The 280,802-nt window shown below is 52.2% G+C and overlaps 6 protein-coding genes, 2 long non-coding RNA genes and 1 other non-coding gene across 18 annotated transcripts in view; 5 read left to right on the forward strand and 4 right to left on the reverse strand.

Moving 5' to 3' along the window:
- Positions 1 to 265: 265 nt before the first annotated feature.
- Positions 266 to 29,509, reverse strand: RAPGEF3 (Rap guanine nucleotide exchange factor 3). 3 transcript variants are annotated; one of them, XM_043447402.1, is made up of 28 exons: positions 29,389 to 29,509; positions 21,405 to 21,617; positions 15,779 to 15,832; positions 15,585 to 15,691; positions 15,264 to 15,385; positions 14,952 to 15,120; positions 14,318 to 14,402; positions 13,930 to 13,990; positions 13,767 to 13,843; positions 13,440 to 13,586; positions 12,796 to 12,908; positions 12,420 to 12,508; positions 12,038 to 12,116; positions 11,697 to 11,847; positions 11,533 to 11,615; positions 10,730 to 10,769; positions 7,895 to 7,976; positions 7,465 to 7,611; positions 5,031 to 5,128; positions 4,526 to 4,651; positions 4,257 to 4,438; positions 3,893 to 3,983; positions 3,703 to 3,753; positions 2,731 to 2,818; positions 2,318 to 2,382; positions 1,834 to 1,888; positions 1,671 to 1,742; positions 266 to 687 (listed from the first exon to the last, which is right to left on the reverse strand). In XM_043447402.1, exons 2-28 carry the CDS (start codon positions 21,495 to 21,497, stop codon positions 569 to 571), a joined length of 2,646 nt encoding a protein of 881 aa, XP_043303337.1. In that variant the 5' UTR covers positions 21,498 to 21,617; positions 29,389 to 29,509; the 3' UTR covers positions 266 to 568. The 3 variants fall into 3 exon arrangements, with proteins under 3 accessions (XP_043303337.1, XP_043303335.1, XP_043303336.1); XM_043447400.1 differs by lacking the exon at positions 29,389 to 29,509 and adding an exon at positions 22,084 to 22,413; XM_043447401.1 differs by lacking the exon at positions 29,389 to 29,509 and adding an exon at positions 21,934 to 21,973.
- Positions 29,510 to 37,211: 7,702 nt separating this feature from the next.
- Positions 37,212 to 45,204, forward strand: SLC48A1 (solute carrier family 48 member 1). Its single transcript, XM_043447408.1, has 3 exons — positions 37,212 to 37,483; positions 43,154 to 43,321; positions 43,940 to 45,204. The coding sequence occupies exons 1-3, from the start codon at positions 37,348 to 37,350 to the stop codon at positions 44,074 to 44,076; spliced, it is 441 nt and encodes a 146-aa protein (XP_043303343.1). The 5' UTR covers positions 37,212 to 37,347; the 3' UTR covers positions 44,077 to 45,204.
- A 938-nt stretch (positions 45,205 to 46,142) lies between these two features.
- Positions 46,143 to 82,651, reverse strand: HDAC7 (histone deacetylase 7). Of its 5 annotated transcripts, XM_043447403.1 has the most exons (27): positions 77,336 to 77,381; positions 76,544 to 76,627; positions 66,329 to 66,379; positions 62,899 to 63,086; positions 62,710 to 62,800; positions 62,288 to 62,399; positions 61,380 to 61,495; positions 61,085 to 61,210; positions 60,655 to 60,746; positions 60,372 to 60,467; positions 60,053 to 60,233; positions 59,673 to 59,869; positions 59,268 to 59,441; positions 57,883 to 58,102; positions 56,197 to 56,330; positions 55,922 to 56,042; positions 55,616 to 55,665; positions 54,328 to 54,435; positions 53,392 to 53,447; positions 53,114 to 53,201; positions 51,866 to 51,985; positions 51,546 to 51,643; positions 50,215 to 50,333; positions 49,470 to 49,603; positions 49,068 to 49,152; positions 47,491 to 47,629; positions 46,143 to 47,348 (listed from the first exon to the last, which is right to left on the reverse strand). In XM_043447403.1, the coding sequence occupies exons 1-27, from the start codon at positions 77,358 to 77,360 to the stop codon at positions 47,303 to 47,305; spliced, it is 3,051 nt and encodes a 1,016-aa protein (XP_043303338.1). In that variant the 5' UTR covers positions 77,361 to 77,381; the 3' UTR covers positions 46,143 to 47,302. The 5 variants fall into 5 exon arrangements, with proteins under 5 accessions (XP_043303338.1, XP_043303339.1, XP_043303341.1 ...); XM_043447404.1 differs by lacking the exons at positions 76,544 to 76,627; positions 77,336 to 77,381 and adding an exon at positions 82,457 to 82,651; XM_043447406.1 differs by lacking the exons at positions 76,544 to 76,627; positions 77,336 to 77,381 and adding an exon at positions 81,977 to 82,141.
- On the forward strand, positions 75,652 to 81,281 carry LOC122427724. Its single transcript, XR_006265522.1, has 4 exons — positions 75,652 to 75,924; positions 76,480 to 76,594; positions 77,589 to 77,671; positions 81,132 to 81,281. It is a non-coding gene; the product is annotated as an uncharacterized LOC122427724 (long non-coding RNA).
- Positions 82,652 to 103,632: 20,981 nt separating the features above from the next.
- VDR (vitamin D receptor) lies at positions 103,633 to 159,811 on the reverse strand. Its single transcript, XM_043446489.1, has 10 exons — positions 159,713 to 159,811; positions 138,110 to 138,191; positions 134,731 to 134,878; positions 125,699 to 125,829; positions 118,493 to 118,677; positions 118,207 to 118,321; positions 116,061 to 116,232; positions 108,456 to 108,607; positions 108,148 to 108,264; positions 103,633 to 106,917 (listed from the first exon to the last, which is right to left on the reverse strand). The coding sequence occupies exons 3-10, from the start codon at positions 134,874 to 134,876 to the stop codon at positions 106,658 to 106,660; spliced, it is 1,278 nt and encodes a 425-aa protein (XP_043302424.1). The 5' UTR covers positions 134,877 to 134,878; positions 138,110 to 138,191; positions 159,713 to 159,811; the 3' UTR covers positions 103,633 to 106,657.
- A 39,721-nt stretch (positions 159,812 to 199,532) lies between these two features.
- On the forward strand, positions 199,533 to 199,639 carry LOC122427912. Its single transcript, XR_006265603.1, has one exon. It is a non-coding gene; the product is annotated as a U6 spliceosomal RNA (small nuclear RNA).
- Positions 199,640 to 219,118: 19,479 nt separating this feature from the next.
- On the forward strand, positions 219,119 to 224,637 carry TMEM106C (transmembrane protein 106C). Of its 3 annotated transcripts, none has more exons than XM_043447138.1 (8): positions 219,119 to 219,258; positions 219,745 to 219,956; positions 221,066 to 221,129; positions 221,633 to 221,792; positions 221,882 to 222,022; positions 222,455 to 222,504; positions 222,996 to 223,049; positions 223,890 to 224,637. In XM_043447138.1, the coding sequence occupies exons 2-8, from the start codon at positions 219,773 to 219,775 to the stop codon at positions 223,984 to 223,986; spliced, it is 750 nt and encodes a 249-aa protein (XP_043303073.1). In that variant the 5' UTR covers positions 219,119 to 219,258; positions 219,745 to 219,772; the 3' UTR covers positions 223,987 to 224,637. The 3 variants fall into 3 exon arrangements, with proteins under 3 accessions (XP_043303073.1, XP_043303074.1, XP_043303075.1); XM_043447139.1 differs by having other exon boundaries at positions 219,138 to 219,299; XM_043447140.1 differs by lacking the exon at positions 219,119 to 219,258 and adding an exon at positions 219,318 to 219,471.
- Positions 224,638 to 229,050: 4,413 nt separating this feature from the next.
- COL2A1 (collagen type II alpha 1 chain) lies at positions 229,051 to 259,456 on the reverse strand. Of its 2 annotated transcripts, XM_043446447.1 has the most exons (54): positions 259,209 to 259,456; positions 254,851 to 255,057; positions 253,354 to 253,370; positions 253,113 to 253,145; positions 252,979 to 253,011; positions 252,825 to 252,878; positions 252,578 to 252,679; positions 251,521 to 251,598; positions 250,845 to 250,889; positions 250,685 to 250,738; positions 250,207 to 250,260; positions 249,414 to 249,467; positions 248,955 to 249,008; positions 248,771 to 248,824; positions 248,441 to 248,485; positions 247,841 to 247,894; positions 245,389 to 245,433; positions 244,853 to 244,906; positions 243,315 to 243,413; positions 242,985 to 243,029; positions 242,793 to 242,891; positions 242,564 to 242,617; positions 242,137 to 242,244; positions 241,485 to 241,538; positions 241,304 to 241,402; positions 241,129 to 241,182; positions 240,596 to 240,694; positions 240,148 to 240,201; positions 239,728 to 239,781; positions 239,385 to 239,438; positions 239,147 to 239,200; positions 238,873 to 238,917; positions 238,570 to 238,668; positions 238,282 to 238,389; positions 237,930 to 237,983; positions 237,574 to 237,627; positions 237,147 to 237,200; positions 236,754 to 236,807; positions 236,404 to 236,511; positions 235,836 to 235,889; positions 235,377 to 235,430; positions 234,583 to 234,744; positions 234,233 to 234,340; positions 233,934 to 234,041; positions 233,614 to 233,667; positions 233,380 to 233,487; positions 233,102 to 233,155; positions 232,826 to 232,933; positions 232,488 to 232,541; positions 231,931 to 232,038; positions 231,281 to 231,569; positions 230,664 to 230,851; positions 230,099 to 230,341; positions 229,051 to 229,633 (listed from the first exon to the last, which is right to left on the reverse strand). In XM_043446447.1, exons 1-54 carry the CDS (start codon positions 259,291 to 259,293, stop codon positions 229,487 to 229,489), a joined length of 4,464 nt encoding a protein of 1,487 aa, XP_043302382.1. In that variant the 5' UTR covers positions 259,294 to 259,456; the 3' UTR covers positions 229,051 to 229,486. The 2 variants fall into 2 exon arrangements, with proteins under 2 accessions (XP_043302382.1, XP_043302383.1); XM_043446448.1 differs by lacking the exon at positions 254,851 to 255,057.
- A 20,338-nt stretch (positions 259,457 to 279,794) lies between these two features.
- Positions 279,795 to 280,802, forward strand: part of LOC122427142 — a 5,642-nt gene continuing 4,634 nt past the window's right edge. The window contains exon 1 of the long non-coding RNA XR_006265365.1: positions 279,795 to 279,890. This is a non-coding gene — a long non-coding RNA (uncharacterized LOC122427142). The remainder of the gene's footprint in view (positions 279,891 to 280,802) is intronic.

Below are 280,802 nucleotides of genomic sequence, written 5' to 3' on the forward strand. Positions count from 1 at the left end.
CTGGCCAGAGAACACAGCCTCTGTCTACTTAGGGTAACAATACAGCTCCTCAGGGACCACCGCTCCTGGACAAACAGCCCTGACCACACCCAGCTGTTTATCGCACAGGCTGTGGAAAGAAAGGCGCCACTGCTCCCCACCTCCACCCGCCGCCTCCCCAGGCAGTGGGCCTGCTCCGGCCACAGGCGTGCAGACACTCAGCCCACCATGGAAACACACCCCAGGGGCCAGAGACGGCTGGACAACAGAGCCATGAAGCGGAGAATCTGGGAAGATCCTGGTGTGGAGAGCTCTCTATTGAACACAGAGAGAAAACGCTCTGCTCTCCCACTCACTCCAGGGCCTCTCTGTCCCCCACTCCTTGGCCTTGGGCCCCGGCTCGTTCCATTCCCAGGTCCTCCTTGGCCACCAGTCATCACGGGGGACGGGTGCCTCCACGCTGCCCGCTCCCGGGCCTCAGGTCCAGTCCTTGGAGAGCCCTGCCCGGCTCGGCCAGCCCGTGGGCCTCCTGGCCCGGCGCGCCCCGGGCTCTCCTGGCGGCCAGTGTCTGCTCCAGCCCAGCCCCTCCTCACGGCTCCAGCTCCCGGGAGAGGCGGGACAGTTCCCGCTGGTTGTCGATGACCTTCAGCTGCTGGACGTAAGCCCAGGTGCTGGCGGGACTCCGGGTGCTCACGGACTGCTCCGAGCCTGGGGGCAGGGAGGGCGGTCAGCACTTTGTAGAGCCCACCTTTCCCCTTCCAAGGGGCAAATCGACCCCCCTGCCCTATGCCACCCAGCCTGCCACTCCCCACAGCCAATCTAGAAGACACCCCACCCCGCCCCCCGGGACAGAACAGCACAGTGGTCAACCGCACAGACTGAAGAAAACAGGCCCCCAAATTATATGCAGCTTAATACCCCTTTTACTAAGCTCAAAAACAATGAAAACTAAAGAATATTTTGTTGTCGTGATATATATATAAGATATTTTAAAGATATATGTATTTTTTTTAATTTTTTTGGTATGTTTTATTATATGTACACATGATAAAACTATTTTTTAAAAACAAGGACATGGGTAACTCAAAATTCAGCATAGTGGTTTCCCTGGGTGGGGAGGGGCAGGAGGACAGGAGAGGGGACCACCACTAGGGAGATGGAAGTTATGGTCAGTGTGCTATTACCAGAATAGATACACACATACAGTAAGATAATGATGACGGTGTGGTATGAACTGTGGATTACAACTAATCCCTTTTCACACAGACTGAAGGCCCATTAAAAGAACACGGGTCTGGAGTAGGAGCACGTGTGTCCCAGCTCTGTCTAACTGCTTATCTAACCAGCTCTACCCCACAGCGGCTTCCACCTGTTTTTTCAAGGCTCCAGTCCATTGTATACCTTTAAGTGGGGATAACACTCTACCTACTTCATACAGCTGTTGTGAACCATTATCAACATCGTGCTTTGCAACCCCGTGGACTGTAGCCCGCCCGGCTCCTCTGCCCATGGGATTCTCCAAGCAAGAATACTGGATCTTCCCAACCCAGGGATTGAACCCAGGCCTCCCTCATCGCAGGCAGATTCTCTTCCATCTGAGCCACCCGGGAAGCCCTTTCATGTATGGATGTGCCTGTAAATGCCAGCCAGCTGTGGCCAGCTTGTCAGCACCCACCCCTGCCCTCACTTACACGTGGAAACCCTGACCGCCTGGCTGTCCTCATGCAGGTGGGAGACTCGGCTTCTGAGCGGTGACAGAGGCACTGGGGGGTGGAGGGGGGAGTCGGTGAGAGACCAGGTTGGTGCCTTGAAGGGGACATCACTCGGGCGCCCACTGGGGACCTGCCCTCTCACCGTTGCTGTGGCTTCGGCAGTGGTGTAGCATCCGTGCGGCTCTGGCCATCATTCTCTGGGGGCCAAGCAAGGACATGAGACCTGATATGAGGGACGGGGCCCTGGCCTGGCCTGGGGGACAGCTGAAGTGCTCCTAGGCACCAGGAGCTGTAGGAGACGGGGCCATGCCTGCTATGCCCCAGCTCACCCAAAGACCCAGCGGGGACCAGGCACTGGGAAGACAGAAGTCAGGGAGGGCTTAGAGAGGAGCAGGCCTGGTGAGGAGGGGATTCTGGGTGAGATAGCTGAGGCCGTCACCCCAGCACTCCCTGGTGGAGACCAGATCCTCTGAGGGCATGCAGTGGAGTAAGGCAGGGGCTATTTTAAAGGAAGTCTTCATATTTATATTACTGAGAACACCTTCCCACCCCCATCCCTTCCAAAGCCATCGTGTCACAGCCTCCAGCCTGTTCCAGCCTCAGATACCCGCTCTCCTTGGACTCACCATCTTCTCAAAGTTGATGAGATTCTCCACCAATGTGTGATTTCCTTCGTGGATGAAGGTCATGTCTACAAAGAGATGGGCCTTGCTCATAGGTCCCCAAACTCCTTCCCCTCCCAGCAGGCAAGCAACGGTGAGGGGCCAATAACAGGGAGGCGAGGGCCTGCCTCCCCCGGCCACGCGACCCTCTTCCTGCCTGCTAACCTCCTGGAGCAATTTCTTTATATCACTTAGGCCTCGTGTCATCGGCCATCTAATGTCTGCGTGTCTTAACTCCGCTTCTACCTGGTAAGCTCCTCATTAACCTTTGTGGCCCCAGGGTGTTGGCACAGTGGAATCATCCAGGGGGTCAGGTGGACACTCTGCGGCAGGGACCGGCGGGATGGGAGCAGGGTGGCAGGGGCTGGTGCCCTTACCTTTGAGAAGAAGGGGCATGAAGGGGATGAGGGGAGGGGAGAGCTTGCTGAGGGCCAGACGGTACACTCGGTGGTTCCACGAGGGGTCCTGAGAGGGAGGAAGCCACAGTGAGAGAGGGAGGGTGGTCCCGCACACTGTGACCCACCACGTGCCACAGCATAACCAAATGCCCACCCGCCAAGGAGAGGCCGTGTGCCCACTCCTTGGAGCTCAGCCTCCTCTCGGCCCCAGATCTTCCCACGGCAGGCTGTGCGGCAGGCAGAGGGACCCGGAGCTGGGATGCCAGGCTGCGTGACGTGGTTTCCTGGCCTCCAGTTAGCCCCCAGGACACGCATGGACATTGTCACAGGGGCTCTGAGGATTCATGGAAAGCTCTTTTCTGCCCCTCTCTCCCCCTGTCCCTCTCTTTCTAGTGGGTATACCCCTTTGTACTTCTTCAGCCCCAGGAGGAGAATTTTCCCCCAGAGCTCTTGGAGCCTCGCTGGTGAAAGCAGCCTGCACCAGCCCTCCCCTGAACACGCTACACCTTTTGCTACCCCCGCTACAATTCCTGGGAGTGGGGGGCTCAGCTCCTCAACTCTTGCCTCAGTTTCTGGCCTAGGCGCCTTGAGTCTCCTGAGGGGCCTCTGACAGACCCCAGAACACCATGGGAGTTGGGTCAAGGCCTGCTTCCTGAGTCCTGAGGCAGGTCAGCAGCCCCCGGGTGGCCCCCTGGCACCTCAGACCCCAGGGCCAGCAAATGCCACAGCAAATGCCACACGGGCCCCTGTACAGCTGCTGAGGCATATAATACACTACCCAGACCCCACAGTGTAAACACCGCATTTCTCAGCCAGGCCCCCAGGCTCACAGGCCAAAGGGAACCGGGCCCTGACCCAGTTGGAAGCCCGGATAGTGGCCAAGGACAGGCAGGGGTGCTGTGCGGAGGAAGCGGGGGGTCGGGCCGGGCTGGGGGGACGGGGAGCACTCACCAGCAGCCTCTCGAGGGCCGAATAGAGCTTCCGGACTTTGTGGGGCAGCCGCTGTGAAGGAGAGGCAGGCGGGGCTGTCACTGCTCTGGGGTTGTGGGCCCTATCCCCAGCCAGGACCCCCAGGAGAGGCAGGGGCCCGACTCAGGACCGGGGTGGGGAGGCCCTGACCTACCCGGCCGATGGCACTCACCTCCCAGGTATGGGCCAGGCGGCTGATGGCCGAGTTGCTGAGACCAAACATGACGGCAAAGAAGGAATTAAGATTCTTTTGCTCCTTGAGGCTGTGAGCAGAAGACCCAGAGACCCTCAGGGGAGGCAGCCACACACAGAGCCCCAGACCCACACCACCCCCCAGGCCACAGCACAAGACCCAGCCAGGCCAGCGCTGCCCTTGCAGGGCCTGGGCCTGTATGGTATGGGGAAGCAGGGGCCCCGCGGGCCCCAGGCAGGCATGAGGGTGGGCGACTTGGCCACACCCTGATCACAGATCGGGTGGTTAGGTAAAGGCACCGTGGGACTCGGCCACCCAGCCCGCCCAGCCCACAGGCACTCACTGGGCCGCCAGTTTGATGAACTTCCTGAGCAGCTGGGCCCGTAGGCCGGGCACGGAGCAGAGACACAGCTCCGTGGCCACCCAGTACTGCAGCTCGTTGAAGCGGCGCATGAAGCGCTCCAGGTTGGCGGTGGTGACGTCCCGCAGGTGCTGGGGGCCCAGCACATAATGGATCAGCTCCACCTGGGCAGGGGGGCAGCACACGAGGTCAGGGCGTGGGGCGGGGTGTCCCCATCGCCCGCTCTCCTCCCCTCCACTCTGCCCCAGCACCTGGTGGATGCTATTGAAGAGGCTCCAGTCGTGGTCTGTGAGCTGGCCCGCCAGCTCCTTGGTGCTCACCAGGTCCAGCCCCTCGGCAGAGCCCACACTGGGCCCCAGCTGCTCGGGGTGTGGGGTCTGCAGGTGGAAGAGTGCTCAGAGAGGTTCCTGGGGAGTCCAGGGGGCATGGTGCGGGGAGAGAGTCTGGGGCCAGAAGTCTGTGCCCAGGGCTGGAGGAATGTCAGGAGGGCAGGGGTGCTGCAGGAGTGGAGGGGCTCCCCAAGGAGGCATGCCCTGACAGCTCCCCAGTGCTGGGGCCCCTCTCCCAGTTGAGAGCTCCCAACAGTTCTCCCCTTGAGACTTCCTCCATCGGCTGAGGCCCACTCTTCTCTCTTCCTCCTTAGGAGCAGCCAGAGCCAGGCCCTGCTCTCCTTTCTATGTGGCCCTGTCCTAGCACCCACCCGCACCACTCCCAAAACAGCCCTTCCCGGGGCCCTGGCGCCCTGCCTGGCCCTACCAGCTCGTGCACTTCCTGTGGATTGACAACAAAGAGCCGCTCGTTAAGCCCCAGGGATGTGGCCACACCGCGGGCATCTGGCTGCAGGCCAACGGCATCTGCAAAGAGAGCAGAGGCTGTGCTGGGTGGGGACAGAGAGGGAGGCCAGGGAGCAACCAGAGGCGGGGTGGAGGCTGGAAGAGATCTCCCAATAGCGGCCCTGGAGTCCTTGGCAGGTGTTCTAAATGCACAGGTGCGCATGCCCACACATGCACAGGGGCAGCAGGGCCTGAGGACAATGAGAGAGGAGTCTTAGTGAGACAGGCTGACACTGGGCAATGCTGGAGCCTCCCTGAGCCCCAGCTTCCTCCTTTGTCAAAAGCAGACACCAAGATTTCCCGTGACTACTCATAAGTCAAATGAAGTCATTGATATAAATAGCGCTTACAAGGATATGATACATATACAAGCCCTTTGAAAATTGGGAAATGCCTTACAGAAATCTTTGTGTGGATTTTCTTTTTGTGTGTGTGTGTGTGGATATTCATCAGCTCTTGTGGGCTGGGACTGTGTTTTCATTCATGTTTGAGTCCTCAGTCCCTAGACCAGTAGCCTCCAAAGTAAGGTACACAAGACCATCCATGCATCCAGGAAAAAAATATTAGCACTTACATTGATTTCCGTTACCTGTTTTGCATTTGGTCTGTGTGTTGCTCTATGATCACGTAGCAGTACTGTAGGAGTGTGTGTATGTGACTTGCCAGGAAATATACACAAACAAGGGAGTTTGTAATAAAATACTGACTACTGACATAGTGAGTGAAGTCGCTCAGTCATGTCCGACTCTTTGCGACCCCGTGGACTGTAGCCTACCAGGCTCCTCCATCCATGGAATTTTCCAGGCAAGAGTACTGGAGTGGGTTGCCATTTCCTTCTCCAGGGGATCTTCCCAACCCAGGGATCAAACCCAGGTCTCCCGCATTGCAGGCTGACGCTTTACCATCTGAACCACCAGGGAAGCCCTGGCATAGGTGTCCATCAAAGCAATCAGTGCTCTAAACAGAGCATGGCATGTAGGGTCTCCATTAACACTGGCTTTGGACAACTGCAACTTGCCAAGTGGCCACCAGAGGGCAGTGCTTCCCAGAGAAGCACACAGGCACAGGTGCCCTCATCATCTTGCCTTCCTGAAGGAAGGAGGTTTGCTGGTCTCCCTGCCACTCCTTGCCATTATTCTCTGCATGACCATCTGCTTACCCTGGGCTCCAGCCGTCATACCCATGCTGTGTCTTTCATGGAAAACAGTGGTTTTTAATGTCCCAAGTTCTCTAAAGGCAGGTCTTAATAATACTCATGCTGCCATACTCTGAGCACCAACTTTATGCCAGGTCCCATGCTAAGAGCTTCAAACACAGTGGCTCATTTAATAGCCACAGCAGTCCTAGGTGATAGGTCGTTACAGCGCTCATTCAACAGACAAGGAAATGGAAGCTCACAGAGGTCAAACAACTTGGGCAGGATCATATAGACAATAAGCAGTGGGTCTGGGATTACAACTCAGGTCTGGGAGTCCACAGTTCAGGCTCTTAACCATCAAGCTGCTCATCTTACCTGCCATGGTACCTCTGCCTCCTAACGTGCTGCTGGCCCATAGATGACCCTCTAAGATGTTGATGGACTAAATGAGCAACTACCTAAATTCAAAGTCTGTCTATGTACTCAACGGGTGAGCCTGGGAAAAATCACTGAATCCATTTGAGCTTCAGTGTCCTTGTCTGAAAATAGGATAAAAGTACCCATCTCATAAGATGGCTATTAGGATTAAATAAATATGTAAGCATGATAATAATGTCAGGCATCCCTGGTGGCTCAGTGGTAAAGAATCCACCTGCCGAGCAGGAGACGCAGGTTCGATCCCTGGGTCTGTGCCCATCGCCTGGAGCAGGAAATAGTAACCCATTCCAGTATTCTTGCCTGGTAAATCCCACAGACAGAGGAGCCTGGCGGGCTACAGTCCATGGGGTCGCAGAGAGTCATACATGACTTAGCAACTAAACAACAAATGATAACAATGAAATAGTAGCTAATATCTATGTAGAGCTGTCAAACATCATTCTAAACACTTTTATAGATTAGCTCATTTAACCCTCACAAGCAGGCACTTTTTCATCCCCATTTTATAGATGATGAAATGGAGCACAGAGAGATTAAGCATCCTGCTGGGGGACAGAGAGAAGGGAGCCAGAGGGCTGGGCTCAAATACTGGCAGCAGGCTTCAGAGTTCATGCTCTTCAGCACGACATGCAAAGCACATTGAAGAGATGCAATAAGCCTCCCATAACTGCTAACTACCATTAACATTGACAAAGATGGTGATGATCTTAATTCAGGGGGTGGGCATAGCTCTGAGGGGGCCCCCTCCCTCGGGGCCACCCTACCCAGAGACACAACTCACCACCTGCCGAGTTGACCTTCACCAGCACCTGCCCCTTCGTCCAGCTGTCCTCCTGGGCCAACGCTGCCATCACCTCTCTCACTGAGGCCGTCACAGGCAGCTGCAGGGTTAGCACAGAGTGGTCTGGCCGGCAGATGTCATAGGGGACTGGAGAGGAAGATGGGACTGAATTGTGGGAGGGAGCCGCCTGGTCTCCCCACCTCAGCAGGGAGAAGGCAGTGACTGCAGCAAGGGAGGGTCCCAAGGAGGTGGGTAACGGTACTAAGGAGAAGCCTGGGCAGGCAGGTGGGAGACCCTGAGGTGAGCAAGGGGGGAGCCTGAAACAGAGACCCCCAAGGAGCACAACATGCCATCCTGGGCCAGGTACCCCAAAGTCAAGGGTGGTGAGAGCAGGGTTCGAGCTCTGCCCCGGCTGACTCGGACCACCAACCTTTGTCCCCAACTCTGATGGCACAGTTGCTGCTGGGGAGAGGCTCGTCCTGGCTGGGGAGCCAAACAGGTACATTCCGGGCCTGAGAAGGAGAGGAAGTAAGGACCAGAGGACACAGGAGAGCCTGCAGGGACGGGGAGGGGCCTGTCACCCGGAGCATGGGTCCCACACAGCACACACACCACCTAAGGGATCTGCTTGTCCCGCAAACCCGGGACAGGTAAGGCGCTGGGAACCTGGGGACTGAGGCTCCCAAGGGAGATAGCAGAGCTCAGAATGAGTCTGTGCCCCTCTATATGTGTGTCACCCCCTCTGCCAAATGGGCCCAGAGCCTCTCTAATCTAAACACAAGGCAGCTGTTGATCCTGGTCTTTTCCTCCTTCAGCTACCATTTGCTGTTTTCTACATGCTTATTTTAAGTATCTAAATATGCATAAAAGCCCTTTGACAAAATATTATTATCCCCATTTTACAGATAAAATCAGTGAGGGCTCAGAGAGGTTAAGTAACATACCCAAAGCAGCACAGCTGCTAAGTGGCCCAGCTGAAATCCTAAACCTGCCCCCCCGCTCCCCCTCCCCCGTGCTCTTGTCCACCAACACTCAACTGTGTCAGCTGCCCCATAACCCTTCCTCCAAGGCCCCACCACAATGGGCTCTTGGGGGGCCCCCACTGCCCAAAGGCCTCCCTCACACAGCTCCTCTGCCCACCAACTATTCTTTCCAGATTTTGTACTATTTTCCTCCTCCCAACACTAAAGGCAGCAGATGAGGTTTAGACCTTGGTCCATGGTTCTTCCCTGGATTTCCAAATCTCTGCACTCCCCTCAGAGCTCCTCCCAGCATCGTGTACCAATGACCCCCTTCTCCCCGCCCCCAGCATATGGAAGACTCTTAAAACCATACCACTGGGCATTGAATTCTCTTGCAGACTTTGGTCTCAGTATCTTCCATATCTGTTCTGCATCACCCCAAATACTCCTCGGATCCCCTCATCCTGCCTCCCAGGCTACTCTTCTGGCCATTCCCCTGGGTTCAAGGCTCCTGCTTCCCCCTGCTCCCCTCCCCCACTTCCCCACAGAGTATCATCTAGTTCCGGGGTCTCTGTGTTCCCCCTTCTGCAGCCCAGGCCATCCCCAGATCCACCAACCTGTATCACCTCACGCCTTATCTACTACAACAGTGCAACTATTCTCCGCCAGCCTTGCCTCTTGGGTGCTTCCCTCCCTCCCACTTCCATCTGCCTGACCAGAGCCAGATTAACCTTCCTATCACAGCGTCCAGGCCACCATTGTCTGTTGGATAAAGCTCAGGCTCCCCAGCTGAACTATTCAATATGCAAATCCCATCTTGTCAATCCTGGGCTCAAACACCTCCAATGGCTTGCAATGGTCAAAGGACAAAGGCCAGGCCCCTTTCCGTGGCCCACAGGGCCCCACCTGCTCTGGCCCCTCCAGGGCTCCCTCAGGAGGTGGGCTCCCTTCCCCACACCTGCCTGCAGCCTCTGTGCCCTCCACCCTCACTCCCTGCACCTCCCAGTTCCAGTGGTTGCTTCTCCCTGACCCCGATCCTTTCCTTTTCAGCCCTTTCCTTCCTGCCTCCAGAGACCCCATCTTTGTCCTTATTCAGCATGAGGTTGCTCTGCAGCTCTGTCCCCCACTTCCCCGTGAGCCCCCCGAGGACAGAGTGGCTCTTCCAATGCCCTACCGCATCCTTGGCATGCCTTAGGTGCTAAGGATGCGGTAGGAGATTGGGAGAGCCACCCGGGCACCTAAGGCATGCCGCCTGCCCTTCATTGAACATCAGCAGCAAGAGTTCAAGGCCCCTCAGGGATGGAGCCAGCATTCTAGTGGGCCGGGAGAGACACCAGCAGACAATTAGCAACGAGACAACTAAACAAAGAAAACAGTTCCACTGGGACAAGGCTTTGAGAAAACCTTTGAGGACACCTTGGAGCGGAGCCAGTGGAGGAAGGGCTCTCACAGGGAGATGGGAGGGGCCGGCAGGTAGGGGCAGGAGACAAGGAGGGAGGGAGCCTCACCTTCAGCAGAAGAGGACTTAGAGGAGGAAGGGGGCAGGATGAGGTGGGAGAGGCAGCTGGGCCCTGCAGGCCCACATGAGGCATTTGGGTTTGATTCTCACTGCGAGTCTCCACAGGCAGCCCCAACCTACCTTCCCAGTCCTCCCCACCCCATTCTTCAAATCTCACTCCAGTCAGGACTCCTCCTCCCACTTTCCTCTCCCAGCCCACTGCTGGGGATGGCACTGGCCCCCAGGACCCCCGGGGTTTCAGAGATGCCTCCAGGCACCAGCCCTGACCTGCCAGGCGGGAAACTGCTAACTGGCCCGAGCTGTGAGCATGAGTGGGCTTCCCAGGGGGCACTAGTGGTAAAGAACCCGCCTGCCAATGCAGGAGACATAAGAGATGTGGGTTCAATCCCTGGGTCAGAGACCTCCAGGAAGATCCCCTGGAGGAGGGCATGGCAACCCATTCCAGTATTCTTGCCTGGAGAATCCCATGGATAGAGAAGCCTGACGGGCTACAGTCCATGGAGTCACAAAAAGTTGGACATGACTAAAGCAACTTAGCTTGAATATGGACCAGATGGAATAAAACCCCTTGTGGGGGTGGGGAGGAGTGACCTTAGACCTCTGTCTCCTGCAAGGCCCAGCCCCAGTGTCATACGCAGCCCGAGCTCCATGATCACCTAACCCAGACCAAGGATGTGCCTGTGTTTGAGGGGGACCTTCCCATGCAGAGGGGCCTGGAGGTCCTTGGAGGAGGGGGAAATCAGGGGCCTAGCAGAGGCGCGAGGAGCCCACTCGGGACGGACACCTTCATCTGAGGAGACGTGTTCCCACAGCCGTTCTCCAACCTGTGGAGCAAGTGAGAGGGAGGTGAGGCTGGGGGCAGGATTCCCCAGCAGGCAGGACGATGCAGGCTCAAGAGCGGAGGGGTGCCCAGGCTCTGGATGCCCCCCACTGTCACCAGAGGCTCAGAGGTTGGCAGACTTGGAGAGGATGACCCAGAACAGGCACGACTTGAAATCCAGCCCCTGGATCCTACGATTTCCCCAGGCCAGCAGGGGAGGGAAGGAGCTCCAGGGAGAAAGAGACCCAGTGTGGTGTCAGCTCAGGGAGGCCACATGTGAGCTCTCCCCGAACCCCAGCTGCCCCCCACGGGAGGCCTGGGAGGGCGGGAAGGTCTGGGAGCGCGAGGTAAAGGCTGGGAACTTGACTGGGTGGAGCAGGCGGAAGCTGGCACCAAGGGTGCTCAGCAATAGGTAGGAGCCAGTGAGCAGCGCAGGTGTGCGGGGCGGTGGGAGGATGACACAAATGACCGCGGGCTGCCTGAGCATGGACGGACGCGTGACGGGAGGGTGCAGAGCAAGAGACTGGGGAGGACGTGCACTGAGATGAGCAGGACTAGACAAGTGAGCCAGCACGGGGTTTTACAGGCAGCAGCCGAAGCCCTGGGGGTGTGGGTGGGGGTGGGGTAACGGGCTCAGGGCGGCACAGCTGCAGAGATGCAGCCTGGATTTAAGCCACGTGTTCGCCCCCCCAAGCCGGGGCTCCCAGCTCCTGCCGCACTGCCCATCCTGCCCGCCCGTGACAAGCTCACTTGAGCCAAAGCATCACCTGTGGTGTCGCCGCCTCTCTGGCCACTGTTCCCGCAGCAGGTTGCTAAGCCGGGCGTCCCTGCTCACCAGGTCCGACAGTTTCTGGGGGGGAAGCCAAGGTTCACTGAGACCCCCGTGTCCATCCCGGGCAACCTGGCCCAGCCCCGCCTGGCTCCCAGGTACCTTGAGGAAGCTGGTGGCCACAGGGTCGGTGCGGAGCGTAGGGCCGTACAGGGTCACCCACTGACTGACCAGCCGCAGGATCTGCTGCCTCTTGTTGCAGATGTAGGAGCTGCGCTCCTGCTCGCTGCCCCCCGCGGGCTCCGCGTGGAAGGTGGGTCCCAGTCAAGGGAACCGCAGTGTCCAACAGGACCACCCACCACCCCCAGGAACGGGCACAGGAGGGCAGGACACCCGGAGCCCGTGAAGGGGCTGGGCCTGGAGGGTTCAGTACAGCCGTGTTGCGGGGGCATCCCTCCTCCCCGTTCCACACACCGTCCCCACCCCTGGGGCTGGAAGGATATTGGTGCAGGAGGGCAGCGCAGAGCTGAGCAGTGGGCATGAAGACGCTGTGGGTCAGGAGGAAGTCACTGAGGAATGTCTCTGTGAGGCAGGGACAGGGGACAGGTGAGGGACTCAGCGGTCAAGTCTCCTGACCTCAAGTATATGCATAACCGGGGTATCCTCTTTACCAACCCCGACACGGGCCAGGGAACAGCAACATCCAGTCCCTGTCACAGCACTCCCCACACAAGCCAAGAACACAGGAATGAAAACTTCTGGCCCGCTGACCAAAGAGACTGATCAAGCTCCTGATGAGGTCAGATGCACGGTGCCTGGCCCTCTCCCAGGCGGTGCTGACCGCTCTCTGAGTCAGAAACCAGGCAGGGTGTCTCCCGCCCCTACCTGTTGGGTCATGAGCGCTGGAGTCAGGCCGCATGGCCTCCAACAGAAGTTCTAGGATCTTCTCTGGGGTGCCAGACATCACCGTATACCTGGCAGAAACAGCCGGTCCATAGCACTTGAGCCCCGACTCCCCCTCCCGCAGCTGGGGCAGACATCAAGAATCAATCCTATCACTCATCCCTATTTGCCAGCCCTCTGCCCACCCCCATGTGGCGGAGGGGGAACTAACTCGGGGGATGCATCTTAATCCCTGGAGGCCTCTCCACCCTCTGTGGGCAGGTGTATGACACAGAGAAGGGAGTAAAGCCCGGGAAACAGAAGGAGAGAAGGTGGGCAACAGAGATGGTATGGAGAGGTGGCATGGCGGGTGTGTTACCGGTTCCTGCCTGGGGTTGGGGGACGAGAAGGGCCAGTGCCCTGGGAGGTTCTCTCCAGCACTAACACCACTTTGCCATGTTCTTCCAGCCTCATGGTCTTTGCTTCCACATCCTGGAGAACAAGTCACACCTGATGCTCAATACACAACCACAGCTCCTTTCCCCAATCTAGGGCCTCTCCCTCTGCCTCCCCCATTCCCAACTCCGAGCCCCACAAGGCTCCCACAAGGACCCGCAGCCCTTCTCCCTCCCCAGTCGATGCCCACGACCTTAGATGTGTCCCTCACTGCTGACTATCGCCCAGCCTGAGCCCCTCCTCCAGCCCATCCCTCCCAGCGCTCCTTCAGTGGATCCCACTCTCCATCAGGCCGCCTCCCCCTGCACCCTAGACCCCCAAGCCCTCTGTCACCTCACCCCTGGTCTCCCACCAGAGCCAGGGTTCCCAGGGCTCGCTGAACCTCCTCTGCGTGCCACGCACCTCCTCACACATCCAGAGTTGGGCTCCCGCCTCTGGCCACCATCCCCAAGGTTTCCACCTCCGACCTCTCCCTACCCCTCAAAGCCTCCGTCTGGTCCCTCCTCCTTGCCCCACACCACTTCTCCCGACACGTGTCCCTGCCCTCCCCACCCCCAGCAGCAGCACCTTGATGATACGGTTGAAGTCCTGCTTGTCCACGCGAAGGAAATGACAGTTGTCTTCCCCCAGGATGATGGTGGCTGCCCGGGGTGCGTCGTTCACCAGAGCCAGCTGTCCGAAGTCGTCTCCCTCATGCAGGGTGGTCACCAGGCCCTGCAGCCAGGCCCGAGTTACAGCCCAGCCCCCAGCCCTCACCGGGACAGACCCAGAGCCACCGAAGCAGGAGGGGACCTGAGAGACTGGCAGCCTTGGGGCCATTAAAGGCACTGCCCACGAGGACAAGGACCAGTGACCAGCTCCACCCCAGGGGCTGGGCACGGAGGGCAGACTCACCTTGCCATGGGTCACCACGTTGACCGAACCCTTCCAGATAATGTACCACGAGGTGCCCTTGTCCCCCTGGCTGAACACTGAGAGAAGCAGCACAGATCAGACATGCCCCAGGCACCCATCGCTTCTTCCCTGTGGCCTCCGCCCACGTCCAGGCAGGACTTACACACAGTTCCTGCCTTGCTATGCGGTTCAAAGAGCAGGACTGCAGCCAGTTCCCGCTTCACCTGTGGGCAGGGGGACGAGAGTCAGGGAGGTGAGTCCGGGGACGAGGGGCCAGGGGAGGAGGTCAGGTCCAAAGCCACGCATGCTCGGGGGGACAGAGCTGTGATGAGGTCAGGTGACCTGGGATTCAGCAGGAGACAAAGCAGGGGAAGAAATGGGCAGAGAGAGCCAGAAGGGCCTTCGGACAAGGATGCCATGCTGGGGACAAGACATCAGGCTGAAGTCTCCAGGCCACAGGTGGAAGGGGAGGGGGGTGTCTTCTGGCCTGGCAGGGGTCACAGGACGGGAGGTTTGGGGGAGGGCAAGGTGGGGCGGGGCCAGGGGCTGACCGAGTTCGAGAGGTGGGCCACGGCCTTGATGTGCAGCAGCTCCTCAAAGATGAGGTCCAGCTCCTCGTCTGTGCGCTGACCAGGGCTGTGGGCAAAGGGGACCAGGAAGAAATGATGAACTATGAGCCAGGTGCGGGGAGCCACAGCGCCCACTCAGCCTGGGCCGGCCAGGGCTGTTTATCAATAACGGGCCAGCCTTTGATGGGAGTACACCATGCTCCAGACACTGGGCCAAGCACTTTACATATGACTTCATCCCACCCTCACAACAACCCATGATGTGGGCTATCGTTATCCTTTGACAGAAGAGGAAGCTGGCCAGCAGAGACCCAAGGACATAGAGCTAGTAGCCAGTGGAATTGGAATTTGAACCCAGACCTGCCACAACTGTCTTGGCCACGGATGCTTCTCAGAGGGGGCAGGGTCACTGGAGGCCACAGGCCTCAGTTACAGAGGAAGGACCAGGTTCAGAGGGGGCAGGAGGGCTCGAGATCACACGGCATGTCCGTGGCAGGTGCAGACCAGAGTTCAGGCCTTGGGTCTCACCAGGGTCCTATTCCTCCACAAGAAGTCGAGGCTCACTCCCCCTCAGGGGGAAACTACGGAGTCTGAGAGCAGGGTTTCACCCACTTACGGCTTTCGAAGCGCTACCGTGAGCAGGGCATCAGGCCCCCGCTGGGACAACAGGGCCAGAGCCTCCACCAGCTCCTCCTCCAGCTCATGGATGCCCACAGGCTCTGGCTCCGGCCCAGGGAAACGGTAGAACTGGGTGTCTCGGTCCTGGAAGGCCCAGTCGTGTTTCACTGTGGGGCAGAGGCCCAGGCGTAGGGGAGGAAAGGAAATTGAGGCCACATAGGTATGAGGCTTCCACTCAGATGCCCAGCACAGGCCTGCTCCCCAGGACTGCCTGACACTGGGCACCCACCCACCCAGGGCTCAGGCTCACCATGGCAGAGGGCGCCTTCATCCAGGAGCACCTGGCAGATACCCACGGCTTGGCTCCGGGAGTGGACGCCCAGCCCCAGGGCCAGGATCCCATCCACCAGCTCCCGGCCGGAGCAGCACTGCCTGGGAGGGGAAGGGGACAGGGCAGGGAAAGGAGATCAGAAGGCAGGAGGGAGAGAGGGGAGGGAGGAACTCCATCCGAATGGCACCTTCTAGAGCTAGCAGCAAGGCTGGGTCCAGAGCCTGGACAGAGTGAAAAGGAGAGAAAACTGCTGGGGGTGGCGGGGAGGTGGGCAAGGAGGCAGCCAGGGCCGCCACTCACCGGTGGAGCCGGAGGTGGTACTTTCTGTCTCGGATGAGGTTGGGGCAGTTAGCCAGGAGGTGTCGATGCAACTGCTTTCCTGCCCTGAGCACCCGCTCCGTGGAGGCCTGGAGGAGGGAGGCACAGCCAGCTGGCTCAAGACCTGAGTCCAGGTGTGCGGGCCCCCTCCCAGCCCCGCCCCTCTGGACTCATACCTGCTCCAGGCTCACACTGAAATCCAGGGACTCCTCGCTGCTGGTAAGTGGTGTCTGAAGGCAGGGGGAGTCTGAGTGTTAGTGCCAGGCCTTGAAACCCAGCTCTCGGGCCCCTCTACCACGACTCCCAGCCCCAGCCCAGTTCTTGACTCCAGTCATTCATTTAGGTAACGGTTCAACAAAGACTCACTGGGTACCCCCCCATATGCCAGGCATCTGCCTCATCGCCACCCTGCAGCCCTATTACTAGACCCATGTCTTCCTTCATGACTCCATCAGCGCATCCCCAGGGATAAGGTCCCAGCTCTGCCTCCTCAGGGCCCAGTGTGCCCAGGCATCCAGGTAATTCAGCGTGTAGGGGAGGGGCACAGTGGAGCCGGGGGAGCATGGGGATGTAAGATAAGAAGGCCAGGAAGTAAGCAGCTCAAGAGGTCCGGAGGCCCATCGCCTGATGCCGAGCCAGGGTCGGTCCCCAGTCACAGGACTACAGACAAACCTCCTGCCTTCTGTGGGCCTCGATGCAGCCTGGCAGTTAAAGACACAAACCCTGGAGCCGACTCCTGGGTTCCAATCCCTGCTCCTATGTAACCCTGAATACATGATTTAATCTCTCCCTGCCTATAAATCTATAAAACATTCATAATAACGACTCAAGCTTTGGAAAGGATTACCTGAGTTAATAGAGATCAAATGTTTAAAGCACTGACTGGCATATACATATAGTTGTGTGTACACGTTAGATATTATTACTCATCTGTGAAGCACAGGGCGGGCTGCCTGCTGGAAGGCCCTTTATTCTCCTCGATGCTGCTGCTAGTCCCTAACCCTGCAAACGTGAGTCAGACCTGGCAGTACATGGGATGGCTCCAGAAACGGCGTTTATGTAGAATCATTGGTGAACAAGATTTCCCTGCCCTTGGCATCTATCGGGCCATCCAGAACTCGCAGGCCTGTTCGCCCTGGGATGTCGGCCATAAAAGCTTCCAATGCTCCTCTCCTCCTGCCACCTGAGAACTGGAATTTGTGAACACCCCTGAGCAGGATGCCCTACCCTCTAGGAGCCCTCCCAAAGGCAGGCACTGGACAGTTCATACACTATGTCTTTCTCGTGATTTCATCCGACTTCACAGAGAATAGGTTCAGACGGGAAGCAGGCAGAGCAGGCAAGGTCAGTCCTCCTTGACTTAATCAAGAAACAAAACTCTAGAGGTGATGTGCCCTGGTAACTCAGACACATAGCCAGACAGCCAGGGATAAACTCGAGCTCCTACCAGAAGTGCTTACATTCTTGGTCTCACTCCACCGGGTACACCTGCCTGTTTCCTCTCCCTCCCCTTCCTTCTCTCCGCAGCCTCCCCATCAGCACTCAGGGCCTGAAGAGGACCTGGTCTGGGGCCAGAGCCCTCTCCCCCGGACCCAGCATCTTCCCACTGTGTGCCGGGCAGAGGCCTGAGGTCCGACATGCGTAGGCGCCTGGCCCAACACCGGGCGGAAGTCACTAGGTGTCCCAAAGGTATCCTTACCCCAGTCATGGGGCCCATCCTAGTGCCAGACATGGCCCTGGAGACTCAGCGATAGGACAGGAAAAGAGGAGGAGCCAAGGAGGGAGGAAGGGCAGGAATGCTACCCGGCCAGCCTCCTGTGTTGGAACAAACAGTGCCAAGAGCTAATGACTTGTTGTTGCTCATGTCAGAGTACCCAGGTGGCCCCAGTCCCCCCAGCGCTCCTCGGTGCCCAGGACCCAGGCTCCAGCACACATTCCCTTCCTGGTATTATTCTGACCCTGGAGGGCACATCAGGAGGGGAGGTGCCCGGTCACATGGCCAGTCTGGTCAAGACTCAGATCTCAGATCCGCAGGCCTCGCTTCAACCATTTCCTGTCCTGCCCCAGGGGACGCGCAGGAGGCTCAGAGCTGGAACGCTGGCCCATCAGAGCTGAGGAAGAGACCTGAAGGCATCCCTCTTATTTTCCCAAAAAAAGCAGCAGGAGCCCAGAGAGATGAAGTAACTTGCCCAGAGTCACACAACTGCTTAGAAATGTAAGATCCTACTGGAAAAATTGTTATCAACGCTGAACCAGAAGTAGGTGTTTGTCTCCTGTTTCCTGGCTAGAGAAAAGGAGGCACAGAGGTTATGTAACCTGCCCTTTTCAAGCTGGTAAATAGGGGCACCAGAATTCACCCTGTGCCCATCTGATTCCAAAGCCCATGATCTTAGCCACTAAGCCCTACCATCTCCCATGGAGCCTCCACGGTGCTGGGCCTCCCCCATTGTGTGCTATGGACTCGGAGGTGGTAAATTCTGTCCTCAGGAATGTTCCACGGGCAGGGAAGTTTGAAAAATCCTGGATTAGACGAAGTTCCGTATGTGTGTCATCACAGTCCCTCTGAACCCCTGCCGTGGGGTCCATGTCCATGGTCCCCTGTGCATGGGGGCCTCCTGGGATCAGGGTGGGGGTCCTATTTAGGGACTGCGGTCAGGTGTGTGGGCTCTGGAGTCAGGTGCCTGGGTTCAAATCTTGGTTCCCCAACTACCAGCTTGTTGTGTGACGCTGGGCTGCTTATAAAGCTCTCTGTGCTTCAGCTTCCTCGTCTATAACATGGGGTTGGTGGCAACAGTACCTATCCCATAGGGTAATTTTGAGGATCAAATGAGTTAATTAATAATATGGAGCATTCAAAGCCATGCTTGCTTTGCAGTAATTACTTACTCAATGGTAACTTAATATAAGTATTCTTTCATGATGGGCAGCTATCACCTGGACACGGTGCAAGAAATGCTGTACTTTGACTGATGCTGTACCTGATCTGATGCCCCCGAGTGTCAGCCAAAAGCAGTGGCTGGTGTGGGTACAGGGGAGGCCCTCATCCACCACCTCCTATCAGGTTTGGACAGGAAGGGCTCAGGGTGGAAGAAGAGCTCCTAGTTAGTTTCCCTGCACAGCGTCATGGCCTGCACCACCCCCTCCCTGTCACCGAGTGTCCAAGTCACACTGGAGGGGCAGGCACAGAGCCAGACAGCCACATGGGGACCCGTCAGACCAGTTCCCTTAGGCCACGGCTAGGGTCTTGGGCCAGGGCTGTGTGCGATGGGACTGGGAAAGGATGCATGAGGCAGGTGAGGTTCTGGAGTGTCAGTGGTACCTTCTGTAGCAAGAGAAAATGCACCACACACTTGAACTCTGCAGCCAGACTGTCTCGGACCCAAGTCCAGTTTGTCTCTTAGCAGCTGTGTAACCCTAGACTGTCACTTAGCCTCTCTGGGCTTCTGCTTTTGCATCTATAAAATGAAATGATGGCTATCATTTAGTAGCTATCTCTCAGGGCTTCTGTGAGATTATTTGATGTGATTAAAGCTCATAATAGCACTTTGGATATAAATACTGCACAAACACTAGCTATGTCCATTATTTGGACAGGTTGAATGAAAGCATGTTTTCTAAGTTAGAGAATAGAGCCACCGCTCCCAAAACAATCACTCAAAGAGTAGCATCTCAGGGTTCTCTAAGTTCAGGGGACCCACCAGAGGTCATCCTGACCTTGCCCCTGCCTCTAGACAGATTGGTTTCTGTGTTGGCTCCCAGACATCGATACGATCTCATGTACCCCTAATGTTTATCAAAGGAGACGTTCTTCCACCCTGTTCCAGCATCAGCTTTGCCATGGTTGTTAAGTCCTTCCCGTGTCAAACCTCAGGGTCTCCTGATGTAACCTGCTTTAATTTTCTCTTGATCTGATCTAATGGGAACAGAAAGTGCTCTCTTCAGACCTCAGGAGGTTGATGGATTTCCCTCTCAGTTTTCTAAAGGTGGCCATGGCCTGGGTAACTCCCAGCACTGTCCTCCTGGGACCCTGGGCTCCACCTCCTTACAACATCCACCCATCGCCCTGTGTATGCACACTCCCTGCCGGCCACTTGTTCCCTCACACGAGCCCCCTCAGCCAAAGGCATCATCCCAGAGGTGAGAATTAATAGCTTCACAGGGACCCAGAGTCTCTTAAACACAGACACAATGGGCTGAAACCACCTCACCCCTACTCCCCAGAGACGGTCCTCAGGAGAGGATGTGGCCCCTGCCTCAAGCCCTAAAAATCTAAGTTCCCTCTAATCATCAATTCGTGCACACACACCTGGTGGGGGAGGGGCCTCATTTCTGCGCCTCTGACTCCATCTCTCACTCCACTGATCCTCACCCCCACCTTTCTGGCCTCCGCACGCATACCAGCCCTTCAATTCTGGGACCGAGGGAGTGAGGAGACAGCCTAGCAGCCGCCTTCACTCTCTCCCTTACTTTGGGTCCCAGGGGATCCTCCAGTGACCTCATTGTCCTGGCCCCTGACCTTCCCCCGACTCCCCACCTAGCCTCTACAAGCCAGGCAAGGGACAGGAAATGCACAAGTAATTATAGCCTGAGAGGGAAGGAGGGAGGGAGGGTTCCAGCCCACTGGCTCCAAGCAGTAGCTACGGCCAGTGACCTGGGGTGGGGGGTGGGGGGGCGGCAAACAGCTAAGGCCAGAAAGACCCTGGCTCCCCTGCCCCCTCCAGAGTGCCATCTGGAGCAGGACACAGGCCCATGAGGCCCCTTCTCAGGAGGACCGAGGGAGGGAGGGGATGGAGGACAGCTGGGGACTGACACCTAGATTCTCCTCTCACTTCCCATTGCAAGGGGGACCCCATTATCTTGGTGGGCCTTGGTTTTCTCAACTCAGCTTCATATTTTGGTACATTTGGTAAATATAAATGGCAGTATTTGGTAAATATATAAATGGGTGAGGTCGGAAGAAGGAGGCAGAAGGTGGTGGTCATTCTACTCAAAAAAGAATTTGCTCCTAAGAGAGGGGTTCTCCCAACCCTATCACCTAATCCAACTCCACCCCTTTGCCCCGGTGCCCTCCCCACACCCACCTGCACACACGTCACAAACACACACCAGAGCTCAGGTGAAGAAACTCTATTAAGTCTGGGTGATTGGGGAGAGCTTCTCTGCTGTTTTGGATCCTGCAACCATATCCTGCCCACCATCCACCATCTCCCCGCCCACCCAACACACACTTCTCTTTCCTTCATTCTTGCAGCTCCAGAGATGTTCTTCACTGGCAAAGGGAGCTCTGTTCATCTCAGAGTCTCCAAACTTCTCAGAATTCTCCCCTGAGCCCCTCCAAGCCGATGCCAAGCAACGTTCACATGACCACTTCACCCCAGATCAAGACGCAGACTCCACGCAGTTCACTCTCACTAAACGAGAATGCTGCCACAGTGATGTTTAAAGAATAGTACCAAGCTTACCTCCCCAGCACTTGACCTGACCCCTGTATTTCATACATGTCTTCCACCCCCACCTGAAGAACACACGAGCGCCTAACTCAAGCCACACGGAAGTGACAAGTTCTTTTCCCCTTCGCCACATGCCTGAATAGGGGGACTTGGGCACCACACGCATACACAACGCAGTTGTGTAAGCCACCCACACACTGCAGCCAGACTGCCTGCCCGGCTGTCCACCCCAGGTGTATCCCCCATGCCTGAAGAGCAAGCTGGACCACCAGCAGCATGCTCGCCCTCCCAGTCGGGGCCCCCTCCAGCCCAGGGGGGCCTGGCCCTGGCCGGGGAAGGGGATGGGACTCACCCAGCGCAGCCCCTGGATGCAGCTGGGGCGCTGGTGTTCGAGCAGCAGCTGGTAAGAGCAGCTTCGGGACCGGTACATCCTCCTGAGCACCATGTTGAGCAGCGTCCCCTCCGGCACCACGTCCGGGAGGCCTCCCAACGGCGGTGCTCCCAGAATTGAGTTGCCCTCCACAGCCAGGCCCACCTGCCAGCGGCTCTCACCTGGCCAGCCCACCTGTGATGGGAAGAGGAAGGCAGCCTGCCATGAGGCTGGGTCCGGGGCAGCTGGACCAAAGCACGGCCCGGCCGCCCCAGGCAGAAGCACTTCCTTCGAATCCTCTGGACTGGTCAGGCGGAGGTGCTGCGCCCCTGCCAGGAGCCGGGGGAGGGACAGGAAGACCTTCACTGGGGCCTGCCGGTCTGGCGCACTTAGGGGTCTCCAGCCGGCGGCGTACCAAAGATCAGGCCCTTCTTTGGAATTCTGCCCCACCCCACCGACCATGGACCTGCAGGGATCTCCACCAACTCCCAGTATGGAGCTCTGGACTCACTGGATCCCCGAGAAACGCAGCTTCAGCTCAAACCCTTCTTTTCTCCTCCTTCCTCACCCTGGACCAAGCCTCTGTCTCCCACCCCAACTCCCCCACCGTGTCAGCTTCCTCCCTGCTCCTCCTCCCCCGCCCCCACCCCACCTTACCCACCTTCATGTTCCTCCTTCAAGCTCGCACAGCCCCGCAGGCTCTAGCAGAAGGCAGGGGGCGGCGGGAGCACCCGCCCGCCCCACAACGAGCCACTGTGTGCCCCCGGCCTGTAAGTCCCCGGCGAAGTGAGCAGACCAATGCGTAGCTGGAGCCGCTTCCAAGGCAGCCCCAGCCAGGCTGGGTGGAAAGGCTCGTCTCGGGTTGGGGGAGAACTGGGGGCTTGGTGGGGGGACAACGTCACCCCCGCCCCCAGCGACAAGGAACCCCGAGCCTCCCCTCCGTCCCAAACGAAAGAGCCAGCTGGCACCGGGCGCTGAAGCGAGGCCGCAGCTGGCACTGATCCGGTCGGGAGCTGTCACACCCCCTGCGCGGCCCGCCCCCTTCCCCTCCCGGGCCGACCGGAGGGGGCAGGGAGGACGCGCCGGGCGCTCGGGCAGGGAAGGGGGCGGGCTCCGGCAGGGGGCGGAGTCGGAGCCCCGGGTACCGGGAGCTGGCGGGAACCTTGGCCTCGAGAAAGCCCGGGGGCCGGAGCGCCCCGGGAGTGTGTGCCCGGCGGCGGCGGCGGCGGGGCTGGCGGGGTAGGGGCTGCGGGGCAGGGCCGCCATGCGGCCGGGAAGAGAAACGCAAACAAGGAAACGGGGGGAAGGGGGGAGGGGGTGAGTCACTGCGGCCCCACCCGGGAGGGAAATCCGGGCTGGGGCCGCTTCCCGGCCGGGGGCGCCCTGCCTCCTGTTTCGGTTCAGGGTCTCGAACAGGCTGGGGGAGGGACTGGGCCATTTTCCCGGAGGGAATCCCGCTGCCCAGCCTCCCACCGCAGCGCGCCTAGGCACGCAGCCCATCCGCCGCCTTCTCCCCGCCCTACACACGCACGCACACCCCCGGCACGGGTGGGGAAGTTGAGGCTGGAATGGAAGGACGGCGCCCGCGGACGGTGGGGGCTGGAGTCGGGGCCGAGCTCCGGGAGGAGGGGATGTTAGAAGGCCTCGCCCCCCCGCGGTTCCGGAGTCCCAGGCCGGCTGTGTGTGGAGAGCCATCGCCTCCCTGGGCCTCAGTTCCCGCCGCCGCGCCAGTGGCCCAGCGCCCCCTCTTCGCCTTTCTCCTGCTTCTGAGGCGGCGCAGAGACAGTGGCTCCTGGTCAGCTATTCCCCCGGCGCCAGCGGCGTAACTGGTCCCATTCTTCACTGAGGGTTTTGGAAGGAGTCGCGCGCCCCGCCCCCGGCTTTCTAGAACGCACCCTCTTTTTGCCCCATCAGTGTCCCTTCCCTCTGCAGCTGAGCCTGCCTGGACAGAGGAAGACACATCTCTAATATACCATGCCCCCTGCCCTTCCACCGATGATTATTCTCTTGGGGGTGTGGGTGTGGATTTTCATTGTGATTAAAACCTCAATTTCAAGTGTCTTTATAAGTCTTCCCAGGAGCTCATCAAATGTAAGTTCCAGTCCCTTAAATTCAGATTCAGTCTTACTGGCATGAAATGGAAAGTCTGTGTTTTGAACAAATACCCTAAGGTTGTCTGCTGGGAATGTTCTCACTTTGAGAAATGTTGGTGGAGTTTTAAATGCTCCCTCAGGGAAGATGAGGTTAGATATGCGTCCTCAGTTGACTTTAGCCCACCAGGCTCCTCTGTCCGTGGGATTTTCCAGACAAGAACACTGGAGGGGGTTGCCATTTCCTCCTCCAGGGGACCTTCCCAGCCCAGGATGAAAGATGAGTCTCCTGCATTGGCAGGCAGATTCTTTACTACTCAGCCACCTGGGAGGGGAGCCTAAAGATGATTGTAGCCCCAAGCCCAAACCCAGCCACCCAGGTTCAGGGAATTTTAAAGAAGGAAGAACAGTTTGAAGGGATTAACAGGCAGAGGTCACATGGGGAAGAGAGTTGAGATGGAGTGGGGCTGGGGAGTGAGTTGAAATTTCAGGCTGCTGGTGCCATTGATCTGTCTAGAAGTTGCTGCAGGGGAGTTTCCAGAGATTGTGGTCAGAAAGGGGTCTCTGATTTCCTATTCATACTGCCACTACTTTAGGCAGGTGGAAAAGGAGCCAGTGAGTGAGGCAGGACACTTGCGTCCCTCACAGCAGACCACAAAAGCCTATAAGTGCCTGGCACTGTTCCAGGTGTTCACAGGTATTTTTCTCTCTGCCATCAGCCTATGAATTAGTACTGTTGTCATTCCCATCTAAGATGGTGAAGATGAGGCTCAGAGGTATTAAGTAACTCGCCAAGATCACACAGCTATTCAGTGATAGAACTGGGGCTTGAACCTGGGTTGCCTGGCTGCACTTAACCCCCAGGCTATGCTGCGCTGTTTGTACATCAGATTCATTTTCTGATCCAGACTACATGCCTAAGAGAGGGGGCTGCAGAAAGAGAAATTGAGTATGGTGGGGGGTAAGGTGCCAGGATGCAAAGACAGTCATCAAATGGGACCTTTCAACTTGTTGATCTCTGAAGAGCAGGGCACCCCACCTCCCGCCAAGGCAAATGATTGAGCAGGTGTTGTCTTCTCAGGATTCCTGGCTGGGACTGGCCGGTGGAATGAATGCTCAGTACATTTTTGATGGAGGCTGAGGCCTGGAGGGGGCAGGGGTCTAAAGGAGTGTGTCTGAGGAAGACACTTTAAGCTAGATGGTGAGTCATCATGGGGACAATCGTGCCATGCCCCGGTACAACTCCACCCTCCCCTATCTTTACATACCTGAAAGGTGTGTTAGGACAGATAAATAGTAACAATAGTTAGCATGCACCAGGCTCTGTTCTTGACACTTGTTATACATTCACAGATTTAATCATCACAACAATCCTATCAGATAGGTACTATTGTTATCCCATTTTGCAGATGAGGAGATGGAGACATGGAACGGTTAACTGACATACCCAAAGTCCCACAGCTAAGATGGGGAGCACTGAGCGATTCTCCCCAAGCACTTACAAATCTGTGCGCTTTATTTACCACTCTGCAGTCCTGCCTCTCAAATACTGACAGCTCCCGCAAAGGCAAAACCCACATCCAGAGTACTTTCCCCCACACCTGGGTGCACAGGCTCCAGAGGTGGGGAGTGGGACAGACAGATGATGGAGGCTGAGCAGCCGGGCCCCTTGACACCGTCCACCTCCACGCTGAGCTCTCTGCTGGGACACGAGCCTCCTGGAACCCTGCCTCCCTGTTTTCAGACTGGCAGCAGAGGAAGGCAGAGGCTCCCAGGGAGTAGTCCAGGAAGGTTGATGGGTAAGGAGGGCTTTTGGCCCACTGTGGCACTGGGCTGTAGTCCTCACCCAGGCCTCTCGGCTGAGCTCTACACTGGTGGAGCCCAGGGCCTCTTGGATCTTTACACTACATGAGTAGAAAACTTCCCACCCTAGCTGCCCCTCTTCCCGCCCTGCCTCTCTCAGCTCCCTGCTCCAGGACTCCCACCACTGCCTAACCAAGGCACCTCATACCTCGGTCCTTCCTTCTCCCACATCCAGTCAGCCTTCAATCTGGGCTGATTCAACCAGTGGATAACCTTTTGCATCCATCCATTATGCCCCAGTTCAGTTCAGTTCAGTTGCTCAGTCATATCCAACTCTTTGCAACCCCATGGACTGCAGCATGCCAGGCTTCCCTGTCCATCACCAATTCCCAGAGCTTACTCAAACTCATGTCTATAGAGTTGGTGATGCCCCATCCCCTCTGAAACTGCTCTAGCCCAATGATGGTCTCTTCCAGCACTCACTCTATGCAGGGTAATCTGCTTACTACTTTAGAGATATCACCTTTTAATCCTCAGAACAATCACTATTTACAAGTGAAGACCCTGAGGAACAGAGAGGTGAAGTAATGTAGCCAAGGTCACATAGCTAGTAAGTAGTAATGCCAGACTCAGGCTGTCTGACCGCAGAGCCCACACTCAGTCACAATTTGGTATTGCCTCCCTGATCACTGATGCTGAAGCTGAAGCTCCAACCCTTTGGTCACCTGATGTGAAGCGCTGACTCATCAGAATAGACCCTGATGCTGGGAAAGATTGAGGGCAGGAGAAGAGGTGACAGAGGATGAAATGGTTGGATGGCATCACTGACTCAATGGACATGAGTCTGAGCAAACTCTGAGAGATAATGAAGGACAAGGGAAGCCTGGTGTGCTGCAGTCCACAGGGTCGCAAAGAGTCAGACACGACTGAGCAACTGAGCAACCCTGATCACTACTGTCAGCCTTGCCTTCCTCAGCCGTTCCTATGCAATGCCACAAGAATCTTTAATTTCTTCAGCAGCATTTATTGTAAGTGTCAGGAACTCTGCCGTAAACTGAGGATCTAAAACCAGGCAGATCCTGGGCTCCAGGGCCATGGAGCCTAGTGGAATTTTCTGGTAACTCCCTAACACACTAATCTGGTCAGGCCTCTACCCAGCACAGTGTCTGGCATATAGTGGGTGCTTCATGATTCCAGAGGGGGGAAATGAAATGAAGTCTGTGGGGGAGTCAGCCGGGGCCAGCTGTGGGCGTGTACCAAGGGCAGGGCGGAAGGGAGAGCAACTGCTCTTCCAGTTCATTTTGAGGACATTTTATTTCATCTCCCTCCCTCCTGGCTGCCTCCTTGTCTCCTATTCTTTCCTCCTTCTCCTATGCTACAGACCTTGCTCACGAGGCTCAGCTACATCCTTTGAAGTTGTTGGTGGGATGGAGGGTGCAGGTTGGAGGTTGGAGGGCATCTTAGCTAACAGGCCTCCTGTGGGACTATGGAAAAGGGCCAGCTTGGAGACCAGAGGGTGTAGGGGCTGTTCCTCGGCCTGCTGCAGCCTCCCTCAGCATCCCCGCCATTCTCCCTTGGCCACAACTTATCGACAATGGAGAGAGACTGAGACAATGGAGAGAGCCCAGCTCCCCTCACCTGCGCTCCACCGCCCAGCTCTGGAAGGCTCAAAGTCCGCTTGGCCAGGCTCCTGACCCCAAGGGTGGTTCCAGTCCAGTTCACCCATCTCCTCCCCTCCCCATTCCTGGGGTGGGGGACCGAGGCAGGGAGCTGGAACGCTGATGGGCCCCAAGCCAAATCTTCCTAGGACCAGCAGGTCACAGCCAGTCACTCTTGAACTTCTAAGGACCGTGGTAGAGTGAGGGGCAGAGGAGAGACTGGCTCCCACTTCTCCTGGAGAGGGAGCAAGCTGGAGAGAGGTCTATGAGGGTGGACAGAGCTCAGGACCAGTGGGGAGCTGCCCGAGGCCAGAGCCAGGACCCCACACTTAACTGGAGGTGCATTCTGCTGGCTGGTGGTCAAGCTACCCCTGCATGATGGCGGCAAGGAAATGGTCACTGAACAGGCCTGTCGTGCTGACAGTGGTGGCCAGAGGGCAAGGAGAGGCCGGGAGAGCAAAAGAGAAAGCAGAGGCAGGTCTGGAGCTGTGCTACGGGAGGGAACAGGCCTGCCTAGCGGGCAAGTTTGGTGGTGTTTGAATGTGCAGGAGATGCCTTCCCCCTCCAGCTTCTGCTTCTCAAGTGTGTGTGTGTGTGTATGTGTGTTACACACACCCAGAAGACACTGCCTCTGCCCTTGAGTGATCAGTGCTTTGAAACGGCGGCTCCAGCCTAGTCATGACCACTTCCTCTCCGAGCCTTCTCCGTGGTCCTTGCTCCTGCACTCCTATTAGAGCTACTAGTCTGCACTTGCCTTTACCTGAACCCACCCTACTCCCTGCCTCTCCCTGGGGCTCACTACCCTCACTACCTCCTGCCCTGGCCTCCTCCCAACATCTTCCACCCTCCCCAAACCCTCATCTCAGGGGCTCCCATCTTCCACCCACCCTGGGCCCTGGACCCTCGCTCAGGACGCAAACTCCGCACCCACTTGGCCCTCATGTTTTAGAGACGTGGCAGGGGTGCTGCAGGAGCCTGAGGGGGGTTTTGTCTGGATCTAGAGCCTTGGCCAGGGAGAGAGCAAGGCTGTGGGTAACCAGGCAAGCAGGCCAGGCAGAAAAGCCCCTTCTGAGCATCACAGCAGACCCCAACCCTGCCCCCAGATCCCACTCCGGAAGAGCTGGGGCCAGAGGAAGCTGAACAGTCCAAAGACTTGGCACCAGACCCACTGCCCATTTCCTCTGTCCAGACAGGACACAGCGAAAGGCCAGGGAGGCTGTAAAGAGGGGGTCCAGAGAGGGAAACAGAAAAGAGAGGTGACATCCCTCATCTGAAGGTCTGACTGAGAAGGGGCTGCAGGCCACTCCCTCCCCTGCTGGGATCAGTCCTGGCTCCAGGATGGAGGGGCGGCCACCGGCTGCTCAGACTTCCCCCCAGCCCCGCCCCAGGCCTCAGGAAGTCCTTCCTGTTCTTGCCTGGCCACCCCTCCTCTGTGAACTTCACCTCCAGAGAAATGGAAAGGCAGCAGACTCTCCTTTTAAACCCACGGCAGGGGGGCATGGCGCCCACCTCATCATTCCCCCTCTCATTCCACCTCTCATTCCACAGAAGACTGGATTCTGATTTCACACACAGGCCCCTCCAGACGGAGCCCCCAGGGTTTGGGTTTTCTCCTGCCACGCCCCAGCACAGCTCTTCTCCCACACAGAACCAGCCTGCGTCAGTTCCTCCTGCAGGGCCCATCTCCCAGCCGCACGCCTGGCGCTCAGCACAACTGCCGATTAGAAATTTCACAGAAGTTGCTTCTTCGCAGTGACTTTGGCGGGCAGGAGCTGGCCGCGCATTGCTCCAGGCCGCCTGGCTTAGCACAGCCAGGGCCGAGGCACAGAGGCCCTCAGAAGAGGTTTCCTGGGTTGAATAGGTAAACTCATCGCCCCGCTCCTGCTCCTGCCACGGGTCCCTTCGCCTTCCTCCTGTCTCCTGCAGCTCTGACTTTCCTTCCGCTACCTTTCTCCCCAGTTTTCTTGGCCCACCCCCATCCCTCAGCCTGCCTCGGTCTATTTCTCACCCATCCTCTGCCTCCTCCCGGAAGCACCCTCAGATTCATGCCTCTAACCTCTCTAAGGTGCTATCTGCAGGTCCCACGCACTGGTCCCTTAACTTTACCCAGGGCCCCTTATAGCTAGACTGGAGAAGACTCCTGTGTACCGACTGAGCCTCCCTGGTAACCTTCTCACTCCACAAATCCAATCCCTAAAGACAAATCTAAAGGACAGATGTGTCCTAATCCCTGTCCTGGCCTCTGTCCTTTAGGGAGAGTTGGTGCCCTCCCCTCCTCCAGCCTTTGTAGCCTCTCCCCAGTGCTCCAGGCTCTTGCCTTGCAGGGGTTAACTCCCAGCTTTCTCTCTCTCTGTCCCCTCACCCAACAACAATCCCACAGTGAAACAGGAAGGAAAAGAGCATTGGGGGACATACCTGTGACCGAGGGTTCAGGTCAGGAGATGGAGATCACCAGAGGACTAGGAGAGGCGAGGAGGCCTGGGCCCCGGGCCCCTCCTTGTTGCCCTTCCAAATGCCTCGGCGGCTGTGATCACTCACACGCACCACATCCTCCCACTCCACGCTTGTCTGTCTCTGGTGCTCATCTAGCTCTGGGGCTCAGAGACCTGTTGCTTCCGCTCAGCATCTTCTCACTCAGCATCCTATCCTCTGTGTGGACCTCCAGGTTGTCAGTGCACAGGCAGAGGAAGTGGGGTTTCGGTGAGAAGCCAGACTGTGAGTGGTTTCACTCTGGCTATGAAAGATGAAGATGGCCCCTTCTAGGGGCAGAAAGCAGCCACAGTCCTAGGGGGCAGCGCTGGAGAAGGGGAAGGCCAAGGTGACCCCCCTGGCTCTGAGTCCTCAATTTAGGATTACTTCCTTCAGCCTGGGCAGCTGGGATGCTCACGATGGGCCTAGCTCCTCCCTGCAGTGAGCCACCTGCTGCTCGTCTCTAGAACAGTCCTTTCTGCTCTGTGGTCTACAAGCTGAGCTCAAAAGGAAGACAAAACTGCAGGAGGGCAAGTTGAGGTGTCAGGCACAGCCTCGGGCTACCTTCGCCAGGGTCCTCAGCCTTGAACCCCACAAGAGTTGGGGGTGGGCAATGGGACCACATAAGGTCTGGGGAGAATCTTGTGGAATTTGCCACCTAAATACATGCACAGGAGATTCTTAGCCCAGTCTTGGCACAACTAAGTCTCAAGGCACAAGATTAGAGAATGCTGCCCCCTAGAGCAGGATTAAAGAATTCTTCACAGACAGCTGGCCATTCTTTCCTTTATTTATAGAACAAATATTTATTGAGTTCCTACCTAAGCCCCTGGCATTAGACTAGGAACTGGGAATACAGAAGTGATCAAGGCAGGCAATAAGACCACTAACCATGAGAGTTTTCCATAGACTCAGGGATTTCTTGAAATGTTGGACCTGTGATGGTAAAATCAGCACAGTCCCAGACAAACCTAGAGGAGCTGATCCCTAACAGATAAAGCCCCTGCCCTCATGGAGATTTATATTCAATGGGATGGCAAGGGTGAGGGTGAAAAGATTAAACAAATACATAAGACAATTTCATGTAGTGATAAGATGTCACTTATCACAACGTGTAAGACAGAGTAGGGGGTTGTGCTGCTGCTGCTGAGTCGATTCAGTCATGTCCGACTCTGTGCGACCCCATAGATGGCAGCCCACCAGGCTCTACCGTCCCCGGGATTCTCCAGGCAAGAACGCTGGAGTGGGTTGCCATTTCCTTCACCAATGCATGTAAGTGAAAAGTGAAAGTGAAGTCGCTCAGTCGTGTCTGACTCCTAGCGACCCCATGGACTGCAGCCTACCAGGGTCCTCCGTCCATGGGATTTTCCAGGCAAGAGTACTGGAGTGAGTTGCCATTGCCTTTTCCGAGTAGGGACTGTACTTTAGAGAATAAGGACAGGATTGCCTCTCTGATGAAGTAACATGTGACCTGAGGCTTGAATGATGAATGATCAATCTTATAAGCACTCAGAGAAGTTTTCCAGGACTTCCCTGGCAGTCCAGTAGTTAGGACTCCACACTACCACTGCTGGGGGCGTGGGTTAGATCCCTGGTCAAGGGCTAGGATCCCGCATCCTGCTCGCTGGGCTTTTCTGGTGCCTCAGATGGTATAGAATCTGCCTGCAATGTAGGAGACCCAGGTTCGATCCCTGGGTCAGGAAGATCCCCCAGAGAAGGGAATGGCAACTCACCCCAGTATTCTTGCTTGGAGAATCCCATGGTGGAACCTGGCGGGCTATAATCCATGGGGTCACAAGAGTCAGACACAACTGAGTGACTTACACTTTCACTACTTTTCACTTCATCCCGCCTGCCACAAGGCATGGCCAAAAAAAAAAAAAAGAGAGAAGAGCTTTCTAGACACAAAGTTACTAACACCCCAGAGCAGGAACAACCTCGGCACATTCAAGAAACAGAAAGAAGGCCAGTGTACCTGAACCGAAATGGACAGAGGTGAGACTGGTTGGAGTCGGCAAGGCTCTGATTTGCTTACCCGAATTGCTATGGAAAATATTGAGGGATTTAAGCAGGGGAGAGTTGTATTCTGGTTGCTGTCTCTAAAAGACCATTCCAGCTGCTGGCTGCAGAGTGGATTGGAGGGGCAAGAAGGAGCAGAGGAAGGAAGACGGGTTAGGGAGCTGCTGCAGAAGGGCAGGTAGTGACGATGGTGCTCTGACTAAGCATGGGGACAGAGAGGAAAGAGAGGGCAGACCCAACTGTGCTTGCTAATGAATTGGACATGGGGTGAAGCCATAGTGAATAAGGATATATCCCAAAGGATATCAGAGTTCCCTCTGTGTGGGGATTAAGAAGCAGCAAGGAGGAAGCCCCGACACATCCAATAAACTCAATCAACTGGCATATAGCTCCTAGCATTGTGCTATTGTAGTTCAATCATTCAATCATGTCCAGCTCTTTGCTACCCCGTAGACTGCAGCATGCCAGGCTCCCCTATCCTTTACTGCCTCCCGGAGTTTGCTCAAATTCGTGTCCATCAAGTCAATGATGCCATCCAACCATCTCATCCTCTGTCACCCTCTTCTCTTCCTGCCCTCAATCTTTCTCAGCATCAGGGTCTTTTCCAGTGAGTCGGCATTGTGGGAGGAGATCTATGTCTGGAATGTGCCTGCTTAGGAGGAGTGAGAAAGAAATGTCTTAGGAGACAAGATGCCCCGTGGGTGGGAGTTAGGAGTCTGTCTTAATATTGATGTGGTCCAATTTAAAAGTGACATCAGAGGTTATCCATGTAAGAGATGTTTACATGACCTGAAATGGAATGAGGGAAGGTAAATTAGGATAATGAGGTTAATTGCAACAAGCCCGAAATCTCAGTGACTTAGTGCACACACACAAAAAAGTTTTTCATTCACAGTCCAGGGAGGGTCTGGGGGAATGGAGTGGGTAGTTCTGTTCATTCATTCATTTAAGGGTCCCAGGCTCTTTCTATCATGTGGCACAGCTGTCTTCAACATGTGGCTTCTAAAATCATCACAGAATGGGAGGAGGGAATGCATGGTGCACAGGAGACTGTATGGGTCCAGCCTGGAAATGGAGCACATTGCTTCTGCTTTGATTCCAATGCTCAGAACCATCTCTGATAGCATCAACTTAACTGCAAGGAAGCTGGGAAGTGTTCAAAGTTCCAATTCAGTAGGTCATGGGTCAGAAAAAGAGATGCTCTTGGTAAGCACTGCTGGTCTCTGCCACAGGCAGGGAGAATGGCTGCCTCTCTTAGGGATGTTGGGTGAGGGGAGTGGTGTTTTCTTGGGTTAGGATTGCAATGAGAGCTCGCTCTCTGAAAGCCCCTTGGAAAGGAAGCTGATGTGGGGAGAAGAGCATGTGTGACGCACACCTATGTGCTTTGCAGCTTCATAATCCTCTCATGATTTTCCTTTCTCCTGGCTTCTCCAGGTAAGATCTTTTTTTTTTTTTTTTTTAAATTTGGCTGCTCCAGGTCTTAGTTGTGGATATAGGATCTTTGTTGCGGTGTGCAGGATCTTTTAATTGTGGCATACAGGATCTAGTTCCCTGATCAGGGATCAAACCCAGGCCCCCTACATTGGGAGCTCAGAGTCTAAATGACCACCAGGAAAGTCCCCAGATAAGATCTTTATCCCACATCATATCGTTAAAATAGCATTGTGAATGCTTTCCCCTCTACAATTTTCTTTTCCCATCAAATCTAACTTGGATACTAAAGTCTAAATAATCTTTCCTAAGACATGGTTTTTGTTGTGCTATCCATGTTCAGTAATAACAATAACAAGAATTTTTAAAATGGCAATAATAATTTGTCAGATTACTGCGCTGAGTGCTTTAACTTCGGCATCTCAATATTTCTCAGTTGCTGTAACAAGCTGATTACACATCATTCCCACCCTGCAGATAGAGCAGCAGAGATTCTGAGAGGTTCCTGTACTGTTTAATGTGCTGTCTAATATGGCAGCCACTAGCCATGTGTAGCCACTAGCCACTAGGCATCTGGTCCCATCCCTTCATGGCAAAGGAAAAGTGGTAACAGTGGCAGATTTTATTTTTGGGGCTCCCAAATCACTTCAGATGGTAACTGCAGCCACGAAATTAAAAGATGCTTGGTCCTTGAAAGAAAAGCTACGACAAACCTAGACAGTATATTAAACCTAGACAGCATATTAAAAAGCTGCATAGTCAAAGCTATGGTTTTTCCAGTTGTTATGTACGGATGTGAGAGTCGGACCGTAAAGAAGACTGAGCACCAAAGAACTGATGCCTTTGAATTGTGGTGCTGGAGAAGACTCTTGGGAGTCCCTTGGACTGCAAGGAGATCAATCCAGTCTATCCTAAAGGAAACAAACCTAAATATTCATTGGAAGGACTGATGCTGAAGCTCCAATACTTTGGCCATCTGATGTGAAGAGCTGACTCATTGGAAAAGACCCTGTTGCTGGGAAAGATTGAGGGCAGGAGGAGAAGGGAGTGACGGGGGGGATGAGATGGTTGGATGGCATCACCGACTGAAGGGACATGAGTTTGAGCAAACTCCAGGAAGATAGTAAAGGACAGGGAAGCCTGGCGTGCTGCAATCCATGGGGTCACAAAGAGTTAGACACAACTGAGCAACTGAACAACAACAAGCCATGTGTAGCCATTTAGATTAAAATCAATTAAAAACTTAGTTCTTCAGTCATATTAGGTACATATCAAATACTCAACAGCCACATGTGACCAGTAGCTACCATTGCAGAGAGAGCAGATATAGAAAATTATTTTCTTCTGGGCAGAAAGTTCTCCTGAGTTAGGGGAAACCTGCTCATGTGACATAGTAAGTGGTAACCACATCTGAGCATGAAATTCTTCAACAGCTCCTTATTGCTTTCACAGTTAAGCCAAAGTTTCAGCCTGCTCTTAATCGTCTTGTGTTATATCCTGGGCCCAAGCTACTGTTACATAATTATCTCTCGTTATTTTCTTGCACAACCTCACTCTCCAGTGTAACAAGTTTGTTCACTCCTCTCCGATAGTCCTGACATGTGCATTCATAAATATTTTTGCTCTCCTCCTTTCTATCTGCCCAGCTAGTTAATTGCTACCTGACCTTAAGGTTCAAATAGCATAAATATTTCTTGAATCAGTTCCCTCTTCCCCATTCTCGCTGACTCAGCCCGAACCACCTTCCATTCTCCCCTCATCATCTCTTGCCCTCACAGCCTTTCCACTGCTACTAACCATACTCGCTAACGTTTACGAAGCACCTACTGCATACTAGTCACACTTCTAAGCACTGACTCCTCACAAAATACTTTGAAGCAAACAACACAGCTGTCTCCATTTTACAGAGGGGACAACTAAAGCATGGGGAGATGAAGGATTTGAATGGCCTCTCTGCTTTCTGGTCTTTTCAAAGGAAGTTCACCCTCACACTATTACCCTGGCCACATGTCTTAAACACAGAACTGTTACTTCCCTCCCCTGGCTCCACAGAGAGGGGGAAACCTTCTAAGAAGAGCAAGCAAGGCCATTTTCATTCAGAATAATTCCAACCTCAAAACCCTTTACACCACCCACAGACCACAAACTACTTACAGTTTCCCAAACCTGCCACATTATTTCTTCCTTCTGGGCTGTCACCCAGGCTGCTCCCACCGCGTGGAGTGTAACCCCGCAGGCCAGCTCTGAAGTCATCCCACGGCAGTGCACTCTGGACCACAGGGCCTGCTCCCTCCTTGGAACAGCCAGCAGTAACTCCCTCCATCAGTAGCTCCCAAAGGAGGGCTGTATACCGAGATCACCAAATTAAAATCGCTTCTCATTTAAAAATATATATATACTTCCAAGATTCAAACTTAATAAGGCAGGGGTGGATTCTGGGGTCTTTTTTTTTTTTTTTTAAAGAAGCTCCCCAGACTATTCAGAAGTGAAGCAAATACTTCCCTTGTAGCTTAGAGGATAAGAATCTGCCTGTCAATGCAGGTGACTCAGGTTAGATCCCTGGTCTCAGGAAGACCGCACATGCCTCAGAGCAACTAAGCCCCGGCCACAACTACTGAGCTGGCACGCTAGAGCCTTCTTCTCCAACTAAGCCCCGGCCACAACTACTGAGCTGGCACGCTAGAGCCTTCTTCTCTTGTGCTCCACAAGAGAAGCCACCGCAGTGAGAAGCCCCTGCACCCCAAGGAAGAGTAGCCCCCACTTGCTGCAACTAGAGAAAGTCTGTGCAAAAGCAATGAAGATCCAGTGCAGCCAAAAAAAAAAAAAAAAAAGTGAGGCAAATGTGGTTTACATCATTCACTTGGCAACTAATCATGTCCTAACTAGATTTCTTGTATATGATCTCCTTTATTGTTATTTAATTCTTACCTTCATTCACTCACATTCATCCATTCAACAAATGTTTACCAAGGGGATTTGATGTGCCGGAAACTGTTTTATGTGTTGGTGTGAATAAAAGAGGCACAGTTGCTGTTCATGGAGATGACATTCCAGAGAGATGTGATAGCTGAATAATGGGCCACCAAGATGTCAGTGTCCTGATCCCCAGAATTTGTGAATTTATTACTTCACATGCCAAAGGGATTTTGCTGGTGTGATTAAGTTAAGGATTTTAATGGGGAAATTACTTTGGATTATCCAGGTTCTTAATCACAAGGGTCCTTATAAGGGAAAAGAAGGAGGCAGCAGAGTTAGTGAGAGAGAAAAGATGATGTAATGACAGAAGCAGAGGTCGGGGTGGTGTGATTGTTGGCTTTGAAGATGAAGGAGTTGGCTTTGAAGACACTCAGGAGTCAAGGGATGTGGGCAGCTCTAGAAGCTTAAAAATGCAAGGAAACAGCTTTTCCCCTCATGCCTCCAAAAGGAAGGCTGCCCTGCTCTCCCCTAGATTTTAGCCCTCTGAGTTCCATTTTTGGACACCTGACCTACAGAACTACGAGATAGTAAATGTATGTTGTTTGAAGCCACTAGATCTGTGGTAATTTGCTACAGCAGGGAAAAGAAATAAATACAAGGTATATTGGGGAAAAAAATAAATAAAATAAAAAATACAAGGTATAATGGATACTTTCTTGGTGCCAGTATGCGATGAGACTCCTCCACTATATTTTAAGTGTTCGAGGGCTCCGTGTGCTACATTTTTATCTTCTCTGCGGGCTCCCAGCATGGCGCTGGACCCGCAGCCAAAGCTCAGGATACACCTGCTACAGATTCCAGTCTCTTCCTTGGCTTTGTCTGACTCTGATGGAAGTGGCGTTCGGGTAGATTTGGGGTGGGAGAGGTACGCTTGTGGAGATAAAAGAAAGGAGCTGTCCTTGAAGGGAGGGAGTCTGAGGTCAGAAGACGAGAAGGGTTCCAAGAGAAGCATCTGCTGAGACTTGCTTAACGCCTGAGGAGGGAACCTGATGGATGAATAGGCGCGAAAGCAATCATATTCGCTGTGTAATTTCCTATATCTTAATTTTTTATAATTGATTTTTAAAGAGAAATTTACATCTTAAATTTTAAACGGGAACGTGATAAATTTTAAAAGCAAACACCGCGGCTGGTTTGTAGAGCTGAGTGTTTCCGGGCCCCGCCGAGGCCTAAATATCCTGAAACGGTAGCTCGGACGACGGGCCCCGGAACCTGCCGTTTTAGGCGGCATCCCCAAGAGATCCGGGCCGCAGACTGCAGGCAAGCTCAGGCCGCGCTAGCCGCGGTGGTTCCGGGCGCGGGCGGCCTCCGGCCGGGGAGGGCGCTGTGCCGGCGGCGCAGGGGGCGGGCCGGGGGCGGAGCGCGGGCGGCCGGCGGCTCCGGCTCGGCTCCCGGCTCCCCGCTCCGGCTCCGGGCCCTGCACCTGTGACCAGCGGCCGCGCTCGCCCTCCGCGCCCGGCGTCCGCAGCCCGCAGCCCCATGGCCCCGTCCCGCCTGCAGCTCGGCCTTCGCGCCGCCTACTCGGGTCTCAGCTCCGTGGCCGGCTTCTCCATCTTCCTCGTCTGGACGGTGGTCTACAGACAGCCGGGCACCGCGGCCATGGGGGGGCTCGCAGGTACCCCGGGGCGCGCGGGGGGCGCTGGGGTCCGGCTCCCGCGGCTCGGGCTCCCGGCTGCGGGGAGGCGCCGGCGGCTGCTCCGGGAAGCTCCTCCCGGGCGGCGCTTCCCCGGGGAGTGGGTGGCGTGTTTACCCAAGAACGTCCGTGGGCAGAGCAGGCCCCGCGTGGGCCCGGGCTCCTGGGCATCCCTCGGGGGCCTCGGGGCCCCGATGCCCGCCCCAGGCCCGGGGCCCCGATGTCCCGCCTCTGCAGTTTTCACGAGCCCCGCGGCCCCCGGGTGAGCCCGTCCACTCTCCACCCTGTGCCTCGGTGACAGCGCCCCTGCGCGCCCGCTGCCCTCACCACCTCCTATGGGCGGCCAGGCGTGAAGACACCCAAACACACACGCACTTGTTCTGGGGGATCCGCGCCCCTTCCCTGGAGGCTGGGTGAGCGCGGAGAAGGAGTCAGTGGAAAGGAGGGCTGGGTTTCCCGGGGAAGCCCGGCTGCCTCCTTCCAGGGTGGAGCCCAGCCCCGGCAGAGTCCTCAGCGGGGACTCAGGACCGCGCTAGGGGTCTGGGGGGAGCTGACGTTTTCTTTCCACCACGTCGGTGTCTCTGTACCACCCTTCTGCTGTGGCTGCTGGGCCAAGATCGGTTCAACCCCGCCAGCCTCCCTTTCTGTGCCTCCAGCAGGGCAGAGGAGGCTAGCACTGGTGTTGAGAACGCCCGCGCGCTGGTGGAGGTCCCGTGCCTACCAATGCTCCGTGCTTGCTCTGCATCTTCGGGCATGATGTTAACCTCTCTGTGTTGTAGAGTTGGTGAGAAGACGAAACATATTTTTTTCTACTTGCTCACTTTTTTTTTTTAAACGCTTTCTATGTGTCAGGCACCCTGTTAAGCAAACTGCTTCTGTCATCTCACTGAATCCTTAGTTAGTTAGGCATTATTCCTGTGTCCGTTTTACAGGTCAGGCTTAAACTGAGGCTTAGTGTAAATAAATAGCTTACCCAGGGTTACACAGCTCCATGAAATAATATTTGTGGGAAAGCACTCTGGGAAAAAAGTACATGTGAGGATAATGCTTCTACATTAGGATGAGCTTATTGGTAACTAAACTCTGCCAAAAGAGCCCTAAATGGACTAACTAAAAATAACTAGATTTGCTCATTGCCCTGAAGCTTACTGACTACTCTCCCGATAGAGGAGGAAGGGAGGTGGGGTTTCTGCCTTGTAAGAGGGGCCTAGGTTACCGCAGCCTGAGCAATGCCAAGCCCAGCACTGGGGGTCTCCAAGGAAGGGTGAGCGGGTGCCCGGCTGGGCTGCTCCTCATGCCTGCCTGGATTCCCCACCTGTGGGTTCCTGTCCTCCTGGGGAACCAGCCTGCCCCCCTCTGCTCAGTTATCTACAGACCCCTGGCTCCTTTCCCGTCCGCACGCCCCTCTCCCCCCGCCTGCCATGTTCCTCCTGCTTCTCTTGTCCTTGCAGTGTGTTCCCATGTCCGTTAGCCCTGCTGCTTTCCCCTCTGGATGGCGGTGTGACTCCTCAGGCGAGGCCCGGGGGTTGCCCTGATGAGACCTAACCGGAGGGGGCTGGTTGGGGGTGAGGAGGAAGGGCCACCCTGGAAGCCGAGCTGGGTGTGTGGAGTCTGACCTGATGGAGTGAGCCCCACGGAGCCGAGTGACCGTAGGCATATCGATGCCTCCTGGGGCTTGGTTTCCTCTTCTGTTAAGGAATGGGAGGAGATGCTGCTGACAGACGTGTTGTGTGAGGCCCCCATTCAGGTCTAGAATGTAACAGCTGCCTGTCCTCTCCCTGAATCACCCATCTTGCAGCTTCCTGTTGGGGGGCAGCCTTGGGGAGTCCCAGGGTTTCCCTCTGACCCAGTCCTGCCTTCTCTCCCTCCCAGAAAACATCCCTTAGGCTCTGAGACAGGCCAGCTATGGAGTTGCCCGTGGGGAGAGGTGTGAGGGCAGCAACCGCTGGGGCAGGGTCCTGGCACTTCCCTGACAGCCGTCGCAGCACCAAAGATGCCCGGCGATGGTGGTAGTGGCGGCCGTGGTTGTGGCCCTCGTGGTAGCAGCGTGGCAGGTGGGGCAGGGGCGGTGAGGGCCACACGCCCGCGCCACGTGAGTGGGTGCTGAGTGCGTCTGCAGCCAGTCAGCCTCTTCCTCTTTTGGGGGTGAATCATCAGCAGATTTGTGAGCACCCCACTTCTGACTTGGCATTTTCAGAAACTGCCGAGTCACCAGAGGGCAGCCCCAGCATACTCCTTCCCCTGTGTGCCAGGCGGGGCCGCTGGGGGCTGTTGCTTTCCTGGAGCCCCTGGGAAAATGTGCCTGGGTGGAGACCCACTCTCCCCGATCCTGGTGGGTGTCTGGGAAGAAGTGGCTTGGAGGAGAGGCTGGAGAAATGGGAACCCTTTTGCTTGGGAACCCTTGGGAAGAAGACCGACTCTAGGTCTAGGAGACCAAAATAGAGAGTAAGATTGGAAAGCTTGGCGGGGTGTCTAGCGGGCTCTGGGTTCTTCCCGTGAGCTGTGAGTGAGACAAGCAGGGGTGGGGGGAGGGCTGTGGGAACAGAGTGGGCCCCGGGTTCAGTGGCTCACTGTCCGCATTTCCCTGTGGGCCCCCCTGGGCTCCTCCTAGCTCCTCACCCCTAACCCAGCCACTGGGGGTTCTTTCACTGACCAGCTGTGTGCCTTTGTTGCCCCGGGCCAAGCAGGGCCCTGCTCCTTGAGGCAGGTGGGCTGGAGCAAGGAGTGAGGTCTGGCATGGACACGCAGCTAGGTGGGCCTGGGAAACTATCCGCTTTGCCCCAAGAGAGCCTTGCAGACCAGGCTTCCTGCAGTCGAGAGTGTCCCAGGGAAGGGAGCAGGGCTGAGGCGTGGGAGGGACCCTGGGGGCTCTGGCTGGCTCACTGACCACCTGGGTGGAGTTAGGGGCGGTCCCTCTTCTACAGGTAGAAGGGCAGAGGCAGGAACCAGGGTGAGTGGGGATGGGCCTGCTTCCAGATGTGGCTGGTGTTTCTCTGGAGGCCAGGCCTATGAGCAGGGGAAGTGAGCAGCGGGGGCAGGTTGTGCCTGCTTATTAACGGAGAGCTGGGATCTGGAACACCCCGAATGGTCGTCTTCCTCTTCCTCCTGCTCAGCCCTTTTTGCTACATGGGTGGATGTGAGGGTGGATACATGGGTGTTTGGGAGGCACTGCTGGAGCGCAGCTAGTGGACTAAGAGAAGGCATCTCATAGGCCCTTATTTCAGTTTCCTAACCCAGAAATTGCTGAGTCACAGGGGAATCGCTCTGACCTCCTTATTTTTCCCTTAAGCTGGCTTCCAGAATCTTTGAGTGTGAAACATCAGAGAGCCATCTATTTCAGCCCCTCCCTGGCACAGTGAGGTGACAGAGGGCAAGTGGAGCTGCCACAGAGGTGCCCATCTGACGGCCCCTTGGATGTACATGGTGACAATACCCTTCCTTCCTAGGTCCCTTTAAGAGACCAGACAGCTCCCCCAGTGAACACTTAGGATGCACGTGAGATGATTGGGAAAGACTTCTGGGAAGGGTGACTAGCACCGCATCCATTCAGATTGTGGAAGACATACGCAGAAGCCGGGGGGTTGGTATTTTGTCCATCTCCGGCCTGGACCCGCTTCCTGCCTAGGCAGGGATGAGGACATGCTTGTCCTGGCTTGACCTGGCTCTAGGGCCGCATTCCAGGCCCCTAACCCCTGAGGGAGGTGGGGGTTGAGCGGGGGCTGAGCTGGGAGAACGTGGGTCGAACATCATGGGAGAGGAAGCCGCAGGTGTTGGCGGAGCTGAGTCCTCACTCGCGGGGAGCCTTGGGTCACCCAGTTCCCAGGTTGGTGGGACCTTCTAGCGTCCCTGCTTTCAGACGTGGAGGCTCTGAGAGTCACGAGAGCCCCACAGTGCCAAGCCCAGGCTTCCTGGCTGGCAGTCTTGTGGTTCTCTGTCCCTTGCCAGGGTGCCTGAATTGTGACAGCTTCTGAGGTGGTAAGCAGAATAGAGATCTGTGGTGACTCCCCCCCACCCCCACCTTCTTATTTTCCCCCAACTTAAAAAAAAAATTATGAAATATTTCAGGCACGTAAAAAGGGATAGACAATTTCGTGAACTCCCTTGATATCGTAGATTCAGTCGAAGCACTGTCCCACCCCGATCTCCGTATCTGCTTCCCCTCCCTCTCTCCCCTGCCAGAGCTGACCACTGCTTTCCCCAGCCTCCCAGTGCTCCTCTGCATGTCGTGTGCACCTCACTTTCTGAAAGGCCTCCTGACTCTCAGGATACAGCAGCCTCCACACCGCTGACTCTGCCTCATTCCTCATTCCTCCCTTGTCGGGACCCTGCAGCTCTGCCCCAGACCCTTGCCAATGGAATTAACATTTGCTTCTGTCTTTGGGCTGCGGTGGCAGGCAGCGCCTGGCACAGAGGGCACTCATTGTATTGGCTGACTGGCAGCTGGCATTGGAGGGGAAGAGCCCGGCCAGGCCCAGAGGGCAAACCTAGGACCAGCTGGGGGCAACTGGCCTGCCCTTTCAGCAAACAACTTAGGAAGTGGAGTCTAGCAGGGGACTTCCCTGGCAGTCCAGTGATCAAGACTCTGTGCTTCCACTGCTGGGGGCATGGACTGATCCCTGGTCAGGGAACTACAGCCTGAATGCCACATGGCAAGCCGAATAAATAAATAAAACAGAGTCTGGCCAAGAGCAAGAAGGCAGCCACTTGGGCATTGGGTGGTCCTGGGGGTTTTACCACTGGGCCTCCCCATCCCATAAAACCAATACATGGAGTGGGGAAGAGCCCCACTGCCCACACCATTAGCCTTTCAATGTGGTGGTGGCAGCCTCTGAAGGTGGGGGAGCAGGAGCATCAGAAGAGGTGCTAGTCACTCAGTCATGTCTGACTCTTTGTGACCTTATGGACTTTAGCCCACCAAGCTCCTCTGTCCATGGGATTCTCCAGGCAAGGATACTGAAGTAGGTTGCCATTCCCTTCTCCAGGGGATCTTCTCGACCCAGGGATCGAACCTGTGTCTCCTACATCGCAGGCAGATTCTTTACTGCTGAGCCGCCTGGGAAGCCCAGGAGCAGCACCAGGGTGGGAGCAATGCCCCCACATCTGTGGCCCCCAGGTTGGGTAGTAGGCAGTCCTTGGAAGGCAGGTTGGACTGCAGTGGTCCTCAAACTTTCTGACTTCAGGACCCCTTTATGCTCTTAAAATGTGGGGAAACCCCAAGGAAATGTTGTTGATGTGGGTTATATCTATCAAGATGTGCTGTATTAGAAATTAATATTGAGGAATTAAAAATTCTTAACCATTTTAACCTATTATACTAAAAATAACATTGTGATAAGTAACATATTTTTGGTAAGAAATACTCAGGTTTTCCAAAACAAAAAACTAAGGAGAAGAACGACATGGTTTCATATTTTTGCAAATCTCTTTAATGTCTGGCTTACTGGAAGGCAGCCAAAATCTCTCAGCTGCTTTTGCATTCATGTCCTCTTTACATCACAGGCCACTGTGGACTCCAGCAAACTCCACTCAACAGGGACGGAGAAAAGGCCCATACTACCTTACTGTGTTTTTGTGAGAACAGTCTGGCCTGGGGGTCGGCAGGTGAGGACGAAAGGGCCCCTGCCTGAGTCCCTTTCGCTCTCTCCTCGGCAGGTGTGCTGGCGCTGTGGGTGCTGGTGACGCACGTGATGTACATGCAGGATTACTGGAGGACGTGGCTCAAGGGGCTGCGCGGCTTCTTCTTCGTGGGCGTGCTCTTCTCGGCCGTCTCCGTCGCCACGTTCTGCACCTTCCTGGTGCTGGCCATCACTGGACACCAGAGTAAGGGCTGCCGCCCGGGCGGAGAGAGTGTGGGCGGGCCGCCGGGTGGGGCGCTCAGTAGATCCCAGGGTTACCTTGCTACGTCCAATGTTGATGCCCACAGGACTGGGCAGATCACTTAACTTCCCTGTGCCGGCGTTTTCTCATTGTTAATGTGGGGAGAATGGACCCCCCGCCCCTGTGTTAGAAGGGGGAACTGTGAGCTGCAGTCAGCTCCCAGGAGTGTGCGGTTAGCAGCGCCTTTTAGCCTCCCGCCCAGCTCCGGAATGGGAGCGCCCCCTGGTGGCTGCAGTCTGCAAGTAGCCAAAGGCCCTTTCTGCCCGCTCCGATGCTGAAGCAGATTGGAAGGTAGAGGTCTAAGGTCAGTGTCACAATAGCAGAGTGGATGATGATACAGACCTCTGATTAGCCAGCCCTGACCTAGCCTCATCCCCACTGCTTCCTGCTGGCAAACTCTGAATGCTCCGGAACCTCTATTACACCTAATCTCTCCACTGGATCAGTTCAGCCTCTGTTTGAGACCAGGGAAGAATGGCCTGGGGCTTGTGGCGTGGTCAAGGGTCAAGGGGTCAAGGGCAAGGTGCTCTTGAGTCACAGTTGGATTCTTCTGCCCTGCAGGCCTCACAGACCCCAACAGCTACTACCTCTCTTGTGTCTGGAGCTTCATTTCCTTCAAGTGGGCCTTCCTGCTTAGCCTCTACGCCCACCGCTACCGGGCTGACTTTGCTGACATTAGCATCCTCAGTGATTTCTGACCCCACGGGATGAGGGCTCTGCACCCCGACAGTCCTCAGGACCTGGACTCAGCCTCTGAGACATCAGGCGGACTTGTACACCCCCTGGGAACCCCAGAACTGAGGCGGAAAATACACAGCAGGACAACGGATGGTGGTCTCCGTGAAGCTGTCCTGTCCCCTTCGGGGGAGCCCTGGGTGCTGTGGGAAGGGGTCCTGCCATGCTGCTCATCAGCCTGGCTGGAGGGCAGCTTTAGACCTTTAAAACGTGGATCTATTTTCTTAGCACTCAGTGGGCAGTCCTTGTAAGCAGGCCAGGGCAAGAGTGAAGGCAGTGGGGCCTTGGCGGTGCCCGGGGCCCAGGGGCAGGCCGTATGGTCTCTGCTGCCCCGGGCCCTCTCCCTCAGGCACGGTGGGACCCTGGGGAGGTCAGGTCAAACAAGGGATCTCTAGTAGAGACTTCTCAACCCCCCACCCCAGCACCCTCATCCTTGTGTCCCCCAAGTGTCAGGTAGTTGAACTCACTGGTCCCAGGGGTGGGTGACATTGGCTCTCTTCTCAAGGCCTGGGGACCTGGGGGTGGGGCTCAGAGTCCCTCTCCCCACCCTGTTTCCACAGCGCTGGTTCCAAGATCGTGCTAGAGCCATCGCCCCTTCACCACGTACATCAGAGCAGGATGCCCCAAATGAGGCCAGACTCAAGGTCTTGGGGGAGGTGCTCCTGCCCCCCAAAGGGCTTTAGGGAAGGGGGCAGCACAGCTTGGGCTAGAAGCAACTCTCAAATGAGGCTTCTATAGCCCAACACTTCCTCTCACACCTCTCACACCTGGCACTCCTCCTGGCACCCGACTCACCGCAGCCCCCAGACGCGCCGTCCCCCCACCCCCACCCCGCACCGCCCCTGCCAGCTGCCCTTCATGAGAGCTTTTTATCTTTCAAAATCTCCCTTCCGAAAGACAAAATCTGCTTTACTGCCTATACACCGGCCCAAGGGCTCACCGCGCTCGGGAGGGAAGGGGCTCCATCGATCTTTTCCTCGGCTGCCATTGTGCACGGCCCACCGCTCTCCTGCCCGACGTGCCCCACCCCTCGGCGCTGCCTTATCTCTGTCACTGTCACTTTAGCAGAAGTAACAGCAGCCATTTCTATCGGCCAGCCTCCAGTGCTTTCTTGCGGGGAGGGCTGTGGGAGCAGTGGGTGGGAAGGGTGGGGATGGGGGGCTCTCCAGTAGTCTCATTAAGTAAGCCATTTCCGTAACAGAGGAGGTTCTCTCCCTCTGGTCCCACTTGAGGGACTCCCCATGGGGGAACCCCCAGCCCAGCGCTCCTCCTCCAGCCCCCTCAGCACACCCCCAAGCCAGGGTGAGGATGTCCCGGGGCACAGCTTCAGCAATGCCGGTGGGACCGAGTGCCTGTCGCCCAAGAAGCCAGGACAGAAGGGATGGACATGCTTTCCTTGTGCTCTCCAGGCTCTGAGGACTTGAGGCCAGATCCTAGCTAATGAGGCTGCTGCTTGTGCCGCCTGAAGAAGCCTGGCCGTGTCAGAACTGTAAAGACAGGCACCGGCAGCCCCAGCACCTCACATGGGTGAGCGTGCCCCGTCCTGTCATCTCACCATTTTCTCTTCTAGGCTCAGTAGATGCTAAAGGAGTCAAGGTACATTAGAGCAGGCAGGAACCCAACAGTGTCTATTTCAGGAGCCTTCAGCTGATAAACAGAGGCCCCAGGAGGTGATGAGACTTACCTGACGTGACTTACCAGTCCCAGTTGGGACTGAGACTCTTTAGGGAAGCCCAAGTGAGTGGGTCTGCAGGCTTCCCTGTCCCCTACCCCTTAACCGGTCCTCTGTCTGTGGACCCAGAGCTGCCGCCTCACTGCTACCCAGAGGTGGGGCAGGCGGAGACAGCCAGGGTGGGTTCAGGATAGATTCTTCCTGCAAGGCAGCTGCCACAGATCAAGGAGCTGGAGGGAGCTGCCTCCCAGCCCAACCCGTCCCTTCTCTTCTACATCGAATCAGGTATAAACTGTGCTGTGTAGCTGTAGGCCCACTGCCCACCCCTCATCCCCCAGGGGCCCTTTCACATGCACCTTTAAAGCAAATAAAACATTTATTGTTCAGATTTTTTTCCATTTTTTTTTTCTTTTTTACAAAAACATGCATACATACACAGGGTATAGTGGTCCTGGGGAAGACACACGCGCTTGCACGCACACACACTCCCTCTTACTCTTTCACTCTCGCGCGCGCACACACACAAACACACACACACACACAAATACTTTCCTTCGTGGCCCCAGGCCTCAACCCCAGAAGCCTCGAAGACTGTGCCAGGGTAGCCCCCCCCTCCCCCATGTCTTCCATCCACTCTCCCACCCACTCTCCCCTCAGCCAAGCTAGTCCTATGTAGGGCAAGAGTCAGCTGGGGTCCCAGAGACCCCAGAAAGAGAGAAGGCTCATGGAGGGGCGTGGTGACAGAGGGAGCCCTGGGGGGGTCATGCTGTGCTTCTGAGGGGAGATGAAGGGTTTGGCACCATTGGATCAGGAAGCACGGAACTCCAAGAGCACCTGTCTGCTCCCCCAGGGCACTGAGATGGTGGATGCAGGGAGTCCTCTGGCAGGGGCAGATGGGAGGCCTGCCGTGCCTGCTCTCAGAGGGGGCTTTGCCTCACTGCCCCGTGGTGGGGAGAAGCTTCCAGAGTCATCCAAGGGAGCAGGAGAGGAGGAACTCCCCGGCACCCAGGGACATGGGACCCCTCGGCTCCTCCTAACCATCCTCCCTTCCCGGACTCCAGCCCCCAGAGCCTAGGAAGGGCCACTCCGGCAGAGGCCACGTTCACATTTCTGTGTGAAGCCTGGGGCTGTGTGCAAAGTCCCGGGTCTACAGAGCCTAGAATAGTGGTTATGGGCTGGGGCCAGCTGACCCAGTCCTCCTCTGTGCAGTCCTGAGGAGCTGGGCCCCGCTGGGGGCCGGGACCCAGAGGAGTAGACTCTGCGTTGGGGAGAGGCCTACCGGGGCCCGGCTGGCAGCACAGCCTGCCTCCTCCAAGGTCCTCTGGTCCCTGTCCTAGGCCCTGGGCCTTCTCAGGGTCCTTGGGTGACTGTCAAGGCTGTTCTCTGGCCCCGACTACCTGCCCGAAGGATCTCTGAAGACCCCAGGAACCGGTACTGCTGCCAGAAGTTGGAGGAGAACCAGGTCCGCGGGGCGGGGCGGGGCAGGGCGCAGCGGGTGGCAGATCCGTTCTGGAGCCTCAGAGATTCATGGGTTCCTCCTCCTCCACCAGCTGCCCTGAGGTCCTGGGGGAGGGACAAGGGTGGTGCTGCCAGAGGGCCTGGGGCCTGGGGCGGGCGGGGCCCAGCTTCCCGAGAAGCCTGAAGCGGCTGTGCCGGGACCTGGGGGGACCCCCGCAGGGGAGGGGCCGTCAGCCCAGGCTCTTACCGCTCTTCAGCCAGGATGCCCACAGAGAGGGATGCCAGCGCCGTCACTGCCTCCACTTCTTCTGCGTCGGCCCCTGGCACCCGGTGCACCCAGGAGTCTGGACGGGAGGCCAGGCGCTGCATGCAGCCCCAGTACTCACCTGGGCAAGAAGCTGATTCAGAAAGAGTCGGGGGTACGAGGCCCCCCACCTGCCAGCCACATGTCCTAGACTGGTACTGAGGTTGGACATCTCAGGGCAAGGGCCCCAGAGTAGCAGGCGTGTCCTCAGCATGGGGTCAGTTCTCAGCTGCCTCCACCTCCACACAACACCCTCCCCGACTTGATCCCCCTAACCCTGAGCAAGTGAGGGTTCGGTGTGCGGTGAGGCGCCCTCATGAAGCCCAGGCCACTCCCCCACCCCCTCGGCTGACCCATCCCCGTGGGTGTAGGGTTTCCATGACCACCATCTGGGCTTCCTTCCCCTGGATGGGGTCGGCGTCACAGTGACGTCACAGAGCCCTGAGTCCCAGCCTCCTGGAGCGTAGGGTCCCCCTCACATGAAGACCCCAGCAGCACTCAGCCCAGCACAGGACAGAGGAGGTGGGAAGGACACAGAACCGGGAGAGCTGGCCAACACTGCAGCCGCTCTGTGCGGCCGTCGGAAGCCACCTATCTGCCCAGGGCTCCCACTGCCCCATCCAGACCATGGACATGACCATCCTGCCTACTGCTGTGAGGCATAATGTCCACGGAACATGCCCAGCACAGAGCCTGGCCAGTGTGAGGGCTCCATGCCGAGTAGAGCAGCAGCTTCAGTGTCATGTGTGACCCCATGCTGAGCCCAGACGTGGGAAATCTGTTTTAATCATCTTTGTATCCCTAGCATAGATCATGGGGCTTCCCTAGTGGCTCAGATGGTAAAGAGTATGCCTGCAATGCAGAAGACCCAGGTTTGATCTCTAGGTCAGGGAGATCCCCTGGAGGAGGAAATGGCAACCCACTCCTGGAGTGAGTATTCTTGCCTGGAGGATTCCATGAGCAGAGGAGCCTGGAGGGCTACAGTCCATGGAGTCTCAAAGAGGTGGACACGACTGAGCCACTCACACACACACTGCACAGATCCTGGGTAGCATATAAAGTGCTCCATAGATGCTGAGCTGAAGTTGAAAATTTAAAGTGCTTTCCAAATGTGGAGTTAACCTAGGACTCAGCTCCCAAAGCAGGTAGAGTTCCTAAGACCCTGTGGCCAGAATTGAGGGTCAGGGTGGGAACCAGCACTTCCACAAACAAGACCTGAGTGCTGCTGGGGGCAGGGGCCTAGCCTAGGGCAGCAGCTGGGGAAGGGAGGCCAGTCCTGCCTGGTCCCCACTGTCTGTCGGTCCCTGCTGGGTACATCTGGAAGGCTCCAAGGGTATTCACCTGTGGGGGCGCCTGCCCCCCATTACTATGGGGTACTTTACAGGACACCTACTCTGAAGCAGCAGCAGCTCCCCTGGCCTGGCTGGGGTTGGAAGACCTGGGGCTCTGGTCCCTGGGGGCAACAGACCCCCGAGTTTTCCCCAAGTCTGGGGTCAACAGTGTCCTCTAGCCACACTCACTGTGCACTCGGATCACAGCTTCCAGGGAGCGGATGGCGTTGAGGTTGGGTTTCTGCTTCCAGCCTTCTTCTGAGAGGGGATCCACCTACAGAAGAAAGCGTGCATCAACTGCCTGCCTTGCAGGGACCCACAGGCCCAGCTCTCCCCCACCCCGGGGCCCTCGCTTTCCAGGCTCAGATAGGCATGTGCTCCTGGCTCTGCCTGGGGCAGGGGACGTTGACCTGAAGTCTGACCCAGAGAAGAGGCATCCACTCTGTTCCCCTCAGTCCAGGCCTGGCCACCCCTGCCCTGCCCATCTGCAAGCCCCTAGGGAGGCGCCCCATCTGCCTGCTCCCCGGGGTGCTCCTGGGAAAACTGGACTGCCTGCCCCACAGATGCATGGATTGAGGGCGGGCTCCTCACCTTGTTTCCCAGAAGAGCAGACACACAGGCCTCGGAGGCATCACAGATGGCTGTGAGGTCATGGCCACCCTCCAAGGCCAGCACCACCGCACCTCCGGCCAAACTCATGAGCTGCTGAGTCATGTACCCAAAACCTAGAGGGTGGGTGAGGAGGGTTAGGAGGGGCCAGGGTAGAGGAGGGGGGCTTGCTCCACCTCTGTTATTTCCCTGCTCGGTTCCTCCCTTAGAAGCAGTGACTCAGGGGACAAATCTCTACTTTACCAATGGCTTTCACATGGAACCCCCGTCAATCCTATTTGGGTGCCTCCCTGAAGGCTCAATGAGGTTAAGGGCGGCGAGTAAGTGACAGGGGAGGACTTGAACCCAGGGTAGGGACTCCAGCCCGTGTCTTTTCCCCTGAGATATACCATATTCCTCCCCGTCCTCCAGGCTCAGCAGGCTGAGTGGGCTCCCTCTGTTCTGAGAACTCTGCTCCTCCCCATCCACCCCTGCCCAGGAGAAGCTGCCCGCCCAGCCTGGGAAGGACACAGTCAGGGTGGGAGAAGTCCTGTGACCGAGCCTCCAGTCTGCGGGGCTTGAGTCCCCAGGTGTGATTTAGGCCTTCCTCGATGAACTGACCTGGCCTGTGCACGATCCTCGTCCCTGGGCCAGCCACTGTCACCTCCCTCTTGACTTGGGCAGTGCTGCCCCCGCCCCAGCCCAGCCTTCATGACCTTGCCACCCCCCGAGTCGGGGCCCTCCTTACACTTGGCAGAAACATGGTAGCCACCCAGTGGGGGCGGGTGACCCTCGGCAGCATCAAACCCAGCCGACACCAGGACCAGGTCCGGAGAGAACTCCCGGGCGATGGGCATCACGACTATCCTGTGTGCGGGGGAAGGGGGCTCACAGGCTGTGCAGGGCCGCCTGGCAGTCCTCTCCCACCAACTTTACAGGGGAGCATCCTGCTCTCAGCACTCCCAGCAGGATGAGCGGACGCCTCTGGCTTCCTTGACCCTGGCCCGCCATCCATGTCCCTGGTGCAGCCTAAGGACTCAGCCACCCAGGGCTCTTAACTGGCAAGAGGCAGGAAGGAGCCAAGGATGAGGGGATGAAAGAGGAGCCGGTGCACTGTGTTTGGTGGGGAGTGGTGGGCAGGGCCACAGGGAAGGGGCAGGTTACTAAAGCCTCAGGGCAACACTGGAAACACTCAGCCCTCAGCTGCCACCTGCTTAGGACTGAGTCGGCCCCACGTCACCACTCACCACCTGAGAGCTGACCAGGGCAATAGATCCTCTGAGGTCCTGGACCACTAGATCCATGCTCATCCTTTGCACCTGCCGGCCCCTCACAGCTACCTCCCTCCACCCCTCATCCCTCACCCAACCCTGGGTCCATTTCGCTGTCCTTCAAGACAGCAAACCTAAGCTCTGGGTGCACAGATGCCAGGAACCCCAGCCCAGGGCTCCTACAAAATTAACTCTCATTAAGAATACTCCAGAAAAGTATACAGAGACCTATTTCCAGGCTTCCCTTTTTCCAAATGGAGTCTAGGAACCCCCAGAGAGAAATACACAACGGCTCCTGAGCCAAGTCCCTCTTCTAGAATGGCTTTTCTTAAGCAACGACCCCAGTATGGACATCACCTGCTTGCTTTCCCTCTTCCTCCACAGTTTAGGCTTCTCAGCTCCTACGCAAAGCCCACCTCCTCCAGGCAGCCTTCTTCACCTGAACAGAGCAGCTCTGCTCACTGCCCCCTGCCTGTCTCCCTGCACTCAGTTCAACACTGGCTCTTGGTAATGTGTGACATTATAAAGTACGCCTTGAAAAAAAAAATAATAATAAAGTACGCCTTGACCTTTTCAGTCTGCTTCCTGTCTTCCCACAGGGACTGGATGCCCCTAGAGGCTAGCATAAGCATGCCTTTCCCTTTGTCTCAGTCCACAGGCCCACTCCAGGGCTGGCTTATAATGTCTCGTGATTAGATGAGGACAAGCTGACAACCACCTGATCACCTCCAACCTGGTGCTGCTGGAAAAGGGGAGGAGAGGGTGGCCCTCCTGGGCCAGGCCTCCTCTGGGCGCCTAGCGAGCTTACCTGAAGGCAGCCAGGTACTCAGGATCCCCCATCGGGGGGTCCAGACCTCCAGCCCAGGCCACGTTGACATTGAAGCCCTCACCGCTGCCAGCTCCCACCTGGAAAACAGGAGGCAAGAGAGATGTGAAGAGAGCAGTGTCCCGGGAGAGGAACCCCTGGATGTCAGTGCTACAAGAGCAGCTCATGCAGCCCCTTCACTCCCAAATGTAGAAACGGAGGATCAGAGAGGCTCAGCAGCCTACCCAGGATCACACAGCTAGCTGCGACAAGAGAGAGTTAGGGCCACTCGGGAGAGTCAGTGGGCTGAAAGATGTGGTTACCTCATCCACAGCCCCACTGCCAGGGAAGAAGTTGCCGTCGTCATGGCGATGAAGGGAGATGTACAGCACATTGGGGTCCTGGTAGAAGGTCTGCTGGGTGCCGTTGCCATGGTGAACGTCCTGTGCAGGGAGATGGGCAGTGGATTAGGGCAGGTCTGAAAGCAGAGAGATGGGGACAGAGGCAGGCTGGAAAAGTCTCCAGGTCAGTGACCATTCTGAAGGTCAGGAGCCTAGACCTGGGGGTGAGAACACAGGGGCTCCTAAACTGTCAAGGGACCCATGGGCGCTTTCTAAGCCTCAGTCTCCCCATGTTATGTAAAGATATGTACCTAAGACTGGGCGGGGGTGATGATAACATAAGACCGGAAGGGGCGGAGCTGCACCGAGGCCGGCCAGCCAGAGCCGCGGGAGAGTACGTGCTGGCGGAGGGTGAGTGCCGGAAGGCGGAAGAGTCCAGGGTCACACATCAGGAACCCTCACTACTGCGTCTTGCCCAAGGTCAGGGCGTGATGCAAGTGATGGAAACCACACTCCATTAAAGAGGGGCTAGGACAACGAGGCCCAGCGCCACCCTCAGAGGAGCGCCGAGCATCGCCCCCAGACTCTTGCCTGGCCTGGGACTGCGAAGGAGGACTGCGCATGCGCACAAGTGTGGCCCGTTCTTCCTCCCTCCTGCGTGAAACATTCCCTAAGCAGATGTTAGTACGAAGTGTTTAGACACAGGTGCTCCAGGGCTAAGGGGCCTTGGGTCTCAGGACTTACAAGCTGTACGGCTGTGTACAGGTCAACCTAACCCCTCTGTGCTGACTTCCCTTATCTGTAAACCAGGGCAGAGTCAGGATTAAATATGTGATGCATGAAACCATCAGTGTCTAGATTTGATTAGTGGTTGGTTGATGTTATGTGATATTATTGGCACTCTCACTACCTGCAGGGGAAGAGAAGTGACCAGATCTACAGAGAGAAGCCCACAGAGGCCCAAAGGCAGCATTCAGATGGCTCCTTCCCTGTGGGAGCCGATTACGGCTGAGCCCTTCCCACAGGCCAACTCCCCTTGGCCTTCCAAAGGCCCCGTGATGGGGGCACTGTCCTCACCCATGTTTACACACAGGGAAACCGAGGCTCGGGGAGGCGAATGCAGAACTAGGTAGGACACAAAGCCACAAAGCCACAAAGTCTCAGGTCGCCAGGCTCAGGGCTCTCTCCACAGGGCTCTCGGACCTGCAGGGGCCAGGAGCCGGGACCTACCCAGTCCACAATGAGGATCTTGCTGGCTTTGCCCTGTTGTTGCAGCTGCCGGCAGGCGATGGCCACTGAGTTGAAGAAGCAGAAGCCCCTGGAAGGAAAAGACGGAGGTCGTGCCAGCCCGTTCCCTCCCCGTGCCACCCCCGCCCCACCTGTCTCCAGCCCGGCCCCAGAAGGCTGACAGGAAGGAGGGGGAACCTGGCCAACCAAGCCCCCCCAGCAGGAGGGCCATGAGGACCTGCCCCCCCGCTCCAGCCCACCTAGGCCTCCCCGGGACTTACATGGCTGTGGAATGGTCTGCATGGTGTCCTGGGGGCCGAACCACAGCAAAACCGTTCTGGAAACAGAAAGAATGCTTGTCAACCAAACAGCCAACCATCTGACCCACACCTCCATGAACCCGTCCCCCAGCCGCAGGCTCTTCCCCTGAGAAGGGACTGCAAGACAGCGTGACTGACCAAGGGGCCCTCTGCTGAGCCCCAGGCCGTGAACACAGAACCTCCCATCCTAGGGGCTCCTGGCTGTTATCACTTTGTAATAACAACAGCTATTATTTATTGGGCAAAATCTATGTGCATGGCACTGTGCTAAGCACAGGGTAAACACTGGATTTCACCCTCACAACGCTCTGAGGTAAATGTTACCTAATCTTCATAACATCTTCATAAGATAAACACTGCGATTATCTGGTTTACAGACAGGAGAAACCTGGAGCCTTAGGTGGATTTAATATTAATAACTCGTGCGAAGTTGCCTGATGGCAGAGCTAAGACTTGAGCCATGAGCTCCCAAACAGTGGGGGCTCAACACAAGCTCCCATAAGGTGCCAAGCCCAGAGCAAACAAGCATGGGTGTCAGCCTGGTGTATAAAACTTCAGCACCACAAAGGGCCAGTCTGCCAGGGCACGGGGCCCTGGAGAGGCTCCGCGACTTGCCCGCGGTCACACAGCAAACATGTTAACCGACCCCGCATTAGCATGGGCCTGCCTCTCTTAGAGACCACAGGACCAGCGGCCCAGTGACTTGATTCCTCAGCAGGTAACGTGAGCCTAGGCTTCAGATCTCATCTGGGTCCCCAGAGCTCTAGGTTTCCCTCCTGAAACCCTGCGGTGATCTCCAGGAGGAATGCAATGCTGGGTGTTGGGTCTGCCTTCCCCGCTGCCCGTCCCCTGCCTCCTTCCTCCGTGGCTAGTCCACCCTCCACTCAAGCCTCCTACCTTTAGCTCACGGGAGGCCACTTTGAAGGCGAGGTCGGTGACGCTGCCAGCAGCCCAGCGGGCCGCATTGGAGGAGTGCAGCTCATTCCAGATGGTGTCAGTGTCCACCTGTGGGGGCCAGAGTCAAGGCCCGCCTCACCCACGGCCTCCCACAGGAGCCGGGGCCTCGGGGGCAGCGCCCACCCCACGGCTAGGACCCCAGGGGCAGGGAGCTGGGCAGACGGCACTGCCTCCCCCATGCCCCACCGCCCAAAGGCAAGGCCTCCCGTGTCCCCCAGTCCCAGCACAACTTCTTCCCAGCTTCAGTCCACATCACCAGCCCGCATCTGGCCAGCACTCTGCTGGCAGCATCGCGCCTGCCTCCCCGGTCAGAGGAGGGGGCATGGCGTTACCTGGGCGGGACTTGGGGTTTGGGCCTGGAGGGGGTTTTAAGCCCCTGCTGACTCTGCTCAGGCCCTCGGGATGGTCGGAGCTCGAGGGGCCGTCTGCACCACTGTCTTCCACTCAGGGCCCCTAGCCCAGGCTGGGAGGCCCCCCAAACCCAGTCCCTGGGCCTCAAGGCTAGGGAGGGGCCGGGGGGCATGATGGGGAGATGGGGAGGGCGAGGCGGACCGAGAGAGGCGAGGAAGGCAGAGAGAGTCGCAAAAGGCTGGAGAAAGAGAGAAAGACAGAGACAGAGAGGGAGAGGAGGGAGGAGAAAACAGAAGCAACAACAGTTGGAAAAATCAGAAAGTGGCAAGAAATGGGAAGTTGTGAACAGGGCGCTGACTGGCTCCCACACAGCCTCCCAGCGACAGTTCCCATCCCTCCAGGACTAGGCCTCTGTCCCCTGCTCCACACGCCCGGCTGGGAAACCACCACAGGGACATTTTGAGGGCAGGAAGGGCACCGCCAGGAGGCAGAAGTCCCCAGGCGGAGTGAGAAGGAGCAGGGAAAGCTAGGGCATCGGAGAGACATGCCTGGGTCGCCAAGGATGCCAGAGGCACCCACAGCGCCGGGCCAGGCGGCCTGGAGGCCAGCGTGCTCCCAGATGGAGATGAGCCCAAGCCCCAGGCTCAGCCCTGCTCTCTCAGCCTCCTCAACCTCCACTAGAGGCCTTCAAAGTGCAAGCCAAGGGGCTTTATGCTCAGGAGGACACACCCACCAATGAGGAGCTTCTAGCCGGCAGAGGGGGACGAGGGGAAAGCCCAGCCCACGGGGCCCGGCAGGACCACTGAAACGAGCAGGCAGGGGCTGGGCCTGGGGGGATCAGGAGGAAGGAGGAGGTCTGGAGACCCCACACACTTACCCCAACGCCGCCACAAGGTAGCATCACGAACATCCGCTGTGCCAGGAGGCCTGCAGGGAGAGACCCAGGTGCATGAACTGAACCCGCTCAGCCTCCGGCCCGGCCCGGAGCAGGGAAGCCCTGAGAAGAGGGCGGGGAGGGGCTGGCAGGGAGGGGTGGAGGTGGGCAGCAGAGGAACCAGGGGCAGCACGGGGGTGCCTGGACGCCGAAGGGACGAGCTTGGCAGAACGAGGACCAGACCGCAGGAGGGTGCTTGGGCTGGGTGAGCCGGAGGCGGGGGGGGGGGGGGGGTCTGGGGGCCCCTACCTGCCAGCTTCCCGTTGTCCAGTTTGAGGCGGCTGAGCGGGTTGGTGCCGTAGAGGAGCACGTGCCGCTCGGAGTGCACCGACTGTAGCTCCTCCAGGGAGGCCTTCCGGCCCCGGAGAGACTGAGGAAGGACCCATGGAGCCCCTGAGCCTCTGCTTTGGGCAGCCCTCCCCTGCCATTGCCACCGCCCAGACTGGCTCCAGGCCCTCCTGGCTCCCTCCCTCCCACAGCCCTCACCCACTCTCATCCCAAAGCCCAGCCCCCTGCCTCCTCACCTCACACTGGCTCCGAAGCCCCCGCTCCAGCAGCCGCGACCAGATGCTCTGGATACGGCCCGCGTGCTCTGGGTGCCTGCTATTGTCCCCGCAGGAGCACTGGTGCTTCAGCATCACCGAGTCATAGACCAGCCCTGCGGGGAGTGGGCTCAGGGGTCAGGGCCCCGGGGAGCCCGGGACACACCCCACAGCCCAAACAGTCCCCGGTGCCCCATCCTACCCCTCGGCGCCTGCACACACACCCCCAGCTCCTTACCCAGGCAGCCTTGGGCACCTCACCCACACACCACGCAGCCCCAGCCTACACAACTGCCACGTGCCACTGCCTTCCCGACTCACTGACCCCCCTCATGTGGCCCAAGGACCATGACCGTGACCTCAAGAGCTTGGGGCCTAATGAAGGGAGGCCTGAGGCTGGGGGCTCGCCTGGATATGATGACCCATATAGGAGCCCCCAAAACCGGGAGCTGGGAAGCCCACAGAGACACCGGGCCATGTGAGCAGACAGACGTGGCTTTGGGGAAATTCAAATGGGGGAAAATGAATAACCACCTGACTGCTCGACCAGTAAGAAATGTTTAAGCTAAAATACTATGATGACACACTATAGAATCTCATTTTCAGGGCTTCCCTGGTGGCTCAGTGGTAAAGAATCTGCCTGCCAATGCAGGAGACATGGGTTTGGTCCCTGGTCTGGGAAGATCCCACAGGCCAAGGAGCAATGGAGTCCATGCACCAGAACTACTGAGCCTGTACTCCGCAACGACAGAAGCCACTGCAATGGGAAACCCACACACCACAGCTGGAGGGCAACCTCCACTCACCGCAACTAGGGAAGAGCCTGCACAGCAACGAAGACCCAGCACAGCCGACAATAAATAAATAAAATTACTTTATAAAAAAATCTCACTTTTAAAGATTAATTATATCACAAAGGACTCATAATAAGTAAAATAAATAAAGTAGGGTATAAAATGTAGCCACGAAATGTAGTGTATATGGGATTTATACGTGTGGCTAGAACAAAGCCTGGCCTGAAATATGGCAGCATGTACGAGGGGTTGCCTCTGGGTGATGGGATACTGGCTCGTGATTTTTTTTATTTTTTAAATAAATTTAAAGGTCACACCTATATGTTTTTTCTTTCCTTGTTTAATATTTATTTATTTGGGTGCACCAGGTCTTCGTTGTGGCATGCAGCATGTGAATTCTTAGTTGCAGTGTGTGGGGTCTAGTTCCCTGACTCAGGATCGAACCTGGGGCCCCTGCATTGAGAGCACGGAGTCCTACCCACTGGATCACCAAGGAAGGCCCCTGGCTGAAGGTTTTTCTTCCATTCTTATGCTTTTCTATATTTTTCAAAATTTCTAAAATGCTCTTGAGTTCTTCTCACAAGCAGAGCAACGATGTAATTTTTGAAAGGCCTGAACTAATTGTCAGGAGACCTGAATTCTTAGCCTGGCCTGCCAGCCAGCTGTCCCCTAGATTTCCCGAGCCCGGGTCTCCTTAACTGTAACATGGAAACCACCTGCTCCATGGGACACTGAGTAGATCTCCTCAGACTAAGAAAGGGCTCTGTGGTCTCGAAACACGTCCACAGTGAATTATGACACGGGAATTAAGGACTCCTCTCCAAGCCCCTGTGTGCCCCAGCCTCTTCCTCCTGCCCTCCAATCCAAGCCTTACCCGTGGTGAAGGGCAGGGTCCGGGCAGGGGTCTCTGAGCTGGGCAGGATACGGGCCTGGCTGGCGGGATCTGGAGTCGGCAGTGAGGCAGGTGCGGCCGGGGACGACTGAGCCCTGGACAGGGGCCGGTGACTGCCCGGGGCCAGGGGAAGCAGCACAGAGTCTCCAGTGGCTCCTCGGGGGAGCCGCCCGGCCAGTCGCTGCTGCTCCCAGAGGAACACCTGAGGGACACAGGGGGCCTCAGGCTCCAGGTTCTCAGACCCTGCTTCATCCGCCTCTGCCCACAGCCAAGAAACCTCCCATCAGGCCCATTTTCAGCAGAAGCCTCTGGCCCTGCCGCCCAGCTAGGCTTTTGAGTCTCTGAGCTCCCTGCCCATATACTCCCCCAAAGATCTGCAGCCCAGACTGACCACCCCATTCCACCAGAGCTCCCTGAGCCCTCGAGACTCCAACACCAGAACTGGGGTGAGGGGCCTCAGGTCGGCTCTGACCAGGATCTCCTCCTGGTCTCCGAGGACTATCCACCGCCCAAGGACACAGGGACCCGTGTGAGCCGCTACACCCTGTGGACTGTCACCACATCTTATGGGCTGAGTTGTGTCCCTTCCCACCTCATATTTAGGATGAGACACCCAGTCCCCTCAGAACGTGACCTGACGGAGATAGGGTTTTCACAGAGGTACTCAAGTTAAAATGAGGTCATCAGGGTAAGCTCCAACATGATTCTTGTCCTTATAAACAGGGGAAGTTGGGATACAGACGTGGACAGAAGACCATGTGCAGACCCAGGGAGAAGGCGGCCGTCTACAGGCCGAGGGAAGAGACCTTCCTTCACCGGGCTCAGAGGGAACCCACCCACCAACACCCCGAAGTCAGACCTCCAGCTTCCAGAACTGTGGGGAAAGGAACACCTGCTGTTTAAGGCACACACTCTGTAGTACTTGTTACGTGAGCCCCAGCAAACGAAGACGCCATGGCTTGACTCGTGCATTTGAAGGGCCAAGCCCAGCTCTGCCCCACCTCCTGCCCTAGCACCTTCCTGGAAACAGTACCAACAGTCACAGGGGAGAAGTCCCAGAGCGGGAATGCATGCGGCTCTGTGAAAGGCCAGTCTCACCACCGGAAAGGGACATGGCTTCACCCTGAGGCTGGAAGGCTGCTGGAGGTGCACGTACATGTATGTGTGGAGGAATGCACGTATGCCTATGTGTGAATGCATGTATGCCTGCGTGTGTGTCTGTCTGTACCTCAGTGTGGGTTTGGCAGGGGACCCATGGTCCCAGAGCTGTCCCCTGCACTGACATCCTATCTCCCTCCCTTCCACCATTACGAGGCCCCAGAGTCTCCTGACTCTACCTTCCTAGAGGCCCCTGGGCCCAACCATACCTGCTGGTGCTGCTGGAGAGGAACAGGGCCTCTGGCCTCCTGCTGCCCATGGCTGGACTCCCTGTGTTCCAGGCTGTCATCCCGCAGCGGCCCCACGCTCCCGCCGTCCGTCTCAAGGTCCTCAGCCGAGGGTATCTGCCGCAGTCGGGGCTTCTCACTCGGCTTGGCTGACCTCTGGGGGTGGAGGGAGATGTCTACTGAGGAGACATGCTGTGGCATGTGGTGGGGAGTGGTGATCGGGGCCAGATCGTCCTGCATCCCGCTGGGACTCTAGTGATCACACAGCCCTGGGCCCCACACATCCCCCCTCTCGCCCTGTCCCTCCTGAGTCTCCCTTCTTTCAGCCCCAGTTCAGGGGCCCAGTTCAGCCACCCCTCACTGCCTCCCCTACCCCGTTCCCCTCACCTTGATCAGCTGGACGTGAGGTTTGAGCCGCTCCAGGCGGGGCTGCAGGGGGCCCAGCAGTGAGGGGGCAGTGGCGCTTGGGGGCAGGGGCTCTGAGCGGGTCCGGCTCAGTGGCCGGTGGAGGCCTGATCCAGAGGGCCGCTCGGTGGTCAGTAAGGACTGGGCAAAGTGGAAGGGCAGTGGCCCAAGCCCGGGCACTGGAAAGAATGGGGTGGGGGCCATAAGGAGGGGACCACAAGGAAGAGTGGAGGGAAGCCAGGGTGGGGGGTGAGGCGAGCCAGGGACTCAGCAGCAAGACGCACAGGAGGACGGGACCCAGGCCATACTTGGCCCACGGCAGGGTGCTGGGATCCAGCCCTTCTGGAGAAGCTGGGACTCACCAGTCAGCAGAGGGGTGTGAGACACTGAGGGATCCAGGAGGAGAATGGGCTGCAGGCGAGAGGGCAGGGGGCCCCCAGCCTCGGGCTCCAGGCCATGGGGCAGAAAGAGGTGAGCATGGGGGCTCCCCAGGACTGGGCCCCGAGGGCCCAGAGTCGCATGGGTCCTGCGGTCACCATCAGCCTGCGGGAGAGTGGGGGGAACATCACTGGCGAGAAGACCCCGGTGGGGAGGACAGTGAAGGCCGTGGGGCAGGGTGTAGGAGAAGGGGTGGAGAGATCTCAGGTGCTTGGGGCGGGGGAGGGCGCCTCAGCCACTCACCCTGGCAGGGGCGGGCAGCCCCAGTGTGATTGTGGGCAGCAAGGCGAACGGGGCCAGAGAGGTCTCCTGCAGCCGCAGCCGCTGGCCCAAGAGCGCCTGCCATGGGAGCAGGGCAGGGGTCACCGGTTCCAGACCTCCACCCCCTGGCACACTTTCCCCAGAACCCCCCAGAGGCTCGGGTGGGGGCTGCCCAGATGCTGAAGCCCCAGCCTGGCCGGGCCGCCGGCTGAGGACCACTGAGCCCCAGAGATGCCCCGGGGTGCCCAGCCTGCCAAGGCCTTACCTCAGAGCCCAGGACGGGGTTGGGGCCATGCTCGCTGTCGTTGGGGGAGCTGCACCCTGATGCCGGTGTGCTGCTACTACTAGGGGAGGAGTCTGAGGGTTGGGGAGAGGGGGGTGCACAGTTAGGAGCCAGGGGTGGCCAGGAGGGGACCAGGAACAAGCCCCTTCCGCGGTGGATGGGCTCTGCTTCCTGCTTTCTTCCCAGCAGGACAGGAAGGCCACCATCAGCCTCCAGCACCTCTGAACACTTGGTTTTTTTAAGGTGCCCCTTCTTCTGGGCAGACGTCAGATTAGCCAATAGAACAAGAGCTGGGTTCAGCCCCAACTCAACCCCCGGCAAGTGTGTAGGGCACCCTGTGACAACCACCCACGGCAGCCCTGGGGGAGGGCACCGGGCCTGCCCCCCACCCACCCACCCTGCCGGGCCTCACCGCCGAGGGTTTCTGCTGGCCGCCGCCGAAGGCTGGGAGGGGCACTCTCCTTCCGGAGTAGCGGGTTCTTCCTCCGCTCTAGGGACTTCTTGGGCTTGTAGCGCAGCTTCAGGTTGGGCTCGGAGACTGCAGGAGTGCCGGGGTGACTCGGCGCACGCCCACCCCGTCTCTGCCCTAGGCCCTCCCTTCCAGCCCTCTCAGAGACAGGCAGGAGGAGGCAGTGCCCCCTCCCTGACTCTCCCCCAAGGCTCTTCCCCTTAGCCCTCTGGAGGTCCCTGCTGGCCTGTCCACGCACCTGTCTTGCGCAGAGGGAAGTGTTCTGGGGGGTCGCAAGGCAGGCTGGGAACAGGAGGCAGGAAGCTGCTGAGCATGGAACGGGCAGCTCCCTCCGTCTCCAAGGGCTCCAGAGTTCTGCGGAGGGAGCACCAAGGCTGCTTCAGAGGAGCAGGGATGCCCAGTGGCGTGGCAGCCACCTCCTTCCACCCTTTGGGACCTGTTGGGGAGGCGGCGGGGCTTCCCAGGTGGCGCTAGTGGTAAAGAGCCCCCCTGCCAATGCAGGAGACATAAGAGATGTGGGTTCGATCCCTGGGTTGGGAAGATACCCTGGAGGTGGGCATGGAAACCTACTCCAGTATTCTTGCCTGGAGAATCCCATGGACAGAGGAGCCTGGCGGGCTACAATCCATGGGGTCACAAAGAGTCGGACACGACTGAAGCGACTTAGGATGCAGGCATGCTGGAGTGGAGCAGCCAGCAGGGCCAGGCGGAGTGCATGGCCAGCAGGAACAGGGGCCATCTCCAGGGGGCAGTACTGGGCCACCCATCCTGATCTGTGCTTAGGAGCCAGGGTCCCAGACACAAAGGGAGGAAGCTGTTCTAGGAATCTGGATATTTCTGTGCTTAGGGGAAGATACAGAGGAGAAAGTTAGCGTGGTGTGTGTGAGAGAGTGTATGTGGGGGAAGGAGGGCTTGTAGGGAAGAAAGGCCTCAGGCGGGGTGAGGAGAGATAATTAAAGGCCAGAGGAGGGCAGGTATGAGCTGGGAGAGAGGGTCGGAGGAAAGGCACTAGGATTAGAGGTGAGGGGTGAGGATAAGGTGAAGGACAGCTGAAAGCAGCGGTCTGCGTGTGCTGTGCGCTCATTGGCGGACACCCGGAGGGGGGCGTGGCAAGGACACAAGGGGGCGGGGCGGAGAGGGAGTTACCTGTAGGGAACGCTGGGGCTGTTAGGATGGACCGTTCTCTCTAGGGCCGCCTGTTGTTTCTTCAGAATCACCTCTGCCAGCTTCTGCTTGACCACACTGCTGGCTACGGCACCTGCAAGGGCGGAAACCATGAGTGGTTCGGGGGGTGGGATGGACGGGGTGGGCTCCCTGGAACATTTTCTGCCCATTGCCCTGATCACGCCACCCCCTGGAAGAGGCTTCCCAGAAGCCCTTCATGCAACAGCCAAGCCTAAGGCTACACCCCTTCTGTGAAGCCCACGGGCCTCCCTTCACCTCCTCCCGCATTCACCCGCAGTGCCTAGCAGGCAGAGAGCGACCCCGACCGGGGCTGGCACCGTCCTTCCCCGCCCACACAGGGGGCCGTGGACACGCCGGGGGGTGGGGGAGGCTTCCATCCTTACTCCGTTTGCTCTTGTCCTTATTGAGAAGCTGCCGCAGCTCTTGTTCCTGCTGCCCCATCTGCAACTCGGGCATCGGTGTGTCCATTGAGAGCTGTGGGGAGGGGGCGAGGAGTTGAGGACAGAGGTGGAGGCTGAAGGGAGGGCGGGGCCGGGTCTGGGCTCGAGGCTTCGTGGGGGCTCTAGCTTTACCCGCATGGGCTCTGCCGAGCGCTGGGGCTGCAGGCCCGCCAAGAAGAGGTGGTGGTGGAGGCGCTGGGGGTGCTGCAGGGCCAGCAGTGTGGGCTCCGGAGGGGGCTCCACAGGGGGCCGCTGGCCCACCCGCAGGTCCATGGGCTGGGGCTGAGGGCCTGGCGTGTCTGCGCGGGGCCTGGGCCAGCCTGAGGGCACACAGAGAGGGCAGGGTGAGTGGGAAAAGACCCGCAGGTGAGCGGTTACCTAATCAGCCTCCTTCAGACTCACTTGACAAGGCCAAACACCCTCCAGGGGCCTTCCCCTTGGGGGCCCTCAGCACAGTCCTGCAAGGTAGGTATTTTCAATTCTGTTTCACCCGTGAGAAAGGAGGTCATATACACCATGCCGTTAGTCTATCGCTTCTGGTGGTGAGCTGAGCCTTTTGACCCCAAGCGTAGTTTTCTACTAAGTATATTGCCTCTCCAGGCCACAGCTGGGGGCTGTGGGATTTAGGAATGGGTTGAGGACCCTTTAGTGATACATCCTGGGCCCTGACCTCTCCTTCCCTTCTTCCCCCCTGGAGGAGGATTGGACACACATGCCCTCTGATTAAACTGATCTCAAAAACAGCAATAGGACAGGCGGTTCCCTTTGATCTGCCTCCAAGCCCAAAGGGCACTCCAGGCCCTCAGTCACCATCCTCCCTATTTTATCCCAGGCCACAGGATAAAAAAGAGGTGCCTCAAACCCACAGCCAGACCTGGCCAGCACCCTAGGCCTGCACAGCCCATGTGCCCAGGGAGCTCCCGGGTACCCTCATGCCAGTTCCGGGCTGGGCGTGGCAAGGATGGCAGCTACAGGGCCTCTTCTTGAGTGTCCCCTGCGCCCAGGCCAGGAGCACCCTGCCAAGGCCATGGATGCAGGGGCTATATATAACCAGTTGCCAGACTAGGTCCCCTGCCAGCACCGCCAGCTTGGCCAGGCTGCGCTCAGCAGCCAGACATTCCCAGTTATCCTAGAAAAGAGGTCACAGGTGGGGCTGGGAGCAGGTGACAGCACACAAGCAGAGGAACCTTTTCAGAGAGGCTTCCTTCAGCTAATGCAGTGCTGGGCATCCCCTATGGGGGCAGCCATAGGCTGTCTTCCAGGCCTGAACTAGGACTGGAAGGCGCTGGGGCAAAGACCAGCCAGGGACTCAGGAAACGCAGCCTCCAGGTCCAGCTGAACCATTATCTTAACATCCACAGCACATGTGCGGACTTGCTGCAAACCCTTTCGCCTCATCACCCTGGGGCCCTGGGAGGGAGCTACTACTATTCCCACAGGAAGAAACTGAGGCTCAGGTGAAGGGACCTGGCCAAGGCCACCAAGCCCAGGGCACAGTGAGCTCAGGTTCTGTCCTGCTGAGACCGGCGCTCTGGCTCCATTTTCCCATCCACTTTCAGGAAGTCGCCTCCCCTGCCTCTCACCCCAGGATGGGTTTCTCACTAGAGTAAGGCAGAGGGGCTTGCAGTAGCGGGTCAGTAAGTGGTACCCGCTCTTATATTCTCTGACTGTGCGATGGAGACGAGAGAGGAGCAGAGCAGGGAGGTGCCTGTACAACTCTCTGGATGTCAAGAGACCAGAGCGGGCAGCTGGGCACCCAGATGCTGACAACAGCAGGCAATGCACCACTTTGATGTCCCCACCTCTTGCTCACGCCTCCACTCAGAGACCCCCAAATTCTCATTCTGGGTTGAGTTTGGGCCTCTGATGCCATTGCAATTCTGCCCCAGGAAAGGTCTCAGTCCTCTCATGGCAGGTATCCTGGCTTCCTGGAGGGACTCCCTCAGTGATGCACGAGGGTCCTCAGCGTAGGCCCCCTGGACTTGCGGCCAGCAGCTTTGGCCACACAGACTGGGAGCAGCCCTTTCCTCTCTCCCGGCACTGCCTCAGCCTCCAGAGCACAGGCTGCTGGGAAGGTGGGAGGGGCTCTGCCTTCAACCCTGGGAACCCCTCTCAGGGTGAATTAACATTTGAGGGTCTCCACAGTCTGTTGCTAAGCTGGCCTCTCTCCACTTTGTCTCCCACATCTGAACACAGACCCTCCACCTCAACCATCAGCTCCCATCTCGTCACAGCCCACGTACCTCCTGTCCTCTCAGCTTTTGCTCACAAAGTCCCCTCCCTGGTGCTGTCTTCACCCCTCCATTCCACTTTTCTAGATCCTGCCAGACTTCCAAGCCTTGCTGGAGTCTTTCCGCTTTCCTGAACCCAGCCAAGGGTCCTGTGTCCAGCCCTCCTCTGAATTTCCATCATGCTGGTGGTTCTGTCCCCTGAAAGCACTGGCAAGCCAGGTAGCAAATCCGAGCTAAGCTCCAAGGGCAAGGACTTGGTTCTCCCTATTGCTCACTATCCCAGCACCTAGAACTAGGACCTAGTACATGACAGGCACTCAGCAAATATTGTCTGAATCAAAAATATATCCCTATGTCCTCTGTGCCCTGGAGTAGAGATAGAGTTCCTTCATGCTTCTTTTTCTTTTTCCAATTTGTCTTTCAATGTTTAGATAATTACACAACTAGGATTAAATGACAGTAGGTGGTGAACTCAATGTTTCTTGAATGGATGGATGAATCCCTTAATCAGCTGCTGCCTCCTTTCACACAGATCACATACTACATTCTACCATTATTTCTCTTTTTGTGTGTCTCATCTCCCCAGGTCTGCAAGCTTTTGACAGCTAGGACTGGAGCAAAGAGGACGTGCCCTTCCTTTCTCACTGCCCTAGGCTGGGTGTCAGGTGTGGAAACTGCACCCAGAAGGCCCTCAGTGGATCTGGTTGAAACTAAGGACAAAGCAGCCCTCATCCAGTCCAGCCTCCCCCACCCCCCGCCCAACCACGGGCACATCCTAAACCATGGGCACCCACCCCCTCCTCGCCCAACACAGCCTGACTGCAGTGGGGTTGTGGAACGCTGAGAGGATCACGGATGGGGGTCCTCGACCTCCACCAAGCACCACGAGGCATCTTCCCGTCCTGCAAGGGCTGCTGTGCCCACCCCACAGGGTTGGCGTGAGGACCACAGAGCCGACAAACAAGAATGCACCCCCTCCCCAGAGCCCCCGAGGCAGGGATCTGAGCATAAATATTAGCTTCCTACTTGCCTTCCTGTTTCGCTGCCCCAGCGCGGACAAGAGCATCCTGCCTTTCCTTTTCCTGTTGTGCTTCCCAGCTCTGGGGCCCGCCTGGACCCAGAGTTGCCTCTCTTATCCCCCACCCTTACCTCTTCCCCACAAAACCCCAACTTCGCCCCCTCCCCCAGGACCCCAATCTCCCAACTCTCCGGCCCATCCTCCAGCCACCCTGCTGAACCACCTGCTGTCCTTTTCAGCTCCTCAGCCTCCTTTGTCCTCTCCAGCCCCATCTTCCACTCCCCACCACACTCTCCCTCAGGCATACTCTTACCTATGACGGGGGCGCTGGAGCAGGGGGCAGCTGGGCTCACCTGGGTCCCATCTGTACAGAGAAGAGAGATGGAGTGAATCGGCTGCCAGGAGAGGAGGGGCAGGGGAGGGAGAGGAGAGAGGGCTAAGCCAGGCAGGCTGCCTGCCTGTCCAGGAGGCTCCACTCCAGCCCGAGCATGCTAAAACCTGGCACCTCCACCAGAAGCTAGCCAGAAAGTCAAGACCCCACCCCATTCCTTTCCTCGAACTCCCATGCTGCTTGAGAGTGATCCCCAGCTCCATCTTCCTCATCCAATCTATCAAGTGGCTCAGATATCTCTCTCTATTGGAGCTCAGTCCTGGACAGGAAACTTAGGTGTTTCCAGTTTACCCAGCAGTGTCAGCCATCCCTGAGTTGCCCAGCCTTCTCTGGGCAGCCAAAGCAGGCTCCCAAGGTTGGAACGGGAAGGAGAGGGCTGGGGGTGAGGCGTACAGCAGGCTGATGAGGCTGCTTTAAGGATGCCTGGAGGGAAGGGAAAGGGGGAGCAGGACTGAAAAGGGAGCTGGGCCCCCCTCCACAGTGGGGGAGGGATTAGGTCGTAGCCTGGAGGTCAGGTCAGATCTGATGGGAGCTGTGAAGGGGCTGGTCTGGAATGCATAGCTCGAGGACCCCACAAGAGGAACTCCTTCTTCCTACTGCCCCATCCTGGGTCTTGCAGCCTCTGTGCCCCCAGAGAAGGGAATCGCTCAGCCTTTGTTTCACGGATAACCTGAAAAAAGAAGTCTTTCCTTCTGGAAACGGCCACCTCTCCTAGACTCCTAGGTTCAGCCCAGGGCCCCCCATCCCACCTCCCACCACCATCCAGTTCAGATCCCATGGAACCCCATGGTAGGGCAGTCAGCAGCAGAGAGGCCTAGGGGAGCCCAGGGGCTGGCTGGGGTGGGGAAAGCTGAGTCCTGAGGCCACCTTGCCCTCCTGCTGTCCAGCTCAGGGCAGAGGGGACAGAGCTGGAGACCAGAGGCCTCCTGGAGGGGCAAGTGGTGGACACACAGAAGCCCTCCTCAGACCAGATTTGGGGCAGAAGCGGTGTTTTTCTGAAGGTCAGCTGGCAGGCGCTGCTATGTGGCCTAAGGGCAACCTCAGTCCTCTTTTAGAAGCTGGACAAGTAAAAGTCCCTGCAGGCAGGTGCCTGTCGGGGAGAGGCTCCTCTGCGCACAGACAGACTCCCACCAACTGCCCCCAGACACTGCCCCGCACCCCGGATGATGACATTTGGTAGGGAAATGTCGCTCCACCTATTCAAATGTGGCCTATCCTCTCAAGTCCAGCCCAAGCCCATCTCCTCAGGAAGCTCCACCTGACCTCCCCTGGCACCCATTCGGTACCCACCACCTCGACACTCCAGTAATCGAGGTCTCTGCAATGCCACTGGTAAGCTATGACCATTGGCTCCTAATAACTTGCCGGGCACATAGCAGGCTCTGTTAGGAACCGGTGACTCGAACACAATGACACTCTCCTGGCCCCATGCCTAGGACATGGCATGCGTATCTCTCAAGGTTTGTGAGCCTCAAGGAACAGGAGTGCGGGAGGCAACCTCCCCTCCCCAGGATGGGATAGCCCCCCACCCCAGGGCTCTCTCAGGACCTTGTTCTCCGAGAGAGGCTTCGAAACTAGGCTCCTGGCTGTATGTCCAGAGACCGTAGAGTCCTGTGCCTCCAGCCCCTGCTGCTGGGAACTGTCCCCTACAGCCCTCGGTCCCTGCCTGAGGGCTGGCCAGCAGCACGCACTGTGGGGGCACAAACAGCTTCTCTGCACCCCACTCCCCGTAACCACGGGTTCCGGACACCATGCACCCTCTGCAGAGGACAAAACTAATGGCCCTGAACTCCACGGTGTTTGTTACGGGGCTCAGAAGAGATGTTCTGTGATGATACGATGTAAACTCTGTTTGGAAAATCTGTGTGTATGTGTGTTTTGCCTACCAACAGGAGTGTGTTTCAGAAGCAATGCCTGCAAAGAGCTCTGCTTCTCTCAAGCCCCTGGGTCCATGCTGAGAGACCAGGGGCTCATAAGAGCCCAGAGCAACAGAGATAATTGCTGGGGAGCAGCTCTCCTCTGTCCCAGAGAGAAGAAAAGGCACCCGGTCAGCGGCTGACCTGAAACCACAAAGTGACCATCTGGCATCTCAGACTTGGGGATGGATTTGGGGGCCCTTCTCATCAGCCCCTCTCACAGTGCTATTATCACTAATTTGGGTGCCATCAGGAGTGAAATGTGGGCTTCCCTAGTGGCTCAGATGGTCAAGAATCTGCCTGCAATGCAGGAGACCCGGGTTTGATCCCTAGGTCAGGAAGTTCCCCTGGAGAAAGAAATGGCTACCCACTCCAGTATTCTCGCCTGGAGAATTCCATAGACAGGAACTTGGAGGGCTACAGTTCATGGGGTCACAAAGCGTTGGACACAACTGAGCGACTGACACTTTCACGAGTGGAACACAATCAGAAGTGAATGGACCCAAGGGAAGGAAAACACAGGATAAGTCTGGCCCTTCTCCACATTGCTCCAGGCCTGTGTGGACAGCTTTCATTTCTGGAATCCTGGGCACTCCCTATTCCTACCTTCTTTGGGGGCAACTGCAGTCAGGCTGATGAGACCATTTACCTGGTGCTGAAGTTCCCATCTAGTCACCTTCCCCAACTGGATACCTGATCTTACCCAGAAATTCTGCCCCAGTGGGTCTGCCCCGGCCCTCAGCCACCTCCAGGGCAGACACAAATGCAGCTCTCCCGTCCCTGAGCACCTGTACGAGCTGGCCTCCCACTCCTCCCTTGTTTCCCCTTGGTCCTCACCTGCCCAGCAGATGCAACTAGAAACCTGAGCCCAGCCTGGCCACCTGCTCGCCCTGGCGCTGCCAGTCCTATGTCAGGGGAGGGCTTCCCCAAGAGCACCGCCACCCACAAGCCCCCTCCGAATGCTTCCCATGTCTTTGTCAAGGCTGTGTCCCCCTCCCTGGTCTCCTGAGGAGCTGAAAAAGGAGGAGCAGGCAGACCCCTGCCCTGCGGGCACAAGGCGAAGCCCTGGGTCCAGGGCTGACTCTGCCCCCTCCCTCCCCCAGCCCCCTCAGCTCAGGGCTGCTTCCCCTGACAAAGCTTGACTCCGCAGGGGACTGGCAGAGAAGACAAAGCTGGGAGTGAAATGGCCAGGAAGGTCCAAGAATCAATAAACAGAAGCGAGAACGTCAGAGTTGCCTGACTGACACAGAGTGAGGACTGCGGTGTATGTTAGGAGCTGATGAGGCTTCAGAGATTCTGCAGGCAACACTCACTTCCCAGAGAAGGGAAAGAGATAGGGGAGGTGGGCTAGGTCACAGTCACCCAGCGGGTCAGCGGTACCACCAGGCCAGACCAGTGTGGGGAGGAAAACCCAAGAAGTCGATCCCAAAAGCAGGTTCTAAGTACCTCTCGGTGAGGACACTGGTCTCGGCTCGAAGGGGGTGGAAAAGTGGATAAAACCTGGCTTTCACTTTCAGGAGTTTCAACTCTAGACAGCCCACAATTTTTTAAAAATTGAAGAGTATATGACTTGTAGACACTAAAAACATTTCAAAGAGCCCCCCAAAGTATGAAACTAGAAGTTTCTCACTCATCCAGCTCCCTAGGATTTCCTTAGACTCAACTCCATTTAACAGTTTCTTATGTCCCCCTTCCAGACATTCTCTTGCTACTTACTAATTCTATTGCTCATGATCTTGGCACCAAGCTGCTTATTACTCAGATTTATCCAGAACCTAGTGTGCAGCAAGCTGGATGGGAACTCCGGCCCCATGAAGTGTAATAAGTGAGGGTCCGCAGCACGGAGGACGTTGTCTTTGAGGTTAGATAGACCGGTGTTTACACTCCAACGCCCTCAGTGACCGGCAGGGACAGCCAGGGACACGCTGCAGCCTGGGCAAGGCTTGGTTGTGCCTCTGAAATTCGATGATAAGAATATGGACCAGGAAGATGTCATCTGAGATGAGCGACGCTGCGCGTGAAGCACAGGGCAGATGGCAGGTACTCCCTGGTGGGGTCGTGATTCATACTGTTTGCCCCTGAACACACCTGCAGCAGCCCTCTGGCATAAGCATCTCAGCATCTGGTCCCATCTGCGTTCTCCCCTCGTCTCCCAGTCCACTTGCTCCCAGATGCACTCCTGTCCAGTCTCTTATCTCCTGACTCTCCCAACACAGGCTCTTCTTTCTTCTCCATCTGAACTTTTGTAAACTAGCAGTTTATTATGCGCCCTGCGCTGGCTAATTCATCTAACCCTGATGACAAACCTATACGGTGGTAACTATTTTTATCCCTATTATATAGATTAGTCAACAGAGGCCCAGCAGTATTAAATAACTCATCTGGAGGCCCATAACAGGGAAGTGGCTAAGCTGGGACTTCAGCCAGACAAATGGGCTCTAGAATCCATGTTCTCAAGCAACACTGGCGGCTGTTTCTCCCCAGCACCTCCACTCTACAGGCTAGTGGGCGGACAGCGAATGCAGGACCTGGCTGGGCACAGGGAAAGATAAAAATCACGCAGCTCCCAGGAAACCTGAACCAGCGGGGACAGACTCCAGTCCTGCTGCAGGTTAGAGGGCGGAAGCTGCCTGCCCCATCTCTAGGCCCCAGTGAAGACAGTCCTCCCAGATCACAGATAGATACCAACTGCTGACTCTGCAGATGCCATGCCAAGCGATGATTTCGGACTATAGGTGGGAACACGGGCTGGCAACTGACAAGGCGGGAACTTGGATGAGCACCGCCGTCATCTTCAGAATCTCGGGTATCCTCCCTTGTCCCTTCCTTAGATGCTCCCGAGGGCCTCTGAGCCTTTCTCATTAGCGTCTCAAAGCAAGCTCCACCAGGCAGGCAGGAAGGCGGGCGGGCCTGGGGCGGAGGCTCCCAGGTGAGCAGCCTGGGACGCGGGCCTGCCCAGACAAAGGCCTCCAGTCAGGCCGAGGCGGGGGGCCCAAGCTCTCAGGCTCCGAAGCTGTGCGGCAAGCAGGAGGCTGGATGTGACGGCCGAAAGGCCGGCCCTCCACCTCCGCCTCCGCAGCAAGCATGCCCCTTTCCCCGTGCCTGGGGCCCTGGGGCAGCTATTTTTAGCTCTTGACACCTGGGTATTTTGCAGCCGCAGGATGTCCGGTTTGGAGTCTCTTTCTGGGAATCCCACATGCGGCTGTTGTAAACAGCCCCACGCAGCGGTGGCCTGCGCTGGGAGCCGGCACCCCCCTTTCTGCTCTTTGAGATGAATCAAACAGGAAGCAGATGTAACCATGGCAGCGGCAGCTTGAGCTCCCTGGGGGTGGGAAGGCGTCCTCTCTGGCTTCTTGTCCCTGCCCCGGGGTCCAGTCCCTTCTGTGGCCTCTCCTGGCCGATGGAGACCACCCTGAGGCAGGGGAGCTGGGCCTTTCTGAGTCCTGAGGGGCTGGTTCCTGGGACTGGCGCTCTCTGGGGCATCTCACTGCCCTCTGGCAAGAAAAAATGGGAGTCTCTCCAAACCCGGCCGGCTCCCGGGGCCTTGGGACCACTACTTTAGCCCTGCCTGGCTATCCTCTGTGATGGTGGGAAGGGGAGGGCAGAACCACTTGCTCAGGGTGTGTGGCATCGCTCAGCAGCAGGCTCCCCCCAGTCCCAGGCCAGGCCCCCTCGTCCAGACTGCCCTGAGTTTCTCAGGTCCCAAAAGGCCTCGGAAACCAGAGTTGCCACTTACCCTCAGCCCTCTGCTCCAGAAGCGCCAATCCCTGAAATAGGAAGTTCACCACGATGTCTGCCCACCATCTGTCTTTCCTATCACAAGCAAAACAACCTGAGCAGTCAAGATGGGGCCCCCATCTGTAATTCGGGGAGAAGAGCTGAGTTTCTGTCAAGCTTCTGCCTTTGTCTCTCCCCCTCCCCCACCCCCTGGTGCCCCACTGAGACCAGCTGCTCCCTCTTAGCCACCAGCCCCAGCCAGTCTTTCTCAAGGGCCAGCGCTTGCCCCAACAGGAAGCACGGTCACCGCCCTGGGGCTGTCTCAGAGCTGCTCCTTTCTCCCCTCTGAGGTCTGTGTTCACGCCCCGCCCTCACTGATCCCTCGGCTCCTGGGCCCCCCTTGGCCAGACCCTGCCTCCCTCCGAACCCCATTTCTGCCTCCCGCCGGTTCTGTCTCTCTCTCGGCTATGCCCTTCTGGCTCCTCTCACCCGTGCCACCCACGAGGACACTCAGCCCACTCCAGAGACTGCCAGCGAAAAGCTTAAGTTATAATATTAATACCAATCATTATTATTTTATTATTACAGTAATGAGTAATATTAGTAAGGATCAACAACCATGTACTGAATGCTTACTGGGTGCTGGTTACTGTGCTAAGTACTGACTTGGACTCTCGCATTTGGTCCTCACAAGCACCCTACAAGGTCAACACTGCTACCATCCTCAAATCACAAAGGAGGTGACTGAGGCTCAGAGAGGTTACGGAACTTGCCGAGGTCATACAGATGGTAAGTGGGGCTTCTGGGACTCCAGGATCTAAGCTCATAATCACTACACTGGTGTGTACAATGAGCCCCACCCACCGAGGTGAGGTGAGGCCACCTGGGGGTCACTGGACAGACTGTGGTCCCAGCATCGGAAGGCCTGGGCGTGACTCACGTGTTCCCACAACGCCGGCACTGCGTCCAGAAGACAACAACAAAAATAAAGACAGGACCATCTCTGCCTGTGCCTCCAAGAGGCCTCCAAGAGGCACTCCCTAACCCCAGCTCCACTTCCTTTTTCATCCTTTTCATTTTCCCTGCTTTTTAAATGTACTTGTTACCATTTTATCATTTCCTGTAAGCTGCCCCCACCCCCAGGGCTGCCTCGGGGGACCAACGCTGTGTGAAGGCCCTCTGGAAACCGTCAGGCCCTGTCTAAAACGCAGGTTACATAACCCAAGCAAGACACCCACAGAGCGGCTACTCAGGAGTGAATCCCCAGGGAGAGGATGCTCTCTTCTTCTCTCTCCCTCTCTTGCCCAGGCCTTACACACTCGGGCAGGCCATGGGCAGGGGTGGAGGGGGCCCCGCGTGCAAAAAAGAGCCCGCATCCTCAGGGCTTCCCTGGTAGCTCAGTGGTAAAGAATCTGCTTGCAGTGCAGGAGACCTGGGTTTGATCCTTGGGTCGGGAAAATCCTCTGGAGAAGAGAATGGCAACCCACTCCAGTAGTCTTGCCTGGAAAATCCTATGGACAGAGGAGCCTGGCGGGCTAGTCTATGGGGTCACAAGAGTCGGACATGACTTAGTGACAGGCTCCTGGGGGCTAGGAACACAAGCAAACAGCTGTCAGCACCCCTGGACCTGGATGTCCGGAGAGAGACAGAGATCATGGTGGAGACCCTGCCTGCTCCATGGCCTGGGGCATCACGGATATGAGTCCATGAATAGTAACAAGCTATGAATGCTGGCACTCACAGGATGCCACATTAATATTCATGACAGTTAAATACCAGATCCCCATCCCAGCTAAGCCCCGGAATCCCACTCATTTCGCCTGTTATTTTTGGAAGGTGGCGGGTAGATGCTCCAGGTGACACAATTCCCTTTTGCGGCCAGGGCTGCCCTTCAGGCTTGCTCAGCTGGGGTTTCTCCAGACCACAGATCCAGCTAGGGTGCGTGCACAGCTCTCAGGGAATTCAAATGCCTGATGCATGGTCCTGGGTACTGATTTGGGCCAACCAGCTCTCTTGGAAAATTTCTAGCCAACTGGGGATTTGATGAGATGAGAATTTACTGTAGTGGAAGGTAGAGATCACTGACTGAAAAAAATGGCATACGCTGTGTGGTCTTGTTTTGGTAAAATGCACAACATGAAGGCATGTCAGGGGATGGAAAGGTGCTCGGAGGGACCGTGGCAGCGAGCTCCCGTTGCTGGGACTGGATGTTTCTTACTCTTTCATCTTTGCTCCTCTGTTGTCTGACTATCTACGAGGTGCATGAACTGCCTCTGTAACAATAAAACAGAATTGATATGTGTATATATACCCATGCACTATCAAGATGGCACTGCCAACGGGCTTGTAAGCTCTGGATCTAGAACTAGGACACAGGGCTCTCACTGACTCCGCGTATTCGTGGACCCCTCTGGGGTTCTGCATTATCTGCAGCCCAGGATCCTCGGCCTCTCCCTGAGGCACACAGAAGGCCAAGCACGGGCCTGGGCACCAAGTCAGGACTGACTTAATGGATGCCTGCAGCCTGAATAATGATCATTTCCTGAAAGAAATGCCTCCTGCCTCTTCCAGGGCCGCTGTGCTGGGAATAGAGACTGCTGACATCACTGACCTTCTCATCCCTCCCCTGCCTCATGCTCCTCTTAAAAGTTGCCAGTGAGGGGCTAAAATAAAGGTCACCCCGGCAGATGCTGGCAAGGTACTTACTGCACTGCAGGGCCATCGGGGCCAGTCCCATCCCAGACCCTCCCAGTGCCAGCTGGCAGCGGGGCCCTAGGGTCCCTTGCATCCTGCCTCACTGGGAGAGGCGGGGGTGAGGGAGTGAAAGAGAGAAGGGGTCCACCCTGTGACTTCTGGCTACAGGCTCCTGCTGTTCCAGGCCCTGATGGGTGGAGGAATCTGTGAATTTGGCCTGGTTTTTCCTGTGAACTGGGGCTGAGCCCAGTTTCTGTTCTTCATGTCTTTAACATTCCCTATCCCTGACCTTCAAAAATATGAACAATAACATCAATAATGGTGATGATGTTCTCTGCGCACTGACCTCATACCGGGCACAGTGCTAGTCTTACTGACTTGAATCTTGAGAGCAACTCAAGGAGCTTGAAGCAATGATTACTTTCATATTACAGGGATGAGGAAACCGAGGCCAGAGAGGGCTACGCTTGGCTTTTTGCAGGAGGAAAATAGGGACGCTACCACATTCCTCCCTGTGCCCTCACTGGAGGGCCCTTCTGCAAGCTCTGCGATGGGCCCAGGAGAGTGAAGGTGATCACTCACATCTGCAGGGTGCATTTTGAATCTGCTGAGGGTTGACAGGCACATATGAGTAAATCCCCGCTTGAAAGATTAGGAAATCAGGTGTCAGAGTCCTTGGCAGCCTTGCACAAGGTTCCTCAGCCTGTTCAACTGGGATTCAAATCCAGGTCTCTGGTCTGAGAATGGTTTCTTCCCCACTACCACACCATCTCCATGGCCAGACTCTCCAGATGACTCTGAAGGCCTGGAAGGGAGAGGCCGGCCCTCCGGTGCCCTGGAGCCCAAGTCAAGGCCCAGCCCCTCGCCCGGCGGGGCAGGAGGGGGTGGGGGGCTGTGCCAGCGCGCCTCCTCAGCTCCACCGTGACTCACTCCTGGGACCCAGGGGAAACACAGCCCTGAGCTGCGGGCAAACACGGCCTGCCGCCTGCCCCGCCTCCAGCTCCCCGCCTCCACATTTGCTAACCGAAACCGGGCTGTTGCTATTTTTAACCCTCCAGCTCCCCCTTGCCTGGGGCTCCCCCCTTCACCCCACCCCCACCCCCCTGCCCCAACCGGGTGCCACCAGCCTGTCATTCTGAGAGCAGTTCCACAACCTGAACGCCCAGGAGGGCGCAGCGGATGCCCGTGCAGGTTTGTGGGGCAAGCAAAACAACACGGTTACAGCCCCGTCGCCCCAGTCGCCGAATTCCCCCACCCCGACTCTTTCCGAACCTGTGACTCCCAGCCTGCCCTGCTTCTCCCTCTCATCCTGGCAGCGGGGGAGGGAGAAATGGGACTTCAAGGGCTGGTGGGGGGGCATGGGGGGGCACTGCAGGAGCCAGAGCTGGCCTCCTGGGGGTGGGGGGGAGCTGAGCTGGCCTCCTGAAGGGGGACAGGGTCCCCCTCCCTCCCTCCAGGGTGCCAGGCTCTCCCTGAAGGCCCAAGGTCTCTGCCCACCAGGATTTCCAATCCCTGCAGGCAACATGGGGAAAAAAGGAAGTGGCTGGCGACAGGGTGGGGATGGTGAGTTGAGCCCAGGGCCCTCCTCATGAGCCGTCCTCTCTCCCCGTCCTGGGCGGAAGGCCGGGGAGACACAGGAGTCCAGGGAGTGAGTGTATCAGAAGCCGAAAGGAGGCCCAGGCGGAGGGACTCCAGGCGGGTGGTTGGAGGCCTCTTCTTTTACACGAGGGCGCCTCTGATACACAGCTCTCCCAGGAGAGGGCCGGACCATCCTGCAGCCCACAGCTCCGGGGCCCCCAGGAAAACCTACCAGAAGAGGCTGGAGGCGAGAGGGTCTGAAGGCTGCTGGCTGACGTGAAAGGTAACCTTCTGAGAAGGGGCCGAAGGGGTGGGCCTGCAGGGGGACCAGAGGGGCACGGCCTTCTAGCTGTCTTCTGCCGCCCCCACCCAATGCCTCCCAACCCCGCCCCGTGCGCAGAATCTCTCCCAGTTTGAGGAGCAGATTCCAAGGGCCCAGGAGAGGCTCTGCAGCGCCCAGCCCAAGGTCTCCTCCTCTCTCTCTCCTGCCCCAGGCCCCACTCGGCCAGCCTCAGCCCTCACTTTGCTCCGGCCTCACACTGGCCCCGGCCCCAGTCCTTTTTTCTGGTGTGTCCTCTCTTCCAGGGCCCAAGTCCTCTCTAAGTAGGATCCCCCTCTCTCAGTGACTCTTGAACCAGGTAAATAGATCCCAGTGGCCACAGAGGCAGCCAGGCTAGACCAAGAAGGGAGGGACTTGGCACAGGGGTTACAGGGTGGCGAGAGGGGGAGGAAGGGAATGAGGAGGGAGGAAGGTGAAGCAGGAGGGTCAGGAACAGGGCGGCACTTTGCTGCCGCCTCCCCGGCACCCAACACATCCACGGGACCCTGGACTCAGCCCCTGGAAGGGAAAGAGGCTGCTCCCCCAAGTGCTGAAGCAGCCTGAGGTCAGCCCTGCCCAGTTCCCCCTCCTCTTCTCCCCTTCCATCAGCCTCTGTGGATTGCCTGAGCAGCCGAGACCCTGAGGTCTTCCGTGCCAGGCCAAAGGCTGGCCCTCGGGCTCCAATCCTCAGCCTAAGTCCCTCACCTGGATCCAGGTGGTTGCCAAGCATGGCTCAGAAGTTCCGAGGGCTCACTTCCAGCCTGGGGACGTGAGAGCAGGCATCCATGTCACTTCTCGGGCAGGCCTCCCCTGGCCTCCCTGTCTAAGGAAGTCCCCCCTTGTTATTCTCTGTTGCTGCGCCCGGTTCATTTCCTTCTTAGGGTTCATCACAATGGGTAACTAGATGTATCTACTCATTTCTTGACTTGCTTACTTGTCTTACCGTCTCCGCCACTAGAGTGGAAGTTCCCTGAGGTCAGACACCCTGCCAATGAGATCACTGTGTATCTGTGCCCGGGACCTGGCATACAGCAAGTCTCAGTAAGCATCCAATGAGTAAATAAATAGCTGAATGCTTGGCACAGCAAAGGGGGCCTTCTGGTTGCCAACGTCACTTTTAGGATTGATGAGCCACAGGTCCAGGATTTCCCCAGGGAGAAGGAAGCAGGATGTAACAGGAAAAGCAAGGTCAGGAAGCCCGGGGCCCCAGGGAAAAGGTCAAGGCCAGCAAGCATCCACTCCAGTTCCGTCTGGTCCACAGTGTCATGCTGAGTGTGGACATGTACACAATTGCACACCCAGAGGACGCATGGGTGAGTCCTGGACTGGTGTTGAAAGGCTTGGATTTTGTCCTGGTTCTTGTCTTACTATCCTTGTGTCCTTGGACAAACCACATACCTTCTACGGGTCTGTTTCCTCAAAGGAAAAACTGAAGAGGTGGGCCAGACCAGCAGTCCTCAAACACGGCTTGGCACCAGATCACCTGAAGCACGTGTCAAAATCCAGGCTCCCAGGCCCCACCCCTGCAGATTTTGAGTCTGGAATGGGGCATGAGGATCTTTATTTTGAATACATTCCCAGGTATTGAAATGTACCTGGAATTGGAAATGTCCTAGGAAGCCAAAACGGGAAGGGAGGTGTCAGATTTAAGGACTCCTTCTAATACTCAGACCATTAAGGAAAGGGTTGTCTGGGGGTACTTTCCTGCAGTTCCAAGTGGTCCTGAACTCTAAAGCAAGTGGCCTGGGAACCAGCATTTGAAGAGAGATGAGCATGCTTTCCAGCAAATACCTGGACTTCAAAAAAAAAAAGCCATTCCTGCACAGGCATACATCCCCTCCAAACACATCCATCCACCCCACGCAGAGCCATGAGTGCAAAGGTACACAACTCTAGAGACCACACACATCCACGCTACATGTGTGCGTCTTTCCCAGACACCCAACAAAGAGCCACCACATGGATTGCAAATTGCCACGGAATCACCACCTCTACATACAAGCCTAGGGGCACACGTGCAGACCCCCCACCACTCACTCTGTGCATACACACCCATCACGTGTAGATCCACACGAAACAGACACTATCCTGAATTTATTCGGCCTCTGGGAACTGGTGCAGGACCAAAGGAGCTATGCTCTGCTGATGAAAACATCTCTCCCACCTCTGCCACTCTGACCCCCCCACTTTGCCCCAGGCAGCATGGTGTCCAGTTCCTTTCACAGGGGGAGCTGGAGGACAGTGGAGAGATGGAATGAGGAGAGGCACAGAACCCCCTACCCCAAAAGTCCAGCAAAACGTCTCTTCTGCTTCCCCCCCCAGGAGGTGCAAAAGGGCCTCCACCCAGCCCAGCCCCCCACCCCCCACCCCCAATGCTCACTTACTTGCCTAAGATTCCCAAGCCCTGGTCCCCGAGAGCCAAAATGGTAAGGGAGGTGGCCAGATTTAAGGACTCCTCCTAATACTCAGACCACTAAGGAAAGGGCTGTCTGGGGGCACTTTCCTGCGGTTCCAAGGCCTGGGTCCCCCTGGGAAGGTTGCCACAGAAACAGGGGGAAATATCACAGGGAAACACAATACCCGGCAGGGTCACCTGCTGACCAGGCTTCCTGCTGTGTTGCCCACCGCCGCCCCGCCTCCCCATCTCACTGCCCTCTTGGCCTCCTTCTCGGGCCTTACCCGGGGCCTCCTCACCGAAGCTCTCCTTCCTGCCTCCCCTGCCTTATGCAGAAAACCCTGCTCCTTTTGGTTCCAAACAACATCAGGGATGGCCCAGAGCTCAGTCCCCCACTCCTAATCCTACCAGCGCCCCCACCACAGGAAATCAAAGCTTCCTGCCCCAGAGGAAGTGCCCCATCTAGTGAACAAATCCAACACAGAAACGACAGTCTCAGAGCCTTGGGAAGACAGATGCCAGCTCCTATGCCTCACCCCGGCCCTGCTTCCAGCAGTACCCCTCACCCCACCACAGGCTGGTCTCAGGTCTGCCTAAGGACAGGTCCGGCCAAGGCGTGACGTGGGTGTGGGTGGGACCTGAGCCAGGCCGGAGAGGAGAAGGCCAGGAGAATGGGCAATGGCAGAGTTAGAAGGTCTGGTCCTGGCCCCGCTTGGCCTGCCATTCCCTAGCTGGGTGACCCTGGGCCTTACCTTAGCTTATCTTAGACCCCTGACAACTTCAAAATTACCAGCTCTTAAAAAGAAAGGCCAGGAGAAGGAAGGTAAAGAGGTGGAGGAGGTTACGCAGGCTTCTGCCTTGGACAAGGACGCCTGCAGCCCCAGGAGGGTACCCACTCCCCACATCCGTCACACGTGAGATTCTCATTTCCAAGGGCTTTCTATCCAGATTGAGGAGAGGATGGTGGAAAAGAAAGTTTCAACTCTCATTCCCAGAAAAGAATGAAAGCTGGGGTCCACTATTACTGAAGGAAATGGGGGCCATAACAGCTCCCATCCTGGACACCAGTCCATCTCCTATTGTCAGCCTCTCCTCTGTGGTCATTTTATTGATGGGGAAACTGAGCTTCAGTGTCAAAGTGGAGTGACCAGTTTAGATTCTGGGAACAGTCAGTGCAAGACCTGAATGCAACCTTCCCAGCCACAGGATAACAGCTTAAGACTTGGTGGCCAGAGACACCCACCCCTGGGCTCAGGCTAAGGAACACAGAGGCCTCAGGAGAACACTGCCCTGGGGCCATTCTAGGCGTAATACCAAGAAGCAGCTCTAAGCCTGGCCTTGGTGGGGTCCAGAAATATCATGGGACTAAAGGCCGAGGAAGAGTCCCAGCGGGTCCCGGACCTCGTTCCAGTTCAGGTTCACTGGGAACAACACAGCGAGACTGCTTGTGCCTTTGTTTCCCCAGAAGTGACTCCACAGAAGAGGAACATTACTTCTTAATTCAGTGGGTAAAGGGAACAGACAGAAGAAAGTAGGGAGGTTGAGATGCTGAGCAATGAGCTCTGCAAGAGGTCTTGCAGAGGCTGCAGAAGGAGCTTTCAAGAGGGTTGGTATGAGGAGTGTGTGGCTGCCCAAGCCACTTGGAGGACCTGACCTACGGGGTCCTACAGGGCAGAAATGGGCCACTGTTAAGGGGCAGGGAAACCGAGTCACAGTCTCCTTTCTTTCAACCCAGTGGCTGGGCAGGGGTCTTGAGCAAAGTCCTCATCGACCCAGGTGCATGTCCAGGGAATAGGATGATGAATCCAGATGCTGAGTCCCCAGCAGGGCCACTGAAACTGGCAGGCAGAGCTGGGCCTCAAGCAGATGCTCAATGAGGGTGTGGCGCGGGATGGGCAGCAGCAGGACAAGCAGTGTCCAGATGCAGGGGGAGGCCTCTGGGGCACGGAAGACCACCAGCAGGGTCAGGGAATGGCTTGGACTGGGTGGCAGGAGCCCCAGTGGCCGGCCAGGTCAGATCCGAAAGGGTAGCTTGGGCAGCAGGCGAGAAGGAAATGGGGGTGGGGGTGCTGGCTGGCCTGCAAGTCCCAGAGGTCTCTCTCTTAGTTCACAGGCCCAGAATCAGAGCCCAGCCCAGCTGCCGGATTTGCCGCCTACTCTCACTCCCCAGGACCAACAGACCCCAGGTTTGGGGGGCACACATCCTGTCCCCCACCGCTCCGGACACAGCCTGCGGTCCCCATCTTCCCGCGCCCCGCCAGCACCTCCACAGCTCACTTGAGCACAGGTGTCTCTTCACCCAGATGGGTGAGCAAGGACGGGGGCGGGGGGGGGGGGGGCGTTGCTCAGAGAAACCTCGCTGTCAGAGACCCTCCCTCCCAGGGATCACTTTCCCCAGCGGAGGGGTCGGAGTAAAGTCCAGCCGGGATCCCCGGGCTGGGGGCGCTGACGTTCGTGGCTCAGAGTGTGGCCCCAACTCAACGGGTCCTGCCCTTTGCCCAGCGCTTCCAAACCTTCCGCCCGGGAGCACCGCCCCCTCCCGGGGCCGCGGCGGCCGTCCCTCCCTCCAGGGTCCCCCGGTCAGTCCTCCCCGCGAATGGGGGTGATGGGACGCCGGGCCCGCGCACCGGCGGCCCGGGGCCTCCAACTCCCTCCCTCGGGCCTGTCGCTGCCCCGGGGCGGGCGGATGTGGGCGCCCCGCAGGAGGCCCTTAACCCTCCGGCCCCGGAACCAGCCCGGGCCGGGAGCCTGCCAGAGCCCCGCGGAGCCGGGCGACGCGGGCACGGTCGCGGGGGCGCACGCCAGGCTGGGCCCGCGGGGCCGCCTGGAGCCCCGCGCGGGAGCCGGAGCCCGAGCCTGAGCCCGAGCCCGAGCCCAAGCCCGAGCGGGCGGCGCTGGGTGCCGCGCGCAGGGCGGGGCGGCCGGGCGGGGGGCGGCAGCCCAGTACTCACCAGCGCCGGGGCTGTGCATCCAGGGGCCGGGGCCCTCAGAGCGGGGGGCTCATGGCGGGGCGGGGGGCTGGGGCGCCGGCCTCACATCCCCCCCGGTCGCCGGAGGCTGCGGAGCGACTGTGAGACGGCGAGAGGAAGGGAGGGGGCCGGGAGGGGGAGGGCCCTGGCAGCCCGGCCGGCCGGGTAGGATGACAATGGAAGGAAATGCTTTATCTGAGTCTGAGAGCGGGCCAAGGGGGAGGGGAGGGAGGGGGCAGGCGCTCGCGGCCCGGGGACACACCACCCGGCAGACACGGCGCGACGCCCGGGCTGGCGGACGGGCGGGCGGACACCCCGCGCGGCCGGATCGCGGGGAGGCAGCGCCGAACCCGGAACGCGGGGGACGCGGCCCCGACCCGCGCGCGGCCGCCGCGCTGCAGCCCAAGTCTCGGCCGCCGCGCGGCGCAGCGACCCGCGCACAATTCCCGGAAACCCAGATACCTGAGCGCACGCACCCTCGCGGACGGCCGGGGCCGCGAGCACACATCCATGTTGGCCCGGGGCAGAGTCGTCTACACAGACACGCCGCAGAGAGGGACCCCCGCGCTCACAGGCACCAGCTCGCACGGCCCACCAGCCAGCAGTTACCCGGGGAGGGGCGGGAGGCCGCGGGACGCGCGTGGAGTCCCCGGTCCCGGCGAGGAGTCCCAGACGGACACCCCCGACCCCGCCCCAAGCACAACGTGCCCGAGGAAAGTTCCAGGATCTGATTTGAATCACTGCCCAGCCCTACCCCTCTGCCATGCCCCCCCCCCCCCACCGTGCCTGCTGAGGGGAATAGAAGGGTCCAGCCTGTTCCTATTAAAAGAAAAAGGGGGGTGGGGTGGTGAGGATTTTGAAAGTTTTCTTTTTTTAAAGAAATTTCTCAAGGGATTTCCTTCCCTCCTCTCCTCTTCCTCTCTTCCTCCCATTCCTCTCCCCCCACCACCCTCCCCCCCCCACTTTCCCCCTCCCGGTCCCTATGAGTCAAACTTCAGCAATGTGCCCAGTGTCTCCCAGTGCATTACAGCGGATCATAGAAATGTTCCAGTCTGTGAGTCGGAATGTAGCCGCCTCCAGCTCTCCCTCAGCTAATAAACTCAGCTCTGGGCTGGCTTTGCACAGCAGCCCTCCCTGCCCCGGCTCCCCTGTTAGCAAGACCAGAAGGTCAGGGTCAGGGGTCAGGGGCTGAGGACCTCCCCATTGTGCTTCCCGGCCTGGTCTGTCAGCCCTGTGCCTCTGGCAATCTGCTGGGTCAGAGACACAGCGGCTCCTGCGAAGTGGAGAAGTCTACAGGAAACGCTGGTCTCTCCCTGATGGTGGGGGGCTCACCCCTGGCAAGCAGAGGGCAGCTTCCCTCTGACCCCATCCTGCTTCCCTCCATCCTGGGAAGCCTGGAGTCCCACAATGCTACAGCAAAAGAAGAAATTGAGGCTGAGCCAGAGACGTGTCAGATTAAAAACAGGAGTCCCAGGGGCCTAGGAGAGCTTGGCCATGCTGAGGTCCAACATCTGACCATGGCCTCCCTGTTCCTGCAGACCTGGCTCCAGCCTCCCCACCTGTTGCCCCTGCTTCCTACCTCAGGCCGTTTTGTGGTCCCAGCTCTCCCAAAGCAGGCAGATCTCACCCCTCTGCACTTGTTCACTTTTCCTCACAGACCCCTTTCCCAACATGAAGGCCTCCTACAACATGGCACCACACATCTCTCTCTCTTCCCACCCCTTCCTCGGTTCTGCTCAGGGCCTGGAGATACTTAGTCCTCAGTACTTAGATGCTAGTACTAAGTACTTAGATGTTATTTTGCTGTTATTACTATTATTAATATTATTTCAGCCAAACCGGGCTACTGGCTGCCCCCCTCATGTCCTCATGCTCTCCCATTCCCCTACTTTGGTTCACGCCCGCTCCCTCCAAAAACAAATGTCCTACCTCCCCACTCTCTCCTGTTAAAATCTGTCTAATCCTCAAGGTCTATCCCACCTTCTCCAGGAGCCTTTCCCTGATTCCCATAGCCAGAGGGACTCTTTCTTCTCCTTGAAGGACTCCGCTCTTGTCAGTCTTCCTCTGTACTTTGACCTTCACCCACTTGCATCCTTGTCTCAGCTCTCTCCTCCTTCGCAAGAATGTTCCAGAGTGGATGTCCCCTGAGCCCAGCTACTGCCTTAGTCAGGGGTACATTCCTTGTAGTGTCTTGCTGAGTGCCTTGCACAGAATTCAGGCTCCCTCTGGGTCATTTTTGGAATTGGAACAGATTCATAGACTTCAAGGACCATCCCCCAGCTGAACAACTTCAGTATATCTTTTCTCTCAGGACTCCCCACACTCTTAAAGACACATGTTCTTCCACCTCAGGTGTGTTTTTCCCAGCCCTTGCTTCCAAACCAAATCCCTGTCTGTGCCCATGGCCTCCATACCCACAGCCTCCAGAAAAATTGCTTGGTTGTTTCAGATGCTCAGCCTCTCCCCTGCTGTCTGTCTCCTTTAGCCTCACAATGCTCCCTCCTGACACCCCCCCCCAGGACTCCTGTAGTTATTTCTGGACTGAAATCAGGCCCTTGTTTGCTCATTTCTACCATGTGCATCATTCATGTATTTGTTTATGAGTTTTCTTTTTCTTTTTAACCTAACCACTGAGTTCTAAGAGATTTGAGCACAAAGGTTATCTCCTTTCAACCTCTGCCTGTCCCCTCGGTACTCCGCACATGGCTTTCTACACGCACCAGAATTCCCTGCCTGAAGTCAAGGCAGAGAAAAAGACAGCAGGTGAGTCCTACATCCAGAAGCCGGACTGTGCCGCTCCTTCTTTTGCCCCTTTACTTACCACCACCCCACCCGCATCTCATGGCCCAATCTTAAGCCAGTTTCTACACTTGATCTTAGCCAAAAGGCCAAGAAGTGATTAAGCCAGTTTCAAAGTCACACCTCCCTTAATGGGATGTGTTAAGGAGTCTCCAGAAAAGAGACCCAAGGCAGAAAAGTTCAGGCTACCTTTTTCTCTTCTACCCTCGTTACCATGTGGAGAGGTTTGTTTTGTTTTGTTTTTGCACAGACCGCTCAATTAAGCACCCTGTAGAAGAGATGAGTCTCATAGAACCTGCCTTGGCTCCCTGGTATCTTCCTTGAGGCTCTGGCCATACAAAGCCTGAGGGCACTGCCTTCTGCTTTCTTTGGGGCTCTGGGGCTACCTGACATTCTTTCCTTTCTTCTTTCCTTCCCCTGCTTAGCTACCTTTTACTGTTTACCGTGCAGCAGCCCTATGCCATCCCCCTGGCAAATATTAGATCATTTATTCATAATAGTAATCCTTGTTATGCTTGTGATTAACATACGGATGACTGCTCATAAAGGCTGAGAAACCTGACCAAAGTTACACAACTGGAAATTGAGGAGGGCATTCATCTATTCAACAAATGTTGTTGGGTGCCCATCTTGTGCCAGGGTTTAAAGCCCCATCCAGAGTCATCTGGTCTAAACCTCAGGCCTCTGAGACCACTCCTGACCCAGCTTTCTAGATGTGGTAGCTGAAGCCACAATCCCTCCTGTAACCCGCACTTCCCCCACACTCTCCACAAGGCCAATCAGAGAGTGTTCATCCCTGGCCTGGGGAGATCTCAGAGGGACAGCCACTTCCTTGGGTGGGTTGGGCCTTGGATTCCAGTTTCTGAACCTGGAATCAGATGCCAATGCATAGGGTTTGGACTAGAAATATAAATAGGGGAGATAGATCCCCAGCTCCAAATAAAGTGTTTCATGGAGCCAGATATAACAAGTGGAAGGAAGGAGGAGAGGGAGGGTAATTAAGATTTATCCAGCGGCTCCTTTGTATCACATGCTGTTCAAGGCCCTTTCACTTATACCTCATTATTATCCCCATTGTTTTAGTTAAAGAACTAAAGCTCAGTAAGACAGAGTTTCGCCCAAGGCCAGAGTTTCCCACATGGCTCAGTGGTAAAGAATCTGCCTACAGTGCAGGAGACCCAGGTTCGATCCCTGGGTTGGGAAGATCCCCTGGAGAAAGGAAAGGCTACCCACTCCAGTATTCTGACCTAGAGAATTCCATGGACTGAATAGGCCATGGGGTCACAAAGAGTCAGACACAACTTAGCGACTGAGCATGCATGCACGCATAGAACCAGTAAGTGATTCAATCACAAATGTGCCTGATTCAGAGCCTGTGCAGTTTCTTCTAACAGATCAAAATAATGCAGAAGTTGTGGCCAGGTCTCCTTCTCCAGTGCAGCCTGGTTACTAGAGGTCCCCGCTGATCAAGGAATGACACTCTAGATGCCAAGTTTCCTTCCTCAACGACTCCAGTCATGTCCTCTCCTCCCTGGCCCCCACCTTTGTCTGTTGCATTGCTCTGGAGGGATCAGAGGTGCTATGTAAGTATTCTGGCTAGGATGGAGGAGTGCGACTTCGGGGTGCGGCTAGGCAGACTTCCGCTCAGGATTTTAGGATCTGAGAGAAGAAGCCATACATCCTCCTGGGTCAGAGTTAAATTAAGAAGAGGCTGGGTCATGGCCACCAGTTCAGATAGCCCGAGCTGGGAGGCGAGATGACTGTGGGGACAGAGGCAGGTGGAGAAAACTAAGCAAGTTCCTTCCTCATCCTCCTACCTCCCTCATCCCCCTACCTCCCTCCATTGTCAACAAAGGTGATGTGGTTTCCCCTGTGGTCTGTTGCCCTAGACACCTGCAGTTCTGGGTACATATGTGTATGTGTGTATGTGCCAGCCATAACCTAGGGGGACACAGGGAGAAAGCAGTGGGACAGGATGGGGAGGGGCAGGAAGCCAGAGACAAGCTCCTCAACCCCAGGTGAAGAAGGCACAGTGATCGCGGAGGATGGCAGAGGCCACCCCCTTGGCTACTCCAGACCCCAGCCAGGAACCTCAGGAGAGCATCGTGGGTGCAGGGCCCTGGGCTACACTGGGAGCCACGGAACTTGAGTTCTAGGCCCAGTTCTGCCATTAACTTCCTGGGTCACACCTTTCTAAGTCTCAGTTTCCTGCTTTGTAAAATAGCAAGGCCTTGGTTTTCTACCCCACAAGCCTGGTCTGAGATTATACAAATAATATATGCAGAAGGCTGTACCACTGTGAGATTTAGAAATATTACAGTTGCCCCCTACACACACACACACACACACATACACACACACACCATAGTGCAGATAAAGAACAAAAATAAAAGCAAAAGCACAGTTTCTGCCCTCATTTTGCTCACACTGTGTTGAGGAAATAAAATAAACACATAAAATACTTGAAAGCCTCTTTTGCAGCCAACTATTTTAAAAATCTCACCACTGTGTGATCTCGGCCAAATCAAGACCTCTCTGGGCCTCAGGCTGGTTTCTCATCTATTAAATGAGAGAGCTGGTCTAAGTCATCTCTACTTACTTTTCTGAGTCTGAGGCAGTTTTCTGATTCTGTTATTTAGAATGTACATGGCAAAGAGAAAAGACCTGAGCAGATCACAGCCTAAATGAAGTCAGTGAGCTTTAAGCTGGGTTTTGAAGGAGCCCAGAAATGCGAATCGGTGTGGGGGAAGGGGGCGACATTCCAGGTAGAGAGAATGGCATGTGCAAGGGCGAGGCAAGGAAGCAGAGGGTGGCCAACAGATTAGTGAGGCTCAGGAATGGGGTTGGTGAGGACTGAGGGAGCCTGGGGAGGAAGTGGGGACCAGAGGAGGAGGAGAAGGGTCAGTCCCCAGGGGTGAGGCTGCTGAGACTGAAAGTGGGCAGGAATATGGATGGGAAGATACTCTCCCAGCTCCTGAGGCTGGTGCCAAAGCCCATCCAGCCAAACTCCACCCAGGAGGGAGAGAAAGAAAGGTCCCCTGGCCAAAAGGCCCCACCTACCAGGACGGCCCATTCCTCCCTTCCTTTCTCTCCCAATTCTGCTCCAGCTGGGAGGTAAGAGAGCCCCCCCCCACTCCCCCAAGCCAGAGCCCTGTTAGTGACACAAACAGACAGATGAGGACACTGCCACATCCCTCCCCAACAATAATGCCAGCCGTGAAATAATAATAGAAAGTATAATGATGATGATCAAAATACTGAAATATCAGTTACCGTGTTTTGTAACAGAAACTAACAGAATGTTGGAAGTCAATTATGCTTCAAAAACAAACACACAAACAAGTTCCTCAAGAAAGAGATGAGATTTGTGGTCACCAGAGGCTTAGAGGCAGGGGGAATTGGAGAAAGGTAGTCAAACAGCAACCCACTCCAGTATTCTTGCTGGAGAAATCCCATGGACAGAGGAGACTGGCGGGTTACAGTCCTAGGGGGTCACAAAGAGTCGGGCACAGGTGAGCAACTGAGCACACACCTAGTCAAAAGGCACAAACTTCCAGGAGTAAGATAAGTAAGTATGAGGGGTATAATGATCATGCACAACATGATAAATATAATTAGTACTGCTTTATATCCAGGAAATTGTTAAGAGAGTAAATCCTGAGTTCTCATCACAGGAAAAAATCTTTTTTTCTGTCTTTGGTTTTGTGTCTATATGAGTGTTCACTAAGCTTATTGTAATACACATTTCATGATGTATACGAATCAAATCATTATGCAGTATGCCTTATACAGTGCTACATGTCAATTATATCTCAACGAGACTGAAAAAAATAGTAATTGATGATGATGATGATGATGAAATAAACTACCCATCCCTTGCCCTCTGATAAAACCCCACAGCACCAAAACCTCTTGTTATGGCTGTTCCATTTACTAGAATCTTTGCTCCTAAGAGCTGCAAGCAGTGTGTAAAACTATCCAATCTGTAGGATCTCCCAAACCTGACACTATATCAAAATCATGCAAGAGAACCTGTGAGTAGCAGATTCCTGGGCCCTCTCACAGTCTCTATCTTTTGGGGTGCTGCGGGTGGGGGATACCTAGTAATCTGCCGTTCCCCAGGTAATTCTAAGGTCTGGTTAGGTTCGGGATGCTCTGATCTAATCAAACCACTCCTTTCTAGTTGAGGAAACCGAGGACCCAGTCTCCTTGCTGGCGGTGTCATGGTTAATCCGTGGTAGGGAGCAGGCAGAGAAGTCAGGCGTCCCAGCTTCTAGGTCAGTGCTCCTTCCCCAGCCTGCACCGCCCAGCCCCGGAGATGCCTGTGCCAGCAGAGATTATGGTCACGGAGGCAGCCACTGGGCCATACCCTAATCATGAGCGAGAAGAAATTCGTCTGAGTTGCAAAATGCCTCTCTGCAGCCAGCTCACAATTACTCGCTCCAGTGGCCCCTGCAGGGATGCTGCAGTCCACCCACTGGTGGGCTTGGGAGTTCAGCCTTGCTACATGGCCCAGTAGGGCCCTGTCTAGCCCCAGTGACTCTATCGACTGGAGGGCAGGGGGCAGGGTCCCACCCTGTTACCTATCTTAATGGTTTCTCTTGAGAGGCACTTACCTCTGACCCTGGAATCTCCAGGAAAGACCTTGAGGAGGTCCTGGCCTAAGAACACTTACCTCTCTTCCCCAGGAGTGTCTTTAGGGTGTCCTGTGTGCAGTAGAAGAGCTTCAATGTAAGGTGAGGGTGAAAGGGGGTGAGGGTAACTACACAGCGGGGTGAGTGGGAGTGTCCTTGCTACGACCTTGAAGTATCCACCCACCTGTGGCCAGCACTTCTACTCTTTTTCAGTGAGTATATTTTCTTAGTATTTGAGCATCTCCTCTGGCCCAGGTTCTTGGGCACAGAGGCAAAGGGAGCCACAGTCCTTATCCTTGGTGAATTCATCTCCTGGAGAGCAGGAGCAGGATACAGCCAAAGAAAAGAACCTGGAATGGAGAAAACTGTCAGATGAGGGACTACACCACCAGTGCTGCAAAGGATGCTGGGTTCATGAGTCGTGGGAGCTCCTCCTTGGAAGGGCACTGATGGACCGTCGGGTCCTTGTGGGTGAGGGCAGTGGCTCTGCTCTGTCCTGCCCCCTCTGTGCCTGGAATGGTGATTCTAGAAGTCCCCATCCTGCTCTCACCTCCCTCATACCAGCTTGGCCTGAGTGGCAGGGGCAGGAGGGCACAGGAGGCATTGAGACAGCCGCTCTCCCCCTGAGCAGACCCTGAGGCTGGGCCCCAGGCTTCTCTGAGTGCAGCTTTCAATGAACCATTTAACTAAAACTCATAGAGGACCGGCTGAGGGAGACTGTGTAGTCCTGTTGTTAAAACTGAGACTCTAGAGTCAGGCTGCTTGGGTGGAATTTCTTGGTTTTCTCTTCTGCAAACTGGGGCATGAAGGGCCTGCCGTATTCGGGTTGTTGCGAGAACTGACGGGACCAGAACGTGAAGTGCTCCGTGTGGAACCTGCCGTCTACTGGCTGTTAGGGATGAAGCCCGAGCTGACGTTAGTAATAGGAGACAGCGCTGTCCCTTCTGTCCCTCTCAGTTGAACTTTTCCCCTACAGAGGCAGTCTCAAAATGAGCACTGACCTAATTTATGCAAAGACATCCAAATGGGTCTTTCCCTAGCTGTCCATTCTGGGATCCGGAATGTGGAAGAGGAGAACATTTGGGGGACCTTCCCCCCTACACCCCCCACCCCTACTCAGGTGTTGTTGACTCAGAGCTGAGGAGGGGCCGGACCCTGAACCAGGCGGCAGGGAATGCCCGCACCACCTGAAGAGAGGCCCTCGCCTGCCCTCCCCCTTGTCCTGGCACTGCACATCTGGAGTGGGCTGAGCATCTGGCTGCATCCCTGGGGCAATGGCCACAGCTGCTGACATTTGAGGGAGGCGAGATCCAGCTCCTCATTCGGGGCCTGGGGGCTATAAATAACCAGCTGAGAGGGCCAGGGGGACGAGGTTGACCTTTGTGGGGGGGCGGGGGGGTCGGGAGCGGCTGGCGACTGACTTCCCCCACCTCCTTGGGTCCAGAGCCAGAGTTTTAGCAAAACAGGAAGAGGCAGCAGCAGCTGCTGGGAAAGTAGGAGTGGCTCCCCTCCCCCGCCCCCTTGCCTGGGGCCTGCGGATCCCAGCCAGGACCTGGGAGAGGTGGAGTCCGCCCGGCTGGGGGGCGGGAGCTGCTGGTGCCCTCCTATGGCAAGACTGGCTCCCGGGCAATGGGAGGATGAGCCAGAGCAGGGCAGCCCAGTGAGTTGTGCCTGCCCCCACCCCACCCCCCACTCCCCCCAGCCACCTCCTGTTCCCTTTCTGTTCTTCTGTCACTGGGACAAGAGGAAGGATAGGCATTAGAAATGGAACATAAACCATGTCTGCAGCCCAGCTGGTGTATCTAGAGGCCCACCTTCCTCTCTCATCCCCTCCCAGCCCACACGTGGGCTGAGCCAAAGCCCGAGTGGGTGGGTGGGAGGATGCTTCTGGCTCTTGGAGAAGGGTCTGGCCCCAGTGGAATGATGGAGAACTTCCTCAAGAACTCTTGAGGTGGGGAGAGATCCAAAACTCTGGGGGACTATTCTCTTAGAGTAACTTGTCCACAGGAACAAGCTCTGTAGAATTGCGCGCCAGCTCAGAAGCTTCGTGAAGTCCAGGAGAAAAGTTGTTGCCCAGGAAATGTTGCTTTGCTCTGCCTTGCCTGGGGGAGACTCACCACTGCCTGGTTGGTGACATCTGGTTGGACTTCAGCTGGCCTGCATCTCCAGTGGGTCTCTATCTGCATCTGTCATGACCCCTCAATGGAGCCACTCAGCCTAGAGCCTGGAGTTTTGCTTGCTGGGAGGGGCTAGACCAGCACTGCCCGATAGAAATAGAATGGGAACCATATTTGTAAGTTTGTCTTAAAAAAAAATAGTAAAAATATATTGGTGAAGTTCATTTTAATAGTATATTTATTTAACCTAATATATGTAAAAACATCATTCCAGCATGCAGTCAAAGCACAAACTTATTAAAGAAACCATTTTACATGCTTTTTTCATACTAAATCCTTGAAATCCAGTGTGTATTTTACTTGCAGTAAATTGTAGCCATGTTTTAGGTGTTCAGTAGCACTGTATCAAACTGCACAGGTTTAGAGGAGATGGTAGCTTAACCTCTTCTTCAGCCCTTCTAGTCCCTTGCTGGGGAAGAGACTCAGGAAGTGAAAGGGAAGGCCAGTGAGGTCAATGTCCAGGGTTCTTTACTGTCGAAGGACGGCATCCCACCTTGGCTTTCAAGCACCCATCTCTAGACCTAGGTCCAGCCCTAGTGTACAGGGAAGCGGGGAGACTGAGCCACAGTGGGCCACCTTCCTAGACAGAAGTCTGCCTCCTCCTCCTGCCAGTCCTGGTCCTCTAAGCTGAAGACAGAATCTCATTGGTAGAATCTCATTTCCTCTTCAGGTGTGTTAGCCTCTGTGCTCTTCTTTCTCCTTCCAAACATCACCCAAAGGTCTTCAGGAAGCCGAGTTAAGGGATAGGGAGTGAGAAGCAAATCTGGAGTGAAAAGCAGAGTCAAGCTGTGGACATGTGGACTGAGGTGCTGGTGGGGCAGTCCAGGGGAAGTTAAGTGAACAGTTGGCCTCCAGAACTCAGAAGAGAAGGGAAGGACAAATAAAGACCTGGGATCACTGGTGAGAGTGGAGAGGGAACGGTCAGAGACTTAAAAGAACAAGAGGAAGCGCCATGTCAGAGTCCAAAATGGGGAGAAGGTCACAAATGAGAGGTGTCCACTCTCATTTGCCGCGGACGATGCTTTAAAATCCTTACAGAGAGAGCTCACACAAGTTGGTATTAAACACTGAAACAGGGGTGGACTAAAACTCAATGCACAGAAAAGATTTTTCAAGGTAGGGTGAAACATTGCCAGTAAGCAAATGCGGGGGAACATTTAACCTGCTTGTTACCTAAGTGATGCCAATTAAAACAAGTTGAAGGCAGGCACCATTTTCAAGCATTAGTGAGAAGGTGGTGAAATGTACATGTTGTTCTTGGTGGTGTAACTGCTTTTTGAAATCAATTTGGCAATATATAGTAAGCGTTAGAAGATGTTTTTACCGTTTGGCTCAATAACCCCACCCAAAATACCCTAAAACCAAAATTCAAGGTGGGGCAAGTGGAATATGTGCATAGTAATGTTCATCACCACATTCTTTACCATATGGAAAATGAGAAACAATCTGAACACCTACAGTTGGAAAATTGCGAAGCAAATTATATTTCCACTTAATAGAAAATTATAAAGCTGCTAAAAAGATGTTTTGAATGTGATATAGCATGGCAACAGAATACAGATTTCCCCACGCCCAGTGGTGGTGACTGTGTTTAAAGAAACCCAATGTAAGCACAGAGGAAAAGATTGAGAGGAGATATGAGTGACAGGTAATGATTGTGTCGTGTGGTATAAAGGCACACAATTTTCTAGTCTTTTTTTTTTTTTTGGTTGTGCCACACGGTATGTGGGATCTTAGTTCCCCAACCAGGCTCAAACTTGCATCCACTGCATTAAGAGCAAGAAATCTTAACCACTGGACCTCCAAGGAAGTCCCTCTAGTTGTTTAAGGACTGTCAATGTCGTGAAACGCTGTGGAGATTGGGGTTGAGGGTTGACCACCAGCTTCCACTGGGCTACAGGGACGGCCCTGATGACCGGAGGGAGGTGCTCAATTCATTCCTCCAGTGCGTATACTAACTGGACCATCCATCTGCCAGACCATCCCTGAGGGCTCTGTGCACTGAAGTTTCCCGGAGCTCGGCTGGCTCTCAAGTCCATGCTGGGGGCAAGACTTTGTGCTGGGGCTGGAAAAGTGTTAGCTGCTCAGTCATGTCTGACTCTTTGTGACCCCATGGACTCCAGGCTTTCCAGGTGCCTCTGTCCATGGGATTTTCCAGGCAAGAATACTGGAGTGGGTTGCCATTCTTTTTGTCAGGCGATCTTCCTGACCCAGGGGTCGAACCTGGGTCTCCCACATTGTAGGCAGATTCTTTACCGTCTGAGCCTCTGCAAGTGCTAGCTGCTCAGTCGTGTCCAGCTCTTTGCAATTCCCTGGACTGTAGCCCGCCAGACTCTTCTGTCCATGGGATTCTCCAGGCAAGAATACTAGGGTGGGTTGCCATTTCCTTCTCCAGGGGGATCTTCCTGACCCAGGGATCAAACCGGAGTCTCCTGCATGGCAAGCAGATTTTTTACCGTCTGAGCCACCAGCGAAGCCCCTGGGCCCCTGGAGGGACGGCCCAAAGAGGATAGACACGGGGGAAGGGAACAGCGTGTGGGGGTAGCAGAGGCCCCAGGGAGGTTAGGGGAGGGTTGGGGGATCACCAAGGAGCTTAGGGTGTGTGAGGGCTGCTCTGCCCTGGGGGAGCGGTTGGCAGGCTGTGGTCGGCCACCTGCTGTTTCATATCGTCCTGAAGGTGACAAGAGACGCGAGTGGGCCATCACCTCCACCCCCCCCCACAGGAACTCTACCTGGGCCCCCACCTACAAGCACCATCCGGCCTGGGCAGCCTCCTGCTCCTCCCCCCTCAGCTCTCTTCCGACAATGCACACTGGGGCCTTGAAATAACATATCTTTATTTATGCCATCATTTCCACATAATTTGCCTATGATTCATCTGTTGTCAAGAGGCATTAAAACCTCCAGCCTCAGCTCCCAGGCACCCACCAGTCCCCATCCCACTCTCTCCTGGGACCCACCCTGCCCCTTCCCACAATTTCTTGTCCAGCTCTCATCCAACCCCAGCAGCCCCCATTCACAGCACCTCTTCCTCCACAAGCACCCCCACCCCAAGCTCCTCCCCACTGGGCTTTTTTTGGGGAGTGGGAGGCAGGGGCTGGTACTCTCCATCCTCTCCCCCAGCCCAGACTCTGGCCTGAGGCAGGCCCTGCTGAGACTCCAGATGAACTAACGTGAGCAGGAAAAGGGAAGAAGCTTCTCCTGGCCCAGAAGCAGGGAGCTACAGAACCCCTCTGCCACCCCCACCCGCTACTTCCTCAGGCTGGACTTTCCTAGTACCTCAAGGCTGGTCCCTGAGTCCCTCCTTCCCCTTTATTCTGCTCTGACAGGGCACAGGGGTGTAGAGTTTCCACAGAGTGTGTGTGTGTGTGTGTGTGTGTGCACGTGTGTTGGGGGGGTAGGAATAGGAAGGGTAGTCTCACACCTTCATTAATTACCTAGTAAGGCTTTAAGGCTTTGGGGACCCCTCCCCAGCCCTCCCCGGGGAAATGTAAGTGAGTCAGGGAGCCGCAAAGTGGGGGAGGCAGGGGAGGAAGAGGATGGGGGCGAGGAGGGGGCTCTAGAAGGCAGGCGGGGGCGAGGGGAGCTGTGGTTGTGTTATCTGATGTGAGGAGCCAGGTGTGCTCTGGGGGTGGGGGGAAGAGCAGCCCGAGAGAGAGAGAGGCAGAAACTGCAGACTTGAGGCCGAAACAGGAGACAGAGCAAGCCTGGGAGGCCCGTCGAGGTCTCTCCTGCCAGAGACCAGCTTCCCTCTCGAGCTCCGGAGGCAGCCCGGGGTGGGGGCAGTGTCCCCCTGGAGGCCCCCGGCCTGGCTCCCCCAGCTCCCAGAGAAGCAGGCAGCCTCTCTCCACTGCAGGACATGGCTGGGGTGGCCAGGGCTGGGTGGTGTGCGCGAGGGTCCAGCCTCGTCCCGAATCAGGGCAGTTGGAGACAGTTGAGGGTCTGTAATCTCGGTTGGGTGTTGGCGGGTGGAGGAGGCTTTGCAGAAGGAGATAATGGGGAGGAGCCGGGCCCTGGCCTGGAACAGGGTTCCAGGGGGGCCAGCCTTCCCCCTCCTCGGGTGAACTGTGCAGACCTGTGAGCTCCGCTGGGGCACCGGCGGGGTCCTTCACAAGTGGACCCACCAGGCGTGAGTCCCACCTGCTCCAGTCCCAACTTAGGTGTATGTACGATGAGGGAGGATGACTGGGGAGGAGAGGAGCCCCCAGGAGGTGATGGGAACTCTGAGAACGAAGTGTAATAGTCACCAGGCCCTTGCTGCGTGTGCACCAGGCACAAGTCTCAAGGCTGTGTGTTCACTTGTCTACGTTTCACAACATCTCCCAAGTGAGGCTCACTAGTGTCCTCGCTCTGTGGGAGAGAGACAGACCCGGTCCACCTACAGTGGCTCCTTCAGGCCGGCTGCTCCGCTAGAGGAGGCCCTGCAGGAGCGGCAAGCTCCCCCCTCTCAGCTTCACAAAGACCCTGCGTTGCCCTTCATGCAAGGGCCCCAGAGGTCCAGTCACTGCCCCCAGGTCACACCGCTGGTGAGAGGTGGTAACAGGATTCAGGACCACCTGCTGTCTAGTCCCCCTCTCCTTCACCACCGTGGCTGCTTTCCTCAAGGCCGGGAGTGGTGTGGGGTCGAGGGGCAGGGGACCCCCTTGTGTCCCTCTGACTCCGCAGCCACAGCCCAGCCCCTGCTGGCCTGCAGTGGGGACAGCCGTGGGGAGCACCCAAGAGAACCAACACCCAACTGAACTGTCCACTGCCAAGGCCACTGACATCCTGCCCACCGCCAGGACTCCCTGTGCCCCCCGCCCACCCACTCCTCCACCATCTCAAGGCCTTCCTGTGAAGACGGCAGAAGGCAGGAGCCCCTTGGGGCGGGGTCCCTATCAGAGAGGAAGTGAAGCTGGCTTCTTTCCCATCCCCTTTATCACTTCTCCCCATCCCTACTTTATCACCCAGGGCTGTTCCACCATCCCCACCCTGACCCTGCTGCTCCCCTGGCGCTCCAGGGTGGGAGAGGGGAAGAAATTTAAATCAGTGGAGCAGGGGGTAGGGCTGGAGGGGAACAGAAGGGACAGCGGGAAGGGGTTTCCCTGGCTCTCTGAACCCAGTTGCTCATTGGTCCTCCACGCTTGGCTGGGCTGGCATTGGTTGCGGAGCCTTTTCTGGTGGGCTGCTTGCTCGACCTGGCCCTCCTGGGAGGCAAATTGAGAAACAGGAGCCAGGGACAGATGCAGTTGGGGGCCCCTGCTCTCCCCTCACCTTGTCCTTGCCCCATGCTGGCTGCCACAGATGATCACAGAATTTGTCATGAGATGGGATTGGGTCTGGGTGGCACTGATCCTTCCAAATGCCCTGTAGGATTCTGACTGCAACTGAAGAGGACTGTGAGGCCCCACGGAGCTAAATAAGGGCTGCCAGGCTGTGCTGCATGTGGCTTCTCCATTTTTCACCACGGCATCTCACGGTGGGTGCCTCAGGAGAGTTCTGCCCACTGCCCACTGTCTTCCCCTCTCAGTAACCAAGATCTAAGAGACTATGCTTTTCTTCTCCCAGTCTAGCTCAGACAGTATTTGCAGAACAATCCAGCTTGGAATCTGATACTTGATCAACCCCTTCCTGCACCCTCTGTATCAGATATCCTTGGATTCCCCAAGCCTTGGCTCAGATCTGGTCTAATTCTGTAAGAATCTGTTCAGACTTGGGGTGAGATGGTTGGGTCCTGGAGAGGGAGGGGCTATAGAAGCATTGCCAAGTTCCCCAAATTCTTGTGGATGACTGGGGTTTTGCAAGGCATCCACTCACCTCCTCAAGACTCAGTCTCATTACCCGCCCCTTCCCTTGTTCCCAGGAAAGTCCTGAGCAACCAAACCAAAGGGCACTAGTGTCAACCTGCAAAAAGGCATTGTCTTAGCTCTGTCTTAACCAACTCTGTACTTGATTTGCAGACCTAAGTTTTGGAAGATGCAAGGCCAGCATGGATAGTCAGAATGTTAGATGACAAAGTGAGGATTCCAAAGATTTGAACAGACTAAAATGTGGGCAAAATCAAATCAGATAGATGTGAATAGGGATAAATGCCATGATAAATTCTGCATTTTGCTCCCCCAACCCAATCATTCTCATACAGAGTAAGGGAGATATGGCTGGTGCTATAGACAGAGGCAGTTAACATATGGGTTCTGAAGCTAAAGGGACTTAACTTCTCAGTTTCCAAAGTTCAAGGGAAGGTGTTGAAATTTGCATAAGTCTGTTTGCATTTCATCTTCCAGCAGGGACCCACGCAGAATTTTTTTTTTTTTAAACTTGACATCTATTGTGAAGATCAGATCTTTGAGACACTGACAGAAGTGGGTGGTGCATTGCCTCATTTTCATTCATTCATTCATGTATTTAATCAGCTACATTCATGGAATCCCTCCTTTGTTCCAGTCTGGTAGGAAGCCCCAAAGGCCAACCAGAAATGTAAAACATACTACAATGTACACTTCATTCTACCAGAGAGTGGGTGCACCATTCTATCTGAATGGGGCAAGGGAGGGTACAGTGTGGTGAAGTTCAGGAAAGAATTTGTGCAAGACATGAAGCCTGAGCTGGAAACTGAAGCAGCAGGAAGAGTCTGACAGGTTGAGAACACTGGGAGATGGAGAACAGGGTGGGGCAAAGTCAGACCAAGAAAACAAAGCTTAGAAGGCTGGGCAGTGTAGCGCTCAGAGTGTAGGCTGAGACTCCTGTGTATTCCTGAGCCCCTTTTAGGAGCTCTGCAAGGTCGAAACTACTTTCATAATAATACCAATACATTAAGTGCCTTTTAAACGCTCATTCTCTCACTTGTGTACACAGAAGTCTCCCAAAGTTTTCATGATGTGGGATACTCTAACAGATGGGCTGCAAAACCAGTTATGAGAATCTAGCTGCCTTCTATGAAGCCAGACATCAAAGAGATCCGCAACACTGTCAAACAATTCCTTCTTGTCACTAAACCTGTTACTTTTAATAAAAAATTGCGTTATTTATGTTAACTTAGAATAAATTCATTACTATTTTTTAATTTAATGAGTATTTTAATATTTTTCTCAATTTAAATTTCTAATAAAAATGGTATAGATGATCTTATTTGCAAGGCAGAAATACAGACACAGGTGTGGAAAACAAACATATGGACACCAAGGGGGAAATAGGGAGGGGGAGGATTGGGGTGAACTGGGAGGTTGGGATTGACATATACACACGAGTGATACTATGTATAAAATAGGTGAGTAATGAGAACATACTGTGTCGCTCAGAGAACTCAGTGCTCTGTGGTGATCTTCATAAAAAACAAAACAAAACAAAACAGGGACATAGGTGTACGTATAGCTGATTCACTTTGCTGTACAGCAGAAATTAACACATAAGTTTCTAACTTGGCAAATACTGATGGCTATACCCCACATAAACGAAAGCTCTTTGGGGGTGGGGGTTAGGCATTTTTGGGGCTTCCCAGATGGCTCAGTGGGTAAAGAATCCACCTGCAATACTGGAGATGGGGGTTCAATCCCTGGCTTGGGAAGATCCCCTGGAGGAGGGCATGGCAACCCACTCCAGTATTCTTGCCTGGAGAATCCCATGGACAGAAGAGCCTGGCGGGCTACAGCCCATAGAGTTGCAAAGAGTCAGACACGACTAAAGCGACTGACTGAGCACGCAGGCGTTCTTTACTTTTAATGGTCCAAAGACCAAAACATTTGAAAGGAGCTGATGTGGAAGCAGCCTGCCGAGCCACGGTCACAGCTGCAAGTGGTTGAATGTGATCATAGCTAGTCTCACAGTCTGGACAGGGACATGTGCTCCTGGATCACTGTGGGCTGTGCACCCCACCAAGGGAGCATGGGTCCAGTGAACACCAAGGTGAGTGAGTAGAAACTGTGACGCAACAAATATACGGAGCAAACCTGATTCTTGCGGCTCATCGCGATTCCCCTCTGGACAGGAGCCACTTAGGTCCAGACAATACGGACTTTGGTTATGGGGTGGGTAATATGTGTACACGGAGAAGGCAATGGCACCCCACTCCAGTACTCTTGCCTGGAGAATCCCATGGACGGAAGAGCCTGGTAGGCTGCAGTCCATGGGGTCGCGAAGAGTCAGACACGACTGAGCGACTTCACTTTCACTTTTCACTTTCACGCACTGGAGAAGGAAATGGCAACCCACTCCAGTGTTCTTGCCTGGAGAATCCCAGGGATGGGGTCGCACAGAGTCGGACGCGACTGAAGTGACTTAGCAGTAGCGGCAGCAATATGTGTACAGTGAGGTCACTGGGGAAGCGAAGCTGGTAAAGAAAGACCATAATTGAAAGAAGCTGGGAACAGCATTAACTATAGTTCCCCGTTTTTTGAATTTCTGTGCCTACCTTCCCATCTCTTTCCCACAATTTTCTCTCCAGCGGAGCGGTTTCATTTCAGGCCTAATTGGCTTATTAAATTGCACACCTGCCCCCTGGTGGCCGAATAGAGCAATGACGCCTTCTCTCTTCGCCGGTAGATTTTCATGGAGCAGGAGATTATGGCTTCCAGAGGCTGAGATCTGCGTGGCGGGGTCAGACAGATCTCTCTGGAGCTACTCCAGAGAGCCTAGCAAGGATCTGTCGTCAGAGAGCTGCAGCGGTGTCAACATCCAGTGAAAACTTATTTGACCACCTCTTCACTCTGCAAGCTTTTCACAGATTATATCACAACAACGAACTAGAAGTGGGTACTATTATTGTTGCATTGTATAGATGAAGATTCTGAGACTCAAAAACATTAATTCACTTGCCCAAGGTCACACAGATAGCCATTGGCAGAGCCAAGACAAAGACCCATCAATTTATGCCATTAAGTGTTTGGCTTCTGCTTGCGCTCCTGGTGATGGCCTGTTTGCAGGTCTGTCTTCTTCCAGTGAACTGTGCCTTTCTTGGGTGCAGCAGCTGTCCTAGTCATTGCTGTATCCCCAGCACTGACGCCAGTGCTGGGTTTGTGCTAGGAGACACTGCAAGGAGTGCACCACCAAGCAGGACCTCAGGGGGAAGCGGGGGCCAGCAGGGAAGGTGCTCAGAGGCCCCAGACAAAAGGGGTCAGGCGCTTTCACAGAGATAAAAGGCGAGAGCAGGATATAGGGGGAGAGAAGGGAGTGGGGGAGACTGGCCAAATAGTCCAAACCTGTCCCTGTAGGGCGGTAGCACCACCTAGTGGTGGAACTCAACGTGGCTTCGGGGAGAAAAAAACTAACTAGACTGTCCAAAGCTCAGAAGAAGCTGGGAACAGCCCCCTCTGGAGGGAGACCCAGGAACTATTGCTGCCCACTCCCTGGAGCCAAAGGCCTGGAAGCGTGCTGGTCCCTCCACAAGGCGCCAGGTTGTACAAAATGTGAAGAAACAACTCCCAATCCTTACTTAGTCTTGGCTGAAAAGAGGACATATGAACTTCCCACTCTTTTCTGGGGGGAAGCCTGCATCCAATGACCAGGAATGTAAAAGCCAGCTCCCTCACCTCAGCTTGGGGCAGTCTGAAGGGCCATCCCAGTTTCAGAGCCCCCGTAAGGGCTGCTTGAGACCTCTGTTGAGACTGCCCCGCAGCCCAGTTTCTCCCTCCACCCGATCCCACTTTCTTCCCTGCCGCCCACAATGATGACCTTGTGACCACTCCCCTTGAGCTCCCTGCACTTCCATCTACATTTCAGAGCTGGCTTCCCCAGAACCCCACGAGCAGCAGCATCATCTCCTATATCACATACGGTGTGTCTCAGTGCATAGATTCCAAGCAGCTGTCTGGACCAGTGACCACCCCCATCACTACCCCCAGTCTCTGCTCCACATCCTGCGATGCTTTCTGGCCAGCTGGGGCACACACCCCCCTCCAGGAGCCTCGCAGACATCATGCCTACAGTGAGTGCCAGTTGGCATGAAGAGGCATCCCCATGGTCACACTGGGATGTCACGCATCACCCTTGTCCCCTGCAGGGCCACGGGGCAGGCAGATAGACAGATCCGAGGTGCATAGACAGCCTCCAGGGAACCTCACTAGCAGCCAGAGACCCTGATCTGAGGGCTCTGGTCACTCCAGGCAAGCCCTCCCTGTCTGCTGGTCCCCAGAACTGAGGTAATCAGTATGTCCTGGCACAGTGCTGACCTATTTATGCCACATGAAGCTCCGAGCCTATCAGCTTTGTGATCTGTGAGATGTTTCTTACTTACATTTCTTCTGAGGAGTGGATGTGTTCACAGCAGTCCCATTACAACACTGCTTGATGTAAAGAGAGGATGTTCTCTAAATAGCCTCTGGTGATGGTGGTTTAGTAGCTAAGTTGTGTCCAACTCTTGTGATGCCATTGACTGTAGTCCTTTGTCCATGGGATTTTCCAGGCAAGAATACTGGAGTGGGCTGCCATTTCCTTCTCCAGGGAGTATCTTCCTGACCTGGGGATTGAACCCATGTCTCCTCCATCGCAGGCAGATTCTTTACCACTTAGCCACCAGGGAAGCATGTGACACCTCATATGGTGTCAAATACTTAGTGTCCATCTGACCAACAGATGGACAGAAACATACCATCCATGAACAGGATGCACTGTGTGGACCAACCCTGTCCTACAGAACTTCCTGCAAAGACGGAAATGGTCTGTCCGTTCCCATAGGCCCGAGGTTACTGGGTACTAAGAATGGTGAGTGCAGCTAAAGAGCTAAATGTTTACTTTTATTTAATTTTAATGAATTTTAATTTAAATAGTTACATGCAGCTACCTTATTGAACAACACAGATGTGGACCCAAGGCCTGGAATATGAAAACTAAAAATCATTTTCTCCTAAACTGGATGCATTCCTCTCTGTTTACCTGGAAAAGTTGATTGTAGCACAAAGCCTGGGAGATTTTGTGTTCCTCTGGATCATCTATAAAAATGCTAAATAAGAGCCTCTTAACAGTTTCTGGGGACTTGTCTTCACATTTCTCCTGCCAGAGATGTACCCTGGGATGGTATTTCTCTAAACTCATTCACTTTTCTTGACAAAACAGCCCTCAAGCCCCATCCCCATTTCTTCTACTCCCATCCCATCCCCCACTGACACATTTGATTTGAAATCTTTTCAGATGCTCCTTAAAAATTAAATCACATCCAGAGGTTCTCCGACCAACTTATCCCAAATAAATACATTGGTTATGTTTTTCCTGCATGGTTTCCCCTGAGATGACCATTCTGTGTCTTTTGCTAATTATTTGTGCTTGTGTGTTTAGCAAAGCTGCCCTTTATTACGTGTGCTGTGCTAAGTCGATTCAGTCATGTCTGGCTCTTTGTGACCCCATGGACTATAGCCCACCAGGCTCCTCTGTCCCTGGGGTTCTCCAGGCAAGAATACTGGAGTAGGTTAGCATTCCCTCCTCCAGGGGATCTTCCTGGCCCAGGGATCAAACCAGTGACTCTTAGGTCTCCTGCTTTGGTGGGGGGTGGCGGGGGGGCTCTTTACCACTAGAATCACTTGCGAAGCCCCACCCTTTATCATAAACCCCACTTTTTTTTGGAAATGGAGGGGGTGCATTGGCTCCTCGGGGTCTTTTGAAGTCCTGGATATTCACAAGAGTCATTTGCAGTTTGCCACGTCATGTCAAATTCGGGCACAGTTTGGTCAACAGGTGCCTGGTTTCTATTCTGGAGGTTTTAGGTAAGGGCCACACAGAAATGGATACAACACATGCCGCTGAATGCTTCCTGAGAGTAGAGCCCTGTTGGATCCAGCACCTCCAATTTCTCTTTCCCAAGGTCGACTTTAGGAATGGGAACCTCCCTTCCACCCCCTTCTGTAGAGTGCTGGCATGACCAGCTGTCCTTTGTCAGCCCCTTCAGCTCAGCAGGAGTCAGTGTAGTGTAGCAGGTAATTAACAGCTTCTGGAGCCAGCTGCCAAGGTTCAAACCCCATCTCTCACTTACCACCAGTGCCGCTTTGGGCAAGTTATCCGCTCTGTGAAATGAGTGTAGTAGTTGTTCATTTCCCCAAAGGGTCCTTAAAAGGAAAAAGCAAGCTGTTTTGCATAAAGCATTTATTTACAGCAGTACTTGCCATGAAGTAAGTGCTATGTAAGTATCCGCCATCTTTATTACCATATGGGAAGCTTTCTTCATTGGTTTTATTTGACACATTTTTGGCAAATGTTTTTTTCTCTTTGGAAATCACCAGGAGCCATTCATTCTTCAAAGCCCTCTTTGCTGGTTTTTTTTTTTTTCCAGATTTAACCAGATCTGCTGCACATTCCAAGCTTCCCTGTTGACCTCATTCTGATTCTGCTACTTCTTCCAGTCAGCCAGAGAAGGCTTTTCCTATTTCCCAGAATCTTGTTTATTTGGCATTTTTGGTGTACACTTTCCTGGCTTCCCTGGTGGCTCAGATGGTAAATAATTTGCCCGCAATGTAGGAGATGTGGGTTCAATCCCTGGGTCGGGAAGATCCCCTGGAGAAGGAAATGGCAACCCACTCCAGTATTCTTGTCCGGAAAATTCCATGGACAGAGGAGGCTGGTGGGCTACAGTCCATGGGACGGCAAAGAATCGGACATGACTGAGCAACTAACACTTCCTGGCCTTCCAATAATATACTTTAAAAGGTTGAGATTTAAGACTGTCTGCCTTCACATTCTCTCATTCTAAAACAGAGAGATGACAACATTTTCTTTCATTCGAGGGAACCTCACTCTTCTCTCCCTTCCAGCTGCTGGACTGTATTTGGGACTGCACGGGGCTGTCAGGGGCGTCGAGGCTGAGGAACAGCGTCCTCATTGTGTCCTGCCGTGTTCCCTGCGGGGGGCAGGGCTGGGGAGCACTGGGAGGGTGAAGATAGTACAAAGACAAATTCGCTTTATTGATAAGGCAACAGCATTAAACCAAGCTGAGACAGAGACCCCGCCTGATCACGGCCACACTGGGGTGGGGTGTGAGTCACACTGAGACGCAGGCTGGGGCGCCCCTTTTCCTGGTCCTGAGGGGTCAGTGGGCTGACAGCCCAGGAAAGAGAAGCAGGGCTCTGGACTTGCTCCGTCGAAAACCCAGGGCTTCCACCGAGGGGCAGGTTGGCCACCAGGGAATGGGACATGAGGTCTGAGCTCTAGCGCGGTGTAGGAAAAACAGCACGGGACCCATGGCCAACGTCCAGGCCCAGACCTGGGGCTGCTCCCAACTAGTCACACGAGCTTGGGTGAGTCACACCTTCTCCTCAGCATCAGTTTTCTCTAACAAGGGGACTGAACTGGGTTAGCGATTTTCAAGACTTTTCTACAATTGGATCCCAAGGGTCTCTCCTTAATTTGTAAAATAACAACAATAGTGTGCAGAACTTCCCCAATGTAAGTCCACATCTCCCATAAGCATCTCTTCATGAGCGGTGCCTACTATCCACTATATCAGGATGTGGTCCCAAAGGCGTCTGATTCTAAAGACAACTTCCATCTATCAGATGTCAGCTCTGGATATGGGAAGAACACCGACTTTGAAGTTTGGTGCTCCCATCGCACCTGCCTCACTGGCCCTTTCTGACATTAGTGGGCGGGGTGGGGACAAGGAGGAACCAGCCTCACCCAACTCCACCGGAAATGCTCTCGCAGACCCGCTGCCCCCCACCCACACTTGAGATGATGGAGTGGTGCTGGAAGCAGACTCAGGCAGCCAGGGCGGGCTGGGGCTGTTGGGATCTGGAAATTCCTCTTCCTCATCCCACCCTCCCATGGACAGAAGAACCTGACGGGCTACAGTCCATGGGGTTGCAAAGAGTCGGACACTACTGAGCGACTGACACTTTTACACTTTATCCCATCCTGCCAGGAAGGAAAGACGAGGCCCTGATGGTAAGTGGCTTCTCCAGACTGCTGGGGGCAGGAACAGTGAACCGATCTCTGGGTCACCACCCTTGGCCATCCACCCCAGGGTGAGGCCTGTCCAGCTCCACAGCTGCTGTGCAAGGGCTCTGGAGCCTGTGGCCGGTCGTCTGTCTGGGGTGGGTTATCGGGACCCGCAGGGTTTGAATGAGGATGGTGGCCACAATCCTCTGAAGCCTGGGGGCCGTTCAGTCCTGCCACGTGGACTGTGGGAGGGAGAAGAGCTCCCGCCTCGCCAGCCCCTGAGATCCAGGCTGAGGAGCCGTGGGCTCGGTGGCAGGATGGGTGGGGCCTGTGTCTACTACTCCTCTACCAGGCTGCGTTTGCCTGTCCCCGCATCACCTGGGCCCTGCTCGCTTCCCTGCTTGGCCTCTCAGCACTTCGGTTCTGGGCCAGTGGCCCCTACCATGGGGAGAAAGCCCATCCTACCAGAGCTACTACCAGGGAGAGTGTTACCATGGTGATAGGACGAAGGTGGGCCCTACAGCGTTAGGCAAGCATCCTTTGGCCGGCAGCGTGCGAAGGAGGGTGGGGGTTGTGATCTTGGTCACCTTGGTTTTGGGGCTTCCTTGGCAGCGAGTGTCCTAGGAGGGCTAGGGTAAGCAGGCAGAGGAGGAGGGCCCATCGCGGCACGCCGCCCAGGGGCAGACAGCACGGACTGGCAGCAGAATGAGGAGGGGGTTGTGAGTCAGTATTTATCGTGGGTGGGCAGAGGAAGGGTGGTCCCAGCAGCTCTGGATGGGTGGGCCTGGAGTGCAGTGGAGGTACAGGTGTCTCTGTCCCTGAGGAATGGCTCTGTCTCTCCCTCCTGCCTGTTCCCTCGGCACCAGCCAGCAGCCACTTCCGGAGTGGTGGGAGCATCCCCGGGCAAGGGCCCACCTTCAGCCTCTGCCCTCTGCCCCCACTTGAGTTCCTTTGTCAAATAAACGAAAAATCCTCATGACTGAGGCCTTGAGGGAAGGAGGGGTGGGGTGGCGGGGTGCAGCCTGTGGCCGGCAGGTGAGGGTGACCTGGTGTTAGACGGGGCAGGAGAGAGGATGGGCCAGCCAGGGAGGGGAGGCGGGAGCGGAGGGGCTGAGCCCCAGCAGGGGTGGAAAGGGCTGCTGGGCAGCCGCCAGCCCCAGGCCTGGGTGCCCGGCCCTGGAGAGGCCGCCCCTCCCAGGCGCCAGTGCAGGCCGCCAGAGTCAGGAGATCTCGTTGCCAAACACCTCGAGCAGGAGGGGCGTGAGCTTCATGCTGCACTCGGGCTGGAAGGAGAGGCAGCGGTACTGCTTGGAGTGCTCCTCATTCAGGCTGCGCAGGTCCGCCAGCTTCTGGATCATCTTGGCGTAGAGCAGGTGGCTGCCTGGGGGCGGGTGGCGGCAGCGAATGTAGGTCTGCAGCGTGTTGGACAGGCGGTCCTGGATGGCCTCGACCAGCGCAGCATCCTGCACGCCGGGGCGGTCTGTGGGCAGAGCGGCGGGGGTGGGGGCAGCTCTGAGCCGGGTCCCTTACCGCCCAGCCCCACCCCTCAGACAGACCCCCCAGCATCTTCCTCGGTCACTCCCGGACAGCTGCTGACCTGTGACACCAGGCCTCCCCAACCCCTTGGCCACTTCCCACTGCCTTGAGGATCAAGTCTCAGGTCCACCTGGGTCATCTCAACCTGTCCCCACCTTGTCTCTCTCCTGTCTCTATTCTCCCATCTTTCATCAGGATCCCGATCCCAGGCTCTCTGACCTCCAGGCTTCACATCTGTGTTCCCTTTACCAGGAAGGCATCGCCTTTACTTTTGCCTGCCTCTTACTGATTCTTCAGGTAACAGCATAAAGGACCTTCCTCAAGGTCATTCCCAATGAGCCCTTACCTCCAGATGACATCAGGCTCCCATTTTCTGCTCTACCCTCTGTAGCATCATTTACTTTATTTTTAAAACTCTCACCACACTAGGAGTTGGTTGTTAAATTGCATGTGTTTAATGTCTCCTCCTACACTTGATGGGGGGGCGGGATTTGTGTCCTGTTTGCTGCTGAGTCCCTGGGCCAGGCACAGTGCCCGGTGCTTGACAGAAGCCTGACAAATCGGTGCTGAGTTGATGAATGAATGAGTGAATGCTCGCTGGGCAGCAGGAGGGGCGCCCATGTCCTCTCCTTGGGTGCCTGCCCAGGAAAGCGTCCCTTTATAGAGGCCACTGGCTTGTTCCCTGAACACTGTCTAGGTGGAACCTCACCAGCCATCCAGCATCCTCAGGACCGCGAGGTCTCCTCCTTCTCGACCTCTTTTCCTCTTCCCACCCCAAACAGGCAGGAGAGCTTGAGAGTCACAGCACTCTGCCTCCAGCATCTGTCAGCTAAACTATTAGGCCAGTAGAGCCATCTATCAGGCCCCAGGGTTTTGTGACCTGTCCCCAGGGAACCTCAAGTGTCAGCAGAGGTCAATCCAGTTCACACAAGAGCAGAGCCTGAGTCTGGTTCTTTAGAATCCCAACCATGAGCCAGCAATGGTCTCACTAGCTCAAGGGCAGTGAGGGAACCCTCAACAAACCCATACCACACGGGCTGTGCAAACCCAGCAAAGTGGGTCTTTCCTGGTCTGTCTCTCCTTTTGCTTACTTCCCCTCCCCCCCCAGAACATCTCTGCTGGCCCTAGAGGGGCTTACCCTTCATGCCCCCCACCCCCCCATGCCGCTAGGTACCTGGAGAGACAATGCAGATGGCCATGAGCAGGACATGTTCCTCTTCATGCAAATTCAGCTTCTTCAGCCCCACCTGGAACTTGATGAGGGGCTCGATGAGCTCCAGGCTGTGTCCGGCTACAAGAGAGAACGGCCGGCCGGCTGCTGTGGGCACCCGCAGGGGCCATCCACCCCACTCCACCCACCCTCTGGCCTGACCCTCGCCCTTCTCTCCCAGTTGCTACCTCCCTCCCTCTGAAGTGCCTGGTGGGGCACATGGCCCCAGGACGGGTGGAGCTGAGGCAGGTGGAGGCAGAACCCAGCCACACCTCTGGTTACGTCGCTGACTTGGTACTTGTAGTCCGGGCTGCCACAGGTCCAAGACATGTCGTCCAGGGTGAAGGACTGGTTGGAGCGCAGCATGATGACCTCAATGGCACTCGACTTCAGCAGCACGATCTGGTCCTCAGGGGTGAGGTCTCTGCCAGGGAGGGTAGAGGGGGAGGTCAGGTTAATCGTCAAGACCTTCATGTCATGCCGATCAGTATGATGCTTTGACAGGCATACCCCTGCCAGGTGACGAGCACGTGCTCTGGGTCCTCCATTGAGGAACTTGCAGCCTGGGTGGGAAGAACAAGACTGTTTCTTGAAGGAGAACAACTCAAAGGTGTGACCAAATGCCAGCTGGTGTAACTCAGCCACTGACAGGGAAAATCCAGTGACTTTCCAGGATCTCCCAAGCCTAAGCAGTCATGGCTCTTCTAGGGTCAGGAAGATGGAGACTGAGGAGGCTCCCAGGGCTATGGCATGAGTATGTGTGTGCTAAGATGCTAAGATGTCTGACTCTTTGGGACCTCATGGACTGTAGCCTGCCAGGTTCCTCTGTCCATGGGATTCTCCAGGCAAGAATACTGGAGCTGGTTACCATCCCCTTCTCCAGGGGATCTTCCTGGCCCAGGGATCAAACCCACAACTCCTATGTCTCCTGCACTGGCAGGTGGGTTCTTTACCACTAGCACAACCTGGGAAGCCCACGGCATGAATACGGAGGTCTGCAAAAGCGTGGCCAGGACCATCCTCAGTGGCTCCTATTCTATGGTCCTTCCAGTAGTGAAGTCAACTCTGTCTCCAGGACATCGCTGGACCCCACTCCCTCCAGACTGTTTTGATTCAGAGTTTCATCATCTTTTTCAGTAGCCTCTTATTAGAATCCTGAAGTCAAGTCTCTCATTTGCCTTTCTTACTGTCGCTACAGGAAAGTGTCACTCCTGTGCTCAGAAATCCCCACTGACTATCCAACACCCTAGGGCCAAGCCCATACTCAATAACTTGGCTCCAACATGTCTTTCCAGCCCTGCTTCCCATCACAGACTCCACCAGCCCTCCATTCTAACAACATAAAACTACTCCATGCTTGGATGCTAGGCATTCTCACACTGCCATGCCTTTAAACATAGGACAGCTCCAGCTTAGAGAATGCATCTTCTTCAGGTCCTGAGTCTAGTTAGGCCTCTCATGGATCCCTCCACCCTCTGATTCTCTTTACAGAATTAGAGCCAAAAAAAAAAAAAATTAGAGCCATTCCTATAAGACCTGCTGCACATTGCTTGTACCTCTATTTTGCCTTTCCCCCTTCACTCCTGTCCTTTATTTTTATTTTTTAAAATTAATTAATTTATTTTAATTGGAGGCTAATTACTTTACAGTATTATAGTGGTTTTTGCCATACATTGACAAGAATCAGCCATGGGTGTACATGTGTTCCCCATTCTGAACCCCCCTCCCACTTCCCTCCCAATCCCATCCCTGAGGGTCATCCCAGTGCACCAGCCCTGAGCACCCTGTCTCATGCATCGAATCTGAACTGGCGATCTATTTCACATATGATAATATACATGTTTCAATGCTGTTCTCTCAAATCATCCCACCCTCACCTTCTCCCACAGAGTCCAAAAGACTGCTCTTTACATCTGTGTCTCTTTTGCTGTCTCGCATATAGGGTCATCGTTACCATCTTTCTAAATTCCATATTTATGTGTAAGTATACTGTATTGGTGTTTTTCTTTCTGACTTACTTCACGCTGTATAATAGGCTCTAGTTACTCGTGTCCTTTAGATGCTTGTCTCTGGCTCTTCATCATAAACTGCTTGAAGGCCAGCACCACACTTGCACTGATCACTGAGTCCTGAGCTTGACAAGAGGGTCAATAACTCTGTGTTGATGAGTCAAGAGGCTCATGACTAGCTCCACTATTCTGAGTCACGAGCTGGGCTTATCTGAACAAAGACAAGGAAAGAATCAGGGCCCACAGATCAAACTGCTTCCACTTCTTCCCTTTCTCTTTCTGATTGCGTACTTCCTCCTGGATATCCTGTTGAGGGGCTGTCACCCCCTGTGGCTGCACTTTGGAATGTAAAAAGGTGGGAAACAGATGTTAATGGATAAGAGCCCTAGGTCAACAGGTGATAGGTGAGGAGGTGTGGAAAGGCTTGCATGACTAGATGGGCACCAAAGGGGCTACGCTGAAGGCAAATCACAAAGTGCTAGAGTTGGACGGCCCCTCCTCGAGACTGTGGTCCAGTTCCTTCCTCAGCATCTCTAACAGATGGCTTTCACACAACCTCTGCGGGATTCCCCCCGGGGCCAGGGAGCTCCCAGCCTCTGGCCACAGTCATGAGGTGCTTGGCTCTTGGGCTAATAACATCTTCTGTTGAGCAATAACCCACAAGATGACACACTCATCCATGGCTTGTAGTTCCGTCCTCTCAAGGAACACAGAACCTGAGTTCTGCATTAGCCATGGGTGTGGTGGTGGCTTAGTTGATAAGCTGTGTCCAATTCTTTGTGACGCCATGGACTGTAGCCTACCAGGCTCCTCTGTCCATGGGATTTTCCAGGCAAGAATACTAGAGTGGGTTGCCATTTACTTCTCCAGGGGATCTTCCCCACCCGGAGATCAAACCTGAGTCTCCTGCATTGCAGGCAGATTCTTTACTAACTGAGTCACCAGTGGAGCCCAATCCATGGAACATCCCTTTAACCATTTAAGGAAAGCCATCATGTCCCCTCTCCCCTTGCCTCTTCTCTGGAATAAACAACCCTGATGCCATGGTGTCTGAATGTTTCACTGTCCTTGGCACCCTTCTCTGGGTGCTCAATCCCCATTGAAAAAGTGAAAACTAATACCACCCTCATTTGGGTTTTAATTCATGATGCAAGTAAAATATGTTCATTATTAAATCTTGGGGAAATACAGACAAAATATAAAGTCAAGTAAAAATGGCTCATAACCACAACAAACATTTTGGTTTATTTTCTTCCTATCTGTTTTCCATGTAAATACCTCTTTTTCAAACGTGCACCAGGTCATAGTAATCCTGTGTCCAACTTTCTATGTCAGTTCATAGTGTGAGGCATCATGTTACATCAATGTATTAAAGGTTATTTAATCGGTCTCCCACCCACCTATGTTTGGGCACTTTGGTCACTTTTAAGTTTTGCTGTTTGGGGCTTCCCTGGTGGCTAGTGGTAAAGAATCCACCTGCCAATGCCCAGAGATGTGGGTTTGATCCCTGGGTTGGGGAGATCCCCTGGAGAAGGAAATGGCAACCCATTCCAGTATTCTTGACTGGGAAATCCCATGGACAGAGGAGTCTGGTGGGCTACAGCCCATGGGGTTGCAAAGAGTCGGACATGACTTAGTGGCTGAACAATAGCAACAACGAGTTTTGCTGTTATAAGTAATTCCATGAGGGACATCTTTGTACCTAATGTTTTGTTCAATGGGGACACTCAGAATGGATGGCTGGAAGTAAACAAGCATCCCACGGGTGCCTGGCTACAGAGATTTCAGCAGGACCACTGCCTACTGTGATCCAGACATACTACTTCTATGAGAGCAAATCTAGAACGACCTCTAATTACCACCCACAGCCTGGAAATACAGGGACTTTCTAAGTGCAGCTTGCAGCCAGAACTGGTAATGGTGGTGGGTGGGGGTAGCGGTGGAAGTAAAGGAGAAGTCAGGAAGAGACCTAGGTCTTCCTGGTTCCTGCATCAGCTCTGGCTCTGGGCTTCTCTCTGGACCTGACTAATATTTACACCCAGATCAGTTTTCACACCTGCAGCCGCTTCTGGGCATCTGTGAGACGCTCTGGGTATGTGTTGCTTGTCTTTCCCATCCCTGCCAGGCGGTGTCCAGACCCTCCCTGCTTGTATTCCATCAGCTGCATTCACTGCAGCCGTTCACATGTCTATCTGTCTCTTCCATCAGACACCAACCCTCTGGAGGCCAGTCATCTTTTATCTCTCATGGTATATGTAAGAAAGCTGAGTGCTGGACAGATGCATAAGTGAATATAGAGGAAAAGCACAGGAGGAGGGAAGCACTGTGACCCCAGGCCTTTGACCCAGGAAGGAGTCCCTAGGGATAAAAATAGTGGTGAGGTTGAAGGCATGTAACCCTCTGGGGTTGACTGGGTCTGGTCCCTCATACACACCTCTGGGCAGTGAAACCTGGGTTCCTTGGTTCTCAGATCCAAGACCACTCCTGGTCATTGAGCTGCTGCTCCTGATGCCGCTTTCCCCTGCATTTCTCTTGCAGGGCTGAGGGAGGGAGATTTGTGGGGTGCAGACTAAGAGGCTGAGGGAGAAGAGGTGGGAGGCAGGAGCAGAGCCAAAGTCACACCACAGGGCAGTTCACACCCAGCACGGCCCATCCAGTCCTGCCCCATGTTGGTCCCACACCCGCACTGGAGCCTCATCCTGTATTCTCGCCTCCACTCATCCACACAGAAGTCCCATCCTGCCCTCCCCACACTTTCCACCCCTGCCTCCAGGCAGCAAGATCAAAGCTACCAGGGATGCAGCCATTGTTCTTTCACTTCTTGGAAGAACAGAACATCTAACTGCAGAAACCGGCAGAACCGGAGAGCAGATGGGCTGGCCCCGCCTGGGTCCCGGTAGCCTGGGCCCTGGTCCAGGCCTGGGGCAGCATCTGCTCCATCCAGTCCCAGCGAACATCCACTTCAGTGACCCTCCCAGAGCCCTTGCCAAGGCCTGCTCCGGTTTTGTTGGAAAACATTCCACTTTGTGACTTCTCAAGCCATGCCAAAGCCAGAAAAGTCAACTCAAGCATGATTTAATCCATTTGGCCTCAATAGCTGGGTGGCTGCAGTACCTGTTTGTATACACCTCACTTCGGCCAGGATTGCAGGGCTAGACCAGTGAACTCTGGAGAATGAGACTTGAAAGGGAAGGAAGTGGGGGTAGGGTGGGGGGAGATTTTATCTCATCCTTGGGGAGAGAAGGGCTTCCCAGGTGGCGCTAGTGGTAAAGAATCTGCCTGCAATGCAGGAGATGCAAGTTGAATCACTGGGTTGGGAAGATCCCCTGAAGGAGGGTATGGCAACTCCAGTATCCTTGCCTGGAGAATCCCATGGACAGAGGAGCCTGGTGGGCTACAGTCTATGGGGTCGCAAAGAGTCGGACATGACTTTCACACGGGGAGAGGAATTGAGGGGCTAGTGATGCTATTTTGTATGAGGGTGTGTGGGGTAAGGGTAAGGGATGAGGGCCAAGAGAAAAACTGGGGCTCGGGTTACTTAGTAGAGGGGGTGCATTTGGGTAGTCTGGTTAAACAAGTCATTTTCTTTTTAGGACGATTTTCACAGGTGGAAAATCACCCAGCCACCACTGATAATCACCAAACCTCAGCCTCTGGACAGGGCTTTGGGTGCTCTCTGGTCCACTGGGCTAGGAAGGAGGAACCCTGCGCAGAGGAGGTCTGCTGCTCCTGGAATTCAGCTGGGAGCCGCCTGCTACAGTGTATCCATCAACAACCTGAAGTGTTTTTTCTCTAGCTATTTACACAAAACAAGACTTTGGAACAAGTACAGTTTGCCAACAGTAACATGAAGGGAGGAGGAGGGAGTTGGAACTTGTACTGAGCAGAATGTGTCATCGGTTCCAAGGAAGGGCTCTGTAGGGTGAATCTCGGGCCTCACAGACAACACCCCTTCTGCCTGCTGGAGTGGCCTTTACTCCTTTTAATGCGACCAAGGTGCGCGATGTGGTAAGAATGTCTCAACACCATTTGATGTTTTCACTCCTTTACAATTTTCATTTTAATTCCAGGAAAGAGCATTGGAAATACCTGGTATTTGAATTGGCGTGAGGCATAAAGTAACAGACAGCAAGTTGTCTCAGGATAGAAACAAACTGGGAAGTGCTGGGTTTAGCTGCACAATTACTAACATTTAGCTGGTAGCGTGGCAATTTTGACAGCAGCTGATGGCTTCCCTACACAGCAGAGATTCCCCAAACAATAAATGCACCCCCTGTTAGCTTCAATCCAGAGCTGGCCAACATACAGTCATTTTCCAGCTCCCAATATTCTAGCCCCGAATCTGAGCATTAGTGTTGAGGAAGCATGCTGCCCCTTTCTGGTACGACTTCGACTATTGCTATTAGTTGAAATGATGAGAATGCTGCTTGATATTCCTTAATTTACTTCATGTCTCAACCACATTGTCTATGTATTTGAAGACAATGTCCCAAATGAACTTTTAGAAAGAAGGAGGCTATAAACATTCATAAATATAGATTCAACTGCCTCCCAGCATATCTATTAAAAGTGTCAACTTTTACATACTGTTGAGAATATTGAGCACTGCATGACCATTTAAATGAAGAGGGTATGGCAACCTACTCCAGTATTCTTGCCTGGATAATTCCATGGACAGAGGAGCCCAGCAGGCTATAGTCCATAGGGTCTCACAGAGTGAGACATGAGTGAAGTGACTGAGCACGCACAACCATTTAAATATAAGTATTATATACCATTATTACCAAAACAATAGAACATTTAAACATGTACAAATGAATCCATAAGGGAGGGTCTCTACTTCAGTTGAGGGCTTCCTGGGTGGCTCAGACGTAAGAACCTGCCTGCTAATGCAGGAGACGTGAGAGATGCAGGTTCAATCCCTGGGTTGGAAAGATCCCTGGAGGAGGAAATGGCAACCCAGTCCAGAATTCTTGCCTGGAGAATCCCATGGACAGAGGAACCTGGCAGGCTCCAGTACATAGGGTTGCAAAGAGTTGGACACAACTGAGTGACTAAGCATGCGCTACTTTAGTCAAACTCCTTATACTTACCTACTTTGGCAAAAAATATCTCAGTACAATTAGGAAATAGCCTTGGGTGATACATCAGTCGGGTGAAAGATGCCCAGGTTATAGATGCAATTCCCTCTCCCTCTAGGATTTCTAAATTACTTCACAAGCTCAGCCCTTTCTCCACTCCATCACTTCATCCTGATTTCAGAACTGGGAGTGAAGGATTAATGTAGGTTTAATTTAAAAGGATAGCATGAGGGACTTCCCTGGTGGTCCAGCGGCTAAGACTCCATGCACACTCCCAACGCAGGGGGCCTGGGTTTTATCGCTACATCGAAGTTAAGAGTCTGCATGCCTCAATGAAGATCAAAGATCTTACGTGCCACAACTGAGACCCAGCTCAGCCAAATAAACAAGTAAAACATTAAAAAAAATAAAAAGATAATATGAGAATTAGATTCAAGGCAGCTGGAGTGGACACAGCAGCAAACTCAGAGTTCTCAATCCAGTTCGGACACACCGGCTCCAACACTGGAAATCCCAGTGTCGAACTTCACTGGGCAATGTCTGTTCTATCACACAGACACTGTGAAGGATGCATGGCTTTCCAGTGCCAGCCTGCCCCATAATGCTGGAGAGGCTGACGTTCTTAAATACAGATTTCTGGACCTCACCCAGAGATTCTGATTTAGGAGGTCTGGGAAAGAACCTGAAGGTGTATTTTGGGAAGCAGTAGGTTGAGAATTTCCAAGACTTCTTTGGGCTCAGGATAGGATTCTGACTCTGTCTCCTGGATGTCCCAGAAACTTCTTACCTGAACCCTGGAATCATCTTGGCAAAGCCGATGACCTTTTGGATGCTGTAACTGACCAGGTCAGCCAGGTGGGGCAGCATGGAGAGCTGGGACAGGTCCAGGGTCACAGAAGGGTCATCGGAGTCTTCTTCATTCAGATCCAGGTTGGAGAAGCTGGTTGGCTCCGTTGTGTCTGGGGAAGGAAGAGGGAAGAGAAGGAACTACTTGAGCCAGCCTTGCTCCTGTGAGGCCCTCCTGTTCTCCGGCATGACTGCCTCTCTCCAAAGTCACTTCCACTCAAGTGTCCCCCTGAGGTTCCCCACATTTTTCTTCAACAGAGTGAAGAAGCAGGAAAATCAAAGAGCAGAGACATTCTGAGATATGAGACTTCTTTAAGAGTGATTTTACATGTCGTTCCTAATGATCTCAAGTCAAAGATGAATTTGGAACCAATAAAGTTGTGGAAAACAATGTTCAGCCTCACTAGTGATCAAAGAACAGCTACCTCTAAACCAGAAGCAAATATATTTAAAGGTTGACACCAGTATTTGTAAAGATGCAGGAAATTAGGCAATCCTTGTGCAGTGTTGGGGTGCTAAAGGAGGCACACATTTGTGCAACTAATCTAGAATGCAATTTGACCATGAGGGTCAAAAGCCTACTGGTCACGTACACTCTGTGACCAGTAATCCTATGTCCATGAATTCAGCATAAGGAAAAATTCAGAACGAGTGCAAATATTTAGCCATAAGCACACTGTTATCTTAATCAAGAGCTGGGGGAAAATCTAGATATCCAGTGGTAGGGGGTTTAGATGTGTTATTATACATTATACCCCAGAATACTATGCAGCTTCAAAAATTATATTCTAGACCTTCACTGATAAAAATGATTCGACCATAAAGTAAAAACAGTAGGAAGGTGGATAGAGAAAAATAACACAGGAGAGGGGTTACTACAAGGTTAACTACAAGGTGAGGGGCTCAGGGATCAGTTATCCATGCAGCGGTCACAGCAGATGGGTAGACACATGACCTGCTCCGCTGTTATCTCTGTCTAGTTGGCACAGAGACCCCTCCCACCTACTCTTGATCTAGGCACAGATCCATCAGTGAGTGTGGAAGCACCGTGTCTGACTGCTCCAGCTCCCCAGAGGGGAGGGAGCTTTTCCATCCCTGCCCTCCTATCTGGCAGAGGGCAGCTGGATTGGGTGAGAGGTAGAGTGATGAAGACAAGGATGGGGGAGGATGAGGCAGGAAGATGCAGAGGAAGGTAGAGAAGGACAATAAGAAAGCAAGGATGAGCTGGAATGGACAGATCCTCCAGGACCTTAGTGGAAGGCGGCTTGAGTGGAAGGTGGGCTTCCATGCTGAATTTCACCTTCCAAAGGTTCAGGCTCCGATGACTAGTTAACAACACTGTTTGCTATGTTTAAAAGTTGCTGAGAAAGTACATCTTAAATGTTATCATGGGGTGGGGGGGAGCTCTTTGTAACTCTATGAGGTTAACTAGCTTATTGTGGCAATCATTTCCCAATGAATACCTATATCAAATATTATGTCATACACCTTAAATTTATACAATGCTGTATGTCAATTGCATGCATGCATGCTAAGTCGCTTCAGTTGTGTCCGACTCTTTGCGACCCCAAGGACTGTAACCTGCCAGGCTCCTCCTCTGTCCAGGGGGATTCTCCAGGCAAAAATACCAGATTGGGGTGCCATGCCCCCCTCCAGGAGATCTTCCTGACCCAGGGATCGAACCCACTTCTCTTGCATCTCCTGCATTGGCAGGTGGATTGTTTACCACTAGTGCCATGTTATATTTTTATAAAGCTGGAAAAAACAAAAACCAAACCAACAAACAATCCACCCGGCAACAAGGGCCCAGGCTCAAAGGACCACTGAAAGGAATCAGGTCACTTCCAGGGAAGGTGCCCGGTGTAGAAGCCTGGCTTAGAGGAAGGAACAGAGGCTCTGCAGGCAACAGCTTGGCCTCTTCCTTAAAGTCCTCAGCATGTGCCCTTGGGCATGTCACGCCTCTTCTCTAAAAAGGGGTTGTTCTGGGCAGCACACAGTAGTGAGTGCTGTCCTTCTGGCTGCGGCTGAGGGTAGGTGGGCTGGGAAAGCTCTAGGACCTTGGGGAGGGAGTGTGCTGTCCTTCTCACCTGGAGAGGAGGTACAGTGATCTGAAGAGGAGGAGGACGAGCTTCCAGAGAAGCTGGGCGTGAGTATCGACCTTGAAGGATGGTTCCCCTCGTGCTCACTCTTGCGAACTGGAGGCTGGAAGGGAAAGGGGGAGTGTCAGAAGCCCACATTGGAGGTCACCTTCCTCCCTCCTCTTCCTGATCTTGTTTACAGGAGGGGCAGCCCTCCCTAGGGTCAGAGGGCAGAGCAGCTTCCAGCCCTCCCCGGATGCTGTGCCCAGATCCCCTCGCCCTCCAGCCCATGTACCCGGAACTGGCTGAAGTCGGAGTAGGTGTCGTCGTAGGTCTTGTGGTGGGCGTCCAGCAGGGTGGTGATGATGCGCTGCTGCTCCTCCGACAGCTTTGGCCGGAGGCTGTCCTTCAAGGCCTCCTCCTCCTTCCGCTTGAGGATCATCTCCCGCTTCCGCTGCACCTCTTCATCGGTCAGGATGACTGCGGGGGCCCGGAAGGGGGTGTCAGGAGGGCGGGGCCTGCAGCACCTCCAAGGAACCTTCCTCCAGGGGTAAAGGCTCCAGATGGGAGGGGCTGTGCCCTGACACTCGGAGCTCACCAGGCCATCCTGCCACGGGGACCCAAAGCCCACGATATGGATGAAAGAGTGGGTGCTGTATGTTGAAAAGGCAGGAGCATGAGAGGAGGAAACAGAGCAGTTGGGAGGCAGGATGCTTGGGCATCATTAAGGTGACTGGGATTCCCAGGAACAAGATGTCTGACTCTAAACAGACTGAACTCTCCAGGCTTCTGTTTGTTCATTTCTAAAATGAGGAGATTGGACCATAGGATCTCTCCTAAGATCCTTTTTTATTCCTTCTTCCAGGAAGCGTATGGTGTGGGGATCCTACCTCAAAGGGTCAAATGCTTTGAGACCTGAATCCAGCCCTGCACAGAGCAGATGATCACTCAGGGGGAGGGAGGGTGCAGGGTCCCAGCGTCGGAAGCTAGGAGATGCTGAGAAGACCCCTCTACGTGGTCATCCCCACATAACTTTCCAGGCATGTGATCTACTCTGGCCAAAGTAGAAAAGACTTTGCCTCTTCGGTTCCCTGCAAAACAACCCCTCCTTCAGTCCTTCCAGTCTTGAAATTTCTGCCCAAGGAAGTTTTCCAGTCCTTCAGAAGTCCCCAAGGATAGGTAGCAGCTCACGCTCTATCTGGGAAGCTCTCTCCAGTGGCTAGCCAGGGTGTCTGATTGCAGGGGCTCCAAACCTCTGTTCTGGGCGACTGCCGGGAGGGTGGGGCTGGGAGCAGGCCCAGCACACAGACCTCCTGGCCGGGGCCTGCAGAGCGCTGACGGCAGGAGTGGGCACTGGGGCCCTCGGCCTGTAGCTGCTTGCTCTGTGCTAGTCTTGCCAGGGCATCTGCCCACAGAACTGAGCGTTTCACAAGAGCAGGAAAAAAGAACCAGAATGCCAGAGTGGGTGGCTTCTGGGCTTTAGGAAAGGCCCATAGGCCTTGGCCTCTTGGGGGTGGGGGGTAGGACGAGAGGAGTGGGGGTGGGGGAAGGTGAGCCTGTGGGGGGTGTGAGTGGGCAGGGCAGGAAAAGGAAGCTGGTGGTGGAAGATGGCGCGTTCCCTCCAGAGCTGAGGTAAACCGTACCTAGGGGAAGACTGGGCGGAGGCCACGCCCAGGTTACTGACTCACCTATCCAAAGAGCTGCCCGACCTCCTCCCACAGAGGGTGTCAGTTCAGACCCCAAGAGATCCAGCCGGATGGGAGGGGGAGCAGCAGGGAGCACCCCATTCAAGGCAGGGTGTGAGACGCTAGCCTGGGGAGGCCAAGTCCTGTTCATCTGAAGGGCAGGCGCAGGATGGGACGAGGCTGGGGCTGGGGGGACGGCTCTGGCTGCCCACAGGGGTGCTTTTCAGCCCCATGGGGCTCTCATAACCCGCTGTGATTCTATGACGTCACTGTCCTGCTCAGAAACTTCTTCTGAATCCTTCCTGCTTACCATGTCCCACCTGAAGCCAAGATTCTTTGTGATTTCCCTTCTTCCTAACTTTCCAGCCTCATTGCCGGGGTCTTGACACAGCTGTTAGTCTAGTCGCACTGGGATTGCTGGCCTGTGAACATGACCTGCTCACTCCTGCCATGGCATTTCCCATGTGCTGGATGCCTGTCCAGCTGGGTCTTTTCTCCCCAGTAGCCATGCAGATTTTACCAGTTCCCCAGCACCCGGCTCACACCCTCCTGTACCACAAAGGCTTCTGTATTGCCCTGATCTGCAAGGAGCGGTTTTCTCCACACACACTGGCACCCGATCTTTTTTCACTCTATCACATTTATGGTTATCACATTTATGGTTATATATCACATATAGGTTCCAATAAATACTTGCAATAGAGAGAGACTAAGTTCAATGTCTCCTTCACTGGAACTGCAGGGTATCTAAGTTTGGGGGCTGCATCTTACAATGCCTATATCTCCCGTACCAAGGCTAGCCCAGTGGAGCATCCTCAGTGGTCTGATGCACCAGAAACCCAACATATCAACACTGACTGTACCTACTGTGTGCTGGTCGTCCTTCTGGCTCTGGATGTGCACCAATGATGCCTGTTCTCTACAATTTCAGAATAGCACATTCTACCTGCCAGTCCACCAGATCACTGAGCAAAGTTTACATTTTCAAATACTTGTGACAAGTATTTTCAAGACAGAACCCCTTGTAACGGAGCACCTGTAACATCATGTAACCTTTGCTTGATGATTCAGAGGCATCGTTCTGAATAATTATTGGACTTTGCAGGAACAAGGTTATGATCTCAGAACCATATGGGTCTGTTTTCCTGCACTGTGTGACTCAGCATGCTATGATTTTTTTTTTTTTTTTAGCATGCTATGATTTTGAGGTCCTGTGTTACTCTTCCAACCAGTCTATCCCACTGTCTTAAGCTATGTGTTGTCTCTTCTTACTGGAGTGTACCTTTATCCTCCTTAAGAGTTACTTCTAACTTGCTGGGAGCCAGAAACTCTGGTGACCAAGCTATATGTCATAAAAAATACTGTTAATAAATACATTGTTAATAAAAATAAAGTTTTTTTTTTTACATACCAAGCACTATTCCAAGTACTTCTTACATATTAACTCACATTATTTGGCCCTTATAGTAACCCTTAAGGCAGATGTTATTATCCTCATTTTACAAGTGACGGGACCTGAGCACCAGAAAGGCTATCAAGCCTGCTCAAAGTCACAGAGCAAACAAGTGGTAGAGCTGGTATTGGGTCTGAGCGGTCTGGTTCTAGAGTCCAAGGTCCTAACTACTACTCCATACTGCCTATGACTATAATCGGCTATGAATGCTCGGCTGGACCCTGGTTTTCAGCTGTGGAGTCATGACAGAACAGGTGTTCTGATCCACCTGAAGAGTGTGAGAAAATAATGATTAAATAAAGTAGCAAAGCTTGTAAGTGATATACTTTAAAAGGATAACGTTAAGAGATTTGAAGTTAAACTCATGGCATTTCTCCTCTCCATTATTTCTAGCAATAGCAACAACCATCACCCTGTTTGCAGTACTAGAGGAAGAAACACTAAGATCTGCTGGTTTCAGATGAAGGCTGCCAATCCACGGACCTCCCTGCAGGCAACGTTGGCAGGGGACTAGATAAGCTATAAGCCTCTCATATATGCAGATATTGTTGTGACTTACGAAATAATTCATTTGCTTAAAGGGGTTGTTAATTTCATAGAATGCTTAAAAAATCATTTTCTCAATGAATTGCTACTAAAAATACCATTACTGTCATGTAGGAGAACACTTTTTTGTTGTTTGTTTTGTATGTTTTTTCAGCTTAAACAGTAGAAATTTATTTTTCACTAGGAGGCACATTTTGAAGTTAAAAGCCCATTGATGGGTTTGTCAGTGAATAAAGGGCATGAGCTGTGTACATGGACTTCGTGAAATCCATATGGCTGCTTAGTAGCTTCTCAATTCCTTGCTGACTGGGTAAAGGGCTTTGCTCAAGTTAACCCCATGCAAGATGTTCCCTATTCCATGAAGTCTATGATTGAGTTAGGGAGTCAAGCATCTTAAAAACATTTCAAGTTGCCAAAGGTGGCCTAAGGACAACATTAGGTAAACAGACAAAATTTTTCCAAATGAATGACATTGACAGTATCAGATGTGGGTGATCTTCTTGATCTGTAAATCAGTAAGAGATACAGAGATACAAAGAAGCAAAATGGGGAGCTAATATTCAATCATTCAACACATATTTATGGAGCACCTACTATCAGAGGCTGTGCTCATGATGGGCAGAAAAGATGTCCATGTATAAAAATATTAAACAAGTTCACATGTGCAGGCCAGGTCTACAAGAGGCCAGAACTCAGCTATGAAATGTCTTGGGCTCCAAGGACATCAAGTCAACCTGGATTCGAAGAGACAGAGAGAGTCTTTAGTGAGAACAAACTCTCTTCAATCCATCCCTTGGGGCCCCAGGCAGTGCCTGCAAATGCAGAGTCCAGGAGCTCTGGCCCACGGAGGAGGGTAGGGGAGAAGGGGAAGGGGGACCAATGGGTTATGCTGGGGTGGAGCCCACAGGCCTGGCCTTTGGAAGCACACAGACCTAGATTATTAGCTTTGGAGGCATGACATTTTAATGTCTCTGAGATAGCACATCTATTACAAAAAATAAAAATAAAGACAGAAGTATTTACAAATTCAGGGGTTGTTGTCAAATTTTAAGAAGGTGCTAGTGCCTGACACTCATATTGTAAGTGGCTAACAAATGTTGGTTCCCACATGCATCCTCGCCCCCTTCCCATGCCTCCTGTAGGGACAAGCCACCTGTTCAGCCCCACCAGAAAGGAGCCTGGGTTTGCAGCTTCCTTCAAAGGAAGCCCTGGGGTGTGCTGTGGTTTTACTAATGTTGACACTCAGTTGTCTCCAGCAGGCTAGGCTTTGGGGATGACAGCCAGCCTGGATGGTCAATAAGCAGATCCACTAGGGATCGATCGGAGCTGGAGAGTTCCAGGCCAGACATATTGACAGGTCTCCCAAAGTTTGGCTAAACAGAGGCAGGAAATAGAGCTCTTCCTGGAGGACCTTCCTTTTGGGGCAGTGGAAAGAATAAGTTCAGGGTTGCCCCAACGTTTCCATCTTACCTGGAGCTCTGGGGGCCCAGACCCCAAGAACTCAGCGCTACCAGCCCATCCTGAGCTCAGCACAGCTCCTTGCATTTGGGTGGCGAGAGGGGTGGGCACCGGGCTGCCCTGGGCACAGAGCAGGGTGGGAGCATGGGCTCCGTCACAGGGACTGAAGCTGAGGTGGGGGTGGCTGAGGCACAAAGCTGATTGGAGGTTGGGGGTGAGGATCCATTTCTGGGTTGCCGGCCCCCCACCATGTGGCATTACTGGGGCCGGGGCACCCTGGAACACTCAAGGCCTGCTCATCAGGGTGGATGCGGTGCTCTCCATGGGGACCAGGAGGGATCTAGGAGGGGACAAGGAGTTGGGTTCTAATCCCAACTTGCTTTCTGACCCCCAAACCCTGGTGCTTTTGCTTTTCTGGGTTTCAGATGATTTCTAAGTGTGCTTCCTGTTCTAAGCTGATGAACATCTCTTTTCTCCCAAGATACCAGGAGAGGAACCTCTGGGACATCACTGAGGCTGGCCCTGACCAGAACTCCTGTGGCAGAGCTTTACTGGATCCCAGGTATAAGTCTGGGCCATTCTTGGCTGGCTGGGGCCTTAGAATCATGGCTGTCTGCCCTGTGGGGACTATGTGCTCAGAATGGGCAGGGGCTTCACGTTCTGTATCCTGTGTGTAGCCCAGCACCTTGAACAGAGCAGGCTGCCCTGAACCGGCATGTGAGAAGCCCCATGAGGCACCCAGGCCTTGAGCCTCCACGGCTCCAGGATAAACAGGAGTTGGGTGGGGCAGGGGACCGGGCAAGGAGCGATTCGCCTGCCCAGGCCTGCCTGCTCCTGTGGGGGTGAGGAGCAACGACGGCTTGGAAACGTCTTCCAGCACTGCCAGTGTTGACTGGGGAGCTGGGATCAGGAGAGGGGCCGTGGCCCATCAGAAGGGAGCCTGTCAAGGCCTGAGGAGGCTTCTGTTTCCCCCAAAACAAAAGAATTTTTTTCTCACCAAGGAAGAAATTTCCCATCCTCTCAGCCCTGTCCTGTGGCTTTTCCCTTGTTCGAGACACATCTCCCCTGTACCTGGCCCCCCCACTCCCCTGCACCCACCCACCCACACACACAAAGAATGGGTCCCATAGCCAAGATGACCTCCAGGTCTGGATGCATCTGAGTGTCTCTCTTGAGCCTCCTCAGCCCACAGCTCAGCAGGACACCCACACGATCGCAGATCCTGGAGCAGATCAGGGTACAGAGCACAGACAGGGGTGGGCCAAGGGATAGGGCGGGGCAGAGTGTGCAGAGGGTACCCATGCCCAGGGCAGCCCAGAGCCCTTGCTTCCGGTCCAGGGAGGGCCTGGCCAGCACTTCCCCAGGTCCACTGGATTCAATGGCGTCTCTGGTTACCAAGTAACTCATACTAGAGCTCAGATGCAAACTCCAGGAGCTGTTTTTAACAGTGAATCAAAATATGTCAAGCTGCCCCACTGGTCCTCTCCTGCAACCCCAGAGCTAGACAGGAAGTCCTAGATCGCTCCTCCTTCTTCATCTGGATCTAGAGGGTCCTGCTAAGAGTTCGGTGCTTCCCCTTGCAGGATCTTTCCACCTAGCCCTGGGTATGTGCCAAGTCGCTTCAGTTGTCTCTGACACTTTGCCACCCTATGGACCATAGCCCACCAGGCCTCTCTGTCCATGGGATTCTCCAGGCAAGAATACTGGAGTGGGTTGCCGTGCCCTCCTCCAGGGGATTGTCCCATCCCAGGGATTGAACCCACATCTCTTACATCTACCAGCATTGGCAGGTGGGTTCTTTACCACTAGCGCCACCTGGGAAGCCCTAGCTCTGGATACCAGCCCAACTGGAAGGCTAGGGTGGGGCAGAACCCCCTCGACAACCAGGCTCTGAATATTTCTTCTCCCCATCACTGCTGCCTCTCCCCACCCACAGCAGCCGTCTCCCCCAAAGTCCAAAGAACCCTGGGGTTCTTGAGCCTCATCCTTTCCCGGAAGGTCTTAAGAAAAGGTTGCTGTTAGAATAGCGATGAAGCCTCAGAGGAAGATTAACCTGAGGGTAGGGACTCAGGTCTGTCCCTCCTCACAGGCCTCGCACCGGAGAGGCCCTTTTCAGGCCTCTGGTGGACACACACACAGATCCCGGAAAGGCTCACAGGGCCCCTTGGACCTTGGAGTTCCGGCCACCGTGCCTCAGGCTGCGGGTCCCACTCACGCCGCAACGCGGGGGCCCCAAATCACGGCAGCTACAGAGAAAGGGCAAGCGGACCTCTCTGGCCAAAACGCACAAAAGGCGCCGCCTGCCCCGCCCCTCCCCGGCCTCGCCCCGCCCCTCCCCGGCCTCGCCCCGGAAACTCACATTCCTTCATCATGCCGATGTCAATACAGCGCTTGAGCCTGCAGGCCTGGCAGTGGCGGCGGTTGTCCTTGGTGATGCGGCAGTCTCCATTGAAGGGACAGGTGAACAGCGCCTTCCGCTTCATGCTCCGCCTGCCGAGAGAGAGCAGGGACCCTCCGCTGGGTCACCCACCTCCCAGCCCCTCAGCCCTGCCTGCGTGAGAGAGGCTGTGACCCTGAGACCTGCTGGCCAGGCCCCTGGCAGGAAGACTCCCAGGAAGAATGGGAGCCCAGGCAAGCCCCTGGCCCCTCTCAGTGGCCACCCCTGCCCAACCGTCTGACTTGCGGTGTGTGCCACCGTGCCCTCCTCCTGTTCACTGCTGATTCTTCCCCCATCCTTGCTTTTATTTACCTTCAAAGTCCTCTACTCCTCCTTCTCTTTTTTATTACACAGGAAATATGAGTGAATTAACCCAACAAAATTTTTTTAATAAATACTGAAATCTGCAGAGCAGCTTTCACTGCCTTTAGCTGTGTGTGTGTGTGTGTGTGTGTGTGTGTGTGTGTGTGCGCGCGCAAGCCCAAATGTTCATTTTCTTAATTCTGGCTTTCTCCCCTGCTGCCAGCTACGGGGACTTTTATGAGGCTGCATAGAGGACATCTTCCTAGAGGTTCCTCTTATAGTGAAGCAATTTAGCAAAGAATAAAGACTCCTAAGTTGGAATCTTAGGAGTATGAAAGTGTTAGTCGCCCAGTCGGGTCTAACACTTTGTGACCCCATGGAACTGTAGCCCACCAGGCTCCTCTGTCCGTGGGATTCTTCAGACAAGAATACTGGAGTGGGTAGCCATTCCCTTCCCCAGGGCGTCTTCCCAGCCCAGGGATGGAACCTGGGTCTCCCACATTGCGAGCCAATTCTTTACCGTCTGAGCCACCAGGGAAGGCCTTAGGAATGTGAGTTCTTAGCTTCTTGGATACTGTTTCATCCCCAGAAACTCAAGGAGCTTGAAGCTGAGCCCATAGGCAGAAGGCTCCAGACAGCTGGCCCTTAAGAACAGCTCAAGGCAAAGGACACCCAGTCACCTGGGAAGTAGCTGCTGTTGGCTTTGGACCTCAGCCCCTGGTACCCTCCCATCACAGCCCTCATACCCAAGGGGCAACCACAGACTGGGCAATACGGGGAGGCGGGGGTGTTGGCTGGTGGTTTACCCCCAGCCAGCCCCTGCAGTGACCCCCCAGGGAAAGACTGCACCCCCAAGATCTTGCCTATGGAAACAGAAAGCCTTTCTCCTTGTGCCTGCACACATTTACTGCGGCTTCCCAGAGGAACAGAAGAACATGGAAGCACCTCAGTTAGCCTGGTGTGAGACACATCTGTGTGTTCCAGGACCAGATCCCCCTTCACTCCTTTCTCTCTCTCTCACCTGGTGGTTCTTGAGGGGCCACCTGTTACCATTAACGCTCAGGCCCCAGAATGCCCATGATTCTCTAAACCTACGTAAGGACCAGAAGTTTCTAATTAGAGCAAACTCTCATTTCTTTTTTTTTTTTAACAGCCAGGCATTTTGCCTGGGGTGGCTAGCTGAGAGGCAGCTGAGAGGCTGCTCTGCCCTCCCACCCACTGTCTTGTCTGGCTCACAATCACCCTGTTCTTTCTCGAGAGCCATGGACACCAAAAAGAACACGCATCATGGTACCTCTAGACATGTGAGCCGAAGCCTCTCAGACCTGCACCGGGGGCCGAGAGCTTCTCAAGGCCCCAGAGGGAGGGCGCCCCAGTGTCCTGTCGAGGCCTCTCCTTCCTCAAGCTCTGCAGGCCCCAACTCTGACCCTCCTTGGTGGACACTTCCCTCAACTGCAAATTTGCTTGGAAAGAGAGTTTGAAACATCATCCTTTTTCTTTCATCTTTCTCATGTTGCAAAGCTGAGGCCTCGCCCAGGAGAGCTGGAGACAGCTGCTCAGCCCGCCTTTGCCTGACAGCAGGAGTGGACTCCGAAGAGGCTGGGATAGGACTCCAAAGGGTGCAGAGCTGGGTTAAAAGATGCTGGGGGCGGGGACCCGTGTCATTGCTTTCAACCGTGTGCTCGGAGTATGAAGCCCAAGAGAACTGAGACAGAAAGAGAAGGAGGAAGAGGACCAAGACCATGACGAGGAGGGAGAAGTGGAGAGAAAGGAGGAGGTGGAGGGGGAGAAGAAAGGTGAGGGAGAGGAAGAGAGGGAGAAAGGTGTGGCCAAGCTCATGACCTCACAGCAGGGCTCAGACCAGGGTAAGAATGCAGCCTGTGCTTCTCACACTTTGCCACCCCTTGTCCTGGAGCCCACCAACCTTGAACTATGTCTCCACATTATTTGAGCAAAGCAGAAAGCAGCCTATGAATGCATGGAGCTCTAAAATTATTATTATGAAAACATGTAGTAACCAGCTCTCCCTCAGCTTGTCTACAAACAGAATCAGAGGCAAGGAGCTGGATAATGGCTGGGGAGACAGAGGCTGTGCCTCATAAAGAACATCATCATGCTCTGGGCCATGGGGTTCAGTGTCCGGGGCAGGGGATGGGGGCAGAAACCTCCCCCACCAACTCCAAGAGCAGACCCAGGCCCTTCCCAGAGCCCGGGTTCTGCAGCCAGCCCTTCAGGCGTGTTGGCTGTTTGCCAGGACCATTTCCCCGGGCTCTGCAGCCTAGCTCGTCCAGTTCTGCCGCCTGCTAAGGGCACGTGCACACATGTGGTTGTCATCTGGGCTCTGCCCATGAAGAGTCAGGGCAGCCAGACTGGCCAGCTCTGGCTCTGCGCTTTGTCCTCAAGATCCAGACCCCGCCCTGCCTTCCTCCCAAAGCTAATTGCCTGTGAGTTGGTTTGGTTTTGAGAAACAAGAGCCTCAGGTTTCCATGGGAGCCCATTTCCTCAGCAGCGCTCTCAGCCTCATCCTCTGGGTGGTTGGCAATTACACCCCAGGTCAGGAAAGGGGGGTAGTGGTGGTGCAACCAGGCTAAATATAGACGCCGTTTCTAGAAAGCCGGGGTGAGAGAGGACACTGACCGATTCTTCTGCCAGAGACCAGTTCATCAAAACAGGAGGCAGGCAGCTCACAAAAGCATTAGGCGCCTGGGCCAGGGTCTCAGGCCTGGGACGGGAGGGTCCTTGAGGAGGTGATCCCTGCCAGTAGAGACACACCTTGTAAAGCCCAAGACCGGGGCCAAGTGCTAGCTCTGAGCTTTGTCTCTACTGCAGCTCCAGGGTCAGAAACGCCAGAGCCTGGTCCAGGTGAGGAGCCTGCTAGAGCTCCTGATATGAAAGGTCCGTGTGGCCTGAGAGTGAGACCTATGGGGCTCACTGTGTGTGGGGCGACAGCCAGGGCTTCTCAGCAGGTGAGTTAAAAAAGAAAAGCTAACTTTAAGGAAAGGAAGGTTGATGGTGAGGAGCACGGGCCTCATTTTTGGAGAGCAATTTGGCAAGACAGGCATATATTGCTACATGGCAGTTATGGTTCCAGACCACTGCGATAAAGCCAATATAGCAATAAAGAGAGTCACACAAATGTCTGGTTTCCCAGTGCACGTAGAAGTTATGTTTATGCTGTATTGTGTTAAGTGTGCACTAGCATTCCATCTATAAAAACAATGTACACACCTTAATTAAAAAATACTTTCTCACTGAAAACTATTAATTATCATCTGACAATGCAGAATTGCCACAAGCCTTCAATTTGTAAAAAACACAACATTTGTAAAGTGCAATAAAGCAAAACACAATAAAACAAGATCTGCCTGTGTCTACCAGTATGTAAACTGCACAGAGCTTTTATTCATACAGTAAAGCCATTTCCAGGAGTTCATCCTGGAAATGGGTAGACCAGTCTCATGTAGGGACCTGAGAACTGGATTGGGAAGATTTATTTTTCACTTATGTCCCCTTTTGAACTGTCTACATCTAAAAAGAAAAAAAAAATTCACAAGAGTTATTCATAGGACCAAATACAGCAACAAATAAACACCACCCTTTAAAACTATTTTAAAAATTTAAATGAAACACAGGCTTTGGTTACATAGATCTGTTTGGGCTTAAATTCTAATGCACAACCTTGGGCAAGTCACTTAATCTCCCCATGTCTCAGTTTCCACGTCTGTAAAATAGGAACAACCCTACAGAGGGGGTGTTGTAAGGATTAAGTAAAGGAAGCAGGACCTTTACTGCACCTTTAGTGCTTAAGCACTAAATAAAGGGAAGGGAGAGGGACTGGCAGGCAGGGGCAGTGGGAGGGAGTGCTGACCGGTGGCTGAAGACAGCAGTGCGTAACCTTCCCATGAGAATCCGAGACCCTGGGAGCAGTCAGCACATCTCCACTTACTCTCAGCGTGCCTGGTGTGGGGTTCCATAGGCAGAGAGGCTCGAAACATATCGTTGCTTCATGTGTTGTTGCTTCTGATGTCTAGACCCACAGCCCTCTGTGAGTACCAATGTCTTGTCTCTCTGAGTGCCAATCAGGTCCCACAGAGTTCCTGACTGACATGAGGGTCTCTAGAGCTCCCCGGACAAGCCCTTGCTTTCTCATATCTGATATTTAACTCCTGTTTGTGGACCTTTTACCAGAGACCCTTGCTGACACATCACAGTTACATATGTTCCAGGTCCCATAAAAGAGGATAGGAGAGGACTATCTATTCTCCAAAACTGCAAAGGAACAGTGATAACAAGCACCATTTATCGAGAGCCTTCTCTTCCAGCACTTTACATATTGTCTCTGATGCTCTCAACAGCCTAGTGGGATAGGTATCCTCCCAATTTTACAAGTGGTACAAAAAGGCAATGGAAAGTGAAATAATTTGCTTAATGTCACACAGCTAGAAAGTGTGAAAACTGACATTAGAATCAAGATTGGTTGGATTCCAAAGCCTATGGGATTCTTACGTAATATGGTCTTTAACATGAATCTACCATATCTCAATTCCAGCTGAATCAGGTGTCAAAAGTCTGCCCCTCCAGAGTCCACGGGCAGGAAGCAGGTGCTGTTTGAAGGACTCATGTAGGACAGAGAAGGACAGAGGCAGGACCCGAGATGGGCAGGTTGGAAGTGGGGGTGACCTCTGCCCATCCTCTCCATGGGCACCTCTATTGCTGGGGCATGGGGAGGATTCCCAGGGTGTGCCGAGAGGGAATTCACACCAGAGAACCCTGAGGAGAGCTGGGCTCCTAAAGAAATAAAACTGACCAGAAAGAAATGTACGACCTTCGTCATGTCCAGGGAGCTGCCTTTCTTGACGCGTCCACTGGCATCCCCTCTCCAAATATCTGGCTTCTCCACCCAAACTTCCAAACATTACTCTTGGCTGCTCTGAACATGACCCCCTCATTCTCTTCCATTCACATCCTTGAGCAGCTGCCAAGCTGACCTGGACAAAGTTCTCTCTGGCAACGCTGACCTCTTAGTGACTGATTCACTTGTGCCCACGGAATACCCTGAGTGGCCACTCCTTGCCTCTCGATTTACTCTACTGCCTTTAAGCACTTTGAGTCGCTGGACATCTGCCCCATTTCTCCTCCTCGCTTTGCATCACAGCTCCTGCAAATATCATCTGGGTGAACTTCCTGAGAGCCAGAACATTCCACATGTTCCTGGATCCTCACCAGCCTACACTTCCCCAAAAGCATCATTAATGAGGTCCCTGAGCACTTTGGGGCTCACAAATAAGGAGGCATTGCTCCACATCATCTTTGTCAATTTGGCACTTACTGCACATACCAGCTTCATGGTGTCCTGATGAGGAGGAAGATGACAAAACAGAGAGGCAAACGGTGGTCTGTTTCCCAGGCTTGCCTTCCAGGCAAGGATTTTAAACTGCATATTCTTCATTCTCTTCATCAAAGGGATCTTTCTGATTTTCTTCTCATCCCTTATACCTTCCTTTATATTAGAATCTGGACAAAGCCATTCATGACCAGAGATTCAACCACAGATCATCACTCACTCTCTCTCTATATATATCTTTATCTATCGATCTATCTATATATTTATGCTTTATAGTAGACCTACATATTTCCCCCCTGTGGCTCTTGCTTATGATTTGGTTGTTAACATTGTTCAGTCACCTAGGTGTGTCCACCTCTTTGCAACCCCATGGACTGCAGCACACCAGGCCTCTCTGTCCCTCACCATCTCCCAGAGTTTGCCCAAGTTCATGCCTATTGCATAGGTGATGCCATCCAGCCATCTCATCCTCTGTCACCCTCTTCTCCTTCTGCCTTCAATCTTTCCCAGCATAAGGGTCTTTTCCAATGAGTTGGCTTTTTGCATCAGGTTGCCAAAATATTGGAGCTTCAGCTTCAGCATCACTCCTTCCAATGAGTATTCAGAGTCTTCTCCAGCAACACAGTTTGAAAGCATCAATTCTTCAGAGCTCTGCCTTCTTTATGGTCCAGCTCTCAAAACCATACATGACTACTGGAAAAACCATGGCCTTGACTATACGGATCTTTGTTGGCAAAGTGATGTTTTTGCCTTTTAACATATTAGGTTAACATATTACCAAGACATATAACCATTTAGAAGCCCGTCCATGCCAACCTTTTATTTTCACTGGAAATAGCATCTTTCTGTATGGATTACATGTATTCCAGAGGAGCAGGAAGTAGAAACAACATGAAATGGCTTGCAGGCTGGCAATAGTCTCTAATTCTTGACCATAGGTCAATAGAACTGACCAACCCCCATAATCACACTTTGGTTTGATTATGAGTCTTAGACTTGCTGAAATGACCACAACTCACTTCTAGAGCGATTTTGTTTGATTTAGAAGTCAATCAAACACTAAATGGTCGAACGGGCTTATACCCTAGGGGTTAGAATATAGTCAGTGGCTCAACCCTAAGGTAATGCTTTTTCCTTGAGAATTGCTCTTGCAGGACTGAGAGAGCTTCTGGAGAGCAAGGACTTGTGCTATCTTTGTGTTCTCAAGGATGCGGTACCCAACACAGAGAAGGACCTCCTTCTGACAGAGGCCTTCCTACCCAGGATGAGGATTCTGCAGACAGATACAACTGACAATGGAATTCTCAAACAGCTATTTGAAACAGACTAAAGTGGAAGATTATCAAATAGTATATGGATGAAGCAAAGGAGGAGAAGTATGTGGAGTGGAGAGAGGAGGAGAAATTATGTACAGACAGTCTATTCTTGTTATTTGTGGTAGTTACATTCATAAAGCCACCATGAATGGTGAATCAGCAAATATTGAATCATCACTCCCAGGAGAATTTGGATTAGGTTCCTGTGAGCCTCTGGTCACAATGTTTTCATTAATCCATCAGTAAATAACTTTGTTTCCTGTGTGTCATATGTTTAAATGCACCTCATTTAATACATCTTGTTGACTCATTAACATTGAACTCACAGACAACAGCTCTATAGCCCATGTCTAAACAGAGCTTGTCTAATACGTCTTTTCTCTGTAAGGCACCTTGCAGCTTTCGCATGCTTAGGAGCACCTGATAGAATTTCAGCACCATGCTTGGGTGCCATCTTACACAGTGAAATCACTATCAAACAGTACAAAGATGCAAAAAGGATGGTACTAAATAGACCAAGAACAGGACACTTGTTCACAGTGTAAGAATTGAAACAGAAGGCAGGATGTCTGGTTCAGCCTTGGCTGGGAACGTGTGCAATGCGAGATGGAATTTTTCTCCACTCCACACGTGTCCAGAAACACCAGTGCTGCAAGTATTGATCTGGGGATGACAAGTAAAGTTTACCAGGTGGTCAAATTTGCAGATATGGACTCCACAAACAATGAGGATCAACTGTGTGTATTTATAAAACAGAATTCAAGCCAAACAACAACAGAGATGTTGGCTCTTCAGAAAGTGCAGCCTGGGCTGTCATCAAGGCAGAGGCAGTAAAGTTATAAGGTAAGACGGAGGACAGGGAAGCAAGATAAAAGCAGCTTGCTGACCATAACGCCAGACCTTGCGGAGGGAGTAGTGGCCATCAGTCAGCTCAGACTCTAAGGGGCCTCAGAACGGAGGCTCACGGCAATCAAACTCCAGGCCTGCCAGCTTCCGCCTCAGAGGGCAGGTGAGTCAGGAGCCTGTATTTATAGAGCCCAGGGGTTGCTGAGCGGTGGGGGGACCACGACACAAGTCCTGAGGCCTCTGATTCACGCTGCCCTCAGTGCCAGTTCAGAGAAATGGGTTCCTTGTTCTGGACTTGATTCACTCTTTCCTCTCTTTGATGGAAAACCCTGCCATTAGCTTTACTCACCCCCAGCAAGACTATTATATAGAAGTTCATTTTTGGCCGCCTTCTTCCAGGTGGCATTCTCTTTCTCTCTCCAAAATATGCAAAATGCTAATTTCTCCTGGTTTTGAATCCCACCCTGCGAGTCCTCACTTCTCTCTTCTCCCTCCCTGGCTCTGGATGGGAATAGCCTTTGTCCAGCTTTTCCAGGACTTTCCCATACAATTTGCACTGGTAATGCTGGGTCTGCATGAAAAGAGAAGAGGCTGCTGGCAGAGAAACTAGCCCTGACCGAACCGGAATGCCCATGCTTTCCTGCACACTCTGAGGTTGGCTTTCCAACTTTGATGAGCAAGTCATGGTGCACAGATCAAATATGGAGGTCCAACCAGGGATGTCGTTTCCCTTGCTCCAGGGAACAGTTTGTTTGGATGGTGGTCAGAAAGAAGAGGACAGAGGTGGGTGCTCTGAGGACAAGTTCTTGGGGCTCCTGGAGGCCATGCGCATCTCTTGGACTAGGAAACTCTGATCGGCAATGGTAGGTGGTTCACTCTGGAAGGACATGGGTGGGTGAAGGGGGCTGTGTGCCAAGGGGTGATGGAAGGATGGGGGCTCACATGCCACCCTGGAAGCAGTTGGGCCAGAGGACAAGCTGGAGCAGAGGGCAGAGGAGGAAGAACCAGACCCTGTTGCCCTGGGGGGCTGTGAGAACCAGGAGTGTTCCTGGGCCTGGCTAGGAAGGAGACACAGAACACGCAGGGTCCCTTTGCGGGAAACCCTGTTCCTCACCCCCTACTCCTCGCCCTTGCAGGGGACTCACCTGAAGAAGCCTTTGCAGCCTTCACAGGTCATAGCGTTGAAATGGAAGCCGGTGGCGCGGTCCCCGCACACCCCGCAGATCCGGGGCACGTTCCGGTCAAAGTCCCCGGGGTCAGGTAAGGACGTGCTGGCCGCAGTCGCCTCCATGGCTGCAAGAACAGCAGGCGGGGATGAGGCTGCTGGCAGCACTTCTGCCGGGAGCTCAGCAAAGCCAAGCCATTCCCCAGGGCCCAGGCCTCAGTGGGACCCTGGGTGCCCTCGATTCCTGGCTCTGGGTACCACCAGCTCACCCTCCTGAGGCTGCCGGCCACGAGCAGAAGCGGGTCTCCCCAGACAGGCTGGAGCGCGTCTGCAGGGGGCGCTGTGGCGATGCTCATGGCCGTGGCCTGGCGTCAAAGCGCGGAGGACCAGAGGCCGTGTCTGGTGCCTATGGGCAGGGCTTCTTTGAGTGAGGGGTCCCGCCTCTCTATGTCCCACTGTCCTCATCTGAAGAATGCGTTTTACTTCACTGGGTGTGAGGAAGGTTCTTATGAATGATACACACACCACTGGCCTCAGCTGCACCTCAGCAGTGGACCTGCTGCAGGTCAGAGGGCTCTTCGCCCAGGGTCCCCTCCAAAAGGGAAGGGGGGCCTCCAACAGCCTTGTACACAGAGGGACACCTTCTGCCCCTCTATCCTTGAGGGCGAGGGGAAGAGGGCAGATTACCTGCCCACAGCAGACCCTGTCACGCCCGCTCCAAGCAGCCCCGCGGCTCAGGGCGGACAGCCTGGTGTCCTTGCTGTCCTGGTAGCAAGGTCATCAAAGCCTTCTCCCTCCCCTCTCTCCCTTCAATGTAAATTCAACACATTGTTCTGAACGTCCTTCTGAGTAATGTGAGTCGTATACCAGGAACTAATTTTGTTTTCAGACACTGCTTTTATAAATAGGCATTATCATCTACAGATGGATTTCACACTTGAAGAAGGAGGGAAAAGAGACAGAGGGGACAAAATATAATAGCTCTGGGAGCGCCTTCTCAGGAAGCAGCTGACAAGCCTTCCCTCAGGCAGGCCGGGACCTCGACTTCACCTGCTGCCTGCAGTCCTGCCGGCTGCTAGCTCAGGGCTATGTCTGGGGTCCCTCCTGCCTGGTGAGACGGTTTCAGATTGGGCTGCCTCCCAGTTTTATCTGAGTCCTCACAAGGGTCACCACAGGTTTAAGTGCCTTGGCCTCAGGGCAGGAGGGTCCCTCCGGAGAGAAGGAAACCAAGTGAGAAAGTCAGTGGTGAGCGGCCAAGCACCCTATCCCCTCCCACACCACAGTGCCATGTCCTCCCACTGAAGTGAGAAAGGTAGCTTCCGGGGGCCACTGGGGGCTCCGAGCTTCTTTCCAATGACGAGGCCCTTGACCTGAGCCAAGGTATGTCAAAGACCAGTAGGGTTTTATTTCAGTCCATCTTCAACTCACTCCAATGAGGCAAGTACTATTATCGTTATTAATGTTGTTAGGCTTGCAGCATCCCAGTTCCCTGACCGAGGATCGAACCTGTGCCCCCTGCAGGAGAAGCATGGAGTTCCAACCACCTGACCTCTAGGGAAGTCCCAAGGCAAGTACTACTATTATTACTTGTTACAGACGAGGCCCAGAGAAGCCCAAACATTGAGGTTCTCTAGCAACTACAGTTACCAAAGGCACTAAACAAAGACTTAATATTGCAAAAAAATAATCCACAAAGAGTTTTAAGCTAAAGGAAGGAGATGGGACCGATAAGGACAGGTACTGCCAGTCCTGAAGGGGTAGAGGGGCCCTGATCACAGACAGACCTAGCAGATCCTCCAACTTTCTCTTTCAGCTTTTCTTTTCCTGGGAACTTTAATAACAGTGACCCTGTTGCCCAGCCCAATCTTAGCAAAGTTGATACTTGTTAAGCTATAATGTTTTTATATACACACATGCACAGAGACAGAGAGAGAAACACTTAAAAAAAAAAAAGAACAAAGGAATGATTAACAGAAACTTCTGATGGAGTGAGATTGGGGAGGACTTGCAGAGGCATTACATACTAGCCATATTCAATTTCTTTGAGTGGTAGGTATTATGGTGTGTATGTATGTGTGTGTGTGTGTGTGTTTAGTCACTAAGTCTTGCCTAACTCTTTGCAACTCCACAGACTGTAGCCCACCAGGCTCCCTGTTGGTGGGATTTCCCAGGCGAGAAAACTGGAGTGCGTTGCCATTTTCTTCTCCAGGGGATTTTCCAGACCCAGGAATTAAACCCATGCTTCCCACATTGGCAGGTAGATTCTTTATCACTGAGCCACTTGGAAAGCCCCATTACTACTACTACTAAAATACTATTATCTGTTTTATATGCTCATCTGTATATATAAAACATTGCCTAATTGTTAAAACAAAAATAAAAGAGAGGGCGCCCTTAGTTTGTCAGCCTTGTCCCCACAACCCTTAGGAAGTCTATGCTGACTCCAGGCTTCTGGAGCATGACATACACATCCACAGAGTGGGCAGGGACCCCAGGGGCCCCAGGAAGAGAAACTGTCTAGGATGCCTGTGGCTTAACCCTAGGTCAGCTGAGATGTTGCAACTCCCCGTTATGGTGATGTTGCTACAGACTCTGTGTCATTCAGTGGCCAAACATCTGGTGGAGTTGGTGGAAAAAAGAGAAATTAAATGTGGGGGTGGAGGGAAATCGGTCAAATCAGTCTTAACAAGTATTCAGCATCATCTGGGCTCACGGAAGATGTGATGACGCATGAGAGTTGGTAGAATGCAACAACACAGAACTGCAACTGTGCCTTCCTGTAACAGGGTGATGTCAGGAAGGTTGCTGGCCCCTGGAGTGGGGCCCCAGGCACTGGGTTAGGCCCAACCGAAGGCTGGACCCAGCAGCCGGAGGCCCACAGTGAGCAGGACAATTTCAGGTGAACTAAGAGACAACTCAGCCCTGCCTAGGGTTACATGCTGCTACCAAGAAGCCAGGACCCAGGACCAGAGTCCAGAAGTGGAGAAGAGGTCCAGGCATCTATGGCCTGAGAGCTGGGAGTGCTAGGAATGAAGGGCAGAGACTGTGGAGGGCAGGAGAGACAAAGGAGATGGGAGTTGGGCTGGAAATACTGCCATGCTGATGACCCCCTGGGGTCCTGGCCTGGGTGTCTGCAAGCCCCTCCCCACCCCAACCTGGGCCCAGCTCTGGGTCTCAGCTTCGGGCTGCTGTGGACTCTGCTGACACGGGATGCACCGACCCACATCTGCCAAAGGCAGGGAGTATCTCTTCCTCCCTCTGACCACCGCCTTCCTATTTGCCCCCATCCAACATCCCTGCCCGCCTCACCCCTCAAAAACAAAAAGCCCAGAGGTTGTGGCCGAGGGGGAAACACCCACCTGTAGAAGCAGGGGGACAGGGAAGTCAGGCCTGGGGGCGCACTTCTGTGAGGGTTGGTAGATGCTTCCAGCCAAAAGGACTCTGAAATGAAAAAGGGAAATAAATGCTTATGTACAGCCCTGCATTGATCTCACCACTGGAGCTCTAGAGAGCCCATCAGAGAGGATGTGAGCCTCTTTCCAGGGACTTTGGTCCTCAGAACGGGGACTGAAAACTGGACAGAGGTGATCTGTTGGGGGCAGGCATGCCACATCATCACTGGCAGGGCTGAAGGGGCAGGAGCCCAGCCGGCAGCCAGGATCCACCCTCTCTTGAGGGAGGGCGTGAGCAGCGTCCAGCGGAAGGGCAGATGAGGCAGCCTCCTTGCTGCAGAGGGTGTTGGGAGCTCGAATGCTCCTGCAGCCCCCACCCCAGGTTTTAGGGATGCTCGGAGGAGCAGGGCCAGAGGGTGGCCTGGCATGCTCTAGAGGGTGGGAAGGAGACCAGCGCCCGGGCACTGGGGACAGTGCAGTCAGGCCTGGCCTCTTGGGATGGCTTCAAAGACAGGTGTCTGGGATGTACGGTCTGTGGAGAGCGGGTGTAGGTGGAGCAGGTGCTGCAGGGGTTAAATACAGCAACGCACGGCTTTCAAACAGGATGTTTCCTGCCACTTTTAGCTCTTTCCCAGACATGCTCAACACCCCCGGCCTTGGCGAACGCTGAAGGTAGGCTAACTCTGGTGTCCAGACTCTGGGTCTTAGTGGTGTGATGGGTCACCAAGCTGGGTCTGGTCGAATTTCACCCTTCCCACTTTCACCCACACCCAGCACTACTTGTCTACCCAGACACACACACACACACACACACACACACACACTCTTCCTTCCTTCGCTGACACCAATGGGAAGTAGCTTGGGAGATAATAGATACACAGGTGTCTGACCCTGAGCCCTGGAAAGGCCTTTAAGGCAAACCCCCCACCATGGGGAAGGTTCAGGCCCTTAGCTTTTGTTTCTCTGCCTCTTAGTGGTCTGACTAGGCAGGGGTGGGGAGAGCCCAAGGCGTATCCAGACCTGGGCTCAGTCCTAGGACTGCCAGCCCCCTGACCCACATGCCCCCAAGGAACATGCGAGGAGAGTGTCAGGGGACCCTACTGAGATAATGTGGACATGGCTGACCCCCTCCCAAGGACTGTGGGTGGAGGAGGGATACCTGCAGGGCACAGACAGTTGCCACTGCCCCCAGGCTCTCCTCTGCTCCCTCCGCTGGTACTGCCCAAGGCCCCCAGCCAACCAGGCTCTTTGGGATCCTAACCCACGGCCTTGGCAATCTCCCAGACTCCTGGGTTGCTCCGCAAGAAGTCTGAGGTGAGGGCCAACTGGGTATAGAAAGGACCACTGCCCTCAGCCCCTAAGACACTCAGAAGTCAGATCTGAGATCCAAGTAGCTCACCATCCCTGAACTTACAGAAAAAGTGGACGCATATCTACCATATGCCAGACTGCTAAGCTTCCCACCTAGGATCTCATGTAACCTCCGAACAGTCCTGCAAGATGCAGAACAGTTCCATTTTACAGATGGCAAAACCAAACTCCAGGTAGGGCACTTTGAGACTTGCCCAGGGTCCCACGGCCAGACCAGCAGTGAAGCCAGGGACCAGAGAAGGATGGGCTGCCTGCAATGGCCGATAAAGGGCGGCCGTCTTCTCCTCTCCACTCTTCCAGCCCAGTGATAACCACTGGCAGGGGCGCTAGTAATCACTCCCACCCTGCTCAAGATTCCTCCTGTGTACTCAGTCATTTAATCCTCACAACAACCTCTAGGTATGGAGAAACTGAGGCACAGAGAAGATGATTATCTTTGGAGCCCAGATTTGAACCGAGGCACCTGAGCCCTGCATCTCCACTCTGCCACCTTTCCTAAGGGACATAGCTCAGTGGATTCCTCCCCCTAAGCCCTGGACTCCCCTCACCTCCACAAAGTCAGGGAGGAACAGACAGGACCATCCCCAGGTCACCACGGAAGAATGTCATGGCTCTTTTCCTCCCAAGGCTCCCAAATCAGCCAGGATCTCTCTTCATCCTGGCAACTCCTCTTATCCAGGAAAACCCCGATCAAAAGGTGGAGCTCTCCTTCCCAGGCAACTTTGCACTACTGGGTGGTCCTTATAGGAAAGATGGTCCTGTAGGTCCAAGTTCACGGAAAGTGGGGCAAAGACACAGGGTGAAAAAAGGACAAGTGGAAAAAAACAACTTAATACTACCCTCTTTGCCACATCATACAACCCCACCCCCAATTCATGTTCTGAGTATGAGAACATCCCACTACCTTTGCTGGGACTGTCCCCAAAGCCACCCCCTCCTGCCCCTGCCTTAAAATACCCATGCCCCTAGCACTGAGCCTCAGAGAAGCAGAGGGGGTGTGGTTCGGCTGTGCAGAATTCCCCTGGCTTCCACTCCTCCAGGCTCGGCATCCCACATCAAAACCCCTGCCGGAGTCTGACCCCAGGTCTGACCCTGCCTTAGCAAGAAATGAGGAGATAACATGTTTCCTTCCAGTCATTGAAGCCACAACCACCGCCTCTCCCACACGTCTGCCTGGCAGCTCACATAGCAGGCACCCCATCTTCCAGCGGCTTCTGCTGAATGGACACCCCCAGGCAGAGTTTCGCTTAGGACAGTCTTCTGGGGTTGGGGCGGCAGAGTCATCTGGAGCAGAGCCCTCATAAGACAAAGATCAAATTGCCGCTGGGCTGGGTTTAACTCTGCTGCAGTCACTGGACCTCCTCAGACTCCTGAGGGCGGCAAAGCTGTGACTCTGGGGGGAACAAGCAGTGGACAGAGGTCTGATCTCTAAGGTCTGTTCCAGGTCTGAAAGTGTGCAACTCCCAGGCCGAATTCCCACCATAATGAGGCTTTAAGATCAGTCAGGAATGAAATTCCCTCACTGAGTTCTCTCCCTGACCCTCCCAGGAACAGGTGAGGCCCCTTCACCCTCAGATGCTAAGGCCCCGGAAGAACAGGAGGGATGTGGCCCCTTGCAAGGGTCCTGTGAGGGCTGGGAGCCCAGCAGCAGGCTCCCTGCTTAGCTGCGCTGGGAATGGACTGATCAGAATGGGCTTTCTAACTGTGGACATTAGCTCAAAGCTCCCTCTCCTTCTAGAAAGAAATGGAAAGCTATGTGATTTCCCAGCAGAGGGGGAGAAAATTCCTCCTCTTCCTAAAATTGGCACACATGGAGTCAACCACACATTGGGCTGTCTCTGGAGGGGATGAGCCTCTGCACACGCCAGCCACAATTGCACATGGGCTTATGCGTGCACGCCCTTTTCTTGTTTTCATTTCATCATCCTTGCAACTCTGCCCATAGAGTGCTGAACACCGTACGACCTACCCAATTTTTTACTTGCCGTCTCTTTATTCTAGTATAACTTAGGCTCAGCTTAGTCTCATGGCCAGTTGTGGTCATGCCCTTTCTTCCTTCTCTCCCATCCCCAACATATACCCACATTGTTTTTCCAGAACAGTCTCAGCATTGCCTTCTGGAACAAGCTCAGAGGGAACAGAGTGGACATGAGAGCAAGGGGAGAGGAAGGTGCACTGCAGAGTTAGAACTCAGCGTAACTCCTTCTTCCCCAACCGTCTCCTCAGTTCCTGCACACACACACACACACACACACACACACACACACACACACTTTAAATATGGCGAGAGCGTTTGGAGATTATTTTCTGCAGACTACAATGTCCAAAGTAAAACCCAAAGGGTACCAGTCATCTCAGAATATCTCAAGATTGAAAGAAAACTGAACATCACCTAGTCCAACCATTTTAAATCCCTTCTATAATATTCCAGCCTGTATTTAAATATCTTTTCTGTTGGAGAACTATCTCCCAGGCCAACCCATTCTCTTGGGATGGCTCTATGCTTAGAACGTTTTTCATTACGCACAGATGAAAGAGCCCCAATAATTTTCAACTACTGGTCCTAGACCGGCTCTTCATAGCCATCTATGATGAATCTATCAGGCCATTCCCACACGGTCTGTTGAGGAGGGGTCGACAGGGCCACCATATGACGCCACCACACACAGTTGAAAAAGTAACCCATTCCTCACCTGATGGAAAATTGTCATGAAAAAATAGAAAAACTCTGCAAAGTTTATGATGCAAGTGAGGTTTCAGGGGGAGAAGCAGAGGAAGCTAGCCTGGCTACATTTCATTTTGATTTAGACTTCATACACATCCCAGGTATGGTCATGATTCCCACCAGGGCCGTGAATAAGGCGGTCGATGCAGACAGTGTCTGCCTCCTTGGCCTTCACCTGGAAAGAAGCTTCCAGCCCAAGAAAAGGGCCTATGGAAGAGTGTGAGTAGCTATATAACCTTTCCAAACTTTCTTGCCACCTCCGTCTCAGGCTTAGCTGTTTCCAGGGGAGGCTGACGCTGAGCACTGCGGCTCTAGGAACAAGGTTGAGGTGGATCAAACTGTTTAATGGCTGGCTGAAGCATGGTAGATCAAGTGGCTGATGACCCAGCGGTTTCAGGAATAATTTTTCTTCTGAAAGTGCTTCTTAATTAACTTTTTGGGGACTACACCTCACTCTGGACTGACTGACTCCTACAGGGTCAAGGGGTAGCGGGTCACTCCACAGAAACCATGCCACAGACACCCACTCTACTGGCCATTCATCAAGACTGTTTCTCGGCAGACTGTTCTGTCATTCTTGGGAGAACTGGCAGCTTCTTGGAGCTGAGCAGAACCCAGAGGCAGGAATCCATGAGGCTCTAGGCAGTAGAACAGGAGATTCATAGTTTACTTAGATATGTTTCCACTTCTTATCAACAACAATTATTCCTGCAAGCTGCTTTTTTTCCCAGTGGAAACTCAGCCCTCAGCTTTGTCAACAAGATCTCTGGGCTGATTATTGCTCTCCAGGTAACTACCGGAAAGTGTGGGCAGTGACGGTGACTAGTGAAGCATGGGAACCAGCCCGTGCGTAGCTGCAGCTCAATCTCTCTGGTTTCCTAGCAGAAGAAAACTGAGACCACCACAGGGGAAGCGAGTGGTCTTCCTCGCTTTTCTTCTGGGATCAGTGCGATCTAGGCATCACTCAGCCTCTTTCTGCACTGCAGGAAAGGTAGTACCCAAGCCCCAGGTCCTGCCAGCTCCAAGCAAGATATTCCAGATCCTTGGTGTCACAGCCCTTGCTCAGCTCCACAACCACTCGGCCAGCCTGATACCTTGGCTACCTGACTACTGTCCCGCTTCCCCCAGAGCCCCTCCCCGTGTCCTCATCTATGAACAGAGACTTGAGGGCTCCCAGGTCTCAGCCGGTCATGGGGACCAAGTTCTCCACGCAGCACTCAGCATGATGCCCAGCACACCAGAGTTTTATATGTTTGCTCTCATTATTACAGCAGTTACTGTTAGTACAGTCACGAAGAATTCAGGACCCAGAGAGGTCAGGAAGTCTGCTGTCGATCCCCAAAGCCCCACCCCAAACAAACATTGCCCAGAAAGGCACATTTCTTAACTGGGAAAAAACTGACCACCCCACCCATTGGCTGTGGCTCCCAAAAATCTGGCTGCTAGGGATGGGGAGAATGGGTTGCTCTCTTCTCTCCCCGACAAGCAGAGAAGCTGAGCTACACATCTGGACTTTTCCTCCACAGAGAAGATGACACTGTGGCTACCAAAGTGCCACCAATTACTAATCACTTCTGCTCATCGCCGGCCCTTTTCCTCTCTCACCCCAAGTCTCTCTCCTACCTCCTCTGTCGTCCAGGGCTCATCAAGCATCTGTTCTGTCCACGGTGGGACACTGGCTCAGCATACCATGGCACCTCCTGTGTGTTCTCAGGGCAGTGGCATTTTCTCCCCTCACTCCTGCCCCTCTGCAGGCAGCAGAAGGCTGCAGAGGCCAGTGGCTCTGTCATGGCCCCACACCTAGGCACTGGGCTGGTTCTGATTCAGTGGGCCTGGACTCCTGACTGCCCCCTGCTCTTGGCAGCCCTGGAAAGCCAACCACTGATCCCAGGATAGATTCTGAGGCCTGTGTCAGAAATCCACGAGGTCCCTCAGGTTCTCTGAGATGGGCAGGGCTGGATAACTCTCTCTGAGCCCCATGCTGAGTCCCATGTTTGTGTGTGTTAGTTGCTCAGTTATGTCTGCCTCTTTGCAACCCCATGGACTGTAGCCTGCCAGGTTCCTCTGTCCACGGAATTCTCCAGGCAAGTATACTGGAGTGGGTAGCCATTCCCTTCTTCAGGGGATCTTTCCCATCCAGGGATCAAACCCGAGTCTCCCGCATTAGCAGGCGGATTCTTTACCGTCTGAGCCACCAGGGAAGCCTCATTTACCAAAAGACATCCTGTCTGTCTTCAGCATTATTCGCGAGGAGGTGAGCAGTCCTCCTATGTTCCTGAGGCTTCCCAGGAAGAGGCCAAGCTGGGAGGTTCCTGTTTACTTTCAAGGGCAGACCTAGTCACCCCCAGCTTGCTCCTCAGTTCTCATGTAGAATGATGTCCTCCAGAGAGCTTTTCCAGAGTTTCATTCTGGTCAGAATTTCAGCCATCCTGCTGTGTAGACTTCTTCTTGGGGACCCTACTGGAGGACCAGGGAGGCCCCAGCAATTCTTCTTGGCTTCACACTGTGGTGGCCACTGGTTCTGGTCTCTGATGCCTTATCTCTGATGGTGACCCTTGCCTGGTTTTAAGCACTGGCTACACGGCAAGCTCTACACAAGGAGTCAGGGACACCATGGTGAGCAGCACAGAGACCCAACCTCGTGAAGCTTACTGTCTACAGGGAGAAAATGACAGGAATCTTCAACTCAGATCTGGGCTGCAATGCAGGTAAGCACAGGTGTGACGGGACCAGGTGGGGGGGGTGCACCTGGCCTGGTCTTGGAGAGGCAGAGAAGCTCTTTAGAGGATGTCACTTCTCTGCCTCCCAACGGAGACAGGAAGGACCGTAGTTCTAACATGATCATGGTGAGAGGATAGAGAGAGGTCAGGCAGGTGATACCAAATGAGCAAAGTCTCTGAGGCAAAACGGAAAGAGCATGCTGGAGGCAGAGAAACTAGTTCTATATGGCTGGCTGGCTGGGTGGGGGGCACCAGGAAGACAGAAACCAACCAACTACACTCATTTCAGTCGGAAGTAAATTCCATTCTCTCCACTACTGAGTACTTCTTCTAGTAAACCCGCTGACTCTTGAATACCAGGAATTTTAAATTGTTGCAGTGGTATTTTGCAACCGAAGGCTTTCAGACTCCATTCAGATTCCCATTCCAACCTGAATTGACCTTGAGTTTTGTGAAGGAAGTAAAAACGGGCTTCCTACTCTATGGTTCATGGAGAATGGACCCCTGGGTCAGCTGGGCAGCGGGCCTCCCTGCACTGGCGCTTTGCCCTGGGAAGAAGACCATCAGTAATTGTGTGGGAGAAGAAAGGTAGAGGGGAGAATTCTGGAAAATCCAGTCCAGCTAAATAAGAAAATGTGAGAGAAAGGCGAAAGAGAGAAGAAAAGGTTCAACAAGGGCAGACGGAAGCTGTAAACAGCTCAGCGGCATATGACCAGCCAATCCTTATTTAATGCATCAATCTGTCCAGGGCAGCCAGGTACGGTTGCCAGGCACAGGGAGACCTGACTTATCTCACATCCGACCAGTCCCCAGACCTGTGTCCACCAGCCAGCTTGGTCCATGCCTGCCTCCCAGTCCACAGGTCACTTCCTTGTTCCCAGGAATCCCTCTAAGGGCATCAGCCACACACACACATGATGGTCACACACAACTTGCACCATGGACATGTGCAGGAAGTCCCCTGCCCCTGCTGGCCCATACCCCAAGTCCAGAAGTCCACGCTCACTGCTGATAGCCCTTAGAGCTATCACTGAAGATAACCCTCTTGCTTCACTGTTTCAGGCCAAACCACTGGAGGATTCTTCCCTGGGGCCACAAAGTGCTAGGAAATAGCAGCCTTTGTCCTAACCCTTGAACTCTCTCCAAACTAAAACTCCCCCAACCCTACCCCTTGGCCCTCTTCCTCTTCCTTGTTTTCCTTTGGTACCTGGGGCAAAGATGGAGCTGATTTGCGGCACAGAGTGCCATTCAGTGCTGCCCAGATAACCACGATGGTGTGATCACTCACCTAGAGGCAGACATCCTGGTATGCGAAGTCAAGGGGGCTTCGGGAAGCATCACTATGAACAAAGCTAGTGGAGGTGATGGAATTCCAGTTGAGCTATTTCAAATCCTAAAAGATGATGCTGTGAAAGTGCTGCACTCAAAATGGCAGCAAATTTGGAAAATTCAGCAGTGGCCACAGGACTGGAAAAGGTCAGTTTTCATTCCAATCCCAAAGAAAGGCAATGCCAAAGAATGCTCAAACTACCGCACAGTTGCACTCATCTCACACTAGCAAAGTATTACTACTAGCTTCAAAGTATTACTCAAAAGTCTCCAAGTCAGGCTTCAATAGTACATGAACCATGAACTTCCAGATGCTCAAGCTGGATTTAGAAAAGGCAGAGGAACCAGAGGTCAAATTACCAACATCCGTTGGATCATTGAAAAAGCAGGAGAGTTCCGGAAAAACATCTACTTCTGCTTTATTAACTATGCTAAAGCCTTTGACTGTGTGGATCACAACAAACTGGAGAATTCTTAAAGAGATAGGAATACCAGACCACCTGACTTGCCCCCTGAGAAATCTGTATGCAGGTCAAGAAGCAACAGTTGGAACTGGACATGGAACAACAGACTGGTTCCAAATAGGAAAAGGAGTACGTCAAGGCTGTATATCGTCACCCTGCTTATGTAACTTATATGCAGAGTACATCATGAGAAATGCTGGACTGGATGAAGGGCAAGCTGGAATCAAGATTGCCGGAAGGAATATCAATAACCTCAGATATGCAGATGACACCACCCTTATGGCAGAAAGTGAAGAGGAACTAAAAAGCCTCTTGATGAAAGTGAAAGAGGACAGTGAAAAAGTTGGCTTAAAACTCAACATTCAGAAAACTAAGATCATGGCATCTGGTCCCATCACTTCATGGCAAATAGATGGGGAAACAGTGGAAACAGTGACAGACTTTATTTTGGGGGGCTCCAAAATCACTGCAGATGGTGACTGCAGGCATGAAATTAAAAGACGCTTAGTCCTTGGAAGAAAAGTTATGACCAACCTAGACAGCATATTAAAAAGCAGAGATATTAGTATGATGACAAAGGTCCATCTAGTCAAAACTATAGTTTTTCCAGTAGTCATGTATGGTTGTGACAGTTGGACTATAAAGAAAGCTGAGCACAGAAGAATTGACGCTTTTGAACTGTGGTGTTGGAAAAGACTCTTGAGAGTCCCTTGGACTGCAAGGAGATCCAACCAGTCCATCCTAAAGGAAATCAGTCCTGAATATTCATTGGAAGGACTGATGCTGAAGCTGAAACTCCAATACTTTGGTCACCTGATGTGAAAAGCTGACTCATTGGAAAAGACCCTGATGCTGGGAAAGATTGAGGCAGGAGGAGAAGGGGACGACAGAGAATGAGATGGCTGGATAGCATCACCGACTCAATGGACATGGGTTTGGGTGGACTCTGGGAGCTGGTGATGGACAGGGAGGCCTGGCGTGCTGCGGTTCATGGGGTCGCAAAGAGTCCGACATGACTGAGTGACTGAACTGAACTGAACTGTGCCATTCAGTGCTGCCTCAGGGCATGGGAGGAGCTGAGCCCAGGTCTCCAATGCAAAAACCTCTTTCCCTCCTTGGCAGTCAGCCGTCTGCAGCCCCCCAGCTGCCCACGTGGACCTCCATCATGTAACAGAGTTTCCACTACCTTCACTCAACACAGCTTCAGGCAGAGGCAAACATCCCTGGACCTGCTCAGGGCCTACACTTGGTGAAAGGAGCCATGAGTGAAACAGCATCCAGCTGGCTGGGCAGGCTGCACACTCTTGGCCACTAGTCAGGCCGCCCAATGGGCAGCGTCTTAGGGAAGAGGACCAGTGCTTGTGCTCATCATGGCCCCTTGGGGGAGAGGTGGCACCCCTCCAACCACTGCTTCCCCTTTACTCCCCAACCCCTCACTTTTCCCAGAACTCCTCCTAGCCTGAAAAACAATTCTGCAGCCAGGCTCATCAGGAGCCTAGAATTGAAGTTTAACAGAGACAAAAATAATTCTCTTGAGTGAGCTATTTTCTGCCCAGCTTGGGGAACAATGGCTCAAGGTGACAGGCAGTGGGGGGAGGCTTGGAGAGGAGGCTGGCCTCGGGCCATCCATTGGTTTAGGGCCTTCCCCATGCCCATGCCATGGAGCTGGAGTTTCAGGGAGGTGGAGACCTTAGTCAGGGGCTCTGAACTTACTGGCTGTCCCACCTACCACAATCCCCCAACCTGTGGATACCAGGTGAGAAGTGAGAGCGGCAAGTAAGGGAAGCCTGGGGGAGCCAGGGGCTCCTGCACTCCGGGTTTCAGGCCTCCATGGCTACTGCTCTCTTATGGAATGGAAGGAAAAAAAAATCACAAACTGCTACTCTATCAAGCCTCAAAAAGGGGGTTCTATATCCATTTGCCTATCTTACAGGAGTGCTGTATCAGCTGAGATTCAAACATATGTTACAAAAGCCTTTATATTCCATACCAATGTTGGTTATTAGTTTACAATTCTTCTCCCAGGTATTTAAGAGGGGGAGGAGGCCTACAATTCAGGGGCACAGTGGAAGGCTGTAAAAACATTCTGAAGTGTAACGTGGAGAGTGAGCTCTTCTCCGTGAGGTCACAAGAGAGCAAGCAGCGTGACATCCTCACAGCCCGGGAGAGCCCGCAGTGCTGGTAGGGTTTCAGACCAGGCTTGATAAGCATCAGTCATTGACTGCCAAGCCCAACCCCAAGATGCCACTTTTTTTTTTTTTTTTGGCCTCAAGATCTTTTCTTTGACCATTAAGAAAAGGAAACTTTTGTTTTTTCTCTACACTGAACTTTCCTTCTAACATCAATAGGAAAATATCTGACTGTGAAGACAGTAAGGGAGGAAGGAGGGGAAAAGGAAGGAGAGAGGGAGAAAGATAAGGAGGAAAGGGGAGGATTCATTCCAGGCCTATCAGATGGAAAGATTTCATTATTACTCTCCAGAAAGAAGCACTCTGCTTTGTGAAGTATTTTCATGCAATGGGACTGTACCCATGGAGAGAGATCACTCATGGCATTAGTAATGAATTCTGTGCATACTAGGGCTTTCCTAGTCCCCCTCCAGGTAACAGTCATCTGTTAAAAGAAACTACCAGAGGATACACAGGAAACTAAACCTGACTATGAATGATTTCGGTTTGTCACCCCCCTCCCCATCGCCACCAGTGAGTATACATTTTTAAGTCACTTGTCAATGTTTAAAAAAATAGATTTCACTTTTGAAAAAAATCTGGGTGTCCAGCTTCCTATTTAAAAAAAAAAAAAAGGGACATTTTGGCCACACTGTTCTGCAATTCCAGGCAACCTGCTGGCCTGAAGTGGGGTTGCCTGTCTAGACCAGGCTTGTGCCCTCCACTCCATCCCACCAGGGTTTGCACTCGCTCTTACCCACCTGGCCCTGGTTCTGGAACCAGCCCCCAGCGACAGCTGAGCTGTCAGGGAGACAGTTGAGCAAAGAGGTTCTGGGAGGCAACCTGTGCGTTAGTCTCTCAGCTGTGTCCAACTCTTTGCAACCCTATGGACTGTAGCCCACCAAGTTCCTCTGTCCATGGAGTTCTCCAGACAAGAATACTGGAGAGGGTAGCCAATGCCTTCTCCAGGGGATCTTCCAGACCCAGGGGTCAAACCCCCGGTCTCCTGCATTGCAGGCAGATTCTTTACCATCTGAGCCACGCGGGAAGCCCAGGCCGCCTGCCTGGGCACAAACCCTGCCTTCCCTCCTTGCCAGCGGTGTGACCAGAGCCAGTGACCTGGGCTCTCTAAGCTTCTGTTCCCTCACCTATCCAGTGAGAAGAATAACAATGCCTACCTCATTTGTCTGTGAGGATGAAATGAGACGATGCGTGAAAAGTGCTCAGCACAGCGCCTGGTCCCTGGCTCCTTCTCAGTAAGTGTTAGTGTTTGTTATTATGCAAACTATTCAATACATGGGAGGATTCATCTCATGTTTTAGTCACATGAAGCAACAGTCCTTCAACTGTCCTGTTTAGCTTAAGGGACCCAGTCTACCTACAAACATATTTCCACCCAATAAACTATTGAGCGTATCTGTGATGAGTTAGGTATCTTAGGTGTCGTGTGGAATGATGACACCTCGGACATGGGATTCAGATCTCACAGCACAATGCGGGGAATGGACAACTGAACAGTCAGTCATAGCCTCGTCCCCTCCCAGCCCTGCCCTACTGCTGGGGAGCGTGGCTTTCAAAGGAGAGCAGGAATGCATCTGACTCTCCTCTGTCTAGGCTCTACACCCTCCCAGAGCCTTATTGAGAGACACTAAGTGGGAAATTACCTCCATTTCACCTCCAATTTCTCATATGTGAGTTCTTCCCTACACCCAGGTTAGCACAATTCCCATTTCAACAAAGCCATTCAGATCTCAGATGGCATTCATTACAATGGAATTTTACCTGAGGCAGCCCATCCCCCACTTCTTAACTGGGCGCCCAAGAAGTTGGCGCGCTTGCCAGATAGGCCGGGCAGAAGTAACTTCCCGCCTCTGGCAGAAGTCCGGAAATTCAGAGTCTTTTGGAACAAAGATCTCTGCCCCGAAGGTGTTTTCCAGCATCACCCTGGCCAGCCTGGAACTGTTCCATTCACCCTCCACTGGCACCCCCTGCTGCCTCTTGCCAGCCCTCCTCAGACAGGGCGGGGAGGGGAGGGAAGGGGAAGAGACGGGGAGTCTGAGCGCCCTCTGGCTTGGGGAGACAGGACCCTGTCAGGAAAGGCGGTGGGCCGGGGAAGAACGACCACACGCCGGGTCTTAGAAAGACCTCAATTTAAGTTCTAGCTCTGACTCGGAAGTTTGATGGTTTAGGGCAAGAAATTTAGCCCCTTAACTTCCTGGGACTCAGTTTCCTCATCTGTATGGTGGGGATAACAATATTACCTTTCATAGGATTATTGAGACGCATACATGAGAAGATGCATGAAAGACATTTAACCCAGTGCCTGGAACGTATTAAGTTATAGTAACCTTTTGGTTTATTATGATTATCACCTATTATATAATATGTTAGACTCCAAAGGGTCAAAGGTGGGTGCAGAGAGAGACATTCAGGGAGAGTTGGGGGTGGGGGTGGCTGAGGATAGGTGGGGTCCTGCCACGGAGCCCAGCCTGGGCCTGGTGACCAAGATGAGGCCCAGGGCACACGCACCCGCCTGCCCCTGGAGCTGACAGGCACAGACTAGATGGGTAATTATAGGATTGCGGGCTGGGGTGGCCCATGCAACTGCCCAACCAGCCACATTCTTTTGTTCCGTGGGTGGCTGGGTGGGCAGCTGGCTGTTTATATAGCTGCCAGGACACTGAGTATATCTCCCATCCTCCCCCAGGCAAAATATTCAACCCTTGGAAGGGGAAGGGGTTCTCTGTGGGCATTCTGCTCCTTTCCACATGGCCTCTGCTCTCTTCAATTCATCTTCCAGATACTCCCTTCTCTCCAATCAGGCAAGTGAGAGAGTCAAAGAATAAGGCCAGACTCTGAACAGTTGGTCAATGGAGACTATTAACTTCAATTCACTTCACTTGGAGTCTAAGTGATTAAGAAGCCTGAGACACTCGTAAATCTCACCACTGTTCCCAGCCCCATGTGCTCTGCTTAGCTAGCATGCACATGATTCTGATACTTCCATGTCTTGTTCTTAAAATCAATGCTCAGGGAAAATATCCATGCCTCCCAACCCACTTGGCAGGAAGGCAATTCAGGAGGTATTAACTGAGCATCTGGTATGTTCTCAGCACCGACACCAGTCTTTGGTTGAAGTGAACAAAACCCCAAGTGGTAGGGAGGATGTGGAGTCACTGGATCCATCCCCCACTGTTGGTGGAAGCCCAGTGAGGAAGGGCTTCAGCTGCACCTGGGGACCCTGCACGGGGCTGTGGCATTTACGGGATCATCTGTGCACAACACAGCAGACAAGCATATGCATAAGCCAGAAACCAGACCCTTGGGTTGAAAATGATACAATTACTATAGCTGAAAGGGACTTTGGAAGCTCACCTAGTATAACTTCTTCCTTTTAGAAATGAAGATTATACCAAGTGTTAAAAAGGATGGAGAACAATAGGAACTTTTATCTACTACTTAAAGGAGTGTTTTTGGTACAACCATTGTGGAAGACAGCTGGTGCTGTAGAGTAATGCCAAACATGGAATGCCATGTGCCCTAGAGAAATGTCTACAGAGACACCAGAAGACAACCATAGCATCTTCCCAGCAGTATTAGCTGATCATAAGAGCCCCAAACTGGAAAGAGCCCAAATGTTTATCAACAAGAGGAAAAATACAAATTGCAGCATATTCTTAATGGAATACGACATTCTGGTGAAAACTAATCAACATATCTGTGTGCTTTGACATGGATGAATCTCAGAAACATGATACTGAGTGAAAAAAGTGCATCACAGATAAGACACATGTATATAAACTCAAAAGACGTAAAGCTGAGCAATACATTGTTTGTAAAACAAACAGAGATAATAACTTTCGAAGGAAAGCAAGGACACATTAATTAAAATTCATATTAGTTTCGCTGTGGGGGAGAGTGAGGAAGAGGATGTAAAAGGGAAGAGGAAAGTGGGTTTTATGGTTTAAGGTTCTGAAATTGTTCCACTTCAAACCTGGGTGGTAGGTACCACATAGATTACACTATTTTTTAATCTATACATAGGACTACTTGTACTCTTGTGTATATGATACATTTAGTTTAAAAAAAAAAATAAGACTCTGAGCCCCAGAGAAGCTAAACAACTTCTCTAAGCTCATCAGCTAAGAAATGACAGAAAGCGAAATCGAGTTACTCAGTCGGAGTCTAGCCATTCCTGGCTTCTAAAACATCCTCTCACAATGATGAGTTTCTGGTCTAGTAAATTTACAACAATTGCAAGAGTCTTTCCTTTGCACTGTTAAATTGCCAGTGTCTTGCATAGTGCCTGGCACATGGAAGGTAAACCTCAGCACACATCTACTGAGTGTCTGCACACACTCTCTCTTCCAGGGCTTGCTTCGTGCCAAGTGCTTGGCTTGTATCATCTGTAATCCTCATACAACTCTGCAAGGGAGTTACTCTCATTCCAGGTTACAGAAAAGGAAACTGAGATTCAGAGAGGCCAAGAAACATGCCCAAGGTCACGAGCTACAACGTGACAAAGCCAGAGTTTAAACCCAAGTATGTCTAACTCAAATCCAGTGTTTCTCCTGTCCTATGAGGTTGCTAATAACACTACCTGAGCTTTCAGTCGTTTACCAAGAAACTCGGAGAATTCCACTGAAGGTCAGGTTGAGTGTTTCCTACTGTCTCCAGGCTCCCGGTGCTTGGAGTGGTTTGCACAGCCAGGCCCAACACCGGCACAGTGTAGCATGTCTGCGCGCGTGCTAAGTCGTTTCAGTCGTGTCTGCGTCTTTGCCCTATGGACTGTAGTCCTCCAAGTTCCTCTGTCCATGGGATTCTCCAAACAAGGATACTGGAGCGGGTTGCCATGTCCTCCTCCAGGTGATCTCCCCTACTCAGGGACTGAACCTGAGGTTCTAACATCTCCTGCGTTAATAGGAGGGTTCTTTACCACTAGTGCCACCTGGGAAGCCCATAGAACGGTAATCATGGGTGAACTTTACAGCATGGGGCAGGTTATTGCATCTTTACGTTAAAGCTTGGTTTTCCATATACATGCTGGAGAGAATACAGTAAGTCCCCTACCTACGAACCTTCAAAGATTAGAATGTGTATTCGCATATCCAGTCATATCAGGCTTGACTGGAATTGTAGCTTGCCCTCCATCTCCTATTGTTGATGATCCTTCAGCTCTGCCGTCTCCCACCTCCTCTCCCTCCTCTAATTGGTAACTCTTCTTGCCAGTTCATGTGATGCTAGTCCCTGTATGCCAGCAAGCCATTGTACTGGACTATTGTACTTTTCAAGATATTGCACTGTAAGATTTAAAAAGTTTTCTTTATATTTTTGTATTTGTTTGTTTTTTATATATTATTTGTGTGAAAAGGATTATAAACCTATTACAGTACAGTGCCATATAGCTGACTGTGGTTAGTTGGGTACCTAGGCAAACTTTGCTGGACTTACAAACAAATTGGACTTAAGGTGCTCTCAGAACAGAACTCATTAGTATGTAGGGGGCTTCCTGTACTAGTAACTAGTAACCCAAAGAAAAGCTAGAAAAGCGGGGAAGACGAAAGGAGACAAGGAGAGTAATCAGCACAGTGTCTGGCAGAGGCTGTCAGATGAGGCTGGAATCCAATTCTCTTTCCAGGCGTGTAGGTTCAGGAGTGTTCCTTAAGGGATAGCCAGGAGAGGAAGAGGTAAACAAGCTCCCAGTTGACCTATGGGACAATGGCCTCTTCTTCCTTGGTAGACTTAGCACTTAGACGGTCATCAGTAAAGTGACTTGTTTGAAATTGAGTTTATTTGCCTTCCAGACCATCCAAGTCTTGTTTTATCCATGCAATCTCCCCACACAGGTTCTTGTCTGCTGTTTTTACCCAAGGAACCCAAGCAAGTGGGACAGGCACAAGGCCTGAGGGTCTAGCAGAGGGGGACTTCTTCTGAGAGACCACTGTCCCCAGAGTAATCTTTGAGCAGACTGAACTCACTCCCAGGTCACCTCCTTCAAATTGGTGTGTTAAGTCCAAACCTGCCACTCAGGAACGTTTCTGCAGGCCTGCATATGACGTGCAAGGCAGGCCCTGAATGCCTGTGGCCGCCTGCTGAGACCAGAGGTGTCAGGGTGCCTGGAGGCTAAGACAGACCCGGTGCGGGTCCGGACTCTCCCACTCACCAGCTGCGTACCTCGGCTCCACCTCCCTGAGCCTTGGTCTCCCATCTGTAAATGGAACCTGGATGTGGTTCCCACGTCCCAGGCTATGGCAGGTCTGGGCGGCCGTGCCCCACCTGGAACCGCGGAGCCGAGCATGTGGCGAGTCGCTGTTCCTGGAGCTACAGCCTCCGTGCCAGCAGGTGGCACACAGTGAGCGTCTCACGAGCAGAGCTCTGGGCCTCGTGGGTGCCCCACGGGGCCTGGAAAGTCACACCTGTCCTCAGAAGGCCAGTGAGAGGAGCAGCTTCCCTGGGTGCTGCCCACGCTCCACTTTCCCGCCAGTGCGGCTGCCAACGCCCTGCTCAGGACCAGGGCTCTCCCCTGTGCAGAATGGGGACTTTGTGTGGCATCTGGTTCTGGGAACACTGCTCGGTCTATTCCTTGGCACAGGACCTGCCCAGCAGGTTTGCAAAGGCATGACACACACTCAGACTCCTCGAGAGTCTGCTATTTCTGCCTCTGGCTCCTGCCATGTACCTACCAGCCTGCCACCCCTACCACCCCAGAAGGTCTCTCCTCTCCCCTCCCCACAAGTTGTTTCAAAGGGTAAGACTTCCCAAGAGGGCTTCACTTGCCCTTTTCATTTGCCAATGATGAGAATGACTTCCTTCCTGCCACAGTAGACAGTCATCGCACACAGTCATCAAGGAGGCTCCACCCCCACGTCCCCGTCACTTTCAGGCTGAACCTCTGGGGATTCTCCAGGGAACCCACCCTGAACATCTGGACCACAAGGACACAGGACTCAGAAGGGAAGGCAGTTTCTCTTCCACATGTCACCATGTCAGGATGCAGCAGCTGCCACCAACGCCTTTAGTCTGGGTTGAGCAAGAACAATCTGTCCCCACCCTGGACCATTTCCCCAATAGTCAGACCTGCTGAGAGTCAAACTCCAGCGTCCAGGGGACCCAACTCCATCTCCTGCTCTGTGGCTTCTCTCAGCTCCTACCTCCGCTTCACTTACTATTTCCTGGGAATCTGATTACAAGTGACCTGTGCTCTGTATCCACATGGGCAAGGTTTGACTACCCTTCCCTTTCTGGTTGTCTACCCGTGTTAATGCTGAGCTCTCCTGCCAGGCAGCATGGCCCCTGGAGGTCTGGGAAGATGCATGGACAGAATGAAGAGGCTGCAGACTTGGGGGAAGAGGGAAGAGGAAGCGTAAGGCTGGGTCTCGGCTCCAGGATAACTCCCAGTTCCCCCAGGGGCACCCGAAGGGGAGTTGGCAGGCCTTCCTGTCCCTGTCTGACATAGGGGTGGGGCAGGAAAACCAAAGGTGAGGCCGGTCACAAGTCAAGGGTGTAGGAAAGTCACCGGGAAGGGAAAGGGAGTGAATGGTAGGCTGGTCCTGAGAGAGGGGAGCGAGGACCAGTGCTGCCCTCAGGGAGAGACTGCGCATGGTGGTAACGCCACATTACAGGTTACCCCCAACTTCCCTTCATCATTAAGCCCCACCCCCATCTTCTTCTCATTAAACCCACACTCACCTGTCTTTGCTTCAACACCGTGACCTCCACCAGGTCTGTGGTGGGGTTCGCTAGAATGCCTTAATGTTCCAATTGGTCCTGAACAACTTGGGCTTATGTCTGTTGTCCTGACAGAACGATTCATCTCATCTCTTTTGCTCCCAGTTTGGGCAATAAATTATACAGTCACTCTCTCTAGCACATCCAAGAGGGGACTGACACAGAAGGTCAATGGGGAATCAGAGCAAAGTGTAACTAGAAGGATCAAGACCATGCCGGTCCCAAGCGAGAGCCAGGCTGGCTTCTGCCCAGCTGGATCCCCTGAGAACAGGACAATAGTGGAGGGAGAGCCCAGGACCCACTGCCCAGCCTGGGCTCAGACCGTCTAGGGGGGAGGAGGTCCAGTCTGGTGGGTTCTGCTCCCTGTCATCCCTCAGAGGACCTAGGACCATGCTGGGCACACAAGAAGCTCTGAAGCAAATCTTATCATTTGCTTACTTGTACTTTCCTGCATCTAAAACATACATGAAAGAAAAGTGAAAGTGTTAGTCACTCAGTCATGTCTGACTCTTTGCAATCTCATGGACTGTAGCTCACCAGGTTCCTCTGTTCTTGGGATTTCCCAGACAAGGATACTGGAGTAAGTAGTCATTTCCTCCTCCAGGGGAACTTCCCAACCCAGGGATTGAAGCTGGGTCTCCTGCGTTGCAGGTGTTGTTTTTTTTTTTTTACCATCTGAGCCACCAGGGAAGCCCACATAAACAGTGACAAATGGAAAGCTGGAGCTCCTATAGCTCATCCTGTTAGCAACACCCTGGAGAGCCATCCTAGCTCAGACCTCCAGGTGCTCACGACTCTGGCTCTCTGGCCACTGGAACCTACATGCTGGATGTAGGCACCAGCCGGTTTCTAGTAGAGAAACTCTGGTTCTCAGGCAGGACAGCCGCTGCCTTCTCAGGATGTGGGGTAAAGAAATGAACAACTGCAAGTCCTTCTCCTGTCTTGGTCTGGCCCATGAGGACCCAGGCTTTCCTCCAAATGTGGAAGGCACTGGCATTGGCACTGGCTATTTGCTCTGGGAGTAGAGGGTGGAAGTCCAAGAAGACCTCTTGGTGTTGCCTCTGGGACTCATTCTCCAAAGGAGATTAATTCTGAGGTCAAATAGGGAAAGAAGACAGAGAAATCACAAATACAAGTAATCAGGGCACCTCACACAGCATCAGACTTCCTACAATATTTATTCAAATAAAGCGACAGCCTTGGCTGAAGAGCTGTGAGGAGTCAGAAAAACTTCCTAGCCCTCTTCTTCCCTTCTTCCGCTCTCCTCTTTTCTTATGCCTTTTCTCTTTCCTCCTTTCTTATCCCTTACCCTGGAAAGGGTCCAAGTCGTGGTTGATGAGGGACAGCCAAACTGAAGCCATGGGACCCAGCCAGAGCACACACTGTGAATTCCCCAGCTTTCTGCAGTTTGAGTCAGTCCCATGGCCTGGCTGTGGATTCTCCTCAAATGGGTCCAGAGAGGCTACTGAGGTGGTGGTGGGGAATGAGTTCTGGGGCTCCTACTTCTGCCCAAGGATCTGAAGCACCCAAAACAAGAGTCAGAGAGAAATGTGAAGTCTTAGTAACAACCTCCTGGTCTGACACCATTTCAAAAGAACCTAGAATCTCCTCCAGCACTTTGACAAGGATGCAATGGGGAAGATCTCCCCCAAACATGACACTGTTGGTTTATAGAGTTGAGGCTCCAGTGTCCAGATAATCCATTTCCACCTCAGCAAACCACCCCTATTTCCCAGCCCAACTCAAAACCTTTGCCAACAACATGGCTTCTCTCGTCTCAGAATCTTCCCTGATTTCTTGTGCATAGCCATCCCACTAAGACACTGGCAGCTAACGAGATCACTAGGCAAACATGGAATGAGGGGCTGGAAAAGTCTGCAGTGCTGGGATGCACCTCCTGATCCAAGGAGAATAAGCAATGTGCATTTACCACAAGCCACAGTCCCTTCACTGTCAACCCATTCTGGAGTCATACCATAGCCATCCCATAATCACTGCTGTGCTGTGTCCCCTTCAGGAGTGGCCACCACCGGCTTCCAGCAGGGAGATGGCACAGAGCTGAACTCTGCCCAGGAGAGCTTTTGCAATGCTCAGAAAATGCCTGCCCAACTGCTTGCCTGGGCTCTGGCCCCTCTGGCTGCAACTGAGCCCAGACAGGAGGCTGACTCACTCACCGCACGGAGGAGGAAAAGAGAGGAGGACGAGATGCGGGAAGGGCCTGGGCTCACAGACCCAGGGCTCTCCCAGCCCAGGCAGCCTGGGTCTCCGTCTCAGCTATCCATGGTGGGGAGGGGACAGTGTCCAACTGCTGCCTGGAGACGATATGATGTTCTCTCCTACATACTTCCCCTGAAACCTTCTCCACCCACCACCCACAGATGTGGGGCTCCTCACTCCTCCAGTAGAAACTACTCCTTGAGCCCCCTCCTCAGTTAGATGCCTGTCTCCCAAGTTCATCTGGACATCTATGAAAAGGCTTTCTTGAAAAAGTAAGTCCAGTGAGCTAGGGTCAACCAGGTCTAAAATAATCGGTAGGGTTTTTTGTTTTGCTTTGTTTTGTTTTTAAGTCAAGGAAAAAAGAAAAACTCCACTTAAAAGATCCAACTCCATCATCGCAGGTGACCATAGATGGGCCCTACAAGATAACAAGGCTACACACCCCCCACCCCCCAGAAGACCTCAGCACCTCCGAGAGCCAATCCTTCCCTGTCTTATTCCTCCCGCTCACGCCAAGGCGCCCAGACTGGGGAAGGACACAAACGCTTCTTACTGCTCAAGTGCGGAGCACCCTGCCGGAGGAGCATTTCTGCGTTCGGCTGTTTGAGCGCCGAGGAGCTCGCCGCTCGCCGTGCCAGCCTGGCACGAACTTCGGGTCTTTCTCAGACCTCAGGATCCCCTCAGTGCCCCAGCCTTATGGCACGACAGCCCAGTTCTCAGTCGCCAAGTTTGCCCAGACTCTAGTGCTTGTTCCGGGGCACTGAGGTCCGGAACTCCCGAAGCCCCCAACCCTGCGCCGGCTAACCCCGATCCTGGGACCCCCCGCCCCACCGTTCCCGGGTGCGAACCTGTTCCTGCGGGTGGGCACGCTGCTCGGAGCTCCCGGCGCCCCGGGCTCCGCGGCTGCCTTTTGACAGGCGGAGGCAACCCAGCACCTGGCCCCGCCCCCGCGTGCCCCGCCCCCGCCTCGGCCCCGCCCCGGCCCCACCCACAGGTCCGGTCTTCACTTGCCAAGCGCTGCAACCGCGCTGCAACCATCTTGACTCGGAATCAACCACCGCACTCTCTCCTGGGAGCCTGCCCAGTATAGACTGTCCAGGACTGCCGTCCATGGGGCCAGGCAAGCTCTGCCCTCCGTGAGCGAGAGCTTTCGATGGTTATACGTGTGCAGATCCACGAGTCTGCCTGCGATAATTCGTGATGCTTCCCCTCTCCTCCCGTTGTCGTGGTTCTACCCAACTCTCTGCGGACACCTCCTCCAGGTGCGTCACCCCCACCTGGGATGACCCGGCCAGGACGTCTCCGTCGTCTGCTGGTCTCGGGATGGGGGACAGGGGCGCCTGCAGCCGGCACAAGCGCTTCTCTCAACGCTCTAGAGGGATCTTGGGGGCCAGCCGCCGTCGCGCTACTCCAGCCGAGCGCCAGGGAGCTCAGCCCGATCCCACACACTAAAAGAGCGAAGGAAAACAGGGCCGAAGTCAAGTCTGGACTTGCACTGTCATCCCTACTCCATGTCCCCTCAGGCGTGACCACGGCTGACCACGTACTTGGCCCGGCGCGAACGTCATCCAGGCAAGCTGAATCTCAGGTTCCCTGGGCCCTGAGCCCCACCACCACCCACCCAACCATGCCAGGCGACCTTGGTGTGAAGAGATGGAAGGAGGTGAAAAGTACATCTGAGTCCTGGAATTGTAGGTGGATGCGGAAAATTCGCCCTAGAAAATGTGAATGGCTATGTGCTAGGCACCGCTGTAGATGCTAGAGAAGAGCCGAAAAGGATGTGGTTCCCTCCTTAGGGCTCACTGTCCAGTGGGAGAATGTATAAATAGTAATTACAACCTAATGTTCTATAATAGAGATGCCCAGGAAGTCATCCACCAGATGGTACCCCCCTTTAGGCAGGGAAGATGGCTTTTTACAGAGGAGGAAACAAGGCTCAGAGGGACAAGCTGAACAGGTGGGACATTGAGCTACAGAGAGGTTAAGTGATTTGCCCAACATTACACAGCTATGCAATGAGGGGCAGTTCTAAAGCTCAATAAGTCTGTCCCTGCAGTGGCCTCATCCATTTATGAAACAGTTATGCTAGGCTGTAGGATAACCAGGCCCTCTCAAACTCTCAATAACTGGATCAAGAGAAAGGGACCAAGGCTAAAAAGAAAAAAGGATCTTTGAATAGTCAAGTTTGTTAAGCACTGAAACAATTCATTAAGAGAATATTATTGACACTTTCTCTCGAGAAAAGTTTTAAAATATAGAAGAAACACAGATTGATTGACCTTGGGAATGGGCTATCCATTCTGAGAAAACAGATGAAAGGAAGTGCCCCTTGGAAGATTCTGCCAGCCTGATGGATGGATTCCCTGCTTGTAATGAAAGCAAAAGAAAGGATCCCCTTGCCCAGAGCACCATGGGAAAGCTAGCAGCTATTCTCATGGGCAAGAGAGTTTAAGAGGAAACCTCTAACAACCAACACCTTGAAACACCCTCAGGAAGTTCCATGAGCCTCTGGAAGAAGTTGACCACTCAGAAGTCACTTTGTAGTGCTTATTTGGCCAGACAGGCGAACCTGGCATCTTGAAAATCAGTTCAGTTCAGTTCAGTTCAGTTGCTCAGTCGTGTCCGACTCTGCAACCCCATGAATCGCAGCACACCAGACCTCCCTGTCCATCACCAACTCCCGGAGTTTACTCAAACTCATGTCCATCGAGTCGGTGATGCCATCCAGCCATCTCATCCTCTGTCGTCCCCTTCTCTTCCTGCCCCCAATCCCTCCCAGCATCAGGGTCTTTTCCAATGAATGAGTCAACTCTTCGTATGAGGTGGCCAAAGTACTGGAGTTTCAGCTTCAGCATCAGTCCTTCCACTGAACACCCAGGACTGATCTCCTTTAGGATGGACTGGTTGGATCTCTTTGCAGTCCAAGGGACTCTCAAGAGTCTTCTCCAACACCACAGTTCAAAAGCATCAATTTCTCGGTGCTCAGCTTTCTTCACAGTCCAACTCTCACATCCATACATGACCACTGGAAAAACCATAGCCTTGACCAGATGGACCTTTATTGGCAAAGTAATATCTCTGCTTTTTAATATGCTGTCTAGGTTGGTCATAACTTTCCTTCCAAGGAGTAAGTGTCTTTTAATTTCATGGCTGCAGTCACCATCTGCAGTGATTTTGGAGCCGAAAAAAACGAAGTCTGACACTGTTTCCACTGTCTCCCCATCTATTTCCCATGAGGTGATGGGACCAGATGCCATGATCTTAGTTTTCTGAATGTTAAGCTTTAAGCCAACTTTTTCACTCTCGTCTTTCACTTTCATCAAGAGGCTTTTTAGTTCTTCTTCACTTTCTGCCATAAGGGTGGTGTTATCTGCATATCTGAGGTTACTGATATTTCTCCTGGCAATCTTGATTCCAGCTTGTGCTTCCTCCAGTCCAGCATTTCTCATGATGTACTCTGCATATAAATTAAATAAGCAGGGTGACAATATACAGCCTTGACATACTCCTTTTCCTATTTGGAACCAGTCTGTTGTTCCATGTCCAGTCCTAACTGTTGCTTCCTGACCTGCATACAGGTTTCTCAAGAGGCATGTCAGGTGGTCTGGTATTCCCATCTCTTTCAGAAAAATCTTATCAAAAAGTGGTAGAAGATGAGTACTAAGGGTTCCATAGTAATTGATAGTGTCTTTTCACAGCTCTTCATTTGATCTTCATCATGACGTTCTGAGTCCGGCTGGCTGGAAAATACTCTCCATGGTACCACTGATGTGCCGAGTCATACGAGCTCTTAGAGCTAAGGAGCGACAGAGCCACTTGAACGCAAATCTCTCTGTACATTCCATGGTTCCATGCTGCCTCTCAAAAAAAAAAAAAAAAATAAAAAAGGTCTATAGGCTTTTCATCTATTGGACCACAAACTAGATAACCCAGCCTTGGAGAACTCAGAGGTTCTGGGTTTGGCAGAATTAGCCATGTGATCACACTCCCCAGCACATGTACTCATTAGTCTGTGTGTATGCACACTTGTGTTAGACTCTTTGTGACCCTATCAACTGTAGCCCACCAGGCTTATCTGTCCATGGAATTGTCCAGGCAAGAATACTGGAATGGGTTACCATTTCCTATCCCAGAGGATCTTCCCAACCCAGGGGTTGAACCCATATCTCTTGCGTCTCCTTCACTGGCAGGCAGAGTCTTTACCACTGCACCACCTGGTGCACTCGTTAGCCCCATCCCTAACCAATTTCTTTTTATTGTCCCCCAATACTGGAACTGCTTCCTCTCATCTGTCCCTCCAGGCCCTACCCTCTTCCAGGCTGCTCTCCAGGTAAAAATGTGCCCTTTGAGCCCTCTCTGGAGCACTCCAGGCTAGCTGTTTGCTTTTCCCTTTTTTAGGGCCCTTTTCTCTTCTTAATTTTTTTTAAGCTTATGGGTATGGTGGGAATGAAAGAAAGACACTCACTCAGAAAACTCTGGGGCTTCTCTGGTGGCTCAGATGGTAAAGAATCTGCCTGCAATGCAGAAGACCCGGGTTCTATCCCTGGGTCGGGAAGATCCTCTGGAGAAGGGGATGGCTGCCTACTGCAATATTCTTGCCTGGAGAATTCCAAGGACAGGAGCCTGGCGATCTACAGTCCATGGGGTTGCAAAGTGTCGGACACGACTGAGCGACTAACACTTTTCACTTTCAGCAAACTCCGTAACATCAGAGAGACACAGAGTAATGGATTCATAAAAACAAAAGCTACCGGGTCATCCCAGTTAGTTCTCTTGTTTTATAGATTAAAAAAAAAATAAGTCCAGAAAGGTGAACTTATTTATCTTTGCTAAGCTATGTTAGGGTTGTTCTCTCTGTTTATGTTCCAAATGGTGGAAATGGAATGAATAAATGGAAGAAACTGTAAGCAGTAAAGGTAACCCAAACAAAAGGGTCTTCCCAGGATAGTTTTATTGAATTTTTAACTGCAACTCATAGTAAGAAATAATTTTTGTCATGGCTCAGTATACCCATGCAGACACACATTTTATAAAACAAGAGATGCCCTGCAATGTTTTTAATTATTTTTCCCTTCCATCCTTCCTTCCTCCGTCTCTTTCTTCCTTTTGTCTTTATTTTTGGGATCCACCAAACTGATTTCACAATCCACAGTGGGTTGTGACCTAAAGTTTGAAAAATTCATTTTATTGTGAGATCCCTTTATTTAGAACCCTCAACATGAGATTACCAGAAAGAGCTTTGAGAGCCCAGCCTGGCTTGCACAGGGCACTCTCAGAATCCCATGATGGGTCTAAGGCTTTGGAGAATTCTACATTCAAGGCCACACTGCCAGGGTTGTCAGTGAGGAAGCGTGTATCCACCCAATGTTTGCCTTTGTGGCCTTAACTCAGCTGTTATCCTACCAAGATCCTACATTTTCCAGCTTTGGGGGGGTTCTTTCAGCCTCATGAAGTTTTATGGCATGTCAGGAATCCTGACTTGCCTAGAACAGGATAGTGGTGGAGGTGTTACATTCAAGGCCACACAAAGTGAGTGTCCACAGACTTGGCTTGCCCTAGACAGAGTAGCTCATCACCGTTGATTCAGTCCAAATCCGTCTGGCCCCAGGGCTCCATTCCCAGTAGCCCAGCTCATGTCTCCATCCTTGGGGCTTTTGGCACTTGTCTTTCCCACCTGCCCCCGTATCCTTGAGCCTTAGGCTGCCAGCCTGCTGGCCCACACATGGTGTCTGCTGGCACAGTGAAGTGGAGCCTGGGGGCTGGACGGAGGAAGGTGGAGACTCCCACTCGCATCTCCCAGTGGAGGCAGCTCCAGAGCTCTCCTAGGCTCCCAGGTATTTGCTGGGCTCCCATCCAAACCCCAGCAGACAGCGATGACTCCTCAAGCCCCCATCCCAACTGTGGAGACCAGTGGAATAAACAAGAGGCTCGAGTCCTTTCCCACCTACAAGGGCCTGTGGCTGTCAGTTTTGCAGCAACTACGTTCACTCTAGCAGGAAATGAAGTGACCCTATCCCTTAGCCCTTGGGGAAATTCTTATTTCGCTCCTCCAGGGAGGTGTATTTTGGAGAGCCTGGTGAGGCCAGTGGGTGAAAAGGCTCTACAGTATGGGAGTAGATGTCCCGGGAGCAGGTAAGGATGCCCTTAGCGTCACATCACTGCTGACGAGGTCAGTAGGGAAAGGCTGACTGTTTTCAAAAGAAGCCCCCTCTACCCAGAGGAATGTCTCCACAGAAAGTGATTATGCAATGATCTCCTTTTCTTCATACCAGTGAGCAGAAGCCTCACAAGGCCCATCCTAGGCATGCCTGCTTCTTTTTCCAGAAGAACAGGAAGGACATTCCGTAAGTCACCCAGGAATGCATTAAACAACTCTTCCCTGGGGCCTCGACTCCAGAAAGATGTGGCTGTTGACAGCTCTTTTCCTTTTCCTTTGGCCCCTGGCCTGGGACAAACACCACAGAGCATGGACACCCCTCTTTGTATTCGCCTCATTGCCCTATGTCTTTAAAGATGTTGACGTTAAGACATTGTTAAGACTGGTGTTTCTGATGTTCGCCTCCACTTCCACCAGGGATCACTTTACATATCCTACAGCCAAGAAGTGGTCTCTAAACATTTCTGATTGTAAAACCTTCTTGAGAGTCCCTTGGACAGCAAGGAGATCAAACCAGTCAATCCTAAAGGAAATCAAACCTGAATATTCATTGGAAGGACTGATGCTGAAGCTGAAGCTCCATTACTTTAGCCGCCTGATTCAAAGAGCTGACTCACTAGAAAAGACCCTGATGCTGGGAAAGACTGAGGGCGAGAGGAGAAAGGGAGCGGCAGAAGATGAGATGGTTGGATAATATCACTGACTCGGTGGACATGAGTTTGAGCAAACCCTGGGAGATAGTGAAGGACAGGGAGGCCTGGGGTGCTGCAGCTCATGAGGTCAACTGAACAGCAACAATGATTGGCAACAAATATGAATATATGAATATGACTTTAAAAGTTCAATCATTAGCTCATATTTCAAATCAAACTATACAGTTGGGGTGAGATTCATCATCAACATTAATGAATGTAAATTCATGTTGCAAATAATGATCTTGATACTTTTTGTTGACTTTCCTAACACTCCTTTGCACTCAGATACCTCACCCAACATACCTGACATGGGACCATTTGATAAGAGGACCAACTGAGGGTGCAGTGTCAATCTGTATGTTAAACATACTAACAGGTTTTTTTTTTCTTCTTTTTTTGGGCCACACAGCATATGGGATTTTAGTTCCCAGATCAGGGACTGAATCCATGCCCTCTGCAGTGGAACCTGGAGTCTTAACCATTGGACTACCAGGGTAGTCCCACTAATGCTTAGTTTTTAAAAAATAAAAAAAGCAAATGAGAGGCTTCCCTGGTGGCTCAGTGGTAAAGAATCTGCCTGCCAATGCAGGAGACATAAGTTTGATCCCTGATCTGGAAAGATCCCACATGCTGCAGAACAAATAAGTCTGTGCACCCCAACTCTTGAGCCTGTGCTCTGGAGCCCAGCTACGGAAGCCTGAGTGCCCTAGGGCCTGTGCTCCGCAACAAGAGAAGCCACTGCAAAGAGAAGCCCACACACCACAACTAGAGAGTAGCCCCCACGAGCCGTAACTAGAGAAAGCCCTTGCAGGAATGAAGACCCAGCACAGCCAAAAATAAGTAAGTAAATAAAGTTGAAAAGAAAAACATGAAAAAGGAAAGCTTTGATATCATCCGCCTGTACCCAGTGGATCATGTAACATACCTTCCCTTGGAGACTTGTGCTCTAGAGGACACAGAGGCTGGATTTAGATCCAGAGAGTTCAGCAAGTTAGGTGACCCATTCAAGTTTACGACTGGTGAATTGCAAAGCAGGGACTAGAGGCCAAGTCTACTTCCTCGAAATCCAGGTCTTGCTCTTTCCACCACCATTTACCTCCTCTTCTCTCTGCTTTGTGGAGAAATGGAAGCACCTTTTGTGTGTGAGAATCTCTTGAAGGTTGGAAACTAAATACTTTGATCTGATTGGCTTATTTAAGCAGAGCCTGAGGCAGGATCCAGGTGGAATTCACTGTGGTGTGTTTGGGACCACAGCTGTTAATATTCTGATGCCACAGGTCTTCAACGAGATTAAACCAGAGAGACAAACAGGACAGGTTCTCCCGGCAGTGGCTACCAGCAGGAAAGGGTGTGGTGGCCACTTGTGGGTAACAAGGAGTAGGAGGGTAGCCCTTAAATTCCTAGCTTGGCCACCACCAACGGCCTTCCTTCAACCCACATTCTCTAGAAGTGTCCCTCAGTTGGGGTTTCTGGGAGGTAGGAGTTGCCTGACCTCTGAGTGCTAGCTGCCAAGCCCAGAAAGAATGTGGTGAAGAGAATCAAACCATCAGGGATTTCTATCTCTTTACCCTTTAAACCTCCTCCTCCCCACTCATCTTCTCTGTCCAGACAAGTCAGTTACTCCTGTCTAGGTCTTTCTTTTCTGCCCTCCCTCTGCTCCCCAGTTCACTTCACATACTTCGCATACCTCTGTAGCATATTCATCACCAGGCTCCTCATCTGTCAAGTGATGGAGAATTTGAGGGCCATCAAGGGTTGATGGTCAATGAATCTATGACTTAGACCTGCCTAGAAAGGAGAATAACATCCCAGTTGCCAACACTCCCCCACATTCTCCCTGCCTTTCCTTCCAGTGAAACCTATGGGTGAGCATAGGTCAAGAGAGAACATTTAGGCAAGCAGTCCAGGTGCCCAGGCATGAAAACACCAGCTGTTGCCTCCTCACAAGGCTGGGATGGAGATGCTAAGCAGGATGCTGGACACAGAAAAATAAATTACAGCAACTGAGTCTTTGTTCTATGTCCTTGAAGTAATCTTAGTACCCCTGTTCCCTGTTCTCTTCTCTTCCCAAGAAACTTATGTTTGATCTTGACAAGAATTAGAAATGAATTCCAAAAGCAAATGTCAAAATCTCCACCGTTACTTCCTAGAATTACTTCAATAATGATTGAAGTAATTCAACCATTTCCTCCATGTTGGAGCTGGAACTCTAGAGAAACACATATTTCTACATCATTTTCACCCCCTCATCTTCTCCCCTACTTCATGAGGCTTAAACTTTGGACTGATACCATATACCCTGTCAGTTGTAACAGTGCAATCTAGCCGATTAGAGAGGCTGATTTGGTGCCTACAGCTGGGTTATTTCCTTGAAATAAACCCTGAATGTGAGGAATAAAGCCCTGAATGTGAGGAGATACAATTCCTGCTTTGTGATTAATAATAGTCTCCCCTCTAATCACTTGTTATCTTACTGCATTAGACTACACGTTAACATTTGATCTGCAGCAATTAAAGATTTATTGCCGTGTTTCTCTCTGCCACCCTTTAAGTAGAGGGCGTTTGGGGACAAGTAGTGTTGGAACCAGAACAATTGACAAAGAATTGTGTGTGTCAAGGTTGCATTACTTTTGTCTCAACCTTAGTCTAAAAAAGATGTTCGTTTCTAACAGTACAACAGATTAGATGCTTTGAATGACCCTTTCAGATGAAATAACAATTTTAATTAAGCAACATTTAATCTTAAATATATCACCAAGCTGGCACAAAATAAAGAAACCTACAGAATTCAAGATGAATTGAAAATAGGAACACAGGTTGTAAAGCAAGGACCGAAACTGGTCTTCATCCTGAGAAAGTGCCTTTAGAACCTTGGGAAACTTGACCTTTCCCTTGGATGGCTTTCACTCTTGCATGGGACAAGAGGTATGGCCAAGGGGTTATCCTGATAAAGTTGGGTTCTCAAAGGTATACCCTAGAAATCTCTGTGTGAGGAGAATGAGAAATAAACCTCCATATAGAAAGGAGCAGCAAGGAATCTGACCTGTGTCATTCTGGATGGTAGGAAAAATAATAAATAACTCCTCAGAATTCATAACCACAGCCAGTGCTCAGCTGGGTCTGCATTCCACCCCCACACCCTCTCCTCCGCCAACCACTCAAACAGAAAATTTAAAGTGATCTCAAGTTGGTACTACTCAGATAACCGGTTGAATCAATTGTGATCCTCTCTGTAGGAACTTAACCACATCCTAGTAAGCAAAGGGAGAGGGCAGTGGCACCCCACTGCAGTACTCTTGCCTGGAAAATCCCGTGGACGGAGGAGCCTGATAGGCTGCACTCCATGGGGTCGCTAGGAGTCAGACACGACTGAGCAACTTCACTTGCGCTTTTCACTTTCACGCATTGGAGAAGGAAATGGCAACTCACTCCAGTGTTCTTGCCTGGAGAATCCCAGGGACAGGGGAGCCTGGTGGGCTGCCGTCTATGGGGTCTCATAGAGTCGGACACGACTGAAATGACTTAGCAGCAGCAACAGTAAGCAAAGACTTACCACAGGTGAAATCTCAGGTAAAATTACAGCTTATAGTCCAAGTCACAAAACACATATGGAAATAAAGCACATTGAGTGAGGAATCAGCTGAAATAGACCCACAAAGGCATTACATATTTAAAGTTTTAGACACAGGATATAAGGTTTTTGCTTGTTCTAAAAAGAAAAAAGAGAAACTCAAAAAAGTACAGGAAATAAGTTATTTATTAATTATAAATAACTAATTACACTTGGGAAATAATTAAAAAGAATTTCTGTAAGTAAAAAGTAAAGGTGTTGAATCTTAAAACTCGGTGGATAGATTTAGTAGCTGATTTAGATATGGCTGAGGAAAAAATTAGTAAGCTGGAAGCTAGAGCTGAAAAAATGATCTACAATGTAATCCAGAAAGACAAGACAAGGACAGTATGAGATTAAAAGATATAAATGAGAGAAAAATTGAATTGTGCCAAACTGAAGCTCTGGAATGATACAGTTAGATAGGAAAGAGGTAATATTCAAAGAGACAATAGCTGAGATGTTTCTAGAACTGTAGAGAACTTCTGGAAACCCAATGAATTCCAAGAAGATAAATAAGAAGAAACTCACATCTAGGAACATTGTTGTTGTTGTTCAGTTACTCAGTTGTATCTGACTGTTTACGACCCCAAGGACTGCAGCAGGCCAGGCTTCTCTGTCCTTCACTATTTCCCAGAGTTTGCTCAAACTCACGTCCATTGAGTTGATGATGTCATCCAACCATCTCATCCTCTGTCGTCCCCTTCTCCTCCTGCCCTCAATCTTTCCCAGCATCAGGGTCTTTACTAATGAGTCGGCTCTTCACATCAGGTGGCCAATGTATTGGAGAGGAAACTAAACACCAAAAAAAAGAGAAAAGATTGTGAACATTGGCAAGGAGAATGATTACCTACAAAGGAATGGTGATTAGACTTAAGGCTGACTTTTCAACAGCAAAAAATGGAGGCCAGAAGATAGGGATATAGCAGTATCTTCAAGGTGCTGAGGGGCTTCTCTGATAGCTCAGTTGGTAAAGAATTTGCCTGCAATGCAGGAGACCCCGGTTCAACTCCTGGGTCAGGAGAAGGGATAGGTTACCCACTGTAGTATTCTTGGGCTTCCCTTGTGGCTCAGCTGGTAAAGAATCCACCTGCAATGTGGGAGACCTGGGTTCAGTCCCTGGGTTAGGAAGATCCCCTGGAGAAGGGAAAGGCTACCCACTCGAGTATTCTGATCTGGAGAACTCCATGGACTGTACAGCCCATGGACTCACAAAAAGTCAGACATGACTGAGCAACTTTCATTTTTCAAGGTGCTGAAAGACAATTACTGTCGACCTAGAAAAGTCCTAAAGAAACACCTAAAGTGTTTTTGTATTGTTCAATACAAAACAATGCAAGATTTTTGTATTGTTCAAGAGGGAGACACAGAAATTGATTCATTGTACACTTTATTAAGGTAAGAATGGATATAAAAAATAGCTAGGCTAACAATTAAAAAATAGATATGAGGAGATAGTTTCAAGGAGCAGATGAACAGATGAAGTCAAGAAAAAATAGGAAGAAATTAATACAAAAATCAAGACAAAGCGCTTAATAAGATGGTAGCAATAAATCAAAATGTCAATAACCCCCAGATTGTAATTAAATAAATGTTCCAGTGAAAAACAAAGTTAGATCAGATTTTTAAAATTCCAGATGTAAGCTGTTAAGAGTTAATTAATCAAGAAGATAAAATAATACTAAATTTGTGTATGTTAATAACATAGCCTCAAAAATATAGGAAAAAAAGATGATGAGAAAATGATAAATACACTATCATAATGGGATATTTTAACATATCTCTGTCAGGAACTGATAGACTATGGAAACAAAAAATCAGTGAGGATGGAGAAGATGGTTAACAAGCTTGCTCTAATATTCCTTGAAGGAACATTGCACACACAATTAGAGAATAAATATTCTTTTCAAATACTACATGGAATGTTTATGGAAACTGGACATATGGTATGCCATAAAGCTAGCCACAACACCTTTAAAGGATGTTTTAAAATTTCAAACAGATTGTATTCTTGGACCATAATTCAATTAAAATACAAATAATATCAAATAGGATAGTTTAGATTATAGTGTGGGCTTCCCTGGTGGCTCAGATGGTAAAGAATCTGCCTGCAATACAAGAGACCTGGATTCCATCCCTGGGCTGGGAAGATCCCCTGGGAAAGGGAATGGCAACCCACTGCAGTATTCTTGCTTGGAGAATTCCATGGACAGAGGAGCCTGGTGGGCTACAGTCCATGGGGTCGCAGAGAGTCAGACACGACTGAGTGACTAACACCATCAATTTCACTTGTCAACAATATCAAAACTAGCGTAGCTTGACACCATGATGCATGTATTTTGCTCAAGGTGTTGAGAGCCCTCAAGGCTGCTGCCCACCATGTATGGCTCTGTGTTCCAGACTGCTCTCACCTGGTGACACCTATGTCTCAACATGTATTTCCCCAATCCCTGCAGAAAAAAGTATGAGCATGGGAAATCGCATATTGCTTTCTTAAACTCTTCTACTCACATTTCATTGACTAAAGCAAGTCCCTTATCTGTGACAAACTCCAGGGAGTCTATGAAGGATAATCTTCTCATAGGTCCAGGAAAGGACAAAAACTGGAAATACTGATGATTAGAGTTTTAAAAAGATACTTCTGAAGAAAAAATTATAATGGATCTTCTCATAAGTTCAGGAAGGGAAGACAATTGGAAATATTGACTAGAATTTTAAAAATTAGAAGTTTAAAAGTTTATTCTGAAGAATAAATTATGATGTAAAAGAGAAAATACTAAGAATTTCATATTAACAATACTATATATTCAAACTTATGGAAATAGTTAACATAGTATGTTTGTGTATGGATGCATGTGTGTGCTCATGCGCAATCATATTCGGCTCTGTGATCCCATGCATTGTAGTCCACCAGGCGCCTCTGTCCATGGAATTTTCCAGGTAAGAATACTGGAGTGGGTTGCCATTTCCTACTCCAGGGAATCTTCCTGACCCAGGGATTGAACCTCCATCTCTTGTGTCTCCTGAATTGGCAGGCAGATTCTTTACCATTGAGCCACATGGGAAGCCCCAGCTAAAATAGTACTTCAAGGAAAATATATAATTTACTTAGGATTTACTATGTGGCAGGCATTGGTTTATGAGTTCTGCATATTTTACTCACTTAATTTTCATAACAACCCTTGAGGCAAGTGTAAATGAGGAAACAAAAGCACAGAAAAGTGAACTGAAGCTACACAGTTAGCAAGTGGCAGAGCCAGGATTTGGACTTAGCCAGCATGGCTTCCAAGTCCACATGTTATATTTGAAAATGTTTACATTAGAAAAATTTCGAAGCTGAGAATTAATGTGCTAAGAATTTTGTTTAGGAAGTTAGAGAGGACCAAATGCAAAATGGCCCCAGAAGAGCCTAAGAAAGAAAAAGATTGTTAGAGCTTAAAGTAAGTTGAAAAAGATTTAGGGAACATCAACAAAGTTAAACGTTGGTTCTTTGAAACAACTCATAATATAGACAAACCCATCACAAGATTAATAAGACAAAAAGAAAGAAGATGAAAAGAAATGATATTAGCAATTGAAAGGGGACTTTAACTAGAGATGCTGTTGAAATTAAATAGTTGAGAAAATATTATAACAACTTTATGCCAATACAGTTGAAATTTCAAGGAACTGGATAAATTCCTAGAAAACTACAATTTGCTAAAACTGACTAAAGAAGAAATGGAAACCTGAATAGCTTATAAGACTTAGAGAAAAAGAATTGAATTGTCAGTTAAAATTGTTTCCTTAGAGAAAACACCAGACCACACAACTTAATTATAGGTGGCTGTTGTAGCCTGGGTTCCTCAAGAAAGCAAAGTCAAAGTCAAGGGTTTGGGCATAGATGGCTTATTTTGGAAAGTGAAGTGTTTTATTTTGGAAGTGGAGAACCAGGAAAAATGAAACAGGGAAGAAGGAACAGCCAATACAAGGGAGTCACTACTATGGGCTAAGTCTCAATCTTGCTGGATGGAATGTACTTTAGAAGTGTTTGCCCGAGGGATGAAAGAGGAAAGCCACCAATTTCCATCCTCCATTGGTCAAGAGTTGCCCCATGTGGATATTAACTTTCTTGAACTTCCAGATTTGTTAACCCTCAGGCGTTAAGGGTTTTTCCAGGCTCCCCTCACATCCATAGTGGAGAAGCCCCAGGACAAAAAGTGTGAGGTTGGTGGGGCAGCTGATGTAAGATGTTGTCAGGTTACACCTGTGTCAAGCTGTTTGTCTCTGCCATAGCTGGAATGCCAAAGGGGTGTGTTGTGGGCACAAGAGGTGATACATATAGGAAGTTCTGGCAAGCATTCATAAAAGGACAATCCTCAGACTTCCCTGGTGGTCCAGTGGTTAAGACTGTGCTTCCAGGGCAGGGGGCACAGGTTCAATCTCTGGTCAGAGAGCTAAGATCCCTCATGTTGCAAGGTTTGGGCAAACAAAGAAAAGACACTTCTTAACTCATTTTAAGAGACTAGAATAACTTTGATTTGAGAACAAGATAAGAACAGTATAAGGAAAATTACAAGCTGATCTCACCCATAAACACAGACATAAAAATCTTAGACAAAATATTAGCAAACCAAAATCCAGCAATATGTGAACTACTAACCTATTAAAAAGGGGAAAGAGCTACATGCATGTGTGTGTGCTGAGTTGCTTCAGTGGTATCTGATTCTTTGTGACCCTGTGAACTGTGGCCCTCCAGGCTCTTCTGTCCTATGGAGTCTCCAGGCAGGAACACTGGAGTGGGCTGCTGTGCCCTCCTCCAGGGGATCTTCCCAACCCAGGGATTGAATCTATGTCTCTTTATGACTTTTTCATTGTCAGGCAGGTTCTTTACCACTAGTACCACCTAGAAAGCCCAAAAGAGCTGCACAACTATCTAAATAGATACCCATCCCCACAAAGTGTTCAATAAGATATAATATTCATTCTTGATTTTTTTCAAAAAAATTTGCAAACTAGGTATAGTTTGGAACTTCCTAAACCTGAGAAAACATACATAAAACAGCATACTTAACAATGACACTTTGAAATATTTCTATTAAGATCTAAAACAAGATGAAAATGCCCATTATTGTTAGACTGAACGACAAGGAAACATACATTCTTCTTGAGATCACATGAAACGTTCACCAACCTATACCATAGCCAGGCCTTAAAACATATCTTAAGACATTAAAAAGAATATAAATAATGCAAGGAATACCTTCAGACCTCAATGGAATTAAACCAGAAAACAGCAGAAACATAGTTGTAAAATTCCCTATTCAACATTATGATGGAAGTCCTAGACAGTTGATATAAGTCAAGAAATAGAAATGAAAGCTATGAAGATTAGAAAGGCAGAAATTAACTGTCTGATCCGATGGGAAAATTAAAAGAATGAAAAGAAGCAACTTACAATAATAGCAAAAATATAAAGTTTCTAGGACTAAATCTAACAAAAGGTGTTCGAGTTCTTCAAGGAGAAAAATATAAAATTCTATGGAAATATATTAGAGAAGATCAAATAAATGGATAAATACACCATGTTCTTGGCTAGGGTGACTCAATTCAATAAAGATGTCAATTATTTACAAATTGAATTATGAATTCAAAGCAATTCCAATAAAAACCGCAACAGAGTTTTTCTTGGAACTGGGTAAGCTAGTTCTAAAATTTATTTGAAAAATCAAGTGCCAAATGCAGACAAAATAGTCCTGATAAAAAAAAACACAAGGTGGGATACTCACTCTACACAACATTATCATAATATAAAACTCTAATAATTAATATTATGGATATCAGAGCAGAGAAAGATAGATAGATCAGTGACTCAGAAATTAAACATACATATACAGAGGCCTATTTGTAACAGAATGAGTATTGCATATTAGTGAGGAAAAGACAGACTGTTGAATAAGCTGGAACAAATGATTATCCATTTAGAAAAAGATTAAATTGGATCGCTACCTCAAACAGTACACTCAAACCCATTACAAGTTGATTTAAGCCTTAAATGGAAAAGCAAACCTAGACAACTCTTAGTAGATGATATAGACGACTACTAATAGGACTTTGACATTAAAAATGGATTTATTTTATACTTTGGGTAATAATCTAATACTACATCATTTATTTTGTTGCTAAAATTATTCCAGTTTTAGCATGGGGAGCTCTGAAAGCTGCTCTGTCCCTCAGGAAAACTACCATCATTGTGGGGGTTTTGAGGACTTCCTTACTTTCTGGCACTATAAGATGTTCCAGGCTCATCTGGTATATTTCCTGCCTCATCCTAGAATCAGCTATTTCTCTAAAAATTCATGGTTCTTCAGACTTTTGGACTATGTGGGATAAAGCGAGGGAGGGATGATTTGAGAGAATAGCATTGAAACATGTATATTACCATATGTAAAATAGATCACTGGTGTAGGTCTGATGCATGAAGCACGGCACTCAAAGCCCATGCTCTGGGACAACCCAGAGGGATGGGGTGAGGAGGGAGGTAGGAGGAGGACTCAGGATGGGGGGACACATGTGCACCCATGGCTGATTCATGTCGATGTATGGCAAAAACCACCATGATATTGTAAAGTAATTAGCCTCCAATCAAAATAAATAAATTAATTAAAAAAATTCCTGGTTCTTTTAATTAATTAATTTATTTTGAGAGTTATGTTTTATTCTGTGGAAATTTTTAAGGCTTCAAGCCCAAGAGATAGCATCTCAAGTAACCCTGAGAGAACTGCACCAAGGAAGTGAGGGGAGGAACCAGGTAATGTAGGTTTTGCAACAAAGGGCATGTAGTGTGAACATCAAAAGACTACTGCTAATTGAAGGAAGCCAGATATCTCAAGTTAAGGAATTTAGTGTTTTTCTTATATGGAAAGATGCAAAGAATCTGGGCTCGCTGAAATCATTCCTTTCATCATATACATCTCAGCTATGTGGGGCCAGTATCTTGTGTTTTTCACATCCTGAGCTTCCTTGAGGCTCACCGTAGGGAGTGCCTGAATCTGAGGCTGCCAGATGACAGGTATTCTTCTCCTTCCTAAGTGCCCCTAGGGCTCAGGAACTCACATTGGGTTGCAATGGTTGATGACTGTGATATTTTTGTTAACTGATATGGCAGGAAAGATTCCATTTCTCAGTCCCTCCCCATGGTATGAAATTCAACCAATATTTGGGAGATGTTTTATGAAAAATTTTTGTCCCATGGTGCTGGGAGGCTCCTCCCAGATTGGGCAAAAGTTCTTGTTAATATGCCACTCAAGGTGTTAATTTTCAGATTAGGCCCATTAGTAGATAATTAAAGATTCTCTGGATCCTCTATCTTCTAAAATATTATGATCCAGAAGATATTTTCCTTGTTGTTTCTTCCCATACATAGAATCACACTATTACAATTATTTTCACATATAAAACTATATATCTGATCAATCGTTCTAAGTCACCTAGTCATCATTGCATTCATTGGGGGCCTGGCTACACACTGTAAGAAACAACAATCTTATAAAATAGACAAGATATAAATAATGTAGCTAGTAACATGGACAAAGTCATAGTGTAGCAGATAGACAAGGCATAAACACCTGATTCTTTTTATTAGAGAATGGTATTAGAAATTAAAATCTTGGCACTAGGTCTGCTCATAGTTACTGGGGTACTGTAGACCCTCTCTGCAGATATAATTAGGAAAATGTGTATGTGTACTATACATGTGTATACATATTGATACATCTATAATTATTTCTATTATCTCTATTAAGTAAAACATGAGTTCATATTAATAGCTCCAACTCTCATCCAGAATTCCATGGTTTATTCCAGCCTTGTCCCCTTGCTTATCTGTAACCTTCTCTCCAATAGTGGGAAACTAGGCTTCTACTATTCATGTTCCATAAATAAATATCCATGATAAATAAACAAATATCAATTAGTGATTGAATAAGTAAATAGAAGAAGATAAACAACTTCCATACAGAAGAATTCTAAATACTTTAGATACTCCCCCCAAAGAAAACGAAACATAACTTCCTACTTATTAAATGTGGTATGTACATTATGACTTTCTTCTAAAGAACACAGAATGGAAAGGGATGGCAAATATAACTTTACAGTGGAGAAACCTAACAAACACGACCTCAGTGAGGGGATCAAAGTCATCAGTGGGAGATAATATTAATAGTACATACTTTTCATACAATATGATGAAATGGCACTTTATCCCTATGGTCTTCTTCCTGAAAATCCATAATTCTGTCTAACCATTCTTTTCTATGTGAAAAGAAATCAAACCCAAATTGAAGGGCATTCTGCAAATAGTTGATCAGTCCTCAAAATGGTGAAGGCCCTCAAAAACAAGGAAAGTTTGAGAAACCGTCATAGTCTAGAGGAGTCTAAGGAGACATGATGACTAAATGTGATGTAGTATCCTAAATGGAATCCCAGACAGAACAATTAAGAAAATCTGAGTAAGATATGGACTTCACTTCTTTCCATTTTATTTGCTTATTTTTGGCTGTGCTGGGTCTTCATTGCTGCATGTGGGCTTTCTCGCGTGGCGAGCAGGGGCGACTCTCTAGCTGCAGAGCACGGGCTTCTCATTGCTATGGCTTCCCTTGTTGCCGAGCATGGACTCCAAGGCATGAAGGCTTCAGTAGTTTTAGCTCACAGGCTTAGTTGCCCTGTGACATGTGGAATCTTCCTAGATCAGGAATGGAACCCATATCCCCTGCATTGGCAGGCAGATTCTTAACCACTAGACCATCAGGGGAGTTCAAATAAAGACTTTGGATAACGATGGTGTATCAATATTGGTTTATTAGTTGTGACAAATGCACTGCAGTAATAAAGGTGTTAACAATAGAGAAAACTGGGTGTGAGGTATGTGAGAACTGTCTATAGACTCTTGCAACTTTTCTCTAAGTCTAAGACTGTTCTAAAATTAAAAGTTCATTGGATGTTTAAAAGAAGGATTCCTTAACCAAAAAAGGAAAGGAGCAAATGAAAAGAAAAAGACTCTCTACTCAATATTCTGCAATGACCCATATGGGAAAAGAATCTTAAAAAAGAGTGTATATATGTATATGTATAACTGATTCACTGTCATACAGCAGAAACTAACACAACATTGTAAATCAACTACACTCCAATAAAATTTTTTTAATAAATAAAAGAAAAAGACTAACAAATCTGACTGTATTAGAGTGGAGAACTTCAGTTTATGAAAAGACCCCACCAAAGAACAGAAAGACAAGCCAAAGAGTGGAACAAGATATTTGCCACATTGATAACCAACAAGGGGTCAGCATCAAGGATATGTAAAGAACAACTTTGAGTCCATAAGAAAAATACAAATTTTCCATAAAATGAAGAGCAGAAGACATGAATAGGCATTTCACGGTAGAAGAAACACAGATAAACTTATGGTGGGGGGGGGTGCGAGCAAGGTGTCCAACTTCATCATTAATCTGGGAAAGACAAATTTGTGATACTGGTTATATGTGGAACCTAAAAAAATGGTACAAATGAACTTATTTACAAAACAGATAGAGTCACAGATGTAGAAAACAAATTTATGGCTACCAAGGGAGAAAGGGCGTGGGGATAAACTGGGAGATCGGGATTGATATATATACACTACTATTATATATAAAATAGATAACTAATAAGGACCTACTGTATAGTGGGCTTCCCTGGTGGAACAGCAGTAAAGAATCTGCTTGCACTGTGGGAGACCGAGGTTCTATCCCTGTGCCAGGAAGACCCCCTAGAGGAGGAAATGGCAACCCACTCCAGTATTCTTGCTTGGGAAATCCCATGGACAGAGGAGCCAGGCGGGCTACAATCCATGGGGTTGCAAAGAGTTGGACACGACTTAGCAACTGAACAGCAGCAACAATAGCTAGGGGTACTTACACAGGTGACAAAACTATAAAGACAAGGAAATGATTAACACAAAGTTTAGGATAATAGTAAAATACATGAGGAGAAACATATGGGAGCTTCCGATGTGCAGATATTCTTCTCTTTCCAAATCTAGATACATGAGTATTCATTGTAATATTAGCATTAGTACTTAACTATGTGTGTAATAGTATGTTCTTTTGTGTATTATATGTGTGTCCATTAGTCAGTAATAACTATCTCAAGGAAAGATATGCTGATGACAAAACCACGATGACATATTTATTTTATTTATTATTTCTTTTTATGTAGCATGTGTGTACATATTTTTGATGATATGAGTGAGCTGGAAGCAATTAGTAGGTAGAATCCGTTCCTCACTTCTCCTCTCTAAGGTTGACTCCATTATCCAGTCCATCCCATTTCTCACTTTAAATATGTGTTTAGAAGTCTTCCTTTTCTTTCCAGTCATTGCAGGTAATCGTCACCGTGGTCTTCTTCCGGAGTGCCTTCTGACTGAGGGCATTATCATTCCTGGGCACATGCTTCCTCCTGACGTGGCACAGTCAGATCTGCTGGACTCCATTCCCACTGGGACTGGATCTGTTAACGCCTGGATCTCAGTCCAAGTTCCCTGGCCCCCTGCTCTACTTACCCAAGCGGTCCTTTTAACCAAGGCTGACGATCACCACCTTTCATGAGAATGTCTTGTCGTCATCTTTGGGGAAATCTTGCCCACTCATAGCATCCCAGTCTTCCCCTTACTGTTCTGCTGTTTATGTTCTGCCCATTTCAAAGCAAGAAAAATATTCTGCTTAGGAATCTGCACCCAGACCTAGGATAAAAAGGTTCTTTTTCCCACCTTACCTTCAAATTCAACAAGATCATGATCAATGTTTGCCTCCATGTTCTGTCAGTATAGAGCAGTGATTAAGTATTGTGGTTCTGGACTCAGGCTGATCTAAGTTTAAATCTTAGTCCTGCAATTTAACAACTGCATGACCTTAAGCTAGTTATTTAACTACTCAGATCACCATCTTCTTTATGTATATAATAGGAATTTTTTTTATTCCAGGTACTTTTGTTGCAAGCGTCTTTGCTATAGACATCTTTGCCATTAGCATTTTGGACGCAAACATTTTCACAGCATAACTAATAGGCCGTAACCCAAGTAAAAGATAAAATAACCTGCTGGCAGTTTGGTTTTAAATCTGTGGCATTGGCACAGTACCCTCATTTTTACATTATATAAATCTTAGCATTCATAATGGTCTGTACAGTGAGGAGAAGATCTGGCAGTCTTAAAGTAGTGGATGATAACAACTGTGGATGTATATGGATTTGGTGGAAAATACAGTGATAAGACTCACTGAACGTGTGAATTAAGAGAAGTTGCACATTATACTAGAAAATGATAACATATCACTGTGCAAATCCTTCAGTGATTTGAAGTTGCAGAGCTGAATCCACATTTCCCATAGACCTTTGGAACGTCTATCAACGGACATTGTAACAACATGCCAAGAACAACCAACAGTAGAGAGGCTCTCACAAGGCAATATAAAGCTCAGTTACAGATACACATTCTACGATTTGGAAATGGATCTCTCTTTCAATGAAGGAAGAAATTTTATGGAAAAAGAAAAAGTGCAATGCTGAATGAGGAAACAAATCAGCAAGCCCCCAACATGCATAAAATAAAATACTGTAAACAAATGACCTGGAAGTCATGTGCTATGCACACCATGACTATGCACACATTTTAAATGTATTCAAATATTTTGTATTTCACAACAGTTTTTGTGATTTTGTTATTTAATTTTTCATGTTTTATTCCATTCAGTTCAGTTCAGTCGCTCAGTCATGTCCAACTCTTTGAGACCCCATGCCAGGCTTCCCTGTCCATCAACAACTCCCGGAGCTTACTCAGACTCATGCCCATTGACTCAGACTCATGTTTTATTATGTTCTTTTTAATGTCTCTCTTATTTTATTTTTTTTATGGCAAAACTGCTTTACAGTCAATTAGTTATGCAGTGAAAATGTTTGTGGTGAAAATCCTTGTGGCAAACATACTTACTGGGAAAATACCAGACATGATATTTCTTCCTACTTCACCGAGGTGTCACAAGCATTGAATTAAATAAAGCACTCACTAGGTTGTCTGAAGTGTAGTGAGCACTCAATAAATGTCAGACATTATTCCCTTGTTTTTTGTCTTAGTATTATTGACTTGTTTTGGAAGCTGAGTTCTTCCTTGGGGTGAAATTATTTCTTATTAACTTTCTTAGTGTGGTGGCATGTAGTCGCTCAGTTGTGTCTGACTCTTTGTGACCGCATGACTATAGCCCACCAGGCTCCTCTGTCCATGGGATTTCCCAGACAAGAATATTGGAGTGGGTTGCCATTTCCTTCTCCAGGGGATCTTCTCAACCCAGGGATCGAACCCGTGTCTCTTGCTTTGGCATGTGGGTTCTTTACCCCTGAGCCACCAGGGAAGTCCTAACTCTGAAATAGTCCTTTCTTGAACTTACTTAGCCCCCTGCTGTCACTTTCCCTGCTGTGGCATCGAAATAGGATTCCAGGAAATTAACCTAAAATCTCACCAGGCAGATGGGAAGCCTGTCCACTCCTTCTAGGCTCTTGCGCAACCAGAACATTCTATACAATTTCTCAGTAATTCCTTATACTACCACATTCTTCTGCTGTCTTGAGTCTTTTCCTGATTTCAGTTCCTTTTACTGGGCTCATGACCATTCACTCATTCGTTCTTCAATGAGGCTTTTATCTTTAACTCTGTGATAATAGCTGAAAACTCTCCATCCCTCTTCTTATTCACACAGAAGAATCTTAATTGGTTTGCCCCTCCCTTCTCTCTGTCATTCATACTCATTTCAAAACTTCTTAGGCTGTAATAAAAAAATCCAAAGTTCAAGAAGCATCAATATTAAAATATTTAAAACTTACAAAAAGCAATATATTACATAAATAACATTTTATAAGCCTTTAAAATAACTTCTGACAACCAGGGCATGTTTTATTGTTCAGAACAAAAATCAAAAGAAAAGAAAAAAGAAAATACTCTGCTAGTTGAAGTCTGCAACTCTACTTTAGAGCTTTATTTTGTCAGAATAAACCCCTGTTAGAATGCGATTCCTCCAGGAAGATGCATTCTGAGAGGGATTGTACCTTTAGATCAGGGATTTACAAACTATGATCCACAGCAGACTAGTTACATGGGATGCTAACAGATTTCTTTAAACATTTATTTATTTGGTTGCACTGGACCTTAGCTGCAGCATGTGGGATCTTTAGTTGTGACATGCAAACCCTTAGTTGTATATGGGATCTAGTTCCCTGACCAGGGATCAGACCCAAGCCCCTCCCTGCATTAGGAACATGGAGTCTTAGCCACTGGACCACCAGGGAAGTTCCAACAGATATTTTTATACCAGTTACAAAAATGTTCTGTGATCAAAAACGGTTAGGAAATGCTGGGTGAATAGCTCACTGTAGATGGCAAGAGGGTGAATGTTCTGGACCCTTCTTGCCTCTCAGATCTCACCTGGTACCACTTGTCTTCTCTCTGGTCTAGGGTACTTGGCTTCATCTTTCAGAGCCAAACATGCAAAAGCTCACCCTAGCCTCAGCACCTCTGAATTTGCTAGTCCCTCTGCCAGGGATGCAGAGAAGGCAATGGCACCCCACTCCAGTACTCTTGCCTGGAAAATCCCATGGATGGAGGAGCCTGGTAAGCTGAAGTCCATGGGGTCACTAGAAGTTAGACACGACTGAGTGACTTCACTTTCACTTTTCACTTTCATGCATTGGAGAAGGAAATGGCAACTCACTCCAGTGTTCTTGCCTGGAGAATCCCAGGGATGGGGGAGCCTGCTGGGCTGCCATCTATGGGGTCGCACAGAGTCGGACACGGCTGAAGCGACTTAGCAGCAGCAGCTGCCAGGGATGCTCTTCCCAGATCCTCACATAGCTGGCTTCTTCTGATTACTCATTCAAGTCTTGGTTCAAATGTCACAGCTGACCACACCCTTTAACACTCTGTAATAATCTGTAATAACAATTTTTCTACTTATGTATCTGTTCCACCAAAATTAAAATGAAAAACCATCTATCTTATTCATGGCCATGGCTCTGGTGGCTAGAAAAACATGTGGGACACTGTAGAAACTCAATAAATACTGAATGAGTGAATGAATCAACATTAAACAGGTTTCTTCCACATAAGACTTCTCAGGGCCTTTCCTGCATGAATCTGTACTAGAACTCTCAAAGCAGGAAAGGTAGTATTCAGGCTTTTCCAAACCTAAATGCTCCCTGGAGCACGGAGTGGAAACTTTTTTTATTGCTTATACTTTTGTAAATACTGCTTCAGGTTGTATAAATGAGTTTATACTTAATGAATTTTTGGTTGTCTGAAGGCTGGTTTAGAGGGTTGGAGAGTCAAGATGACACATTAAGCTATAAGTAGGAAAAAGATGTATAGAAAATGGGAGTGGGGATGGAAAAGATCTCAGAAGTGGTAGATGCAAACCTTTCCTCAAAGTTGAATCCCAGTGTTTAGATCATTAGATCTTAGGATATGTCTTTAAATTAAGAACTTGCTCAGCCCAATTGTACCCAGGGTTGGCCGTACTTGCTTCTGCTGCAGCTTTACTTATAAACAGAAAGGTTACCATCCTGAAAAAAAAGAAAGTTACACACACGCAAACGCACATCTTCAATAAATGCTCCAAATTACATCCTAACAGGTAAATTAGAATGTAACTAGCAAGGCTGTTATTTTGAAACTAGCAAGCATCCTCATCCCTCCACTATTAGGACATTCCTTATCTAAATGTCTCAGTCATTGCCTTCTGCTGCATCCGCGGAGGGCCGAAGTCAAGGCAGATGGGAAAGTAGCAGGGAGATGGTTTTGTCCACTTTCTATCTTCTGGAGAAAAAAATATTGAAATATCCTTGAAAATGTCTTTCTGAACCTCTTAACTGCTTTCATCTGGGTAGCAGACAGATGAACTGGGAGATGAGGACGGCACAGTGGTGGGAAGGAGGAGAGGAAGCTGTTATCCTGGGGATTAAAATAACACCTCATCTTCATCTTGGAATGAACTGTAAACAGGTTCAATAATTTGCTTGAAAAGTGGTTTTGTTAACAGCTTCTAAATTGACTTAATAGTTCAGAGAAGAGAAAGTGGTCTTTACGGCAATCAGGTCCCAATTAAACTGTGTGCTAGCAACAGAATATCATTGTATCATTACTGAGCTTAAAATACAAGTACCATGAAATGTTTTCTCTGGAAGGAGTTTTAAAAAACCGTTAACATTAACAACTTTGGAGAGAGATTCTTCTTTGAACTTAGGGTCTGGAACTTAGGGTGGGTAAAAGAAGTGTAGAGGAGATTTTTACTTTTTGTCTAATCTTTCTGTTCAGCTTGGGTACTTACTATATGTATATGTTACATTTATTAGTTTTCTCTTTAAGGTCAATGTATCAAAAGAATGCATTTCCTTGATTGAGTAGCCTCTTTCCCTTTTGGTACCTGAGGCCAGGGTAGGAAGAGGAGGAAACAAAACATGTGAAAAGAATCAGAAAAGGCCAACTGAGAACTCACAAAGGAAGAGCTGGGACCCTTCACCACTTTGTCCTCTGTGGTCTGTCTTCTTGATCCTGGCTTTTCGAGAGAGGGTATAACCACTGGGCTTACACAGTGTAGGACAGATTGCTTTCTTTCTTTTTTTTAAAAAAAAATTATTTATTTATTTATTTGGCTGCACCAAGTTTTAGTTGTGGCATGTGAGAGCTTTAATTGAGGAATGTAGGATGTAGTTCCCTGACCAGGGATTAAAACCAGCCTCCTTGCCTTGGGAGCACAGAGTCTTAGCCACTGGACCACCAGGGAAATCCCAGGACAAATTTCTTGAATTGGTTCTTTTGATGAACATACTATGCACTTTGCTAGGAAACAAAGATACGAAACATTAGTTCTTGCCCCCTTCGTGTAGCAAATGAGTGCTGAGTCTGAAACTTACCCAAATCAAGTTTGAGGAAGAAGGAGAAACAGAAGGAGAAACAGGAATGGGGGAGGAGGAGGGAAAATTTAAAAAAAAAAAGTGAAGTGGTCCTGTTATCCTCAATATCTTTCTAGAGATATAACTCTTCAGATTCAGGTCTTCCCAAGTGGCGAGAGTGGTAAAGAACCTGCCTGCCAATGCAGAAGATGTAAGAGTCAGGGGTTCGATCCCTGGGTTGGGAAGATTCCCCTGGAGGAGGCCATGGAAACCCACTCCAGTATTCTTGCCTGCAGAATCCCATGGACAGAGGAGCCTGGCGGGCTACAGTCCAGTGTTGCAAAGAGCCAGACATGACCGAAGTCACTTAGCACAACACAGCACACCCCTTCAGATGAGGTGAGCTTTCAGATGCTTGTCATTTTGTCCTTATAGTCTCTACCTCTTCCTTCCTTTCTTCCTATCTCCCCCCTTCTTTCCCTGCTCCCCTCCTTTCAGTAAATGTTTACTGAGCACCCCCTAAGTGGGAGACATTGGTGCAACAGAAGATGCAAAGATGAGTAAGACATGGTTCCTATTCTCAAATTGCTCATTAACACAATGAGGTAAGAGGTAGAATCAAGAGCCAGTGACGTGGTAGGAGAGCAGTTAATTCTGAGTAAATTGACCAGGAAGGCTCTACAGTGGTGGTAGCATTTGAACTAAGGATAGAAGGTGTGAGAAGAACTTTCAGATGGATGATGTTACTCCTATAATAATATGGCAAAAGGGAAATTGCCGATATAGGCCTAATCTAATCACGCGAGCCCTTTAAAAGTAAAGGATTTTATCTAGCTGGTGTCAGGTACCGAGAGAGATCTGAAGCAGGAGGGCCCAACATGCCATTGCTGCTTTGCAGAAGGAAGGACAGGAGAAGAGATGAGGGTGGATTAAAGGAGCTGAAAGAGACCCCGGGCTGACAGCCAGCCAGGACACCAGGACCTCAGCCCTGCAGCCCCGAGCTAATATATTCCACCAAAAGCCTGAATGAGCCTGAAGGTTGATTCTTCCCAAGAAGAGCACTTTGACTTTGGCCTTGTGAGAACCTAAGTAGAGACCTCAGTGGGGCCCGCCTGGACTTCTGACCTATAAAACTGTGAGATCATAAACAGGTGTTGTTTTAAGCCATTACCTATGTGATACTCATAACAAAGCAATCAAGAGCTTAACAAGAAGCATTTTCTACTCAGAGGGGAAAACCTGAGTGCTCAGGGACTTCAGGGGAGAACAAGTAGCTGGGAAACATGAGGTCCACATGTGCATAGGCACTAGCCCAGACGTCTACCAAGCTGAGTTTGAGCCAGATCAGGAAAGTCATCGAGTGTCATGCATGTTGAGGAGTTTGGGCCTTATCTTGAGCACCACATTCTACTTCCCTTCTCCCTCCTAGAAGTGAAGTGAAGTGTTAGCCGCTCAGTCATGTCCGACTCTTTGCAACCCCATGGACTGTGGCCCACCAGGCTCCTCTGTCCATGGGATTCTCCAGGTAAGAATACTGGCGTGGGTTACCATTCCCTTCTCCAGGGGATTTTCCCAACCCAGGGACTGAACCCAGGTCTCCTGCATTGTAGGCAGATTTATTCCCTCCTAGAAGCTCTGTCATCTCCTGTCCAACGTGGAAATACTTCTCTTACTTGACTAATGTCTGAGATGTCCGTACAGTTTTTTATGCATCTGTCTTTCTTTTCTTCCCTGTTTAATATCCACCTGCATCGTTCCTGCTCTCTACTCTGGCACTGTTTCTCTTCAAGTGGGGTGATCTCCCAGGAGTCCTGCCTGGGGATGACCAGAAGAGGACATAGCTGTAGGGTCAGAACCTTGACAGTGTCCACCAACATCCACCACCAGGCCCCTGTGAAGGGACTGGCTGGCGGGGACCGGAAGTAGAATCGACTCCTCCAAATGGAAGGAATAGAGTGGATCCGAGCCCGGGTATCTCATATAAGAAGTAATGGAAGAAGTGTTGGCAGCAGAGCTCTGAAACTGATCCAAGGATCCTATCAGAGAAGTGCTGTCAGTTTAGGAAATGGACAAGGTGAGATGTGTCAGGGCCCCAGCAGGAAAAGCAGTTTTCCCCAGAGGGCTCAAATGAAGAGACTTTGAAGAAATGTTTTTGACATATGTGTGGGCAAGGTTAAGGGAATAAAATCAGAGTGTAGGAATGACTCTACATTACCACCTCAAGAAAGAAATCGTTACCACCTCAACCTCAATGATCTAAGGAATAAGGAATGTGATAGTAACCAGGGCCTGGTGAGAGCTGGAGCCGTGGAGAACAGGCCACCTGGATGAGACTCGTAGTCACGGAGGCAAGCAACTATTGCCAAAGAATGAGTTTTGAAGCAAGGAGGAGCAGAGTGAAATACCTGATCTCTCTTTCCTCCCTCATCCCCTAAAGTGCCTCCCCTAGCTGGACTCATCAGAAGACAGTCAGGAAGGGAGCCCAGGAAGATGTGGTTCAGACATGTCATCTTCCTGCAGCCCAGAACAGGGCAGAGAAAGGTGGATAGTGGATCTGGGGGAAAGTTGGGAAAGAAGAACAGAAAACAACATGTTAGGGAAGTAAGTGGCTCATGGGTCTTGCCATGATGTTGACTTTGCCATGACCAAGATCATCTATGGGCTCAACCATGATGGCCCTTAACCCTGGGACCCTCTTTATGGCTCTCCTGTTGCTGGTGGGATCCAGAAGAGGAGGGATCTGAAAGGAGAAAAGATCCCATGAGCGCCAAGCCCACGTGTTGGCCCCCCAGTTCAGGGATGCTCTATGAGTGCAGTCACCTCCCGTAAGAGGAGAGGGTTTGGGGGGAGTGAACACAGGGGTATCATATGCTCAATGTGGGAGCTTCTAGCCCAGGGACATTAGGGGCTTCCCAGAGATTGCAGCCTGAACTATTTGGGGTCTACATATTCAGCGTGGTGGGAAACCATGCTTAGAGTTGTGGGCTGGTCTGACCACTTGTGCCAGGGCTGTACGGTTGTGTTTTGGAGGGAGGGGGCAGCACAGAGATGGCCCAGGGGAAGGATGTGGTTGAGTCCTTCTTTAAGAGCACAGCTTGTTATCTTTTGGGTCAAGAAAATTATAGGGGATTGATAAATTTACTAGAACAGCAAGAATCACACTGGGTTTTTTTTTTTTTCAGCTTTAAATAAGGACATTCTTTTCCCAAAATATCTTCCTTGGGCTGAGAATGATCCTAGGAAAGTTTCTGACCATCCAGAGACTTTAAAATTAATTCTGGTGAAGAGCCACAGTCAGTACTATTAGTTCAGATGAAGCCCTTAAGTGACCCAAATCCCACTACACTCACTCCAGGCTGCCTGGTCCAGTTTGGACAACACCCTGCTCCCTCTCAACATTTGGCTCAGAAAGGCTAAGTATTATCTCTCACTTCTAGTCTGATCCCATGGCTGAGCCAACCCCAGACAAGCTTCAGGGCAAACTTCTCCAGCCCTGAGGAACTTTAAGGACCAGGTCAGCGATTGCAAACAAGGATAAGGCAGGCTGCCGCACCACGTGAAGGTCCAGGGAGGGCGGGAGGCTCCAGAGAGGACGCTCTCCCCTGGCTGAGTCCAGTCTCCCCACCGTCCAGATGATTCTGTGTGGCCTGGGCCCCTAGCTCTGGGTCTGGACACCGGGCCCTCTCCCTCAACCTCAAGCAGCTGGTCACGACAGTTCTTCCCAGGAACACGGCCTGTTTATTCTACCTCTTGGCCCAAGTTCCCTCTTGAGCCCAGAGAAAGCCCCCACAGCGGAGGTCTGGACCCAAACTTGCACAATCAGGCCCTCTTCCCTGGGTCCCCAGGCCAACGTGGGGGTGGGAGGCCTGGGTCAGCGTGGCCAGAGGGGAGGGTGGAAGCTGAGCCCAAGACCACGCAGCCCTGTGCTATCAGACGCCTGCCTGAGACCACAGGCGAGACGCCTTTGGAGGCGTCACAGCCCCTGCTGTCCAGGCCCTCTATGGCTCTCCAGGGACTCCTGGAGCCCATGAGCTTGGCATGAAGCCCTCAGCCAGACTTTGGACCCATTAAGTGCAGGCTGGAAAGATGGGTGAGGGGACCAGAGCTGGACGGAGCTGGCAGCCACCACCAGGTCCTCCCTGGTTTGATATTCAAAGATGAACTAAGGGTCAGATGTGACTGACCCTTATAAATGAAGCAGGAACAACCCATTGTAAGCAAGCAGCCCAAAGTTGGGGGTCTCTGGGTACCATCGGTACCGCCATCCTCACCCTGATTGCTGACTCCAGGACCCAAGGCCCCCCGGGGCAGAGCACCAGGCGTGCTCTCCTGGTTAACAAGCCAGCTTTCTGTATCCTAAACTTGCTTTGTTAGGTTCCGGTCCCCACCACACACACACACACACACACACACACACACACCAGCCCAATTACACACCCCACCCACCATGTTGGTAATCAGTAATCTGGCCAATTACTCTAACTGCCGTTCGCCGGGGAGGAAGGGACCCACCCACACACCCGCCGCTGAGAAACTTTCTTCCAGAGCTGTTTTCCTCTGAGTGGGGCCGACACCTGGGTGCTCTCCGGGAACTGAGTGTCCCCTCTGCTCCTGATGACTCCCCCCACCACCCGCTCCACAGGAAATAGGACTCACGGCGGCAAGTTGAGGCGGGGGCAGGCAGGGAGCACTTTCAAGATGCTACAGAGGAACAGGCTCAAGGGGTGATGTCTGCACAGAGTCCATTAGAGTCCATACCCTGTGCTATGGACCACTGCCCTCACCCCTGTGTTCTTGGCCCAGGATGCCATCCTCATCTAGATCTGTCCGTCCAAGTCAGTCTCAACCAGCTGGTGCCAGATGGCTTGCTGATACCTGGGTGTGTTTGGGGACAACCCAAGTGAGAAGATGTCCCCATTGCTGGGGTGATGACAGGGCCAGTGAACTTGCTGGGGATCAGCACACAGTGAAGCTTTGATCTCAGCTTAATCAGCAGAATATGTTGTACAATGTGTCCACTCACATGGCTGCTCCCTTCTGTCCCACCCTTGAGCCCTGAAAACTCAGATGTTTGGCCATAGGACATTGCTTAGGATTTGTTATGATGTATCATCTTGGGTAATTGATTTGTGTATTTGTGTGAACATATATTTTTAATTGGGTTGCTTGGTCCCTAACCTGGGTTATAGTTTCTGAGAAACCTTTTGTTACCAAGGAAACATGGCTCCTTCCATTGTTTCCTCCCAGCAGGAAGGCTTGCAAGCAATGGAACTCAACTCCTGCCCCCACCCCCTGGTAGGATCTCTGATGAGCTGGTCTTCAGATCCTGCCACTTCAATGAAGGCTGGATGGTAGCCATGACCCTGATGATACTTACAAAGTCCCCCTCGATACTCACACCTTCAGGGTCTGCCACCTCTGTCTCCCTGGGTCCCTGCAAGTCACCTGGCCCCTGGTCAGCCCCAAGAGAGCCCCGCTTCTGGGCAGAAGGGAGCATAGGCTGTGAAAGACTAGGTGCTCTTCTGCTCACAGTTCTCTTGGGGCCTCCTTCGACGTGCCCACGTGGGTCCTACAGACTCCCGCTGTGCTGCATGCACCTCAGGGCCCCTTGCCTCCTACGTTGCAGGGCTTTCCCCAGACCACAGACACTCATATAGCCTCCACAGTTTCCAGCCTCTAAACCACTGGGATGGGACTTTCAGAAACAACATCTCCACACACCTTCCTCCCCCCAACTCCAGCTCAGCTTGAGGTCTGACCTCAGCTTGGGTGGGGGGGACCCTGGACACTCCAAGCCCAACCCTGCTGTGGGAGCCACAACTGAGTGAATACGAGCGCTTCTTATGCCTCCCCCTCCACCAACAGCATTTGGTCACTGGGTCAGTGTCCCTACCTGCGCTTCCCCCTCCCCAAACAAAAATATCTGCTTTGCTGACTTCAAGGAAAAACAGAGACATTACTAACAGTGATACTCATTAGAGCAAAATCTCCCTCACCAGTCTCTGCTGGAACCAGAAGAGGAATCTGTGGGCAGATGTGCGTGTGCTCATGTGCACGCCCCTGTGCGTGCAAGGAAGGAGGTTTGCGAAGGGACCTATGAGATAGGAGAAACCACAGTGATGCATGCAGGGGAGGCCAGAGGAAGATCCAGATGGACAGAGCCTGGGAGAGCAATGCGCCTGGCTCAGACTTGTAGGTGCCTGTGGTTCACTGTGCACAGAACTGAGTCAGCCCATTCACACCGCCCTCACATGTGCTGAAGGAAATGGACCACCCGGAGAATGCCCTCCTGTGGACTGTGATAACCAAGCAGTAGGAGAAAGGGGTACAAAGGACAGGTCCAGGGCTCATAGATGCAGGCGGCCGTGAAGGTGACTGCACTTTAAATGGATGATAAAGGTAAAATAAGTACAGGATAAGGTAACTCCCGGGCCATGCTCAGGAGAATCGTGAGAGAATAATTCACATTCATCTTTCTGGGGATAACCATGTCATCCTCAGTTCCTCTGGACACCTCCTGTTTAAAGTCCAGGGATACAACAAAGTAAATGTGTATAATGCTAATTGATATACATACATCTCTAAAGGATAGAGAATCTCTCAGACTGGATTTTTAAAAGTCAGTCTATATTTTGTTCATAATTAATAGTAACACAAAAATATTGAAAGCAAAACATTAAAAAAATTAAGTTGGCATAGCAATATTAATGGCAGCAATAATGTTATTAATTAACAGTTATTTTCAAATAGACTTTTTGTTGCTGCTCAGTCGCCAAGTCATGTCCGACTCTTTCAGACCCCAGGGACTGCAATACATGTCTCCCCTACCCCTCACCATCTCCTGGAGTTTGCCGAAGTTCATGTCCACTGAATCAGTGATGCCATCCAACCATCTCATCCTCTGACTTTAAAGAGAAAAACAAACAAAAAAATGCAAACACTGTAGAGATAAAGAGAAATAACTGAATCTGAATCCCTTTAGCAACATAGTCTTGAAATCCATGATGCAAAATTGACAGAATTACAAGGAGAAATTAATAAAACTACCATTAGAATGGGAGATTTCCATTTACCTGTTACAGAAACTCAAAACTTAAAAAGTCAAAAATTGAATAAGAACATAAATCATAAATCGTTACAATAGAACTTATTATTAAGTCTTGATCAGAAGGTCATATATAAAATCTTGAACCCCAAACTGGAGAATACACATTCTTTTTAAGAACACATGACAAAATATTCACACAAGGAGACCATAAACCAAATCTCCAAAAAAGACCAACTATTTTTTTTTCATGTTCTCTGACCACAATGAAGTAAAACAAAACTTCTAACAAAAAGGTCCTAATATATCACACAGGGAACTATATTCAATATCCTGTGATAAACTGTAATGGAAAAGGATATTGAAAAAGAAGAGAGGTATATAATTGAATCAGTTTGCTGAACAGCAGAGATTGGCACAATATTGTAAATCAACTGTATCTCAATAAAAAAAAGAAATAAAACAAAACTTCAATTTCAAAAAGATAAACAAAATCTTTATTTGGCAACCTTCAAATGCTCTCTGAAATAATGTATAGGCCGAAGAAAAATAATTATGGTTATGAAAATAATATCTAACAATTAAAACAATACACATGAAAATGGATGCAGTGAAATCTCTCTGTTGGAAAATATATAATTTAAAATATACTGATAATAACATAAGACTGAATGTTAGTGAGATGCATATTCAATTTTAAAAATCAAGAGAACAGAGAAAGTAGAAGCATAAAAATAAAAGCAAAAATTAATAGTCTAGAGACTAACAATAATGGGAAAATTCCAAAGCTGGTTTCTAAGAAGATTACCGAACCTGACAAACTTTAAGGAAAGTAAAATAGCAAGATTCATTTAGGAAGGAAAAGTGGGGAAAAGGTGGCAGAAACACCCTTCATGGCAACTAGAGACAGTGTAGATACAACAAAAGCCTGAAGGAACAGCACGTCTTCAGGGGATCCAGCTCTCCCTCCCCTTTCCAGCTGGCTACAGGGCTCATGTCTTATTTATCTTTGTATCTTCAAAGGCTGGCAACCTGGTACAAAATAGATATTCAGTGGGTTTGTTATATATAACCAAGTCCTCTTCCTGAGTAGGCAGTCTGTGGCCCCAATATTGGAGCAAACAGTCCATGGACAGTTACCAACAACTGTGCAATGTCCCTATTTGTTCTTACTGTTACATAAAGCACCACAGTTTAGAAACTCCATAGTTAAAAATAACAATAATCAGAGTAAATTAAAGTTATCCTTATAATAATATTCATCTTCCTTACTTGGATGAGATTGGTCTGAATAACAGTGAGAAGGGGCAAGGATGCTACGGTGGTATTCATCACCCAGAACACCTGGAGGAGATCGTGTCCCATACGTGACCACTAGGCTCTCCCATACGTAACAACAAGGCTGTTAAGTGGGGAAGTGGGTTGGAAACCCATAGCTCATCATGACATCTGTGTCCAAGCTTCTATGTGGCCAAGAAAGCTGGACTGGCCAGGTGTTCATATCAGTCTCTGAAATCAAAGGAATTGGTCTCAGCTTTCACAAACACCATGCGGGCCGGGAGCAAGAACACTGCCAGGTTAGAATGTTTGTGGCTGAAAATGGAGCACTGCAAGGCTGACATATGCAGGACACCAAAGTTTAGGATCTCAGAAGTTGTAGAGAGGCCTCCTAAGCCCTTCCAAAAATGCCCTTTCCAGGCACTGAGGCCTGAACCGTTCCCTCATGGTGCTAAGGGGATCTTGGCTTTGTCCCCTAAGGAGTGTATGTGTGTGTGCTCAGTCACCAAGTTGTGTACGAATTTTTTGCGACCCCATGGACTTGTAGCCCACCAGGCTCCTCTGTCCATGGGATTTTCCAGGCAAGAATACTGGAGTACATTGCCCTTCCCTTCTCCAGGGGATCTTCTTGAGCCAGGGATCAAACTCCTTGTCTCCTGCATTGGCAGGCGGGTTCTTTATCATGGAGCCACCAGGAAGCCCCCCTAAGGAGAGGTCACCCTAAGGTTATCAGCCATTGCTAACCCTGAATTCAAGAATCAGAGTCTTTCCTGACAGGAAGATTACTAGGGGCGGGTTGGGTGGAGTGAGCTGAAGGCAGGAAGACAGGAGGGCACTGGCTGCCTGAGGCAAAGACAGGGAGTTCAAACTGCCTAGTGCCGAGTTCTGCCCGGGCCAGCCCTGGCGTAGGAGCTAAGGGAGAGTTCGCCAGGGGGATGGGGGTGGAGGAGGAGGAATGTGTTCCGGAAGCCCCAGCACAGCTGGAAGCCATGTGGCCTCTCTGGATTCTGGGCCAGGAGAAAAGTGGACCAGCAATCATGGGGTGGAGGGAGAAACACAGAGCATCTGGCTTTGCAAATTACAGCTTCCAGGGAAAGAGCTTCACGTGAGCGCGCTGTGGAACTGATACGAAGATGTAGGAATGCTCCCTACTATCACCCCATCAGTCCACCCACCATGTCAGCTCCACTCCAAAGTCTTTGAAGGTAAAGCCAGGCAACCCCGAAACAATAATAATCATTTGTAAGACACTTTACCATGTAGAGCAATCGCTCAGATATGTTATCTCCCATGAGCCTCACAACATCCTCTGGGAGAATGTATTTAAGACTGCTTTTATTTTGCAAAAGAGGAAACTGAGGCTCAGCAAAGATAAGAAACTAGGGACAGAGCTGGGACTTCTCACTCCAGACCCTGGAGGTTTAATGCCTTTGCTTCTCAAAGTGTGGTCCATGGACCAGCAGCATCAGCCCACTCTGGAAGCTTGTTAGAAATAAGAAATTTCAAACCCAGACTTGGTGAGTCAGAATCAGCATTTGAACAAGATCCTTAAGTGATTCACATTTTAACATTCACATTAAAATTTGAGGCATACTATGTTCACCAATGGGCTTCCTAGGTAGCATTAGCAGTAAAGAACAGCCTTGCCAATGCAGGAGATATGAGACGTGGGTTCAATCCCTGGGTGGGGAAGAGCCCCCAGAGTAGGAAATGGCAACCCATTCCAGTATTCTTGCTGGAGAATCCTGTGGACAGAGCAGCCTGGTGGGCTGCAGTCCATGGGGTTGGACAAGATTAAAGTGACTTAGCACACTTGTCCACCTTATCTGACCATTCTCGTAAACACCTGATGACCTACTTGAGTACTGAGGCTCCCACTCTGAGGGAGTTTCAGTATTTTAGAGCTGGAAGGACTTCTCTAAAGCACCTACACCTACTTCATCGTGGTACAGATGACGCTGACACATTCTGAAAGCAAGTCTCTAACAAAATAAGATAAAAATGCAAAAAATCTCTTTTGACTCAAAAGGCTTCCATTAAACCTGCCATCTTCCTATTTCTTTCTTTCTTTCTTTTTTTAATATTAATGTGGCTGCACCGGGTCTCAGTTGGAGCATGCAGTATGTCAGTATCCTGACGAGGGATTGAATCCAGACCCCCTGCATTGGGATTGCAGAATCTTAGCCACTGGACTACCAGGGAAGCCCCCTATTTCTTTACTTTAAATTCGTTTCCTATTTGGTGTTTATTACTCGGGGTTCTGTTATAAAAGCAGGTTTTCTTTGCCAATTTATGTGCAATTTAGGCTAATAGTAAACATCATCACAGTAACAATAACAGAAGCAATCATGGCCTTTTCTTTGTTTGGCATGTCCCATTTTTCCAGTGTTTTCTACCTATGGTTCAGTCACATGCTAGGCAGCTGTAGAAAACCAGCCTGCTATGAAAGTTCAGTTCTGGATAGTCTGGGACAATCACTGAGTTGGTTACAAATATAAATTAGATGTAATAACATGTGGAGAGATACACTTAATAATAATGTGTGGAGAGATATCTATATATCTACAAGGATGCAGGCCATGCTAAAAGAGTGTCTGTCAAGCACAAGTTCAGGGCTTTGGCAATTTTCTGGTTAATTTGCTAAGTCAGGAAGGCCAAACCAGATCCTTCAGGCCAGTGGCAGATTTTTGAACCTAAATATTCTGGTTTGGCTGTCTTCATTATAAAGTTAACCTGTTACTTGCCAAATCACTGCTTGATTCATGCTCTACTAAGGGGAAAGAAATTCTTACGTGAGTGTGAGCACACATGTTTTAACGTGTGATTTACATGGAACTTGGCTTGGGTCATTTGTTCTTTGAGATATCAATTCAAACATTCATCCCACAGGAGGTGGGAAATCCAAGGTCCCTCCCAGTACGTCTAGGAGTGGATATTGGCCTTAGGTCCCCCCACCCTGACCTCAGCCACTTTGCTCACTTCTGGCTCCAAGTTTGTGCTTCTGTGGGATTTTCTCTCTCATGTCTTGCCTCCTGTGGACATTTCCACTTTGTACTTGCATGGATTCGAGTATCAAATTCACTCCATTTTGCTTGATTTCTCCAAAACATCACTCACCAAGGTCAGTGGATGTAGCTAACTTGCCCTGTGAATGGAAAAGGAATAGAAGGCTGTTCTTTGCCACACAACAGAATAGCTCCTAATGCTGATTACTAGAATCTGTATCCTTAAAAAGTCTTCCAGTATTCTCTTTCCCTACATTCCTGCCAAGGGGAATTGTCTTCTACTTGGTGCTCCTACCATGCTGTGGCTCCTTCTTTATCCATCTGGCCTCTAAGCTAAACAGCCCTCACCCACAAACAAGCCTATCTCTCCCCAGTGTTCAATATGCTACAAAGGTCCGTATGGTCAAAGCTATGGTTTTTCTAGTAGTCATGTATGGATGTGAGAGTTGGACCATAAAGAAGGCTGAGCATTGAAGAAGTGATGCTTTTGAACTGTGATGTAGAAGTCTCTTGAGAGTCCCTTGGACTGCAAGAAGATCAAACCAGTCAATCCTAAAGGAAGTCAACCCTGAATATTCTTTGGAAGGACTGATGCTGAAGTTGAAGTGCCAATACTTTGGCCACTTGATGCGAAGAGCCAACTCACTGGAAAAGACCCTGATGCTGGGAAAGATTGAAGGCAAGAGGAGATGGGGGCGACAGAGGATGAGATGGTTGGATGGCATCGCTGGCTCAATGGACATGAGTTTGAGCAAACTGGGGGAGACAGTGAAGGACAGGGAAGCCTGGTGTGCTGCAAAGAGTCAGACACGGCTGAGTGACTGAACAACAACAATAAGCCATCTCATGCAAGGACTGCCTTCTAAGACTCAAACGGCACATCCTTAGTTGTGAGATTTGTTCAACAAAGGGCCAGAGGATGAATTCTGTGGATGTCAGCAACAGTGGGCTCCTTCCTGACACGCTCACCAACACCTTCCGTTACAGGATAGATAGATGGATGGCATCCAGGTGCTAGGGCATGTGTGTCAATGTATGTGCAAGCATGGCTGAGAGAATATATATGTGCAAGTGTGCATACATGTGACTATGTGTGTATTTGCACAGGTGGAGAGCAGCCCTATGAATTAGGTCAAATGTGACTAGGGAAATATGTAAAGCATGTGTCTAGACTCATTCCTTAGGTGTTGGAACCGATGCTGGGAAATCCCACATGTCAGTCCCATGAAGACTCAAGGAAGGGATTCCCCATACCCAAGCTACATCTCCTTGAAAATTATCAATTAATTGGGAAGCAATAGACAGACACAGGGCTTCCCTGGTAGCTCAGCTGGTAAAGAATCTGCCTGCAATGCGAGAGATCTTGGGTTCGATCCTTGGGTCAGGAAGATTCCCTGGAGGAGGGCATGGCAACCCACTCCAGTATTCTTGTATGGAGAATCCCCATGGACAGGGAAGCCTGGTGGGCTACAGTCCACAGGGTCACAAAGAGTCAGACATGACTGAGCAACTAAAGACAACACACACAGGGAGACACAAAGAAATAGATAGAGCCGTGCGGAGTTGGAAAGCCAGAAAAAGAGTTAGCTGAAACAAGGTCATCTTGGTTCTCAGAGACCTGGGCTCCATATACCACAAATGCCACTGGAAGAGACAAAGCTGGGAAGACGCTGCTAGTTCTTAGGCAGAGAAGACCCTGGGGAGGGTGAGCTGCACAGACCTCTGATGCCACAGGAGCCAAGTGGGGGACAGGCCTGGCCCTTCTGGAGGGAGGAGGAGGGCAAGGATACCTTCTTGGAGCCCAACCTGACTGGGGCTGAGACCTGGGGTTTCCAAGCAAAGCAATATGCTGCTGTTGCTGCTAAGTCGCTTCAGTCGTGTCCGACTCTGTGCGACCCCATAGACGGCAGCCCACCAGGCTCCCCCATCCCTGGGATTCTCCAGGCAAGAACACTGGAGTGGGTTGCCATTGCCTTCTCCAATGCGTGAAAGTGAAGTTGCTCAGTCGTGTCCGACTCTTCGCGACCCCATGGACTGCAGCCTACCAGGCTCCTCCGTTCACGGGATTTTCCAGGCAAGAGTAATGTGAGCCCACCTATAGCCCCAGACTAGGAAGGATCTGAGACTCTTGGGATGGGCGGGGGTCAGGGTAGGGCTAGCATTTCACCAGCCCCTTCTCCTATACTGCTCATATTCCCCAGACCTTGGAATCCTCTGAGGGACGGAGGACAAAATGTTTAATGTCACTGGGAGAGGCTGGTGAGGCCAGGACACCCCTGGACACGTGCTGGTGGCCGGTTCCATCCTGAGTCCAGGCAGATCCCCTAGGCTTGGGTGTAAAGAAACTGCTGGAAGTTTGTGCTCCACCACCTGTGGCAGGCAGCATTGTCCCAGGGAGTCCCCCCTTCACTCGTCTCCTCCAGCCCCACAGACTAACCTGGCTTTGCCAGCTGAGACCTAGAGGGCTAGTGTGAACGGGACAGTGTGGAAAGCCTCTCTGAGGAGGTGACACTCAGGCCAACGGACAGGATGAGAATGGGGTGGGCTGTTGGAGGGGGAGGGGCAGGCAGGGGGAGTGGAAGTTCTAGGCCCTGAGGCAGAAAAAGAACTTCAACCTTTAGGAACTGAAAGAGCCAAGTGCCTGGTCAGTAAGGAGGGCAGAAGATGAAGCTGGGGACATGGGGGAAGTCCAGAATTACTCAGGACCTGCGTTATAGTCTACAGTAACACACACACACACACTCTGAAAGGTTTGTGGGGAAAGGCTACTATGGTCTGAATGATGATTCTTAATGCTCATGGGGACTGAAATGGAGGAGTCCCAAGTTGGAAGCAGGGGACTAGTCATGAGGGTAGAGTCCAAGTAAGGAGAAGAGGGTAATTTAGAAGAAACTGCGGTGGTCATGGCAATTAAGAGAAATGGTGGAGTGCTCGCTTCGGCAGCACATATACTAAAATTGGAACGATACAAAGAAGATTAGCATGGCCCCTGCGCAAGGATGACACGCAGATTCGTGAAGCGTTCCATATTTAAAAAAAAAAAAAAGAGAAATGGTGGGATTAGCAGTACACTTTGGAGGCAGGGTTTGCTGGACCTGATGATAATATGGATGTGGAAGGTGAGGAGGAATCAAGGACCACAGTCCTTAGCAATGAGGAAGGCGGAGGTGACATAGGCAAGCCTGGGGGTGTACGTAGCAGGTGAGAATCCCGAGTTCTTGTCAAGACAGGTTAAGCTCAAAATGACCAGGCACCTCAGGCAGGAATGTCACGTGGGACCTGCCTCTGGAAATCGGGCCTCCAATGGGAGGACAGGGCCAGTCAGACATGTGGACTTGCCACCTTGTGGGTGGTAGGTACAGCCATGGAAACCTACAGAGAGGAGCCCCAGACCAAGTCCAAGGGCACTGACTTTAGAGTCACTTTGAAGCCACCACCGGGGCAGGAAGAAAACCAGGAGAGCACCGTGTGGGGAAGCCGGGAGAGGGAAGGGTTTCAGGGTGGGGTCAGCTGAGTTAAAGCAGCTGAGACAGAGGAAGCCTGTGAGGTGAGAGTCTGGTGAATTTATTATGAATGGTGGCAGGCAGAAGTCAGGCTGGAGGGTGTGGCGAAGAGGGGATGGCTGAGGAGGAAGCAGAGGCAACTGTCATGTCCCGCCAACTTACGGCTCTGGGGAGGCGGTGTGGATCTGGCAGAGGGATTTTTAAAAGACCTGTTCTGCATTCTGGGTGGAAGCCAGAGAATGAAGGTGTGAATGAGACGGGGGTTAGCCTTCCTCAGGCACCCCTGCCTCTTCCAGTAAAGTTGAGGAAACCTCTACCCCCGAACGGGGCTTCCCTCATAGCTCAGTTGGTAAAGAATCTGCCTGTAATGCAGGAGACCCCAGTTCGAGGCCTGGGTTGGGAAGATCCCCTGGAGAAGGAAATGGCAACCCACTCCAGTCCAGAGGAGCCTGGCAGGCCCCAGTCAATGGGGTTGCAAGAGTCAGACACAACTTAGCGACTATCACCATCTACCCTCGAACCTGGACCTATGCCTCTCGGGCCCCCTCTTGGGCTGCATGGAGAGGAAGTGCCAGGACCCGGGTGAAGGAAGCTGGGAGGGGAGGGCCTGCCTTGCTCTGGAAATAGAAAACCAATGCTGGTAACTGAGTAACTCCTGGAGATGGGGCAAAGGCCCTGGCAGAGCCTGAAGGAGCAAAAATAATCTGTGCTGCTTGGGCGGTGAGGCAGATCGGATGTGGGGGACGGAGAGGCCCGGCCTGTGGTCCCTCAGCCCCCAGCACCCCTCCCTGGCCTGCAGGGGCGGGCTCAGCTCTTCAGTCTTGCTCTGGCCCAGCCAGAAGCAATGGGTCCTGGCAGGCAGGGCCTCCTCAGTTAATGGCCATGCACCAGGCCAGCGAGCTCGGTTCCCTCTGCCTCACAGCACTGCCTGTTCCAGACCCCAGATGAGAACATCACACAGACAGACAAGCAGGCCCAGCCCTGCTGAACCCCAGGCAGGCAGCCGTGGCCTGGGCAGCCCCTCCCACCCTAATTCAGGAGGCTGGCCTCGACCACCCCAGGCCTCCCTCAGGTCTCCTTGCCCAAGATCCAAAAGGTTATGCACTCACTGCCCCCAACACACCCTCGCACACACAGCAGATGACAGGGTCCTCAGAGAGAAGGTTGATCTAACAGCATCTATGACTTGCTGGGTGCAGCACCTGCTGAATAAGGATCTGGTCCTTCTCCCTCTTGTCCTCCCTCACCTTCGGGACAAGGACGCCTCCATCTCTCTGCTTCACCTCCTGCTTACTTCTTCACCTCCTGCTTTACCTCCAGGCTTACTTCTAAGATCGCAGGAAGCAAGAGACACAACTCATCGAGCAGATGGTGCCGGAAGATGGGGTGAGGCCCCCAGGCCTGCCGCTCCTCCCCCATAGCACACCGTCCCCGGGAAAGCAGGGCTTTGAGGAGAGGAAGGTGCCAGGCTCCAGAGCACAAGGGTTGGGCCCCTCTCTCCCAGGGAAGGAAAGGAAGGTGAGAATCACTGACCTGAGACGTTTCCATGAACTCTGGCCATGCCAGAAGAGGGGGAGAGGCCTGCACAAGCGGGCAAGTCACAGGGGAAGGCAGTAACTCTCGTAGTGGTTCCCTTACCATAAATTTCTAATTGGATTTGGATCCCGTGGTAGAAACAGACACACAGGTCCCACCTGAGGAATGAGCAGGGCTGGGAGCCATGTGCCACCAGGACTTTAGAGGAATTAGGGGTGCTGGTAGCAAGGGACTCAGGCCCTGGTCCCCCGGGGGATTGGTCTCAGCGAGGGGAGACGGTTTACCCAAGAAGGACCCCAAGGCCAGGCCCATCCCCGCTCCTGCCTCCCAGCACAGGAGTGCCCTCTGTTTACAGACAAACTGTGAGTGTAGGTGAAAGAGAGAAGGGGTCATGGCTGATCCTCAGAAGCAGCAGGCTCTGTACCCCCCGCTGCTGATTCAGCCACCGCCCCCTCCCCCCCACCTCCCTCCCAAGCTGATGGGAACAAAGAGGCTGCAAGTTTCCAGTTGTAAAAGTCGGGGAGGAGCGATCAAGAACAAAGATCAAGGCTTCGGATTTTCCATGACACCCGTGCAGGGGCGGGGGCACCGAGCCTGGCTGAACTGTCTGGCTCAGTTCCCATCACCGTGCCCTCTGGGAAGCAGGAAGCTGCCACCTGGGCCCAGGGCAGCGCCAGGCTCACCACCAGCATGGCGCCCTCTGCTGGGGCCGTCTGGGTAGGCGGCACTCTCACTCCCGCAGGGTGGGGCAGAGCCTCCTGACTCCCGGGTCCTCAACCCCCAGTCCTCCCAGCTCTGTAAGATCAGACAGCCTGAGAGGTCAGGAGCTCACCGCACCGAGCGGCGCCCCCAAACCTGCGCCCCTGTGCAGAGGTCAAGTGACAGAGCATAGGAGGTGTGGACTTTGGGTGGGTGGGGGTGAAGGGAATTCATTTGCAGGAGGCCAAAGGGCAGCTGGGCTTCCCTGGTAGCTCAGCTGGTAAACAATCCGCCCGCAATGCGGGAGACCTGGGTTCAATCCCTGGGTTGGGAAAATGCCCTGGAGGAGGGCATGGCAACGCACTCCAGAATTCTTGTCTGGAGGAGCCCGTGGACAGAGGGGCCTGGCAGGCTACAGTCCATGGGGTTGCGGAGAGTCGGACACGGCTGAACGGCTAAGCGCACAAAGTGTAGTTGGACTGGGCCGCCTCCCATGGGGGGCCCGTCTCCGTGGCCCCCGCCTCCACCTACACCCAACTCTCTCAGCTTCCAGGCAATCCGGGACTGGGAGAGGTCCACCCAGTTAAACACATGATGGTATGTCATGGAGCCCTCTTCAACTTTTTAAAAATGTCAAATAAACCCATGTATCCAGACAGGGAGGATGACCACAGTACAGTAAGTGGGAAAAAAATAAGTAGATTCTGAAACCATTTTACTAAAAATAATTACACTTCAAACCACTGCACTTGGATATCCGTATCTAAATAACTATAGTGACTCAGACGGTAAAGCGTCTGCCTGCAAGGAGGGAGACCCAGGTTCCATCCCTGGGTCGGGAAGATCCCCTGGAGAAGGAAATGGCAACCCACTCTAGTACTCTTGCCTGGAAAATCCCATGGATGGAGGAGCCTGGCGGGCTACAGTCCATGGGGTCGCAAAGAGTGGGACACGACTGAGTGACTTCACTTTCACTTTGAATGTGCTTAGAACGAAGTATAGAAAGATAAATGTCCAAATTTATGCCCAGGGTCATTTGGATTAGAATTAAAGGAAAGAATTTCATATTTGAATTTTTATACCAAGCATGTGCGTGCCTGCTTAGTTGCTCAGACGTGTCTGACACTTTCTGACCCTATGGACTGTAGCCTGACAGCCTCCTCTGTCCTTGGGATTCTCCAGGCAAGAATACTGGAGTGGGTTGCCATGCTCTCCTCCCGGGGATCTTCCCAACCCAGGGATCAAACCCAGGTCTCCTGCATTGCAGGCAGATACTTAACCCACCCGAGCCACCGGGGAAGCCCCCAAGCATATATAATTTTATAATTTAAAAAAAAGATGAGGGTGGGGGAGGTGGTTATGGCAGTCTAAGTGTGTAGAATTGGGCACATGCATAGACATGCCAGGTGTGTGCACGTGCTCACACGCACACACACACTCCTGTGCGCATGCTCACACCAAGCGCATCTGGCCCACCAAGGAGGACACACCTGGTAAATCTGGCAAAAACCTGGGTGCACACCAGGCTCAGGCACATCCCCACAGATCTGGACTCCCCTGGCTTGTGTCTGGCAGGGCCTGAAGCTCTCTCTAGGCACCGATCCCATCCTCTTGATTCCCCAGCCTCCATTTACTTCACCTCCCCTCCCCTCCCAACTCCCCCCAGGCCTCCATCATTTCCTGCCAGGTATTCACACAGCAGGACCTTGCCCAGTCAGGGGAGTCAACAAATCCAGGAGAGGAGCGCGTGGCCTGGCCATGAAGATGGCCTCCCCCTCTTCTGGGGCACTAGGACACCCATCTCCAAAACCGGGGTTGTCCCAGGGTTTCCTTTGGATCCCAGTTTGATTAAGAAACCACCTGGGCCTCAGCCAGTCCAAATGTGATCCCGATTCTGCTGCTTACATGTTGGGTGATCTCGGACTAAGGTTATTAAAACCTTCTGAGCCTCAGTTTCCTCATCTGTAAAATGGGAATAATAAGGTTATTGTGAAACTCAAAGATGATAATATCTATGAGACGAAATGCTTCGGAAGACAAACAAGGAAATGATGATTAGGTGTCAGGATCTGGCTCCCTCCAGGGCAGAGGATAAGGCTGTGATCAGGAAAGGATACAAGGACCTCTGAGGTGCTGGCAGTGTTCTAATTCTGGGCTATGGAAACAAGGATGTTTAATTTATAATTATTTATTAAACTGTTCATATATGTATATATTTAACAGATGTATGCTATGTTTCATAATAAGAAAAAATGTTTTGAAAAGTTTCATGTTCAGTATAAATGTAAAATAATATGAGCAAGTGTAAGTTCCCATTCTCATTCATACTCTCGGGGTCAGGGTTAGCTGTATGGCAAGGGTGACCTAACAAGTAGAGATTTCATTTATAAACCTAGACCAGTGTTGTTTTCTTTGCTGGTGGAGGCCTGGGAGGGCAGAGGTGTCTAAGAGGTGTGGGTTGCTGTAGGTCCACTCAAAACCAGCCTGCCCTTCCCCACAGCTCCTCCCCACCACAGAGGGCTGAGAGCTATGTGCACAGCGGCCCACCCAACTTCCTGGCTGGCATTATCCTCGCCCCTGCAAAGTTCCCTGAACCCCAGATAGCCTCCTTTCTGCACCCAGCTGCTACTCCGCATTCCTCAGCAGCATGGCCCCTTCCTTGGTCCCCAGGCCCACCACTTCCTGCTTCACTGGGGTCCTTCCTCATGCCTGGAAGGTCTGCCCCCCCTACTTCCCAGCCTTTCCTGGCCCTGCTCTTAGCTCTCCTAGACAGTGAGGCACTCTCTGCCACCCCACAGCACCCCAGGGCTCCAAGGCCCAGCCTGCACAACAGCGTGCCCCCTGTGCTGGCTCTGACTCCAGTGGAGGGCTCCCTCGGGAGAACTGGGCACGGAGGCAGGGCCCCCGCTGCCCTTCCAGGCCAGAGACACCATGCTGGGCCACAGCACCCCAATGGCCCTCAGGCCTGAGCCCACCCTGCCATCAGAGGCCACAGGAATTTCTGTGGGGCCTGGCCAGGGCTTCTGCCCGGTGACCGTCAGCTCCCTACCCCCCTCCGTCTGACTTGCTCCCCGTCTCTTCCTGACTCGGCTTCTGTTCGACTCTGTGATTTAGTTTGTCTCCCCTCCCTGATTTTCTGTGGGCCTCTGTCTCCTCCATCCTGCCCAGCCAGCACAGGGGCAGCAGGAACCTTCCATCTGCTTTGCAGGGGGGGCAGCCCCTGGGCTTCTGATCCTTGCCCCCAACCTCAGCCATTGCCAGCTCCTCTCGGAGGTCTCCCCACCTCACCACCACCCCCACCCCCCGAGGTGAAAAGAGCCCGACGACGGCCTCAGTGGCAGAGCTGAGCTGAAAGGAAGAGGAAGCTGATGAAACGGGTGCAGGCAGATGGAACTTCTGCTGTTAGGAGAATGAAGATCAACGGGGTGGGGGGCTGTCTGAGGTCTTGTGTAATAAGAGCTAAGAAGGAAGTTGAGTTCTGCAGAAAAACAGAGCTGTGAGTGACGTAAGGGTGGGTTTCTGGGATAAATTCTGAGACTACGTTCTTCTCGGGGTCTAATCTCAAGCCTGCCTGCTGCAGAACTAGCTCTTCCCCCTCTGTTCCTTTCTTGCACCATCAGAACCTGTGCAGGGAGTAAAGTGAAAGCAGAAACAAGAGGTGCTTGCAAAGGGTAGAGAGAGCCTTTCTCGTCAGCCTGTAAAGCCACCAGGGTGTCCCCTCCCCACCCCCAATCACCTGAAGCTCCCCAGTCCTTGGCACAGCCCAGAGACCACGCTGGAGGCAGTGGCCACTCCAAGCCATGTAGACAATCTTCCTTTCATGACCTTATTTATTATTCTTTTCCCACCTCTCCACCCCTTCCCCACCAGCTGCTTAAAATATTTTTCAAACAGAAAAATCCAACCACAGCTGGAAACCAACCCTAAAGTTAGTCCAGAACGTGGGAGCTGCCAGGGAAAATTGCTGGAGCTCAGGCGGGGCTGTGGGAGGCAGGGCCTCAGCCACGGAGGCAGCCCGGCTCTCTGGGGGCCCCAGAGGGACAGGAGACCAAGCAAGAGGGCCCTCGGGTCCCATCACCATTCCACACAAGGTCAGTGAGGACCCACAGTGGCCAGGCCCTGGGCTGAGGCCCTGAGGAGACACACATCAGCTTAAGTAAAGAGACTTCTCCTCAAGGAGTGACAGGCTTCAGGAGGTAAGGCACAAGCCCTCCAGTGACAACAAGAGCATACACTTAGAGAGTGTTTCCTACGTTCGAGGTCCAGGTCTAAGTACTTTTACATATGTGGCTCAAAGCCCTGTCAGGGCTTCCCTGGTGGTCCAGTGGCTGAGAATCCACCTGCCAACGCAGGGGACATGGGTTCGATCCCTGGTCTCGGAAGATTCCACATGCCACAAGGCAACAAAGCCCGTGCCCCAGCTACTGAGCCTGAGAGCAGCAACTACCTAACCCTGCATGCCCTAGGGCCCAAGAGCCACAATTCCTGGGCCCGAGTGCTGCAACTACTGAAGGCCTGCTCCATAGCAAGAGAAGCCACCACAAGGAGAAGCCCGCTCACTGCAACTGGAGAAAACCCAAGTGTAGGTACCAAGATCCAACACAGCCAAATATTTAAGTAAAATTTTAAAATCCTATCTGCCCTGCCCAGAAAGTACTGTTGTTCTCCCCAATGTGTAGAGGAGAAAAACTGAGGCACACAGAAGTTAGGCACACAGAAGTTTCACCCCACCATACAACTACAAATGCTAGAGTCAGAATCTTGGCCCAGGGAGTCCAGAATCCATGCTCTCAGTGCTGTCCTCTGACATCTCTGTACGTGCAAAGGCAAGACAAGAGCCCCATGAGACAGTATAAACAAGTTAACATGCAAATTCAGAGATGGTCCCCGGCAGAGGGTCAGAATCAAGGAGGGCTTCGTGGAGGAAGTAGCATGAGCACTACTTCTGGAAGGAGAGTGGGAACTTTGAGTCTATGCTCAGTGGCGGGGGCAGAAGGTATAGAGCAGAGAGAGCTGTGGCAGGAGCAGACAAAAACAGGACCCAAGGGACCCAACTCCCGCCATATGACCCCCACCACTCAAGAGGCCACCCCCACCCCTGCCCAGTGCCCAGAGAGAAAGAATGCATAGCTGAACCCAGGCCCGGCCACAGCGACCATGGTCCAGATTCACCCTCCATCTCTCCAGCATCCCAGGCTGCTTTCTCACCTCCCTCTGACACCTCCCATCCAATCCTCTCACTCTTCCTGTTTGTACTGGTCCCCTTGCACACCTGTTCACAGGGGTGGGTGAGAGGCAAAAACTACAGCACTCTAAAAATTCTCTAGAATACAAATGTTTGGTGGCATTTAATTTAGACCAAAGTCACCAAGCTATCTTGGTTGGAATGAATGTCCCAGGAGGGCGGCCATGCAGCCACATGGCCTCAAGACCCCAAGAGATAGGGTGGCAGGTCACTGGGCTGGACCCTTCTTCTCTCTGCCTTGCCTCCACTTGTCTCTGTGGCCTCTTCCAGTCACAGGATCTGAGTCTCAGTTTTCTCTCTGGATCTGTTTGGTGTGTTCCATTTCAGGTCTGAAGTCCTTGTGAGCACAGAGTACTCATCTCTCTTCTCTATCCCTAAGGATTGCCATGGAAAGATCAGCTGGTTGGATGCTCAAGGCTAATTCAAAGCTGGTGGCAGTGGCCAGTCTACTGTGGGCCTTCCATGCGAGCTTCTAAGAGCTTGTTGATACTGAATCACCATCACGGTAATATCTGATAATGCTGCTGCTGCTAAGTTGCTTCAGCCGTGTCCGACTCTGTGAGACCCCATAGACGGCAGCCCACCAGGCTCCACCGTCTCTGGGATTCTCCAGGCAAGAACACTGGAGTGGGTTGCCATTTCCTTCTCCAATGCATGAAAGTGAAAAGTGAAAGTGAAGTTGCTCAGTCGTGTCCTCGAGACCCCATGGACTGCAGCCTATCAGGCTCCTCCATCCATGGGATTTTCCAGGCAAGACTACTGGAGTGGGTTGCTATTGCCTTCTCCAAATATCTGATAATAGCTGCCGTTTATTGTATGTTTATTGCCTGATGGACAGTATTCTAGAAATTTCTCACGGATTAGCTCATTTCATCATTTTAACAATGCTACATGTTGTTGGATGGCATCACTGACTCAGCAGACATGAGTCTGAGCAAACTCCAGAGGTGGTGAAGGACAGGGAAGCCTGGCGTGCTGCAGTTAGACACGACTTGGTAACTGAACAACAATATATGAGGAAACTGAGGCCCAGAAAGGGTTAAAGGTGGTGCCCAAGGTCACACTCCGGGCTTCCAAGGTGGGGGGGGGGAGGGGGCACCCAGAGCGCAATGACTGTGTTTTGTTCCCCATTGTCTCTCTGCCCCAAGTCCCTGCAAGGTTGGCCTTTACTAGCATAGGAGCTGTGTGAAGACAAAGCTGTGAATTCTAAACAATTGCCTCCTGTCCAGGAATCTGTGAAAACTACCTGCCCCAGGTCGATGACCTGAAGGACTCTGAGTTCTTTCTCAGCTCTGGGCCATCTCGACTCCTGTTGCAAGTACCTACCTGTCCCAGGGTGGGCCTCGCCTGGGTGCATGGAGATGCCAGGACAGGTAGCTGGCTCCTTCTGGTCCCACCAGGCAGGACAGGCCAGGTCAGTGCCAGGTCTGCTGCTGTGGTACCTGGGCTTTGGGTGGGCTCCTTTCCTCGGATCCTGGCTCCTCCCGAATCCTTCTATGGAAGCAAACAACCCCAAACCTGGCTGGTGTTAAAGACTGAGCCTCAAGAACTGAGGACCAGGCTCCTGGGCCTCTTGCGCCCCCTGGTGGAAGGAACAAAGTAGTGCCCATGCCTGCAACTGCCTTGTGAATGCAACCTTCCCTTTTCTCTCCTCCCTCCATCCTCTCTCCTCTTCTCCCCTTCATTCATTCACCCTTGACTGTACGTCCACTGGGGGCGGAGCACCTCCATGAGATGGGGATGCAGACCGTGTTCTGTGCCTGTGACACTGTCCTTGTCTTGAGGTGCTCACCTTTTTTACTTACTTAACTCGTTCCCTCATTCTACAAATATCTGTGGAGCTTCCACTCTCCACCAGGCTCTTCTCTAGGCTCCAGAGACACCATCTCTGCCCACACGGAATTTACAGTCTAACAAGACATTCAGCCTAGTTAACAGAGGATTGTAATGGAGAAAGTGCAGGCGCTAGAGAAGAGACAGATAGATGTAAAGACGGCAGTGCTGACACCAAGCAGAGTGTGTGTGGGGGTGGCAGGAGAAGATTTCAGGGTGACATCTGGGCTGGGCTTGGGTGGTTGTGTAGGATCTCTCTGGGAGTAGAAAACAGGGTGTGGATTGGGTGGGGCAGGGAGGAAAGAATATCCTACACAAAGAGGACAGAACTAGCGGGCACAAGAAGTCCCAGCATGTTTAGGGAGCTACAAATAGTCTGCTGTGGTCAGAGCGTGCGGTTAGAGGGAAGAGGACAGCAGGACAGTGGAAGGGCCTTGCAAGCTGTGGAAGGAGTTTGGGTTGCTTCCTGCAGCCTGTGAGGAGCCACCGAAGGTTTTAAGAGACAAGATGATACCACCATGTTTGCATTTTATTTATTGTAATTAACTAATTAGGCTGTGCCAGGTCTTAGTTGCGGCAATGTAGGATCTTTGATCTTAGTGGCACCATGTGGGACCTTTAGTTGCAGCATGCAAATTCTTAGTTGCTCCATGTGGAATCTAGTTCCCTGACTAGGGATTAAACTCATACCCCTTGCATGGGAGTACAGAGTCTTTCTTAGTCACTGGACCACAGAGAAGTCCCTGCATTTTATTTAGAAAAGGACCACTAGATCAATGGAATGTGGAGGAAGGGCTATAAGAGCAAGCAACAGGGGCTTGAGTAGCCCTTGTACTTCAGTTGAGTGACATGGGTTCACTTCTCCAAGCTGCAGATTCCTCATCCATCAAAGGCGGTAATGATGCCCCATCTGCAGAGTTGTTGAGGGGACCAGATGAGACTGTGCAGGTAGTGCCTACCCCAGTGCCTGGCACATAATAGACACTCAGTAAATGATCATTTTTTTTTTTTTTGAAGTCAGAAAGCCTACTAGGCAGGCTATTAAAATTGCTTAGGCAACAGATGTGGAGGCCGGAATCCAACCACGGGCTACAGAGGGATGAGGAGTGAGAGATGGAGCCCTTCCTGCCATGTCGGTAAACAAGGATGCCACAGTCATCAGCAATCGCAGCCCTCCAATGTGACTGGTGAGCCTTAAGTGCACTCAGGAAGGAGGAGAATACCTGTGATCCAGCAGCCATCAGGACTGCAGACACTCCCTACGGTGAGCCTCAAAGGAGCTCAGGATGTGAAAAAACAGAGGATACTGGCCCAGGATAGCTGGGATGCATATGAAATGAATTTCAGTGAGCCCAGACTCTTGCATCTTCCCATACTTAGAAAAGCACTAATTTCCTTAACTTGGGATATCTGATTTTCTTCAATTGACAATAATCTTTTGAAGCCCAAACTACCTGTCCTTAGCAAAGTTTCTATATGATATGTCTCCTCCCCTTGCCTCCTTGGAGCAGTTCTCTCAGGATTACTTGGGATGCTGTCTTCTGGGTCTGAAGTCCTAAAAATTCCCACTGAATAAAGCATAACTCTCCACTTTTAGGTTGTGACTATTTTTTAAGTCGACAGGAGGGAAGACACCCAGAGCTACTTCAGACAGTTGGCTTTCAGGATGGGGTTGGTGTGGATTTTGTTTGTCTGAGAACCTCTTGGAGTTCATCTCTGCCTCCTGCCCTCAGGCTCTCTCTGGGGCTCTCTTATTCCTATCACCTTCTCAGGAGGGGGGCGTTGCTTAGGGGTGTCACCCAGAGGTGAGGGAGGGCTATGCAGTTTACATTACGTGTGGATAGCACACACGTCAATGTGACTTAGAGTGTGTTCATCTCAGGTCATCATCCGGGGAGGGACTTTGGCAGTTATAAGGATCAAGGCCCCCACAGCCATTACATAGACCCTGGGGACAGTTGTTAATAGGCTTCAGGGGTAGGCATTTGTCTCCTCCATCTGCAAGTCCCCCTACAAGAGAATCTAGTTTGGGGTTCCTTTTTTTTTTTCAAAAATTTTATTGGGGCGGCGTGCGGGTTCCCAGAGCTCTCAGTGCGGGCTGGGGCGCCACCGAGCCCCGAGCCCACCTCCGGCCGGGCCCCCCGTACGTGGCTTTGTCTGCTCGGCCCTCGCCGCGGCCCGGGCTCCCTCCTCGGCTCCGAAACCAACTAATCCCCGGGCCTGGCCCCCGCCGAGCCCGCGCCGGCTCCGCCCCCCGCTGGGGTTCCTTTTAAGATGTCAGTTTGTGTTTTGGTTTTCCCTGTATTTCTGTCCCCTGTTCCAGTTAGATATCAGCCCTCTGGGGCTCTTTGATTTCTGTGGGGTAGAAGCTTTCTTAAAAGACTGCTTTAAGACTATTCCTTAATCTGTCTGTCATCAATGGCTCAGCTATTGAGCTGACAGAGATAATACTAGGTGTCCCAGAGGTGCTGTTGAAGAGAGAAAGGAAAATGAGGGAAGGACAGGGAGAGTGGGGAAAGTGACAAGGACAGGATGAAGGGACAAAATAAGTAATTAGTCAATCCCACTGCCTGCCTGCGTGTGCGCTCAGTCATGTCTGACTCTGCGACCCCATGGACTGTGTAGCTCACCAGGCTCCTTTATCCGTGGGATTTCCCAGTCAAGAATATTGGCGTGGGTTGCCGTTTCCTTCTCCAGGGGATATTCCCGACTCAGGGATCAAACCCGCACTTCCTGCATCTCCCGCACTGGCAGGAGGATTTTTTACCACTGTGCCACCTGGGAAGTCCATTAATCCCATTAGGGAATTGTAAGTAAAAAAATATGGGAGACCCTGATAAGTTAATGATTACTCAAAAAAGCAGGTTTGCTTAACCACAAAATCAAGCAGGCTTGCTTAGCAACAAAACCATACAACAGAAGCATGGGACATGCCCCCAAACAATAAAACAAAGGTGGCATGAGACCCACATCCTGCCCAGTGAGCGCAATAAGTTAATGATCCCTAGGACAGGTTCTGTGCACACAAAAAGCAATCATTTATGGAAAGGTGACTTTTCAAAATTAGAAAACCCTCATCGTACTGAAAACTGAAAATATTTTTCCAAAGTGCTATATGACAGTCCTGGCCTGACCACACAGGGACAAGTAAACCTCCCTGCCTGACCTGGGGGAGGAACTGATGATAGAAACGTGACGTCTACTCAAGAAAGAGAAAGAAGGCCCTTTCCCCCACACACACACTTTTCCTTTGATTATAAAAATGTAGCCCAGTGAGTTCTTGGAGCACAGCATTTCTCGCCCACCTGCTTGGAAGCCTCACAAACATCCTATTCTAATAAATCACTTCTTACCTACCACATTGCTCTCGCTGAATTCTTCTCTGCACCGAGGCGTAAAGGACGATGGTACCAGAGCTCTTAGAGCCCCCGAAGCGACATCAATAGGTTTTGAAAGGACTGCCTGCAGGCAAGCCCACTGGCGAGGGGTCCGCCCCGGGTCTGCCCTGTGCACTGGGCATGCTGAACCCTGGGCATCGGCTGTGCCAGCCAGAGCAGTGATTTCAGACCCTGAGAAAGCACTAGCAGCCCCCACATCAGAGGCCTGTGGAGTGCTGGATGAGGAGGACCTCAACCTGGTGGGCCGAGGGTGAGAGGCCCTTCCTGCCCCTGCTTCAGACTCTAAGAAGCAAGTCTGTGGGGCTCTTGAGGCATCTTGGGGAAGAGAAGAAGCCTTGATGACCAAGGAGATTAAATTCCCCACCAGTTTGGGACTCTGAGTTAGATTTAGGTTGGTCCCCCCCAACACACACATTTTTTTTTTTTAAATAGTGATCTTGGAGAAACAGCAGCGGTGAACAGTAGCTTGAAGTGAGATCTTAGTTCCCTGCCCAGGAATTGAACCTGGGCAGCCTGGATGAAAACCAGGAATCCTAGCCACTGGTATAGCAGGGGCTAGAGACTAGAAGCAAAATTCCCCTGGCCCTTGACTCCACTGAAAAGTGCATTCCTCAAGGAGGGAAAAACTGTAAAAATAGATAAAAAGTGTATTCTTAGAGACACAGCACAACAAATGGGAGAATACACAGAGAAACAGCTTGTTTAGTTAAGACAGAAGCAACACAGAGATACACACCCAGAGAGAGAGGTTGGGTGTCCCCGATATGAGAAGGAGCACAGTAAAGAGGTGGTTAAGTCATTTATATGGGGAGTCTGCTTATCTTTGGCCAATTACCTGGTTTCTTTTTCCTGACCTGACCTAGGATCCTCCCCAATATGCATGCACAATTTTTTTCCAAGATGGATTTCAGCCCAGAGGCCTTTAAGAGGGACCTTGGCATCACTTGTCCTGAGATGATACCCCTCCTTCTCGACCACCAAGGAGTCTCTCCACACAAGTGCAGTGTCTCCCCTGCCCCAAGGATGAGAAATATGTGACCTCTTGATCTTCTCCTCAGGTAGGGCTTAGCCCCCCTCCATCCCTGCCATAGCTGTTATCTTCAAGTGTCCTCAGGAGACAAAGCCTGGCTATTCAATCTGTTTTTGTTGCTTATTTCTAAGTGCAAACAGGAGGCTGATTGTAAATGTCTAGCCCTGAGCCCACCTGCTCCTTCCTCAGGAAATGTAAACAGGAGACTCGTTGTAAATGCTTACCCTGAGCCCATTTATCTCCTGCCTCAATAGGATATCTTTTGTCCACCTGGGTTTCTGGAGGAAGGCTCATACCTCCCATGCAGACAGCACTCAGAACACTATTGGCTGTCCCAGAGTGCACCCCTGAGCCAGATGAGTGTGGGCCCCATAGTCAGCCTCCTCTGTGCCCTTGGGGACGGAGCTAAGACCCTGGCCTCGCTGACCTTCAGTGGTATATAGTAGATTATCAGTTCCTTAAACACACAAGCCCCTGCATCCCCACTATCTTCCCATCAAGGGGACCTCTCTAGGCAGAGCTCCCTGCCTCCGGCTGCTGTGGGCTCAGCACACAGGGAAGCCCCCCACCCAGATCCCTTTTGCATATAAGCACCCTCTGGGTCACTGCTCTTCCTAGAACAGGCCTGTAAACCTACTTCCTGTGACCAGTCTTCATAAGATAAAGCACAGTAAAGTAAAAAGAGGTGGGGCTTGAGAGCAGAACACTCTTGATCCAGTTCTGACCTTACCACTATGGCTAGGGCAGTCAGCCTCCCGAATTCAGCCTAAAATGGAAATAACAGCTGCTTCCCATCTAAGGAAGTGCCAGGTAAGTGGCAAAATGCTCCACTGCTAGAACAGGTTCTTAAAGACAAGGGCCCAAATTCTCCCCCTTCTCCCTCTAGACCTTCCTAGCGTTCCCGAAAGGAATTTGTGTGGTGGGTCCCACTGCTCATCGCTCAAGAGCCAATAAACAGGCCAGGTTGGTGGAAAGGAAAGTTTGCTTTATTTCAGATGGGGGCAACTGGGGGTTGGTCAAGGGGAAGTTTGCAGACGTCTGTCCAAAGGCTGACTACCCCCCTGCCACTGTCCCCAATAAGCAGGGGGTGAGAGCTTTTAAAGATAGGGTGGGGTGGGGTCTATGTGTAGAAACAGCACAGTCATCTCTAACAGTCCTCTTTAAATTGGTCATCAGTGGTCTGACCAGCATCATCTTGATCATTTTAGGTACAGTTAATCTTCAGCTCCAGGGTCAGTTTGTTCCCATTTCTTTGCGGTCAGTTCTTAGAATTAAGGTAGCTCATGTCCTGGGTACGGTCTGGTCATAACGTAGTTATCTTCTCCACCTGGGGTTTTGGTATACATAAGACAGCCCACAGGATATGGCTCAGAATACTATCTATAGCCCTTCAGAAAGAACTAAAGGTCCTTGACTATGCTTAAGGGCTACATTATTAATATTTAGGTTCCTTTGACTGTTTTCCTTTGTTTCAGCATTTCTCACTTCTCTGATTAAACTTATTTTTTGACTAAAGTTTTTCACAGGCAATAGGCAGGCAGAGGATATGGGGGGCAGGGCAAAGACCATACTTTCCTGCTCCATTTCGCTAGAACTGGACCTGGAATCTTAGAGGGTGGGGCCTATTATTCCTCTTTGTCTGAACAACACATGCGCCAGTGCTCTGCGCACTGAAATCTCTGAGCTAGAATAAACACAGAATCCTTAAGTTAAAAGGGTTGTGTGCCCCTTAAATCTGCCCGTGGCCACAGGGTCTACAGCAGCCTCTCTACACTCTAGTGAGTCCCCAAATCTCTTTGGAAAGTATACAGAACAAGGTAATGGCATATTTGGTCCCGGTCTGTATTTTTAACATCAAGCAAGTTTTCTCTGGACTTTCCTGGTGGTTCAGTGGTAAAGAACCCACCTGCAATGCAGGAGACGCGTGTTCCATCCCTGGGTCAGGAAGATCCCCTGGAGAAGGAAATGGCAACCCACTCCAGTATTCTTGTCTGGGAAATCCCATGGACAGAGAAGCCTGGTGGGCTACAGTCTATGGGGTCACAGAGTCCAACAGGAGTTAGTGACTAAACAACAACAGTAAGTTGTCTCCACTGTGTGAATTGACAAAGGGCACAGGATGAAGACCATGAAGGACTCCGCCAACTGTAAGTGCTCACTTTCCTCGTGTGCAGGGCCTTTCAGGACCGCAGCCCCTCGATGCATGACTCCCCTCAGCCTGTGGGGCCAGGAGTACGTTAGGAATATGGAGAAACCAAGGGGCTGGGAGGGCAGGGAGCTCTGGTTGGTCCCACTCCGCTCCCCCCTGCCCCCACCACCAAGAGCCCTGGTGAGCTCACGTCTGCAGTAACCTCACTGCTCATAACCAGATGCTCAGATAACCTTGGATGCCAGGCACAGGTGAGAAGTGATGGGTGGCTCCTCAGGAATGTGCTGCCCAATTAAAACAGCCACCCGGATGGCCGTGGCGGATGCTGAAACTACTCCCCCAGGCAGTGCAGGCCAGGCTCCAGGTGAGGTCATTCCGCAGGCATTTATTGAGGGCCTACCACACACCAGGCTTGGGCTTCGAGCTGGGTGCTGGGGAGACAAGGAGGAATAGGAGGGTACAGTCTGTCCCAGACAACAGGCTGTCAGAAAGCCTCAGGGGTTCTGCTGGTTAAACCCCCAGACCCCCTTTATATTCCCCAGCAACCTGAGCACCGGTTTTCCTCACATGGGCTCAAGCCCTTAGCCTGGCTCCCTTCCTTTACGAAGCATCCACAGCCCTCAGTCTTCCCCTGGCCTTCTCTTCTGCTGCCTTCCTCACCCTCCCTGCTCCTGGGACAGCCTGGATTCCCTCTGCAGTGTCCATCCCTAGTGCGGACATTAGGCTCACTGCCCCTTGCCCTTGGCAGGCTTCCAGCAGAAGCCACGAAGTGAGGCTCCATGTGACCGAAGGATGGGCTCATTCCCCAGATGCCCCAGGTGAATTCCCTGTGAAAAGAGGATCTTCAGATGGGAACACCAAACTTGGAATATGGGCCTCGGACAGGCAAGGGGCCTCCCTCTCTCTAAAGGCCCGTGCCCTGAAGGCAGATGTTAGAAGATAATAGAAACCTGAGGATGGCCTACATGGTGTTTGTAGCAGCAGTCAGACTGCCTTGTGAAAATCCAGGCTTTCCCTTCAACTAGCTCCATGTCTGTATCTTTTAAGACTGCACCTCACTATGGGAAAGACACGTGTGTGCACACGTGCACACACACCACAATTTGTAGAGGTGGGGGTGGTTATTTTTCTCATGTAATGAAAAGTCAGAAGGAAGGTAGTCCAGAGCCTGACTGTGGTTCCAAATGTCATCAGCCACCTGAGCTCTTTTAATCCCTCTACGCAGCCTTCCTTAGCACACACTTCTTGCCTCATGGGCAGAAGACGGCTGCCCCATCTCCAACATCAAGTCCAAACTCCAAACAGGAAGAATAAGGTCAAAGCACCAGTTGAATCTTCATCCCTTATAAGGAGCTTTCCTGGAAGTCCCACACATCTCATTGACTCAAACTGTGTCATATGGCAAGTAAGGTGGGGAAATGTATTTTTCACTGAATATACTGCTGCCTCCAACGAAATCAGAATTGTGTAAACAAGGAATGTAAATTGGTATAAAGGTTGGATGGAGAGAAGTGAAGAACAATTTCATGAAGGAGAAGGTGTGGGCCAGAAATGGAAAAAGAGGAGCAGTGGCTCCTTGTTGTTCCTGACAAATAATCTTTGCTTGACCAAACTTTAGTCAGGTTCCTGAACCTTTTCCCAGGTCCATCTGTGCACTTATTATAAAATCCAGTTTTGGCATGAACCCTGATAAATCAAGGCTTCCCTCGTAGCTCAGTCGGTAAAGAATCTGCCTGAAATGCAGAAGACACGGGTTCAATTCCTGGGTCAGGAAGACCCTCTGGAGAAGGAAATGGCAACCCACTCCAGTATTCTTGCCTGGAGAATCCCATGGACAGAGGAGCCTGGCGGACTACAGTTCATGGGGTTGCAAGAGTCAGACATGATTTGGCAACTCAACCAACACCACCTGATAAATCACCTTAGCAGGAATCCCAGGCCCTCAAAATCTGATCACCTTCCATATCTGATTGGATTCCTTGTCCTCCTCCAACCCCCAGGTGAAGTCTAATCACCATGGCCTGTCTGTAGCAAGAATCCTGTTAGGTCTGTTTAGCCAGGATTCCCCTAACCCATGATGCCGTCTCTTAGTAATTTTCCATCCACTGACCCTCACCTGCTCCTTGGCTCTAAGTTCCCACTTGCCCTGCTGTGTTCAGACTTGAGCCCAGTCTCTCTGCCCCATGGCAAGACCCCATCGGTAGCAGCCGTCCCACACCCATCACTGTATCCCCCCTTGAGTAAAGTCTGCCTTACTGTCTTCAGTGTATCACTCCGTTTTTTTCTATAACATTTGTTACTCTAAATGTTCTGTGGGCTGACTGTGGCCAGTAATTGGCAGGTGGCTAGAGAGCGGCAGGGACATCAGCCTTCCTCACAAGAGAAGGAGCAGAGAGGGATGGAGGTGGCACGGAGCGCACAGGTCGCTATTTTCACTCCCCATTGCAGGGCACGCCCCCAGTTCAGAATCTCTCCTCTCCCCAGCATCATCTTTATAATTTCATGTGGTTAATTTCATCTGCTTCGGAGAAGGAAATGGCAGCCCACTCCAGTATTCTTGCCTGGAGAATCCTGTGGCCAGAGGAGCCTGGTGGGCTGCTGTCCATGGGGTCGCACAGTCAGACACGACTGAAGCGACTTAGCAGCGGCAGCAGCAGCAATGTCTGCTTCTGCGGCAGGTGAAGCTCCACCAGGCAGTCTCTACAGAGAAACTCGCCCTTTAAAAAGTGTCCTCTAACCCCTCACGTGCATGGTGTGTGTGTGTCTGTCTGTCTGTCTCTAGGGCTGGGGACGCCCTGAAGCAGGTTGAGGGCAGGTTCTGTGATGCATCTTTCTACCCTCAGCGTCTTCACAACTTCTGTGCTCAAAGATTAGCTGAGAATGGTTTTGGCTGCCAGCGCTTTCCGCCTCCCTCTTCATCTGGAGCCTTCACTCGACCCTTCTCTGGAACCTTTCCCAGTGTTTCTGGGGGACCGCGGAGCATCTCCACTGGTCCACCAGCTTCAAGCCCCGAGAGGCGCCGCTCGCCACCCCGCGCCGCTCTCCTCTCTCTGCTGCCCTCTATCGGCGCCGCCGGCTGGGCTTCGAAGAGCGCACGCGCGCGCTCACGCCTGCGTCCCCGAGCCGGCTCGCGCGCCGAGTGCATGCGCACCGGGTGCGTGCAGCTCTAAACACTCGGCAGGCAGGTAAACCCGCGGCATCCGGCGGGAGGCAGGAGGGTCCGGCCCGGAGAGGAGCTGCCGGTAGTTCGTGTCCTGCAGGTCTGGGGTCTTCGGCGTTCGCTCCCGCCTGGGCGACTCTGGTGGGCTCGGAGCGCGCTTTTTGACAAGGGGCGTGAACTGGGCCCGCCTCCTGGAGCTGGGGGCGGAAGAGTGGGGACTCTCTGAGGCCTGTTATTAATTTGGGGCTTGTTGTTTGTCCGGGAAGGTTTTTTTCTAGGAAGACACAGAGTTTGCAAGTAGCAGACAGAAGGGGTGAGCCTGGACCTCTTGGGAGCTGGGGTGCCCCGATTCCTGGGGCGATGAGGAGCTGGGCAGATTGGCGAACGTGGCCCCTGTTCCCCCAGGCTATGTGTTGAGAGTCGGTGGTGGGTTAGGGAGCCCTAGTAGAAAATGAGGGGCTTGGTAGAAATTATTCAGGTGTTTGGGATCACACTCGGGAGGGGAAATTGGTCATTTTTGTGTTACACTTTTCGCATAGAGATGCACAGCCAGTAACACGCACTCACTTGCCTCTTTGCATCCTAGGACATGACACAAGGCGCACATCCTGGCCATGGGGTCCCCTCATTCTATCTATGCTCACCGGCCTTTCAGCAAGCGAAGGAAAGCAGATGACACTGAGGATTCTCTGGCCGAACGGGAGCAGCAGGAGGCCATTGCTCAGTTCCCCTATGTGGAGTTCACCGGGCGAGATAGCATTACCTGTCTCACGTGTCAGGGGACAGGCTACATTCCAGGTGAGAGTCTTTGGTGATCATGGTAAAAGATGATTCCACAAGGAGAATGCCAGGATACCCACAAGACTTCTCCTCTCTCCCAGACTGAACTTTTTTCCTTGCAGCAGTTCCACGGTCACAGACCATGCCCTGAGTAGGAGTCAGCTCAGCTGGATTCATAAACTTGGGCAGGTTCCACAGCTTCTCTGGGTTTCCCGATATTTGAAAGGCTTACTTTTCTTCACTTTCACTCCTCTGTTTGTTGCTTCCTTGGTTTGGAACACGTGGTTTGCTCTACATTCTGCAGTTTGACAAGTACATTTCTCCATTGCTGGCACTCAGGGCCTGGCATGGCTTTGTGGGGGAGGAGGAGCAGACACCATCTTGGAAGCTTCTATTCAAGGAAGCAGATAGTGAATCATTAACAACCTAAGGTCTGAAAAAAAAAAAAAATCAAGTTGGGGGAGAAAAACATGCCCAGGACTGGAGCCTGGATTGGGTATAGAATTATCCATCACTAAGTTGGCTCTCAAAAAGTCTTAGCAGTGTAGATGGAGGGTCACAGAGGTTTAAAGTTGGTAAAAATCTTAGAAATCATTCAATCCAAAGCCTTCATATTATAGATGAGGACACAATGGCCTAGAGAGGTAATGACTTAGCAGTTCATAACCGTGTCTCAGCTCAAGGCCATGCAGTAAAGCCAGAACGAGATCCGAGATTTCTTCTTCTTCTTAATATTTATTTATTTGGTTGCTCTGGGTTTGTTGCGGCATGCAGCATCTTGAATTGCGGCATGTGGAATCTCGTTCCCTGACCAGGGATAGAACCCAGGCCCCCTGCATTGGGAGCACCCAGTCTCAGTCACTGAACCATCAGGGAAGTCCTGAGATCCTAGATTTCTCAGCTTCCATGTCAGCGCTCTGGCAGCGCTGATAGATGTTTTGTAATTTGTAGTACTCTCTGCAGATTTGTTTGTTTCTTGTTCATGAGACCCAATATGTGAAACGAGTATCTTAGAAACAAATAATCCCGGACGAGTATATGTTGTGACAGGCTACTGTGTATGTGAAGGAAAGTACTGTCACATGTGGGATTTATTTTATAAAAATTGTCAATTGTTTCTTTTCTAGAGCAAGTTAATGAGTTGGTGGCTTTGATCCCTCACAGCGATCAGCGGTTGCGTCCTCAGAGAACGTGAGTCATCTGAGTCTCGCCTGTTAATGCCTACAGCAGTCCCTAGTCCTTTTTTCTGTGCATGAATGCCAGTTCACTTTTGGAAAATGTTATCTATTCTTGTAAAACTCCCCACTTCCTTTAATACTTTTTGCTCAAGCAAGATGTCTCTGTCTTCATCGCAACCTGGGGAAGGAAACTTGAAGCTAGAAACATTCTGAGGGCCGAGGCTCAAGTGAAGGAGCTGAATTGGAAGGAATTGGAGAAGAGGGTGTCCTGGCAGAGGAAGAGATGTTTGTGTCCACACAGTTCCTCTCATCAGCTTCTTTTCCCAGATTGCAGACCGCATTCAGAGGGCTTTGAAAGCCTTCTCCCGCTCTACCCCTTCTTGCCTGGTTTGCGATTCCTGGCCCTGTGCAATTTCTTGTCCCTCCCCTCCTCATTCCTGGTTTTGCGTTTTATCTCGACTCGTTGGCCCTTGATATCTGACTTCCAGGGTTGGTTGTGTACTTTGTCATTTGCAGTAAGCAGTATGTCCTCCTGTCTGTCCTGCTCTGCCTCCTGGCGTCCGGTTTGGTGGTTTTCTTCCTGTTTCCACATTCAGTCCTCGTGGATGATGATGGCATCAAAGTGGTAAAAGTCACATTTAATGAGCAGAGGTCCCTTGTCATCCTCGCCATCACGGTAAGATTAGGGCTGCCCTTCCTGGGTTGTGCACCTGCAAGTCTTGTACCCAGGACACTTAACGTGTTTCCTCACTGGCACTGACGCAGGCCACCCTGAAAATTAGAAACTCCAACTTCTACTCCGTGGCGGTGACCAGCCTGTCCAGCGAGGTTCAGTACATGAACACTGTGGTTGGATCGTACATGACAACTAACATCTCCCACATTCCACCTCGGAGCGAGCACCTGGTATGCCTGCTTTTAGGAGCCTGGCCCTGCTGGGCTGTGGAATGCTGTTGCCTCGTTCCTTTCCTCTCCCTCTCCTCATTTCTACTGGTAGGAACTAGTTGATGAGGAAGATCTGACAAGCTCTATAATTATGAAAAATTAGGGAAAAAATCAGCTAAGAATTAAGTGTTACAGAAACAAGAATTTGTAGGAGAAAACAATTCACCAACAATCAAGAAGAGGCCTTATGATAATCTGGGGCCCACTGACCTCTCAAAAGGGAAGAGGTGGGATGTTTTGTTAGAGGCGTATGATCTTAGGATTAGTGACAATCTGGGGGAAATATTTTATATGTGATAGAAGAATGCTCTCAGGTTCTTGGGTTGCTAGTAATAGAATTGTTCTGTGTCAAGCTTGCCTGGCCACGGACTGACTCTGGTGTCTTGTTTTCAGGTGAATTTTACTGCAAAGGCCGAGATGGGAGGACCATATTCCTATGTGTAGTAAGGACAGTGTTCTCTATATGTGTGTGTTTTATGGGATGAAAGGGGTTCTGAGTTGAGCTCAATTGAGGGGAGCTGGTCCTGCCTAAATTTTCAGCCTTTTAGCCTCTAAGTTCGCTATCTTGAGATTTTTTTTGGAGGGTGTGGTATTTGATATGTGACTCAAGTGCTCAGATTTCTGAAAAGAGAACATTAGGCCACTAGAAACATTTCCAAACTCCAGCATTTGTGATGGGCATTAAAAAAAAAAAAAAAAACAAACCAAGAAGATAGTGATGGGGGAGGATGGAAGAACACTGTGGAGACCCAGAACCAGTAAGCCAGGACAGTGCTTAGGCCAGGAGGGCTGGTGTCGGGCAGGGGAAGCACCCAGATGGGGCTGACTGCTCCTCCGTTTGACAGGGTAACTCAGCATTCCTGCTGATTCTCCTTTTTTTTCCCCTCAAATTAAAACACTTAAACTGACCATTTCTTTGTTTGTTGTTTGACAGCTTCTTCTGCACGTTACCCTATATCGGAGTGCACAACATAGTGGTCTTCATTCGGTATGTTGCTCATTTCTTTGTGCCCAGGGCCTGGACTGTCAGGCCACGTGAGCGGGCCAGCTTTGCTTGAGAGCCTATGGGACCCACAGGCAAAGAGATTATGCTGGGAGCACCGTAGGCTCAGTCACGGCAGAGCCCTGCTGTCCTCTGGATGCAGTGTCCAAGTGTCACCAGACTCACAGGAAGCAGTTAGATAAAGAATTTTCTCCATAAAATGGGGTCAAGTTGTGTGATCGCTGTAGAATCCTCATGGGACAAGTAAAGGCTTTCTCAAGGCGTAAGCCCAGGGCATCCAGCCAGACTTACTCTCTAACCGCACAAATTACCACATGTCATGGACCTGTAGGGTTATTTTTAGAACCGTAACAATTAAATTTGCAAGTGACAAGGGCCTGCTGCAGACATTTGAAATATGAGGATTTAGAGTAGGGTTTTTTAGCCTTGGCACTGTTGACATTTTGGGCCAGACAGTTCTTTGTTGTGAGGGGCTGTTCCGTGTATTATAGGGGTGTTTTACAGCATCCCTGGCCCTTACCTGCTAGAGGCTTACCTCCTCCCCCGCTCAGCTGTAACAACCCCAAATGTCTAGACACTGCCAGAAGTTCCCTGTGGGGTAAAAATGTCCCCAGCTGAGAACCACTTATTTAGAAGGTCATCTCAGGGCAAAGAGTCTCTGGGGATATGAAAAGATCCTCTGACTTCCTGGTTGTGTAACCATGAAGACATGCATCTGAGACCTGTGTGTTATCGCCTGAGCTTGCAAGAATTTATTTAGGCAATCTCTCTTACTTAATTTATCTCAGAAACAGAATTAATTCTTCTCAGTTTTATTTTCCCTAGAACTTCGGTGAAGATTTCCTACATTGGCCACATGACCCAGAGCTCCTTGGAGACACATCACTATGTGGATTGTGGAGTAAATTCCACAACTGTTTAGAAACTGCTCTCGGTTCTTCCATGGCAGCACCTGTCAGAAGAGACACAGCTTCTCTTCCCAGGACCTGAACCCTGTACCTGCTCCAAGTGGTAGAACCAGAGGAGAAATTGGTTCTCTCAATCCCCAGCCACTTGGGAGGAAAAGTCCTCCCTGTAGCACCATTGACCTTTCTCAGAACCAGCAGGATCACTGCCTCGCACCTAGCCGATGCCAAGCAAATTAGTAGGCACTCAGAGAAGGTTTGAGGAGTTTGATTGAGACCTTTTCAGCTGTTTGGGGAGGGGGGTGGCGTTATAAATTGAAACCATACCACGGTTCTAGGTTATCAGACGATACAATGATACGGAACTAGGACTGTCAGTGCAGCTGCAGAAGGGGCCTCTGCACAGAAACAGCAGCAGGGAGGGAGCATTTGAATACATTGAAGAAGAAAGCACAGAACATTCAACATGTGAAAGTTTTTCATCTGTTTCCAAATGCCTAGGAACTTTATTTAAAAAAAACAAACAAACACTTTTTTTTTTTCTGTAGAAAGTTAAAATTGTTTTTACTAAGAGTCTATGTGGGCTGTAATTTACCCTTCATCCATTGGCTGGAACATGGATTGGGGAGTTTGGTAAAAAAAAAAAAATAAACCCTGCTTTTGATTGATCTGTGTGTCCTCTGATTTTCTGGATGTCTCAGGTAGGCACCTCTGGGGGACCATAGAACAGTGGCCTGCGCAGAGGGTCAGCACAGGATAGGAAGGGAAGAGAAGCCCTGTCGCTGTGAGCGCCTGTCAGGGAAAGCAGCCCCCTGCCAGGGAAGCCTGGCTCCTGTCCGTCTGCCTCTGGTGGTGACAGGCTGTCCTAGCGCTGTTCTAGTGCCCCCTGGAGGCTGGAAGAGGTAGCGCAGTGGTGCCTGAGAAGTGAGAAGCTGCTTCTCTGAGGAGGAATAGTAGCAGCAGTGTTAGTCACTCTGTCGTGTCTGACTCTTTGCGACCCCGTGGACCATAGCCCCCCAGGATCCTCTGTCCATGGGATTCTCCAGGCAAGAATACTGGAGTGGGTTGCCATTTTCTTCTCCAGTGGATCTTCCCAACCCAGGGATTGAACCTGGGTCTCCTGCACTGCAGGCAGATTCTTTACCGTCTGAGGAGGAGTAACTTGCTGATTAAGAGGGCCTGGTGTGAAGTTGCAAGTTTCTTGAACTCCACTCTCTTGGCCACTGCAGAGCAGGCTCCAGCCCCCGGGTGGCAGGGCATCTGGGGGAAGCTTGAGTAGTTTCGGTTTCAGAGCTCCGCTAAGATAGGCTCCAGCTCCTTCTCGTGCTCTGGTGCTTCGGGAAATACCTAATAGCAGTAGGTGGTGGCTGAGGGTCTGTTTTTTTTACCCCCATTCCCATAGCTTGATTTTCAGCATTAGTGATTTTTGCACTCTGAGTCTTCAGACTGAGGCTAAATTTCCTGGCTGTTTGGCTGATTCTGACCATGATTGTGTAACCCAAAAGCTGAGTTTCCCTGTTAGCCTGAATCCTTTAACGGTCTGTATGTACATGATGGTGATGACTGTTCTCTGTGTAAATGATGAAACATGACTTATATGGAGGCACATGTGCACCAGTTTTGAGAACATGCCCTAAATACTAGACAATGTTCATATTGCTTCATTTTTTCTTTTCCCATTTTCCAAACAGCCTCCAGCATATTTTTCATGTGATTCTCAAAAAGCTACTCCTATTAGTACTTCAGTTTTGAGTTAACTTTTTGTGACCGTGTGCCTCAGTAGCATTTCTTGCATCACAACATTGTCTTTAAATACAGCTATAATATTCAAATGAGCACAGTTACATTTTTAAACATAAAAGAATAAGTGATCTAATGACACTATAAACTCTCATATCTGTTTATATCCTCAGTATCCCATCCTGCACTGTGGGATGCTCTGAGTAGTTGTGTCATGCTCTCTGTTAATACTTGAACAAATGCATATAGAATTTTCTCTCAGCAACGCCAAAATAGAGGAAGTGGTTGGCTCAGGTGTCATTGCCATCACCTTTGTATTTATACTGGATTGAGATTCGGAAGGAATGCATTTCTTCTTAAAATTTTTTTAAAGTATAGTTGATTTACTATTTGTGTTAATTTCTGCTGTGCAGCAAAGTGATTCAGTTATATATGTATATATTCTTTTTCATATTCTTTCCCTTTATGGTTTATCACAGGATATTGACTTTAGTTCCCTATGCTATGCCATAGAACCTTATTGTTTATCCAACCTATATAAAATTGTTTGCACCTTAATTCCAAACTCCCAACTGTTCCTTCCCCCTCCTTCCCTTCCCCTTGTCAGACACAAGTCTCTTCTCTATGTCTGTGAGTCTTTTTTCCTGTTTCATAAGTGTGTTCATTTGTGTTGTACTTTAGACTCCACATATAAGTGATATATGGTATTTGTCTTTCTGACTTACTTCATTTAATTTCTGGGTCCATCTGTGTTGCTGCAAATGGCATTATTTTGTTCTTTTTTTATGGCTGAGTGATATTACCATATATTCCATGTGAGATATATATATATACACACACACATACACATAGCACACCTTTATCCGTTGATCTGTTGATGGACATTTAGGTTGTTTCCATGTCTTGGCTACTGTAAATAGTGCTGCTATGAACTTAGGGGTGCATGTATCTTTTGGAGTTACAGTTTTGTCTGGCCATTGCCCAGGAGTGGGATTGCTGGATCATACGGCTACTCTATTTCCAGATTTTTTGAAGAACTTGCATAATGTCTTCCATAGTGGCTGTACCAATTTACATTCCCACCAACAGTGTAGGAGGGTTCCCTTTTCTCCATACCCTCTTCCACATTTATTATTTGTAGACTTGTTAATGATGGCCATTCTGACCAGTGTGAGGTGGTACCTCTTTGTAGTTTTATTTCTCTAATAATGATGTTGAGTATCTTTTCATGTGTCTATTGGCCACATGTATGTCTTCTTTGGAGAAATGTCTATTTAGGTCTTCTGCCTATTTTTCCAGTTGGGCTGTTTTTTGTTGTTGTTATTTATTTGTATGAGCTGTTTGTGTATTTTGGAACTTAAGCCCTTGTCAGTTTCATCATTTGCAAGTATTTTCTCTCAGTCCATAAGTTGTCTTTTTGTTTTGTTTATGGTTTCCTTTGCTGTGCAAAAGCTTATAGGTTTGATGAGGTCCCAAACCACAAGAACACTATTCACAATTATATGCCAACAATACCAGGTCCCTTAGAAGCTACAGTATACTTCTACTACCTGTTCTGCAACACTAGTTACCCCAAAGTAGGATCCCTGAGACCTCTAGGTCAACTTTCCTGCTAGGGTTTCTAGCCCCAGATGTGAAACAAATTATTGAAAGAATCAGTCTGTTTGTAAAAGTTCTACATGAATCTAGGGGTCCTAAATATTTCTCTGGGCAAAAATAATCCTTATTCTTTGCCTTTTAAAGTAAGACTCTTCACCACCTCAAGTTTCATTCTGTTTCTTCTCTTCTTTAGAAGAGGAAACTATTTTAGAAGTTTGTGATGTACCCAGGATCTTGAGTAAGTCTTCAGTGGAGTCAGACTCCTGGGTTCCACGCAGTGCCAGAAACTAAAGCCCTTTGAGGCTGGACACTTTCATAGCAATGAGGAAGCTCCACAAAGGGACAATAACCTGACTGAGGACTACAGCTAGTCAACCAGGTCTGTCCACCCAGTCCTGCTGGGGTCAAAATGTTATCTGAGAGGTTACTGTGCCTGGAGAGACCTGCCTTTCCTGGGGGCATCAGGGATCATGGGAATCAGCGGCAAGCTTCTGGCCCAGTTTAAGACAAGGGGGCAGTAATACTGCGTTGCAGCACTGCCACCCGGGGTGGTTTTGATCTGACCGCAGATGCAGGGCTTTCTGTCCTGCTGCTTCTTTTCCCTTGAGCTCCACCTTCTGGTCCATTCATCGTTACCTATACAGCAGTTGCTATTATTTCTAGGTTTTAACTGGGTGTCGGGGAAATGGGTGGGCTGCAAAGGATCAGCTTAATATCCTGGTGCACAGGGGACTCCTCTTACCAGGGTCTGAGCTGATGGTTGGGATCTACTGAGCGATTGTAGAGTGAGTGGCTCTGACTCCACCATGGCCAGTGAAGTGAGTCAAGGGGCAGGATGGGCTTTGAGTGTGGCTGACACATTGGAACCAAACTCAACTATCACCTCCACCTGTGGTCTGAGGAAGTTTTCATAAGCACCCCTGTACTGCTCCACACTGCCCCCATTAGCTCTTTTGGTATTTAGCAGTGTTGTTTAAATTATGAGAGAGCTCTTTTAATTATGTTTGCATAGTACTCTTTTGGTTTGTCATCCACCAGCCCCCTCTAGTGGAAAAGATGTCCACTTCCTCATGTTTTGCCCCACATACACAAGTCTTTGAAAAGCAAGAAGTGGAAGGCTGTCCATTCATAAGCCCACAGTTGAGAAGACATCCGTGGAAGCTTCAAGTGCCAGCCCAGGAAGTGAGGAATAGAGGCCAGGAAAAAGGAATAAGGGGTGAGTGTTTAGCCCTAATACTTCTCCTTGAACTAAAGTCTTAGGGAAAGACATAGATAAGTAGGTCAGCAAGATTGTCTGATTATGTGCACTTACCATGGGCCTCTGTGGATTCACTCCCCTCCCCACATCATGCACCACCCCCTCCCATGGAGCATCTCTGATCTCTCCCCAGTAGCAGGATGCAGCCCGACCACCCCCACCCCACAATCCCCATCCGAGCTCAGAGCGCATCTCTCCTCTTGCACTAATCCACCCTGGAAGTGTGCCCGGGTTTACACTCAAGAACAAGCCCCCCCACCTCCGCCTTGCGCCTCCCTTCCCAAACCTTGGGTCTCTGTTTCTCGTCCACCCCTGGGCTCCACTCAGTGCCAAGGGTTACAAAAAAAAGGCAAGTTTGTGTGTGGTGGCTAAACCAGGCAGTGTGGCTTCAGTCAAGAGAAGGCCTGAGAATAGCCGTTTTGTCCTGCCCACAGAATCCAGGACTCGTGGAAAATAAATAAAGCACGAAGCACAAGCCAGTATGTACTTTCCAATAATTTTTTTGTTTTTAATATCAATTGACGTCTTAAAAAATACAGAGGTGTTTGACACAGAATAGCACCATTGTGTAGGACACACACAGTTCCCGCGCCCGGCACCTGCAGGGGGGCCTCTTGCCTGGGCTGGGGGGCAGTCACTCAGGGGGCATTTGACTCACACCAGTTAGTTTCCTGTCTCTGCCTTGACCCAAAGGTCTTACAGGAAGACAATAAATAAATAGAACACCGAGATTTTATTTTGCAGTCTGCCCAGTTCAGGTCTCTTAGAGAGGGGAGCAAAGTCCAGACTGTGAGCGGGTGGGATGAATGGGCGTCAGGTCAGATCAGCCATTCAGTGCAGAGTCCTAGAGTGACTGGGATTGGAAAGTACTTGGGTCCTTTGGGTTTGCAATGGATTGTGTTGGTTCTGGGTTCGGGTTTTTACAAGAAGCAGACAGGCCCTATGTCCACACCGAATTCCTGCTCGGGCCCTCCTATGTCCATGGGTGCAATGTCAATGATGGGGAGACGTGAGGTCTTCTGTGACCGGTACTCGATCATAGTCTGGCCCCACTTACCGGTGTGTTTCTAGGGGAGAACAAGAGGAGAGTCAGTGGATGCCTTGTGATCAGGAAAACCAAGCATCACAGAACACCAAGTGCAGAACACCCTGGGGGGCTCTAGTTCTCTTATGGATTGACCTCCACCTCGATTCCAGACTCTAGTTCTCAGCAGCAGAGCCTCCCCTGGCCCCCGCCCTTCTCCTCCCCATCCCCTACAGTGAGCACCCCCCCTGCAAGGGCAGAGGCCCCCACACACTGCATGACTGTTCCTACCAGTCACCACACACTGACCGAGGGAGGGGAGGAGTCAGAACCGACACGCTCATCTCTGCCAGCTGTTGCTGGTGTGTCGTCCCTACACAGCTCCTTACATGCATGCCCCTTTAGGACCACGACGCCCGCTGTGGACCAGCCCTCAGCCTGCTCCAGCCTGAGCCCTGGGCCCCGGGAAGCTCTCTCTCTCTTTGGTGGCCCAGCCCGCCTGACTCACCGTGCAGTCATCCTTCAGAACGGTGTATGTGAACCTGCTGTTGCCCTCAGCCCGGATCTCCACGTCGTTGGAGCCCTGGATGAGCAGAGCCTTCTTGAGGTTGCCAGCAGCTTCGTCCAGGTAGGCAATGCTGTTCTTGCAGTGGTAGGTGATGTTCTGGGAGCCCTCGGTGGACAGCAGGCGGAGGAAGGTCATCTGGACGTTGGCGGTGTTGGGAGCCAGGTTGTCATCTCCATAGCTGAACTGTGAGGATGGAAGGCAGCAGCATGAGGCCCGGGGATGGGGGCTGCCAGCTGACCGGGGTGAGGAGGAGCTGAAGGGGGCTAGGGGAGGGGTCACTGGGAAGACATTTTTGCTTCCAGAAAGTGGAGCAGGCCTCCGAGGACCTCTTCTTCCACCTCTTAAATGGGGAAAAAAAAATCCTATCTCCTCCTTCCTTCCTCTTAAGCCCCCTCTCTCACCCAGAACTGGTGGGAATGTGAACAAGGTGCTGAAAACTCCCCAGAAGAAAGCAGAGGGAGGTTTTGAGGCCCCCTCCACAGCCTAGAGCAAGAGGCGGACTCACATGGAAGCCACCGTTGATGGTTTCTCCAAACCAGATGTGTTTCTTGTCCTTGCTCTTGCTGCTCCACCAGTTCTTCTTGGGAACACTGGCTGGGTTGGGGTAGACGCAGGTCTCGCCAGTCTCCATGTTGCAGAAAACCTTCATGGCATCCAGGGTGCAGCCCTGGTTGGGGTCGATCCAGTAGTCTCCTGCAGTGGGGAGGCAACACCCCATCGGGGCTCAGATAGGCACAGACACACGCTCCTGAGAAAGCCAGGCCTGCCTGGAGTGACAGATAGGCCTATGGGGACACCCAGGGGGAGAGGAGCAGGGTGTGAGGGCCACATGCAGCCAAAGGGAGGGGAGGAGGAGGGAATGGGCCAGGGGAACATCCAGGGCTAAATGGGTGCACGCAGAAGGGCAGGCTCAGGGCCAGCCTGGATGGAACTTGACCCTGACATCACTTCCGCCGTGTGGCCATGGCAGGACAGGGCCAAGGCTGCAGTTTCTCTGCTGTGAGATGTGGGTGCAGGGGGACACCCATGCTAGACCCTTCCAGGTCTGACTCTGCTCCTGTGTTCTGAGCGGGGCTGGGCCCAGGGGGCTGACCGCCTGCTCTCTGTGGTGGGGGTCCTCACCGCTCTTCCACTCAGGGTGGCAGAGTTTCAGGTCTCGGCAGGTGCGAGCTGGGTTCTTGCGGGAGCCCTCGGGGCTGCGGAGGCTCTCGATCTGGTTGTTGAGGGACTTGAGTGTGGCGTCCACCTCGGCATCATGCTGTCTCAGGTTGCCGGCTGCCTCATCGGCCCGCATGTACTGCAGGGGGTCGGGGCCCTTCTCTCTCTGGCCGAGGCCAGCAAAGGCAGACATGTCAATGCCAGGACCGGGGGGGCCAGGAGGGCCAGGGGGTCCAGGGTTTCCAGGAGGACCCTGCAGCAGGGAACAGAGAAATCAGCCAGGAATGACAGGGACGCCACCCTTCCTGTGTCCATCCCCACCTTCTAGAATGTACCATCAATAGAATTTCTTTTCCCATCCCATGAGGTTGAGGATGTGTGTGTACATGCAATGGGACAGGATCAAGAAAACCACAGAATGTGCCTTATTCTTTCATTAGCCCCTCTCTTCTGCTTCCCGTGGACCCTCTGAACCTCCAGGGGGCTCCCAGGATAAAGGGTGCTGTCACATTAGCTGCAGGCAGACACCCCGAAAGAAGCCCTTAGTGTCAGATAGCTCCAGCCGCCCAGTGCTGCGAAGGCCCCACACAGCAGGTCGGGGTCTGCACACTCACAGCAGGGCCAGTCTCGCCAGAACGTCCACGGGGTCCAGGAGGTCCAATGGGGCCAGGGATTCCATTAGCACCATCTTTGCCAGAGGGACCGACGGGGCCAGGAGGACCCTGCAGGCCAGGAGAGAGGCAGGCAGTGAGGAAAGAGCATCAACAAAGGGAAGGTGGGGAGGACCTGGGGTTGGGGAGGGGGCCCTCCTAGCACTAGCCACTCTGTTCCCGATTTTCCTCACTTCTCAGTCACGGAACCCCATGCTGGCCTGTGTGTGGCTGAGAACCAGCAGGGTGGCCTGACAGCTTTCCTACCCTCCTACAATCCTCTCTGTAAACCCTTGTTCCCAGGGGGGGCTATTTGACAGCCGAGAGCCACTCATATATTCATCCTGGGGTCTCGGGTTCTTCTCTGGCCGCATTCTCACCAAGCTGGTCCCGCCTCCGCTGCCCGGTGAAGGCCCCTGAGGCCAAGGCTTCCCCAGAAGCAGCCACACTCCCCTCCTCCTCAGACACCTGCCCAGCACCCTGGCCCCACCCCGAGGGAGGGCTCACTCCCTCTCACTCACTCTGGGGCCAGAAGGACCTGCAGGACCGGAAGCACCCTGGTCTCCAGAAGGACCCTGTGCGGAAGGAAGAGGCCAAGGTCAGAGGTCAGCACAGACGGGCCCCAGGCTGGGAGGCCTTCTTGAATGGGTATATACTTTGGGAGCTGGCTGGGACATGTATCTGCTCCCCCACCCCCAGCCCCATGCCCCTTCCATGGGCTCCTCCCTCCGACCCGGAGGAGGTCCAGGCCCGGACATTTCTTAGGATCATCCCAAGTCACTTCAGCAGCCTGGGAAACTTAAGTGGTCCCTGCAGAGTGGGAGGCCCTGGGGAGCCAAGCACAGACAATAGCACTCACAGGGGGGCCGGGCAGACCCTGCAGACCGGTGAAGCCACGGTGTCCCTTCAGTCCCCTCTCGCCAGCCTCTCCAGTTTCTCCCTTGTCACCTCGGGGGCCTTGAGGGCCCTGGAAACGAGACACACAGACACAGGTTGGGTCAGCTCAGCCCAGAGCAAGAGCCCTCTGCCGGCTTCACCTGCGCCAAGGAGCCCCAGGTCCCTGCGCGACACCCCCCCTGCCCCCTGCCACCGAGCCTCCCCGTCAGGACCCAGCACCGGGCACTCAGGTACTCACTGGCATTCCCCGGGCTCCAGCAGGTCCTGCGGGTCCCATGGGACCTTGTGCGCCCTGTGGGGAGAGTGGGGGCAACGTCAGAGAGCAGCCAAGGCAAGGATGGCCCACTTCCACGTCTGCCCATGGCCTGGGCACCGAGGCAGCTGCTCCACAGCCCAGACCCAGGGTTGTCCCTGGGGCCTGGGGCAGGGCAGGGGAGGGTGGGAGGTGGAGAGGAGCTCCCTGCCCACCCAGCCACCCTCCTGCACCATGGCCTTTTACTGACTCAAGATACTCACAGCTTCTCCTCGGTCTCCCTGCTTGCCAACTGGGCCGGCGGGGCCAGGAGAGCCAGGGGGCCCGGGAGCTCCAGGGGCACCTGCAGCGCCAGTCTCTCCACGGTCACCCTGTCAGGAGAGAGGTCCCAGGCTCAGAGAGGAATTTCCAGAGGAGGCAAGGAGGGACGTGGCTCTGTCCCCGACCCTGCCAGGCTGAAGAAGTGTCCTTCCCACCCCACCGCACGAGACACTCACCTTGACTCCAGCCGCGCCATCTCTGCCTGGGGGGCCGTCAGCACCGGGGCTTCCCTGTGTAAAGGGGAGCAGACGCCATCAGAGCTGCCCACCATCCCCGTCCTCCCTCAGGAGCCCAGGTTTATTCCCCCCACCGTCCAGCCAAAGCTTTCCCACCTAGCTTCCTCCTGCCGCCCTCCCGTGCACCCAGCTCTTAGTCTCCCTGGCCTTCTCTCTCTCGTCACAACCTTCCCATCACATCTGGGCACTTGGGCTTGGCCCACCCTGTCACCCCCCTCCTCCAGGGCTCCCCCGTCCCCACAGTGGGACCCACTGCTCACCTCACGTCCAGGCTCACCAGCAGGACCGGTCAGGCCAGGAGGACCCACAGGGCCAGGGGGACCTCGGTCTCCAGATGCTCCAGGGGCTCCCTGCTTGCCAGGCTCACCCTGGGGGCAGCAACAAGGAGGCTGAGTGTGTGCTCCGAGGCCCCTCTCAGCCCTTCCGGGGAAAAGGCTGACCGGGGGTCAGTTCCAAGGGTGCAGAGCAGGTGGCTGGGCCACCAAGAACACCCAGTGTAGACCCTCCACCTGAGCCAGGCGGGGCCGGCTCACCTGGAGGAAGAGTCGTCCCCACTTACCGAGGGGCCGGGGAGACCGGGGAATCCTCGCTCACCACGCTGTCCAGGCAGACCAACGATGCCCCTCTGACCAGCCAGACCCTGAGGACCTGGAGGACCGTCAGGACCCTGAGGGAGAAGAGGAAGGAGGTGAGAACTTGAGAGGTGGCACGCAGCTGCCTCCCATCTGTGCTGCGGCCAGCTGCCCACTGCGGGGGTCAGGGTCAGTGCTCCTCCTGCCCTGCAGAGCACTTTCTGCAGCAACCCCCTCCCGGCAGCCCCACAGCCCTGCTCCCCCCAACTCCAGGCTCTGGGAGCCCAGGCACTTTGCACCCCTTCCCCAGGGACCTTGGCCCTGGGGTGGGACTTACAGAAGGACCATCCTCTCCAGGCTCTCCCTTCTCGCCAGGGGGTCCAGCAGGACCTTGGAGGCCAGGGTCACCAGCTCGGCCAGGGGGACCGCTGTCTCCTCGAGCACCTTTAGGACCATCTTTTCCAGAAGGACCAGGAGGACCGGGGGGTCCAGGGTTGCCCTAGGAGAAGCAAATCACAGGAAGTGAGAATTCCTCTCACCCTTCCCCATCCCTCCAGGCTGCCATGACCCTCTGGGGGCTTCCTCCACAGTAAGGGCAGCTTGACCCCCTTGGTCCACCTCTTCCATCTTCACTCCACGTGAGCTCTGGACAGCCAGCCTGGCTTCTCTAGCCACTGCACACTCTCCCTGTTCTGACTCTCCTGCTTCCTTCCCTGTGGCCTCACTCCCACCACCAGTCCTCAGGGAATTGCTCCAACCTCGATCCCCTCAGCCAGGAGCCTCTGCGCCCACCCCCCGCACTAGACAGTGTTGGTGAGCCCGGTGAGTTATCATCTCTCCTCCCCCTACTGTGAGCTCCCCGAGGGCGAGATGCAGACTTTCTCATAAAGCACAGTGTGTTCAAGAAACGTGTGTCCACAGTGAAGTGGAGGCAGAAGCCCATGGCCAGCAAAAGGGCACCGCCCCTGCTCCCAGCTCTCCACGCGGAGAACAGGTCCCCACGGTCAGTTAACTGCTCCTCCCAGGTGTGGGCCTGGGCACAAGATGTGCATGGAGTTGGGCCAGACTCTGTGACCCCTGCCTGTGCCTCCTGCTAGGGGTAAGGTAGAAACCAGCCAAGGTGGCACTCACATTGGAACCTGGGGGTCCGACGCGGCCAGCTGCTCCGGGGAATCCAGTGGCTCCCTATGTGAGGAGAGGGGAGACTCAACACCTTGGACCCTCAGGAGGCCCCAGAATCAAAGGTTGGGGGGGTTGGTCTCACAGGCTGGAGTGGAAAGGGGCATGGGGGTGCAGAGCAGCCAGGGGAGTTAGAGAGGCAGAAAGGGCCCCCAGAGTGTGGCCACTGCCTCTCGCTGCCTCTGCAGGGGAGGATTGGATTGGGGCATTTAGATTCTAGGGGGATCCTCTCTTCCACTTGGCTGTGGAATGGGTGGGGGCAAAAGTGCGTAAGAAGGAAGGAGGTGGGGCGTAGCCTCTGGGGCCGGTCCTTCCCCCTGTGAGGCCAGGATGGGTGTGAGAGAAGCTGCCACCCACTCCCCAGTGCCCTCCAACCGGCCCAGCGACAGTGGGGATGGGGGCCTCACTCACCGGGGGGCCTTGAGCACCTCGGGCTCCTTTAGGACCAGTCACACCAGTAGGACCCTGAGGAGGAAGAAGGGAGACAGTGAGGCCCAGTCGTCCCGACCACAGACTCCTGAGAGCCAGGACCACAAAGATGCAGCTTTGTCAACATGAACATCCCAGCCTGGAGAAGCTATCACAGGCGGGCCTGCTACCCCGACCAGTAGAAGACTCATGTTCCAGGAGACCTTGGGAGGAGAAGCCCATTAGGCATCCTCAGAGCCCAACCAGGGTCTCCCAGGAGACTGGCTGCTCCGGCCTGAGCTGTATGTACTCAGGGAGACACAAGCGGTACCTGCGTTCCCTCTTCCAGCCCCCACCAGGCACCCACACCCGTGACAACAAAAGCCAGGGTAGCATAGCTCCTTGAACTTTCATCCCTGAGTACAAACTCCTCCTTTATGCAGCCTCTGCCCTCCGCCGCGGCTGCAGCAGCCAGGCCTCCCAGCCGCCCTTGGCCTGCCCAGGCCCCTCCTCCTGCACCCCGCTTCCCTGTCCTGGGGGTCAGCTCCCAGGGGAGCTCAGTTTTACCCACCTGAGGCCCAGGAGCTCCAGAGGGGCCCTGAGGACCGGGGGCACCAGCATCACCTTTCTGGCCAGCTTCTCCTTGTTCACCTTTGGCACCAGGCTGGCCATCAGCACCCTGGCTCGGGAAGGAGGAAGCCAGTGAGTGGGGGCAACAACTCCTCCCAAAGGGCCAGAGACTTTGTGTGAGTGTATGTCCACCCTGGGTCTGAGCGCCTGCTCTGAGGTTGGGACTGTCACATCGGCGTGGAGGGAAAGGAGCCCTTCCCCTCCTCTTTAAGCCCTGTCCCTCCCTCCCCCATGGGCTGGGGAATGACCAGAGTAGAAGGTGTGGCAGGGAAGGTGGACGGAGACACTCACAGGGGGACCGGCGAATCCAGCGGGTCCAGGGGGGCCGGTCTCTCCACGTTCGCCCTGTGAGGAAAGAGGCCCGGAGCGCAGAGGCTTAGCTGCCTGCCTGCTCGGTTCCCTCCTGGGAGCCCAGAGCCCGCCCTGGCCCAGCCTACTGCGCAGTAACCCCCAGAGTAAAGGGGTCAGGGAGCTCCATCCTAAACAAACCGACCCAGGTCAGAAGGCCTCCTGTGGCCAGAGGGTCTGGGGACCTGAAGGCCCTCCACCATGATCACATCATGGGAGTGGGGTGCGTGCCTTCTCTCTTTCCTTTCTCATCTCTCCTCCCATCCCCATCCCCAGACCCAAACTGCAGGGAGGGAGCCACACCCCTGCAGGGCCAGTCTCCAGGCAGATACTCACCGGGGCACCTCGAGCACCAGCAGTTCCTGCAGGACCAGGGGGTCCAACTTCTCCCTAAGGTTGGGGAGGGGGTACAAAAGCCAGAGATGAGGGGTGTGGGTTCAGAGGGGGCCCTTCCAGAGCAAAGTGCACCCAGGAAGCAGCCCTGACGGCGGGTGGGGGCTCCGGTCTCCCCAGTTGACCCGCAGCCACACCTGCAGCCTCCTCAGAGTGTTGAGAAAGACACCTGTGCCCCACCCCTCTGCTTCCCTCAATGGCTTGCACTGCCAGGACTCTGCTGCTTAGAAGGCCCCCACCCTCACTCCTTACAGCAGTTGGAGAGGAGGGTGACAGCTGTTGATTGAGGGGAGGAGAGAGAGCAGTCTTTGGCAGGAGGTGAGAAGGAGATCTGATGGGGGCAGAGTGAAGAAAGGGGTCCATGACTCACCTTCTCACCATTGGCACCGGCTGGGCCAGGGGGGCCGATGGGGCCAGTCAGACCCTGGGAAGAGAAGGCCGAGTGAGGGCCCGGGAGAGGCAGCCAGGGACGCGGTGCCGAGCAGGGAGCCTGGGGTTTTGCCCACACCCAGGGGCCCTTGGTGTATCCTTCCATGGCCCCCAGAACGCCCTCTCACCCCAGGGTCCCAGTGTTGACAGGGAAGGCCCTGCGGATGCCCAGCCCACATAACTGAGACAGGACCAGGGACCATGGTCACACACGGCCCCTCTGTCCCCTGAGTGCATGGGATCCCTGCATCCGTCCCCATCCCAACCCCAGGGAGCCTGCCACCAGCATCCACTTACTCGTCCACCGTCCTTCCCGGGGGCGCCCTCGGGGCCTTTCTCACCAACATCACCCTGTGGAATAGAGAAAACGGGCCACCTCAGGGAGGCACTCCAAGACCCCCTTTGCCAGCTCAATGTCCTCCCTGAATGGGGCTCCAGGTGGGGGTCAGAGCCTGGTCAAGAGGGGTTTGCTGTGGTCTCAGGGTGGGTGACGAGCAGTAAGAGAAGTGAGATGGAGGGATGTGTCAGAGGATCATGTCACTAAAGGTCAGAGAGCCGTGGAGGGGCCGCCAAGTTCCTCAAGAGGGTGACTGGGTGCCGTGGGGAGTGGGAGGGAATGTGGGGGAGGCCTGCTCAGCCCGGTACTCACCCTGTCTCCCTTGGGTCCGGCGATACCAGCTGCTCCCCTCTCGCCGGGCATGCCTTGCAGACCTGGAGGGCCCTGAGCCCCAGGGGGGCCGGCTGGGCCAGCTGCGCCCTGTGGGGGAGAGGACTCTGTGGTGGGCAGCTCCTCCTCCGGGCACTCCAAGCCCCCTTTCCTCCCCTTCTTCCTCTGCCCAGACCCCTTTGGGTCTCACCCTCCATCCCTCCCTCCTTCCATCTTCAACCCCCAAGCCCCCTCCCCTTCCACCCGGAGGACCACACCGGCCTCACTTACTTTGGGACCATCGGTGCCGGGAGTGCCGGGGAGGCCGCGGGGTCCCTGGAGGCCCTGGGAACCGGGGGAGCCACGTTCTCCTGGGAAACCTCGTTCACCCTGGAGTGGAGACATCACGGACCAGTCAGGCGGAGGCCGGAAGAGAACGGAGAGCCAGGGAGACGCAGGGAGGTAGGAGCGGAGCTGGACTGGTGGGCGGGAGGGGGGCAGTGGCGGGCCAGGACCCGGGGCTGCGGTTCTGCTGGGACAGGCAGGCAGAACCGCTCAGAGAGGCCACTTGGGAATGGCCAACAGGACACTCACCCTGGGACCCACGAGGCCGGGAGCTCCAGCTTCACCAGGAACACCCTGAAGATCAAAGAAGAATGTGAGAGAGCAAGGATTTTCTGTCCCGGAGCCTTGGCCGAGTGCCCCTCCTGCTAGCTGCTGAGCTCAGACTGTGGAGAGCTGGACTGCGGGTCCCAGACCCTCCCTGCCTCACTGGGCTCCTTGTTCCCCCTCCCGCCCTTGCCTCCTGGGCATCAGAATAGACCTTCCCACCTAAACAGGCTGCAGATTCACAGAGCCCCATACTCACCTGGTCACCTGGTTTTCCACCTTCACCTGGGGGGCCGGGAGGGCCAGGAAGTCCCTAGAAGCCAAGGTGACTTAGTTAGGGAAGGAGTGAGGTTGCTGCCCCACCCTCTGGGGAGGCCAGCACAGGGCAAAAGCTGGGGTGCAGGGAAGACCCATCCCCTGGCCCCCATCGAGGGGGTGCTGCTGCTGCCCCAGAGCCCTGGACAGAGAATAAACAGGAAGCCAGTCCAGCCGCCTACCTGGAACCCAGATGGCCCAGGAGCACCCTGCTCGCCTCGTTCACCGGCTGGTCCCTGCAGAGGAAGACAACGGTGAGCTGAGCCAGCTTCTGGAGAGCCTGGGCTCCACATCCAGGGCTAGAGGGGCCAGGGGGCCACCCACAGCAGGCAACACCACCCTCACTGCCCACCGTTCTCCCATCAGTGAGTGATCCGCACCCCGGGCCACCAGGGCGGAGTCCACACTGCCTCTGCTCAGGCTGGGTCAGGGGTCCTGGATCAGCCCAGATCCACATCTGTCAGCTCCATCACCCCCCCAAGCCCCTGCCCACGGGCTACCTAGAGAGGCTGGGTGGGTACTTACAGCGGGTCCAGGGGGGCCTGCAGCACCTGTCTCACCGTCTTTGCCAGGAAGACCCTAGTGGGGCGAGAGAGGGGCGATATCATGATACACTTCTCCAGTTCTGCAGACCCCAGGACCGGGCAGGTGCACTATGTGGCCCAGAGTTTCCAGCCAACCCTCCACCTGAACTCCATTTCCCCGCCCTCCCTTCCCATCCCCCTCCTTTCCCTCAGTCCTCAGCATAGGAGCTGTCTCAGCCTCCTGGGCTGCTGTCAGCCACCAAAGTCTCCTGGGGTGGACTCCCACAGGGCCCAGAGCAGCACAGGCTCAGCCATGGGCATCATGCTGCCAACCAGGGGTCCCAGGAGCATGCCACAGGGATGCTCCCTCCCCACAGGTGTCCAACAGACACCCAGGGGTGGGCAGTGGGGAGATACTTACTCTCAGGCCAGGAGCACCGGGCAGTCCTTTCTCACCAGCTTTGCCAGGCTCACCCTGGAAGAAAGAGGGCAGGGCCATGAGGTGGAGGGCTTTGGTGGGAGTAGGGGTATGGCTGGCTGGGGAGACTGGGGCGTGGGGCCACTGCCTGATGGACAGCAAAGGCTAAAGTCGAGGATCAGCACCTCTTATGCTCAGAGGTGTGAGCTGATAGCGCTGCCCCGGGGATCAGTGTCATGGCTGAGATGTTCTGAGGGCTCTAAAGAGCCCTGGGATTCCCCTGATCACAGGCACTCCTTGGGTGGGGCGTGGAGGTCCGAGCCACCCAGAGCACCATGGATCTCGCTCATCACAGCCCTTGGGTTAACTGTTTGGGACCCAGCCCTTTCCCCAGGGGCAGGGGGATAGCGGCACCACGTGGCAGGAAATGGAAGGGCAGGTGATTACTTACATTGGCACCTTTGGGGCCAGGGAAACCCATGACACCAGGCTGCCCACGAGCTCCCTGAGGACCTGGGGGTCCAGGGCGACCATCTTCACCAGGGGCTCCCTGAAAGAGAGGACACCATTCTCAGCACATGGACATGAGACCACATTTGTCCATCTACTGAGCGCAGGCTTAGGGCAGGTCACTGGCCAGGCAAACAGCATGTAGGATTGACCAAGGTCGCAACCGGCAGCCCACATCACACACAGGCCTCATCAGTGACAAGGCATTGCTTAGCTTAGAAGTTTTGTTCATGAAAGTGCACATCAAGCTTTGTCTTCCCCAAAGGAAGGCCCAGATGCACAAGGGGTGGCATTTTTAGAACTTGCAGTCACTGCATAGGCCGCATATGGCCACAGGACCTACCATCCCATCCATTCCCCTCCCCAGTTCTCAAAATTCACAGGCTGCCCCCACCCGGCTCCTGACTCTTTTCCCACCTGCCTCCCCAAGAGTACCCCCCAACCTCTCCCAATGACCCCAGAGGATGGACTTACGGAAGGACCAACTTTGCCTTGAGGACCAGCATCACCAGGGCGACCAGTGAGACCCTTTGTTTAGGAGAGAGAAGAGGATGGGTGTCAGCACAGGGTTGGAGGGACCAGGTGGGGTAGGGCGTGAGGAGTCTTCTCAGAGTTGGAAGCTGAAAACAGAAGCATCTCTGCTACCTACCCGGGCTCCAGGAAGGCCAGGCTCTCCAGGACGGCCAGGGTCACCGTTGGCTCCTTTGGGACCAGCAAGGCCACTGGGTCCTCGCTCTCCAGGGGCTCCCTACACAAGAGGAGGCAGAGGGTCAGCAGAAAGCCATTTGACTAGTGATATGTGGACCCCCAGTCCCTGTTCCCCCACTCACCTTGGGACCTGCCAGACCATCCTGACCTGGGAAGCCACGGTTGCCAGGAGCGCCCTAGGAAGAAGTGGAGGGGAGAGGCAATGAGTTAGAGAGGCCCTTGACCCGACTGTGGCTGCAGAGAGCCTCGTCAGGATCCAGGTGTCCATCCCACCAACCCTCCAACCACAGTCTCTGCAGAGGAGATGCTATGTGCTTGCATGCCTACTAAATCACTTCAGTTGTGTCTGACTCTGCGACCCTATGGACTACAGCCTGTCAGGCTTCTCTGTCCATGGTGATTCTCCAGGCAAGAATACTGGAGTGGGTTGCCATGCCCTCCTCCAGGGGATCTTCCTGACCCAGGGATTGAACCCATGTCTCTTACATCTTCTGCTTTGGCAGGCGGGTTCTGTACCACTCATGCCACCTGGGAAGCTCCAGGTGCAAGATTCTGAGAGATTAACTTCTTGGGTCTGCCCCCACCTTTTGGAAAGGAACTCCCACTGCTTCATGTCACCCAGGGGTGAGGGACACCAATAAGGAGTGTGGAGGTGGGTGGAGAAAAGGAATATCAGGTCCATAGACTTGGCAAAGACCCAGAGCCACAGAAACTCAATTTGCATCTCCAGGGCACACCCCAACGAGCGTGGGGAAGGACTCCCGGCCCACTTACTCTTTCTCCAGGGGGACCGGCGGGCCCAGCACCACCAGGCTCTCCACGGGCACCTCTTTTCCCTTCTTCACCAGCAGGACCAGGGGCTCCTTGGGGACCAGCAGGGCCCTGAGAACCAGCATAGCAGAGAAACAGGATGAGTCTTTGCCTGGCCCTGGGGCAACCACAGGCCTGGCACGAGGGGGAGGTGGCTATGGCTGCTATTTCAGGGCTGGGGGTCCTGCGGAAGTGAGGTCACAAAGGATCAGCGGGGCGAGGAGAAGTGGCCCAGTGGGAAGTCAAGCTGGTCAGGCCAAAGATGGCAGCTGAGACTGCATCAGCTTCTCCGTCACATCTCATCTCTGGGGCACCCTCAGAGGACCCAGGGTAGGGGACACGCCTCCTGTGGAGGTGGGCAGTGGGCCAGGGGTGGCTGCCAGGTACTCACCGGTTCTCCCTTGGGGCCTTGTTCGCCTTTGAAGCCAGCAATACCAGGCTCACCCTTAACAAAGGAGAAAAGTAGGTTCTCACACTCGGTTCTCCCCACGGCCCTAAAAATCCTCCACCACCCCCACCCTTAAAGGCAGCCCGCTAGAGGACACTGCGAGCACGGGAAGTAGGGGCGGCGGGTTTGACTTTGGGGCTGTGGGTGGGACTCGGAGTTCTCCGGATCTTACCGTTTGACCTTTCGGGCCCAGAGGACCAGTTGCACCTTGAGGGCCGGGTGGACCACGGGGTCCAGGGAAGCCGGGAGCACCAGCAATGCCAGGGGCACCCTGTCATCATGAGCAGAGAGAAGGGCATTAGGAGGGGGGAGGGAGGAGGGACTGACCCCGCCTGGAGGAGCTGAGTCCGAGGGCAGCACTCACAGCAGATCCTTTGGCTCCAGGGATTCCATCAGTTCCAGGGTTGCCCTGAAAAAGGAGACAGTGTCATTAAAAGATAAGCAGTGAAGAATACATTCCCACCCCTCATCGCGCTCCCAAGGCCCCTGGTCCATTCCAGGCTTGGCCCTGCCAGACACTTCAAGGGAGGATGGGTGTGATGGAGGGAGACGTGTCTCTAGAGGCTGGTGGCGGGTGGCAGGCATTGAGCCGGAAGGAAGGTTTGATGATTGAGGCGCCAGTTGCCTCAGCAGAGTCAAATGTGCCAAGGCCTCAGACCCCAGACCCTTCAGGCAAAAGAGGAGCGACACTTACAGCGGCGCCAGCTGGCCCAGGGGACCCAGGAGTACCCGGTTCACCGCGAGGACCTTGAGCGCCTTCGGGACCTCGAGCACCGGTGGGGCCAGCTTCACCCTGGAAAGAGACAGGGAAGGAAGGATGCAGTGAGGACAGGTCAGAAGGATACAGACCCCGTGGGCAACAGTTCAGGACAATCTGTACAAACATAACAAAAAGTTCTGCACGGGAGCACCTAGGTTCCCAAGCAGGCTGCCTGGCTGAGCCCGCTGAACTGACGACTTTCTACCTGCCCCACTCTACTCTCCATCTCCCCCCTACTTGGTGACCACCACGAGCAGGCACACAGGTTCATGTTACAAGCTGGGCTTCGTGCTAATTCCATCAGCACCCATCAGAAAAGCCTGAGCTGGGCAGCCTGCCAGTCCAGCACTGTGGGATGATGGACAGATGGCTGAGATGGGTAGGTACCTTTACCTCCCCTTCCCCACCTATTTTCTCTTTTATTGAGGCTCTTGAACATCTCAGCTCGGGGCACCACTGGGCTTGTATCTGGCTAATGTGAACCAGGCTCTGAGTCAAGCCTGTTTGAAGGAAGCCAGCAAGCCAGGGCAAAAAGCAAGCTGGGGGACCAGTGCCCCGACACTACTTTTCCCAAAATGGCCTCTGCTTTTACTTTCATTTTTTCCTGAAAGTTACAGCTGGCCGTGAGCTGGGCTCTCTGGATGGTGGAGTCCCTGGGGAGGACTGCTGACCTGGAGGGGAGGGCACAGCCTCCTCAGGTTTCTTCTCAGAACGTTCTTGCTTTACTTTTGTAATTATTATTTTCTAAAGGTCAGGCCCCCTCACCTTCCGCTGTCCCTCTTCACAATGGGTCTCCTTCACCCAGCTCCTGGGGCCTCAGACACTGTCTGGTTGCCATGGAAACCCCCAGAAGGGGAAAAGCAACCTGATGCCAGTGACCACATGGAGGCTCCTTATTCATCTCCTGGCGGCACCAGGAGAGAATTCCCAGGGACGCACGCGTGTTGGAATCCCTCCTGGGCCACAGGGGCCTTTCCCTGAACTGGCTGGCCTCCCACTGGCCTCTATTAATCCTTGGAAGAACTCTATTAACACGGTTTGGGAGAGACAGGCCCCGCCCCGCAAGATGAAGCAGGGGTGAGAGGGAAGGATGGCACCATCTCTGCGCCCACTTCCCTCCAGCCTTCTTCCAGGTCTAAGTCGGCTGAGCTTTGCCTTTTTCATTCGGTTTCCTGATCTTCGGTCCCCTCCCAGGTCTCAGGGGACCCCCCATCTTTTTCTGCCTTGTCCCACTCTGAAGCTGTAACTGTGTGTCCAGCTTTTTATCATTCCATCTTACTTTCCCTTCCAGCTGGTGACTCTGCAAAATGCCTGGCTCTTTGCTTGCTTCCATGGAGAGCAGCAGTGGGGTGAGGGGTGGGGTGAGGGGCGGGGGACACTCCTCCAAAGGGAAGGGGGGTCATCCAGCGGGGGGCAGTCAGCAAGGGTTATGGGGAAAGGGGGGGTCCTGACTCGACAAGCAGGACACGCACCTTGGCACCAGGAGCACCGGGGAAGCCAGGACCGCCAGCAGGACCCACGGGACCCTGGAGGAAGCAAGCAGATGTAGAGATGACGGCCCAGTCTGGGCAGACTACCTCCAGCCTCCAAAGCAAGCCACCCCCTCACCTCCCACGCCTTCCCACCTTTGTACTGATACTGCTCCACATCCACTGTGGCCTAAAGTCCCTGGATGAAAATTGTCCCCACTCCAGTGTCCCCAAGCCTGGCTTGGGGAAACCGCATTTCTGACGCGGTATATAGTTTCTGACTATATACATGCTGAGAAGCAAGTAGTTCTTTCACCTCCCTCTCTACCCCTCCCCAGAAAAAACTACCAAAAGTGTAGCTGAGAAAAATGAACCATTGCTTCAAAGCTTGTTACCAACATACTCCCTCAGTAATGAAAGGTTGTTCCCGTTTTTCCAGGAGAATCTAGAACGTGGCCTGGGTACTGAGTAAACACTGCCACTTCACTGGGTGGCTGACGGGGACTCAGGTGAACCTGCCGGGGGTGAAGTGAACTTACCGGAGGCCCTGCAGGGCCCGGTTGACCGTCGTTGCCTCGAGCACCCTGTGAGCGAGAAGGAAGCAGCCCTTATGAGAGACACCACAAGTCCCGTCCCTCTCACGGTGCCCCAGGGCCGAGCAGGAGGCTGGCAGGTGTGCGCTGCGGGAGGAAGCAGCCCCAGGACCCTGCATCGTGGCTTTGAGAACTGGGCCTGCAGTGGGCTTGCTCTCAGCCTCACAGAGCTTGGGTAATTTTCCAGCTATTCCATCATTTCTTAGACTTCCATTGAGACCCCAAGTATCCCCAAATTCAAGGCCATGTTATCATTTAAAGACTCAGGGAAAATGAAATAGCCAAGCATCGTTTCTGACTCAGTTCCTCCTGCCTGTCACAGCGGAAAGCCCTTTCAGGACTCGGATAATCTCCTTGGTCAACTCTTGGATCTGTGTGTCCCCATCCCCGACCCACAGAACAACCTGCTTCTATGGAAGACAGAGAAGTGCAGAGCATCTGCTACCAGCCCAGGAAGAAGCCTGGCGATGGGGACAGGGCACCGGGCATAGCCCGAGGACCGAATTTGTCCTGAGACAAATTCACAGACAGCAAGGCTGCCGGCTCTTCCTCTATAGGCCATGCACTTTGAGGGTGAGCACCTCCAGGGTCTCTCTCTCAAGGCCCCTCCGGGTCCTGGGAATCATTAGGCTGGGCAGAGCTGGGCCAGGCACCTGGTCCTTGGAAGACCTCAGCTGAGCCCCGCCTGCCTGCCTCTGCCTCTCCCGGGAAGCTGAAGAAGGATGCTTTAGGGGGAGCTCCTGTTTTAAATAAGACTCAAGTCTTTCTCCTGGCTGTGGTCCGTCTCTCATGACCGAGACTCTCCCGGTTGGCATTAACCAGGGAAACAGGAGAGCACTTAACAGAAGAAAATGTCACAGGGAACATAAAGCCTCAGCACTGGCCAGAGCCCCTTCTGGGCTGGCTGCTTCGCCAAGCACCCTCCCTGCAGGGGTCAGCCAGAGGAGAGGCCTGGGAGCAAGGGGAGTGTGGTGCTGCCCAAGAGGCCAGAGTTGGACGGGCATCCAGGGCTCCCCCTGCAGGAAAGCTGGGGAGTGGGCACCATCTGGCCCAAGGTGGGGGGCACATGACCACAGCCCAGCCCAGCCCCTGGCCAGGCCTGGACACCAGGCCTGCACTGGGAACTGTGTGACGTTGTCAATCTTCCATGCCAAGTCCTGTGCACACCCTGCCAGTCTAACTACCGTAGGGACAGGAGTCAGCAAGGAGAAGCAAGAAGCAGGGCCAACTGCAGGAGGAAGAACAGGGGTGCAGGTCATCTGTGCCCCTCATGGAGTGTGGCCCCCATGACTCCAAGCCTGGCCAAAAAGGCACAAGCCAGGTCTGGACAGTCTGTAGCAATCACAGTGCTTCTTGGCAGGCCTGGGGCTCTCTAATCCCCTCACACAAAGTGACCCGGGGACAAGCCACTTCAACAGCTCTGGCTGACAAATGGGGGTCGAGACTGGGCGCTATTTCACTGATCTGCTTCTGAGGGAAATTTCTGCCAAAACAGATACACTATCTGGACAGCAGCACAACTGAGGGAAGCTGATTTACTTTGGCCGCTCCTGCAAGGACCCGTGAGGAGGGGCCTCAGAGCTTGGGTGGCTGGGGTGTGAAATCAACAGAGAGCATAATCTTTCTTAAACACAGCTTTCATCGCATCACTCGCCTGACCAGGCGCCCACAAGGGCTCTCTATTGCTAAGGGATCAGAGCTAAACACCTGCACCCTCCACTGCTACAAATCCCCACGCTCTTAACTCCCCCATTAACGAGAGGCCACCGGAGTCTGAGGCTGCAAAGCACAGCTTGTCTTGGGCTAGTTAACCATTCAGTGCCTCAGTTTCTTCTCCTCTAAAAGGGGGAAGACAGCAGAATCCACCCGGCAGGATTCGAGGGAAGCTTGGATGAAACAAAGCATCTGGGTATTAAACGGAGGACATGCCCGTGAAGTGGTGGCCACTGGTATATCACAGTATCACCAACAGTATAGTAATGTAAAGTATGTGAGTTGACCCCAGACTGTTACACTTTTCTAGGGCAGCATCTAAGCGACCAGAAAGAACTAAAAGGAACACAGTACTATAGCCAACTAAAGTCTGTCCATAAATTCAAACAGGATTGATTGGGGAGTGGGTGAGACTGTCGAGGGATTACCTGAATAATCTAGACTGGTTAAAGAGACTCCTGCCCTTACCCGCCAGCTCTTCCGTGGCCTCCCCCACCCAGTCCTCTGACTGTGCAGACCCAGCCTGGGGATTTGTGACAGGCACACTCAGAGTGAATCCTCACGGGAGGATGATATTATCTACACCTCATGGGGTTGCTTTGAGGGTCAGGCGAAATAACCCTGAATGCGAGCGCCTCGTGAAGAGCTGGGCAAATGGTGGCTCTGGGTCTTGTCAATTACTCACTGCAGCGCCGGCAGGGCCAGTCCGTCCTCTCTCACCAGGCAAGCCGCGGGGACCCTGGAACACACAGCAGGAGCCACAACCATGAGTTGGTTCAAGGACTGCTCGCACCGTCACTTAACCCGCGGGCCCTTCGCAGACACTGGAGGGGAGGAGCTGGTAGCACCCAAGAGGCAAAGGCGTGGACACCCCTGGCCCTGCCTTCCTCATTCAGGACCCATCTATTACACCAAAGGTTTCTCTGCCATGACAGAACACACAGGTGCTCCCATTGTTACCTATTAGGAGCCTCGTGATAGGCACTTCTTGCTCCTTGCAATAGATGAACTCCCCCAAAATGTTGAAAATAAACAGACTTTGTAAAAATTGAAGCACACCTTAAGTCTGTTAACAGGGTTATTTCAAAGAAATGCTGGTGAGCCCTTGCACAAACCATCCACTTTGACACACTTTACTTTTTGCTCATAATCAAATCAGTCTACAAAACTGAACATCTACTTCGCCCAAAGGGGCCGGTGGCATCTCCAGTGGCGCCATCTGCTGGGCCTTAAAAGGTGTCTCAAGAGTGTCTGGAGGCTCTCTGGGGGTGGTGCTCATACTCACCATTGGGCCTGGAGAACCGTTCTCACCTGGGGAACCACTCTCACCCTGGAAAAAAGATGCAGAGGGTCAGTAAGCAGGGCACCCACTGCCAGCCCACAAGACAATTCCCATGGAGGAAGCCGAACGCTCTGGTCATCTCAGCTAGCACTGACACCTCCAAGCTTTAGTACTGTTAGGGACAATTCCTGGATCTCTCCGGACCTGCTGTTCGTTTGTTTGGATGTAGCAGTGGGTGTTCCTAACCCAAGCTGTTCACGTCCTAACTCCGCTGAGCTCGGCAGCATCTCCTCGTCGTCCGTCCCCCACGCCCACGTGCTTCTTGGTCCTTACCTTCACACCCGGAGCACCAGCTTCTCCCTTAGCACCGTCTAGACCTGGGTAACCCTACGGGACAAGAGAAGACTTTCAATCACACTTCTGGGGAAGCCAAAGAGAACAATTCATTTCCCCCCCAAGACTTTTTTCTCCCTTGGTCAATCTTTTCCTTTCAGGACTCTCCCCCCATGATACTTACTCTGTGACCTTTGACACCAGGAAGGCCTGGGGTTCCTGGGAAGCCGCGAGCACCCTGCAATCCAAAGAAGAGATGTTCAGAGCACTGAGCAGAACCAGGTAAAGGCTGCCTTGGGCTGATGGGAGAGGCCTTGGAGCCAAGTCCCTGGGGGGCCAGGAAGCAGAAGCCCGGCACCAGGAACATCTTTCGGTCACTCCCAGAATCCCTCTCTCTGTGCCTCACCCCAGCTTAGGCAGCTTGGGTGTAAACATCTGCCAGCCACCCCCCAGACACCCCTAGCCTGTGCTAGGATCAGAGACACGGTCATCAGCATGAAAGCGTGACATATGTGGGGACCACTGGAACTTTAGGATCGAGCTATCGGAGCTGGATGAGCTAGCTGGGTGGGAGGCCACTGCGTTTGTTGCAAGGACGGAGACGCTGGGAACGAGACTAGAGACGGGGAAAGGTGGGCTTTACCTGAGGGCCAGGAGGGCCTCTCTCGCCAGATTTTCCAGGCTTTCCAGCTTCACCCTGAAGGGAGAGAGATGAATCTCAGCATCCTCAGAAGACACATTAGCATCACTGGTGCACTCCAGCATGTCATCACTGCTCCCAGCCTGCCATGCCTCTGCCCACCTGCTTCCTCATCTCCCCCCACCCCTGCAGGGCCCCAACTTCCCTGAATGCCTTCCCTGCCTGGGCCCTGGGCAAGCTGCTCCACCCCCCACAGCCTCCAGCCTCCCCTGGTGGGCTCACTGTCTCCTCTCATAGGCGCTGCTGACCGGCCTGTGTTCCCTAACCTCGGAGACGTTCACTGCCTAATGGGATTCTCAGGAGCAGCTTCAGCGCCAGCTCTCCTCTCTCCCCTTCGTTTACATCCCTTGCAGACATCCTGACTCAGCCTGAGCCTTCCCCAACTCATTTACAATTAAGATAATCTTGGGCTGTTGAGTGTTTCTCTTTTGTTTTTCCTTCTCTGCATCTTTCCCCTTGTGTTTTCCCTCTCCCTTCTCTCCCTTCCCAATTTCCCTTCCTGGAGCTAATGATGTTTTAATTATTTCCCTTCCCAGTGGGTCCAAAGCTGTCCCCAAAGGCACTTGCAAGCTAAGTTGCTGGTGGAAATGCAGACGGTGCAGTGTCCAAGTCTCCAACTGACTAGTCCCGCCCCCTGGGCCAAGTCGAGGGTGCATCCGCCCATCACCACCCAGCACCCCCTCTCTCCAGGCCCCTTCAAGTGAGGCAGCCACTTGATTGACTCAGGTGTACTCACATCATCACCAGGTTTCCCAGGGGGGCCAGGAGGACCACGGGGACCCATGGGACCCTACAAACAAAATAAGCAAGCTTAAGAGATGGTTGGAGGGGGGAAGACACCTAATCAGTGGGCAAAACTTGGGGATTATAGCTTTTGGAAGCTAGTTCATCTAAAAGGAAAAAAAAGATGGAGGAGCCCAGTTTGTCCTGAGAGAGCGCAGAGGCACAGAGCAGATCATAGCAGGAGGCAGTGGACAGTACAGGCCAGCAGGGGTGACCCAGAAAAAGGGCTGACATGACAGAATCCTGGGCGGTTCCTGCCACATCTGGCTCCCTGAAGAGCTCCCCAAGAGCTAAGAGGGGACATCTGAGTTTCCTTTGAGCCCTCCGCTATAGAGGGCACTGGCAGAGCCCAGAAGGTGACAGGACTAGGGTGTGAATGGTGCATCACCGGAAGGTCCCCCCAGCAGGGCAGGGCCAGCGCCAGTACTCACAGAAACACCGGGTTCGCCAGGTTCACCAGGGTTGCCTTGAAATCCTTGAGGTCCCTAAAAAGTAAAGTGAGGACAGCAGGTTGGCCCCCCCAGAACTGACATCAGAGAGCTTGAAAGCATCTGTGTCTCCACTTTCCAAAAGGAAAAACCTAATACTTACGGGGGCACCAGCAGGGCCTGGGGGTCCCCGAGGTCCCATGGGGCCCTGCATTGGAACAGAAAATGAGAAGCTTTACTGGAAAGGCTTCACCCTCGGCCTCCACAGTGCCGCCGCCTCCCAGCCACCAGCCCAGACAAAGGACAAGGAGTTACTCTGTGAGCAGGGGGCCTGCAGGGGCTGCTCCCTCTCATTTCCCTCTCCCCTTGCAACATTCTATTTTTATTTATAGGTACCATTTGGACAGAGAAGCTGGCCTTGCTTTCCCCTGGACAGCAGCCATGTTTACTAAAGTCTGAGTTTCATTTAGCATGTGCCAAGTGGGAGCTGCAGGGCTGAGATTTCCTGCTGGAAGTCTTGTGGATGCGGGAGAACAGTGGCTGCTGTCTGCATTCTTCAGTTCTCATTCCAAGAGCAATAGCAACTGGCCTTCTGAGAGATCAGCCTATATGCCTCTCTCCATCCTCATTCTTCTTAGTCACTCCAGCGCATCATTAAAACTGGCATCCATCGCCATTAAAAACCAAACGCCCTGGGCTAGCTAAATGGGAGGTTATGTAACTGATGGGGAAGGGCCGCTCTAAGTAATTATCTGTAAAGTGAGGTTGTCAGAGTCCCTGGCTCTGCTGAGGGCCACCTCCTGCCATTTTGGCTGCGAAGAACGGGTGCCTTTTCTTACCATTGGTCCCTGCATGACTCCCATCTGGGCGCCACCAGCCTTCTCATCAAATCCACCAGCCATCTGCGCAGCAAAGTTCTGCAAATAAACCCAACAACATTAAAAGCTTGAGAGGCTCTATGTTTTCCCTACATGGCTAGGTAAGCTATATCTTGATAGAAAAAAACTCCAATTGTTGGAGACTAACCTAGCATTGATCAGAAATACTAAGGATTCCTGAAAAATAGTTTTGGAAATGGCTTATTAGATGACAGTTGGCATAACCATTACCCTGGGAGATGAAGTGTTACTTGGAAGAATATCCACTACTTGCATTTCATTTTGTAAGTTTTCTTTAATTCTAAAATATCAAATATATTATTTCATAGAAATTGAAAAATATAACTAAAAATATCACTTTTAAAAGTTCTTTTTTTTTCTTTTCTAAGACCTTAATGCCCAGCAAAACACTAAAATCAATAGTCTTAAAATATTTTAGCAGAGGATATAGTAGGCATCTATGAGTCATTCAAGTTTAAAAATTTAAATCATAGCAAACATCAAAATGGCAAACCTGCAAAAACTGGGCAATAATATAATTTGTTGATTGGTCTGATTCCAAAAACAACTTTAGCCACACACCTTTACTCAGTGGGGCTCTTTCATGAGAATAAATAGTTGCTTGGAATGTACTTGGCAAAGATGAAGCTTCAATGTCTTCCAAGGACAGTGGTCACTCTTCTTCCAGGGAACCGCAAGTGCCCAGTCATCCTCTCCTCCAACCCCTACACCCACTCCCAAGGACCAGCCACACAGTAGAGATGCCAGGAAGCCAGGTAACTGAAGACTTTCTTTACAGAAACCCAGAGAGTGAACAAAGTCAGTCCTTAGCGCCACAGTCTCATGCCCACTATGTGATTCCACTAAATTACAGGCCTGGGGGAGAAGTCCATGTTCAAGACAGGCTGTGGACACACTTCTGGCAGCCCTGGGAGCCAGCCAGGTGAAGTGTGACTAGCAATTTAGAAGCCACATTTCTGGAGGGACGCCTGAAGGAAGGGGACATAAGGATACTTACTCCACCAAGGCCAGGGGGGCCAGGGGGGCCAGGAGGACCAGGGGGGCCAGGGTTTCCAGGGGTCCCAGGCTCTCCATCTCTGCCACGAGGTCCAGGAGCACCCTTGGCAGAAAGAAAGAGGCCCCAATGTGAAGCAGTGTTTATACAAGACCCATCTGTGTACGGGCTGCCCTTGAGGCATTTGGGGGGTGGTCCTTAGAGAACCTGGGGAGTCCAAAGAGTCAGACAGCATTGTTTCTCTACTCACTTTTTCACCTTTGTCACCACGATCACCTCTGGGTCCTTGTTCACCTGCAGGTCCCTGAAAATGAAGAAAATATTGAGATGACAGCAAGACCAGGAGAGCCTGTTGATCAATAACTCAAGGAAAGCATGGAAAACGGGGTTTCTCTCTTTCTTACCTGAGGTCCAGGAGGTCCCTTGGGTCCTACGATCTGTGAAAGAGACACCCACAAAATGGCAAGTTAGAAGAGACCTCAAGGAGATGACCCAGTTAGAAAAGTTGATGCAACATGGGAGTAGAAAGTGTACTTACATCCTTGATGTCTCCGGGTTCTCCTTTCTGTCCCTGAAACATGAAACATTGTCAGGATTGAGTCAAGCAAGCTCACCAAGCCTCCAGTACAAAACAGTAGCCCCTGCATCAAGGTGCCCAGTGAAACAGATCTTTTGTTGATGCCTAAAAACCACATGCTAAGGAGCACAGCATTGCTTTTAATGAAGAAAATATAAAGTAAAAAAAAAAAAAATCAAACAACAACAACAACAATCCTCACCTTTGGTCCTGGTTGCCCTGCAAATGGAAGAAATAGAGAAGGAAAATGTAAGAGTCATGAGATGGATAAAGTACAACTTCTTATCATTTAAACTTTCGTGAAGGGATCATAGAAAGGGACACAACCAGGGAAGGAGGTAGCTTCCTGTTACTCCACTGAAGCCCTCTGTTGGGGTGTTAAGTTTCACTGGGGTCTGGAGTTGCTGAGGTCCCAAGAAGAACAGAGATGACCCAGAATTTGTTATTGAAAGGCAATCAGCATGCAGGGACCAAAAAGAATACAAAGAATTCAAGGTCTATCAGCCACCAGGAGAGAAAGCACCCAAAATGGAGAAACTGAGTTCAATTTCTTCTCTTCCCCAGAGGGTTAGAAGATCCTCCCGTAGCCCAAGCACCCCGCAACACATCCCCCACCCCAGAAGAAGAGTTAGGTAGTTAGAAAGGTCTTACATTCAAGCTGGGTCTCCATGAAGCAAGCACAAAAAAAAACCACAAAAAAACAGCAGAGCACAGAAGTTACAGAGGGCATTGGAGTCAGTGCCCCCCGAATCAATAACCCCTCCCCCACTTGTAGCAGCGAAATAGTAAAGGCGATCAACGCTTCACTCACACAGGCCCCCTCAGAAATGATCTGGGGAACTGGGCTATCAAAGCGGCTTCCCCAGGCAGCTTTCCATGGTGGGTGAAGTGTTAAGGAAAGGCAACTGCTCGCTTCCTTTTCAACTGTCTTCTCTGCTTGATCAGGAAGAAAATGGTGAGGGCCACCCAAAAGGCCTAGATGTGTGTCCCTATCCCCCTTCAGGGGGATAGGGCATGGGTTCCAGAGCTGGGGAGGGGTCACCTGCACACCTATACATTCACCAGCCCCGGCTCCAGAGTGTGGGCACCTGGGGCTCTGTCCTGGGCCCAGCTCCGCTCTTCACCACTAGAACTCCCAGACCCCAGCTCTTCCTTCTGCTAGGAACTTGCTTCTTGATTGGCAGTCAACACCAACAGAGGCAAAACCAAAAGGAAACTGCCACCAATGCTCCATATTTTTCAAAAGGGGGCCTGCCCTTTCTGTTGCCCCGTGGGCCTGCAGAGCTTGCTCCACATTGAAGACCACATGTTTGGAGGCCTTCTACAGAGCGGCCAAGGTGTGGGCAGTAGAGGAGGAATGAATCTGTGTTTTGGCCAGAAGGAGCACTGGATCTCCACTGTGGCTCGTGGACTTTGCGGAGGTGCTTACAGCGAGGACGCTTGTGTGGCGTCCCCTCTGTCCTCCAGGTCTTAGGAGCATATTTTTTGGAGGTGTCTGGTGAGGAAGGACCCCTCTGGTGTGTCAGGCTCACTGTCATCCTGCAAGCGAGAAGTCGCCTTTCCCTTCAGCCTCAGCTGCTGGGGTCCCATGGATAACCAGTTCCTCTGCTTCACAGAGGTGACCAGCATCCATGGCAGGGCATTTGCTGCCCCTGCGAGTAATTTATTTATGTGGAACAGGAAATAAATAAATTACGACCACTGGCAGTGGGGAGGTCAGCTGAGCAGATGGGGCAGCACTCTCCGAAGGGGGTCTCGGGGCTGAGGCAGTCTTTCATGTCTTCACAGATTATGTCGTCGCAGAGGACAGTCCCAGTGTCACAGACACAGATCCGGCAGGGCTCGGGCTTCCACACATCCTTATCATTATACCTCTGCCCGTCCTGCACACAGCTGCCAGCCTTCTCTGCACCGAGGGTGGGGCGGGGGGAAGCAGAGAGCCAAGGGAAGGAGGGGGTGAGGAGCCAGAAGAGAAAAAGAGAGAGGTTGCAGGTCAACTTGACATCATTCAAATGCTGAAGCGTGTGGACTCCGGCCACCCAACATAGAGAACTTGTTATTTTTTCTAAGACATCATTCATTCTTCCATGTAGTCAACAAATATTATTGTCCACTTTGCACTCTGCTCTCTATTCACCAATGAAAATCCTGACCCAGTAGGGAAGGTGGCGGGGAGGGCACCGAGGATGAAGTATTGTCTTCATGCATCTCATATTGGGGAGACATGATGATGTGGGGGTCATGGGCAAGTTAGAGTAGGAGCAGGAGAAGGATGAGCCTCTGAACTGGGGGACTCAGGGCTGTAAAGACAGAGGGGAGAGGGAAAATGCAGAGACGCCCACACCCCACCCCACCCTCAACACAGGGACAGAGGCCTTCTTTCTTCTGCCTGCCTCTAGGAATTATGGGATCTGCTGAATACAACTGACAGCTAAAATTCAGAAGGCGTGGAGAAAATTCTACCCACAAAAATTAGACTCTATCAGCAGCCAGGCTCCAGAAGTGGATATATGGGGGTGGAGGTATGTGAAAGGAGGAGCTATTAGAGGTAGGACCTTGTCCCATTCTTTAAGTAATATTAGTCTTAGGACCAACTTGGGGAGGGGGTTTGGGCCAGTCAAACAATACACCTGGATGGAACCCACAAGGGCTGATAAAATGCCCCGGGAGGCAAGCAGGGCTAAAGACCCCTCTGCGGGTGCTGACCTCCAGCTGGAGCCCCCTCTGCTTCCATCTGAAGACAACGGCTCAACGTGACGAGGGGGATATGGAAGGAGGCTTTGAATGCCTGGTCCCGGCCAAGAGTAGCCAGTCCAGGCCCGGCCCCCTCCAAGAATGCAGACCAAGAAGGGCACGGAGTAGTCCCCCTCCATAAGAGCCCTGCCGTCTGGAATTCACCCTGCAAACGAAGCCTGTGCTGACAAGAGCGCTCCGAAGAGCGCCAAGCGTGGCAGAGCCCGCACCACGTGCTAGGGAGCGCCCAGCGCTGTTTTTCTCATCAAAATCGTCAAAGCACTGGCAGCAAGGGATGAATAATAGGAAAGGGCCACAAACCAGGTGGGCGGAGAGAGAAACGGGCCTGCCCCCTGCTCTTTAAGGAGACTCTGAAAGATAAACCCTTTTTTTTTCCACTAGAAAAAAAAAAATCCACTCAGCTTTTAGGCAAGATAATCATTCGGGGGTGGGGGGGGCCGGAGGGAATCCTAGCTGAAGTATCAAAATTGCTGGGCCACACCCACTGCTAAAATAGGTGGAGCTGCAGAAAGCGAGGGGTGGGGTCTGGACTAAAGAAGAACCCACTCTCAGCCAGGAGGGCCATAGGGGGAAAAGAGTAAAAAGCTGGACGAGGGGGTTCACCCAGAAGGCAGATCAGATTTCCCTCGGAAGGGCGGTCCCGGGATGCGCGGGCGCAGGGGCGGGGCCGGCAGCGCTGGGTGTGAAAACCCTACGGTGACTCTTTGTGGCTGCGGCTCTGGACGCAGCTCGCCCACGGACACTGGGAGGGTGAAAAGTGCGATTAAATGACTGCCCCAGAAAGAAGCCAGCTCCGTAACCAGATCCCTTAGGTGTGGACGGAGGAGCCCAGCACCTCCATAATCGCTGTTCGAAACGGCGGCCGATAGCATCCCGGCGCGCCTGATCAGGTTCCCCTCATTACCGCAGGGCCGTATAAGCGACTCTTTGTAGCAGGCCAATTAAAAAGTTACCTCTTTTGGGGAACTGTTTTGCTTCGCGGCCGCTCCGCGCAGGGCTGGAGCCTGAGAGGTGGCGGCGGGCGGGCACAGGGGGGCATTGTGGGAGAGGGGGTCGGGGAGTCCGGGGGAACCCACCGGACCTTGCCTCTCATGAATGGGGCTTTTCTCGAGCGCACACAGAGCCCGATTCACAGGTCTCCGCAAGGAATCAGTTTAAATAAATATGGGCAGCGTTTCAGCCCCATCTGGAAGCCATCGCTGCCAATCTCCTAACGCAAACAAGCCTCACAAAGACGGATTGAGGTCTCTCCCCCGAGCCGAGGGGCACTTTTCAGAGACAAGGGCTGTGAAATGCAGATGTGGGTCAAAAACGCAGCAGCCAATAAGCTTCTCAAACTTGTGGAAAGATGGGGAGGAGGGGCGTGCCCGAGCCCTAGGTTACTGACATTCCTGACGTCCACGCAGACTGCGTCCTTCCCCACGTCACGTCTTTGGGTCCGCTGACCCAGGGGAGTGGGTTACCCGGCCAGGATGCGCTAGGGCGCAAAGCCAGCGGCTCCAATGCTCTGCCCCTGAGGAGGCGGGGGGGGGGGGGGGGGGGGGGGGGGCGGCGCGGAGCGAGACTGGAAGATCTGGGCCCAAAGAGCTGTGGAATTCATTCCCTCCTCCTAGGAAAGTGGCGGCGCTGAGAACGCTCTGCCACTTAAGTGAGCGCCTCTAATACCAGATGGAGAGTTTGGGGATTTTGAGAGTCACCTAGCTAATTCCATTGCGCACTATGGCAGAGATCAGTCAAGAAGACAGCTTTGTGAGTGTGTACGTGCAAATTTAGGACAAATATATAGTCAGTCCGAGCTGAGGCCACTTAGAGTCACCGTATTCCAACAAGTGCCCTGAGCGCGCCTCCAGCTTAGTGCACCTTCCGACCCCCTGGCCAAAATCTCCGGCCTGAGGCTCCTTTCAGCTGCGCCGCGGGCTCCAGTTCTGCCCCTGTCGACCACCCTAACGAACGGAAAGTCCTTCTGGGCCCGCAGCGTTCTAAACTGTCTCCAGAGATAGCCTGGTGGCAGGCGAGACTGCAGAGAATCGTCGGCAGACGGACTTTGATTTCCATACCTTCCCCCCAAATTTCCCCTGCGATTGATTTACAATCTGTAACATACAAAGACAGGGCTGGAATCCCAGCCGTCGGAAACGTGCCCAAACACGTGGAAAAAAAAAAAAATCTTCTCTACTTAATACACTTTCCAGGTTTCATTTGTCCTAAATATAATCCCAGACAGTGACTTTACCAAAGGAGATGATGGAAAGGTGCGGTTCGAACTGCCTTTGGACCAGATTGTAAAACTGCCATCTCTAACTTTATACGGTTGAAATTGTTATAGCAATCGACCAAACGTGTCCCACTCCTCTGCTACACACACACACACACACACACACACACTCGCTCACTCACTCCTGGCAGAGCCTCGGCTAGTTCCAGAAACTTTTATAAAAGTAACTCATTGTAGTACCTGGGCTTTGGCGGGGGGTGGGGCTGGGGTGTGCGGAGGGGGCGGATGGGAGGGGGGGGGGAGACGGCGGGGAGGGGGCGCTATTTTCCCAGACGTTTCAAAAGCAAGGTCTGGTTGGAATGTTCTCGCCTTTCAGATGGCCTCTCCTGCGGGAAGTTTCTGTATCTTTTAGAGGCAAGGGGAAAGTCGAGATGCCAAGAGGGCTGCACCTTGCTCTTGGGCCAGCCATGAGGGGCACAAAACCCACGAGGGGCGCTGAGATCTCAGGGTGTCTCTCCGAAGCCCTTCATCGTGGCCTCAGGTTTCAGCCTACTAGTTTCAGAGCATCTCCTTTGTCTAACTAACTTCCCTTTGAACCCCAGACACCGACCCCTGGACACGACTGGGAATTCAACCCCTTGGCGCTTGCTCGCTTCTTCGCTCGTGCTCTTTCTCTCCTACTTTTCCTAAGATTTATGGGCCACAACCTGTTTTGCTGAACCCCGAGTGCTTGGGTGAGGCAAGCAGTGTGCGTGTGCGCTTTAATTATCAAAGCTGGTGAAAGAGAGCGCGCTTGAATCTAAGCGCAAACTTCCGACCCGACGCTTTGCTTCTTTAATATTCCTGCGCAACGCAAGGACCGGCGAATGCTTCCAACCACCACCCGCAGGGAGGACGCTCGGATAGAGCCCCTGACTTGCAGAATTCCACTCGATGAGCTTCTGCGCATCCTGCACCCGTCTCCGCGCGCCTTGACCCCGGAGCCGCTCTAACCCAGACCTGCGGGCTCCAGAGCTCGAGAGGGCCACGAAAGAGGATGCTGAGGGTCGACACAGAAGGGTGGCAGGCAGGGGCTGTGGACGACTTACGGACATCCTGGCCGTGACACCGAAGGACAGCGGCGACGAGCAGCGTCAGCAGCACCAGCGTCTGGGGAGCCCCGAGGCGGATCATGGCTCACCGCGGGGCCTGGCGGAGCCGGGCCCGGGCGGAGCGCAGCGAGGCGGCAGGAGCTCGGCGTGGGTCCGGGTCTCTACCGCGCCCTCATGCAGGAGGCCTTCGGAGCAGGAGGAGGGGGCAGGAGACCCGGCAGCCCAGCAGCGCTCTGCGTCTTCTCCCCGCCGCGGCGCCCGTTATATGCGCCCGGCCCTCTCGAGGCTGGCCAACTCGCCCAAACCGCGGGCCGCCCCCGGCCCCCCGCGGGGTTGTAACCTGAGACCCCGCCCCGGAGCCCGCCTGGGCCCAGCCAGAGCCCGCACCTGCCCGGACCGGACCCCCCCCCTCCCCGCTAGCCCTGCTTCCAGCCCCCCACCCTAAGTGTGCAGAGTGGCCTGATCGGGCGGGGCGCAGAGACGGCCCCTGTCTACCGCCCCCCACCCATCCCGGGCTGCGGCGCTGCCCTCTCCGACCACAGGCGGGAAGGGGGGCCTCCGGCCCCTCCCCTCGGAGTTCTGCCCGGATTGGAGGGGTGGGGGTGTTTGCAGAGGCGCAGGCCGCGAGCCCTAGACCGTGGACGGAAAAGACTCGGGAGGGAGGAGGGGCAGCGGTAGAAAGAAGCAGAGGGGGAGGGAGAGAGGGGCATCGCCTTGGGTCCTTGGGTGGCGGGCGAGGGGAAGGGCGCAAGCGGAGCCCGCGAAGTATCAGGAGTCCGATATCTTGGAGACTGACAAGCAGGGCCAAGCTTGGGGGGTGGGGTCGTCCCCATCTATTTTCTAGCCCCTTCTTGGAGCACCTGGCCCCTGGACCCCCACCTGGAGGTTCAGAACGACAGCCCCCCCCACCCCCACCCCGCCCCAACTCCTCCCCCATCCAACTATGCGGTGAATGAGCTTCCTCTGGAAGCTCAGCAGACGTTGACCCGAGCCGAGCGCCGGGAATGCGGCCGGTGTTACAGCACAGACGGAGACCTGTGTGAAGGTGTGGGGGACGGGCGCAGACCCTGGGGAGGGGGCGCGAGGAGACACAGAGGACGGGTGGGGGGCGTCAGGAGAGACTACACCCTGCGCGCTGCTGAGGTGGGGGGCTGTCCAGTTCCAGGCTCAGCCTGGATGTCTGCTCTCCCTGGCCGGGGTCCGGTAGTCCCTGGGGGGAGTGGGCGCTGCCGGCCGGGGCTGAGCAGCTCTGGCCAGGGACGGTCGGCCACTGCTGCAGCCCTGGCCCGGGAAGAAGGACGCCGCTCCAGCTGGACCGAGTTCTGTGAGCCGGGGGAGAAGCCAGAAGTTCCTAGTTGGCCCCCTGGCTCTCACTTCCCACCTCATCTCACCTTGGCCTAAATGCTGCCTTCTCCCCTGGGCTCAGCTGTGCTGTCTTTTGGCTCCAGGTGTCTCCATTAATACCGGGGAGGAAAAGTTCCCTAACAGACCTCCTTCCTCTTGAGTAAACGGTTTTCTATTCCTGAGGATTGTAAGGTCCCCCCCAAGGAACTTTAGGCAGAAATGCGAACTTTCACAAAACTCAGAATGTGGAGCTTGACTTAATCAGTACTCCCCTCCCCAGCGATGGGGTTTCTGCAGCACTTTCTTCCTTGAAGCTGAAGCCACTTAGAAGCTGCTTTTCCCACCCAGGCCTCAGTCTTCACAGGAGGCTCTGGGCTTCTCCTCCCTCTCTCTCCACCCCCTCATGCTCTGATGCTTCTCAGAATAAAGCCCTGAATTCCAAGTGTGCAGAATTTAACTTTCGTGCAAGTGTGCTGGCTGGAAAGTGAAGGGGCTTACATTGTTTAAAGAAATACATCCATACTTTGTCTGGATGGAGGTGGGTGAAGGTTTAAAGCACTGGTTCCAACTTCTCTACCTGCTGTAAGCCTTCCTTGGCTATTTCCCCATCTTCCTGTTCAAGTCCTTGTGTTAATCTCTGAGCCTTTCCCCAGCCCCAGCCTCTGGCCAGAGAAAGCCAGTCTTACCCCCCTGAAATGTCCCATGCCCTCCCTGGAGCCATGGCTTTTATCTTCTCCATCTGGAAGGTAGAAAGACCAAATTTCACACATTTCTCAAGACCCCCTATGTTTAAGCCCATCTGAGGGTCTTTTCTGATAACTCTAGAATTCAATGGCTCCCTGCCTTTCTGAATCCATCTGGCATGTATAGCCTGTATCCACATCCTATATTTTAAGCTACATATGTTTTTTTATGTGGTTTTCATTCCCTTCCCCACCCCACTCTTGTATTCATTGGTCTTATATTAACAATGAGTCTAGATGCTCCTTGGGGACAAGAAGAGTGCCTAGCACAATTTTAGCACATAGGAGTATTTAAGTAAACCCCTCTGGATGAATGCTTTTAGATTTAAAATCTGATTTATTTTCTGATACAAGCAATCCACAGACATCTATAAAGCAAGGCATTTATACAACTGATTTTTAAAAAAATCTGCAATAAAAATTCAACAACAACAACAACAAAAGTTTGGGTGAAGACACTCAAATAGATGAAAAAATTGAAGCCTGTTTCAAAGTGATCTAGTTCAGTGGGCAAAAAAGTGATTTGTACTTCTGTTGGTTAGTTGCTTTTGATTTCGTACTCTGTGTGATTCATCTTTGCAGTAAACTGTATCTACATATAAGAGCTCTGGAGTCTGTCTAGTAATAATGGCTTATTTGTGAATACAAAATTTAGTTCTCTGCTCCTCATGAGAAAAAAAGTTTTTTTCATCAGAGATGAGAACTGACAAAAGCAAAATAAAATTAAATTGTCAAAGCCAAAATAGACCATGGAAATTATTCAAATTCTAAAGTCAGCTAAACACCAAGACCAATATTCTACCCACCCATGAATCCAACTACAATTTAAAGACCTCTAATCTGTGACTCAGACTGGGACTGAACCTTTATGTGGGGAGAAAAAAAAATCATTGATTTGGAGGTTATTTACCTAGTAATCTCAATATCCAGAACTTAGCCAAGAAACTGAAAAGAAGGAGAAATAAACCTGTGAGCTGGGGGAGAAGCAGCAAGCAGAATTCTGGGCAGCCAGAATTTGTTACATGAGAAAGCTTATGCATTTTATGTGTGGTAGAGTCCCTCTTATTCTGTCCATGTTTATTCATAGTAAACTATGAATAGTTTGTTAACAGTGTGTTAACAGATAGTCATCTGACCTCACCAGTTAGATGCAGAAAAAATGAGGTCAGATAGAGCAGTTGATGAAACACAGTAAGATAGCAAGAAGGGACAAGCAGACAGGAGATAGAAAAAGAACCAATAAAATAGACAACTAATGAGAACCTACGGTATAGCACAGGGACCTCAACTCATACTCTTTGGTGACCTAACTGGGAAGGAAATTCAAAAAAGAGAGGATATATATACACACACACATATATATGGCTTTCTGTACAGCGGAAACTAACACAAAACTGTAAAGCAACTCCAACAAATTTTTTTAAAAAATAAAGTGCAATTGTGCCCGTGCCAAGGGAAGAAAAAAGGGAACCAAAAAAAAAACACACCAAAACCTGATAGGGTAGGGGTAAACAGCCCATTCAGGACTCTAGTCCTTAATGATTCCAGGGAGTGTCCTGGCTTACAGCCTCTGCTGCTGTCCCTGTGGTTCATAATAATAAAGGTCCAAAAAAATGTTAACTCAAGCTTATTATGGTCTCTTTGGGGAGAAAGGGAAATCTGAATTCCATTTTAGAAAAGTCTCCATTAAACATAACGAAAATAAATGTTTGTTCGTTTAATGTGAAAAATCTTATATCCTGGCAGTGTTAGACAGATGAGAAGCACTGAAGTGTCTACAACTATAGAAGTGGAATCAAAGAGCTGCTGTTTCCCCCACTTAGTGGAAGGGCATGGATGGCTAAGAATGAAGGTCCCACGTGGCAATCATTGTCCACTTACATCTTTAAGTAGGGCAGGCCTAATATTAGAACAGTTAGAAATTAAGCAGACACCACCAGTGTATCTACCCCAAATTACATCCATTCAGTGAGGCAGGTGGATTGAACCCGTCATTTTGTGTTGTGTAGACAAAATAACCATTTCCCTGTTTTTCTTTCTTTTATGGCAATATTAAATTTAGACCTATAGTGAACATAGCCTTCCTTATTGGGAAAGATATTTATAGGTAAACTGTAAAGAAAAGATCTCTTTCTCTCCCTCTACACAAATCCCATTTAAAAATAGTGATAGAGTGTGGAAGGATTCACATTCCAAAGAGGTAAGCCCGCCCCAAATATGGCAGGTGGTGAAGGCACACACTTCACTCAGACAGCCACGGTGAAGGGAGAGCGGGGCCAGCCTGCTTCTGTTGGTTGACTCAGTTCAGACATCCTTTCAAGATGTGTTTATGTTTTCCTTTGGCATTTTTGGGGCAGAGTAACAGGATCAGGACTGTCCAGGACAGGGTTTCTAGATTTATGGTGTACATTTCATTTCATGAGCATAAATGTGTTACTATGTAGTCCCAGCGCAAACAGTGTTAAGAATCCAACCCTGTCTCTTCCATCCTGTCCCAGCACCATCCATATTCAGTTTAAGTGCTCATACTGAACACTCATTTCTGTATGAAATGAGGATATGGAGAGAATTAAAACATTGTATTTTCATCTTCAAGGGAAATAAGAAAAAAAGACTGTGAAATATGCTGCAAGCGTGGCATCCTCCCCTTAAAAAATAAACAAACAAAACCAGAAAGAACAGATATTCTGGAAGTCATAGAGCAAGCTGGGGAAGGTTTCCTAGGAGAAGTGAGTCTCCAAGGAGGAGAGGAGGGTTGAAATGTGGAGGTATAGTGAGAGGAGAGGGTGGCACCTATAAGAAGGCAAAGAAGAGCAGATGAACCAGAAGGCATGGCAGGGGGTCCAGACCAGTGTGGAGTCAGCCATGGGGGCCAGAGGGAGTAAGATGTAGTACTAGGGATGAGAAAGGCCAGACACGGAGGACTCCGTGAGTGCCACTAGTTGTCACTGGGTCTGGCTCAGACCTGCCTTTCTTACTTCTCATTCTTTCCTCTTCTACTTATCTCCTACTAGAGAGACCTTTGGGGCAAAAGAGAAAGACATCTGGCTTTCTAAAACTTTCTGAAGTCTTACTTTTTGAAGAAGTAGCTGTGTTTTATCTGCACATGACCTTCCTATTTCCACCCCCCTCCCCTTTTTTAAAAGCATAAGTCATTCATGCAATATCTCACATTCTCTTGAAGCATATGGCTTTCTGGCTTTAAGGAACATATGTGTTCTCATTAATTCTTGCTGGTTCCAGGGTGAAGGGAGAAACATCAGGGCCTCAAGGCAGAGATGCTCGATCACTCCCAGCAGGGGTTGCATGTGAAGCAACCGTGGTTGTCCAGCCACAACTGTCTCCAAGGACCAGAAGGCATTTACTCTGGGCACTTGTCTGGCAATGGCATGGCGTTGTGGCTCCAGGGGACACACTCTGAGGGACCGACAACCCGCCAAATGTGTGAAAGTCGGTGGTTTCTATCTCCTGTCTCCCTCCCTTGAACTCTTGCACTCGTATATAGCCCATCCCATGCACTTGTACCCTTATTCATTCATCCATCTATCCCTCAACCACGGAGAAAAATCTGTGTGAATTTATTCACATGTCTCCTTGAGAACAGGAGCTATCACTTTTACACTTACAGTTCCCCCCATGAAGTCTTCCCTGAGGGCTCAGCAGGAAAAGAATCCACCTGCAGTGCAGGAGACACAGGAGATGCAGGTTCGATCCTTGGGGAGGGAAGATCCCCTGGAGGAGGAAATGGCAAACCACTCCAATATTCCTGGATGAAAAATCTCATGGACAGAGGAGCCTGGCTACAGTCCAATGGGTTGCAAAGAGCTGGACACAACTGACTGACTAAGCACAGCACCCACAAATTCTATTTAGTATAGTGTGGTCACGTGGTAAGTGTTCTATACTCTCACTATGGTAAGAGTGGTCCACAGAATCCTCTCAATCAGATTTGGCATTTTACTGCATCTCCAGATAACTCATGTGCCCATTAGGGGTAGAGAAGTGCCGGCCTAAATATTGGTTTGAAGACGGTGATTTCTGGCCCTAGTAGAGCGGGTGTTGTCTGCAGGCCGCGATCAGGCATGCACTGCATTTGCCATCATGGCCAGGAGGGGGCCTGAGTGAAAAGGTGCCAGAGAGAAGTGAGTTGAGGGAGAGGGATGGACAGAGGTGGGAGAGGAGATGACAGATGCAGGACTTTGGAAAGACTGCGGCTGGGGCCGTGAGTGTGGTAACTCTCAAAAGCTGTCTTCTTCTGCTGTAGGTGAGGGGTCACTTTTCCCATGTTCCATTTCTCTGATAGGAAGTGGAGCTGGAGCCAGGAAGAGATGAACATTTTCTCGAACTCGAGTCCTGAACTCCATGGAGAGAGTGCTGGAGCTGAGCCGAAGCGGAGGCTGGTGTCTTACCTCTTCCCCACCTCTTGGGGACTCGTGACCGATAAACTCTCCCTGGGTGGGAATTATCATGGAAAGGAGCCTCTGGGCCTAGCAGGGTACATACCCCTCAGAGAAAGCCAGGCTCCTGGAAATCAAGTTTATTCTACCCCAGTGGGTGTGGGTGGACCAGCCCTCCAGGAAGTCCTTGAAAAGCTCAAGGGAACGTGTGGTAAGCTTCTAGTGGATTCCTCTGCCAAAAACAACCTCAGGAGGGAGCAGAAGGACATGTGTGAGCCCTTCCCCACCCGCAAACCCAGTGAGGGCACCTCATGTGCCCTGCTGAGTGAGGCACCTGTCCAGGGCCAGACAGGGCACCACCCTGCTCCGCATACCCGCCCCATGCTCCAGCCTGCAGGCCAGCCCCTCTGCTGACACCCACCCACCGCCCCTGACACCCACCCCCCAGGCTCCTGGGCTCAAAGCCAGGGACTCCTCTTGGACTGTCTCCCCTTACTCTGTCCCCCTTCCCACGCCCCCTGTGTTGAGCACCAACACAGAACGATCTATTTGATGTGGACCCTGTCCTGAGGCAGATCACCGCCTCAGGGGGTGGAGACAGTCACACAAGGAGCCAAACTACGAGTAAACAGGCTGCAATAGGACATATATCCGGTACAGGGCAGCTCAGCGCAGCGCCATTTGTGGACGCACTCTGCCCTGGCATTTAGCCAAGAATAGCTCTTCGCACAATTTTGGGTGGTAGAAGCAGCTTGGTCACATCTGTGCCTCAGTGTGACTATTCAGAGTCTCCAGAGATCTGCCACCCACCCCCCTCCATCCCTAAACAGAAGTTTCTTCCTCTGGCAGCTCAACTGAGACACCAGCAAGGCCCCCACAATGGCTTTGCTCCTTGTCCTATGGGGAACCTGCCCGGGAATCCTCAGCCGGTTGTACAAGGACTCCATTCTTATGGGAACAAGAGAAATGAGTCCCACTTGTACCCCTGTTCCTTCCTCTGCCAGCCCATCAGGATGCCTGTCTAGGTTTAGTCTAAAAGTTCTTAGAAACGTGCATACCTTACAGTGGTTCTTGAACTTGCCCAGGCTGGAATAGGCGACTGCACTGCCCAGCTGTATTCCCTTAGGCAAGTTACTCGGCTTCTCTGAACTTCATCCAGAAAGCAGGGATAACGGCAATTTGCTTCTGGGCTCATCGTGAGCATAAATGCAATACAGATGTGGAGTTTTAGCAACGCGCTCCACAGAGGAGGCTCAGAGTCATGTTTCTTATCTTCATCCCTGCTTTCCGTGGTCTCCAACCTTTTTATTTCCCCCTGCCCCACCTGCCTACCACACCATAAAGAAGCAATCTCGTGTCTCTGTTTTTAATTTAATTGAGTCCTATTAACACTTTTGTCTTACACATTATGTTTCCTAGCGTTTGGATGACAACAGTTAGGATCTAGGTTGACTGATGAAGATCCTGGGATGTGAAGTGTAGAACTAAAAGTGTTTTCATTGTTTCGAAGTCAGTAACACAAACTCAGGATTCATAGACTTTTATATGACCTGAAAAGGAAAGTTGGCGCTAATGATACATGGACTCAATACTTGGGCAAAACTTCTGCCTAAGAAAGAGAACAGAAACTTCTCAGTTTATCATGAAAGCTAGGAAGACTAGGATAGCAATTAATCTTCTCTATGAGTATCAGTTTAAACAAAAAGCCCAGTTTGCTTTTACTGTGAAAAGACCAAGATTTGGAGAGAGATTTCCCTTCAAGGCTTTTTGATCCAGTTTGATGAGAAGCTCTGGAGAGAGAGAAGCTGGTTCTTCTCAGGTCTCAATAGCACCAATGCCATACAGTTGAAGGGGCGAGGGGTTAGGGGCTCCAGCTCTCTGGCCATCGAAAACTAGCATATAATTTACAGCTGACTCTCCTTATCTGTGGTTCTTCCATATATACAGCTCAGCATCTGTGGATTCAACAATTTCAGATTGTGTAATTCTGTAATATTTGCTATTGAAAAAATAGAGGGTTGGGAGAAGTTCACTTATCCCAGAAGCAGTCTATGCAGGGTGAATCTAGCAGTGGGAAGTGGTGGCTGGAAGTGAGAAGACGAGAAAAAAGCAATTTCACAGTGACAGCCTAGAGGGGTAGGATGAGGAGGTGAGGTGGGAGGGAGGCTTAAGAGAGAGGGGATATATGTTTATTTATGGCTGATTCATGTTGTTGTATGGCAGAAACCAACACAACATTGTAAAGCAATTATCCTCCAGTTAAATTAATAAAAAAAAGCAATTTCATTATCACCCTTACTAGAAAATTTAAAGATCTACCTATATTATCTGTTTTACTGGTGATACAAATTTATGTAATATTCTATTTCTTTTCTTGAATGGCTTGCAAATCTCTTGGCCATAGAGCAGTGGGAAAAACACTGGCGTTGAAGTCAGGAAACAAATTTTACACCTCCCCATGCATCTAACTGCTGATGCTGAAGCTCCAATACTTTGGCCACCTGATATGAAGATCCGACTCATTGGAAAAGACCCCGATGCTGGGAAAGATTGAGGGCAGGAGGAAAAAGAGGTGACGGAGGATGAGATGGTTGGATGGCATCATCAACTCAATGAACATGAGTTTGAGCAAACTCTGGGAGATAGTGAGGGACAGGGAAGCCTGTTGTGCTGCAGTCTACAGGGTCGCAAAGAAACAGGCAAGACTTAGCAACTGAATAACTCGCCTTGTGATCTTGATCCAATTGCTTTACTCCATGAGCTCAGATGTTTCATCTGTAAAATGAAGTAGCTGCATGTGGTTTGTTTGTTTGTTTGTTTTGATGGGGATGGGTTTTAAAGTCTTTACTGAATCTGTTACAATATTGTTTTTGTTTTATGTTTTGGTTTCTTGGGCTGCAAGGAATGTGGGCTGTTAGTTCCCTGACTAGGGATCAATCCAGGACCCCTTGCCTTGGAAGGCGAAGTTCCAACCACTGAACCACCACGAAAGTCCCCGCTTGTGGTTTTGTGATGAAAGGTACCTGGTTTCTTTTCCTCTCCCACTTCACTGTACTCCTACTTTCACTGTCAGTGACCCCTAAATTGGATCTGACAATCATCCACTGTGAAGCTAAGAGATCAACAGGCAAAGGGTTTAGCTTTCCCACCTAGTGTGACTAGTCAGGTGGAAGCTCCTCTACCAACGGGCTCAGCACCTCTCTCCCAGCTCCGCTGGGGTCCATATTGGTTGCCTGAGGAGAAGCAGAGTGATTACCCAGGAATAGGAAGTAGGCCGTCTCCAGCGCTCTCCTCTCCCCAAGACCCAGAAAAAAAAAAAAATCCCTTGAGAAAAGAGAATCAGTCTAGATTTGTCATGTCTGAGTTGGCCTTGGAAGATGAAGTGCCCCATCCGCTGCACCTGTGTGTCCCAGTCCATCCTCCAGACTGTAATGACTGATAACAGCAAATGCTCTGAGAGGTGATCACCCGGAACCCTGTACCTTCTTGCCTGAATCATGGGCCGGCCAGAGGTAGCTGTGCAACCTAGTCACACAGCTCTGCCATGCCCATTGAGCTGTCCTGGATAAAACTCCAGAACAATGTTAACTGATGCCCAAGTAGACATCAATCAGCCAGTATTGATATGACACTTGCCTGTGGACAAAAGCATGAGTGCGCTAACCTGAGCGGGCATTAACCAAGCATTTTCCATAGGCCTAGTACACAGGCACACTGTGAGGAGTGCAAAAGAAGTATTTTATAGTCCCCACACCAAGAAAGCTTTGACCCACATTTCAAGAGATGGCTGCTCCAATACAGTTTCAAAGAGATGCTCTAGGACAGAACTGCCTAACAGGACTTTCTGAGATGATAGAAGCATTCTGTATCTGTGCTGTCCGATATGGTAGTCAGTAGCCACAGACTTTATTTTTTGGGGCTCCAAAATCACTGCAGATGGTGATTGCAGCCATGAAATTAAAAGACGCTTACTCCTTGAAAGGAAAGTTATGACCAACATAGATAGCATATTAAAAAGCAGAGACATTACATTGCCAACAAAGGTCCATCTAGTCAAGGCTATGGTTTTTCCAGTGGTCGTGTATGGATGTGAGAGTTGGACTGTGAAGAAAGCTGAGCACCGAAAAATTGATGCTTTTGAACTGTGGTGTTGGAGAAGACTCTTGAGAGTCCCTTGGACTGCAAGGAGATCCAACCAGTCCATCCCAAAGAAGATCAGTCCTGGGTGTTCATTGGAAGGACTGATGCTGAAGCTGAAACTCCAATACTTTGGCCTCCTGATGCAAAGAGTTGACTCATTGGAAAAGACCGTGATGCTGGGAGGGATTGGGGGCAGGAAGAGAAGGGGATGACAGAGGATGAGATGGCTGGATGGCATCACCGACTCAATGGACATGAGTTTGAGTAAACTCCGGGAGTTGGTAATGGACAGGGAGGCCTGGTGTGCTGTGATTCATGGGGTTGCAAAGAGTTGAACACGACTGAGCGGCTGAACTGAATTGAACTGAACTGAGCCACATGTGATGGGCTTCCCTGGTGGCTCTGCAATAAAGAATCCGCCTGCAGTATAGGAGACGCAGGAGACATGGGTTCGATCCCTGGGTCAGGAAGATCCCCTGGAGAAGGAAATGGCAACCCACTCCATTATTGTTGCCTGGGAAATCCCATGGACAGAGGAACCTGGCGGGCTCCACAGGATCATAAAGAGTCAGACTCGAGTGAAGCAACTGAGCATGCATGCAGTCACATGTGATGATTGAGCACTTAAAGTGGCTAATGTGGGACTTCTCTGGTGGTCCAGTGGCTGGGACTCCAAGCTCCCAATGCAAGGGGCCCGGGTATGATCCCTAGTCAGGGAACTAGATCCCACATGCCACAACAAGGAGTTCACCTGCCACAACTTAAGATCCTGTGTGCTGCAACTAAGATCTGGCTCAGCCCCAAATAAATAAATAAATAAATTTTAGATAAATAAAACATGACTAATGCAATTGAGAAACTGACTTTTTAAGTTTACTATTAAATTTAATTGGTTTTAATTTTAATCATAGCTATGTGGTTAGTAGCTACCATCTTGGACCACGTATGACATCCTTGTTACTCAAAGTATGGTCTGCAAATCAGCCGCATCACACCACCTGGGGACCTGTTAGAATGCAGGGTGTCAGGCTCCGCCCCAGACACAGTGAATCAGAATCTGTTTCTTAATGAGGTAATGTGTTTGCACATGAAGTCCGAGAAGCACTAGCTCAGGGCAGTGCTTCCCAAACTTGACTGTGTATTGGAATTCCTAATATGGGGATCTTTTAATAGTCTCAATGCTGTGCCTGCACCCCAGACAAGTCAAGCCAAAATTTCAGGCACTGGTGCTTTTTAAGTCCCCTCCTCATGTGATTCCAATGTGCACCCAAGGCGAGAATGGCTTCTCCTGGGCCATGCGGCCAGCCTGGGTCCCACCCTGAAGGACGAGTCTGTGTGAGGGCTAGCGACTGACTTCTCAGCCTCTCAATTCACTTGTTGGGCCTGGCTGACTGGGAAGCCAAAGGGAGTTATTCATGCTCAGCAAGTGTAAGAACTGGCTGGGGCTGATGTTTGTTTCCAACGCCTAAGTGAGATGTTCGTTAGTTTTTGACAAAACACATCCAAATGCCACACCACCAGAAGGTACTGAACAGGCCTCTGACTGGAGGGCTGGGAAGGGCTGATTCACTTCCTCACTCATCGACCTGGATAACCCTGGCATCGTGGAGCAGCCCCATGAAGGGAGCTATTCTTCCCCTCCAGGGTGGAGGCAGCTGGTTTTTCCAATGCCACTGTCTTCAGTTGCCCTTCCCTGAAGCTCAGCAAGCGTCCGAGGGTCACTAGGGCCAAGTAGAAAAGGTGGGTTTTCCTGAAGAACCAGACTTTCTCATCCTGTTGATTCGAGCAGGACCTTAAAGGCCCCTGTCACTTTCTAGTGACGAGTGAGATTTTAGGAGATGACTCTTCCTCTCCTAGCTGGCAGGCTTCCCTGGTGGCTCAGACGGCAAAGAATCTGCCTACAATGTAGGAGATTCAAGTTGAGTCCCTGAGTCGGAAAGATTCCCTGGAGAAGGAAATGGCAACCCACTCCAGTATTCTTGCCTGGAGAATTCCATGGACAGAGGGATCTGGTGGGCTACAGAATGGGACACAACTGAGCGACTTTCACTCACTCACTCGCTCCTAGTTGGCAAAGGCTCAGGAAAAGTACATCTGAACTCAGGCTCTGAGCAAACTAGGTCCCCTGCACAGCATGGCTATGCCAAGGGACGGAGCCACAGACCCTGTGTGGAGTGGCAGTTCCCAGAGCCTCACTGAGGAATACCATGCTTGACTAGGGTGATGTGGAAATGCAGGCTATTCACCATGGAAATGGGATCCACAACGCTATGATTATTAGCCCCTTTGTCGTGAAGTGTCCAGAGGATTTCTAAAGCTTTGTATCCATAACTTTCCTCCATGCCGACCTTAGAAGACTCTGTCAAGACAAAAGAGCCCTCAGGAATGAGAGAACAAGCCACGTGCTTTGCCCGTTTGGGGCCAGGGAGGAGGAGGACCAGCAGAGAGAGCGTCCTAGGACAGCCAGAGCAAGCGCCTCTCCTGTCCCCTCCATGTCCCCCTCCCCCTGGAGGTTAAAGGCATCCCACAGACATCCAGACAGACACCCAAGGAGGCTCTGTTAACCAACAAGCCACACCTGAATCTGACTGGGTGTGAACCCATTTCCAGGGGGAGGATCGGGAAAAGAGGCAGGGGGAAGGTTTTCTTCTCCGAGGCTGCAAAGGTTAGGTTGTGCCCAGTGGAAACAGAAAGCTAGCAAAATGTCATCTCCTGCAACAGTCTCGATGCTACTGCTGTCCCACTGTCTTGATGAAGACTCCCCGTCACCCACCCACACTGTTGTCTAGGCTACACCACTAGCACTTTGCTAAATGCTCCCTAGTTCTTCAATGACACTTCATTCCTGAGCCATGAATCATCAGGGCCCAGCAGGATCCCAGGAGGTCAAATGGTCCAACCCTGTTGATTTAAAGATGGAGCAGTGTGGCCTAGGGAACAGAGCTGTGAGCCCCAATGGAGCCTAAAGCTAAGAGAAACTAGCAATGCTCCTCTCATCTTCATTTGAAAGGTTGGCTTTCTGTTCATAATGAAATTTTTTGCATTGATTTTTATGTTTAAAATATTATCTTTAAATGCTGTTTATCTTGATTCCCAAGGCTTTTTTTTTTTTTTTTACTAAGTGTTAGTCACTCAGTTGTGTCCGACTCTTTTCGACCCCATGGACTGTAGCCCACCAGGCTCCTCTGTCCATGGAATTCTCCAGGCAAGAATTCTCTGTCCATTGCCTTCTCCAAAGGATCTTCCGGACCCAGGGAATCAAACCTAGGTCTCCTTCATTGCAGGCAAGTTCTTTACTGTCTGAGCCTTGTGTTCCTAAAAATTTGCACCCAAAGCAAGTGCCTTGCTCCCCTCTCACCCTAGGCCTGGCTGGCCCTGATGGGAAGGGTAGGGACTTGGCCAAGGCAGCATTAGTTTTGACCAGAAGCAAAAAGAGAGCTCGAGTCTTCCAGCTACGTCTACCTCCTTCTTCTCTGTCGACTTCAAGCGCAAGATCCCATTTCTCCATAAAAGTGGAGCACTCCGGCTGGCAGGGAGCTGAACTGGTGGAGTAATACCACTGTTACTTGCTTATCACCCAGCCAAAGAAGTGATATTTGCAAATTCAAAAAACTGCAAAATTATTCCACAAATAAGTTACTATTGATGACAGTATCAAAAGGGTGATACTGCAGTGACATTAGAAGAGATACAGGAATGAACACAGGCTAAAATGTGGGCCAACTCCCTTGCCCAAACCTCTCTCACCTATACTATCTTGAAATCGAGAAAGCCCCTTCCATCCTTTCCAAATGCAAGCTGGTGGTCTTCAAAAGAGTTTGTTTCTTTGATCAAGCTTCACCACACCTGTGGTCCTTCTGTTTAGCCTATGCTTATGGCATAGACCACAGCCTTAGGCACACGAGGGTGAACAATATACAACAACCTGGGCAGTGAGGAGCACCCTTCTTCCACTGTATGGCCACGAGACCCAGCGTTCCTCTGCATGGATGCGCTGTGGCATCCATACCAGTCAGCATACCGTCCAACACCAGTCACGAGTTGATGGACACTTGGTTGCTTCTTTTTGTTTTCTCTCTGCTTCCTCTCCCCTCCTCTCTCTCTTAATCTCTCTTTCTCTCTCCCCACCCACCTACCTTTTTGACTGGGGGTAAGCCACAGTTTTGTTTCTCCAGGGTTCTCCATTGCACAGCCATGCAGAGCAACAGTTTTCTTAGAGTGAGTATGTGGTCTGTGCCCAGAATCAGTGCTGCTTGGGATTCACATTCTCTAGCTGAAGGATCAACTGTCCCCCACTCAGAGGGAATTGTGGTTCGGTGTGGGCTTTTACAACTGTTCCCTAAAACTCTCTGTGAGCACTGCTGCTGAGAGAGCCCATGAGGAAGGAGAGAGGAATGCAGTGAGGTGCCACCAGCACCCGGCTGCATCAGCTTTGCATGCTACTGGGTTTTCCTCTTCTTCCTCTGTCGTACCATTTCCTCCCTTCTTTTCTCTCCCTTTTTTTTTTTAAAGAAAGAAATCATAGCATTAATATTATTTGTAATAGGTAATTCATTCACATGATTCAAAATTTCAACGGTACAAAAAGTGAAGTCTCCCTCCCAGCCACCTATGACCCCTCCCAGAAGGAACCAACGTGACTGGTTTTCAGGTGTCCTTACTGAGGAATTCCAAGCGTAGCTAAGCAACTGTGCTCCTCTCCTCACATTATAAATGATAAATACCATCCCTCCTCTCTCAGCACAAATGGTAACATACTCCAGGCCCCGGTCTGCATGAGTCTTTTTTGGTGTGTCTTAAAGATGATTTCATATCAACACAATAAAAATCACCTGACTATTTTAATGATTGCTTAGTATTTCATTGTGAAATGTGAAATTTCATTGTGTGGATATACCATCAATTATTTAACCATTCCTTGTTTGGTGGACATTTGAACCATTTCTAGTCTCTTGCTGAAATAATGCTGCAATAATAGTTGTTAATGTTTTCTCATGGTTTGATATGTCGTCTTTGAGTTTGCCTATGGTGATATTTTTGGTTTTGCCATGAAAATTTTTTTTTTTGCTTTTCATGGTCAAATTGATCATTATTTTATTTTTATTTCTGGCTTAATTCATAGGTTTAAATTTTTTCTCATTGTTTCTTTCAGTTTTTTTTTTTTTTAGATGTAGTTTTAATTTTTACACGTAGGGCCTTCCCTGGTGGTCCAGTGACTGAGACTCCACGCTCCGAATGCACAGGGCCTGGGTTCAATCCCTGGTCAGGGAACTAGATCCCATATGCAGCAACTAAGACCTGGTGCAGCCAAATAAATACATTAAATAAGTAAATATTTTTAAAACTCCTTAAATTTTTTTTTAACATTTAAACTTTTGATCCACATGCAATCTATTTCATTTTAAATGTATAAGGTGTAAATCTTACTTAAATTTTTTTTCCCTAAGTGTGTACTCAGTTGTTCCAGAACACTTATTGAGAAATCTGTCTTTCCTCACAGGTCGAAACGCCATCTTTACTATGTTGTCTCTTCAAAGCCTGTTTGTGCCTGTCTCTGTGCCGCCCCTGCTGCCCACCGGCTCACGTCCCCAGCCACCAGGCTCTTGTCTTTTCCTTAGGTGCCACCTGGACTTGACTCGGGTCTCTGGGTTTGCAGACACTAGTGTGGGATGGGGTCAGGATTGGGGAACAGCAAAAAGGCTGGATGTGAAGGTCAGAAAGCTTGTAAGATCTTTCCAAGGAGTCCCACATAAACAATGGCCTTACTCCCATACCTCCTCTCAAAAGAAAATCAGAAAGAGAACAAAGCTCATTTCCTCATTAAAAAATCTGGAAATTTGTCCAGCCCAGAGGGAAGCCCTTCTCCCCTGTGCACTCAGCGGAGGATCCTCTCTCTCCAAGTGTCTTCCCTTCCAGTTTCAGCAGCCTGGGAAGGACTTTGATCACCTCTTTGCTTCCCCCATAAGCTCCCTACACCCCAAGCCTAGCTCTTGAAGGTGGAGTGTGAACTGAGCTGGTCCTTATCTTAGAGACATTACAAGAGATCCTAAACAAACACATTAACAGCCACTAAGAGACCTAACTAATGCCGGCCAATAAACAACCCCCCAGAAGAGATTATGCAGAGGAGGTTCTTCCTCCTCTCAGGCTGAGTTCTTGCTCCCTCAGCCCACTGGGCTCCTTGTCATGTCTCCTCCCACCCCCGCCACTAGACTGAAAGGACCAGAAGGGCAGCTGCTCTGCCCTGCCTTCTTTTGCCTTCCCCTACAATCACCCAGCATGGTCCTCTACACTTAAAAAATAGCCAGTGCAAACAAAACAAGGAAGTTCATCTTAGAAGGAACAGCTGTGAGTTCCAAGAAACCAAAAGGAAAGGTTCCTTTTGTCTCCAAGTCAGAGATTATCCTGTATAACAGAGGTTTTCAATTTCAGGTCTTTAGATGCACTTCAGACATTCCCTGAGCCCCTGCCATGATTGGCAAACTACATAGGCCTGGGTTTCCCTGGTGGCTCAGTGGTAAAGAATCCGTCTGTAATGCAGGAGATGCAGGTTCTATCCCTGGATCAGGAAGATCCCCTGAAGCAGGGCAGGACAACCCACTCCAGTATTCTTGCCTGGAAAATCACACGGACAGAGGAGCCAGGCAGGCTACAATCCACGGTGTCCCAAAGAGTTGGACACGGCTGAAGCTACTGAGCACACACGCATGCACATACATAGGCCTGGGGTGAGGGGAGGGTTCTTGGTGTTCTTCAGTGTCCAATACTTAAAAAAAAGTCTAAATGTCTATGGATAAGATGATGTCGGGGATTTACAGGTGGCGCTAGTAGTAAAGAATTCACCTGCCAATGCATAAGATGCAAGAGACATGGATTCAATCCCTGGGTTGGAAAGATCCCCTGGAGAAGGAAATGGCAACCCACTCCAGTATTCTTGCCTGGAAAATCCTACGTGGACAGAGGAGACTTGCGGGCTACAGTCCATAGGGTCTTGAAGACCAGGACACAACTGAGTGACCGACACTCCTCCAAGTTGATGTTGGGAATTTGCTTCAAAACATTCCAGTTGGAAGGAATAGAGTGGGTGGAGTAGGTGTAGCGATTGATGAAACAAGATCGGCTGTGAGTAGATCATTGTTGGTGCTCTTGATGGGTGCTTGGGAGTTTATTGTATTATCTCTCTCATGAAATGAATGGAGGAAGGGAGAGATGGAAGGAGGGACGGAGGGAAGGAAATCCTTGCTACAGACCACAATGAAATAACCAGACAGCCCACATCGGGCAGCTGCAGTCTCACAGCTCTAGCTTTAAAGGAACCTCTGCCCAGTGGTCTCCCTGATTAGTGTTTGGAAGCCTGGAAATATCTGTGGGTGCAGAAGCATGTCCCCTTCACTCTCACCCCCACCCTCTAATCTCAGCATCACCCAGAGGAAAGGACCAGAGTCCCTGAGGCCATCTTGATCCATCTGCATCCTCTCTGCTAAGCCTCCAACACCCCAGCACAGTCTTCGTGGGGACCAGGGAGCTGGTCCTCCAAGGCCCTTGGCTCTCTAGCTCCACCCCAAGCAGATGGAGCCCCAGGTGCCCAAGCAAGCTTGTGCAGAAGGGGGCTCTGCTTGCTCCGTTTGGATGTGCTTGGAGTAGAAAATTCACAAATTCCAAGGTCTGCTCCCAAAGCAAACCTCCTCGGCCCAGGTGCTACACCCCTCATCCCTCCGATGAGCTATGTGGGGCCGCCAAGCGGGAGGCTTTGAAAACCAGCTTGTGTCTGGGTTGTGAAAGCACCAATGTTTGCTATGTTTGCCCAGCAAAAAGGGAGCATATTTTCTCCCTTCCAAATGCAAGCTCAAAAGATGCTCCACAGATTTTTCTTCAGACTTTCCACAGGAAACATAAATAAGGAAGAAAAATGACTTTAGGTGCTGAGACCTGAAGTGGAATTTCAACCCTGAGGAGCTACTTGTAACAAGCACTCTCTGTCCTTCAGGGAAGTCGCTGTCTAGAGCCTGGTCCATGATTCTCCTCTCTGAGCAGCCCTCACGGACCAGGCGAAGGGAGGAACTGGGCCGGTTCTCAGGCCTGATTCCCAGCCAGGGTTGCACCCCCTTGCAGTAGATGGCCAGTGCCTGGGCTCGTTACTTGCTGAGATTCCTTAGCTAAAGTTATATCTTTCCAGCCTTGCTCTTCCTTGATTGTGTTAGAGTAGAACAAATGTGGGTGCTCCAACCCTGGAGGCCCACTGCCCTTTAAGCCAAACGTTGATCAGAGTGTGAAGCATCCCCTGGACCCTGAGGCCCCCTTTTCCTGATCTCTATCTTGGAGGGAGAAGGACTGCTCTGGTCCATGTTCTCCACCCTGAGGAAGGCTACAGTCTGCAAACACAGACTGAGGGAGGCCATAAGGCAGCGTTTGAGTGCACACATATATGCATCAGTCGATCCACGGTTTTGAATAACCCAAATTGACTTTTTTCTGCACAGAGGATCAGAGTACCTTCTATTCATGGGTTATTACTATCAGCTAACTGCTTCCTCACTGGGGGTTTTGAAAATTATATATCTACAGATCAAATGGGCCCTACAAGAGCTCCAGACCCTAGAAATGCAGGATTGAAGTCAGTTTGGCTAGTTTTTGTGGACTGACTGATTCATTAGGAGCTGTGCTGTTAAGGTTTTACCAGGGCTGCAAATGGAGTGCTTCAAGGCTGCCATTTCTGCCTCCTGACACCCGAGAACATTTCTTCTCGAGATGTTTTCCTCTCCTATAACATTCTGTCTTTAGAATGGGTAGGATAGGTCTCTCCTTGTTAGGATAGACCCAACAAGGCCATTGAGCATCTATAATTTTTTAAAAATGATTATCAATTCATATACAGCAACTAAACAAAGCACGGGACACCTTTGGAAGATTCTTGTAAGAAGTTCATGCTTCCAACTAGAACTTGGTTGTCTTTGATGTACCAAATTCAGAGAAAGACCTCAGAAACCATTTCCTTTCAGGCTGCAGTTTATCTGTTTATTTGAAGCCAAAGCCAATAATCCAAGTGGCTTTCAATGACTAAGAAGGTTTCTCAGCACTAGATTAGTCAGTCCCGTCAGAGAAAAGTCAGCTGCCTTATGGACTGGCCTGCTATATTCATGAGTGGTACCAGTTCTGACATCCAGGCAGTGGGGGAGCGTGCAAGTATTTCCCTGGCAATGTCTGAGAGGAGAGGCACTAGCTGAGTCTAACTCTGAAAGGAGAAGAGAGGAGGAAAGGGCAAGCAGTGTGCTGATACGAGCAAGAAAGAGTAAGATAGAGAAGTTGTTAGGTGGCTCAGAGCATGGGCTTGGGGGTCATTCAGATCTGGACCCAAAGGGCTAGCCAGGCTCTGCCATTTAGCAGCTCGGCCACCTGACGAGTTCATGCGTTTCCTGACATGTTAAAGTGGCACAGTTGTAGCACCGGCCTTATAAAGTAATTATGAGGGTTAAAAAAGACAATATGTAGACTTCAACGGGAGCTGCTAGGCTCAGACAGCCTTCAGCATATGGAAGCTGTCCTAATTATGACAAAAAAGAACAAGAGGACAAGTCGAGGTTGGGGACAGGACACCATGGGACACGCACGAGACACCAGCCCCTCACCCAGTCCCGTCTCCAGGCTCCCGGGACGACGCAGGTCCCAGTCCAGACAGATGGCTCAGATGTTTATTACGAAATCATCCATAAAAGTTGTTGGAAGCTTCACACTTGCAGCATGGTCTCTGCACGCTGCCTAGCTGCCACGGCTCTCACAAGGCCTCATTCACTTCCCTGGGGCAGCTCCCTCCCCTTCCCTCAGCCTCTCAGTCTCACAGCCCCCAGTACCCCCTCCCTGCCCAGCCTGGTTTACAGAGCCCCACCCCCCACCCCAGGCCTGGCCTCCTCCCCTCCCTTGGCTCTGAGAGATTTCTGACTTGCTTTTTCCAAACGCGAAATCTTTGAATGAGGTCACTCCAAGTGGGGGAGCAACAGGAGGGTCACCAATATTTCCTAAGTGCAGAGCTCCCTGGGGTGATTTTAGGTGGAACACAGGTAAATATTTTTGGTTTTATACTTATATATTTTGGTAATGTATTTATTTTGATGTGCATTGGAGGAAAAGGTAGAATATCAGTGCTATGATATAAAGCTTTCAGTTCATGTAAACTTGAGTAAAGCAACAGAGAATGAGAGAGTTGACTTAAGGAAACAATTACATCAATAGGAGTCTAGGTGGTTGGGAAGGGAGTTTGGGGGAGAATGGATACATGTGTACGTACCGCCCACCCTTCAGGTGCACCAGGTGTGGTCCACCTGAAGCTATCACAACATTGTTAATTGGCTATACTCCAATATAAAATACAAAGTTAGAAAAAAAATAGTAGTCCTCAGATCTGGCAAATCCACCTGAGAACACAGCAAACTTGATCTCGACCCTCCCCTAAAGCTTCCTAAACATGGGGGTTTGATGAACAAGGTTTTGGTCTAAACAGGAGGGTGCTACCCTGGGCTGGGCAGAGAGGGGCTGCCCTGTGTCCAAACAGCTCCAGTGACAGGATACTTGGAAACGTCCCGGATAGTGGTTCTGTCTGGCCCCTGTGGTCTGACCTGCTACCCTCATCACATCTCAGACTGCTCAGAAGCCCTCTGTAAGTCCCCATTGCCTTCAGGATGGAGGCCAACTCCTCAGCCTGGCACTCAAGGCCCTGCTTAATCCATCTTTCCAGTCTCTGCCCCAGGCCCAGTGTACTCACTGCCCAGACATCTGGTCTCCTTCCTTTGGTCTCTCTGCTCATACTGCTTGACTTAGGTGAACTGCCCACCCACCTCCAACCTGTCCTGCTCCTTCACCCTCCTCCCAGGCCCCCAAACCACCTCCTCCCTGGGGAAGGACAGCTAGCGCAGCATAGCGCTCATGAGTTCCAATCCTGGCACTACTGCTTACCAGCTGTGTGTCCTTGAATC

Source organism: Cervus canadensis, chromosome 25 (genome assembly GCF_019320065.1).
Source record: "Cervus canadensis isolate Bull #8, Minnesota chromosome 25, ASM1932006v1, whole genome shotgun sequence".
In the NCBI taxonomy this organism is placed as follows: domain Eukaryota; kingdom Metazoa; phylum Chordata; class Mammalia; order Artiodactyla; family Cervidae; genus Cervus; species Cervus canadensis.

Coding starts and splice junctions, on each gene's coding strand:
- RAPGEF3 (XM_043447400.1), bottom strand. Junction 4,652..5,030: donor CACAGGAAGTGCACGAGCTG/GTAGGGCCAGGC, acceptor TTCCACCTGCAG/ACCCCACACCCCGAGCAGCT. Junction 4,439..4,525: donor TCTTCAATAGCATCCACCAG/GTGCTGGGGCAG, acceptor CCCCCTGCCCAG/GTGGAGCTGATCCATTATGT.
- SLC48A1 (XM_043447408.1), top strand. CDS start 37,348: ATGGCCCCGTCCCGCCTGCAGCTCGGCCTTCGCGCCGCCTACTCGGGT. Junction 37,484..43,153: donor GGCCATGGGGGGGCTCGCAG/GTACCCCGGGGC, acceptor TCTCCTCGGCAG/GTGTGCTGGCGCTGTGGGTG. Junction 43,322..43,939: donor GGCCATCACTGGACACCAGA/GTAAGGGCTGCC, acceptor TCTGCCCTGCAG/GCCTCACAGACCCCAACAGC.
- HDAC7 (XM_043447403.1), bottom strand. CDS start 77,360: ATGCTTGGCAACCACCTGGATCCAG. Junction 60,747..61,084: donor GCCAGCAGAAACCCTCGGCG/GTGAGGCCCGGC, acceptor CCCAACCCTCAG/ACTCCTCCCCTAGTAGTAGC. Junction 56,043..56,196: donor GGCTTCGGAGCCAGTGTGAG/GTGAGGAGGCAG, acceptor GTCCTTCCTCAG/TCTCTCCGGGGCCGGAAGGC.
- VDR (XM_043446489.1), bottom strand. CDS start 134,876: ATGGAGGCGACTGCGGCCAGCACGTCCTTACCTGACCCCGGGGACTTT. Junction 125,830..134,730: donor GGCTGCAAAGGCTTCTTCAG/GTGAGTCCCCTG, acceptor CTCTCTCGGCAG/GCGGAGCATGAAGCGGAAGG. Junction 118,678..125,698: donor CATCGGCATGATGAAGGAAT/GTGAGTTTCCGG, acceptor GGGCCCCCGCAG/TCATCCTGACCGATGAAGAG.
- TMEM106C (XM_043447138.1), top strand. CDS start 219,773: ATGGGGTCCCCTCATTCTATCTATGCTCACCGGCCTTTCAGCAAGCGA. Junction 221,130..221,632: donor CGGTTGCGTCCTCAGAGAAC/GTGAGTCATCTG, acceptor TGTCATTTGCAG/TAAGCAGTATGTCCTCCTGT. Junction 222,505..222,995: donor GGACCATATTCCTATGTGTA/GTAAGGACAGTG, acceptor GTTGTTTGACAG/CTTCTTCTGCACGTTACCCT.
- COL2A1 (XM_043446447.1), bottom strand. CDS start 259,293: ATGATCCGCCTCGGGGCTCCCCAGACGCTGGTGCTGCTGACGCTGCTC. Junction 239,439..239,727: donor CAGGCCCCCCTGGACCCGCT/GTAAGTACCCAC, acceptor CTTCCTCTGCAG/GGACCAGCCGGTGAACGAGG. Junction 236,512..236,753: donor CTGGATTCGCCGGTCCCCCT/GTGAGTGTCTCC, acceptor TTCCCGAGCCAG/GGTGCTGATGGCCAGCCTGG.